The following is a 227689-nucleotide window of genomic DNA, read 5'->3' as shown; positions in this document are numbered from 1 at the left end:
CCCATAAGATTTCACCCTGAGGAAAGAACAGTGCTTTTAGCATTTCCAGCTCCATGAGGTATCACACCAATAAGCAAAAGAAGACCCAGTCATTGCAGCCATCCTGATCTAGTAGAGAGGGACAAGAAATTTGTCACTTGGGTGCTCAAGAGTAGGGATGAAGATTTGTCTAAATAACTCAGACCTGCTTGCCCATTATTTGTGCCCCCTACAACATGTGAAGTCTATTTTGGTGCAGTTGCTACCCCATCTTTCAGCAGTCCTAGGGAGAAAAGGCATTTGACACCATCATCGCTGCTGGACGTTGAGAGCAGCTGGCATCTTCTGAGCATCACAGCTTGGCTGGTCATGGGGCCATGATAAGACACCCTACCACATCTCAGCTGGGAGGAGAAAAGAGGCAGCAAGTGTAGAAATGCTGTTTTGGGAAAAGAAGATGAGGAAAGTGGAGAGAGGGAAGGGGAAGCTGGTAGTGAAGTTCGTAGTCTTGCCAGTCACCAGCACTGAGAGCAGCAGTTGGGTGAGAGCCCTGGTGTGGCTGAGCTCTTGCTGCTCTGTAGCCCTGTCCGGGAAGCTGCAAAAGGGTGTTCACGTGAATCCTTGTTTGGTCTGGAAGAGTGGGTAAGGCTGGGGAGGGTGGTGGTCAGTCCTGAGCTGCCATCACCATTTGACTGCTCACAGCTTGTTGTTAATCTGGTTTAGTGGGTAAGAATATTTTTGGTGATATCTGGAGAGAAATTTGGTATTGGGATGGAGAGAGTCAGGATAGGGGTTTTGTTTGTTTGTGCTTTTTTTGGTGTGTGTTAGTAAGGTCAGACTCTGAGTCTGCCTGAGTGTGTGTGCAGAGCAGAGGGTCAGACAGAGAGGCCTGAGCAAGGGAGTGCAGTGGGGCTGACAAACCATGTGGTGGGCAGCCCAGGTGCCACCACGGGCACTTCCAGTGGGGTGCCAGCAGCTGCTTTAGCCTCCCCTGTAGGTTTGCATCTGCGCTGTCATACCTCGGTGGAGAATGTCCCAACACCTCTGTATAGCCAGACCACACATCTGTGCAAACTCTTGCACTTGTGAAAGCTACAAACTCACGAGTGCACACATCCCCTCACAGAGCCATACGTACGCACACATGGATATGCACACGTACAAATCCATACATGCATGTGCTTTCCTCAGGTGTATCCAGATATAGGTCCATATATGTGCTCACCTCTATTGTGTGTGGGTTAAAGGCAAAGTGCTGGCTTGGGTGTGAAGACACACTGCAGTTCGGGGTTTCATTTGGAGGCACAGTCAGATGCTGAGGCCACAGCCTGGCCCATTTTCAGATGGAGGTGGAAGATGAAGTTTCTCAGGAGATCTATCACTTGACTATATCAACGTGTTCTATGGGTGACGGGGCAATGTGAGAACACGCCTGTCACGAAGTATGTGTTTTCTCAAAATTGGCATGGGAGGGATGCTGGATGATGCCCAAAGCGAGAACAAAGATTCTGAAGGGGCTGACTGGATGCTGTGAGAAATTCCAAAGGGCTGGCCCTGCTCCTAACCTCTAAGAATACTTTTTCACCTTCCTGCATCCTTTGAATTTCATTTCTCCATAGCATGGAAATACTGATTAAAGAATGAGAGAATGTGAGAGAGAGGAATTAGGGAGGGCGAGAGCACACAGGGAGGAAAAGGAGGTTATGGCCAAAGCAGCAGGGTCCCAGGAGTCATTTCTGTGACCGCCTCATGCCAGCATCATGAAGGAACCACTTCTATCCACGAACAGGAGGCTCCTAAATACATTTGCAATGTTGCACAGGAAGATCTGGTCTCACGGTTAAGGAAGAGGGCTCAGGAAATCCCACATCCCTAGCAGTGTGGCTGCAGTGTTGGCCGAGCCTGTGCACCCACGCACAGCTTCAGCTTGACACACACCGTCTGTTTGTCCCAGGGAGGGGGACTTTTTCGATGATTGTCCGTCCAGCGTGCAGCAACAGTGCATGGCACAGAGCATCGCTGCCGCAGCGTGCTGCAAAGGTGCTGCCCATGAGCGGAGGGGCTGCCGCCTTTCCCGGCAGAGTCCCCACCTCACCGGTTGGGTCAGTGACCTCCCCCTGAGGGCACCGCTGCCAGCGGCCCCAGCCCCAATTCCTGCCACCTGGCTTTGCTCCTGCATTCCCGGGAGGGCCGTAAACAGCTGCTTCCCCGTCCATAGTTTGACCTTCCTTCCCTCAGCCAGATTTGGGGTTGAGGCTTGCACCAGCCACCCAAGCCCTCCACGTGCTATGGCCGGGAGCCAGCTCCTCCCCGGAGGAGAAGGGAATTCCTCGCGGCCACCTCCTCTCCCATCTTGGCGTATCCGCACAAGGGGCGAGGATGTGGGCTATGGGGGACAGATGTCCGCTGCGCCCCTCGGGTTTGCAGCTGGCCTGGCCTTGTGCCAGCCTTGCCTCCTGCCTCCCCAGCCAGGTCGTGGCTTTAGCTACAGCTGCCTCCCCCTTTCTGCAACATTTTTGCCCTTTTTTTTGCCGTTTCTATACCTCTCAGCCTCAAGAGAGAGGAGTAACTGTGGGGTGCAGAGAATAAATACGTGAACACCACCTAGGGAGATCAGGGAAGAAGAACTCTGGCCCTGAAATTGTTTACCAAACAGTGCTGAGTGTGGGAAGACAAATGGCATACCGTTAGCAACAACCATGGGCTAATTATAGGGGGTTAGGATAAACCAGCGGGTCGCTGGGCTAGCCACTCCAGCTAAGCCTGCAAACATATAGACTGAAAAGCAGAACTGTATGTATATATTTAGTATAATGTGGAATGCAGTAAGTAACTTCTTTCTAAAACCTCAGATACCTTGGTGAAGAGCGTTACAGAAAACCCAGATACAGGCATCTTTGTGACACTGGTAATCCTGGTATTTTGCATTTGGCAATGCATAATCCACCCATTAATATGGCATTGCACTCTTCATTCCTAAGAAGGGTGTTATAAAGCGTGCTCTCAAGGATTGGGGTTTCTTAATATTTGGGGGAAGGAGAGGCATGCACCTTATTTTTCCGATTTTGTAGGATAGTTTTATTCATGAGTTTATAACCATGGCTGTATTTTGGTGTTGTTAACACTTGCAATTTTGTGTGTTTGCATAAAGCCCAAGCAACTGGAATGGTGTGATAGAATGAAAATCTGTACTTTCAGCCTTTCAGAAGAGACTGTTTCTTCTCCTTCTGACAACCGAGCAAGCAGAAAGGACAAACAACTTGGAGGAAGCTGCTCTGTCTGGTAAAGAACTGGGTTTAGGCGGGGAACTGCTTCCCCAGGGAATTTTGGGCTAGTGCTCATAGTGAAGTTTGCACATGTGGGTAAAGGCAGTAGCAAATTAAATCTCGGTACCCTACTGTTAACAGTTAGGCCAGCTGCTGTGGCTCCCTTCCTCAGTGGTCTCAACCCAAAAGCTTAGAGAAATAGTGGATGTTTATAAAGGCTAATCTCTATTGGCTGCTACTACTGTTAATAAAGAAGACCCTCAGGGTGCCTTCATGTACACATTGAGAGGGATTTGGTCTCTAAATCTCCCCCTAAGGATGCCTCTCTTACTCTGCTGACTACGAAGGAAATTCGTAGGAGAGCCTCATCACAGGCCTGAGGCTAATTTCTGCAAAGGAAAACCCAAACCAAAATATCTGCATCTTAGAGCTGCTGAACTCACCTAAGCCTTTCAGCAACCTACAGCTCACGTTTTTGTACACAGAGAGACTAGAAGATAAAAGGAGCACGGAGGAGCCTGGGGGACCCCTGAAGTCAAGCCCTGCCCCAGCTCCCCTCCCACCGGCAGCAGTTTCTCCTGGCAGGGAAGGGGAGACAAGCCCTGCAAGAATGGTGCTGCCCAGCCAACACCCTCGATGGCATAAAAGGGTCAGGAAGTGCAATGTAGTTTCCTTTTGAATTTCATCTTTGGATGAGGGCAGGCCAGCTCGCTCTGAACAGGAGCCTGACCACAGGGAAGGCTCACAGAAGGCTAGAAATCTGTGCCTGGGCAAAGGATTGCCTGGGATTTTGCAAAATACATAGCAGGAGAAAAGACTTTTGAGAAGACAGAAATTCTCTGCTTGTGTTTCTTTAAAAGGCTGATGATGTCCAGGGAAAGTCTGCTAGAAAGTGTCTCCGTATTGCTCTTGGTTGTGAGTTTGATGGCTTTAGGGCCTCTGAAATACTGCATATGTCAGTGTTGAGGTATCTGTTAGGATGTGGTCCTGCCTCCTGAATGGCCTTGGCACTGTGATGGTCTTTGGTGCTGGTGGTTCAGCTGAATTTCATCTAACAGACTGGGAACAAGCTGTTCTGCCTGGACTCAGTGACTGCATTGCTCTTGCTAATGGTTAAAAACCTTTCCTCCAAAATCCTGTGTGTCAGTCATGAGCCACAACACAGTAGAAAGAAGACGTCTTATTTGGGGACCTTTACTGCTTGTTTGCAAGGCGCCAAAGAAATTTGTTCACATTAATTGTTCCAGCTCATTATTGAAGGGTGTTTGGGGATACCTCATTCCTCCCAAATCCATCCTGCTTGCCTCCTCTGCATTAGCTGCTTCTCTCCCATCTGGGAGGCTGTAACGTGCTGGCAGTGGAGCACTGCCATCTACATACGGTTGCCTGTCACTATATAGTTTCCAACACCCTTGCTGTAAGCCAAGTGCAGCAAGCATGTCTCATCTCAGCATCTCCACCATCCACCTTGCCAGAGGGCTGCAGCACCTGAGAGAAAGAGGGAGGACAGTCATGTTAAAGCTGCATCGAAAAAGTCTCGGCAGGAGGAGGAAAGGGGAATAGCAGAGGGGTGTTGGCTGGTGCAGTGTTTAGGAGCACTGGGATGGAAATAAATAGCATGCATGCCTTAGGCGAGTTTATAGCACTCCTGGGTGACAGGCTCTGCCTGGGCAAGGGTGTGGTTGAGGTCTCACACCAACTCATTGCTTTGACAGAATTGTAGGCACTGTCCAATATTCCTCCTCTGAAACTCTCTTTTAAGGTTTCAGTAACTAACTGGAAACTTCCCTGAGAAGTCTGTGAGATTCAGACCCTGTCGTGCACCTGGGGTTTGACCCAGTTAATCCTGCACCTAGCTGTACCTGCGCTTTAGTTTCGGGTGGGCGATGGATGGAGCTGTGCTTTGGACCATCCAACCCTTTTACACGGACCTTTTCTCCTCTACTTGTAGCTACTCCACGGCTGGACATAAACTCTCGAGTTAGTCTCCCTGCCTCTTAATCGCCTTTAGCGAAGGCTCAGCCGGTCTGTGCTGCCCTCTCATGGGCACACATAGGAAAAGTTAAGTTTCACCCTTTTTCTTCCAGATGCTTTTTAACCTACTACTCAAGCGCTGTTTTTCAACACATGATTTCTGAAAAGCCAGGAAGGTTTATGAACAACTTCTAAGAGGTCTATGAAAGGTAACTACGGAAAGTAATTCTACCTATAGTTGTGCTGGACCCTGCCCAGCTCTCACCTTCCTAAAGAGCTTTGATCTTCATTTGGAAACATTTAGACATCTAAAAGGGCAAAAAGTAGGGAGCTGTTAATCCCAGCAACAGGCTGAGCTTCTCCCATATGCACTCCTATCTGCCACGTCAAACATATACCAGCATCACAGCATCATTCCGTGGTCAAGGAGTCTCTCAAGATAGCTGTCACGGTACCAAGGATTCGAACAACAGCGCCAAAAGCTGGGTTCTCCAATGGGCAGTACTTGCTTTCAGTACTGTGGGGGGTTTCAGCAAACTGGCAACACTGTTCTTCCCTGAATCTGCTTCCAAAGAGGCAGGATATTATGTTAAACTCAAGGGGATGCTTAAACAATAGTGGGATAGAGCAGGCATCACTGCTCTTCAAAGGCACTCCTGTGATGATCACGGTGTTTATGCAACTTTGAGTGACTGTTAAAAATCTTTGGCTCTCTGACCACTTGCCTGCATTTAATACAGCCTTCTCCCTAATATCTACTCATCTGTCCAAACACCCAAAGCTCCTCGAGGTGGGAACTGTTTTTCTTCAAGGGCTGGTATGACATGCATTTTTCCCATTAACAAACAGTTGTGCTATTCCACATGTCTTCATTCACCTCTGTTTCCTGTTTTATACTAGAAGATAAACTGAGGGATGTGAAGGAGGAAGGACTGAGGTCACCTCTTGTTCTTACAAACTCCCTAACCATAATGTGGATCCTGGCTCCTAGTTCATAAAAGAATTTTTAAGTGTTGGACCAGGTGATTCCAAATAAGACATTTGCCTTAAAGGCTTGTAAGTCTATAGTGAAGTTTTCATGGTCAGTGTAAACTGTGTGTTGTACTCCTTTAGCTACATTGCCTACCTTTTTACTTTATGAACTGTACTTGAGAGCTGGTGCACCTTCATTAGTCCGGCTCTGTGTAGCCCTGTGTTCATCCATCTCTTGCCACTTTAATGAGTGACATGAACAAGAGGCTAATTTTGGTCTCAAAGTAAGTAACAACACAAAAAAGCAAGTGAGTCCATCTCATAGTTTGTTTCTTCCTTGGTATTATTTCACTGCAGTTTATGAAATGACACCAGCAGTTTCTCCTATTTTAGTTTACCCCAGACTCCTGCATGAATATGCCATGGAAATGACCTTCCTAGTGCCTGATGGTCTGTGACAAAGGGGGGTGAGCTCTTCCCTCCTGTAAGGAGTTGCATGGGGACTTGAGATGATCGCCTTGAGGGAAAAAGGAAGAGCCACTCCATTCATTCCAACTAGGCATTTGTAATAGAGACCAACTCCTGCAGCATCTGCAGTCAGTTTCCAGTCTTGAATTATGCGTATAGAAATCTCTTGGGATTGCTTTGCCTAACATCAGCTGTTCTGCAGTGACATTCCAGCCCACCACCTTTCCCCGGGAGAAGATGGCAAGTGACTGTCCATGCAACCCTTGCCACCTCAGCGACTCAAGGTTCCCCTTTTCATTTGTGTATGTTGAGACACAGCCACAAACTTTTGGTGATGCTGCTACATCCATGTTGCCTATGAAGGCAGTCCCAAAAAAGGAATGCAGCCATGGATATTGATGCCTGACTTTAGGGGAATGTTTCTTCTTTTTCTTCTGCATTTCATCTGGTGGAAAGAATGGTCAAGAGAAGCTTTTCCTTGAATACAACCTGAAGGCATGTCAGACAGGCTTTGATCAATTTGCCCCGGTATATTCCCTTTCCAAGCACTCCCACATTCTCCAGTCTTCAGCTTGAGCTCTGTCTTGCGTGAAACTCTTTGTTGGGCTCTACCCAGAGGTTAGTTTCTTCCGTTTCATACATGCAAGCTCTGAATAGTTGGTGCTGCGTACTTCGAGTTTCACGTGATTGTGAAACTTTGAAATCAGTGGCATTAAACTAGCTTAAAGTTGGTGTTATGTAGCGATGATTCATATCCAGTGAGTCACAGTGAAATGTCTCATGCTATAAGTAGTTGGCCATTGAAGAACTATCCTGCTTCTGCCCTCCGCCTATCCAAGAAGCAGAGCAGTCTCTGTGAACTTTTCAAAGGATCTGTAATCAGCAGTTACAACGTTTTTTTTTTCCATCAGTTGGACGTAGCACACAGGCAACTTTACTATTGCTTGGGGCATCTGAGTCATTTTAAGTTCTGTACAGAGATGGAAGAAAAAGAAACTGACGCTTTGATTCAAAAGACACCTATTTCACTGTGAGTACGCTTCCCTTCTGGTTGGCCCCTCCACATCCTGCTTCTGGGGGAGGATAAGGTTCACAACAGAAACGGTCTGCACATCATAAGATCATGCTATTTGGCAGCTGAACTGGATGTCACGCTTCTGTGCCAGTCCATGGGTCAACAAAAAATCTTGCCTGGGAAAATACTGCACTTTCTCAGTGCCCAGCTCAAAATACAGAGGAAACACCCTTGGGAACTACAAATTACCTCCAATCTCCCCACCTTCCACTCCATGACCTATCCCTATCCATTACAAGCACACAGCAGTACACAGGTGTGGGTAAAAAAACAAACCACCCTTTTAAAAAGAATGCACTTCAGTGCACAGACATGTCCCTTGTGGAGAGGAGAAAGAACAAACAACAGATGTTAGTCACGTTGCTTAGCACACTACTGGAGGACATTCAAATATACTGTGACTAGTGTACTATAAGGACTTATATGGAATAGTTTCGGTTACACACACTGAACTGTTAATTCCTTCAGAGCACCCAAGGCAAGAAATTTAATGACAGTTTAATGTCATGTTGATAAATGTCCACTTATGAAGAAGAAACACGGATCCAATGGTTTGGGACAGAAATTATGGAAAAGGGACAATCATTCTGGAATTAAGACTACAATAAATGTTGCCATTTTAAACATAACTTTTCTCCTTTTCTTCGCCACAGAAAAGCCTTCATACACACAAACAGAAGTGGTGCATTAGTGCCTTAATGTGAGGTAGGACTTTTCTAGAGCTAAGGTGTATTTTTCTGAAGCAAATCAAAAAGGACAGCTGTGTGGCATTAGCTTAAACACAATAACCTGCGCACCTTCTGGAGGATGCTTTTTTGTTTTTATTAAACTAAGTTCTGGGACTTTTTTCCTTGAAAAAATGCAGCTCAAAATACAATCCAAACATTTGAAATGCTTGAGGAGAAGGAGGTGATATTTCTCCTCAGCTCATGATGAGTTCCCCAAGGTCAAAGACCCTACTCAGATCTGATCAACTCTCTTACATGCACTGGGGAGGACTTCTTGCTACCATGGAGCAAATTTATTAGCATGAGATAAGGTGGCCAGGCCATGAAAGGAAAATTTTGACCCTGAGATTGCTGAGGAACACTGGGTAGGGCCTCTCTTGCAGAACTTCTGTCATCTGTAAGAAGACTACTTTCCATCCCAATTCAACTTATCTGAAAGAGAAATTGAGGATATTTCCTTACATAACTCCCTTAATGGTGATATGAAGTTGAGGGCACAGACCTATAGTCCGAGAACATATTACAAGTCAAAAGTTTTTTCATAAGTAAAAGAGAACAACAAAATATAATACACAAAAGAGAAATTCACAGCTAAGGCTGTACCCAAAAGCACCCTGATCCTATTCTACAAGAAAATTCAAAGACATGCCAACTTCTCCATCTCTTGGGAAAACAAGTCACCATAGAGGTGAAAAGGCTTCAGCCACTATCTTCATCTTCCATGCATTCCCTGTTTCACAGAGGTGCATTAGCACTTCTTTTACATTCACAGGGCATGTGTGCACAGGGCTGCTTATAAATTCTTGATCAAAAATATATCAGGATGAAAACCAGTCTGTTTCATTAAGTGTCCAATTCTTCCAGTTGCTGAAGAAAGTGAGGCTTTCCAAAGCATCTCACTGCAGGACCTAGATGCCTAAGTCTACATCAAACTTCTTATAAAACCCATGAAGATTTTATCTGAATCTTGAGCCATCTTTAGGCTCACAATAACCTTGAAAACCTTCCTGTCCTGTGAACGACAGGGGTGCTTACCTGCCTTTAACCTGGAAACACATGAGTTAACTGATCTTTTTTGAGAACCTTAGGCAGAAAGGCAACTTTTCTCAGACACAGAATTTGTATGCCAAATGCTTGCCTGTTATTCACAGACTCTTTGGGCCCAGGATCTGCTGTGGCGTATCTCACAACCTAATCATCAGACTTCTAGCTGAAATTAGATAGATGGAAGATAAGTTTCTATGGTGCTCTCTTCATAGACATAGAGACAGTCATTTGGGAATACACTACCATCCGTCAGAAAATCAGAGCACTTGCCTAAAAAAGAGAAAAGTCTGTAGTGACAAAAAACTTTCTGGCATCTACTGCACATACACATGAAATGAAGCCAAAATAACAGCATGCTCTGTTGCACATTTTCAATAATCTTCAGGCAAGAGACAAGAAAAAGAAAGACAATCTTTCTTTACAGGGTGGAAACAGACACTTGGATAGTACAAAAATGAGGACTGTAACTGTTTTGAGAATCAAAAGCAGTTCGTATTACGTGTTTGCCAAGTGTACCTTGACTCTGAATTTTCTGGGCTACCAGTGCTTTTTTTTTTTTGGTTTGTTTGGTTTTATTCACCTCCCACATTCCTGAGTGACAATGCCTTCTGAAGCCCCAGAGGATGCATGCAACTGTTGCTTTACTGTTCAGTTTATCAAAATACACACTGTACTTGCAATGATACAAGCAGGACAACCCCAAAAAGCAGAGTGATCGGAACCCAGCAGGGATGGTTAAGGGTGAGGCAGCTGTGCCCAGTGTGTGGAAGAGGCAGAGAGACAGCTTCTTGCATCAGAGGAGCCCTGGGGGCAGTGGGAAAGCCACAGACCCAGCCTCTCAAAGTACGAGATGGGCACTGGTGCTGCTGCATAGCTGGAGACAGTAAGCCACCAACGCAGCATGAAAAAGGAGAGGACTGTGGGTCGTCCAGGGCTGCTTTTTAATTCTACTTGCTTTTGTGCTTGCATTGTCTGAGATGTGAAGTTGCCCTGCACAGAAAAGCAGAATCTACAGGTGGCCTAAATTTGGGATTTATGCATTTGTATGCAGAGACTGCAGAGTTCAGCAACCCTGCCTCTTCAAGACATGCCGTATGTGCATGCAGGTCCATGCACACTTTAAGATTTGAGTTTGTGCATCCAAACCAATACTTGGTTGCAGGATTTAAACCCAAGGGGAAGCACAAGCACACAGAACAGAAAAATCAGGAAACAGAGATACAAGCAGACGTGTTCCAAGTTACTGCCAACGACTACAAAATCATGGTGCTGTGAAGGCCCCATGCGATACCACAATAGCAAGGTCAGTAGGAGTCAAAAGGAGTGCACGGGACCTCTTCCAGAAACACGTCGGTATCTTCATTCTCCTCCAATATTCCCTCCATTTTTGCTTGCCTGGCATTCATCATAGACTGCACCTGGGCAAAAGGAAAAGGATCATCTGGGAGCCTATTTCCTTACCACTGGTGCCCAGAACTGACCTTGCCATTCCTCTGCTGGTTCTGCATTCAGTACAGCATGAACCTCGCAGCAAATCACCAAGGTGGTGCTTACCCTGAGTGACTACAGGGCACTGAAGGAAAAGACTCTCTTTCTCTGTCTGCTCTTTCCTCTAACCTTCTCCTTTCCCCAAGGAGCTCCCCACACTTCTTCTAACTCGCTCCCAAACTATCGCCTCACTCTGCTGACTGAATTTCCTGTGTTTTAAAACCCTGCAGAGACAGCTCTCCTGAATAGGGGTGTGTGGGATAGAGGGAGCTGGAGAATGGTTACAGGGATAGAGAGGGCCCCTACCTCTGTCCCTAAGCTTCCTTCACCTCTCATTCAGGACTGTTATTTAACAGTCCTCCGGAGCACATCCACCCCATTTTAACTCTCACACCCGGCTCTTCCACACACCTGCCCTCCCACACCTCTCCTCCTTTTAGAGTGCATGTGGCTCCTTGCACCCTGGGCACTTTGCTCTTGCTCTGTGCTTCTCCTCCTCCCAAGTGAGCAGACACAGTAAGAGAAATAGTCATGGGCTGACCATGTTTCCGGTGTGCTCAGCATAGCTGGCTTTCTGCTGTGGCCCCAACAGACAGTCCCCGCTGAGCCCCAAGAAGATACCATACCTGCAGCAACATGAACTGCAAGGGGTCATCAGGCTTGTGGTACACCAGTTTTTCTGTGATCTCCTGAGACAGAGAGACAGAAGAAAACAAGTATTGATCCTTGGGTAGATGGGTGGCTGCACTTTCTGCTCCAACACTAGCTGCATTTTAAAAACCAAGCATCTCTTTCAATCCCCAAAGATGATCAAGGGTCCTTTTCTACTGCTTTGTTTAAGTTTATGCTCAAGAAAGCACAGGACGAGGAGGGATCTGGGGGAGGGATAATTTGGTCCAAGCTAAGTTTAGGCCCAGCTTCTCAAGCAAGCCTCTGGAGGGAGAAGGGAAAGGGATATTTCACCTGAAATATCTGCAGAATATTATGTTTCTCCATGTACTTAATGGAGACTTCAAAGGGGTCTTCATATACCATTGGTTGCTCCAATATTTCACATGTAGTGTCTGTTGGCTTGACTACAGTTGCCGATGACCCAGCCTCAGGTGTTTCACTGCCAGTCTGTGCAGAGTCAGACATGTACATCTTGACTTTGAAACCTGGCAGTTCATCCACAGGTGATCCGATCTTATGTGAGTTTCCCCTGGATGAGGGAAATTCAATGACAGGTAACTGGTCCTCAGAACCTGGTGGTTTCTCAACAACCAGCTGGTCTGCAGACACTGGCAGTTCCACTACAGATGGCTGGTCTGCAGATGCTGGTGTTTCCACCCAAGGTAAGTCACCCAGTGATGACGGGGATTCAACTATAAGTGTCTGGTCCTCAGGTGGTTCAGCAGCTGGTGGTATGCTAGATTCCTCCACTTCAGATTCTGAATGATCGTTGGGCTCTTGCTAAAATATTTAACAAATAAAGAACAAAGAATATTTTAAACATGTAGCCCTGTAGAGCAGATACATCAAATTACTGCATCATTCTGCGCATATGTTGCAGCCCCTCTTAAGAGCATGCACTAATAGGCTTTAACTTCTGTGACTGGTCCCACCCACACCTTCTACCCATGAGCCCAGGAACTCCATTTAAGCTCAGGCCCAAGCCTTCAGACCTGGTCTGAGCTATGCAGTAGGTGTACCTGTGCCTGATCTTCACTTACAGACTGGTTTTCCCAGGGGGACTCTAGGTGTATATTGTAGGCAGTTTTGTCTCTGGAGTCCCTTGGATGGACCCAGTCCCTTGGGGTTCTGGAGTCCCTTGGATGGACCTGACTCACTGCTTTTGCCCTGTCTGGGACTGTTAGTGAGCCCTCTTATCAGCACCCTGCCCAAGTGCCTGTTAGTTAAGGGCACTGCCCTGCCTGTGCTGCAGTTGCCCTCAGCTCCTGGTTTGTCTTCCTGCTTGGCGCAGCTCTGGTCTTGCTCCCTGAGCGCAAGCAGCTGAACTCTGGATAGGCTTCACCCATCTCCCCCCTGAGCTGTGGACTATGCTGTACCCATGCCCCATGCTCCCATTCCTAGTCCTGTGACTGAGTTCAAGCGGGGTCCTGCCCCATTTCTCCCCCTCATCCCAAAACTGCCTGGGGCAGAGGAGGCAGGAGCCACTACGGCTGAGTGAAGGTTCCCGGTTGTAGCTGTGTTGCCTGAAGCAGGGTGCTGGGGGGAGGCCAGGTGGGGGGGGCAGGACCAGCACCCATCCCTGTACTTGGGAAGGGGGGTGTTGTGCCTGGGGGCAGGGGGCTCAGGACGCTTCACTGGGGGGTCGGGAGGAGGCAGTAGGCCGCGGGGGCCTGAGGGCGGAGGAGGCCGGGCCGGGGCTCTCGGGGGGGGCACAGCGCAGCCAGAAAAGGCGCGGGAGGGACCCCCGGGGCTGGCTGTGCGCGGGGGGAAGAGGTTGCCGGGGCCGCTCTCCCTCACCAGCCCCCGAGTCGTCAGCGTTGCGCTTCGCCTCCCACCGGCGCCGGCCTCTTCTGCCGCTCGTCGCTCGCCGTAGGCAGAAGACGCCGGGGAGGTTGCCAGGGCAACCGCCGCCCCCGGTGTCGGTAGGTGGTGCCGCCGGGGTCACGTGGGCAGCGAGTGCCGCGCTGCCATCTTGGGTTAGGGCGGAAGTGCCGTGTGGGGAGGGGCCGCGGTGGCAGGGCCTGGGCCTGGGCCTGGGCCTGGTGGGGGCCCCCTCGTCGGCGTTATCCCACCCCCGCAGCAGTCACAGAGGGCTCTTGGTGCGTGTCAGCAGCCAGCGAGTTCTCGGGGGGGGGGGGCCTCCGGCTGCCTGTGGCCTGGTGGAAGCGAGGGGTCCCTCGGCAGAGGGAAGGGTGTGAGGGTTGCCCATAGCCCAGCCTGCCACCGGCTTTTCGCTTTGCAGGGAACTGAGTCACTTCACTGTGAATTCCAGCATGCTTTCTGCCGGGCCGTGCTCCTCTAAAGCATGCAATGAAGCCCAAGGCTAGCCGTTTGCTCTTGTCCTGTTAGTAAGTACTGTGGGAGTGAGGAGGCCTGGAGGAGAAAGGCAGAGACAGGCTGTACACAGAGGGTCAGACGGAAAAGGACGTGTCAGATAGCTTGTAAAGAGAAGCAGGGAAGCAAGAGGTAGGGTAGCAGAGTGCTGAGAGAAATATTTACATGTACATTCATGTGAGAGGTGCTTTCTCCTCTTGTCAGCTTTACACAGATGCTGATGGTGTGCTGCATGATGAACTTCGTCAGAAAAAGCAAATAAACAGATTGACAGTTTCCCCCAAAGAGGAGATGAAAGGAATAAAGATAAAAGCTGTGCTGGGTTACCACAGTAACCGGCTTCTGAAATACTCTGGTTCACGCTCCAGTGTGACAAGAGCCGGGATTGAAACTCGAGTGGCTGAAACTGCTATGGGGCTTGATCGGGGAGTGAGACGGAGGAAGATACAGGACTTCAAAACCTGTGCTAAACTAACAGATGTCACTTCCATTCAAAGCAGCTCTGTGTGTGTGTTTTTCAGGTTATGCTGTTGACTTTTTAAGAGAAGCGGCTTCCTCACTGCTGCAGTACTAGGCCAGTGACAGGCGCTGGCCGTATCCTCAGCCACGCTGACCAGTCAGATCGTCTCGCACTGGAGCGCTGCTGTCTGCATTCATGGGATGTCAGGTCATTACTCAACCCCTTTGAGACCATCTTGCCTCTCCCACTTTCCCATGTGATTGTGATGATCCCAGACAGCATGGGACTGCTGGCTTTTTGAGCGTGGAGTTTTTTTGATCTGTGTTCACTTGGAAAGATCTTGAAAGATGCTGGGTAAAATCTATAAAATTGTTGAAGGGTCTTAGGCAGTTGGTGGGGTGGACTTTCAGGGAGATTTCATGATCTGAATTCTTCAACCTCCACTGATTATCCCATCCTCACATGATGGGAGAGGGTACAGTATACTGCCTGGTGCTTGGGATTGTCAGTCTTTGATTTGTGGACCCTGACATATTTCCTCCAGGAGCTGTGGACCAATGGAGCAGGCTTAAGTTTGTAGACAGAATATTCACTGGTTTGTCTTGTATACCTGTTAGAAATAATCTGTTTGTTCTGCAGCGATCTATGCATGTTTAAACTCAACATTTGCAACCCTTGTAGCTGTGAAGAAGTTTTTGCTCGATGAGGTCTTGCTGCCAGTCAGTCTGGAAATGAAGACAGCAATGTCAAGAAACAGTTGAGGTGTGAGTTAGGAGATCTTCCCTGCCCTGCACAGCTGTAATGCTCACAGAACTAGTTTATTGAGGGTCTGAAAGGAAAGCTGTAAACTGTTACACCCCTGTCATACTTCAGGGGGGCAGTGTGTGCTCTAGTAACTGCGGTTGCAGTTTTAGCTGAAGCAGGCATCTGCTTTCAGTTGTGTGTGTATGGGTAGTTTTGTGTTGAGCCATCCCAGTGCTGTTTTCTCCACAGCATGACTCCCTGCAGAACTTCTCCCATGGGTTTCTCCTCTCCATCCTTTACTGAACGGGACTAAGCAGTTCTCAGCTGCCTGCTGGCTTCAAATAATGTCCTGCTGTGGGTAAATCTTGAGCCCCGTGTCTTCCTTTCATCTGTGCCTCATTGGTAAACAGCAGATCTCTCCATTTCTAACCCCACTGCCTACTGCAGGGAACTGGCTGCTGGGGCTGGAAAGCTAGGATTTTGTACAAGGAAGTAAGATGAATGACTCCATTAAATAAACATCACTGCTCTGTTTATTCTTTCAAAAGAACAGATTACAAAAAGCAGAAGATGCATTTTTAAATGCATTAAAAATTCTGAGCCAAATAATGCCTTAAATACAATGCTCATGTAACATAAATCACATAGCTTTTTTCTATCCAGTACACATGGAAAGCAAAAACGTATTATTATATCATTATTTATATGGCACCATATGCTAAGTCTGGAACTTAAAGACTTTGAAATAAATAAGAAAACACCAGCTGCAGATCAGCAATACGCTCCTTTATTGGGAGTCACTGTGTAACTGTGGCTATCATTCCTGCTGTTAAGTTAAAACTTAAATAAATTGTCAGAGAAATAAGATAGCTATTAGAGATTCAGTGTCTGTCTCCTGGGGACACTTTTTCTAACAGCTGTAACAAAGATCTGCTGCTGGTTTTGTCCTATCTGTGTAGTAACTCATTGCATTTGTCCCTGCAGTATCACACAGTTGTTCAGTAGAGATGGTTGAGCTGTTCACTATAAATAATGTTGGTTAACAATGCGGCCCCTTTTGGGTTAATAAATTACGCTCAAACCACTCCTGAGCCTCTTTGATTGGTTTCTTGCAAGTCTGCAGTGAAGAGTTGGAACAAATCACTTTCCACAGTCTGTTCACTTTGAATATTTTTTCTTATTTTATTGAGCTGTAAATATATATATGAAATAGTCAAATCCTGAAAATGCCCGTCTTAAAATCCTGTCACCTCATCCAATACTTGAAAATCATAATGAGATGCATGAGATGAAACACATCAGAAAATTAAATGTCATTGCTTAAAGGGGAAGAGGGCCCCGGTCAGCACCAAGCTGGGGAATTTTTCCCCCTCCTTCGTGCCAGAGCTGCTGTTGGGGTTTAGGCTTCCTCCTGGACTGAGGTTGCTGGCCGGAGCGGCAAGCTCGCCTGCTCCGTGATCCATGAGGCTGCAACCCAGCCCATACCCAAGGCTGCGGCCTCGTGTTTCGCTGCACGGTATGGCTTCGAGACTCTCTGACCTGTGGTTCTGCATGGTTGCAGCCAGACGTAGTTAAAACCTTCCTGAGCTCTGGAGAGCAAAGAGCAGCTTTGTGGCACGGAGCAATGATCAAAAAATCAGGCTGCGAGGAAGCAGTAGAGGCCCTTGGAGAGACATCTTGGAATGGGCTGCCCAGGGCAGGGGGGGAGTCCCCATCCCTGGAGGGGTTGAAGAGTCGGGTTGACCCAGCGCTGAGGGATCTGGTGGAGTTGAGAATGGTCAGTGTGAGGTTAATGGCTGGACTGGAGGATCTTCAAGGTCTTTTCCAACCGAGATGATTCTGTGATTGTGTGACTCTGGCGGGGTCGCGCAGTAGCCCCGCCTGTTGGTTCCTTACCTGTGGTGGGGTAACTGCTCTGCCCTCTCTCCAGAGGGTTGTTGGGAAAGTAAATGCATTACAGGCTGGGAGGAGAGCAGGTGTAAGCGCAACAGGGCAATGTGGAGAAGGCCGGCTCCTGTATGAGGTGGGGAGGGCTGGGGCTGCTGACTGGCGTCCAGACTGCTCCTACACCAGCAGCTTTGACGTGGACCCGCTTCCAGCGACGTTGAGGAGGAGACTGCACCAAGGTGTCTGCTTTCCTACAGGCAGCCCTGAGAATTTGTGTGCAGACCAAGCCAGACCGTCCAGCTCTTCCCCCAGTACAGCCTCTTGCTAGGGCTCTGCCCGCATTTCCCAGCAGAGAGCAGCAGAGCCTCGTAGCTGCTCGCAGGGGCTCGAGTGCATCCTCCAAGACCTTTTTGCGGTTCTTGCCTCCACAAAAGCTGAGCTCGCAGGCGCTCGTCAGACCTGTCAAGAGCGTTGGTGTGGGCCAACAGAAAACGTGTGCTCCCAAATCCCGAAGATTTGGTGCTTTCTTGAAAACTGAGGTGTTCGTGGAGAACAGAGAGACCTTTCTTGAGGGGATGCTCTCCAGGTTGTCTGTGCTCAGTGCCAAAAGGGAGCGCCTCAGGTACGGCTTCAGAAAGTGGGGAGATACCTGTAGCGGGTTAAGCAAACCTCTTTCACAGATGATTGGCATGGACTGGGTAACCCCTTGAGGTGTCCTTCAGCCCCATCTTTGGCAGTGCAGGAAAGAAACGTTATTATCTTCTGTGTTTGGAAATATTTGCTTTGGTAACCTGCTTAGCCTGCTTTAGATTTAACCCTTTCTATAAAAAATAAAGTTTCCACTGTCACTTTGTTCCCTCCTCACTTTATAATGTTATTATGCCTGTTACTGGTGATAAAAATGAATAATAAAATGTGGGATGCTGCTTCTTTGCCAAGGTGTCAAAACTATTCAATCTGTGTCTAATTTAGAGAACCTTCTCCAAGAAAATGAGACTTTGTCCCCCATTTGGAAACTTACCTGCTCTTCCTCAGGGGCTTAAAGAAGCCAAATTTGGGATTATACTAGGAGGTCCTCAGTGATATTAACTGGGACAGTTTCTGTCATTCTTTAATTGTCCCATTCTGATTCCTGAAGCTATCATGGTTTTATACTTTCCCTTGGGAGATAATCATAGACCTTCTGGGAGGCCAAACCCTTGTGAGGGAGAAGGCTTCAGTTTTGTCTCACCATTGTGCGGCACCAGAGGGAGGGGATGCTCTGTTCTGACTGAAGCCCACAGTGAACCTTCATCCCCTCCCCTCCCCATCAGCTGTGAAATCCCTGCGGGAAGGGAGAGCCCAGGCGCGATGTTCACCTGAGGGAGTGGTGCCTCTGGAGGATGCTGGGGCTAAGGACAGCAGCAGGGTAGTGGGAAGGCACAGATTTGCCTCGTCACTCCACCCTGCGAACGCTGCCTTATTGCTGCGCTCCCCTTTGCTGTCAACCCATCTTTCACCACGGGAGGGGGAGGCGGGCGTGGTACGGGACAGGCTTTTGGATGGCAAATGTATCACGCAGTGACAGCAAGAGCCTGGATAACCCCGTCAGTAGGTCCCTCCTCACAGAATCACAGAATCATTCAGGTTGGAAAAGACCCTTGGGATCACCGAGTCCAACCATCAGCCCTACTCTACAAAGTTCTCCCCTACACCATATCCCCCAACATCTCATCCAAACGACCCTTAAACACATCCAGGGATGGTGACTCCACCCCCTCCCTGGGCAGCCCATTCCACTCTCTGACCACTCTTTCTGTGAAAATTTTTTTCCTAATATCCAGTCTGAACTTTCTGCATTCTGCATTCCTCAAAGCCTTGTGGCCGGAGTGCCCCTTCTGTCCTCGCTTCCCCAGACCCCCTCGTTTGTCCTGTATGCCAGGCTAATTTAAAATGTGATGCAAACCTGGGGTCACTGAGCTGGTCTCCACAGCCTCCTGCCACTGGCGCTACATAGGATCTGTCCTTCTTTATTGATGCAAATGATGCTTCATCTCTGAATCGTATCTATACATGGGAAAGGTGCAATTAGCTGCTGCAAGGAGCTGGGACCGTCTGCCTTGCCTTGTTTAACAGAGGCTTTAATTAAAGACCCCCTGATGTTAGAAAGCCACATTAATTATTCATCTGAAAACATTTACATAGAGTCCCCCGTTTCCCTCCTTCAATAAATTATCAACTTCACATCTCCATAATTCATTGAAATGGCTAAAAATACATTGTCTCAGCCTCCATCACCTCCCTTCTCACTCCAGCTTTGTCTCTTCCAACTGTGATGGGTTCAGTGTCTTAATGTGAAGGTCTCCTACTGCCCTTAAGTAAAAAGGGGGGATGGAGGAGAAGGGGAAGAGGTAAAGATTTGTCCCTGCATGGGAGTCATTGGCAGTGGCAGTAATTTTTCTCTTTTTCTTTCCCACACAACTGGCGTGATCCTGAGGTTTGAAGAAGCTCATCGACTATTTCTAATGAGGAAAAATTTACTGAAGGGAGGAGAAAAGACATTTCCAGGGGCAAAAGAGGCCTGGGTTTAGACAATTTCTATGCTGAGCTGTAGATACCCTGTGTGACCCTGAGCCCAGCAGTTAATCTCCCTGGATCACCTCCATACCCCACCTGTAGACCGGACCAGCAGTTCCCTATCTGCCTGGTAGAGGGATGCTGCTTTACTAATTATAAGCTGTCCAAATATAGGTGTTTTAAAGAGGAAAAAAAGCAGACAAGCTTAGGCAGAGGGAGAAGTTCTGCAGCAATTCACAACAAAGATGTCACTGCAGGCAGAACTGAGGGAAAATTCACTGCAAATAGTTTTCTCCAACACATTTCACTTTGTGATAAAGTGAACTGTCACATGAGAGAGGAAAAACCACTCCTCTGAGGGCTTGTTTACATGGGGAGTTAAGACAAATTAGTGTGAGGTGTGAGTTAATGCACAGAAGTCGATGTGTATTAAACCTCTTTGTGGGTGCTCTGATACAGAAGGAAAATGGCCTCGTTTCACTATGGTGACAATTAAACAAAAGCAAAGCAAGGTCACTTTATTCCCGAATGTCCACGCAAGGCTTAACATGCTTTAATTCATGTGCATTCATTTCACATCTTTGGTTAATTTACCTTAACTTTCATGAATGTCCTAACCTGCAGGGCTTGGACAAATGAGTGCTCCACCTGACTCTGCTCCCGGTTCTGCAGAAAACAGTAGGTGTTCAGTCTGGTGCCTACAGTAGTCAGACCCGATGTGCTTTCCTGGGAGCAAAGGGAGCCAGTGGCTAGGAAGGGGTGATCTAAGATGGTGGGTGGAAGGGAAGAGGAAGGACACTGGCAAGTTTATTGGGATGTGACCAAAGAGGACATTAGAGAATGAACCAGGAAGAGAGCACTAACTCCAGAGGAGCTTGCCCACTGACCTTTAAAGGCACAGGTTCTGTTTTCCATAAGGAAATAAAGAGGTTTCTATGTTTGGACCTGAGCACATACAGAGTCTGGGTGTAAGACTAAAAATGGGGTTGAACTGATTACAAAGATACACTTACCTGAAGCATTACTCTGTTGACTTCTGTGGGTTTTCCCCTTCCCTTGCCCTTGTTGCTGTTTTAGATGGGCTGTCTTGGTTCAGCAGTGAATAGCATGGTGACAAAACACTTGTCTGGCCGTGAGAATGTGCCTAACTCTTGGGCACTGCTGTCTTGGAGCTAAGAGACTAGAAACTTCCCACATCTAGTGCCTGGAAGACAATCCACTGAGGTCTTTTTAAATGTGAAGATGCCAGCTCTGCTTCAAGCTGTTTCTCACAAATTGGTGGAGGCTGGGGGGGTTATAGGAGGGAAGTACAGCCATACTCTACTCTTCACCAAATACACGTTCCTGAAAGGCACGAACAATTCTACAGTCCTCACTGCAGAATTAATGTAATGGAGAGAAATGTGTGCGGGAACATATGAAATACACAGATTTAATACACAGGAGCATCTGTGGCATAGAGGGATACAGGGAGAAATAGGATTGTCAGTTGGAGGAGATGCTGGCTTTTCAGAGGTGACTTTTGGAAGTCGGTCACTGTTTGGAAGATCTCATCTGCTTCACCATGAATGGCATGGAGTACTACACTCTAGTTTGTTAGCCCGAGCCCAGGTCTTGAATTAGGAGTAGATTTTAGCTTGGTGTGCTGTTAGCTCTGGGTGTAACCTCTTCCCACTGACCTTTTCCTTGGAGACTGGAGGTACCATTTCATAGGATGTGCTGGAAAAGAACACCAACAGAGGTCATTTTGCTACTCAGGATATCTCTAGCAGATAATAAGTAGCACTGAATTCAAAGCGTTCTAGCATTCAAATGGAGTCTGATACTTAGGATTAAATTTACTAAGATATAAATATCATCTATTGCTTACCAATTAAATTATAGTTCAGACTATGTTATTAAGGGATCTGAATTAACATTCTTCTGGAAGTAAGAGAAACACATTTTTGTAGGCATTAGGCAAAAGCTCCCATCCTTCTCTTCCATCTAAGCAAATTGGATTAAAATTTTCCGCAGTGAAGTTTTTTAGCACTTTATAGTGTCTATGGAGACCCCTTAAAAATTGTCCAGGCTGTGGCTTCCATCCAGATATACATAAGTGTCAGTCTTTAGATACCTCACTCACAGTCCAGTGTTTACTGTTAAATTTGTATTGGCCTTGACACACACTTTGAAGAAATAATCAGTGCTGTGTCTCCTGGAGCACAGGACAATATGTAATTGGCTTAAACAGAAGGAAGATCTGGTTAGACATTCAGAAGCCTTTACTCATGGTACAGTAATAAAGCACAGGAATAAATGGCTTCTGCCTGAAGAGGAGTTTGGATGAACACACTGAAGTGATCTTGTCTTCTCCCAGAAGGAAAGCAGAGACCATTCTTTGCGGTTTCTTTCAACTTTATGTTCTGTGATTCTGCATATGCCCGCAAAGTTTTCTTGCCAAAACTGGCAGTAGCAGCATTTTCATTGCCACTGCATTGTCATTGAAAACGCTACCCCATCAGTGCCCCAAAGGAAGAACAGGCTGAAATAACAGAATGCCAATGAGAGCATCCTTTCTTTCCAAGCTGGCAGGATCAAGCCATTTTGGAAGGTGATGTACATCTCCCATAACCCATGCTCCAGCTTCCTTGGTTGAGCCAAATTGTCTTCCTGACTTGTCAAATGGGAGAAGTGTTACCACTGTAATTAGAAACATTAAAGCAATCAAAATGAGCATACAGGCATAATTAAGGCACTATTGGTTTATGTCCCCTGCAGACATTCTTTTAGAATAAATGACTTTTTGGTTTAATTTAAGCCTCTTCCAAAACATCACAAAAACAAAGGGGGAAAGGAATTTCTATCCATGTATTCACCAGTAAAGTGAAAGTAAAGTTTTCAATCTCATAATCCAGTTTACACCAGTAAAATCTCCCCACACTGACAAAATCTAGAGGGTATTACTGAATAAAGAGTGTAGCTTTAAAAGAATAAGTTGGATCTGGACAATAAGAATCAAAGAGGAGCAAGAGAGACTTCTCTGGCTTTGGATCAAATCCTTCATAAAAGAGGAATCAGCTCTGCTGTGCCAGTGTTGGACATGATGTTATGAAAGTGCCTTCTTTCCCTGTGAAGGAAAGGTACACAGAATAATTAACAAGGCTAGAAGAGTGGGTGGAAAAAGGGGAGAGGAAAATCAGGAACATCTAGTGAGTATAGGGGAGCTGCAACTCCTCTGCCTCTCTGTAAGACAGGAGTAGGGTTGCAGTATGGAAGAGGTTGAGCCCCACTCATGGAGCTCACTGGGTTAAGCCTTGGAGAAGTAGATGTTCAGCTCTGACTTTCTGAGGCTGAGTGTCTGCAGAAAGTAGCCACAGCCTGTCTACCTTGTGAAAGATGGGCTCAGCACTGTGTGTGTGCACACATGTGGGGCGGTGGTGTGGGTGGTGACAAAGCAGCACACCTGCCACACGTTAGAAAAGTGCTATTTCTTGGGTCCTCAATCCACGAGAGGAATGCTTATCTTGTGAGCCTTATGGTTATGATGGCCAATTAAGCCCAAGAAAAGATGATCAGGGTTACCCAAGGGCCAAGGCAGAGTTGCTGTACAGTGGGTTGTCAAAGAGTGGGTATATGCATATGCCAAAAATGTGCGTCTTCTGTCCTGGCTGCCTTCAGCTCACAGGAAGGTTGAATGACTGGAGAAAGGGCAGATGGACTTTATTTGAGGTTGATGTTAACCTCCCCACTCAGGGTGTCTCTTGAGTATTCCTAATGGTCTGAGAAGAAGCCTCAAATTTGACCAGCTCTAAACGGGGATTTGAGGCTACAATACGTTCTCATAAATGCCCTCCTCAGGGCCAGTCTTCCCTGTTTTGTTGTACTGAGGGTCTTCGATTTATCCTCTGATGAGATCCCACCTGATTCAGTCCTGATTCGGATCCATCAGGATCTGAATGTCCTGGACAGCTGAGAAGAGATGCACAGCCTAAGCCATGGAGGTAGATAACAGACATTGACTCTGAGTTTTCATTGTAGCTCTTCATGCTAAAAATGGTAAGAGTCAATGGGAGTACCCTTCCTCCCCAAAACTGACACAGCAAGAGTTTTGGGAATGTAAGAGCAATTTTTTGGCTCTGATTCAAGCATGCACATGAAGGTGAGAACTGTGGAGATGCCTTTGATGTCTCTAGCTCTGGTTAGGATCTGCAGCCTTAGACTGGAGCCAGCAACTCTCTTATCTCAAAGCCTTGCCCTGTTGGTGAGGCTGGTGCTTCCCCGCAGTTGCCTAGCTTAGGACTGCTGCAGTTCCTGGCCAGGGAAGGGAGCACAGGAGAACCCTTATGCTGGGGGATCTCCTGCAGCACCTCTGCAGAGGGGCACAAGCACCACTCATCTACCTCACTTCTGTTTTTGTCCCCTGTCCCCGTTGAGTGTTGCCGCAACTGATGTGCCATCTGTACAGAAGAGCCTGTCGGCTCTTTCCCTTGCCCCACACCCTCTGCGGAGGCAAGAGGCTGGTGACTGGCTGCGACAGACGTGCAAAAGGACAAGGTGATCGTCACAGGCAGCACCAAGAAAATCCATCCGAAACCCTGCTCCATATGGGGAAGCACAGCTCCAGCTGTTCAGCCTTTGGACTAAGCTGGCTCTGAAGCTGCTGCTACCCTGGCTTTAATGCTAGGCAAGCACAGACCCATCAGAGCTGGTGAATAGGGGGAAAGCAGCGGGGTTAGCAGCATCATGCTGGTACAAGGAATCTCGTGATGCTATTGCTCCCCATGGTTGTGCTGTTAACAGCCAAGCAGGGTGGAGTTTAATGAGCAAAGGTAGATGAGAAAAGGAAAACAACTGAGACAAATGATGTTTAAATGTGATGGCTCATTAAACAAAACCTCTCTGCTATGTTTCTTTCCTTGGTAGCAACAAAAGGGACAATGGCCATAAGTAAGAGGCAACCCACTGACAACAGGAAGGATTTATAGAAAGTAACACACTTAATTTAGCAGCTCCAGCAACATTGAGCAGAGATATTTTGCATCAAATAACTCAAGTGAAGGGGCTTGCAATGTCTTTGCATGAGGCAGAGAACTCTTCTCAGCCCAGATCCTAGGACCTTCTCACTGTTTGAATATCAAGGATCAGTCCCGCTTTCCTGCACATCCAAACTCCTGCTATCTCCAGCAGATATTTTGGAATGCAGAAGCCAGCGCAGCGTGGGCCATGGGTCTCATGCTAATGCATCCATGATCCTTTCTGGCCTGGCTTACCAATGCTTGCTTGTGGGGCTTTGATCCTGACCAGATCCTGTAGTTTTTACTGAACTGTAGGCCTTAACGGACTTTGAGAAGTTATCCTAATCAATCCCGCTCCAAAAGGCAGGAGCAGCTTCACCAGTGTCCTTCTTGCCGGCTATATAACCTGTTCCCAAAGCATCTGAGTGGTAGAGGCTCTGGCACCCCCCAAACTGAGCAACTATTTGAGTGTTTCATTGTCACTATCCACCTTGTCAATATATTGTCCTATCCAGCCAAGATTTGGAGGACAGATTATTTCCTCCCTCTCTGCCAAAGCCTTAGTATCGATTTTGTAATAGACTGCCTCTCAGCTTTCCAACAACATGCGAGAAAAGATCTCCATAATGTTCATCTGTCTTACAAGGCAAATGGCTACTCTGCATTTGTATAAATCATGAAACTAGGTGTGATCTTCTGCCTGAAAAAAAAGATGCAATCTATCATATTGAAGTTTCTATTGTGTTATTTGTGAGAATGGTAAAGGCAATAGTCTTCAGACATAAAATACCTGATCCCCCAGGAACTTCTGCCAGTAAGCTCTTGAGCTGAGAAGGTGGCCATGATTTCCAGCAAGAGTGGAAGACAGGGCCCTGAACTTTGCCAATTCAGAATTTATCAGGAATGAGAAAGACTGAGTACATGATTACTTCTGATGTTAGGACATCTAGGATGGCAAGAGAATAATATCTTTACTGCTCTTTTCTTGTTTTCTGTATGGGCAACCTAAAATTACATTGAAATTACATTGAAATTGCAAGAAATTACGTTGTCCAGAACTGGAAAATTTAGCCACTTGGATGCTGTATAAAGTATGCTGCTAGCTCTCTCTGTAAGGAAAAAATCTTAGGAGCAGATGCAGACATACCAGATCTAAACACCCTATTCGCTGGCCTTTTTGAAGGTCAGGCACCGAGGAACTAACCCAGATTCTAAGATTCCTGTTGAAATGGTGGCGCACAACAGCAGGGGCGCAGGCCCTTTTGTTGGCTGTGTTCTGCACGTGACTGTGCTGACATTGTAAACCATAGTAAAACAAATAACTTTGTTCTAATTACTGCAACAGAAGGTCTTCTGTCTCCCAAACATCATTTGATCCAAGAGGGATTGAACTGACTTGAAAGCAGCTTTCATCAACACCCTCTCTGTTCCAAGTGAGGAGCTTGCACCGCTGGAACTGCCTATTCACAAAGCTCATGGGAAGACAGCCAACAAGATACAACGTCCATACGGAAAGTGCTTATTGGTTAAGAGATGGCAACTCTGTGGGCAGGAGAATTGTTGCTGAGACAATTTATCTACAGTGGGGAGTTTAAACATCCAGTTCTCACTTCCGTACCACCGTATCTCCTGTTTAGTGGATGTCAAAATGTTGCCGTTGAGCAACATCTCATTTTGTGCATACAAATCAATGGTCTGATTGATTGCCTCAGACTGATTTTTGTTCAGAATTGCAGAAGCCCCATTACCTGGATGACATGAGTCAGAGAAATTAAAGTCTCACTGATTATGATGTTATAAAGCAACCTGAGTCTGCAAAAGAACAACCTGTGTATTTGATATCAGGGCACGCTGTGTTTGCAATTGACACTTTGAAGGCAGATACCTAATGTTAGTCAGAGCAACCTACAAGCAAAACAGGACACAACGGTAAGGCAAGGCCAGCTGGACATGCAGGGACTGAAGCGTGTTTCATCTTGGCCTCTGTCAGTGAGTGAATTTCCAAAATTTCTTCGTGAAAGCAGGATTTAACTCCAACTCCATTGCTTAAATGTGGAAAGCTGTGACGTGGCAGTCAGCAGAGATCCAGTCAATACAGGTGGTGCAGTTTGGAGAGCTGTGCTGCTTTTGCTGAAGTAGACACAGTTGGTCGGCTGAATGGCTCTACAGCCTCTTCATTGACTCGTTTTGTGTTGGCTGTAAGCAGACGTTTGACCCCCGGTTCACATGTAGGTACGTACAGTCCAAGACCCCTACATCTCACACTGGCTGTAAGCACACACAGTTTAACTCACTCCTGAGCTGCAAACCTCACCTTGGTGTGCGCCTTGTCAGTCAATAACAACAACAAGCTCCTGTAAAAAGTGGTTACCAAGGCATAATTTCCAGTTCCCTGCAAATATCAGCTTAAGTATTTAAGACCAGTCCTTCCACTTCAATTCATGCCATGAGGATGTAGAAAGTATCTGGAAACGGAGTCCGGAGCTGGAATGTCTTCTGAACGGTGTGTTCACAAAATGTTCAGTCCCAGAAGTCAAGAATATATAAATGTGTATTTCTCTCAAGCTTTTCACCCACCTTGCCTATCTTATAAATGACTTCTTCTGCTGGTTTTGCTCTAATGGAGTTCCTAGAGCTTTCTTAATTCTTTGCAGGTGGCCCCTCTCCAGTTTCACATCTACCAATTTTCTTCCTGTATCTATTGAAAGCAGTAACCGTCGTATCTGTTCCAAAACACCCTCCCCAAGGACAGACCCAGGGGGCTTCTGATGACAACAACTTGATTCTCACTCACGTTATACTGACATGTAAACCCACCGAGGATGACCAGAACAAATGGGACCTGACTGTCTTCATAAATTTCCTCGAGTGCCTGATGGGAGGCAGAACATGCTCTTGCCAACGACCTCTGAGACTGCAGTATAAAAATAACCTAAAGCATTTAAAAAGCAACAAGAGGGGAAGTATGCATTTTGTGTCAATTCAGTCAAAAAGTCCTCAGAATTAGTTGCCTGAAGTGTTTGGGAAAGCTGACAGAGTATAATAGCACAGAGACTATTTTCTTGCTTCTCAGCAAAGACAGCATTAATCGTCTGGGCTTAATATAGCCTTCCACATGCCAACTGGGTGCAAAATTATGGCTGGTATTAGAAAACCACTTACCATGTGGACAGGCTTAAAGTGCAATAAGCTGTGGGGTGTGGATGCAGATGGAGTATGCCTAAGGACATACAGTGACCTTGAGAATTGTATGCTGTGTCTCTGGAGACATAGTGCCTCTTCATTACGGGCCCTGACAGAGATGGAGCTCTTCATCAGTGGTGGGGCAAGGAAGGACTCGGATTTCGAGTCAGGCTTGAATTTTGTGATCCAGAGATATCTAGAAATGTCTGAGCACGAGAGATTTACTGGAATTGGTTGTATACACCATTATAATATCCGTATGCATAACACGTAGACCAATATACATCAAGATTGTGCCAGCGAGAGAACCCACAGCTCTGGGTGTTTTCAAGAACATCATGTATAGAAAAAAACACAGACCTGTAAGCATTCTCCATCCTTTTCCACACCCAGCCTGGCTTGATTGGTGTACCTTCTGCCAAATAGCTACACTTATTTTGATAGAAAGGGAGCAGAAATATGGCTGGGTATCTCACAGAATCACAGAATCATCTCGGTTGGAAAAGACCTTGAAGCTCCTCCAGTCCACCCATTAACCTCACACTGACCATTCCCAACTCCACCAGATCCCTCAGCGCTGGGTCAACCCGACTCTTCAACCCCTCCAGGGATGGGGACTCCACCACTCCATCTCATCTGAGACTTTGCCTTAGCTCTTGAAGAATGCAGAGTATGACAAATAAGGTCAAACCTTTAACATCCTGTATTGTAACATCTGTACAACACAGCTTAGACATTGTTGTTCTAGTATTACTACCTAGTAAAGTGGGCTCAGTTGCTCAGTGCTAATGTAACGCTCTTTTTTCTGTACATGAATTGTGTCTCAATCCTGTTTTTCTCCCAGTGGATTTTCTCAAAAGTTATTAATAAACAGTTTTGACTAATAAGTTACAGGTTTTGCAGTGAATTCTTGGTCATTCTGCCTGTAGTTGGCCTCCTTGGTTATGCAGTGATCTCTCTCTGTAGTCTCTGATGAGAGGATTAATTTTAAGAGCATGTTAATAAATATACTGTTGGTGAAGTCTTTTGGACAAATGTAAATCTTTGCTAAGATTAGAAGACATTCAGCCTAGCATTTCTGTGGTTATCCAGATACTGACATACAAGGACATCACACAGAGTCAATCAGGCAGAAGGCTGATTCATGTATCAGGATTTTTGATAATCAACCTACACTAGTATTTAGGTAATTATGTCTGTACAGGATGTTATGACTTGTCTATCCTACATGTAGTGCCAGTTACGAGACAGCTTCTTTTCATTGCTAAAATATACCTTTCCTTCCTTAAAACATGACGACAATTGTGGGAATTTCTCTTACTACTGAGCCACCTGCCACCTTGGTGAAAGCAACAAGGCTCAACTTGTGTGAATTAATGCTGAACTGGAAGCACAGAGGAGACTACCTACGGCTCCTCATCTGCCTGCTGGAAGGATGAAAGGTTTGGCAGCAGGGCTGGAATTGAGAGAAGCAACTAAAAAGAAGGGCAAGTGAGAACATCCCAGGCATTTCTAACAGTCATCTTGTGGTGTTAGTGACAAAATTGAGTGCCACTGAGACCCACTAAGCTGAGGGGCTGACCCACGTCTCACCTTCTAGCTGGGAAAGGGGCCCCAGGGCAATGGCTGGATACTGTGCCACCACTTGGCTATTCCAGCTATCAGGAGATATGAGCATCCTTTACCTCTGCACACGCTCTTGTGCAAACCCCTCTCCTGGCCACAGTCAGGAAGGGAGAGTTGGCTTCATGAAAAGCAGCTGCTATGCACTTAACAGCTTGTGTTGTCATCACTGGCTGTGTTGGTTGTCAGTTATATTGGGGATCCCTTCTCAGCCTCAGATTGGGAAGCATAGCTGTGCTTCTCAGCGCTAGGCCACGACTTGGGCTGTGCGTGTCTCCAGAGCACAGACATGCATCGATCTCTGACCCTCTCACTGGGAATCTTCCAACAAACTCTGTCCCATGTTCAGACTCTGGGAGAAGTGTCCTTAATTGCCTGCCAGACCTCTAATGCATGCATTGCAAAAACTGCTGGAGCCTGTCTGGAAGGGCTAAATCACAAGGCTGGAATCAGGCTGGAATGCCGTAGCCATCCATGCTGGTATTCATCTGAACCCTGCCAGTTCAAGGCTGCTCACTGTGCTCCTTCTGCTGGAAGATGCCTCATCGTTCCTGCTTCCTTCTCCCTTTTCCCCTCCCCATGCCAGGAAAGGCTCTTTGGCTTTTAGGTGGGGGCACATCACAGCAGATGTGTGTTCTCCTTTGAGACTCGCCCACTGTTTGGCTTAATTAATCCTGACACGTTGCAGTTGCTGTTACGGAAGAAATGTCAAGAGAAATTAGACCAGCTGGTAGCATAAAAACCAGGGAAGCCAGGACTGTGTGGTGCCTCACTTTCCTGGAGAGGTTTGCTTTGCTCTCCTGGCAGGGGCGGTGGGGGACTGGACAGCTGTGAGCAGAAGGGGCTGACCTGTGTCACCAGCTCTTGGCACAGTCCCCCTGCACTGAGATCCACTGAGGTGACAGTGAGGAACCGTTCCCCAAACAAGCCCAGCAGGACATCTAGCCAGGAGCAACAGGCATGGCTGGGCTTTCGTGAGAGCTAGGACAGCCCTGGGATTTGGCGGGGCTGAGGGTCCTGGTTCCTTGAAGCGTAAGGCTGCAAAGAGCTCTGGGGCTTAGCTGAGCTCCTCACTGCTGCGTTGCTTCTTTATCTTCTTTTATTCCATCTGTGAGCATCTTCAGCTGCTGTTTCTCACTGCTTCCTTCACCTTTATATCTACCGACTTGAATGATTTCATACACCAGCATTTATCAGCAGCTTTCATGCTTTTTTTTTTTTCTTAAAGCAAACAACCTTCATATTTTGATGTTCCATTAGGCCATCACATCTGAGCTCTTTCCTTTCTGCAGTGATCTCATTTAATAAAATGAGAAGCTAGTGTAATAATACACAGTGCAGCTGCACAATGCAGATGCATTGCAAATACATATTTCCCCCTATATGAACATCTTCTCTTTTGTGCTCTCCTGTGGGACATTTAGCTTGTAAGTCTGCAGATGTCACAAGTCTGGAATAGGATTGCACTTACAGAGAACTGACTGACACTTAAATATTACCAAAAGTTCAGGAGCATTGGCAAAAAAGTCTCTTTGTTCTACCACAGACAGGCACTTACTTGCCAAAGGGATGTTTCTCATATTTAAATATTAAGAGCAAGACCTTGCCATGGCATGGTATCTCTGGCTTGCCAAGCTCAGAAGTAAGTTTGGCTTCTAGTAGTGTGGAAGGAATATATTTCTCCTGTTTTGAACACACAGATGGCACGTCCTCTTGCAGGCGTTGGAGGTCTCGCTCCTGATGTCTGTGCTGGGCTCAGTGCAGGAGTGCTCCTCTGGGGCTCCTCAAGGGAAGGGACCATGAGCTGTGTTGCACCAAGAAGCAGGGAAGTGACCAGGGACTCTGAGAGGAGCATGGAGAGGAGAAAAAAGGATGGTTTTGTGAGGGCCACACCACTCCACAGGGGACAAAGGCCTGTCTGTAGTAGAGGCGCTGGCTTTGGTAGCTGTGATGGTGGTAGCTGCCCTGCACTGCCAGGCCTCTGCCCTGCACCAGCGAGCTCCAGGCCCTGGGGCTGGTTGGGGGTTGATCTAGGCAAGGGTTACCCAGGCCAGGAAGTTATAGGAAGCAGCAAGGCAGTCATGGCCTCTTACCCACTGTAGCTGTGTTCAGAAGAAAGCTGGGCTATTGGTGGGCAGTGACATCCCCTTTAATCCGCAGCAATCAGTGTGTCCTGGTTTCTGTGTGTCAGCCAAAGCTCAGCTCACCCCTGTGAGAGCAGTCATGTGGTCTTGTGCATTGTGTCCCTCATCCCCATCCCACTCCATGTTCCTCAAAAGATCACAGCATCCTTTATTCTCCCTCTGTTGTACTCAGGGCAAAGAGAGGTGCTTTGTTGTGCTGTAGAAGACACAGTTTGTGGGGACAAGCTCTCTTCTCTCAGTTTGGCCTTGATCTGAACCTTACTGCACACATCCAAGGTGTAAGAAGGCAAAGGGAATGGGATATGGGGGCTATGAGAAACATGGCTCAGATACCAGTCCCTGATCCCACATCCATTCATTTCCCCCTTCACTCTACTCTCTACCAGAGGTGCTGCCCTGCTAGGTTGAATGTCATCAGGCTGCACAAAACACACCTCTGTGGTCACAGCAGGTCTGCCTGTCCTCTGGGTGATGAGTTTCCAAAGAATTTATAGAAGGAGACCTGAACCTGGCAGGCATCACTGCTCCCTGGATCCTAACATCCATTTCTTTGCTGGGATTGCTTCAGGAGCTGTGAGCGTGTGGAGCAGCTTCATAGTCCTGTGTGAAGGGGTTTGTGTGGTGCTGATCACGCTGCGTGAATGGGAATGCACCTCTGCCTGTGTTTCTCTGTACACATCAGGCGACTGCCTGACCTGGGGCTGCCTTCTGCTGCTCTGCCTGGGAGAGGTGCACACACCAGAACCGCCACGCAGCACAGCTGCTTTGCTATTTTTTTGCACAAATCAGGTGCAATCACTGACCAAAACTGCCTCTGACTTAGAAAGTGCTAGACTAGAGCTGCCAGTGTAAGGCATTTTAACACAAATGCACACAGGGCCCCCTTGGTGCTCTCAAACTGGACTCCATCTTGCGTATCAGAGTATTTTCCATCCAAGCAGGAGAGATGCAGAAATCCTAGGAGTTCAGGAGCCTTTCTGTGCACTCAGAACTATCTCAGGGCTTCTCAGCCACGTCAGTAAGACTGACTGCTTCGGGTCTGAAGGACTGAGACTAGGCCAGGACTTTGAGGAGGAGATGCCATTGATGGACCATTGGAAGTGTTCCTCTTCTTGTGTCCTGCATGTCTACAAGTCCATGTCCTACAAGTCCTCTGCCCACTTGAGCACAGCAGTAGTCAGCCTGGCTCAATGATTTGTCTGAGGTGAAGCAGGCAGTGGGGTCATTGTCCTATATTTTGCACCCCTTGGTCTACCCTACTTGTCTCAAGAGCTGGGCGCTGCACCTGATGGAAGCCCTCCTCCTTCCTTTCACTGCTGTTGGGTTGGGCACAGCAGGCCACTGCTGCAAGTGCTGTGGGCTGTATTGGCATCAAAACAGGTTTTGGTCGGGGTGTCATTCCAGTTACCTTTACTCCAAGCCTCCACAGGTGAGTGGAGGTAGCTGTACTGATGGCAAAGATGGCTGCCCCAGCTCACTGGCACTGCTGCCCTGGTGGAAGTTGCCAGCCCTGCACAATCTGCGGGGAAGCTGTACAAGGTTCATTCCCTCATCCAAGTTATACAAAATCCTCAAGCTTAGCTGATGTCAACCATTTTGATGGCTTCAACTAATCTATTTGTTTTTTCCATGGCTTGGATTTAGGAAGGTTCCTGTGAACTGATCTCCCAGCAGTGCAGCGTAGGCCCTCCATCCTCAAAGGGGCAACGAGAGCAAGTTGAGGTACATCTGCTCTCCCACTGGCATTGCAGAACACGAGAGAAGTCACCTCTCTATCGCCTTGAGGCCATTCTCACTCATGGCCTTGACCTGGGCTAGTTAAAGAAGTGCAATCTCCTCCCTGAGCTCGCTCGTGTCAGTATAAAAGTAGCTTACATCTGCTTTTTAATTCATAATTTCCTTACAGACTTAACTTGGATCATCATAAGCTGTTTCCAATCCTATAGAGTGTGAGCAAAGGCAGTGGGCCTTCAACTAAATGCATGTAACACCAGCACAATTTTATGGATAGACAAGCTCCGAGCAACGTGACTGAAGGCATGTGAATATTCACAGACATTAAAGTCAAAATAAATACAGTGTGGATGGCCTAATAGATTCAAACAGTGAATGCAGTAACAGGAACTGCTGTCAGTGTCCATGAGCAAAGAAAGACAAAGTTCTTTCAAATTAAAAAAAAGTATATTCATTCTGCATTATTCACCCAACCACAGCTTCTCCTCAGGGAGACCAAACTGTTAATGGCTGGAACAGTGGAAGGCAAAGCAAAAAGTGCAACAGAAATGGCAATAGAAACCAAGCATTTTTTTCATGTTTCACCTATTGGGGCTAAACTATTAAATGCGTTTGCTCAGGGTGGGAGGATGTGGTCTCTGTGAGATGTGGAGCCCTCAGGCAGGAACAGGGACACACAGAGATACCCCTGAGACTTTCCACATTGGCTCTGAAGGGTGCTCCAAGGATGGTTTTTCACTGGACCCCCTTGAAGGAAGGAGAGAGCCCCCCACCCTTCACTGTGGGACTGCAAGGTAGTAGGAATGGAAAGACTAACACCTGGCTGGGTTGGAAGGGAAGACCTACTGATGGTTGTCCTGTCCTTATACCAACGCTCTTGAATAAACCACTAGAAGTTAGATATCACTAGTGTCTCAACAAATTACAATAAGGTTTTGGGATCAACTCCTCTGGGCGCTTTAGTAAAGCTGGACCTTATTAGACATCTTCCAGAAAGTCAGCAGAGTCTTTGCACATTTGCTTCAATGTTATTAATTTACAAGGGTTACTCAATTAGGAGAGTCCGCTAACTTGTAAAACTTTACTTATTTACACTGTTTCTTGACGAGGGATTTTCTCAAAGCGTGATGATGATAAGCTTAGGCATTACAAATCCTCTTGCTGCTTTTGTCAACAGGCAGCCTGAGAGCATTAATCAGAGAGACCTGAGAGCATTAATCAGAGAGATGCACGCTTCCCGGCCGTGGCTTCGCTCCAGTTCCCCACTGCTGGGCATGGCCCTGCGAGGCACCAGCTTCCCCCCAAGTCTGGAGGAGCTCTGCACACCGGCATTAATTTTTCCCAGGGCTGGAAACCCCATTTGGAAGGCAGCAGCAAATCGGGATGTTTCTCATGACCCACTTTTTAGGCAACAGGCAAGACAAGGCTGTCTTTGCCTCAAAAGCAAAGCACTCTCCCTAAAACATTCATTTCAGCTCAAGGCAATTTTCTTGCACCGTACATGTCTCTACTGCATGAAGCTTCAGCAGGGCAAGATGCAGGGTAAGCTTGGGCTTCAAAGCATGCTCTCAATCACGTTCCAGACAAGTGAAAAATTGCAGATCAAATTACCCCTGCAGAGAAAGGAAACGGAGCTCCGGGTGAGAAGGACTGGAAGTGTTGTGACCTTCAAGCCCTCGAGACTGTCTTGATCACCTTGAGGGGTGTCCCAAATGCTCCCTGTTTATCTAAGAGCCTCCAAGTGATTTCAATCCAAGCCAGTTACGCAGCTCCGCGTTAGTCACACAGCAAATGTGGTAGGTAAATGCTGATGATCTGGGAGGTGCTGGTATACATTAATGGTATGAGGAAATTGGCGTGATTTCTGCCCTGCCCTGCCCCAGCCCGAGGTGTTATTTATCCCTATGTCACTGCTGCAAGTGGGATTTAACAAAGAGAAGTTTCTCATTCCTGCTAGTTACTGAGATTTTGATCTTGGTGAGTCCTCATCTCCCTGTGCTGCAGACACTCTCGGTGCATGAAGTGTGAACTCTGAACCCCCCTGGCAGACTGGGACAAGTCCTTCCTCCATGATGGATTCACTGAGACGGTGCTGAGGAAGGTGAACCCATCCATTACCCGGTTTGGGCGAAAAAGCCACTATCTCGGACAGTGAGAAATAAGGGCAGCATCCAGTTGCCTGAACAGGCAGATATTAGACACACAGAGGGTTTGACACGGATTGTGTAGAAGTTAATTATTGCTCCTTTTGACCTTTTGTCCAGTGTCTGCCTGTCTGGCTACTCTGACTTCTTTATGTGTTATTCAGAGCATTATTCTCTGTAATGACATTTGCCTTCTTTGAAAGCTGCAGGGATAGGATAACCCACTGCCTTCTTACATGGAAAACGCCAATAATGAAGTCAGATGCAGCACGTTCTCCCTGCACTAAGAGCTCCATGGTTTCATGAACGTGTCATGAACATGCTGGTAGCCTTTGCTGCCTTGAAGGAGTTTGCTTCTTGAAGCAAATTGATTTCCCCTCAGAGTCAATATGAAAGCAAAGTTTTTCAGTCCTGACTGTTCTACAGGTGCCTGTGCAAGATCTAATATATGTGTTAATGTGCATGCAAGAATGTTGCTAGGAAACTTGTGAGAGCTAAATAAGGAAATTCTGTTAATAGAGGCAGGCAACAGAGCCTCAAAGTCTTTCTCTGCAGTCTTGCTGGTGGTCGTTGTTATATAAACAGGGCGAGCTGTGAGGTTGGGTTGGGTCAGGTCATCCCCTCTTGTCAGTGGGCCTGCTTAAATAGCAGCAAAAAAAAGGTTTGGCTTGCCTCTGGGGGTGGGGTTTTGATGTTGTTCCATCCCAGATAAGCTTCACTACACCATCTGCTCTGGGAAGGGTAGGTAAGTGCTTTCTCTCTGGATTAGCTGGTGGGGACTCTGCTCTGCCTTATTTCACTGTACCTATTTGGCATTCACTGGTGACCAGTCTAAACCACCCTCTTGCAGACCTGTCCGAGCCCCAAGCTGGGACAGTGCTTTCCCAGCCAGCCTGAACAAAATGTTTTGTGGTGTCTAGAGCATGGAGGGAGGTGAATTTTTGCCACTTCCTTTGGCTGTCTCCAATGGGTCTCAGAGTTTAATTCAACTCAAAGGTGATCTTGAATGAGAGATTTTCCTCCCCTCTCTGTGCTGTCAGAGGCAGCCCAAGGGGTGCAAGGTTAGCAGGGACTGCTGATATCTTACATTTAGGAGGCCAAAAAATTTTTGGTGCATGTTCCTGTGGGTGCACTTAATATGTGATCTTGTTAACTCCTCATGTCTTTTCCTCCTAAATGCATATTATTTCCGGAACAAATGTTACAGAAATCTGTTCAAAATGTCACAACTTCCTGCCATTACTGACCCCAAGAAGCAACCCCTTTTGCTCTCTGTTTTGGAGAAACATTAAATTGTGTATGTTATGTACTTTACAACTGCTGTAGAAGTTAGGGCTGGCAGTCCTGGCTTGCTCCCAGCTGAAGGAAGCTGTGACATTCTGCTACTTTAGCTTCTTTTCTACCTTCTTCAGTACATAATACTTCCCTTCGTGTCATCACTTGTCCACTCAAACAACCAAACAAAATAACAAACTCCAGCAGCAAAGGTTTTCTTTGGGTATAACCATTTCTTCTCTCAGCTAAGAGTGATCTGCAGGTGCCTGCTGTCAGCTGGAGAGGGAAAGTCTTTGCTGTGGTGTGATGTGTGGATGGGAGCAAGTTGTGTACCAGATTAAGATTTTTTCTTTTTTAAAGAGTTGGGGATGGAGTTGTTTTCATGTGTCCTGAAGTACAACTTGTTTGTGTGGCTCATCCTGAAGGAGCCCTGATAACTTTTTGGCCCATTGAGTGCCAACTGCTAGTGCAAAAAACTCCACTGGAATAATTTAGTGAGCTTAAAATGTTTATTGGAAGAATTCTCTCCTCCTTGGATCCCTAGTGTTCAGATACAGAGATTTATTTTTTTAATCTTGAAGGCTTTGCATGCCTAAAAGATTGTCTGATTTTTTTTTCATGTCTTAGCTGAGCTAATAAAAATTAATTTCATTCCCTACAAACTTTGTCTCAGCTACAGTCTAAAACCTTCACAACTACAACAATACTACTACTGTGAACAAAGTTGCCTCCATTTCAATGAATCCAACTGTGCAGAACTCAAAGGGAATTAGCTGTGCAACCATTTAAAAATGACTCAAATGCATTTCTATGCACAAAAAGTCATAGCATTAAAATCTCAAGTCTTTTCAGGACATGTGTCCCCTTTGTGCAGCTGGGAATTGCCCTTCCCTAATAGCATGAAGCTCCCATTTCTATCCCTTCATAACCATCAGGCATTAAAGATGAGAGGGTTTTTGTTGTACGGGGGTTTTATGCCTAGAAAAGCATCACTCGCCCAAGGCTGAATCTGAATCTTGTCTGCCCTGAGTGGGGATAGTTTGGGGAGAAATGCCTCTGAAACTGATGAGTTATTTGTAACACTAGAATACATCTCAGTGAAGATGGATTAATGGGTAGAGTACATCTGAGCTGGTGAAAGGTGCATGATTAATTCAGTTTTGACAGCACTGTATCATTTATAGCCTGGATCACACTTCTAATTAGGCATATCACATTCTTTATTTCTACCGCTGTAGAGTCGAGGAATACCATACCTGAATGTCAGCCGTAGTATGCTTGGTGCTATACAAACAGAAATAAAGAGAGAGAGAGAGAGAGAGCGCACACACCTGAAAAATGTTGAGACTATTTTGGAAGGCAGTGCTGCTCACTACTGAAATATTAGACTATTGAAGCTTTCGTGCTTAATCAATTCCTGACTATTTCAATAAATGTCCCAGTTTCTGTCTTTGCAGCCATTCCCTTGTGGAGACCAAGTTTGATTCCAAGGAGAAATAAGCTGAGGAAGGCTCTTCAAGGGAGCAGGAGATGCATTGCAAAGGTGGATTGTCCAGTGATGCTTTAGATGATGTGGGTTTTGGATGCCAGGGTCACCAGAGGTTGAAGTTTTTCTCATGAGGGATATGGGGGTTCCTGCCTTCTGGTGGGCTGAAACTGTAACACAGGATTATAGAAAAGAAGAATTTGCCTGTAAAGAAGCCATCTGTCCCAGGCAGGAACAGGTCACTGTAGGTGTGGCCAAGGCGATGAGGAAAGCTAGCTAGGCTGGAGCTCCTGGTTCCTGTAAGGGCATTAGCTGCCCTTGCTGTGAGCCCATCTCTCAACACCAAGCAGCCTAGGGAAAGCAGTCTTAAACTGAACTGCTGCCCCTTTTCACTGAGGGGAAGGACCCCCCGCCAAATGATTGCGAAGTGGATGTCAGTGGAAACCCCATGTTGCTGTCACTGCACTGAAGACCTTGCTGTTGTACCTGTAGGACTTGCGAGGCTGTTGTAGGAGCTCTGCTGTGCACCTCCGTGTCGCACCTTGGAGCTACTGTTCACTGCACAGCCTGTGCTCCCCTTGTTAGTGATTTAGGAGGTATCACTGCATAAATCAGTATTCTACCAGGTGTCTGTTTTCCTGTAGTCTTCCCCAGTATTTCAGACTGGATCGGTAATGAGCAGAGAGCTATATTTGTGTGGAAGTGAGATGCCAGCTCCTTAAGGATTCATTTATTGGGCTGTAGGCCAAGGCATATTCTGGCCTTTGATTGCATGTTCCTTGCTGCATTTACTTAATCCAATGGGGAAGTTTTCAAATTTTCGATCCAACAACATGATCATTGCACAGTCCTCTGGTTTTCTTGCTAGCAACATGTAAGGAATGAAGAATGGGGCTAAGGAGGAAAGAATCAACAGTGTTTGTCTAAGGAGGGTCAAGATCTGCTTCTATGGCTCTGGGCTCCTTCTGGTACAGGTAGGACAAGGACTGTGCTCTCTTCTTTTCACACCACCAAGATCCATTTTATGAGAGGCTTCTGAAAAATCTGGTTTATTGCTGCTTGCCTTTGCCTTCCTAGAGAGAGCCAGCTGCTTTGTTCTCTTTTGGGAGAAGGATTCATCCTTGGAGATGACACCTCGTGGAAACCATTATAGAACATAGTATCCCTGGTAACTGAAGTTGATATTTCTATACTCGGAAGAAATCTGTGCCATCATAAACTGGGAGTTAAATGGGTGGGGGAGGATGACTTCAGAAAAAGCTGCCCCGAGCCACTGGGGGTAGGATCAGAAGTCCATGCAAGGTGTCTGAATGTAACCTTGTGCACAAGTGTAAATCCAGTCCCAAATTCCGTAGTACCTGCATCATCTTTCAAATGGTGATATGTCCAGGGAAGTCACTTAGACCTTTCCTATCCTACATCCATTTTAAAGTGTTAAACTCTGTTAGTGCAGTTACTGCTCTGAGAAAACTTGAGTTGGTTACCATGCCCTGTTATCAGTATGAGTTTGCTGTCATTCTCTACCGATTAAATCGGATTGAGATTAAGCCCTGATGCAGTGATGTAGAGGCTTTGATTCGCTACCTCATGTGAAAACAAGGAGAATATGAGGAAACTGGGCTTCTTCAGCCTGGAGAAGAGCAGGGTTGGGGAACAAACATCTGTCTTCCAATGCATATGTGGAATTAATTGAGAAGATGGAGGCAGGCACTTTTTGCTGAGGATAATTAATCACCGGAATAAGTATCTCAGAGAAGTTGTGGAGTCTGTCCTTAGAGGTTTTGAAGAACTGACTCAGGTCAAAGCCCCAAGCAACCTCGTTGACCCTGCTGAAATTGTTAATTTGCTAATTATTTTTTTAAAGTAAGAATTTTTTTTAAAATTACTTGTTTCCCTCAACTTAGTTGCCTCATAAGCAACACTTTAAATTAAAAGCTTTAAGAAAAAAACTTTCAAACATCTTCTGTATTTGAGAAGCTCAGACTGGAATCTTTGGACAAAAAGATGCAATGCGAAGAAAAATACTTTTGGTAAAAATTCAGTTGAAAAACTTGGATCTGGTCTATGCTCAGTTTTAAATGTGTCTAGACAGACTGAATAACACTGAGGGCAGTAACTAGGACTTCTCAGAATTATTTCATATTCGTATTCCAGTTGCACCCAAGGGTCCAATGGTAATGAAGCCCCCCATAGGTTGGTCCAGCGCATGCCTTTGAAGAACAGGCAGACGAAGAAAAAAGTGAATTTATTATTAAGGGCTTAATTTAGCTAAATTGAGTTGAATCTGTGCTACCAAAGTGCAAACTCCAGTTGGTTTCCTAAAGGTCTGATCCTCCAGCTGGGTTTGAAGAACTATGTGTTCCCCCAGCAGAACATGTTCTCTCTGGCTGGCCAACACTCAACTTCTACTACCTCACAGCTTTTTGGGAGCCCCCTGTTTTCAAAAGGACAGTCTCAGTGGAGGTCACACACTCCCTGCTCCTCATACTCATACAGCATACAGAAATGCAGCCATGGTGTGATAACAGAGGCTTGAAAGAAGGGACAAAGGATGCGGCGCAGAGAGAACAGGCACGGGGTGATGAGAAAAGAGGTGGAGGATACCAGTGTATACCCCAGCTCTATAAACAGCTCATCAGTGATCAGATAAAGAAATGTAAACATGAGAGCTGGGCAAAAAAAAAAAGGAACAAAATCCAATATATGTAAAACTTCTCCGTATGTAGTAAATCTGGATGCAGTGTGGACTTGCAGACCAAGGAAAGAGGAGCAAGATGTAAAATGTTTGCTAAAAAATGTATAAACCCAGCTCCATATGGGCCTTAGATGGAGGAGGAAGAATTACATGAACATTGTGCTCCTCCCTGCAAAGAGGAAGATGGGGTGTTTGTCAGGAAGCTTGGAAAACAATTTCAACTGTATTATTACTCACACTTTTTCCAGATAATAGCTTTTATTTATTTTTTTCCTCTAATAGTTAGATCTAGGCAAATAGTATTTCTTTGATTAGACTGTTAAGATTTCAATTACACTGACAGTAAATTCTTGGGTTTGCATATAAGGTCTGTTTCCGTATTGTCTGTAGCAAGAATTTGAGTGCAAACAGTGGCACTCAGCAGGTGAGTGATAGCCATGAAAAAATAAAAAAGAAACAATGGCTAGAAGAGGTAATAATTTCCTCGGGCTCAGCTTTGTGCCCTCTGGCATGAGACATTCTCCTCCCCCTCCAACTTGTAGTACTCCACAAGACCAAGCTCTTCTTGTGATGTTTTCTAGAGAAACCAGAAAGTGAGAGATACCACAGACTTGCTGGCCACAAGTCAGATGGCACTAGGGGAATAGGTGAGATGCAGTTTTCCTTTAAGGCTGGCAGCAAGCAGACATTTAAATTACTGCCTCTGCTAGTCCAGTCCTGAGCTCAGGGCTCTACTTGCTGCATCTTTATTTCCTTTCTCTTAACGTGAGAGGGACCCTGTTATGATTCCTGGAGACTTGACTTCTGCGTGCAGTGGCTTTGCTCAGTCTTGACTGTGCTGCAGCAACAGCCACAAAACCCAGAAATTCTTTTGTCAGTGTGACCCGTTCTGTCCCAGACGGTTTTGCTAAAATAAGCAAAACGTAAGGCAACTGGTGTAGTGGGTTTTGTACTGCTGAGCGAGGCACCTTGCTGAGCCTGCTGCTCTCATTTCTCATACTGTAACCGTATTGTTGTTGAAAGCATTCATTGCCATTCACCTTTAGGAGTTTAATTTGCATAATCATTTTTCTTGCAGGGCTTCAGAATTGGCTGATCTGGACTCTCCACTTCAAAATATCTTAACTGTGCTTTTCAATATGCACACAATGCTGTGAGCTAGAACAAAACGATCTTGTTGTGTTACCATAGAGACATTCAGGGTCTAAGAAGGGTTCCTGCTTGAAATCGGACTGTTAAAGGGACAAGGGGCTGTTAAAATTTGATGGAGGGCTTAATCCTTGACCAGGCACTGGTATAAATCAGTGCCATCAGGGTGAAATGAACTGGCAGTCCCAATGTACTGCTTTGACGGACAACGCTCTTCAGTCCAGCTGGCCCAAAGGGGCTGTTGTCTTGGTAGATTCAGAAAAAAAAAAAAAAAAAGAAGTGGAGGGAGGGAGGAAAGGTCCAGGAAATTCACTTGAAAATGTTAAATCTCTTTATGCTTTTCCTTCATTTCCCCCCTCTTCTTTTGATTTGAGTGCTAATTAGGAGGCTTTCTTTTGCACTTAGACAACTCAACTTTGCTTTTTAAGCATACATTTTTTAAGCACCACTAAATGAAGGCAGGGTAAGGGAAGGTGCAGGGCTGACAACTCTGCTCTGGAGACTGAATTCCTGCGTTCACAATTAAAGGCAAATAGTGTGACTATAGCTGAATTCCTGTGTTGACCTGCAGAAAACATGATTTGGACTCAGAGGACACTACCTTCTATGAGCCTGTTGAGTTTTTAGTGTTGGTGCTGTAATCGCCAGCCATAATGACCATTTTGTGCACTGGAGGGAGAAGAAAATGTCTTGCTATATACATAAAGGGAAGCAAAAATTGGTTGGGAATTCAGCAACAAGATCTTCTAGCAGTTAGCATTGTCTTTGCTTGGGACTACAGTATCTGGGCTACCTATGTGAGCATCAAAAGGGTGCTTACAAATCCTACTCGCCAACTTATTTAAAAGCCCTAGTGCAAAATGGAGAGAGAGCCTGTACTCTGCCCCCATGTTAGTTAATTGACGTGGACCCTGGAATTATAATCCTTAAATGGGCATTTGAAAGATCATTGGTGAACCTGTTTTGAAAATTCACCTTCTGTTGTTGTGTGTCTGTGGTGGGAGGTGCAAATCTGCCTTGTCTTATCCATGGAACTATTCCTCTCCCCAACAGTGGCTGCTGGTTCAGGCTCTTAGGACCTCCTGGCTCTGGAGTCTGGTGAGGGCAGAATTTAATCCTTCCTGTGGTCCTTAAATCAGCCCTCATGACTTCTTCCTCTGGCTTAAATCCTGGCCCTGATGGACTCACCTGATGACTGTTTCATTATGTAGTGAGCATGACAAGGTCTCTAAGACAAGACAGTTCTGCTCTCTGTCTCTTTGCTGTGAAACAACCCTTTCTGGTCCAGGCTAATGTGAATTATGCACACCCTGCCCTGCATAGGAAGCCATGGCATATTGTGCCAAAGCAGTATGTTCAGCAGAGCTAAATTTGTGCACATCCAAGATACTATTAACTCCTCAGGCGCCATGTACTCTTACAAATACCACGTGGCCCATGGCTAACACTAAGCCACGACAGGCAATACTGTCAATAATAGCTTGGAAATTTGCATTCCTGTCAGCAGTGATTTACAGGGTGGTTTAGACTCCTTCCAAAACAGGTGAAAGGAAGATCAGCTGGCATGGGCTGAGGGCAGCTTCCCAGCAGCACAGCAAATGCTGCTACAAGGAGCGGTTTGAGTCTGAAGTGAAGCATAAGCAACTAGAAAAGTTAAGCAGCAGGTTGTGTCAAAGTGCAAGCTTTTGTTTTGTTTTTATATTACTTTATTCTTATGATGCTTCTAAACAGAAGACTTCGTTTTCTGCCACATGGCTGCCTAGATTTTGGAGGAGTCACCCTTGGGATGTGGTTGGCTCCCTGTGTTGGAGGATCGAGTCAGACTCAGAAGATGCTGAGCACTTTTCTCCTGAAAGCATTGACAGGCAGGGTTAAGGTGCATGCTCTCCAAAATTTAACAGTCACTTTGGTGTGGTGGTTTATATGTAGGAAACCTTGCCCAAATAGACCTTCAGTCCACTAATATGTAACACCCCCCCATCACTTCATGGGCCACCTATCATCTCATCCATGGGTACATTGTACTATGGATACCAAAGAGCTCTCCCCGCCTCAGTCCAACAGAGATGCTTTGCTCAGCTGCAGAGTAACATAGACAATATTGTGGTCCCTGAGTCAAGCAACCCTTCTGAATTGGGAGCAGCCATGAGGGTGCTACAGAAGTACCTGCGTTGCTCTGTGGGCCTGGCAAAGTTGGTATTTGCTGAATGTGGAAGTCTCTGCCCTGTGCTCTCCAAACTGTCTTGTATATCCCCAAGGTTTTCACCGTTCTGTGGGGTATCTAGATAATTTACGGGATTAAAAGTTATTTTTTCACCATTACTGACACCAAGATTAAGCAAAGTGGCCATAGGCCCACTGGCACAAGGATTTTAGCCTCTTGTTTTCCTGAACTCTTTATTCATTCTAAGTCCTCATAGGAAAAAGCAAGTGGCTGAAAAAAACTCTGTGTGGTTACTAGTTGCCAGTGAACATCAAACAGTTAAGAAATGCAGAAAGCTGCAATATCTTTTATTAGACTAGTGGATGTAATAAGGAAAAAACAGATGAATTTTCAAGCATGGAAGCCCTTCTTCAGGTCAATGTGCCTAAAAGCGTGTTGGTATTTTTCAGCTACATCAGCTGGTCTAGTGAAAGTTATTGCTTCTCTGTAGAGGTTATTGCACCTCACATATCTTTAGACCATCACAGCCACAGCAGCACTGCTGCAAAACAAGATTCTCGAAGACCCATTTTGTATTGCAACTGCAGTAATATGTCCACATGAGTCTTAACTTTAGTGTATTTCTTCTCAATTTTGTCATCTATTTATTTTCTGTCACAGCTGTGTGTAATAAATTCTTTCAGCAGTTCACGGGGGAAAAAAAAAGGAAGAGTGATTGATTTCCATTTTCTGAGCTTTATGGGGTGTGCTACTTAGAAGACTTGTCATTACCAGCATTTGCTGGTGTTTAGTGGAAGATTTAATTCACCTACTGTAATGATTTGGGGAAATCTGTCGATGTACAATTTAGAAAGTTATTATGTAAATGGCAGCATTATGAAATGCTTTTATGTGGATGCAGCATCCACCATTTGCTAACAGGGGTGGCAGCGTGTGTCTGACAGGATACAACGGGCCGTTGTTAACCACAGCAAGAACAGCATGTCCAAAGAAAAGATTTAGTTGAAGCCTTGGGGAGCAATTTGTTCCAAACATGTCTGCGTCGACTGGGTTTGGGGGAGTGGAGTGAGAAAGAGATGAAGGATTTCAAAATGTTGAATAAAAAGCTTTGGTTTTGTAGATGTACACTGAAACACATGGGGTGTCTGGGCAGGAGGAGGGGAGAGAGGAGAGGATTTTGTAGCTGAGGAGGTTTGCTTTTACTGTAGGAGTCACCAAGGAAAACTCAGAAGATGTAGGAAAGATGGAGGAACTTGACAAGATTGTGGATTAGCTCAAAGCACATTGGGATGCTCCAGGGTGGTCAGAAATCACAGGGGTGGGGTGTATAGAAATGCATTTATTATTCCTACCGAGGAAAGGAGCACCTTGCAGTGCTCTAGGCAAAGTTGGTGTCGCAGGTACTACAGGCCTGCGATGAAGAAACCAGACAAACCAGTGTGCCCGCGAGGGTGGGAAGGTCTAGGGGAAGCAGTGCCTCAGCCCAGCTCCTGGGTGCTTGCGGAGCTCAGCTGTATGGCTCCCTTCCCATGAAGTGGGGACAGGCTGCTCTCGGGGTGTGGGTCAAAGTGGCCTTGGAGAAAGAAACAGCATGGTGACCTACTTCAGTGCCCAGAAGTTTGAAAATACGCCTAATCCACCTGGGTTTCCATGGACACATCTGCTCCTGCCATCTGGCATGGAAGGAGTGTGGAAATTTGCCTGTTACTGGGAGCTGGTTTGGCTCAGATACTCCCGAGGTTTTGCTACGTGGCTGACAAGCAAGCTGAGGTCATGGCTGTGGCAGGGGTCAGGTTATCCTGACCAGCACACGGGCAGCACTTGCCCGAACCCCTACGTTGGCAATGCACTGGACTCACAGTGCCTGTGTTGGACTGCACCTGACTCTGGACAGCGAGGGCAGATGAGACTAAACTAGTAAACACCCACCTCTTCCAGGCCTGAGGCTCCTGCTGATTCCAATATGCAGGCTTCCAAAACCACAAACCTTTGTACTTGGGAGAGTATTCCCACATAACCATCCCTGTGGCCGGGAGAAAAATAAATCTCCTGGGACAGATGAGTTGACAGGAGTATTGCTTCTGGTTAGTGACATCTGTTTTGTATACACAGGCGTTCAGCAAAATAAATCTAGAGTTTTGTTTTAACTTTTTTTTATTGAAAAGGTACGGAGATAGTTAATTGGGTGTATCTCTGAAGGCCTGTCATATTTCTTCTCAGATAGCATTAAAACAGTTCAATCTGCAAACTCTATTTCCTCTGTCAAAAGGAGATAACCAATTCCACAGACTGAAGTTATTAATGATCAACTGAGTGAATTTTATCCATCTCTTTATGTCTTGGAAGGACACTTCACTGAAGCTGATTTTGATCAATTTGTAAGCAATGTCACCTTCAATAAATTCCCACCTGACAATAGCAAACCCAGTAACAAGCTGGGAGACAGCAAAGGTGATGTAAGACTTGGCATCTATTGCAGCTCTTGAACCCAACAGCATCCCCACTGTTGGTTTTTTTTTTTCTGAGTTATGTTAAGGAGAAAGAAGAAAAACATCATCCCGGAGAAAAGCCTTCTTTTCAAATTTGATTCAGAAAGATGTTTTTCCCTGAGACATGAGAATTGCATTACTTATCATAATTCTTTCAAAAGAAAAAGCAGATGGGAGTGGTTTCATTTTTCTCTTTCTGTCCTTGCCCAGCCTAGCGTGTAAAGTCTTGGCAAATAACTTGGCCATTCAGTTTAAGGATCTCATGTCTGTTCTTGCGAGCAATGTAACACAACTGAATCCTGCCGTGGTCACCTGCCAGAATCTGATGCTTGGGATATTGCAAACGTATCTCCTCTATCCACGACTTGCTATTCCATTAGTGCCAAGGAAGAGCTAATGACACTTACTGGTGGGAAAACAGACTGCTGGAGCAGCAAATATGTCTGCTCGTAGCTCTAGCATCCAACTGGCTGGAGTGTGCTGCACTCACTGAATACATGGTTGGCGTAAGCCTAATATTTTGGGGAAGGCTCAAGGGCAACTCAAGTAGAAATTCAGAGTTCCAGGAACAATATCTCCTCATCCACGTCCTTTCTGTACAATCTGCAAGCTATTTTTGGAAGTGGTGGTAAGGTGGAGAGGGAGCCAGGGTGAGAGGACTGAATGGTGCATCTGAAAATTATTATTCCCTGTGGCTGCTCCATCCTTCTGGAGCGTGGCCACAGATTGTTCTTGCAATTGCTGCAAGAAGCAGCTAAAGTCACTTGCTGTGTCACTGTGTTATGCAGGTATGACATAGTATCTGCTGTGGTGACCAGATCCTAAAGGCGATCTCCTTTGAACTCCTACCAGTTTGGGTCAGAAGGGAGTCATTGGGGTCCATTCTGGGCAGAAATGCTTTCTCTGACCACCAGACTCTTGAGTCACATTATGCTCACTGCGCTCTTTAGGAAGCACATTAATTCAGCCACTGTACAGGGCGAACTGATCTTTGCTGTTTACCTGCCAGCTGATGCACAGCAGGACGCAAGGAACAGTCCAAGGCGAGCCGGGGTGGCATTTGCCAAATGCGGTGTGTCCTTATATTGAAAAACACACTTATTTCCATTAGGTCAAGAGAACTTCCAAGTCTTGGCAGATCAGGAGAGCAGTGCAGCAGTCCTAGGGAGAATAAGCATTGTTTTCTTGTTTTTACTTGTTTTGTCTTTGCATCTTTTCATCCCTGGAAGTTATCTGAAGGAGTAAGGGTAGTGGCAGGCCACTGTGCCCGTGCTCTAGGCTCTCTGCCCTTGACTTTGGTGAAGGAGGTTATGTTTGGCAAGAAACATTCACGGGCTTTCACTGTAGTTAGGAGTGTGGACATACCCATTGCATTCCTCCAGGCGGTCACTGTACATACCCACAGGATGGGGGTCCCCTGGATCTGCTTCTGATCAATAAGAACATCATGTTCCTCTACCCTTTTTCTAGATGAAAAATACAGCAGGTGAGCTGAACGAAAGAGAATGGTCTGAGGGAGTCTGAGAAAACTTCAGTCCCCGTAATCCTGGAGAATGAGGGGAAACAGCTGGGCTACGACTCTCCGGTGCTTTTCTGAAGCGCTATGCTTCAGCTGCTTGAGCCTTTGCCAAGAGCTGGCTCCTTAATGGAGCAAAACTATCTCTTAGCCCTCCTGCCCATGGCACGGCTGGAGTGGAGGGTGTTTTGCAAGAGCCCTAGACCTATGAGACTGTCCACGTGGTCAGGTTTGATGCCTGAGGACACACAGCAGGCACCTGACAGAGCTGGGGCTACATCCATTGAGTGACCATGTGGTGCCTTCTCACCCCATTGTACCACCACTCATGGAATGAAATCCCAGCCCACGGCGGAGTCAACAGGAGTTTTGCTGCCTGGTAAGAGCAGATCAACCATTGCTCCTCATAAATGGAGTTAGTGTTGTGGGTTTTTTTTCCAGAACCAAGAAAATCAGTAAACCTGGACCGCTGGGGCGACACTTATACCTAGCCTTCTGGTAGAAGGGTGCCAAAGCTTGATGGCTGGGCAAGGCAGAGCTTAACCTAGGGTGGTTAAAACTTAACCTAGGCAGCTAGTTTCCCACTTGCTATTTCCACGGGCACCAACTTCCCTTTTTCATGTTGCTTAAAGTAATTTCAGTTCTGCTACCCCAAACGCTTTTCCTTGTCATCTTCCATCCCAGGTGCAGCTCCCCGCTCCTCAGTGGTTGTGCAGCCACACAAAGGGTCAGTGCAAGCTTTTGAGGCAGCTGAGGAGGCAGAAACCTGAGAGGTGCTGCATGACAGCATAGGCTGGGCACGGGGATGCTCCCAGGGCCTGTGTCTGGGAAGGAGGTAGGGAGAAGCTTCACAAGGTGGATTGGCTGCCTGCAGGATACGAAGGCTGCACGGCTATGCTTTGGTGGGGGAGGAGGCTTTGGGTAGGGGAATGAAGCAATCGTACATTTTGCGGAGTTGTTAGAGGATTTTCCTGGCCAAACTGCTTATTTTCACCAAGCAAAACTAACGTGGTCAGACTTGAACAGGGAGCTGGCTGCGTGCAAGGAGTTGGTCTGTGCGAGCTCTCTGCTTGGATCCTTTCCCTGGATGACCACCCTAAATTTGTAAAGGGCTCCTTTCCTCCCTTCCCACCCTCTCCACTTGATGTCTAGTGTGCTGGATTTTGATAGATTGATTTTTTTTTTTTTTTCTGGTGTAGCCTTAAGGACTGAAATTACTGAAGCTTATGACCCTAAATGACACAACTTGTTGGCGATCCTTGTGTTCTCTATTATTGCGGGGCCCCAACTCCGCGAACCGCCTTACTCCCTTTGGAGTTATTTGGTCTGATTTTTAGGTGTGTTCTCTTGAATAGTGGAGTCAGGCTGGCTCATACCTTTGAACAACAAGCCAGCAGTGTTTATACCGTGTGCTGCAGCACTGCCCGCTCCCAAATAATTTGCTGGGTGCTGCTGCTCTCTTCTTCCATGCAAGCCCTGGAGAGGAGAAGCCCCCCCGCTGCCGTCATGATCCGGAGAAGCTGTGGGGGTGCAATCTCCAGCCTGTGCTGGACCCCGCAACCCCTCACCCTGGCCTGTGGAGCATCCCTACGGATGCAGCGGCACCTGGTTGGTGGTGGTGGGGATGGAGCCGGGGGGGGGGGGCGGGGGGCACGGGGACGGACACGACACCCCGCAATTTGTGGGTGGCCCGCTGAGGGAAGGAGGGTGGTGGGATGCGGCGCTGCGTGCTGGGACGGGACGTGCGGGGGGTGACACCGCCGCAGCCCGGCGGGTTGCGGGGGCTGCTGGGGGCCGCCAGGCAGCGCTCTCGGACCGGTCGCCGCTCCTCGCCGCCCTCCCCGGGCTACCGGGGCTTGGGGCACGGCGGAGCCGCGCCGCCAGCGGGCGGTCCCGGGACGGCGGCGGCACCACCACCAGCGGTACCGGCGGCGGCTGCGGGGGAAAAACAGGGCTCGGCGGCCCCCCGCTCTGAGTCCCCCTCGCCCGGCCCGGTATGACGCGGCGGCGCCCCGGAGGCGGCGGGAGGTGGGTGCCGGTAGCCCTGGCCGCGCTCCTGGCCCTGCGAGGTGAGTGCTGCACGGGGGGAGCGGGGCGCGGGACCCCACGGACGGGGCAGCGCCGTGGGGTCGGCGCCGGGGATGGGGCGGGCGGGGGGGGGGGGCCCCCCCCGCCCGCCCCATCCCCGGCGCCGACCCCACGGCGCTGCCCCGTTCGCCGAGCGGGTGGGGAAGTTTTGGTTGCGGTCCCGCCGGTGATGCTCGGAAATGCGGCGGCGGGTGAGCGCTTTTGCAGGCGTGGGGAAGGAGCGCTTGCTCCGCTCGGCTCCTTTAGCTGCCTCCCCTGCACCATCCTTCTTACTCTTTCTTTTTTTTTTTTTTTTTTTTTTTGCTTTAAACTGGGCTTCACGTCGCGCTCAGTTGTCTGGGCCTAGCCCCTCGGTAAGTTCACCGGGGTGGAAAACTCTGGGCTAGCCTTCAGGCCCTGAGGCAACAGAGAACTTTCTGCAGAGATGCGGACAGGCTGCCCGGAGCCCTCCGTGTCCCCCGGAGGTCTTTTCCCGGCCTCCTCCTCCTCCCCACAGGCGCACGGTAGTCTCCTTTAGCTCTAAGATAAGTGCCTACCCCTGGGGACGTGGAGATCCCCAAACCACTCCATCACTTCCCACCCCCAGAAGCCCTTCAGAAACAAGCTGCGTACCCCGGTCCGTGACAGGTGCTACTCACATCACTTAGTGCATTGCTGGAGAGCACCAGGAGGTGCTGCGATAAGGGCAACAGAAGAAACTACAAAGTGCAAAATGCTCAGACTCATCTGTTGATCAGGTGGCAATGCCTTCTGTCACGTAATGCCAAACTTTAGAGCGAGCCTGCTCCGTTATGTTTTACTGAGGTCTACGAGGTAATTTTCTTAAGGTCTGCTCATGTATGCAGCGTTCCACGGAGTAGTTTGCCAGAGGGCTGCTCGGCAGTGAGCAGTGCACAGCTCTGCCGAGCCAGCCAGGCACTGCTGCCGGCCACCTTCATAGCAGGAAAACTGGGAAACCTGCTGCAAGTGATGCCTGAGAGAGCAGGAGGAGAGTAAGGAATGATGGGCTCTCTCACAAGAATACCAGAGATGTCTCGGCAAGCTCTGGATGAAACTTCTTCGCAGTCTGGATCTGGATGGAGTCTGCTGCTGGGGTAGCAGTGCCTGGCGCCCAATGCCCTGCGAGGTGCAGCAGGCCATTCCTCTCTGCCCAGGACCCGCTGAGAAACCAGTCTTGTGATGGACAAGGTGAACTTTTCACAAATGCCTCAGCCCCGAAACACACTGAGCCCCATCCTCAGCAAACATTTGCATTAAATGGAAATTACACCTGCTGACTTCAAAGAGATGAATTATGGAAAAAAAAAAAAAGTTTACTAACATTTAACTGAAAGAAATAATCTCAGCTGTTTCACACTTCATGCTATTTGTTTACTTTTTGGACTTTTCCCAGTTTGCAGAGTGAGTTCAATGACTTTCAGGTTCTCAACGCCACGAGTTCTTGTCTGCAGACATTGCAAAGGTGTAACTGTTTAGGAAGTTACTGTGCCTGCTGCAGTTAGAGGCGTATAAGTGATGAAGCGTTTCTGTAAGTGATGAAGTGTTTCTGTTATGTGATAGCCCTGCAAAAACATCTAACAATAACCAGATTTAAGGTTAAAATTAAAGGGGCGTTTAATTATCTCTTTAGGCAAAAAGATTGTCTCAATATTTAACTTTCTTTTTGTGGTTGAGGGCATGTGGGGACAATAACGATGGAGACAACTAGGCACAGAAACACACCTTTCCATGAAATATTTATCTGCAATAGTGTAATGCTTTTTCTTGCACTTTTCTTTAAGGCTTAAAGGTTACCTGAATGAACCACCTGTGTCTCAAGTTTAGTTTTTTCTATTTTGTCTTGGGAAAAGTCTTTAGAAGACTGTGGCAGATGAAAATAGCTGTGGCACACAGTCACTTCTGTGTTTCCCAGTATGGGCGTATTTTTGGTGGTTCTTGGATTTGAAAAGAAAACCCTGATAAGGTATAAGGAACAGACATACACTCATGAAAGCTGAACTAAAATTGAGAGAGTTTTTTCTAAACATCATTTGCAGGAGATCAGTAAATGTATTTCTGCTCTGGGTTGCCAAGTCTGGTTAGGAAGAGTGGTTTTTTCCTTTTTGAGGCTTTAGATTGGTTTAGAGGATGGAGGAGAAAAATGATCGGGTCATATGCAAAGTGATACCTAGATGAAAGGTGAAAGGTTTAAAAGTTACAGGATCAGAAGCTGTAGGAGTCTATATACAGAAGAAATACTTCACGCTAAAGAAGTGAAAAGTGTTGGGAAAAAAGGTCCCTGGAAGTAATTTTGTCATTCTCACACTTTATGCCTATGATAAAATACAGTGCGACTTTGTAGTGAAACGTCAATCAAATATTATAGTCCCATTTTCCGACGTTGTTTTGCAATTTGCAGAATAGCAATGATTCTTTTTAACCAGAGCTAGATGACTGCTATCTTTGGGCTTATAATACCCATGCTCAATGCTCCCAGGGCAGGGACAGCATCTATGTTTTCCCTCTAAAGTATTATGAGCGCAATAACTTTTGTGAAAATACTATTTTTTCAGACTCCCTAGAGAAGTTTAAGGAAAGATAGCAGGGAATTCTGTTTAGACCTTTGAAACCAAACCTGTGATTGCAAATCAATCCTGCTAAGTAGCCAGAAATAGCGCACTGCAAATTATCAAACGTGTTAGAAATCACACATCGGGTACAGCTAAACCATAGAACCAACTTTTTTTTTAACTGCACGGTGTTCGGACCCTGTGACATAGTATTGCAACAGGTAAGGTGTCAGCATGTTACGGTCTGTTGCAGCTGGATCTTGCAAGATCAGGGTAGGGGGTATGTGTGTGCACACCTGGCAGTATCACATCAATGCCACAGCTTGTCTGCAGCTTTTCAGAAGTTGCTTTTTCCGGTCCTCACCTGAAGTCACCCTCCTGCCAGTCTGACGTTATCACAGCTGAACGTGAGCCTTTAAGTTCTGGCCTTGCAGCCCCCTTGGGCTAGTCCAAATATCCTTCCCAGCCCTGCACCGGGTCCTCAGCCCTAGCAAGAGAGGCCTGTGGCAGTCCCTTGCTCTGCTTATGCATTTTAACTTGGAACAGATTGCTATTTGTGTCAAGCTGTGTGGTTTTGTGACGTGTAGATAAATCATTTTGCTCGCAACCTGACCTTGGTCTCCAGTGGTAGGCACAGATGCATTAACTACTTCTTGCGTCTCTGAAGTGGGCATCCTTCCCTTATTTTGGAAATGAATTCTTTATCTCTGTTTCTTCAGTATTGCCTAAAACCCAATTTTCTTCAGTAAGATTCCCCTCTCCGAGGGATCTCAAAGTGCCTCGAGAACAGCTATATTTAGCTGCTCAGTAGTAATACGGATATACAAAGTATGGTATAAACAACTCATTAAGAAACTTAGAAATCATTTTTCCTGCCTTCGTTGGGAAGACGTGTTTTTATTATTATACCAATAGTACAGATGGAGAAAGTGAGGCTCAGGGAGGCCTCGTGATCCTCTGAAGGTCAGCAGATGCTGGTTGTAATCTTGAGTGTCTTGGTCTAAACTGTAATCACAGGAGAAGGCTTAAATTTATGCAGCAGGTTAAGCAATACTGTAATGGTACTCTTTAGGGATGTTCACTACTAAATTGTGGTGAGTCATCTATATTTAGCAGGATGCTACTATCATTGTGCTTTTTAAGTAAAGTGCTTTTAACACAGTTTATTTCAAGGAGAAGTGCATGCATTGAAAATCTGTTCTTTGTAGTTTTCTCCTTGCGGAGCATTAATGCTGCCTTCCCTTTTGTAAATGTTCAGAGAGAAATTTAGCTCCTGGTTGTTTAACAGACAGTAGTGTAACAAAGAGTTCCCTGGTTGTTACTACCTTGTGTTTGCACAGTCATTTATAAACATTAACTAATTGAGAGTCTCCAAACTTACTTTGTGAGGGCGGTCGGTTTGATTTATAGCATGGAAAACTGAAGTGTACGGAGATTGAATGATTTGCCTGCTCTCAGGTGGGACACCTGCCCAGTCTCTCCTTTAAAGAAGTCACAATTATAGGGCTCCTAGTCATATGCCACCCCACTTCTCTCTCAGAAATGTTTCATGTCTTACGCACCAGGCAGAAAGCACAATATTATTAATTATGCATAGTGAACTGTTGTGTTTGGGGTTTTTTTCCTTATATGTTTTCATCTCTTTGGTTTTGGAGGTCACTTGTGTCCATTCTGGTTTCTGCCCCCCCCCCCCCTTTTTTTTTTAATTGCTTGAGCTCAGCTGAGGACAAATGCTCTGTTTCATCAGAATTGAGGAATCTGGCTTCATTCTGAATGGAAGTAGAAGTTAAATGCTTTGATGGTTTTGAAAGGAAATTTTTGAGAGAAATTCCGTCTTAGGACCACCGATACTGTGTTTCTTTGTGGAACTGTATTATCGTAATACAAGAAAATACCCTAAGCTAAAAAATATTTTGATGTGAAAAGTCAAAACTTTTCATCCCAAAAATGCTTAAGTTGGATGTTTCTGTATTTCTGACAATTCTCCGCTGTTTGTTTTTTTTTTTTTTTTAAACACAGTTACGATTTTAAAAAACATCCCACGTTCAATAAGGTTTGGTTTAGTGGAAGTATCTACAGCATAAGCCTTAGTGGTTGCTATTTTTTATTTCTACAGTGCATTTAAAAACAACAGTGATAAAAACCAACTTGCAGCAATTGGTGGTATCTCTGCACAGTCTCTATTATTTTCGCACTCTTGACACATGTACGCAAACACCACGTACACGTACGTGGCATTGCCCATGTCCTTTCCTTATTCATCGTGCTGTAGAAACACTGCACCAAAAGCAGCAGAATATGGCGTATGAACGAAGACAAGTTTCTATTTAAGAAGTACAGCCCCTGTGTTAATCTTTGTTTCCCTTTCTGGAGCATTTGCTGGTGAAGTCAGAACAGGACTAGCCTATAGAGCTCAGTCTCTTATTCCTCGTGCATGTGCAGAGCCACAGCTCTCCTCCTGGCAGCACAGCAGCACTTGTGCATTTGCATATCTGCATGAAGTTAATTTCAAGTGTAATTTCAGTAGTAGATTGATCAGTTCGTTTACTTAGGGATAAAATCTTGTGTGGTTTTTTTCTCACATCTTCATGAGTCGACCTAACTATGAGAACATGAGCTGGATTGTGTTTCACAAGCATCAGCAGGAGAAACCCGATGTTTGAACTCCACCTGGATACATCTGGGCTTTGGTTTTACTCAAAATGCCAAAGCCAGGAATGTCATTGGGGGGAGGATGACACCCTGTTTGCAATGTGTGGTGCATTTCTGCAGCGACCTGTCTAAGCAGCGCTGGGTCAGGTCAGACCACTGGTCTGCAGCAGTGTGGCCAACGCTGGGTGCTTCAGCTGGGGTGCCAAAACCTCTACAGTCAGCAATTGGTACCAAACTTAGAGCAAAGAGGAGTCTGATGCCGTGCCAGTGCTACAGGCTGCCCTAGGAGGAGGTCAGTGTATGTATTGCTCTGGACTTCGAAGCCTACATAAGCCAATTTTCTCTTCATTTCAGGGGGTGTCCACGCTCCCCTTCCTTGCCATAAAATGAACTAAGTCATATGTCCAATGCAGAGCAAATAAAATGTCCATCCCCTCTCCTTTCCTCAGGGAAGCCCCATCCACTTGCAAAGCAACAGATGTAAAACTTCCCCACTTGCCAGGAGTGAGGTTGAGCGGTGTAGCCGAGCCCCCTCTTGCAGCCTCTTTGGTTATTGGGGGGGTTTGTGTGCAGCCCCGCTGGGCACCCAGACCTCAACCTCCCGAACGGGGTGGGCTGGCCAGGCTCAGCTCTTCTCCTGCTTGGCCTATTAATGGTGTCTGCCAGCAGCAAGAGGGTTGGTAACACCCTCTCTGCGTGCCCACTGGGGAGATCACTTCCTAATCCTCATTAATTAGAAGCTGGCTAATGCCTAGAAGCATGGTGTGCTGCTATGCTTTTTCATATTTTTTTTTCTTACCTGACATACCTGTGGATGTACCCAGTACCCTTATAAATGCACAGGCCTCTCATTTCTGCTGAGCTCTTGACTTTATGATGGCATGGGCCAATCATGCCTGGTAGTTAATTATGGGCTGTGTTTAGAATAAGCAAAAAAAAGTAAAAACAGAAAAGGAAACCATAACAGTTTCCTTATGTCTGGTGACATTTCCTGCTCTTCTGCAGTATTGAACAACCTTTTGCCTTTCTCTTAAAAAAACAAACCAAAAACGAAGCACCTAGTTCACTTCTTTATACCTGTTTGATAATTTCTTTCTATCTAACTCCTGTATGGATAAAATTGTCCCAATTTGAACTGTGCTTTACCAGTAAGCGTTACCAACTGGTGTATGATGAAACCTTTCTGTGCCTTCTGTATCTTCAGGTATGCCATCCAGAAGTAACCACAGCAATTCCGGCCTGAGGGTGCACTGCTAGTGTTCACAGTGGCATTTTAATACTTCCAGCATCCTTTCACCCTCTGCCTTTAGACATTCTAACAGATTGCTTGCTTTTTTGACCACCGTTGTACATTGAACAGATGTTTTCATTGAGCCGTCCACAGTGATACCAAGATATTTTCCTCAAGTGATTACATTTGAATTAGAGCCCCACAGTATATGAGTAGTTCAGATTATTCTCTCAAGTCCTTATTACTGTCTGTTTGGCAGTGTTGACTTTCATTTTGCATTATGCTGCCCACTTGCCGAGCTTTATCAGATCCCTTGGAAGTCTCTCTCAATCTTCTTTTGTCTCAGCCAGCCCAAATCACTTTGCCAGCTCCCTGTCTCTCTTCCAGATATTAAGGAATAGATTAAACCACCCCAGAGTTTGTACGAAACCTGGGGGTAATCCCTTGTAATTGGGGCCAGAGCAAGGGCAGGGGGAAAGGGTCTCCTGTGCCTCCGAGTCTGGGCACCAAATGGTGGGGCAGTGGCTCTGGACTCAGCCTGAACCTGAGTGGCATGAACCCCACCTGGGGGGGAGGCAAGGGGGGAGGTGTTTCCCACCCCAGGCAAGCAGAGAATGGAACTGGCACCAAACTGGCATCCTGCCCAGAGTGGTTTAGCAGGTGTGCTTTGAAGCGACTGAAAATTAATCACTTAGTCCTGTCCTTTTCCTTCCAAAATTTAAGTGAAGGGCCACAAGTTCCTCTGAGCAGAGATCAAGCGGGTTTGTCTCCTGTTGGGTACTTTCAGGGGCTTAGGGAATTTGACCAGTTTAACCAATCCCTGCTGCAACTTCCAGGTTAGCCTGTACCCTCTCTTAGGGAAAGCATTTCTAACTTCAGGAAACGCCCAACTTAGCAAGAGCTGTATGTCTTTGCTAGCAGCACAGCCTCTCGAGAAATGTCATTCTCCTACTCTTAGACACTTCTGGACTTGTCCTTTGAATATATTGAAATGATTGTTTGTTTTTTGACTTTTGCAATTTGGCCTTCAATTTTGTTCTCAGCCCTCCTAGCTACCATCTTATGAAGCAACGGCTTAGACTGAATGACTTCTTGTTCCTTTTGTTTGACTATACAATGTGTTTTCTTGCTTCTCAGCATTTTTTTGTTCAGGGGCACTGAGTACCTTTTCAGTGAAGATGCTGAGATTGCTTCAGCACACCACAATACAGAGTGTAACAACTTTAATTCCCCTGCTCTGGAGTTAGGCTGTTTTGACTGGTTTTGCTTGTAATAATCATCTTTTCTGACATTTAAGAGGCATGATGCAAAGTTCTGGTACTGTTTTTCTCACAGGGATGTTAAATTTGTTATGTAGCGGTCGCCACTACTTTGTGACTCAGGTTGCTCTTTGCATCACTTTGCAGTATTTTAGCTTCTCAGTGCCCTGGGACTGTCTGTTCCAAGCCCTACCTACGCTCTTTAAGACGCTGCAAAATTGGAACCTGCTGTGACACTTGGCTAATTCCTGCACATGTCGCTGAAGTCACTATTTTTTGCTGTTTTGTTTGACTTTGTTGTTCCTTTGCTTTCACTCCACCCTGTGCAGTAGATATTCCCTTCCTGATCAGGAGGCCAATGGTAAATCCAGGTTGCTGTAGTGAGATGTGGTTTTTAGTTAACTTATTCTCCCTCTTCAGCCTTGGTTGTCTAGATGGGATCTGTGCATTACTCATCTTGCAGTATGATGCCTCTGCCCATACTGGATTTCCAGGCAGGGCATTGCTCTGTGATGAATTCTGCAGCTGTGGGCCCACGGACTACGACACACGTTGAACAATTTCACCGTTGGTTAGCATGGCTATTTCATCCCTTTCCTGCACTGTATAAGGTGGCTATTGCATCATTTTGTATGTAATGGTTTGCTGCAGGCTTCAGCACCTGAAGTGCTCCTTGGAGCCTTTTGCTCCAGCTTCACGCCGCCTGCTCCAACTTGTGTTCCCGTGTGGTCTATCAGCATCAGCCACACTCTGAAGTGTTTGGTTTTGAAGTCATATCTCAGAAAATACAGTCCTGTTTCTTGGTTAAAAGGTCCCTGGGTGCTCCTGCAGGGAGCCTCTGGGTCCCCCCAGCTCCTGTGCATCACTCACTCTGCTGCCTCTGGCTGCCTGCGACAGAGAGGGGGGCCTGAAGCTCCCCGTGACCCTTGGGGAAGGGGAGAGAGGGTTGGGTGACAGACTGTTGTTTTAGTGAAGCCCTGTAAGAGAAAGTGCTGGAGGGCTTATGCAAGCCACTGTTGGGCTTGTGTGGCCACTGGGCTGCTTCCATAGCTGAGCGTGTGTTAGAACTTCACGGTCTGATGGGGTTTGATGTCTGAACGTCTCCGTCGGTGGTGGAGCTGCGGGCTGTAAGCCTGCTTGGCTTTCTGGCTGTGTGTCGGGAGGTAGTGGCTCAGAGAGGTTGAGAGGACCTTGGCTACTTGGCAGCACGACAGAATAGCCTCAGTCTGTCTGCAGAATTGTCACGTCCTTGGCTTGTCAAGGGCAGCCCTTCCTTTTGCCCCTGAAACAGCTGGTGTGCCCTGGGCACCTATTATGGGACTCATCCGCAATCAGCGCCTCCCTCTCCTAAGCTGAAAATGCCTCGGACGCAGAGTGTAGGCTTGTGTTTCTCAGCTGTGTGGAGTTGCAGCAAGGCTGCGTTTTGCTTGTTCTTCGGGGATTGCTCTGTGTTAGTTCTTCAGCAGCTTTTTTGCATAGTCTCATCTGTTCTTGCTGTTCTTGTCCCTACTCCCAGTGGCTGTTGTTATTTTTTTTTTTTTGATAAGACTGCATTTCGGCTGGCACATTGACGGCAGCTGTCTGTTTATCCACAGAACAGGTACAACACAGGCAGGCTTCTCCCCCACACACTGGTCTCCATCCTCCAGCCCTCTTGCACTAACCCCCCGTTCACCCTCCCTGGGAGCCCCAGCCCTGAGCCAGAGGGCTGAAGTGGAGGGGGGACCGCTGCAGGTGAAGCTGGGGGAGCTGAGGCATCCCACTGCCACCGGTTTGTGTTGCATCCTAATTGCAAATAGCCCTTCCAGCGTCAGCAGTTTGTGAAAATAATTGACAGGAGGTGCCGGCGAGGTGCTGAGTCAGAGCGAGGTGTGCTTGCCAAGTCACTGCAGCAGAAGGAGCCCGCTCGCCTCGCGTGGAGGGAAGCCAATGGACGGTGGGTTTCCTAGCTGCCTTTTGGGCCTCTTTCTTTCCTTTTTCTGTGGCTGCAATTCAGCAGCAGTGATGCTATGCATGTAAGGGAGAAACCAGGTGCTGGGGGCTGGGGAGAGCTCTTTTTTTTTTTTTTGGTTGAGAGCACTGGGGATTAGGGCATGTGGGCTCTGTTCCCATCTGCTGCTACGGGGTCTCTATGCTGCTGTTTCCATTCTCCGAGCAAATAGAAGGGGTAAAAAACACACATTGGGGGTCAGGAACAAGTGAGTGGCCCTAGTGACAGATTGATGTCTCCTGGGTGAGGAAAGAGAGCATGTGGCACAGTCAGCCGGGCGAGGGGGAGACCTTAGCAAGCTGAAAAATCTGCGAAATAGATTGACTGAAAAGGTGTTTTGTCTTGTCCTTCCTGAGGGTTGCTTCTGCTGCAGTGTCCTACTGTTTGTTTAGGGGTTTGAAATGAGTTGTTTGACATGCAGGAAGGTGAGCGCTTGTCCTATCTACGCCTAGCACCTGATGGACCTCCAGGTCAGGCTCGTGAGAGCTTTGCCATTTACTCCTGACCTTCTTGAGTGTGGCTAGCATCAGTGTTCATACCACAGCCGAATCTGTCCCAGAGATCTGGATCCTTTCCTTTTCCTTGCTCCAGGGTGAACTGGAGGTCTTTGTCTTTCCCCTGTTCTGTGGCACAGGATACCTTTTTCCTGCCTCGGAAGAAACTCGGTAATTGTTTGCACAGTGATCTAAATATATGTGTATCTGATGTATGCTGCCTTTGTAGGAAGGGTATATTATTTTTGCTATTGAGTAACCACTTCGTAGAAGGAGATGAGGAGTATGAAGGAGGCCCACATATTTTTCAGAACCTTCCACATCTATGCTGTGCTCCACCCACCCACGTTTTTAATGCTAATCTTTGTACAATCTTTCTCTCCACTGACTTAGGTAGCATCCATGTTATCTAGATCATCATGCAGCTGACAGGAAAACTGAGGCTCAAGGATGGGAAGTGCCTTGCCCACGGTCATGCAGGATTCCCATGGCCAGCCTGGGGTTGGATCCTGCATCTCCTGACTACCAGCCCGTGCCCGAGCATCAGTCAGTGGCCTGCTGAATACCTTCCCTCCTGAGTTTTTGTGGCAGTGGCTCCTGGATGATTTTGAGTCTTTAAAGAAAATCTGCAGTGCCTAAGTTGAATACGATTCTTCTCTCATCCTTGTCTTGGCCACCTCCACAATGAAAGTCATACACAGGACCCCCGGAAAGGTGGTCCTGGGGGCACTGGCGAGGGGATCGTGTGCATGTGTCCTCTTTGCCTCTGACTTGCTGCCTGTTCACATACTGGGTACAGTCTGTGATGCTGGTGACAGTCTTAAACCATCTGTGGCTTGAGGATGTTTTGGAGGGAGCCTTGCCCCGCTGGGTTCTGCTGTGAGATCAGCTGGGTGGAGAGGTCTAGGACAGTCTGCTGCATGACTGGCCTGCCTTCAATTCATGTTTCGGTGTGGAGGTGTGCCAGGCAGGGCACTGCTATAGAGAAGAGTGGATCTGGTCCTTTGCATTTTGAGGAATTGTCTTCATTGCTCAAGGGAACCTTAGTCTCCATCTGGCCAAATGCAGCCCTTCCTCCTTATCCACTCTCCACCCATGCTGAGGTGTCACTCTGGGAATGGAAAAAAATAAAGCGTTGTCTGTTACAATTGGGATTTTATAAGGTACCTATGGGAATTAAGCACTCAATTCCCTCAGGTTCCTTTTAAACAGCCTAGCTGGCGTGAATTTATGTTGAAAATAAGCAAGGAGAGGAAGCAGTCCTGTCAGCAGTGCCATAGCTGTTCTCCCCGTGTTTGATGTAGCAACTGCCATGGTAAAGCTTATTTAGCTTTTAAAGTCTGTGGGTTGGGACCTGGGACTGGAGTCTTCCAGAGGCCTCCTGTGTCAGTGGACCCTATGCCCTTGCCTCCTGTGGCCCTGTGCTGGGGGTCTTTTAAAGCACTCGTAACTAGTGTGGAAATAAGTAATAACACTATGTAGCAACTCTGTGCTGTTCTGGGGCTTGATAAATGCACCTGATGTCCACTGGGCCAAGGACTAAGCCTGCTACAAGTCAGTCCAGGATGACAAAACTCAGCAAAAACAACTTTTCTTTCATTGCCAAGGAGTAAAAATGTGTATGGATGATGAGGTGCAACGTTTAATTGCAACCCGTTGCCAACAGCAGCAATAGCATTCGCTCTGGAGACAATTGGGAGATTATTTTGACAACTGCAAGAACCTGTTTTCACTCTCTTCCATAACCAAATAACCACACTTTGCATGAGTTTTGCACAGAGAAATTCGGTGACAATCATCATAATTTTAATTAAAACTAAACAAATAAGGTATAAAAAAATAAAACAACTGCTGAGAGACCAAACACGGAGTGGAGTGTGGCTGTCGCTTAGAACATCAGGACACGAGGTGAAAAAACTGCCTCATCCTTGGTTATGAGTGAGAACCCCTTCTGGGATTTTGTTTTCATGGCTAAAAAGAATTGCATATTGTATTTTCAGTTTCTTTCTGGAATTTCTTCCTCTGGCCATATGGCCTGTATAGGCAAGGCACAGCTGGCAGCTTGTCTTGCAGCTGCAGGAGGGGAGAAGTGACTCAGGTGGGGATGCTGTGCTCCGGTGCAGAGCCAGTGGGTCCTGGAGAGCCACTGCTGTCCCCTGTCTGTGCTCCGCTCCTAGCTCCCCCTCACCCTATGGCTCTCTGATGTGTGCCTCCCGCATCGCTCACCTCTATGAAAATGTTCACTGTGTGGCTTAATGGACACAAAAAAATGCCCGCTCTTCACTGTTAATTTAGGTGAAATGGACCCAAAGTGTGGAAATCTCATTACATTAGCCAACTGTGTACTATTTCCATTCATTTTGGTTTTGCTCAGAGAAGGACTTGGATTCTTCTCTCAGATTTGAAGAGTTATTCAGCCTTGGAGCTCAAAATCAAATCACAGTCTAAAATCAGACCAGGTCTCCTTAGCTCAGCTTTTAAAACAAAAATGTATTACACTCAAAGTACATTAAAGATAAAAGGCTGTCTTAATGCAAGAATGTAACTGGACAGTCAAAATAAAGCAGCACTGGGAAATGCATAAGTTAATGATGCCTTGTTATGTATCCTGTATCTTTTATGGCATGAATTTTATAGTCTAAGTGGTAGTAAGATTAAAGGTAGGTGAATAATTTATAGCAAATAATTTATTTAATGAATTCCTCTTCCATTTCTATTTGCAAATTGTTTGTGAACATCCTGTGGTTTCTTTGCGTTTTACTTATTTGAAATTACTTACTGAATAGCTTCTACAAATAATATTTGACATACCGCATGCTTATGAGCGGGGGTGGTTTTTTCTGTTTCCTTTGGGGAGGAGCAGTATTTCAGCTCCAGGTTTGGTTGCTTGACACTGATACAGAGCAAAAGTTCACACCATAGTATTTCACTGTCCTGACAGCTTAAAGTAATTGTTAGAATTAAGCTGTTTTCTGAAAGGTATCAAGAATTAGCTATTACTTTTTAATAATTATTCAGATTATTTACGTGGATAGGCAAGTTCAAATTTCACTTTTGCCAGCGTGTGCTAAAATTGCTTAAAATGTGTTACTTCCTTTACATTCACGTCACTAAATTAGAATAGTTGCAGAAATGAACAGAAAGACGCAAGGTCCACAGTCAGCAGTGTGCTGTGCATATGCTTGACTTCAGGCATATTCTTGAGTAGATGCATAAGTGTTAGAGTGGCAAATGATGAACTTCAGCATATGTTTAAGTGGTTTGATGAATTAGGGCCCAAAATATAGAACAAAGCAAATTTATCTTTCATGAAAGTGAACATATGAGAGAATTTTGTTTCCTCATGTGCAATTACGGAGTAGTGCGTCTTTCAGATGGTGGAGGGGAGGCGATGATATAAATATTGCACTAGCTTGCGGTATTTCTGATTTCATCAAATACAAGACAGTTCATCTGAAGTTTCCCACACATGTCATTCTGTGCTTTTTTCCCTTAAATATTGCGGGAAATAACATGAAGAATTGAAAAAAACCCCAGCCATTAGTTTTACGTAGTATTTTATTTATATCTTCATCTTTCAATATTTCTCAGATTTCAGAATATTTTCCGTGTACTTTTATTGGCTTATCATCTCTCTCTCTCAAAAAAAAAAAGTTGCTTTTCAGATATTAAATAATGCTTGACAAAGGTGACCCTCACAGAAAGGAGAGCTTTGTCCAGGTCTGCAAGGAATAGGTATGAGTTACTTTAGCATCTTGAATGGCTGTCATAACAATATAAACCGGGAAAAGTCTACATTTTTCTGTGCATCTTTTGGAGGCTACACATTACGGAAAGCAGCTTCTGAAGTTATGTGATGTACCCTTCAGCTCTGTAGCGCAGGTGGTGTTTTGTTGGCCTACCTGAAAAGCATAGTTAAATATTTAGTTTTGTGGGTTTGTGAACCAGTGAGACCTCATCTCCTTCCCATTTGTGCCTTCAGGCTGACCTGTGAGGATTCTCTTATGTCTGGTAGAGGGTTGAGAATGGCGTGGTCTTTTCCCCCTAGCAGTGAGTATCTCACCTGTACCTGCTCACCCAAATTCATGAATGTTATGGAAAGAAAAGCCTTTGAAGCCTTTACTCTTCTGTTGGAGGAGGGATGGGTGTGGGGGCCTCACTTCCCAAGGAAACAATGGTTTGTGGGCCACTATGCCCATGGGTATATTGAGTGGAGTAGCTAGCAGAAGACCACAGACAGCTCTGGCCAGTGTGGTCTGGGAAGCTGGGAAGAGAAAAAGCCATGTCTGGGTGATGAACGATGTGTGGGAGGCAGCTGTGGAAGTAGGCAGTGACTTTGGGGTGAGGAAGAGCGACTGTTCCTGCTGACTAACAAGAGCTAAAATGACCTCTTTGGAGCAGAGACTCAAAGGAGTAAGATGTTGTTCCTTATGCCACAGTCTTCAGAAATGCATCCAAGCTGTGCTCTGTGCCAAAACCCAGAACAGGTTTATCACAAGGACAAGTCTACAAAATGTGGTCGTCAGTGTCCATCAACTCCTTGTATGCAAGCGACTTACACAATGTATGTGAGAGGAGGGCTTTTTCCAAAGGGAAGTTTTTGGACCTCTGGACACATTTATTGCCCCTTAGGTGATGGCCTAGATCCCAATCTTGCACACATGGACATCAACGGGGTGATTTCAGCTCTGTGTGGTTGGGAAGGTTGAGGGAACATTTATTGGGCAGAAGAAAGGAGCGCTGGAGCTGGACTAGCGGTGCGTGCTGCAGGGAGGACTGGGGAGTCCCTGGACTGATCCGTCTTCCCTCCTATATTTCTACTGATCAATCTGTGATCCTCGCCCACTTGTCCTTTTCCATGTCCTGTTGTGTGATTCCAGCTCCAGAGCCAGAGAGGACCCTGCAAGGAAAAGCTGGTGGTGCAATTCTGAATTTTGCACCGGCAGTCTTCTCTCCTCTTTGTAGGGCTTTCAGAACATTAATCGCATAAAATTTATCCAGGCTTACTGCTCATCCCCAGCACCTTTAATGACCCCAGCGATGAAATTAAAAAGCAGTCACCTATACCAAACAAGATAAACAGCAAATGGCCTCAGCGGTCTGCCACGTGTCCTTACACACTGCAGGGGTGCCTCTAGCAGCAAAATAAGTAGCACTGCATTAGGTTTACAGGGGTAAAGATGCTATATCCTGCAAGGGCTGTGGGCCCTTGTATCTGTGACAGGAACTGCATCAGGAGACTTGTTGAGGCGACTGCATCCTTGCTATTTTGGGACCGGAGCCTGGTCAGCTCAGGAAGGTGGGAGATCAAAGGCCACTTCTGAATTTAGCTTGGGCTTGCTTTCATAGAGCCTTGGGATGAAAATGGCAGAACAGGTTAGTCTGAAGAGAAGTGTGGCTATGTCTCCATCCAGTGGCTAGTGCCACTGATGACGAGTTGGCATCCCACAGAAATTCATCTTTATATGGGGAGATCTCCCAAAAGGAGGATGTGACAGGGGGAAGGCTGCCTTCCTAAAACTGTCTTTGACAGAGGTCTTAGATGTGTTTTATCTTGTCTTCTGCCTTTCTGTGTTGCTCCTGCTTCAGTGTTATAAACATAGATTTGTTAATAGTAACAATAAAAAATAACAATATAATAATACTTATTATTATTATTAACTGTTTTACACTCACTTGGGAAAGATCCTAGTTGTGCCAACTGGTTTTGCAGTGACTCCTATGGGATGGTGCACGGTGTCAGACCTAAATGGCTGTGGCTGTACATCAGGCTCTCTGTGTGTCTGTCACAGTCAGCCAGGACAAGTCGGAACAGGCGAAAGGAAAGAAAATAGACAAATTTCCGCATCCACAGCAGCTGGAGTGAACGTCAAACAGATGGGCTCTTCCACCCCGATTATCCTAACCTCCTAAATATAGAAATATGGGCTTTTTTTTTCTCTTTTCTTCTCCTGTTTTTTTTTTTTATATATAAATTTAAATTACCCGAGGGGGTGGTGTTAGCTCACGCTAGGGCAGTGCTAACGAGTGCAAATAGAAGTCATCTGCTGACAGAGTCAGATCACAGGTTCTGCTCATGACTATTCCCCCCACCCTGCCCACACACACTTTTTTCCATTGGAAGGGTGAGGACTGATAGGGGTTGAAGCTGTCCTCTCTCTGGGGCAGGGGAATATGTGCATGAGGAAGCTTTTATTTCAAATCCTGTCCATGGCTATGCAGATACACAGGTCAATAAGCACCAAAGAAAATGGGTAGGAACTACATGAGGTCCTCACCTCCTCCTGCAGATGGTTTGGTAAGTAGATGGGGCAGCTGTGCTGGAGTCCCTGAAGGAATTTGCAGGTATTTTGGTTATTGTTGTACAAACACACTGATAGGTGTGGGGTAGAAAGGTGCAGGTCTGCTTTTATCCTGTCCCCACTCGTGTTTTTATGCAGCATGCAGAGAGATCAGAGGGATGACTGCTGGCAGCAGGCTGGCTGGCTGTGCCTGAACACCCTCACCCTTTTTGTCCTGCAGTGGTTGACACCAGTAAAGCAGCAGCAAGGCAGTGTTTTGTGTGACTTTGGGATTTTTTTTGGTGCATTGAGGACTAGGGTAGGAAAACTTGGGTGTTTGGTTTTGTTATTTTTTTCCAGTGGGGAAACACAGCAGCTCACCAATGCTGTGTTTTCCATTCATCTTCCAGATTCTGCTTTTTCTTGTTACTGGGACTGAATTTCATACCTGTTCTCAGGCTTTTGTTCCCTGACCAGCCATGGGAGCAGGAGGCAGGGAGAGGCAGGAGGCGGTGCTGCCTGGAGAACATGATAGAGTAGCGTGGAGTGAGCATGAGGCTGTGTGTCTCGCTCCTGCCCTGTGGTTACTTGTACCATGGTGGGATGCACACACCTGGGCCTTGCTCTCCCCACCTCTAGGAAAGGAATGACAGGGACTTGTTTCTGAGGGCGCTGGCAGGGAAAAATATTATGTTGGTGCTATATTACCACCATAACCATGACCTAAGATGCATAATGAGGATAAAGGTTTGCAGGAAAACTGCCCTGACTTGGGACCCGGCCAAGCAGAACTGCGATGTTTTTCCCTTGTCATTATGTACAAGGATGTGTTGTGCTCTGTGGATGTATCTACGCTAGCATCAGCGCAGATATACAAATAGACCATGAATAAGACTTCAGAGACTGTGAAGAGATTCTTTATCTTATGGGCTTCTCTCCATGTAAGGATAGCGTGTGGTTTATTAAAGCTCCCAGGGCTCATTTTGCTTGTGTGCTCATGCTCTCCTGCAGAAACCCAAACAGTTGCAACCTCAATCCCAGGTGTCAGAGTGCCATACGTACCATTGGCTTCGATAGGATCTGCATCTTCCTTGGAGGTCTCCTAAGTGCAGGAGGGGTTGACAACTGCTGGAGGAGGCTGGCTGGGGAAGGTGTGGGGTTTTCACCTCAGAAGAAGACCTCTAGAATAGGTTCAGCCAGCAGCTGGCAGAGTGACAGAGCTGTAGGAAATCCTGCCTTGGGGCAGAAGGATGAACTGGTGATTTCCTGAGGAGTGCTGCTGCTCGGGGAATTGTTACCACTGGTCTTTTCAGGGTAGAGTGCTTCTCTTGTTATGCTGAGGTCATGCAGAGTAGTGTTGTCTGGATCGTGAAGCACCCAGATGTTACAGATACTGGGTAGCGCTGGGAAAGCAAATGCATCTGGAAACTGTGTGTTTGGCATGGTGGAGGTCATTCCACCGATAATAAGCCCTACTGAGGCCATGCTGGTGTTTGCACGGTGTTCCCTAGAGCCTGGGTCAGGATTGGGCTTTTCAGCCTGGGTGCAGCGCCAGGCCTGAGCTGGCTTCCACGCGTTTGCTTAGGACTCGGGATAAGCTCTCCCAGACGCTGCCTCTAAGGGATCACAGCGGAGAGACACCTAATTGGCTTTGCAGGAGAGGAGCTTTGGCACGGTTTATTCACTCTGATTCACGAGTGGCTGTATCAAACCTGGCTGGCACAGCGCAGGGTCACTCAAGCGTCTCCGCGCTGTGCACTTGAGTACTCCTGGGCAGCAGCAGCTCAGGGGTGTGGGCACCCCCGTGCTGGCTCCGTGTGCTGCCTTGCTTGGCAGAGCTGCCTTGCTCAGGCTTCGAGCCACCGTGCGCTTCATCTGCCTCTCGCAGCAGCTTCGCCTCATTCATGCTGTGCAGAGCCAGGGCTCGGCGGCCAGCCGTGCCGGCGGTAACCCCGATGGGAGCCACCACCCTATTTCTGCACCAGCGGCACGGTTAATCCGCAACCTGGTTAGATCGTCTCTGGAGATGATAACAGTATTTTTAGGATTTGAAAAAAAAAAAAAAATCCTGCAATCAAGGAGGCTGGCTGTGTGCTTGTGTTTAAGGATGCCTGGTATTTTCAGTTACACTTCTCACTTTTCTTTGCCTCTGTTTCGCTCTCAATAAACAGTATTAACAATCCCCCTGTTACAACTGTTGCCTCCTGAGCAACTGTGATGGTCATTATTGTTATCCTGTCTTGAGACACTTAACCATCTTGCCGTGTTTTAAAAAGGTGGGCTGAAACTTCCCCATCTCCGTATTATAGTTCAGACTGACTTTGTATGGAAAATTTTAGCCACCTCTGTCCTATTTTTAAGAATAAGATTAGGGGAAAAATGGGTTCCTGTGTGTCCAAAAAGGAAAATCTTTTCTTTTGGATGCTGTCTTTCCACTGTGTTGTGCAGCCAGACCTTGAAACACAGCAGAAGGGTCGTCTGCGTGACACAGGTGTGTTTTCTGCCACCTTTGAGAAAATCTACCTAAATTTGGCTAGGTGAAAGAGCCTTTGGAAAATCAAGTCTGATTTGTCCATGTGCTCAGCAGAGGCGCTGCAGAATTCAGCAAGGAAGAAGCCCCTGGGCTTTCACCCCCTTGCAGCTGCTGTGTGTGATGAGGCTGTGCCTTGTGCCCCCCCGCCAGCATCCAGACCATGCTGAGCTGGTACCAGGACAAACCCAGACCTCCTCTGCAGATGCCATGAGCTGAGTAGGGCTGGTGTCTGGCAACAGGAGCGGGATGCGGGTCTGTGTCTCCTTTACCTGCATGGGGAACTTCCTTTGTCATACTTGGATGTGATGGAGGAGCAAGCCACCCTGCTCGTGTTCAAGGAGAGAGGGAGCTGGTCAGGGAGGTGACCAAGGCAGGGGGTGCCTGGGGACAAAGGGGCACGGTGAGAGTGGGACTGCACCGAGGGATGGAGGTGGGGAAGAGAGGAAGCAGAGCCAAATGGGATTGAATGGAGACAGAGACTCACTGGGGCTGATTCACGTTGATGGGGTGCCCCCAAGCTTTCTCTACTTAAGGCTGTCCCAGCTCTCTCAGCCTCCCTTGTGGGAGACAACGGTCGCACAGAAGGATTGAGACTGGGAATGGGGCTGTGCTTTGTGAGGGACCCTGTGGCCTGATGAGGCACCTGAGAGGGGCAGGATGAGTCAGAGACTGGCTGGGCAAGCAGACCAGTGTCCCATCCCGGAGGAACTGAAAAACTAGAATTTGCTTGCGAATGGTGTGGGATGCTACCCCCAGTGAGCACCCTCAGAACCTCCACAGGGACTCGGCTATTCTACCTTCTGGCTGGGACTTAAAGCTGCGGTCACACATTTAGTGCAAAGTCAGTAAAACAGGCTTAAATATATGCTCCGTTTCTGTCTATCCTGGAGGTTGAAACAAACAGGAACCAAAAAAAGTATGTGATATTTTTATTTATTTGGTTGGTTGGTTTGGTACATGGTCAGCTACATTTTAGCAGTGCCAGTAGATATGGCATCTGGTGGTGTTGCTTTTCTGGCAGCATCTGGGCTGAATACCTGAGCTGTGTTGATACTTGAGTGATTCGACAGTTTGCTTAAAAACCAACTTGGTGAAGTCTGGTGCTCACACAACACGTGTTAAAAAGGAGATGAATTAACATAATAATAAGGTAATAACTATTAATAATTGTTATATTAGTAGCAATGAATTTAAAAATCCAGAGAGTTTAAATCTCTTCCAAGTAGATTGCCCCTTTCATCCTTTCCCTGCAGGTATATTATATTCCTGAAAATTCTCTTGTCACTTCTGTGCTGAGAACTCACTGGTGTGGTGGTCATTCACTGCCTATTTGAGGTTTGCTGCTGTCCCATTTAACCGAAGAAGAGTTTTGGCGCAGGGACCATCTAGCAAAACATGTTGTGGGACTTGTTGTGCAGTACAAGTATTTCATCACCGTAGCTGGCAGTATAGGCAGTCTCTTTCTTTCTTCAGGAAGAAAAATGGGAAGGAAAAGGGGAGAGATGACTCTAGTGTAACGTAAATGGCTTCAGCTGATGAGTGAAAATGTGGAGAGGCTGGTGGATGCGAAAGGGATATAGGCACTGAATTTCCCCAGGAGCTGCACATGGTGGGCAGCACATGTTTGTTACAGAAGTGGAGGAATCACACCTGGGGTCTCCGGCAGCAAGGACTGTGAAAAGTGGTGGGTGAGCTCACATATGCCATGTTACCTGCACTTCTAGTCTCTCCCCAGCATCGCAGCATCTGGGGAAGAGGAGCCAGCAAGTGAGGCGAGGACGCTGCTTTCCCCGGCAGTGGCCAAAAGATGCTCTTTGGGCATGAGTGTTCTTCCCCGCTTCTGTTTTTATTCAGAAGAGTGAAAGTTGAGGATAAAATAGTCTCTTGGCTGGATGTGATGTGTATTTTGTGCGGGCTGTCTAACCCAGCCTTTTGCAAAGGTGGACAGTGGGAGTCCTGCCAGTTCGATTAGGCCAAATATACCACACTTGGGTGCCTAAAGCTGGACATCTACATGTGTACTGAGACATGTGAGGAACTGTTGCCTCTTCTTTGAAGCAGTGAACTGCTTTCTTGGAAGGCTGAGATTTAGTCCCAAAGCAGGTGCTGAAGGTGTTTGGTCCTGCTGAAGACCAGTCCCTAAGGAGTTGGGAATCCCTTCCTTTGTGACCTCAAAAACGTGAAAGGGTTGGTCTGATTCACATGAAAATGACTCCTACTACCTGAACTTAGGCCCCTGGCCCACACTAACTTAGCAGGCTTTTGCTCAGAAGCCCTCATTTGGAAGCAAGATAGATGGTGGTGTTTTTCAGGACTTGAGCAGACTTGTACAGCACAAGGGGGCAAGAAGGATGGAGACAGACGTTCAAGAGCACCTTCCTCCTGCCTCGTGTGGTGCCTGGGGCTGCAGCAGACCTGTTGGAAATGAGCAGAGAAGCTGATCAAACACAGTGCTAATAACAGTCGCTGGCATGGTGTTCTCCCTCCCTCCCTGCTCCTACTTCTCCATTGTGGAGAAAAGGTGATAAGGCCCATGAAACGTATGCTGAGATCACTGCACCTTATCATCTGCGATGAGCTGGCCTCCTGCCTCTGAGTGGGGTTTTGTAAATACTCTATCATTTGGGGAAGCTATGGGGTTTGGCTGGCCTCGTCTGCCTGCTCTGAAGTCTTCATACAGGCAGGTTCAGTTGCATGAGTGTTTTGGAGATGGCTGTTCACTGCATGGGTGTTCCTGGGAGCAAGCAAGGAAGTTTTCTATTTTGCTTTCCCGGTCTGTTGCTCTCAGACTGTGTCAAGACCCAGCACCCTGTGATCAAGGTTACCGGTTGTATGAAGAGCTGGTGCAAGCAGACTCTCTCTCTCAAATGGAAAGATTTTATTTTTTTTTCCTTAAATCATTCACTAAGTGACTGTGAATCGAGAGTAAATCATTTTCAAACTGATGTGAATTGCAAGTAAATAATTTTTTAAACCATGTGTTGTGAAGCAAACACAGATAGTAAGAGGACTAAAATGGACACCAGGCATTACCTGCAGAGTAACTGAACCGCTTTCTCCTACAAAAATCAACAGCAAGAAGAGACCATCCTCCCCTTCCCTGCCCTCTGGTCTCCAGGTGTTTTAGCTGTGTGTGAGTCGCTATTGAAAGTTGGAGGGGAACTTGTGCTGTGAGAAACCCACAGATAGTGACTCTTAATTCCTAGGGGTGATACGCATCTGGAGAGAGGTTTCATTGCCCTGCAGAGCACATTAGTCTTTCTCAATGTGGAAGTGTAGCTTTTTAATCAAACCAATCTCCCTCCCACCTCAGTGAGCCTTGAAAAGATGTATTTCTGTTGTGTCTGTCCATGGCACTTTGTGCTTTATCTTAATGGTTTAGAGAAAGGCTTACCTGCTGGGGGAGTTTGGAGACTGCCAGGTTTCTGGGCAAATGAAACCTTCCTGGTGTTTCTCCATAGTTCTATGTTCCTGTTGTCTATTAGGTAGTTAAGAAACAGAGCCAACGAGAAATATTGGGAGCAATTACTTTCTGAAGTGAAGGGTAAAGATGGGCAGGACACACACAGGCATTTCATTTGTTTCTTTGATTCTTGCTTTCTACCCTTTCCTTTTGAATATTTTTCCTGTGGATGACACAGGGGATTCCTGGCCCAATGAAAGACCAGAGTTCAGTATATAATTTCTTTGTTCTTGTGGCCTGTGATCGTTGTCCTGTAATAATTGAAATTTGGAGTAAGTCCCAGTGAATTACTCTGAAAGTTCCTCTCTGCTATCCTATTAACAACACCAAAGACAAAGAAAAAACCCCTCAACTTTTTGTTTTTGCTCCTGCCTGAGAAAGGAATGTGTAAACTAAAGGTCATTTTTAGGCTCTGTCTTTTCCCAGTGCCCTGCCCAGAGAAACTGTGAATGGGAAATGGATGCCATCGAGACTGGGGGAAGAGGTGTTTCCCTGCCTAGTCAAGCCGGATCCAGGATGAAGACTGGGATGAGGAGAGAGATCTGGACCTCAGTTGCTGGCCTCTGTAGGGCAGCCGCTGTCTCCCAGGCTGTTGTTGGGGTTGTTCAGCCTGGAGCAGAGAAGGCTTCAGGGAGACCTTATAGCAGCCTTCCTGTACCTAAAGGGAGCCTACAAGAAAGGTGGAGAGGGACTCTTTACAAGGGCGTGCAGTGATAGGACAAGGGGTAATGATTTTAAGCTGAAAGAGGGTAGATTTAGATTAGATATTTGGAAGAAATTCTTTCCTGTGAGGGTGGTGAGACACTGGCACAGGTTGCCCAGAGAAGCTGTGGCTGCCCCCTCCCTGGAAGGGTTCAAGGCCAGGTTGGACGGGGCTTTGGGCAACCTGGTCTAGTGGAAGGTGTCCCTGCCCATGGCAGGGGGAGTGGAACTAGATGATCTTTAAGGACACTTCCAACCCGAACCATTCTATGATTCTACCTAGAATTAATTTAGACTGATAGCACCACAGGGTAGCACAAGCACAGCTGTGAAATTAAAGCCACAGGTCGGCTTGTAGAATTTCCCATGATTGAAGTTATAATGTCTCCTCTTAATTAATTTAATTCAGGTTTAATTTATTGAGGGTTTGCCTTGATTTATTCCATTGCTGAATTGCTCACTCAAGAGTCTTATGTGAAGAGCCACTGCATTTTCTTGCAGCCTGGAGAGGCGTGTTATCATGTAACGATCCAGCACAAGTTACTGATGATACTACCCCCATCCTCTCGCCTTGTTCTACCCCTCCACCGGTGGGGTGGGTGGGAGAAGGGATGGATTCACAGGTTCTGCTGTTTGAAGAAGAGAGAGAAATTTCTTAGGACTTGATAACAATTTTTGCATGGTGTTATCGTCACATCTCTGCACCAGGCCTGCTACAAGTCCATGGGCACGTGGCCTTACTCCTTAGGACTGTTATTTCTTTGTGTGTAATGAGGGTCATTTGCATTTGAGATGTGCTTCTGGGATCGTGGGCATGTTAGATACCCAGCCTTACCGAATTTGTTTCTCATGGACCAAGAGACCCAAGTGGTTACACCCTGTGCCTCCCTTGCAGGGGAGGCTGGATTCCTTTTGGTCCCCCAAAGGGGGTTTTTTCTCTCTCCTTCCAGCATCCACTTGTCCAGTATGTGTGCTGGAGTGTGTATCCCCCACCTCCGTCCCATTGCCCCTACCCTTTCCCCCATCCGAAGTCTCCCAGCACCCTTGTTGTTGTTCAGGAGGAGCCAGCGATTCTCCTCCTCCTCCTGGCTGGGTGCAAGGCCCTGATTTCCATTTCAATAGCAGGCTTTCTGCTGAGGCTTCCCCACCACCCAGGCTGGTGAACAAGGAGCCCACTGTTCTCAGATGGGATGTTCAGCCAGCCCTGACGTCCCCGCCGTCCTCAATGGGGCTTTTCAGCTCCTCCACTGAAGCCCGGGGCGCCGGGCTGGTGGGGGGCAGGCTCCTGGCCCCGGGCAACGCGCCACTCATTTTAAGCAGCCCCAGTCTGTCCCCACTTAGGGCTTTATGGTCTATCAGAGGCTCGCTTGACTTACAGCTGGTTTTCGTGCGGCGCCGAGGTAATAAAAAAGGGAGGGATAAGTCAAACTGGAGTGGCAGCAAGGGATGGGGAATGAGATGGGGTCCTTTGCCAAAGGCCTGAATGATGCGCGGGTGCGTGCATGGGGGTGAGCGTGCAGCGTGCCCAGGGCTCCTGCCTCGTGAGTTCACGCTGATGCTTCAGGTCAGAGGCAGACCTGTGCCTCATCCCTGATATTTTCTTCTAAAAAACATATCCTGCCATGCAGGTAGCTTTCTGTATTGACGTTTGTTTTTCAGACGTGCAGCAGCGGATCCCCATCTCCACTATTTCAGGGTAAAGCCAGGACAGAGGAGCAACATCTAACCCCTGCCCTGGGTCCTCTGAGTGGGCAAACCAAACCCTTCTGCCCCATCCCACCACACAGAGCATGCCTCCACGCAGGACCCTGCAGTGAGCTGCTTGGGTTTGAAGCACTGGGCTCTCGTTACTACAGCCAGATGCAGATGAGAGCATATAGCCCCCTCTACTAACTTTTTTGGAGTTTGCCCTCTCGATGATGCTGGTGCGGGTGTCATGATGGATTGGTCTCTGCCATGGGGAAGCTCCTCTCCCCAACAAGGTGTGGGAGAACTCGGCTACTTCTGCTGCTTTCAGCTTCCAGGAGCTCTTGGTGGCACGAGGAGTCCCCACTGGAAAGCCACAGAGGAGCTCCCAATGTTGTGGTGTGCTAGGATGACTGCAGGTGCTGCTTTTCTGAACTGTTTTTGGTTTTCTTTTTTTTTTTTTTCTCTGTGGGTAGAAGTAAGGGACTCCAGGTTTGTTTGTGGTTTTCCCCAAATAGTGTCACACCAATGACATTTAAATTCTGCAGAGCAGGCACAGAAGGGGCAGCAGCAGAGCAGGCTTCCCTCTCTGCTGCTGTAGGAAGAGCCAGCTGGAGCGTGGGGACAGTGATGAGGCCAGGCAGACCTCTGCCAAGGCTGGCAGCAAACAAAGCCCACTAAAACCGGTTACAATGTGTTAAATCGCTAGTTCACAACAGACGAGAATGAGAAACCTTTCACTTCTGTCAGTATGGGTAAATTGCTGATAAGGAAAGGCAATGCTTGCTTCTAGTCACTTAAAGGTTTAATTTGGGTGTACCTCTTCTCTCTCTCCTGGTTTTTCCACTGAATACTTTTCACTTGTCCTCTGCTGACGCCCTCCTGTGCGCTGAGCTCTTGCAGTCCTGTTTTTCCCTTGCTAATGGAGACGTTAATTCAAGTGAGCTACACCCCTCTGCAGCACACAAATGGTGGAGTGTTTGCAGGGGCCTCGAGGTCTTGCCTTTGCCCCCTCTGCTCCCACCCCGGGCTCTGGCAGCAGGGTAGGACTGGTGATGCGAGGGTGATACTGAATCCTGCGAGCAGTAATGGGCTCATTCAGGTTGGAGCAGATTGGCGACTGCTTCTCTACTGCCAACAGAAGCACTGGAAATCCAGCATATCCTGTTCTCCAGGCTCGGGGGGTCAGTGACCTGAGTGATGCTCCTTGGTTACCCCAATTCTCTTGCTGTGGAGCTAGCCCTGTGTGAAGGATGGGTTGTGGTGGCTGCCTGCCTGTACCCATGGGTAAAGGGCCAGAAGAGTAAGAGACAGACCTACAGAGGTGTGGATGCTCCTAGCTGCTGTCCTCTGACTTCATCAGGAATTAGGCACTGGCATATTCCCAGACATAAACAATTAGTGGAGACTTTGAGCAAATTACTGGCAGTACCTGGGAGAGGTACCAACTCACCTTCCCAGCTTGGTGGTACAACTGCAGGATAATTCTTCCTCCTTCAAGCAGTGCTCTGGCTGCCTGTATCAGTGCTGGAAATCTCACTGCACTCTCAGCTTTTGTACACCCATGACTAGTAAGAAGGACTTTCTTTTTGGGGTGGGCTCTCCCAGTCTGATCTCAGCCTAGAGGAAGAGATTTCTAGTTGTTGTTTTGGCAGCGTTTCATGTGTTCCTGTGTCTTTATGATGGAGTGGTGTCACTGTGCTCTGAGGAGAAGGTGCTGCGGAGTTGTGCAGGATGGTGCCTTTATTTTGATCCTTTGGGAGGGCTTATTTGTAATATGAAAGGGTGAAAATTAAAGTCTGTAAAAACTCAGACGCATTTTCTTCTTGCTCTTTGCCATGAGGAAGAAAAAAGGAATAGAAAACAAACTGAATAACAAATGTTTACAAATTAGCGTCGGTAGCAGCACGTTTGGAGGAAGCTGAGCACTCAGTGCTGTTCGAAGCTGTAGGGGCTGGTGCGCTGTTACGCTCAGCACATCAGCGGAGTGATGATAGCTGACAGCCCCTGTGGATGTACCCAGGGAGTGCTGTGGATGCTCAGAACCCAGCAGGATCAGACCTTATATTGACATTACCAACCCATGAAGCGCAGGGGGCCCAGAGGAAATTAAGTTTCTGAGTCCCACTGGAATTCTCGGGCTCCCGTGACAATTTTCAGTATGGAAACTTTAGGCAAGTTTTAACACAGCCAACAGATTGTTGAAATCTCTGTATTTCTGTGGGGTGTATAAACTCCACAAGAGGGGACCTTCTTATCAGATAGCTTTTAAATGCTGCACTCCCTCTTACAGAGTTTACTCTGGTGAAGCCTGTGGAACTTGTTCAAGCTGAGCAGCTCCAGTTATACATAACTGGTAATACATAACAGCTGATCCTTTTTTTTAAATAGTGAAGGCTGTGGGGAATTCAGGGAGAGAGAAATACAGATGCTTCTGTTACTGTAACATTAATGTCTCAGATGAATAGGTTTCTAAATTGTGACATTTGGGAAATGTTATCTTGTCTTTATTGCGCTTGGAAAAGATTGTATTTTCAGTATGAATATTTCTTTGTGTTTTTTTCAAAGACCGTTTTGCTGGATGTTTGGTATGTAAAATGCTGAGATAACGTTACTATGAGAACCTTCAGCATTTCATTTCCAGATTAGGAGTGTTTAGCTATGAGACTGTGATGATAGTTCAGCTTGTTGCATTTCAGTTTTACGGACCAATCTGCACATGGTTATCACCTGGCTGACTCACAACTAAATAAAAGGAAATGCAGAAGTCACCCCAAAAAACCACCAGACCCAACAGTAGCTCTAAATGCTGTATGAAACCTTCTAAATTCAGGCATAAATATGGTTCTGGAAACAGCTCAGTGTTTTCTGTCAGCTGCATTCTGAATTCTTAGGACTCTGAATTTGTACTTCCCCTGCTGGGAAGGGAGCATCCCTTCACTAGCATCTCTGCGTAATTCAGCAGGACACATTCAGAAAGAAAGGAAACTCTTCCCAAGAGGAGCGGACTCTTCAACAGCACAATAATACTTGGGCACCTAAACTCAGGTTCTTTATTTTTCTCACTTTTTTAATTTCTTTTTTTTTTGTTTTTATGACATTTGTATCTGATTTGCTCTGTTCTTCAGGGTTTTTTTTTTTTGTCCCCTTTGGACCCATAAAGAAAAAGGGTCCTGGGAACTGTTTGTTTGACCTTTTTTGCTTTTCTGCGTGACCTGCAGTGACTCCTATTGTGAGCGGCGAGGGGAGAACAAACCGTTTATGCTTTTCGATAACAGTGTACCCCTTGTTTTAGATTCAGATATGTTCGTCTGAAGAGCCTGGGAAGGAGAGGTAGGTTCCCACCAGCACAGCAGGTGTATTTCTTCAGCAAACCCAGGACCCTGGCAGAAGCTACAGTGGGCTGGCTCCTGGCTCACGCTCCCTGCCACGCTGGAGGGGGGACCGGGAAGCTCCAGCAGACTGGCACTTCCAAGTATTCATCAGCGAAGTAAATTATTCCAGTAGAAGCCATTTCCCTCCCCACGGCACCTTCCTGTCTCTTTTGCAGAGAGGATGCTGTGGCAGCAGCCACTGCTGCATCTCGGCAAGTCTGCGCAGATAACTCACAGCAAGTCACAGGGAAAATGTCTTCTTTCTGCAGGGGTTTAATTAGGCTGTGAATCACATTAGCGGAGAGGGCATACTTACTGTGCCATACGGTGGACATCACTCAAGCTGGGCGTGAAAGGGCAGGCACCGCAGGGTGTGCAGCAGAGACCAAGCCATCCTGATTTAGCTCCCCGAGACTTGCAAAGGCTGAATAAAGCACAACGCTCGCAGTGGCACACCTTGTTCGAGCCTGGTAGCAGGATGTGCTGCCAGAACTGTGCAGGACCTCCAGAGACGTGGGTGCACTGGCAGAGCATCCTTGCGGAGTGGGATGTGGTTTGGGCAGCGTGCCCATGCCTGTGCTGCTGTGTGTACGTGTGTTGTGATCCTGCTGTCCTGCTAGGTCAGGCTGTGTTTTAATGGTGTGTAAGGAAATGTGGTATCAGAAAGGTTGCCTTCATGCTGTGAGTGGGCTCCACGTTGCCCTCCATGCCCGTATTGGAAGACCACTAAGGATTTTGTCATCTGTGCTTTAAATTGGCTCATGGGCAGGGCAGCAGGGATGCTGCAGGGCAGAAAGGGGGGACATTGACCAAGCTGTCTCTCAGGAAATATTTTCCTGCTTTTTCCTTTGTCATTCTTCACGAGGACTTAAAAATGGATGATGAAATAGGAAACAGTTTCCCCCAAAAAAGTGCCATCCTCAAAACCAGTCGTGATTGGAAGAGATTATGCATAAAGTTGGAGTGTGCAAGGAAGGGGCTGGACTGGTTTATTCTGTGCCTGAAGCCTGAGCAAGCAGCTGGTTAGTGAAATCATATACACATGCGCACATATGTGTACGCACACACAAACACAGAGCTCTGCATTTGTCAGTAACAGTGTAGTAGCATGTCCTCTGTATAGGAAAGATCATGTCTGTGCTAAAGGACATCACCCAGGGAGAGTTGTGCTTTCAGGGACTGCAGAGGAGAAAATCATTGATATATGTTGCTGAAAGACCAAAAAGGTTGCAGAAGCAGAACTAACTGTGCTGTTTAGGCTTCTTTTTTACATTGTTGTTTATTAAAATGCTCTAGATGCAGAGATGCTCTGCTCATTATTTATAAGTGTTGCTATCGCCTTGAAATGGAATCCGCAGGCACTTTGATAAATGTGGTGAAAGCTTGTCTGGTGTCACTGCCACTTCTCTAAAGTGCCTCCTGCATCCTCTGCTGAATTGCTGTTTCATCAGTTTGGACAGCAGCATTCCTCAGCGAATTGCAGTAAAAGTCTAGTTGCATCATCCCATGCTATTGGAAACGAAGCGGGCGGGAGTGAGCGCCATGTGTCCTCTAAATGCAGAGCAGGGGCAGGAGGAAGGAGACAGCCTTGCTGAGCCCAACTCGCTCCTCCATCCTCGTGAGTTTGGTGGGATAAAGGTTCCTGTTCAGTATTGCTGCGAGGACTTCCCCCCCCCACCCCCCCCCCCCGTGCTAAAAGCTAGGAATGGCACTCCTGTTTGCCAGAGAGCAGAAATTAAATTGCTCCAGCGTCAGCCTCTCCTTCCCACCATCCCAATGCCCATGGTGGGGACAGGCAACCAATGGGCTCTACATGGGCCTGTCCTGACAGCCGAGTGCAGGGAGCTTTTTAAAGGGCTTAAAGAATGCAGCTCCGCTGGGATCAGAGAAAACTGAAGTGTTGACACTGAAAAAATCTAGTGACCAAAACACAAAGGGAGAAAGTTTGTTTAAAAAAAAAAAAAAACCCAAACAAACCGACATAAAACAATCAACAACAACAACGAAAGCAACCTCCCAAAACCTTGTCTCCTCCTTTGGGCAGAGGGACTTGCTCTTAGCTGATCTTGCTAAGCAGAAGCTGCACTTGTGCTGAAGCAGGTGCCTGTCAGGGTGATGAGGCAATGGAAAGCTTGTCCTACAAGGGATGATTAGAAGAGCCTGGACTGTTTAGCCTGAGGAAAATGGTAGGGGGAGTATGAGAGTGCTCTATAAATATGTCAGCAGGTAAACAGTGTGATGGGGGAGGAGTTTTTAAGACTAAGGGAAGGTGCCGGCAGCAGTACAGGCTCCTATAAATCAGTTGTGGTAATCTAGTTTGGAAACTAAAGAAAAATTTCAAACCGTTAGGTCAGGGAAGTTTGGGAAGAAGCTTCCAAGCAGAGTAACAGGAGACCCGATCTGTCTGTGAAAGGGTTTATGTGTCGGGGCCATGTTCTGTGTGCTAATAGATTCTGTCCTATGCTGCTTCCTATGTTCCTAGTCCCACATTAACCATGCAGGTTTTATGTATGAGATGTGCCTAAATAGAAATCAAAGATGAAACTTTAAGTTGTTTGCAACTTTAAACTCATCTCTTCTGTTTTCTTTCCTTTTTTTTTTTTTTTTTTAATGGCTCCTTTCAGGGTGTCCTTTTGACCTGAATATGCTGCAGCAGCATTTCACCCGGTGCCCAGGTTTCCCCTTCCCCCTCCTCGAGCCATCTCACTTTTGTGCAAGCTGTTTCCACCAATGCATAGTGCAGCTCAGCACTTTTGGGGGCTGAAAGCTATTTACCAGCTAAGAGGGCAAGAGTACAAAACTATTCTCAGCACCGTGACCCACCTCGGCCAATTGGATTGTGTCTGGCAATCCTATTTGGTGGAGATGGGGTCACATAACCTGAAATACTTTCTGCTGTTTGACTTCACCGCCTGCTTTCATGCCTACGCAGTGACCAGGTTGTGCTCTAATACCTGACCTCTGGAGCGGAGAAGGGCAGTGTGGGGTTTTGGGCTGAAACTCCCACTTCCCACCAGGAGGTTGCCCCTTTCTTCCTGCTGATGCCTCGTGGAGCGGTGTCCTTGTGCCACGATGTGAGGTTGCTCTCTGCCCCCGTGGATTCAGGTATGGGTGTGTCTGGCGCTGACCTTCAGCTCGCTAAGCCTCTGTGCTTCGGGTTTTTGCCTTGCTGAAAATCAGTGGGCCTTGCGAAGTGGCTGGGCATCAAGGAGTGTCTGCTGGGTGGCGTGGAGGAGTAGCATCAGGCTCCACATGTTGGGTTACTGGCCCTCCTGGAGCACTTGGGTGCTTACCAAGGAATTATTGATACTTTGACCCTGAATTCCAGCTGATAGAACTGCAGTGGAAGAAGCTTAAGCATGCATGCTTTGTGTAGCCATCATGGCAGCCTATCCCTGGCTACGTGGTGGCCTCAGAGGTGATCTGGCACAACCCCTGAGTGACTGAAGGAGGGGGAATGGGGCGAGGGCCATGACTAGGAATGAGCCTGATGGCGTGGGCTTGCTCAGTGAAGCAGCTGGCATTACAGTCCAGGTGCCAGAATCAGCCTAAACCTGGACTTGTACCTAAGGTTTTGGTGGGGAGTGGTACCTCGACCTGCCATTGCAGCGCTTCCATTCTTGCCTGCACTCCCACCTCCTAATGTTCGTGTCTATCCTGAGACGGGCAGGAAGGGTTCAGAAGTTGGGTCAGGTAAAGAAAGGGACATCAATAACCTCTTATACAATTCACTTCAAATGTTTAAAACATTTTAAAGTCCTGAAAAATCTATTGCTTAAATAAAGCCAAGAATGGAAAGGGCTGCTTAGCCCAAACTGTGCGTTTCAGACAGGATTTGAGGCTCTCTGTTTTTTGTTGGTGCAGTAACTGAACAGTGTGCTTGCAGGATCCATTTTTAGCCCAATTTTACTGGGAGGGAAGGACTGTGAAGTTGCACTGTCTCCTTCACCCTCATAGGTTTGTACCTTGTCGGCCAATTTCAGCCCTGTTTGACAGGAGTCTCCAAATACCACATTTGCCAGAATTCATCAAAATATGCAGCCAGATTAAGAATGGAAACCGAATTAATAACCCCACTGAGCAAAAGGAGGTCTGTGATGTGAACTGAGGTAGATGATTAGGCATAAGAAAACCCAAGCCAGCAGGTTGCAGGAATCGAGGCTTCAGTCCTGCTACTCAGGGATTCCTTGAGTATTTGGGATGGGGGTGTGTGTGTAAAGCTTAAGGTCTCTCTCTGAGCTTGTACGAGACTACAAAGCAGGAATGTTGCTGAGTTTTGTAGTTACCAGTTATAGCCCAGCTCAGCTGAGGCACCTTCTGGCCTTGATGGCTGCAACTTCCAATCCTTTGATTGACAGAGGATACCCTGTGCACTGAGCTGGGCTCACATGCCTGCCTTCTCTCTCATCAAAGATGAACAACTGTGGGCTAATCCCCTGGGTAGCCCCAACAGCAGTGAGAGATCCTCTGCTCTCCTTTGAGGGGTAAGATGAGATGCTCCCTCTGGTCCTGGCGCAGGTCCTGCAGGTGCTGCACAGCCCATACCATGGGTCAATACTGCTTCTGATTTGTGTCTGTGCTCAATGAAACCATCCCATTTATTTGAACGAATAAAGCTTTGCACAGCAGAGGCATGTTCTCTGGAAGAGTGGGAGGAACAGGAAGGCTGTCTGAGGATAAGGTGCGGTCTGATGTGAAAGAGTTTTGCATTTCCCTACCTAAAGCATAAACTGCAGTTTTGTGCTGTGTCACTAAAACCAGCGTCAACTCAGGCACAGGGCTTTTGTTGCCATGGGTTCTGGACTGAGCTGAGCCTGAATCTCGATGCTGTGTGTGGTGAGCCTTTGTCTGCCTTGTGATGCAGTAAAACAGTTGGCAAGTGTTGTCATAAACCAGTGCATGCAGTACTTTGCACTGCTTTAGACAGTGCTTTTCATCATGGGCCATTGCAGATGCTGAGTTAAGCCTGGCAAGAAACCCAGGAGGTAGGACAAGTATGCTACAAAGCAGGGCAAGCTTGGGGGCGTGTGTGTAGTCACACTTGTGAAGTCACGGGGTGGGCAAAGCAGGGGCAAACTCCTGGCAGCTTTCCTCTCTTTGCAGCATTCAGACTACTGGCATTCATTGCGTGTAGCTTGGCCGCTCCACGCTGCAGCTTTCTCCTCTCCTGCCGCTCTGGCCTGTGCAGCAGCAGCTTTTCCTGCTTTTCCAGCAAAATTAGGCTGGAGTTTCTCTCTTTCTCCCCCACCTCAGTACCCTTGTTTCTCCTATCTTTGCAGGGATGGTGCGAGCTCTCTCAGAGATACTCAGCAGTGGCACGTGATTTATTGTGGTTTCTTTTTCCTCCCTTCTCACAAAGTAAAACCTTTTCCTTGTTTCAGTGTTGGCAACAGTAGGGGCGTTGGATTTGAATCCAGCATGAAGATGAGCAGCCAGCATAAATCCTGGGTGGGTTTTTGGAGTAAATAATACACCCAATTCATCTCGCTGTGTCATTTGCACTAGGTGTCTTGGAAACCAGAGCCTCGGTTAGGCAGGAAAGCCTGCACCAACTGGAGATAAAAGGATCTTTCCAGCCTGAGTGCTGGCATCCCTGCAGGGATTCCTTCTAGGCTTTCTCAGTTTACCTGGACAATAGTCATAACCTTAGCCTTTCTTGCACATGCTTTAATCTCATGTTTCAGCCTGTCTGTTGGTCATCTGTAGGGTCAAGAGGCCATTTCTTTCTCTGATCAGCATGACAGGATCTGCTGTAATCTGGTTGCATTTTTTCCTCTCCTCTTTATATTGGGGCATGCTCCACTCTTTCAAATTTCTGAGCATTTTTGCCCAATAAATTCTTCCTAATGGTGAAGACACACAGCAGAGCCCTACAGGGTGTTAGTGGAGCACTTCACCTGTTCTCCTGTCCCTGGGCAGTCTGTAGTCACAGCTTTGGGTCTTCTACTGTCAGAGGCACAGGGCACTGGGAGGAAGGTGAGGTTACTCTTTGTGGGACCTTTCAGTATCAAAATGCCCACTGCCAGCAATTGCATGGTGCTTCCAGTCCTTCCTTCCTAGTGACTGGGATGTGATTCATCTGAGGGCTGGCAGGATGCTTGCAGACTGTGGTGGGGATTGGGCTTCCTCAGGGACTCCTGCCATGTTTTCCTGCTCCAAGTGCAGCCTGTGTCCTTGTGCTGTTTGGATCTGAGCGCTGCTGTACTCCCCCTCTCTCTTGCTCTCCCGCTTGAATCTTTTTGTTCACCTCATTTAGTTCTGAATTGCAGCAGTCAGGGTATTAAAAAAAAAAAAAAATTAAAAAAAAATCTATCAATAATCTGGGTTTAGAAACAAGCCTCCAGGGTGTTTAATTAAACCCAGTGTGATGGAGGCAGCCAAAAGGCATGCCTGGTGTGTGTGTGTGCACAGACAGCTGGCCGTGGGGGAGCAGCAAGTGTGTACGTGTGGGTGAGAGAGGGAATAAAAGATCTGGTTAAATAGATCCTTTCTATCCATGCTCCAAATATAATGTTCTTAAATGTGTAACTCACAAGAAAACAACAATCCCCTTATGAAATATGCGGAGAGGCTTGTGCCAGGAAAAGGTCAGCAGCCCAGCTTTGCGTGGCTAGCACAGCCGTGGGCTGGGGCAGCAGAGGGTTTCGGCAGGGAAGAGATGTCGTGGCCAACCCCTTCCTGGCACGAGGGCTGGACTTTCCTGCCGGGATCAAGCTGGAAGGCTGATGACTCTCACCTGGTTTGAAAGAGAGAAAAAAGGCAGGCCAGGAAGGGATGTGCAGGCTGTTGCTTTACGTCGGCATCGGATGCTAGCAGAGAGGAGGGGAAAAGTGGAGTGAAAGCAAAGCTCTAAGTTTCAACTCCTGTTTTGTCCTTGGCATCCATAACCTCTATGCCTCTTTCCTTCATGAACTAATTACCACCTGGATATCATAAGAAACTGATTTTATTTTCTTCCTGAGTTATTTTGGAAGAGCAGAAGAAGGAAACCTGGGTGTGCTGCGGGGAATAATTCAGTGCTAGTAGATGGTGCCTCTTCTTTTTAAATTAATTTCCTTTTCATCATCTGCTCACTTTGTCCAGTTTTTCTGCTTGTGTTCTCTATTTGCCAAAAATAGTTTGCTTCTTTTCCCCTTTACTGCCATGCAGAGTCCCTCCTCACCTCCTTTCCTCTGCTGCTCCAGAAACAGGAGATGCAGGACCCTGGTGCCCAGCAGGTTTCCCCAGCGAGCAGGCAGGAGGCCTTGAGGATATTTGCCCTTTTCTGGGCAGCTGAGGGTGTAAATGCGCTGTGTTCCCCCATAGGTAAGTGCCCACCGCAGTGGGTCCTGCAGCGAGCGGTTTTCCTGCTGCCAGTGGTACCGGGCACAGGTGCTACAGCTGCGTGCAAAGCTGGCGTCATTCTCACGTGCCTGGTGCCCATTTAAAAACAAGGCGGGGGGAAAAAAAAAGGCTTTTTGTTTTCCAACTGAAATAGCTTCGACAAGTCACAGGCACCACCTCCGTAAATGCAACTGTTGTGTGCAGCCCCACGATGACCGGCTCAGTTGTGCTCATCCTCACGCGGCTGTCAGGCCCTCAGGGGCTCCTCTGAGCCAGGCATTGGCAAAAGCCAGAAGTTGTGGTGGTGGGGAACAGGCAAAGGATGGCGATCCTTCGAAAATAACCTTGCAGCTGTGAGGGCTGCCGAGCGCAAGGTGTAGGTGCTGCTGCTCAGCTTTTCAGCTTTGCGAGAGCAGCGAGCGGTCGTGCTTGCAGCGCTCGCCGAAAGAAGAGGAATATTGCAGAAAGGTGTTACCTAACAATGGCTGCTCTGCAGTCTAGGAAGCCTACAATCCTGTGTCTTCCCTGAAATACAAGATGGTGAAAAGAATTAGGGTGGAACGGCCCATCTAGCCCACCCGCAGGCAGAGCAGTGCAGTGTGTAACTTTGCATTAAGGACTTTCAGCTGCGTTTTTGTTGTCAGGCTTGGTAACTGCACTACCTTTCTCTCACTTTCCAGCGGTCTCTTGACTGCCTGAATGCATGTAGGGCCGTTGCATGTGTTGGCCCATCAGGGGAGGGTGGCTACTCTGTCAAGATCTTGGTTCAAGCCTTCTGCTGGAGTCGCTGCTCTTCCGTGATGCCATTTTTGTGCTACAGCAGGTCATGCAGGTTCTCATCAGCTCTACTTAAGGCTTCTGACAGTGATGACAAGTGGCCCACGGCAGTGTGAATCTCGTTTAAAGAGACTATGAAGCCAAAGGGAAGAAAAAAAAAAAAGAAAGCCTTCTAATCTGATCATTATGCTCAGGCCAAGGGATCAGCAAAATGATCAAGCGAGGAAGAGAAACAACTTCTGGCTACTAGATTTTACATCCCTATCCAGGCCAAGCGCTGAGGGTAACTGTTAATGATTGTACCACAGTGAACATCAATCTTGTAACAAGCTTGGATAATACCCTCTGGTGAATTAATAAGGACTGCTGATATCTAAGTGCTTTTCAGCTGCGCATTGCCAGCAATAAGTCTCAATTCTGGGGGGCCTGAGTCTCTCCTCAATCTGAGTTTAATTCCCTCCCATCTGCTGTCTGCATTTCCCGACGATCCTCGCCCAAGTAGGGCATGGCATGTGTTTTGAGGGGAGCGGGGACGCGCTGGGGGAGGATTTATGGCATGCGGGGATACTCAGGGTCTGTTGTGGTCTTCATCCCCGCGCAAGTGCAACCAGGTGCTGTCTGAGCTGAAATGTCCTGGGAGCCTCTGCAAAGGTGGCTGTGCTGGTAGAACAAAACCGCCCCAGCTGGTGCAGTCTGAAGCATGGGACAAAGGCAGTCTCATTCCCACCATTGCTGGGAATACTGGGGATAATTATCTTATTATTCCTACAGCCTCCACAGTTCCCAAAGAAAGAGTAACTGGTGTGCAACAATGCCTCTGCTGTAAATAACGCCCTCAGCACATTCCACTGAAGCAGAAGATGGAGGTATAAAGCACTGTCTGCCCTCAGACCACGCTCAGATTCACCACTTGGATTTTGGTCCACTGAGCTTTAGGTGGTTTGGTTTGTTTTTTTTAAAAGGTGGAGGAGGGAGCATTGTGTGGGCTTTCTAGAGTTTTATTTGTGTATTAAATCAAGGGCATAGGTGCATGTTCAGTTTGCAACTGCTTGGAATTGTACAAGAAGCCTGTGCCACCCCTGTCCTGGATGTGACTGGCAACATCATGGGGTGGGCAGGAAGGGGAATGTGTGCCTGGCTATGCCAGTGCAAAATTAGGGGGTGCCACTTATTCCTCCTGGATCTGTCAAAATACATTTTCATCTGTAGGCCTCGAAAATGTCCCCGAGATCCTTGTTTGGCAGCAGGCAAGACTAGGGCGTAGGAAGGGGGAGGTTTTGCCAAGGTTCATGCAGCCTGGAGAGAGGCAAGAGCAGAACCAGGTGCCATGACTCAGGTTTGTTCGCTTTGCCTTGTTTTAAAGGTGTCCCATAAAAAGAAAAATATTCTGTCATTAGAAGCAGAGATGTTTCTTTTGTCAGACTTCTGCACGTTTCACTGATCCATTGCTGCTTTGTGGCGGTTACTGCAGTGCTGCTGATGACTCTGCCATTATCCATGGGTGTCTGAAATCCCCTGGAGTATATTTTGGTTCTTTTCTTTACTTGTTATTCACATGAGAAATATCAGGAAGCTGTCTCCCAGGTTTTCCCGGAGGGCTTCTGGGAAAATTGGAAAGGTGTATCATGAAGTTTCTTCAACCTTGTCTGAAAATTGCATTGGCTTTCAGGAAAACAGGTTTTTTTTCTCACAAGTATTTGTCAGGCAACAGGTTTAAATAAGTGTTAACGTAAAGCAGAGAGTGAGTTTTCAAAGTTTTTTTCAGTTTCCTAGCTCAGGCTTCAGTTCTGTTGCTTGTGATATGACTATTTCATTAGCTCACTGGAGATGTCTGTGGCAAAAATTAGGAAGCTGAGACCTAATATTTTTAATGCGTCTTAAAAAGAATTTAAAAAGCAGATGTAAAAAACCCATCCATACATAAATTTTCATCTAAGTCCCAGACTATTGCAAACTCGTAAAAACAAAAATCCAAAGACTGCAGCATCCTTCTCTTGGAGCCCCACCGGGAGCAAGGCTGGTTCCCCAGCTGGCACATGGCCTTTCTCCAGCTGTGCCCTGGCTGGGCCGAGGGCAGGGGCAGAGCAAGACGGGTGTGGGTGCTCCTGGAAGGGAGCAGGGCAGGCTGCAGGCAGCTGGGGCAGCTCCCATCGCTTTCTCCCAGGCTCTGCCACCGACTTGAGGCAAAACTTTGGTGCCTCATTTTCCAGCGGGTAAAACTGGGAAGGGTGATAGTTGTGTGCGGTGTGGGGAGGCAGTGTGTGACTTAACAGGGGTTGTGCTCGTGCCTCTGCAAAGTGTTGGATGGATGTAAAATATCCTATTCCCCGTACGGTCCCAAACCAAAAGACATGTGAGGCTTTGCAGAGGAGGGATCCCTCTTCCTTGCAGCCCATCTGCAAACCTTCCTGCCAGCAGCCTCTGCTGCTCCCACACTGAGACAGCATCTTGCTGGTATGGTGGGGCTGTCTGGCCCTGAGAGAGTGGTGGCTTACATAGAGGGTGGAGCTTTCTGAAATCCTGGCCGTAACCTCGGGAAGTACAGGCTGCAGCCAAGCAATAAGACTTCTCCATCTTTGCCACACCATCTGTCTCCTCTAACTTTTTGTAATCCTTCAGCTTCTGGATTAGAAATTATCAATGGGCAGGGCTGGACTGAATCCAAATCATGTTCCTCCTTTGAGTGACTCAGGAGAGGAAAGCCTTGCTGAAACGTGATGTCTTCCCACTCCTCCTCAGGGCCCTACAGAGCCACCACCTGCCCCACTTGGGGCATCCTGGAGTGGTAAGGCTGGATTTCTGCTTTGCATCTTGGCATCTTCTTCCCACGCCATGTTGAGGTGTAGAGGGGATAGCACTGGGGGCTGAGCAGGACCAGTGCAGGGAAAGGAGCACCACCGCTTGTTTCTCCTCTGGCTTTGGCTTGCCAAACAACATGCTTGATGCTGCTGTGCATATGGGAGAAGTTCTGGGTCTTGCACTTGCTCAGTCTGACTCCCTAGAATTGAAGAAGAAATTGATCTTTACTGTGCCTTTTTGCAAGACCAAATGTTTTGAGGAGGGAGACACATTGCTTCCTTCCCACGCACCATTTCCAACATGTATATTATCACTGTGACATACCTGCCATTGTCAGATGTTTCCATGCTACTTAAAACATCTCCCTCCTTTTTCCAGCACTAGCGGAAGTCTTTCTGTAGGGGATGCAAAATGGGGCAGCAAGGCTTGGTGCAGTGCGGCTGGTGCATGGCACTGCCGGCGTTGCCCAGCTGCAGGACCTTGGCACCACCAACACATGCAGGGCTCTGAGACGCAAGAACCATCGTCTCTCCTGCTCTCACCCCACTGGTGGTAATGCCAGCTTTAGCAGGGTGGGTGCTGCTAGCTTTTCCTTGATGTTTCTTGGTTGCATCTGGAAGAGGGTTTAGGGACCTGGGGCTTAAATGTCTGTCAGTGACACTGAGGTTCTGACACTTGCCTACCCACAGAGGTGCTGCTATGCCAAGGGGGCTCCCTCAGGCTGGAGAAGTTGGTGTGCTGGCTGGGATGGTGGAGAAGGAGGTGGTGAGCCATCTCGGTTGGAGGACCCGGGGAGATGCCTGGTTCCTCATGCTAGAGCATGAGCCAGCTGTATTGTATAAAGGGGCTTGTGCTCTGCCTATAGGCATTATTTTAGGATGTGTTTTATTAATGTTGAAATTTAAACCAGAAGAGGAACAGCTCCATTGGTTGTGCAGTACCAGTAGGAATAAGGAGCCATTAAAATGTATCTGGGTGAGCAGAGCTGGCTGCACAGGCACGCACAGAGGTCTTGGCAGCAAGAAGGGGTCCTTCTGTAACAGTCATTTTTCTGACAGAAGCTGCACTTTTGTTGCTGCTCCCGTGAGGTGCAGTGGGGAAAAAGATGACTGCCTGGAGGGTGCTCCTGGGAGGTGAAACTGTGTGTGGTTTTCTCAGGGAAGCAGTGGTTTCTTTTGTGAACCATCCTTCTGCGTGTGTGCATGTTAATGGCGATGAGGTGCCACTCAGTGTCATCCATCCCCATCTCCCAAAAGAACCTGCACCACAGAAAGGGAACAGAGAAGGGATAAAGCAAAGTGAGGAGCAGGGGATTTATAGGCTCACAGGGAGGTGACGTGGGCAATGCCTACATGATGTATTGTGAGTTCTCTTGACCTTCCATCTGAGCTGGTGGATGCAAGCCAGCGCTGGTCTGAAAGCCCTGAGACTGCTTCAGTGCAGCACTCGGTATGAGCTAATGCACCTTGCATCTCAGCATGCTAACCACAGCTATGCAGCTTTATCCGCTCAAAGGATGGTCAGGGCTTGCTTCTGCCTGCAGTGCACCAGGTGAATGTACCCATGGCTTCCCTGATGCCATCTTCTTATCATAACCCCTGCTTTTCCTAAAGTGCAGCTCACCTCCAAGTACATGTTTAAGGAGAGGCTGCTCAGGCTGTCCCCTAAATAAGTAAAATGGCTCTAATGTGTACCAGCTGGTCCCACCTCCTTCAGGTATAATTGTTTAATGCACGTGTTGCACGTTAGTCTCAGCTTGGCAACTTGACAGTTATGTTGTGGTTTGATCCTGTGAAGAGTTCACACAGGGATCTCAAATATCACAGTGCAACATTGCAATGTGAACTGTACCTCTAAAAATAATAGTTATTCTGAAGCTCCCAACTTCTGTTTCACTATAAGGTTGAATATTCCCATGCTGTGGGCGACTTTGGTGTCCTAGGAGATGGTCTGCAGAGTGCCAGTGTTTAGGAAGTCACTTGCTACAGTGGTTGGAGGATTAAGTCGGGATGGGGCAGTTTTGCCCTGAGAAATGATCCCCAAAATGGGTAGTTTGGAGAGTCCCTTCTATGCACTGCAGTTGTTTGCACACAAACCCACATTCATCTGTTCTTCTCCTGGGATGTGCTGTTTCTACAGAGGAGAGCAGATGAAGACTCTTCTGCAATTTCCGTGGAAGCCAGGGAGCACTTAGGCAGGCAGAGCAGTTTCTGGCATCCCTGTCTCTCTGCTGAAGAAATGGAACAACTGCTAACAGAGATGTGAGGTGTCACTGTCCCTTTTCATCTGAGGGCTGAAAAGCACTTTACAGGTATTTAAGCTTTACAAAATTCCCTGCAGGGTGTAGAATGAATTCTTTACAGATGGAGAAACTGAGACAAAATGCCTTGCTTCTGCTTGATCCATTCATCACTGAAAGAATTGGGGACAGGAGCTGGGACACCTATTTCTAGCCCTGTACACTGACCACAGGGTCCTCCCTCCCTGTCACCTTGGGAGGGACATAGCCCATACAGTAGTGCTCCTGGGAGGGCTTTCAGTGTCTGCTTTGGTCAGGAGACTACTCTGCAAACGTTTCTCCTCCATTCCATGCAGTGACACATTGTGTCTGACCTGTATTTCTTCTGGATATATTGTTTAACCACCCTATTTCAGGTATGCCAGCCTGCAAGACCCGTCCGTGTGTGCCTCCCCTTCCTTCCCTGCTTTCAATCTATGCCAAGGCACTGATTACTTGAATCACAAAAAAACCCTCAACTTGTGTGGGCTTTTGTTTATCTGCCGGTGTCTCTGTGCTTCCCTTTCCGTATTGCCTTGCCAGCCATGGGTGCAAAGAAAACCCCTCGGTGGGGGAAGGGAGCAGGTTGGGAATACCCACCCTCTCGGGGACATATCTGGCCCTGCATGTTGTGAATGGGAGCTGCTACTCCGTCCTCTCTTCCTCTTCCCTGCAGTGAGCTGACCATCTGCTTACCTTAATGGACTAGAGATTAGCCCGGGGGTTAAGTTATCAACATAATTAACCTAGATTTCTCCTCTATGGCTGAGGCAATTTTTACTTATCTACTGTTCAGGTGACGTTGTGAAATTTGGACGGCTCTCTAGGAATAACAGAAACTGGAGCAAGTGCAGGGGAAGACTTTTAAAGTTTGAAATTACCCTGAAGCCCCCAAGGCACTGAGATGATGGAGTCTGCACATGGTCACATATGTTCTCAGCTATGAGAACAGTATTGCAGAGAAGTCTAATATATTATTAATACTGCCTGTTCCTTATGTGGAGGGCTTTTCAGCTCTGTGTCTCAAATCAGGAAAGACTCATTAGCTCCATTTTGTGAAAGTTTGTTCCTGAAACATATGTGGAAAGCTAACAAATGGAAAATATATAATACCCCCGTGTTTCTGCCCCGTGGGCATGGTACAGAAAACTATCGTAGGTCTACCAGTAGGACACTTCCCAACCTGTGCTCTGGGTACAAGCATTTCAGTGACAGGTTGTTGTTTGATACTGTGGTCATGTATCACTAGATACTCTTTTCATTCTGGTTTAGTATGCTAGAGCTAATGTGACTACAGCCACGTGCGGGTGTCTTTTATGCTTTTTCCTTGATGATAAAAGATTGCAGTTGCCACTTCAGAGCATCCCTAGCTGCCTTTCCTGCCCTAGATTGAGTCTGTGTTTGTGATAGCGCTATCAGACGCATGCACACGCAGTCTCCCTTGGCAGGGCTGGTGATGGCAAGGCAGTGCCCTAAGTTTCAGAGGGCACCAAGTTCCTGCATACACCCCCTGAGGCTCTCCTGCCTGCGGCAATGGCATTCAAGCCATGCTTATTTGCTCTGGGCTCAGCTTGCCATGGGTGGAGATGGCTTGCGGAGGCTGTGAGTGTGGGAGCACTGTCTGACCCATCCCTGCGGGCACTTCCCATGCCAGAGGACATGCCATGCAGAACTGGAAGACGTCTGGCATGCTGTCGGGCTTCAGAGCCAACACTCCAACGATCATTGTAATTACCATCCTGAAAGCTTTTAATCCCTTGGTTAAATAAAACCAACAAATGATAGTGGGAGTAGGAAACTGCAGACGGCTGGAGGACAGCCCCGCCAGGAGCAATAAGATGTGCGAATGAACAAACACCCGCATCCTGCCAGGGACACCTAATCTTGCTAATGATGACATTAGCATGCAGCTTTGGTCAAATCCCACCCAAACCTCGGTGCTCAGCTCCAGACGTCTCCTTGTCACAGAGGCAGGCAAGTTAGGAGGAGTTCAAAGAACAGCAACAATCATTAGGGTGCTGGAGGGGAGCCGAGGTATGAGGAGAGATTAAAGTAAAGTGCCTTTAGGATGGGTAATTGGTGATTAAGAGGGGAAACCTAACTGTCTGCCTGTAATTTGAAGGGTGTGAACTTCAGGGAGAGAAGCTGCTCAGAAGGGTAGCAGGAGGTATATAAGTAGGAGTGATGTGATAAGGCTCAGAGAAAGAAATGTAGGTGGAATATCAAGGAAAGCTCCTAATAGACATTTTTTGGGCTGGCTTATGAGTGACAGTGCTAAGAACATCACTCTTTGGGGCACATATGTACAGACAGGGAAATGCTGGAGGAGAGACCCCATAGTAGTAAATTATTCTGCACAGTCAAGGCTGGACCATCTGAGACTCCACTTATGTTTTGTCTCTGCTGAGAGCAGCTGTCCTCGGTGAAACGGGGGAGCCCTGGTGGGGCCGAGTTCCTTGGAGATAGAAAAGCCTCAGAACATGCCCATGTTGATTTTGTATGTGCTGCTTGGTTTGTTTGCCCTGACAAATCGGTTTGCCCACCGTGCTGCTGGGCTTGTGCTCTGCCTTTCAATAAGGCTGAAAAATTGGAGACCTTCCTTTTGGACGACAGACCCCTAGTCGCAGTCTAAGGAGGTTCTCCTTTATCTGGTGTGGGAGGGACCTGAGTTTTCTTACGGGGGATTTATACACCCAGTCTGTGCTCTTGAAGGTGTTCAGAGGGACCATGGCTGGAGTACAGCAACAGCCACCTAATGTGTTAGTCCTTTGTTGTCCCATGATTGTGTCCGTGCAGAAAAGGTGGTGTTGCTCTCCTGACAGACCAATGAAGTGTGTACTTGAGTGCTTCTAGTGATGGCTGTGCTGCAGCCTTCTTACTAGTTAAAAATATACCCCACCACCCCTCCCAGTATTAAGTCTGCCTGTACACTGCTGAGGACTGCTTCCCGTATACAGGTTGATCCCCTCCATCTGCTTACACATCCCCCCCCAGCTGCCTGCATGTTTTTCCATAGACTTTGCAGAATTTTTGCTGGCAGAAAGCATTGACTAGAATGGGTTCCCATTGCAAGCATCTCACCTCATTAATCTCCAAAACATAATGCATTTACCAAGTTTACAGCTGCCCGTGGGAACCTATCTGTAATGCACACAAATTCCTCACCTTGTACCTCATCTGTTCTCCTGCTCCTTTCTGCCTTTCTCTCCAAACCTGTGTGACACCCCCTAAATGCATTCTTGTTTTGCACGCCAGCTGTCTGAAGGCTGTGGCACCAGGTAGTAGCACAGCAAACACTGTAACGTGGTACCCGTGCTCTGCTGCGGCTCTTACCTGGGGCAGCTGCTCCCCATCTTCATCATCCTAACACACAGTGACTTGGCTTGAATGCCCCTGCAGTAACCTGCCTGGCCGTAAACTGGAGACCTTTACAGCTGAAGGTTTGCCTCTAACATCTTTTTTTAGCTTGCCCAGTAGAATTGTCTGCTCTGTGAGTGCTGGCAGACACCATTGCAGGTTTTGTTTCCAGAGCAGACTGCATTGTAATTAAGAGGCCTCAAAATGAACTCAGCCTAGCAATAACAAAACCTAATAAACTGAGCCTCTAACAAGACTTGATAGGAGAGCAGTCAAGCTGCACTTGCCTGGGATGTTTCAGCATCCACATAGACATTTTACCTGACAGAATAATAGCAAGTTTCTTTCAACTGTTATGTTCACCTTCTCTGCTAGGGTCTGACAGCTGCTGTCACCTCAGAAATCACCAACGAAGGGGTGCATCGTTGCCTTTCTGGGGAGGTAACAACACCAACTAAGTGATAGAAGCTTTCAGCCTAGAAAATTTCCAGAAAATTTCCTCTCCTCTAAAGAGGAAAATCCTGCCACACTGACCATAGAACCGAATAATGCAACCAGAGACAACTGCAGGGTTGATCCTTTGCCTCCTTCCCACAGGCAGGCAACTCTTCTCTATGAGAGAATGCAGAAAATCAGGGTCTGCAGCATGATGTGGATGCAGACATCCAAGCTTTGAGATCTGGTGTCTTGAGGAACTGAAGGCATCTTTCAAGTAGGGTTGTATTGGCTATTTCACAGCCAATACCTACTGGCTAGACACTCTAATGTTTGCTGACTTGCAGCTATCCTGTTGGGCTGGGAGGCTCCATCTCTCCGTGTTATGGTCCACTTCTGGTGCAGTCCAGACTTGTTTCAGGACATGCAATTGAGCTGCTAGTCCTGGCTCCAGCAATACTCAATGAACCTCTCAATCAACGGGCCTGGATAAAATTTGGGTGGGTCTCGCTACTGTGTCTTGCCTTTGTTGGCTGGCAAGGTTGAGTGAAAAGCAGCTTGCTTGTCATGGTCATCATGTGTCTATGAGAGGAAGGCAGATGGTTGTCTAAAGAGCAAAGGATCCTGGCACCCCACAAAAGTTCTTGTCCAGGCAAAGGTCAAGACCCTTCCTTGAAGGCATACCAAACCCATAAGATCTTGTTGGCCTCCCCCTCTGTGTCCAAGCCCATGTCCACTCAGGGAGCCCCCGGCTGCCTTCTTTGGTGAGGCCAGAAGGATGATTGCATGGTGGTGAGGACACGTGTGCCAGCAGGGAGCAACCCTGAGCTGACTGCACTTGGGAACAAACCTGTGCACAGAGACGGTCCTGCTCTTCTTTCCACCTGCTCCCTGTCAGGGGATGAGGCAACTCCTTGGCTGGGTCCTCCTCTCAGGGAGCAGGTTGGTGGCTGTTGTGCGGGTGGCTGGTGTTGTGCTGGAGGGAGATGGCAGCGCTGGCAGGTGTGTGGGGCCAGGCGGGAGAGTTGTGTTGCAGGGACGGTGCGGTTGTGCGAGTGGCTGTCAGTCTCCTGGCATCTCCAGTGGACTTGACAGCTGTGCAAACAGTGCAGATGAACTTACCCAAGAGGAAGTGACAGTGAGGAAATGGAAACGTCTGGAAACATACCAGAGAGTGAAGCCTCATCATAATATACCCGTAGGCCAGATCAGAATTACTTTAGTGCAATGATACATTATTTTTTTTCTCTGCTTTCCTCTCAGGCAGGAGATGCTACAGATCTTGACTGGTATTGCTGGGTATGTAAAATGTCACGTTGCACAGTTGAAAGAGTTGCTGGCCAAGGGAAATGCGAGGCCTGCACAGAAGAGCTAGCTTGAATGTACATTTTCAGGATAGCAGAGCCTTGGTTTTCTGGAGTCAGCCTGTTTTAGAGTTCTCTTAATTTTGCAAAAGAAGCCCAAGTCCCCTGGGGCTTCTGCTGGTCACCCACAAAGTCCAGGAAGGAGTTTTCCCTACCCTCTTTTCCCATGTATATTTGATATTGGGGGTGTGTGTGTGTGTGTTCTATTTTCACCAGGATCAGCTTTACTTTGGTGTAACGGTACAGGATGTTGCTCTCTCCTCTAATGCAGCCTGGATGCCATGGAGATGTGGTCTGCCGTATCTCTTTCCCTTTTAGCATACAGCCAGAAAAACAGTACCTGCTCTTGATTTTCACCTTCCCCTGAAAGGGAAGAGACAAGATCGGAGAAAATAGCACACTGGATGTGTGTGGTGGTGCCACAGCTATCATTAGGAAACCTTCGAGGCCAGTGGGCATCCCTGGCTGGTGGATCGTGTCATGACTGGGGACCGACTTTTGCCCGCAGTGAGGCTGTAATGACCAAACACGTTTCAGCTTTTTCTCCCTCTGCGTTGCGATCTAAATAAATCTCGAGGAGTGAAAGGCGGTTATGATCGTTTATCATTTGATGAGCTTCAGCTTGGTATCTGGCAGATACTAATAGAGAAAATGTCATCCAAACCCAAGCAGCCTTCAGCTGGAGTTAAATTACAGCACTGCTGAAGAGCGACAGATTTGGGAGAGAAAATAATAACAGGTGGGCAGATTATTAAAATACAATGCAGACAATACCTGGAGGGTAAATATAATCAGCTTTGAGAAGGCAATGAAATCTGAGGAGCATTTTGAAAGTGGAGAAGGCTGGAATACATGTGCCTTCACAGTAAGGACCCCTGCTTACACAGCTGGAGAGCTGATATCTTTATTTTAGCAACTTGTTTTCCATCACAGAGGAATGCTCCTTGTACCTGATAACTCGTAGGCAGCCTGGATGCATCTTATTTTGCTGTGTTTCGCAGCAGGCTTCCTGCAGCATCCCAGAAACCAGAAATGTCTTGCTGCAAAAGCACGTGCTTTGAGTGGCATTGCAGAGGCTAGCTGAAAGCCAGCCCTGGGTTGCACGGCTTGCCCTGGGTACTGTGAAGCACTGCGTGGCTATGAGCACAAACACCACCCTGATCCCAGAGGAGCAGCCCCACAGCTTCTTTGGGTACGGGTGACATCTCTCTTCTGCTCAGGCATGCTTTTTTTCTCCACCTTGTGCACAGGCTCAGCCTCACTCTCCCATCCTCCTGCCCCATGTATCATGCAAGCTTTTTGCTCTGTCTGTCCTGCACGCTTTCAGCTGTTTGTACTACCATACATTTACTTCAGAAGGCCGTCTGGGGAAGACATATTCACGCCAATAAAATTGATAAACTGCCAGAGGGAGCGAGATACAGTTTTAGTAACTGTCATAACAGTGAATTTGCTGACCTGGCACAGGGAGGGGAAAGGGAAAGGCTGGTGAATTAATTACAGTGCTGAAGCAGTGCTGAGGAGAGCCTGGCTTATCTTGGAAGTGGTTCAGTTACTTGGCTTGAGATAGGCGTCCAACTGTTGTACACCTGAGGAGGTAACAAATTCATGAAGTTGAGAGTCAGGGCTGCTCAAGGCGTGGGTCTGTGGTTGGTGTAAGCTGTTTTGAGACCATGCTGCAACCCTCTGCCTGCCCATCCATGACTTCCCATCACCTCCTCTGTCCTGGCATTTGCAATTGCACCCCTGAGCTGACTCTTTAGGTAGCTGCACAGTTGCTGAAGCTGACATGAAGAAAGTGGTGGGAAGGTGTGGGCAAAGGCAGGACATCAGCAAAGCATGATTGCAGTGTTCGTGTTCCCAGCTCAAATCCCGGTTCTAACTCTGCCACTGACCTGCGTGAAGACGGGTCACCTCAGCATGGTCTCCTTAGCCCAGAAGTGCTGCCTTCCTTGTACAGCCATGTGGAGGCACCCAAGGCTGCTTGTGACCGTCCCGGGGGAAAGAAAAATTGGTCAGTGTAGCCCGTTGCAGTCAGTATCCCCAGATGCTTTCCAATTGACTGCACAAGCCCGGTTCCTGCCTTGTTTTGCAAAGCTGAAGCTGCCCCTGGAGCGTCCCAGCTGTGCTGTGATCCCCTATCCCACTCGCAGGGCTGGAGGAGGAAGAAGAGCATTCCTCTTTCACTACTGTTGCTTTCTCTCCTGCACCTTACCCTGGACACCAGCTTGGGGAAAACAAATGGAAGGTTACTATCTCTGGTGGAGTGTTGAACAAGGTGGCTCCACTTCTTCCTAGTTTTCTAAGAAATGTCAGAGAAATGCACAGAGGGCAAGTGAGCCTCAAACCTGCTTACCCATAGGAGGCCTGGAGGGTGAGCGCCTTGGCAGCGGGTGCCAGTTCAAAGACAACATCATCGTGTTGAACAAAATCTCCAGAGATTTCAAGCGTACCATGAGTCTAGAAGGAAGAGTGTGCCTTGCAAAAGGAATATTCTCTTTAAAAGTGAAAAGTAATTATTACTGTAGTGGTGTGATACTGTTAGCCCTCATGTTGACAAATCCTCGTCACCAAAGGAAGAAGATTTGAATACATTTTGAATACAAGTGGTCTCCTTAGGGATCATCTTATCTGTGATGTGTGACTGATAACTTGGCCAGACAAAGGTTATCGCAAGAAATAGACTTGACCTTTTAAGCATACAACAGAGATTTGCAGCAATAGTGAGCACCGCGCTTCTAAACGAATGTGTTAGCAGGCAATGAAAGCAGAAGAGTGCATCTAATTAAAAATGTATGTCAAAGAAAATAGACGGAATAAAAAAGGGTAAACAAATATTAGAGAAGATAAACATATTGTCACAACAAAAGTTAGAGCCAGCCAGCATGGGAAGGGCAGGGTCCTACATGGAACAAAAGCAGCCATTTTGAGAGCTGTGCTTAGCACTAAATTGTAAAGAAATACAAAAATAAAATGCAATTATGACTGTACAGCTGGAGGACAAAGCTATTATGATGATGGTGCAGAGCCATCGGTAACTGTATGATGAGAAAATGCAAAAATCTTTCTGCCATCTGGTCAAATCCAGTACTTGCGTAGTTCTCATTGTTAATGGTCCTCACATCAAGTATGTATTGTAAGGCTGCATCTTTAGCAATATTTTAAGGCTGGATCTATAGCAATAGGATGTATGATCAGAGATGCAGTCAAATGCACACAAATATCTAAATTTCTCATCAGCTTTTTAAGAGAGCATTCTGCCTGGGGTAGACAGTTAAAATACTTTTCTGCTTATCCGCACTTGTCAAAATCTCTTTGGCTTCAAATACCTCTGAACAGAGTCTTCCCTGAGCCTGGCTTGCTGGTTTTGCTGTGCCTCCTCTGTAAAAAAAAAGGGAAGTTATTGGGCAAGTATTGGCTTGCTATTACTCCATCCAGTCAGACCAGTGGAGGGGCAAGGATTAAGATAGGGAGCATGTAATCACCTGAGCTGGAATTTAGCCATGACACTGGGCTTATCACTTTTAATCTTATAAAAAAAAAAAAAAAAAAAAAGGACCAGAGGATCTCTAATGGCAGAAGTGGTCCGGTCCTCAACTTTACCTCTGGCCTGAAAGCCCGGGTCTCCGACAGCACGGCTCTCCTGTGGGAGAGGCTGCTCTCCCAGGCGGGCCCTGGCAGAGAGAACAACCTGCTGCAAACTCACCCCGGGCAGCGTTTTATCCTTTCCGTGAAGGCCTCCTTGTTTTGCTATAGGCTTTTGCCTGTTTGAGCCCAGTGAGTGCAGGAGCAGAGCCAGTGAGAGGCCTGGCTGTATCAGGGCTGTTAAGGAAGGGTGGCTATAGGTTTCTTGTGTTTACAGGGCTGATTGTTTTTGACATCTCTTTTGGTGCCTCTCTGTTTGGGAAGGGCTGAAGGGAGACGTGATGTCAGAGAAGAGGGGACCGAGAGTGGGTTGGAGCAAAGCAGCTCTGTGAACTTGGAGGTTCGATCACCCTCGCTGCTGTCGTTAAGAGCTTTGGGGCAGAGCATGGGAGGATTTAGGTTGCAGCATCTCAGTGTGTCCCCGAGATGCCCATTCACAGACATGTGATTTCCCAGTGTGGTCTGACCTCTGTGGGCCCCACTGAAGAGGGCTGAGGGTGTGCAGCAGAGGGATGCTCTAAGCTGTGTAAACACTTTTGATTCAAAGTGATGGTTGCTCAGTGGTAGCTAGCACAAAGGGCTACCTGGCATCAAACTCCCCGTGGAAAACACTCTCTGGCCACCTTTGGGTCGGCTGTCCCTGGGGGTGCTGTGGAAGGAGGGTGACCCAAGTCATGCGTTTGGTCCACAGGGACCTGTCCTCAGCCTCAGCAGGTGCCCCGGACCCACTGATATGGCAGGGTCACTGCCTTCCACTGCTGTGCCAGCGGCTCTGCACCAGTGACACAGGAGGAAGACGAGCTAACGGTTTTAGTTGACAAGACTGTCTTAATACCTGTGTAGATCTATAGGCAGAGTTGCCTGAGGAAAGATGAAAAATTAATGGGGACATTTTCACCCTGGCTGGCTCACATGCCGTTTTAATCCTGCTGCCAACGTGATGGGCGTTTCTGCTTGAGAAGAAGTGTTGAGTGAAATCCAAGTCGTTTGACAAGGAGGAAAAACAGCTACTGATGGGGCCTGGAGCAATAAATCAGTTTGTAAACACTCTGCACTTTGAGGGAGGTCTATACACAGATTTTGTTTCTACAATGGCTCGGGCCAAGGTCTAAGCAACTCTAAAGCTTGGACTGTCTTCAGCAGAAGTTAGCCTCTGCTACAAATGGGGAGAAATGGGGTAGTAGTGGGGAACAGGCATAGCATAGAGGGGAAGCCTGTTTTATTCCAGATGATTAAAGCTTGGTCTGTGTGCAGAGTAGCACCTGTGTAATGGAAGGTATGATTTGTTAAGTGTGCAAATCTTTTGTTAGTTCCTTTGGTTGAAACTTAGCACCTCAATATTTAGGTGATAGGTAGCAAGAGAAGCATCATAAAAGCAAGGGATGCTGGATTTTAGGCAGAAATGCTGAACAATGTGGTGAGCTCAAAACCTGGCATGAAATAGAGAATTAATTACTTCTGGGGAGATGGCAGTGGGATGTGTAGGTGCAAGAAAGTTAGAGCAAGAATTGGGAAATGAAAGAGTTTGTCCAGGCCACGGGGTTCAGGTTACACCACCGGCTCCCAGGGATCTCTACCTGGGAGCTGTGGGGTGAGCAACCAGTGAGTGCACCCCAGGGCTCAGGATGAGAAGGGGCACGCCGCTCTCCATGTAGTCCTCCAGCAGTCGCTGTGTTATCACAACTCATTCTTCGTAAGCCAGGCAAAAGGACTCATCCTCTTTCCAGAGAGATCAAGCCTGAAATGTAAAAATAGTCCGATTTGGACTGGAGCTTAAACCTAAAATGATTACATGACTTCGATTAAAGCAAAAAGCAAACAAACAAATGCTATTTTCCTCCGGTGATTACATAACTCACAAATCAGATGAATGGGCAGTCTTCAAAGCCAGCGCCAGAGGAAAGCACCTGTGCAGCTCGAACCCAGCAGCCACGCGCTGTGGGGACTGGTGCTCTGGTGGAGGCTGAGCCTCGGGAGTGCGGCTCTCGCCCTGCGTGTACCTTGCAGCTCGCTGCTCCTGCTTTGTAAAGGGATGTGTGCCTTTTCCCAGCTATATTACGTGGCCTCATAACCTCTCCTTCACTGTGCACTGCTGTCTCTGTGCTGCAGGGTATAGAGCTGCTCTGTCAGGCACTTGGGCTTTGGAGGACCACTAGCCAACTGGTTTTACCAGTGGCTGTGTGGCAGTGTGGGCTGCAGGGAAGCTGTGTATTGTACTGGGAGAGGTATCGAACAGCAGAAGAGGTTACATTCTCAGATCCTGCCTACACACACAGTGCAATGTAAAAAGCCCTGAAGTTGATCTGAATGACAGACCAGGATTTCACTGCAAAAATCTTCAGTGAAAGCTTGTGTACATCAGTACCTGCTGGGGTCCTGCTATGGAGATTTCCCATAGTACAGGGAAGTTTACTTAACTGAAGCTTACTTACCCCAGATGATGGTTTTCCTAAATCAGCGGCAGTTGGGAGATGGCTGCATGTTGTGGCTCGTGCTCTGGGTGATTTCTCAGGTGCCTTTGTCCTCATTGCAGGTCATCAGTCAGTCTCTGAGCTGGAAGCTGCTGAGCCTGCTACACGTTTTTGTAAATGATGAGGGTGAAAGATATGATCTTTCATCTTTCTGATACATAGCTTGAGGGCATTGAATTTTTCCTGTCCTGAAATCCTATTGGAAACCTGGGTTGCACAAGGTCACCGTACAGCAGCAGATTTGAGCGCAAATCTCTGAACTCAATGTCCTCCTGGACATGGGCTGGGGGTCGAGCTGGTCCCTGGCTCTGACACGTTCTAAGGTGGTGGCAGAGGAAGTGAATGATTTCCTATCACCTTCCTTTGCCTGCTGCTTTGGAGAGTGTAGATGCAGGGGACAGGATGGCAAAATGAGGTCTTTAAAGGCTGCTCTGGGGAAGATGGGCTTGTAGGGGATAGTGGATGTATTGGGAGTATGTAGGTAAGGCATGGAGGTGTCATCTCAGTAGAGTTATGGACGGGACCAGGAGGAGCCCTTGCCCACACTACACTGCTGAATAGGTAGGGTTTATCTGCAGGAGTGGAACCAGCACTTGGGTTTTAACCTGGGACTCTAGCAAGGACTGAGCTCATGTGCCAGGTCCAAAATGTGTGTATGTGAGCTGGGGCAACAGCCTCAGAAGAGCCGAGGGTAACCCTGCAGCCAAGGTACCCATCTGGGGGGAGATAAGGAGCACCAGGCTCTCCTAAGCAGCTGGGCTACTGAGGCACTGAACTAGGAAGCTGAGTAGTCCAACATGCAGCCCTGCATGTTGGTGATGGTGAGAGCCCTTTGCCCTGTGCTGCGGTTTCTTTACAGGGTCTCTTTCTTGCCTCTTGGAGTCGTATCCTTGGGCTGTTTGCTTTTCAGGAAGGTTAGCAATAATTCACTTCCAAGAAAGGGGTACGACTGTCCCCTGTCCGGGGAGAGTTCACAATCAGAGCTGGGTAGAAACAGGGGCTTGTGCTCTTTTACGTGAGAGGATTGAGCATCCTACCTCCAGTAAAATGGCCAGTGTCTGATACTTTGTAGGAAGGTCCCCCCACCAGTCACTCTGCCTACATGTCACAGGAGGGCAAAGCTATCTTTGTCTGCCTTGGAGAAGGCTTTGAAGCAGCCTAAGATATACAACATTAAATTATTATCGAATTTCCTCTGTACGTTTGTGTGAGTGCATATATATGTATGTGTTGACTTGTGCATGTCATCTCTTTCTCATCATCAGTCCTCCCAGTTGGTTGCTGCTGCTGGGTGATTATTCTGTGGTCAGAGAGGGCTGAAGGTGGAAATTATTTTATTTGGAGAAACTCCTTTACCAAGTACAGCACTTCTGCACACCTTTTCCAGAACATGTGTTTTTGTCTCCTTCTGTGAGGGTTTACTATTGCCTGTGCAGATGATATTTCCAGACAAGGTCTGTTACTATATTCTGCTTGTGCTCTGTTTTGCCCTTCTTTATCTCCTCTCAGATCAGCTGTCGTCTTCCCTCTTCCCTTCCCATTAGGCCATTACCTCTCCTAGTGCTGCTGCCATCCTGTAGCTGCTGCCAGGCTCGCAGAATTTCAGCAATACTGACAAATCTCAGCTTCTATTAGTTCTTTCCCCTTCCTTTCAAGCATACCTCAGAGACAGAGCTGGATGTTTGAGGATATGGTGTGGGGCTCCCGAGTTTGCAGCGGGTTTTCTGCAATGAGTTGCAAAAGCTGTTTGCAATGGTTGCTCTTGGAGGGGTGAGCAGACCAGTTAGGCCAGAGAGAGGTGACCTAACCCCAACAATGTAACTGCTGGTGTAGTTAACTCCTTAATCACTGAGCAATAATACCCAGCAAATGTGTGAATACCGCAACTCCTAACCACCTTCAACATTTCAGAAGCGTGAAGAGCCCTGTTGTCTCATGCTCAGCTGCTACATCTCCTGTCCTTCAGAGGCTTCTTGTGAAGTCATTGATAGTTACAGGGAGAGGGATATAGGAAGGAGCTGAATTAAAGCACACTTTATGGAAAAGCAGTTAACGTAGATACCTCATCCCTGACTATGGGATTCACATTGCATTCAATTTGCTAAAAACTTGCGTATAGGTGGCATGGCTGCTGCCCCTGTCAGCATGTCAGTGCCTGGCTCTCAGTTCTGCAGAGTGCGCTGGGTCTGCCTGATCCAGTTTGGCACCTTTAAACCCTGAGATTGGTGAAGCTTTGAAGCCACCTGGGGAGGGGGAGGGAAGCTGCCTGTGGAGAGTGGCTGGTGAAATATAGACATAATCCTGCTTCCAGTAAACCAATCTGGAAAGGGCTGTGTTTCTCCAAAGTAAGGCGGTGCCAGCAAACCAAGGTGCTCAGTCTGGCCATTAAAATTTCTTGTTCTTGAGGTATTTAAAGAATCCTGCATTATTGATCATGGTATCCGTAGGTATCGGTTTCTCTAGACAACTTGATTGCTCCAGCAATCTGTATTGATTGCATTTATTGCCACATTAGCAAAGGTGGCTGTTTTTTTCCTGAATAGCTCTACCTAAATGTGTACCTTCTTCTACCAAATGATGCATGTCTCATTCTCTGTGTCTCAGAGATACACTGCAAAAGTGACACCTTGATTGTGCTGTTCCAGGTTATTGGCAGGCTTTGTCCTTCTCCTGTTACCCCATATTTCTTGATCGCTCTGTTACACATGTGAAAGTGCCTTCCATTATGTTAGACCTGCACCGGCTGCTGAGTAGTGGAGCAGATCCATTGCTCTGCTGAGTCTGGTACATCACACACAAATTATGTCTAGAGTTACCGTTTTATAGTGCTTTTTTTTTTTTTTTTTTTTTTCCCTCCGTGTTCATGGTCTCATCGGGTTTCTGCATCAGTGGGCTGTCCCATGGTGATGCAGAGCAGCTGGATCAAAAGGGCTGCAATCACAGGTGAGCTCTGTCTCTCACAGAGCAGATGAAACATGGGATTCTGGTCTGAACCGTCATGGGGTGTAAGTGCCATACTCAGAGCTCACTCCAAAAAGTGAAGCACCGAAGCCCAGATCTGGGACTGAACTCCCCCAAGGCTCCTGGGTTGAGAGCTCCAGCCCACCAAACTGGCCACTTCACCAGCCCTCCCCAGTGTGTTGAGTCTGGCTGGTCTCATCACCTCTGTAGTCCCGCTGCCTTGCACACTGTGTTATCATCCCGCCCGTGCCATGCTGCATGCCGTGCTGCAGGAGGGGCACGCAGGGCAGCCCTCTGACCTGTTCTCGTGTGCTCTGCACTAGAAATGCCTCATCTGCTCAGGCGGAGGGTGGGTTTCTTTTTTTTCTAGTACATCATTGGTCTCATAAAAGTCTAAGTGACTCAGTTCAGTGGTGCAGAAAAATGGAGTCTGTGTTTTCTGTCTGGCGGCTGTTGCTTCTTTTTAGTTTTATCTGAGACTCATTCCTCCCCTGTGTCCCCCCACCAGTCTCCTAATTCCTCCCACTCCAAGCCATGCACAACTAGTAGCTCTTACCCTTGCTCCTGCATTTCTCCCACAGCTTCCCTCTCTGTTCCTCCTTGGACTTACACGCAGACCCGCTGGTCACTTGGTCATGGGACTTCGCCCAGAGTCCGTGGTAGGATGCTCAAGGACAGTGGCTCCTTTTCCAGCCGTACCTGTCCAACAAGCCTGTCCATCTCCCAGGCTTCATCATGTTCATCCACCAGTCCTGGGCTGCCCTCGCCTCCTCACCCTCCATGAACACTGGACAGCTCTTCCGTCTTGGCAGTGGCTCCGGGGGTGCCATGCAGATACCCATCCTGCACAGACCTGGCAGAGTTTATACACCCAATTTCACTTTACCTGTGATGTGGCACCAGTCTTGCCCTTTGAGAGCTGTGTCCCAGGAGTAACACTGACTCTGCTGGCCCTGGGCCTGAGAGGAGCTCCTGTGGCTGGTCCAGGACACCCGCCCCCCACCCCCCCCCCCACCCCCCCCCCCCCGAGGAGCGTGCAGCAGGCAATGTGTGCAACACGTGTGAGCAGTGCCTCCAGCACTGCTGAAGGGCTCCTGGCACACTTGGCCTGACTTGCATATTGTACTTGAGTCTGTATTCGCTGTGTCTTTTGAAACCTTTCAGGAAGGGCAGAATGAAATTTGTTGGGTTTGACGGTGAGGTATCTCAGCTCTTCCTTCTGCTCAGGGCAAGGGTGAAGTTCATGTATTTTTATCTCCACTTGGTTGCCGAATTCCATGTCTTTATTTGGATTGCCGTCTTCATCCCTCTGCCAGGATGCCTCTGGCCGTACCTGGTTATATCCAGCCCTTAGGCATGTGTTTGGGGATTCTTGTGAGGGTGGTGGCCACCCCCTCCTTCTCCACCTGTTACGAAGATTTGGGGATGGGGCGGGGATAAGGACTCTGGCAGCAGTTGCTCCTGGTCAATAGAGTTAATCCCCAGAGTCTTGAGTGTCTCCTGTTTTGCTGGCCCGCCTGGTTTCCTGCCTCCAGCCCCTGCCCCGGTGGGGTAGGGTTACCGAAGATGCAGGGGGGTGAGAGCCGTGGGGGGAGCGTGTCTATTCTGAGGAGCCGTGTTCGGTTACCGCCCCGAACCCTTGGCATGCCAGAGACGCTCGGGTATCGCTGACAGGGAGCCTTGTGGTACCGGGGCAGGGGGGCAGGAGCAGTGAGATAGGAGCAGGAGAGGATGGCCAAGGACCTGCAGGGCTGCGTGGGCCATTTTTTTACCCAGACAATCACAGAGATAAAATGTGTCAGTTCAAGACCAGGAAGTAGTGGCACTGAAAGAGCATAGAGCAGTTCATCTATTAACCTCAAATTATTCCTCCTCCTGAACTTGCCACTGCTGTGCCTCCTTGGCAGTGAGGGAGAGGATACAGATCTGTTTTTCGCATGGATAGCCACGGTGACGTGACTTGTCTCAGGATATGGGGAGTTTGTGGTGCAGGGATGACCAAAGCCTGGGTCACAGATGGCCTGGTAGATCTGTAACTTATCAGCTAGATGGTAATCCATGTTGCAGAGGTTGCTTACTCAGTTGTTGAATACCTCCACAGATAATGATCACGCATCATTCAGATGCAAAGTGCTGTTCCACATACTTTATAAGCCCCTGAGGTACAGAAGCTCAGTTTGGAAGTAGAGACTTCAAGATCTCAGGGACAGGGCCTAAGACAGGGATGTGACAAGCAAGCGTACTCAGCTTGGGTTTGCTCTGATTTCTCTGTGCTTGCTGGCAATATTTGGGTGAATGAGGACAGCGCTGCACATACATGTGTAGCTAGCGTAACTGTGCAGTGTGTGGGCATGCCTAGAAAGAGCTTGCTTATGCTGATTTGCATCTGTACCTCCCTGGAACTTAGCCCTCTTTTACAGACCTTTAAAGAAAATGGTATTTTCACCTGCTGACACAAAAAGAAAAGCTCATTTGGGAACCTGGCTGCCTGCAGGTTCCTGTCCTACATCCCCAGCACTCCTGCAATGCTATCTTCTTCTGCTGACATCCCCACGATCAAGCACCACAGCATTTGCAGAGCGTCCACACATCTTCAGGCACCCTGTGCCCTGCCAAAGCTTCCCATCCTGCCCTGCCCCCAACTGGTAACACCCAGCTCCTTCCTGCATCTCTTGTGACCTTTGGAAATATCCTTTACTTTCTCCTCTCCTTCCTATTTGATTGACCAGGTCCTGGTCTGGCAAGTACTTGGCTTTGGGATCTTTGTGTGGTGATTGACTGCCTGGCAGGCGGAACCAGGCAGCTGTCTGTTGAGTTGTTACAACAGTTTGTCACAACACCAATTTACTCATCCCTTCAGTGTCACAAAACTTACAGGAACCTAAATCTTGGAGGTGTCTACTGCTCTGTTAAATTTTCTGACCAGCAGGCTTGAAAACTGTGTGGGTGATAAAATACTGACGTACACCCACACGAACTCACAGTGAGATCTCAATAAATGACATGTGTTGTGTATATAGACAGTAATCAGAGCTTTTTGGCTTAAAAGCAAGTCCACCTCTCTAATTTCATTACCGATCAAGTTTTGTCATTTTTCCTTCTGAAATATCCACGCGAACTCTCTTGGTCTTTTCTGAGCTTCTCTATGGTGGATATTTAGTGGGCAATTATGCTTGGACCAGAGTTCCAGGTCTCAGTGCTGCTGTGGTCCTCTGGCTTGGAGAAGACCCCAGGCATCATGCCTGTAGGTAGCCAGAGACCCGATGGGCCAGCCCTCTACCCTTTTCCCAGGCACATATCCTGTGTGTGGATGCTCTGAAGTCCGTGGCAAAATATCTGTGCGTGCTTGTCTTTGTTCCCTGCTTGGCACTGCATGTGAAATTCCTGTTTGAGAGGGATGTAGGAGAGCCGTATGGGAAAGCATAGCGCTGTTTCATGAATAAAAGGGTATTTACAAAACAACGGGGTTTGTTATAGCTACATGCAGACTTTATACCAGACAGGGATGCCAGCATTCCTAAGAATCAGCAATCAGAAAGACTATTCACAGGCATAGTCAGCTGATTAATTTATTCGTTGACAATAATTCTTATGGACAAGCATTCTGGAAAATAGGATTTAGGAAATAAAATCAATAGTCCTTTTTAAGAATTCCAGAGCTATTAGGGAAGGGAAGTAATGTCACTTCATACTTTTCATTATGTGATGCTTGATAAAGCACAGAGGCATCATATTCTCTCAGTATGAGCATTTTTGCATATATTGCTACAGTAACCAGAACTAGTGCCTGCTGTCTTGCAGCTATTACTGATTGCACTGCTTCAACTGATAGGTTCAGCTCTTACTACATCTTTGCCTGCAGTCAATCAAAGTCTCGTATTTTTTCCTCCAGATTTTCACCTATAACTCTGTGTTCATACCCTATGAGCTTTTTTTCCTGTGGGATGTTCCTCTGATGTTCCCTGTTCTCTCAAACTTCTGTCCTTAGTTTTAAAACTTTCTTGCTTTAGCCCCTCATTCATACTTTTACCTTTTTGTGTTCTTCCTCCCAAGCACCCCACCAGCTCTCCATCCAAACATAGTTCATTACAGCCCCAGTCACCAGTTCTGCCCATAGATATCTCCCTTTACAGTTTCTTCTGTTTGTGGTGTTTGGTTTTTTGTTGGTTTTGGGTTTTTTTGTTTGTTTGTTTGTTTTTTTTCAGTTTTGATAGAGCTTCTTCCTTACCCTCTTTTTTTTTTTTTTTTTTTTTTTTTTTTCCCCTCAGGTCTGTGTATGGTTTCTTACACCAACTTGTTGTGCCCCATTTTAGCTTGTTTAAGACAATCTTTTACTCTTAACATTACCAAAGACAACAGCTCCCTGGGGTCTCTAAGCGCTACTGTAGTACAAATACATATATAAAATTTATCATCTTGCTAGGGCACATTACTGCTGTCCTAACCCAGCAATTTCCTTGCTCTTACTGCGTGGGTTTTTCAAGTGATGTGATAGAGAAGTATATTGTAGTCACTTAGCAACCAGAACTGGCTTTTGAAAGAAAAAAATCTTGGTTTTGTTTTGTAATTTTGGTTTCTAGAACCTTACAATTAACAATTGTGTGCTCAGGAAATCAATGAAGTGTTTGCAGGGTTGCAGAACGAAGATACCCTGTCGGTTTATGTGCATGCTTACTCGCTTGGTCTCCCTAGTTACAGATGGGACAGCATATTTTCTTGTCCTTTTCTTTGGCACCTGATTTTCAGGAGTGTTGTTGAACTCGGTGTACAGTCAGTGGGAACTTTGGTGCTCAGAAATCTGGAAAAATCAGTTCTGGTGCAGACGCAGGCTGCCTCCAATGCATCCCCAGCTGTGAAAAGTTCCAACTGCCCTTTATCCACCAGCCAGCGCTTCCAGCTTTGTCCCTGGCAAATTCTGCAATGCAGCTCCGAGTGATCAATGCAAAAGTCTTTGGCATATGAAAACTACAAGTGTGGGGACAGCACAAAACAAATTGAATTGCAAAATAAAAGAGCGCAGGCAATTCTCCTGATTGCGTTATTCAGCTTCACATTTATTTAATTAAAACCCGGCATTTTCTAATTAAAACGCAGCCCCTGCAGAATTTCCCGGGTCGGGGGGGAGGCAGCGGGCAGGGCTCGCCACTGCGGCCACCGCGCGGGGGCGGGGGGAACGTGGGCCAGGGGCTAGGGGTGGCCCCCCCCCTTCGGCGGCGATGCTGAGGGACAGCGGTGGGGGCAGCCTGCCCGGGGGGGTGCCCGTGGCCCCGGCCCGGGGTGGGGGACGGACAGGCATCCCGCTTTTAAGGCAGCGCAGTGCCCTCTAATGCTGCTCCCGGGTAGTGGAGGGGGGAAGCCCTCCGGAGGGCGCCGGCTGAAGAAGGAAGGAAGCCCCATGGGCTCCCTGGCGAGGCTTGGGGCAGAAAAGGCGCTTTTTCGGTCCTGCTGGGCAGCGGGGGCAATGTTTTGGGGGATGCCCCGAGCCCAGCCCCGGTGCCAGACCCGTGGTTTCGCCTCTCCATCCCTTCGGCGTGCCCAGGGCTGCAGCTGGGGAGAGCCTTATAGAGAGGGGCTACTGTGACGCCTTCTGTACCCAGGTGACTTGTGCTTTTCTTTTTGGAAGTAAACCTCTCCCGAAATTTGCTGTAAATGAGCTTCAGGCCCAGAATCTTGCCTCAGGGCTTTCTTTTTATCTGTGACCTGTCTTAGGTGAGGCTGTGGCTTATGCTGCTGCGGAGGCAGCGCTGCCCTTTGTCACCGCTGCCCTTTTTCCTTTCCCTGTGCTTCAGAGAGACACCTCCAAGCTGTGTATTGCAGTTATGTCAGAGATTGTCCAAAATAACCATATCTTGCAGATCTGGGGGGTTGGGGGGAGCTTCCATTGCTTGAGCCTGTCTCTGAAGAGAGGAACAAGGTTTGCTCGTTCTGCTTCCTAGAAATGAATGTCTGGAGGTGGATTAGCCCTTGCTTTCTTTGACAGGGTGCCATGGGGAAGGGGCTTTGGGAGGTGCATGAAGGTTCTGGTGGCCCTGACCGTGGGATTGTCGTGGTTTAACCCCAGCCAGCAATTAAGCACCACGCAGCTGCTCGCTCACTCTTCCTCCCTGCCAGTAGGATGGGGAAGAGAATTGAAAAAAACCTGTAAAACTTGTGGCTTGAGATAAGAACAGTTTAATAAGTAAACTAGAATAAAATATAATAATTATTATAAAATTAATAATAATAATTGTCATGAAAAGGAATATAACAAAAAGAGAGAAATAAAACTGAAGAAAAGACAAGTGATGCACAATGCAGTTGCTCACCACCCGCTGACCGATGCCCGAGCAGCGATCTGCCCCTCCCGGCCAACTCCCCCCAGTTTATAAACTGAGTGTGCCATTCTATGGTATGGAATAGCCCTTTGGCTAGTTCGGGTCAGCTGTCCTGGCCATGCTCCCTCCCAGCTTCTTGTGCACCTGCTCGCTGGCAGAGCACGGGAAACAAAAATCCTTAACTTAGGATAAGTGCTACTTAGCAACAACTAAACCAGCAGTGTGTTATCAACATTATTCTCACACTGAATCCAAAACACAGCACTGTACCAGCCACTAGGAAGAAAATTAACTCTATCCCCGCTGAAACCAGGACAGGGATCACCTTTTTTAATTGTAGTTCCCCACAGGGAAATCACCACACCAGACAGTGCTGCTGTTTTAGACACTGGCCTGGGGAAGCCAGGCTGCAGCAGGGCAGGGACTGAGCACAGCCATGGTGCTAGCAGGCAGGAGCTGGAGGAAGGCTGCGGAGGTGGGTGGCTGCCACATCTCATGTGTGGGGTGACCTCTCTGTGGCCCAAGAAGGAGACTGGTGTGGGGCAGAAAGCTTCTGCCCGATAATGGAGTTCACTGTTTTCCTGACCTGAGGGCAATTGGGTAGGAAGCTTGGCTGGGAATGGCTCATCATAAGACTGTCATCAGTTGGTTTAAGTCGATACCAATTACAAGGCTATTAATTAAAAAAATGTGACTGGTGTGAATAATGATTGTAACCCTTTATTTTCCAGGCAGCCACACTGCATACATGTAGTATGAATTAAAGCTCTTTACATGCACTGACTGGTAAAGGTTGCGCTCCCTTAAATATGTCTTTTAAGTGTCATAGTAATGTCTTTTTAAGTGTTAGGATTGACTTTTTCTTCACAATTGGCTTTCTCCTGCCTTCAGGAATCTTCTCTGTCTTGAGACTCCCTATTCATTCATCTCCCGCTGTCTGAAAAAACATTAAAAGTCTCTTAAACGCAGCCCATCATGAAAGGGTGAACGTTCAAACAGGCATGGAAACCCGCCTGATGTCATCTCTCATTCCCAAGAAAGTTTTCTGGCGTTCTGCTACATGTTCCCATGCTTTCATCTGTGGGAAAGAGATACTGGAGTAGTCACCATCCTGTGCTGGCATCAAGATAAGATCTTGGTGCTGATATTATTGTGCGTTGTCTTCTGGGGTCAGTCTCCTGACTGTCTGGTTGCCGTGTCCTGGAGGAGGGAGCTCAGGACTGGCTGGTCCATGGGAGGATGGGAGTGTTTGCTCAAGCAATTTCTGTGTTAGATCCCTGCCCCTGATGGGTTTCCAGGCTGACCTGGTGCATCCCTTTCCCTGTTTGCAGCGGGACACAGTCTCCAGGGGAAAAGAGGAACAGAGGGAGGTGGTGAAAGCGCTACCTGCGTGGACTTGCAATGTGGTTCACCTTGTGAAGCATGGTTTTGGTCTGGTGGTGCCTGATTTCTGTTCCTCACCTGAGGCACAAGAGCAAAGAGCTGCCTGGCTTGGGTTTATGGATCACCAGCCAAACTTAGAGACAGCTCCAAAATGAGTGTACCCCTGTCGCCAAACCTCCCGCCTCCCTATACCTCTAAGGCAAACTGGGTAGCCTTACAGTGCTTTTCAGCTGTGCCCAGAAAAAGTGCAGTTCCCTCTTTGCTGACACACAACTTGATGGATTTGGGGGCATGAATCCTCCTCAGGGACGCACGTAGCCCTGGCTCCATCACCGCTGGGCAAGACAGATGTGAATCCACGTGCATCGGTGACGCAGGCAAACTGGATTTGGCCAGCTGCCGGGGCTTTGAATGTTCATTTTGGGGAGGGAGGGAAGTAGGACAGAAGAGGGGAAGACCTGCCCTCTGCCTGCTCCTGATGCTGAGGTGCCTGGGGAAGGATGGGGGGCTGTGAGCAGAGGAGGAGCCGGGGCAAACCGCCTGCTTTCCCCGTTTGATGGCAGAAACATAACATCGTGGGGCCAGTGCACAGGAGCCCGGCTGGAGCTGTTTGTTCTTTTGCTGCATCCGATGGATTTGCATGTGACTCTGTGTGTGTGTGTGTGTGTTGCTTTGTTTTTCCACACTGTGTTTTTTAGTAATAATCCCCTCCAAGGTTACAGAGATATCATTTGTCAGGCAAGCCGACAGAGCTCTTTCTTACTATGGGATTACATAAGAGAACACAGGCTTTATTACCATTTTAGGACGTATTAGCATTGTGGATTATTTCCATAGAGACTGAGCACGGTGGCAGCCTTCACTCCAGGCTCCCTCGTCCTTTCCCCCCCCCCCCACCTCTTACTTCTTAAAAACAATATTCATTAGCAAACAAACAAGTGGGAAGCATCCTGTGAAGCCTGGTCTGTGATCAGTGGTGTATGTGGAGGGCTGACACGAGTGCCAGGAGTGCATCGCAAGCCTGCAGACAGAAGGAGGGATTTCAAGAAGATGATGCAGAGCAGCAAGAAAGCAGATGTGCCTTCTTTATTCCTGCTCATCTGTGTGCCTTCTTGGGAGGCTAGGGAGAGCTGCTGCTCCTGCCTTGGTCATTCATTGCCGTGTGGGATCATGGCAGGTCAGGTTGATGCTTCAACAGTCTGTAAAATTGAGGGTTTAATTATACTGGGGTATCCCATTGGCCAGAGTAACTCATGATTTATTCACAGCATCTTTTCTGTGACAAAAACCGATCCTGAAACAGCTTTCTCGTGCAGGCTGTGCATCTTTTGAGCTGCGGGTAGTGTAGGAAAAGAGTATGGAGCCATTGTTGTAAATGAAACTGCACATTCCTCCCTTGGAAAAGCGTCTTGCCACACATTTAAGTCCTACATTTCTGACACATGCTGTAGCCAGGCTGTGGTGGGATGTCCTGCACAGATGGACTAGAAGGGGATATTTTAGGTCTTTCCCCTTTTCCATCAAAACTCGCAGAGAGCAGAGGTGCTCTTCCTCAGCAGGCCTAGAGGATCACTGAACTATAAAATCTGGAAACTGGTTTCCTCCTCTTGGCTGTGCCTCTGCTACAGCACAAAGTATTGGCATTTCTGACGGCCTGGCAGACATGGTACAGGAAATTTTTGGCCTTCGTCTGTGCTGGGGGGTGTCCATTACATGAAGGGGTTCATTGTGAATCTCAAGCTGCATCGTGCAGAGCTGATAGTGGAGTTGATAGGCACGACTGCCAAGACTGATGCCAGTTCACCAGTCAGTGACTAATCTCCTGGTCTGTGAGGGAATCTTTTGTTTCACCTCTTGTCTGCTCTTTTCAGGGCTCATAAGTCATCTAATTACTGTTTCTTCTCCTGATGCTGCTCATATGTGGCCTGTAACATAAAAGTTGTACTAGATCCTGAGTAACTCCCAGTTTAGGGAACACCTGCAATGTTTGCACTGCAGTCATATGTCACAACTATCCCCCAGGGCCAGTCTTACAAGAAAGCAGACAGCTAACCACATCCACATCCAAGAAAGAGACTGCTGCTCTGTTTCTTGAATGCTTCTGTTCAGGCCTGTGCCCTGATGGGAGCTACATGTGCATGACTCTACCCTTACCAGTGAGACCCCCAGCGACAGCCAGTGCAGGCTCCAGGTAGCAAATATACTCCAGTGGCAAAACAGGCATCTGCAGAAGAGACACTTTCCACAGAAAGACCAAGAGCTAACCAAAGAGTCACCAAGGATCAGTCATTCATGAGTAACTTGTTGAAGAAAGATAGGGAACTCGTGGTGGTTGGAGATGGGGTGGGAAGATGCTCTTCAGTTCTGCAAATGCTGTGGTGGGAACTCAGATGGGTTACTGGACACCTGAGAAGCGGTTACTGGACACCTGAGAAGCCACATACCAGGCAGTTGCAGGAAATCAGGCTTCAGATATTCTGCTGCTCAAGAAGCTTTTTGTTCCTCTTTGAAAGAATACGTTTAACCAGAGTGCTGAGGAAGTAGCCTGTCCTGTTGTGACGCTGGCAATTGCATCTTTTCTGTGATTTACCAGCACAATGCATGATCATTAACAGCATCTTCACCTGGGATGCTAAACTGAATACCTTGAGCTTTACCTGCAGGCTAATTGCACCTGAGTTTTGGCATCTTTGCTGCTATATCAAAATATTAAGTATACTTCTTGCCTGTACATATTCTCTTTGCTGCTCTATACAAGTGGGTTCAAGAAAGTAAAAAAGAAAAAAAAAGTGAAGCTCTCATCTTTGTGACCTGTCTGGACTTACCGCCCTTGTGTTCTCTCCTGTGCTGGTCTCTCATTTTATTCTCAACGAAAAGGCCTAAAAGCCTTTAAAGCCCCTGAGAGACGCAAGTTTCTAGCTAAAGACTTGTGGCTGTGTAGGTAACAGAATACTTTGCTCACACATATAATGATTTTGGATATTTAGAGGTTTGTAGAGGGATTCCTCATCCAGTTGTAGGACACTGGCTGGCCAACAGAAAGTGCTCTATCATCTTTACTTTCTACAGGGGAGACCAGGTGTGTTGTTTTAAAGACTGATCTCAGTCCTTAGAGAAGTCCATTTACAGAAGTCCTCTGTGATCAAAGATGTCTTATCCTAGCCAAAGTGGGCTACTAAAGCAGACCCCAGTGACATGAACCTGTTTGTGGGAAACAGCCTAAGGAAAAGTTGTTCTGGCTGGAATAAAAATCCATATGTGATTGAACTACTGACACCTATCTAAAATGTCAGCAATATATGTCCTTACTGCCCACCCTGTTTACTGCTGCTTGTGGAGTTAATGTTGAAGGGATTCAACGTGTGTCAGAACATGAAGCCATCACTCCTGGTGACTGGAAACCTTACCCAGAGGTCTGACTTTCCCTCAGCTGAAAATAAGACAGCGAGGAAGAGCTTTCTTACATTAAATTTGCTACAGTTCAAAAAAGACTTGTTCTAGGATATTTCTTATCAGCTTGCTGAAATCACTAGGGAAGCTCTTAAACATCAGATCCTAGACACGCTGCTCTGCAGGGCTTAGGGAATACACTTTTCTTCCTGGCAGCTACACCAGCATCTGTACGCTACAGGACTTTGGTATGTTTCTTGACGATTTTGGGTAATTGCGGGTGGGCTGTGCAAGTGTTTGTGCCTTGGACTGATGACTGAATGAGCAAATCTGCAGGCCTGTGCAAGCAGTGGGGCTGGCTGTATTTCTCATTTAAACACACACAATACACATTCTTCCAGGACTTTTAGGGAAGGGCACACATCTGAATGCTGGAATGTCTGTGGCAATGATTAATATCTGTTTATCACAGTTACTGTGAAAGCAGGGCAGCAGATAAATAAAATGGAGAAGGACCTTCTTTCTACCATATCAGTTCCAGGAGTGCCTTCAGCTCGTACTTGCTCATTCATGTGGCACAAATCAGTTTTCCTTGATGCTTAGCTGGATTGCATCTGCAGAGCTACAGGGAAATGAGCAGGCATCATTTCTGTCTCTTGTGGTCCTCAAGCCCCCCTTGAGCTAAGTTCTGACTGCAGATTCTCTAGTCCGCAGCTGCTGAAGATGCAGGAAGACATCCATCTCAAACCTTATTACCTTGTGTCTTGCCTAAGGCATCTGCGAACTTTGGTGCAGTGGGAACCCTGTAAAAATGCTTGTCAGTGATGGAGGGTGACCATTTTGGGAGGTCCCGTTAACCTCTGTCAGAGCCTATCCTGCCCAGGAGCCCTGCGCTCACAAGCTACTGCCGTGGGAGTCAAAGGTGTAACTTAATTCTTGCTTCTCTGTGTTTCTGTTTGAGAAATCCCTCACCAAAGTAAGTGTGCATGAGGGCTTGGGGTGCATCAGACCTGCTGCACTGATGGCTGTTTCCTGTGGGGAAATAGCACAGTAAAGCTGATGTCTCCTAGCTGCAAGCAGCCTTGCACAGCATGTGGACAAAATTGTTCTTTTTTCTAAGTCATCAGACTATTCTTGTACAGTGATGAAGCTCTAAAAAGGCTATGGTAATAGCCAAATTTCTCTTTTTCTGTGCTCACAGTTTTACTAGATGAAAAAAAGAGATTTGCTAAGGCCAATCCAGTTATGCAACAGTCCTGTGGGTATTGTGTTGGTGTGACCCCTGTGTGGCTTGTGATATACTCTGCAACCTGAGAGAAACCTTGTCCAATATGAAATTCCTTATCTCCTCACTCCGTGTGGTCCTGTCTTCATCCACAGTGGGAGACCTCTCAGGGACCTTAGCAGCCAGCTGTGGAGCAGTTTTGCACGTCTGTTCCAAAGGACTGTGGTTGTGATACCAAACCCCTCATGCCTGCATTGTATTGAGACCCTGGTGTTCTTAAAAATTGTCTTTGTTAGACACCTGTCCTTATTTTTGCTGATTTGAGCATCATATGTATGGTGCATTTATACTCACCACACCTCTAAGAGTTGCTTTATTGTCAAAAGTGTTTGTGCTTTAGTCTGTAAAGTGAAGATAATTATTCGCCTCTGGGCAAATTTAATGGTATTTGGTGGTCTGAATTTCCTTCTGCATGGGCTTGCTTCTGTGTTGAGATGCTCTGAACTGTTCCTGAACTTGATGCCTTGAGTAGGCAGTGTGACTGCTCTTCCAAGTGACTTCCAGGGTCACATATATTGCTCATAGCATAAAAAGGAGGATCCAGAAGGTGAGACTTCAATCTCAGAAAAGCACCTTCATTTCAGAGCTGTCCTCCCTTGCCAGGTACACTGACACCAACATTTCCATTTTTGGAACCCAGTTTATCTTGCAGCAAGGAGAAAAGCACCCTTTGACTTATAAATTGAGCACATTTAATGGGGAGCAGCACAGGAGGAGTCATTATTAATAATTATTTGCATAACAATAGCCTTTCTTCCATAGATCTCACAAAGCTGGGCAAACATGAATTAATTCAACCTTAAACTACCCACATGGGAGGACGCAAAGTATCATTATCCACATGAACGGTTTCTCTGCATGATTTTACTAATTATAGTATAGCACTTAGGTGTTGTTATATGTGCTATATAAGATGGTAAATAACGGAGAGAGGAACAAAGGGCATTTCTTACCCAGTCAGACTCTCTTTCCCGCACTCACACTACACTGTCTCCAGCAATGGGGAGAATTATTCCAGCAGAAGGTGGAGGAAATGGGCCGTCAACGGGCAGTATGGCCAGAGCTATAAATAGGTGAAATGCCGTGCCTAAACCTCGCAGAAGTGGGCCTGTTGAAGAGCTGGATCTAGGTAGTAATTCAGGTTGCACACCCTCCACCTCCGTTGCTTGGAGGAATCCCATTCCTGATCCTAGCAAGGCAGTGTAATGCAACCTTCCCCAAAAGGCTGAGCTGTTCCAGTAGCACTGCTTTAAGATGTTACCGGGCTGGCCCAACAACGTGTGGGAGCACCTTCTGCTTCGTGATGCTTTGAGCATTAGGGAAACAACTACTGCCTCAAAGCCTGGGGAAGGGGCACTGAGATACTTCCAGCCGCCTGGGAGCCTGCAGGTACTCCTCCTTCCTGGCATCCGAGACTTCCAGCAAGGCCTTTGCCATCCTTTTTCCCCTGCTAAGCTCAAGGAAAAGAGCTGGCTCTAGGTTTTCCTGAGGACAGCCCAGCAACTGAGCATGGCGGTGTCTGAAATAAATATAGTTTTGGAGGAGAGTTCATTTCCCCTGAATTAATGCAGCCTGACACAGAGCGCAGGAGCATGTGCCATCTGGTCAGATCTGCCTTGATTTTGTGAACAAGGGGGAGGGTAACTGATACTTATATGAACTGCAGTTGCTGCACAGGCAAAAACAGTAATCCCCTAGGTACTGAAAATGCGAGATGCTAATCTGAAATTAAAATGGGTAAACGCGCATAGGCCCAGTAAGGTCATGGAGGTCAAAACCTTGTTCTCTAAGGAAATGAACCTTTTTATCTTAGGAAGCCCTGGGCACAGCCATGTAGTCCATCAATTTAATAGGAGGCAGTGGGGTAGCGTGCTGCTCTTTTATTTCAGAGCCAAGCTTGTTCCCTGTACGTGTAGAGCGTAATGTAATTTCCTTCCTTCATCCCACAGTGCATGTGTGTTCTCTGCAGAGATTTCACTCCTATATGCCCCCTGCCCCACCTCAGGCCCTGTTTTGCCATTGCCTTCTGATGCCGCTGTATAAATTGGGCCAGAGGGTGTCCCTCTCACTCCTCCTCAGCTAGCGAGCAGGCATCTAATTCCACTCTTGCCTGTAGTCCTGCCGAGCACATAATGAAATGGCCAAATTCTGCCGATTCTTGCCAGGAGGGAGTCAGAAACCATTCAGTGGTATGTCGTAACGCGAGTTGTGATGGTGGGGAACCTGGAGGAGATCCTCATCTCTTTCCTTGTGCTGCCCATGAGAGCAGGGCTTGAGTGTTTGTGAGCGGCAGGAGAGGACTCTGCAAAAGCTGCTGGAGAGTTCAAGACAGGCACGTGTGCTCCACGGCAATGGCTAGGAAGTCACGGTTGGCCATGACTTTGGTACAGGATGGACTCTTAAGGCTGGCTGTGCCGGCCTTAATTTAGCAGATAATGCCTGAGTAACCCAGAGGCATGTGTAAAGCAGGAACAGAAAGTGTTTGCCTTGTTTTCCTAACCAAATTGCTCTCTGACCACATGCCTTCCAGATTTTCAGCCATCGTCCTGTAGTACAAAACAGCAATGAGGGCTCTGAAGCTTCACTGCAGATCAGGTGAGGCAGGCCTGCGGTGCCACCCATTGCAAAGGGGAGAGCAGGGAGGTGGTAAAAAGCTGCTTTCATATGCAGCAAAGCAGTGGGGGAATCTGTCAGGGTGCTGGATGAGATGCAGGTGATAGGAATAATATCCTCTTACCTCCCTGAGGTTTGTAGCCTGTGCTGCTCAGAGGTAAAATCCACCTATGCTTGGGATGAAACAGAGTGGCGGGCTGACAGAGTGTCATAAAATCAGGGTGTGGGAACAACAGATGTTGTCACTGCATTTCTTCTGAGGGTGTTTGCACACATGTGTGCCCGAAGCCTCCTCCATCCAGGAATTCGCTTCCCCAAAGCACAGCCCCACACCTCCCACCTAAGGGGGTAATTTGTCTGCTGCGATAAGGTCTTCCCTTGCTGTTGTGGGTTCAGCCCCTCGGTGGGCAGTGCTTGGTGTGGGGGTGAGCAGTGATTCACGGGGAGGTGAGGGCTGCAGGAAGGACAAAAATCAACAGAAACCGGGAGGCGCATTTTCTGTGCGGTTAGGTCAAGGAGAATATTGCAGCTCTTCTGGGCAGGAGAGATGCATGGGGAGAGGATGTTTCCCTGTGGTGGCTTGGTGGTCCTTTTTCCCTGATGAAAAGCAGGAGCAGTACCTTGATGCATTCCTCCCATTCTCAGATGGACTAAAACTTGACTGTGTTCTTTTTTTTTAGGGGCAGGCACATTACAATGCTTGGGTAAAAGATGCTATAAAAAATGGTGAAGGTTAATCCAGCCTGCAAAGCCCAGATAAAGGGTCAAGGTTTAGGTTTAATTCATGGCAGGGAAATTCTGGCTCAGAAATTTCCATCAGTTTCAGGAGTGCAAGGGGCACATTTCTTTAAAGATACTGTATTTGTTACCCCCTGTGTTTTCTCTTGGAAAGGAAGTATCTCCAAACCCAGGGAACTTTAAATACCTCTTCTCTTTTATCATTTTTCTCTTGCTCCCAACCTTGGTTTTGTTTCTGGACCAGAATACCCGATAAAATCACGCAAAGGTCTTTTATTTATGTTTGGCTAGGAGCTGACCAGATGCCCCAGCCTGTGAAATAATCACCATCTGTTGATTGTAATCACAAGGCAAAAGCCAAAAGCCTGGAAGGCTTTTTCAGTGATGTATTCAAAGAACTGCAGCTTGACTTTTCTGAATAAAAACAAAGCTTCTGCTTTGGGTCAGACTTTTTTTTCTTCTAATACCTCCCCGCATGCTGAATGCCTATAAATAGCTTTGCTACTCATTCCCTCCTTATCAGAAGCAATTTGGCTTTGCACTTTCTTTTTTATTTCCATTGCTGTCTGGAAAGGTGGCACCATTGCAGTGCCCTGGTGCACTGCGTCCGTCCTCTGCAGCTTGGCACTTCAGCGCGCTTGTCTGAGGTCCTGTACGCAGTGAGTTTCTTCTCTCCCTCTTTTTGTCTCTCTGACATCTTGCCATTCTCACATCAGTCAAAGATGTCTCTGGGGAAGAGGACAATGGCGAATACTGCAGGTGCAGTGAGAATCAATAATTCATTTAATCATAAATTAATAAATGATGATGCTGCTTGGGGAGAAGAGGAGGAAAAGAAAGAACATTATTAAAGTGGTTTCCAGATCAATTCCACAACTCTGAGAGACTGAAGAAACGCTCCAGAGGGCCTGAACCTGATAATTGTCAAGATCTGTAGGATTCCCTCACTACCGTCATTGCTGCTTCTTGGGCTTAATTCAGGGATACAGCTGTTATCTGCCCCCCTCTCCTGTGAAACTTGGAGGCTGCAGAACTTCGGTATTTGCAGACCTCTGAGCAAAATGCCTCTGGGTGGGGCAAGTGAGCTGTATAGAAGTTTTTTATGCTTGCTGGATAAAAGCAATGCAGCTCCTGAAGTGCTTCTGCCAGGCATTAAGAGGAAGGCAAGTCTCCAGTCCTAGCCCTGGAACAGCTGAGCTTGCTTCTCGGGGACCATGGGTGCAACTGAGTATTGCTGCCACTGGGTGACCTGGGAACACTTAATGCTGTGCTGCAGCTGGCCCTGCCCAAAACACATGGTGGGGAATGCACATATTCATCCCATCTGCTTGAGACGACAGCATATGAAGGCAGGGCGAGCAAGGATTTAGCTGTCAGAAAATGAGAAATGAATATAACAAGGATATTAAGTGTATTAACCTCCAGAAGACACCGCTCAAGCAGGCACTGCCTATTTATTTCAGTGAGTGGACAAAGACTCCGAAAGTCCCTATCACATCACTGCTTCGCCCTGTGGTAATGGGTGCAACGGGCGGCCAAATTTGTTGCGTGAGTTACCACCAAGCAGTGGCGCTTTCCAGTACTTTTCTCTCAGTGTGCTCTGTCCTTCCCTGTGCCTGCAGTGGTGCAGACCTTTCGCTGCAGCTTCGATGAAGGTCCTTGGAGCTGCTGAGCACTATTACTCTTGTTTTCTCCTTCATTGGCTCTTAAGTAACAGACGTGGACATCTCCTGTCTTGGGGGTTAGATTTGTCTTTTTGAAAATATATAGGACCATGAGGATGTTCTTCCCTGGATTTAGTGCTCTGTGGGCATACCTGCAGTTTGGGCTGACTTAAATTTTGATGAGAGATAATGTTCATTTTCGTCATTGTCCAGGAGAAGAGGTCAGGTATATTTATGCAGCATCGTAGTGCTTAGAGGAATTTAGAAACTGTGCCCCTCTCCCAGCCCTTCTTGTGGTCAGCAGGCATCTGGAAACATGACCTCCCTAGGGACAGGAGGTCTTTATTATGTGTTTGTATGTCACTCTATTAATAATGGTAATGAATAGTGGAATTAGAGCCTTAGCATCTCTTTTACGTAACTACACATGTTGCTAATGGCCATAAGATTAACCAGAGCTGCTGAAACACCCAGCAATGCTGTTTTGCCTCCGCAGTGGTTTGAATTCTACCCAGTGCTCATATACTGGATAAAATGTCTGCTCTTCCTAAAAGGAAGGAACAAATCACTGCAATGAAGAGTGTGGCTGGGGCTTGGGAGCTGAGATCTCAGACAGTGCAAGGACTGGGAGAGAGGGAAAGGATCTCCAAAATGCTCCCTCTGGATGTGCTCACAGTTTTCTGTGCCCCTTCTTTCCTTTCTGTTGAGTTACTTCTGATTTTCGCTGATGCAGAAGCTGAACCAGGCCAACTTATTTCCTGATATAAGGTCTATTCTTCTTTTTTTTTTTCTTTTCTTTCTAGTTTAATCTCATAACTCCTGGTTATTACCTCCTCCCACTCTGCAGTATTCACATGCATCAACTGTATTTTACAGTTTACTTCCGTGGGGTTGTTCCTTAATAAGCTGTACACATCTAACCCTTCCTAGTCTTCTCTATAAATTCTTCCAGTTCTGTTTATCAATCGTGGCTGACTTTTTTTTTTCTAGTTTGCTGCTCATTTATTGCTGATGAGGAAAAACTGATGGAATGAACAAAATTGAATCCTTGGGCTGGTTGCATTGAAATGGTGCAGAAACTCTTTCCTCCCTCCCTTTGCTGTGATGGGATGCCCCTCTGTTCACCACCCAAAATTGCAAGGGCCTATTTTGCTAATATAGCACATCAAGATTTTTTTATTTGCTATTTTCTGTAACCTCAAGTCTCAGAGAACAAAACAGCTTCTGTGCTTTCTCCCTCCTGCTGAGTACCCATCTTTTGGATTATTGCTCTCCAGGGACATTACCTGCATTTTTCTATTTTGTTGGGTTCAGCTTGTTGCTTTGATGAGCCTAGATTCAGTCATCTTCTGTCCCACTCAGGCTACTCTCTGCTTTAACTTTCGGACCATTGCCCACGCATACTTAATTTTAAGGAGCTCTGTGTTCGTCGAGGGCCTGTTTCTTTGTCTTCCATTATATTTGCAATTTCTCTGTAGGGTGTCATCTGCAAATTTCATGGACAGTTAGTGTTGGTTTCCTGTGACACTGGTTTAATAAGACCAACATGGATGCAAACCCTTTGGCACATCATTTATCATTTCCCAGTCTGACAAAGCGTATTTTCTTTTGGTACGTCTGGCCGGTTTTTTGATCCATAAGCTGTTGGTTCTGGTCAAATGGACACCATGGGGCAGTCTCGAATCCTTCAAATTCTTAAAGCTTCAAATTCTCTTTACTGCCTTTCCTCCAGGTGCTAGTTGTGCACATGTATTAGAAAGCAAAAGACTTTCACTTGTGTATCGCATGTGATTTTATTCTTTAGATTCTTAATGACCCTTCATATTTGTTTCATTATTTCACTAGGGATAGATATCGACTTGGAATTAAACATTGCCAGCTCTATTCCTTATTGAAAATCTTTATTGTGTTTGCTTTTTGGTTGGTTTTGTGGAGCCTCCCTAGCTCAATGTAAATTGTCAGATTATTTGTCACCGGGATAATACGTTTGTCAATGCCTTGCCATAACAAATTAGGCTCCTGATCCTGCATACATTTATGCAGGTGCTTATATGTATAGATTGCTTAACGTTCAGCCCTGTATTAATTCTGTTGAAGTGAAAAATACTTTTAAAAATGTCTCTGTCTTTTCTGGATTAAGTTCTAGGATGTCATTTGCTTTATTTGGTTTGGGGACATATCATTCTTCAAGTTCTTTTTGCTTCTGCTTTTTTTTAAACTTGCTTTTTTTTTTTTTTTTTCTCCTTTCTAGTCCAAACTTCCTCTCTTTATTCTGGCTAAGGACAGATTTAAAAAAGCTGCTCAGCCATTTCTGAACCATTAATTTCATCCTCATCCTCATTTATTAATGAACCTACCTTCTTTCTGGTGGTGCTTCTCCTCCTGATGAATTTGTAAATCCCTTCTTATTCCCTTCAGTGCCTTAGGCAGCATAAATTCATTTGCTTTTTTCCCCTTGCCCTTATCTTTTCCCTACAGCCTTAACTGACTCTGTATATTCTTGTTTAGTCACAACCTCCACTTCCATTTGCAGTGCAGGACTTTTCTTGTGATTTCTTAATGAAAAGGCATCAGTAGGAAAACAACGTGCTGTACAGTGCAATAAGATCTGAAGTGTTTCATTTAAAACTTGTGTGTGGTGGAGCCTTCTCAGGAAGAATTTATGTTAGGAACAGTCACTGTGTGGCAAAGCCAGCATTTTAGTTTTAGCGTGTCTTTGGCTTAACTTTTAAAGCTCTCACCATGACTTGAGCAGGGAAAGATGGGCAGCTGAGCAAATGGGGATTCCTCTTCTTTCTGAGTGGTTTCATCAACTATGATGTGTTGGCTCTTCGTTATGAGAACTGCTCTCCTTCCCCGGTAGGAGATATAGAAAAACCTCCCTTTTTAAGGGGACTTCTAACCCAATGAGGGTGGTGAGTATCTGTGAGTGTTTCAGCCACTTGTTGCTCAGGTGAATGCAGAATGCCAGGAGGAAACCTGGACCAAAAAAATGAGTGGCTGTAAGAGGAGAGAGGGGGCAGGGAGTCTTTCTGTTTTTCCATGCTCCCTTTCAAGACAGGTTGGCAATGCTTGAAGGCAGGCATGGTCTTTGAGTTCCATCAGCGTATTAGACAGGCGGAAATGTCCCATGACCACCATGGCTGTTGCTAGCAGAGATGGCAAACCTGCCCTTGGGGAGCAAGGCTGGAAACTGGCTGGCAGAGAGGTTGTTTCACAAGGTCCGGAAACATAAATTTGGAGGCTAAGTTCAGAGACTCATTAGAGAACCCCTATTCAGGCCAAGACTGATCTTGTGACCTGGAAAGATGTCTTTAACTCAACTCACGTGAATGGGGCTGTGCCACTGACCTGCCCTCTGGCCTTGGAGAAGTCTCTCCTACGTTCAGTTTGCCCATCTATATAATGGGGAGAGTGATACAGGGTTGTGGGGGTTTGGGCAACTACTGACTGGGAAATGCTCCAAGAACCTGGGTTGAAATGGCAATGTTTCTTTCTTGTAGGGAGGCATCATGAAAGTTTTAATGGGGCAGGGCAGGAAGAAGTGGGTTGGGTTTAGTGGTTCCCACCACCTCTTTTGGGGATGTTCTTACCCACCTTTCTCCCTCCCTTCCTCCCTATGTGGGTGCCGCGGAGAGCAGCTATGGATAAGCAAAGTGTAGTGAGATCACAAGTTTTCATGTGCCTCTGGGACCAGAATAGTACCAGCCATTGCTTCTTCATCTTCCCATATCACTCTTGGCATCCTCCCACACTTCCTGGACAAGTCAGGAGTCAGGCAAAGTCCTGAGGAGGTGAAAGAGCACAAAATAAGCTTGAAAATAGAGGTTGCCTCCACACACCCATACTTCCCCCCCTTCTCCTGTGCCCCATAGTGTTGTGCTACATGAGGGCAGGGAGTCTACCAGAGCTCTGGTCAGTACATTGGATGTTTGCTCAGAGGAAATATCTTTTTGTTTACATGGTGGAAAGAGAAGCTTAGAGTAGAAACCTGGCACAGAGCAGTTGGGATTCGGTTAATCTGCTTAGAAATACATTAATCGGAGGATCAGATGCTGTCAACAATACTCTTTCCCCCTCACTCTCTTCCCTCTTTCAGTACCTTCCTCATCACTGCTCCCACTGGGTCCTACTCCTCACCCTCCTCCCCGCGTCCCTCTTCTCCCCTGCTGTGAAAGTCAGGGAGTAATGACAGACAAGGAGATTAAAGCAAAATTAACAAATAAAATATAAATCCTAGATCTAAATGAAAATTAAGAATGGATCTTCATCTGTTTATTTGTTTCCCTAAAAATAGCCTTGTACCCCAGCCAAACTAAATGTAGCCAAGATTTCCCTGGAAAGTTCTGGGGGACAATAGGCAGGTCCCAAAAGGTAAGCAAATAGTGGAAATAGTGGCTGCCTGCTTCCCACCCCCACCCTGACTCCACCCATCTCCCCCCACTTCCACTGGAGCCTGCAGCAGAAGCTGTGGGGCCACAGTGAGACATAGCACTACCATGGCATTATGACAGCGACTGGAGAAAGGACTGCTCCAAACTGCCAGCCCTTGTTGCCTTCAGCAGGAACTGCAGATACTCGGCTTCTGGCTGGTATCTCTTGTCTGCAGTTGGGCATCCATCATTGTCAGCAGTCACAATGTAGTGGATGCTCTGATTAAAACTGGAGCCAAGCAGTTGGGTTTCTCTTTTGGGCAGTTGGGATATTGATACGCACAAGGACATTACCTGTATGGGGACAGCAGCTCTGAACGAAGGTGTCACTGTTAGTGGCATATTCCTCAACATCTTCTTTTCCTGCCTGGCCTTTGGTGAATTGGAAAGGAGCCTCAAAGGTGGCATCTCGTGGCTACATGGAGCTGAGGTTGAAGCAGAGTTTGTTCCCCTCTGAGCTCTGCTGTTGTAGAATAACTGCTGTCAAAGGGGTATTTGTTCTACAGGCACTGTCTTCTAACATTTTTGTTTTATTAATTTTTCAAGAAAAGCACAAGAACAAAAAGCATTGCAGTGAACAAGATATCAGTACCAACTGGGGGATGAAGAAAGAGGTAGATAGCTACTGCTATCTATTCTTAATGTTTGCTTTGCACGCACGGTGTTTTATATTCCTGGGTTTTGTTCTCAGATGTGCAGCACTCAGTTTCATTCTCTGTATGAATCATAGGCAATGCAGGATGCGTGGTGTGGCTTACTTAATTTCAAGGGAAACCTTTAACTTCAGGGATCTCCTGACCTTTGAGCCATTGTTTTAACAGCATTACAGTTGCATTAATTTTGGAGATTTTGCAATCCCATGTTAATCCAAATTCCATTGAAGTCAGTGCACAGACACCCATTATCTTAAGCTGGGGTTGGTTCAGGTCATTACTCTTCAAATTGTGCTGAGGAAAGGATGGGGGTAAAGGGGAGAATGCAGTGGTATATCAGAGTTCGGCTTCCTTTTGTGTTTTCATGGGTGAAGTAAAGGCTGGCTAAGAAAGAAGTTGAGGTAGGTAAATGTTTTTTATAGGAGGATTTTTTTAGTGAGGAAGCAGGAGGCATGAGGGGAATACTGCTGCCTAGGGGTGCAGCAGTACTTGCCCCAAACAGGAACAACAGAGTGCTTGGTGCATCATCCCTTCCACAGGAGGATGATGTGTCCTTGTGTCAGTTTCCCTCCTCTGCTCCCTCCTGCTTGACCACTGCACTGAAGAAAAATTGAGAACACACCTCTGTTTCTCCTCAGTCTCCTTGAGAGGAAGATCCAGAGGAAACAGTGCCGTTTCCCTGTTTATGCATATACGTGAGCAGATGCCCTCAGCTATTTGAGGACATGTGGACCCCTTTAGTGTTGGTGCACCAACATGGTGCACCTCTGCTTGGCATGACTTCTGTATTGCCCCAGCCACTGTGGTGACCCAGCTGCCCGGTGTTGAAGTGTGGCTGCCAGAGTGGGCAGCGGTGCCTGTTGGCTGTGCCCTGTGGGTCCTTTGCAGGTCCCTTTTCCCTAATGAATTTGTAGCGCTGATCTCATGACTTGTACTATAGTGTGAAGCCTTGACGCTCTGGGGCAGCAGCTTCAAAAGACCTGGGCTTGAGCATTGGCCCTGCAACCAACAAGTGGTCATAAGACTTTCCAGAAGGCCATGTCCAGACTTAGTGCCAGCAAGGCAGAAATGTTGAGTTAGCAAGTTCACGGATTCCTGAATCTTGGCTTCCTCCCAGCAAGTGGGAGGTAGAGAGCCAATAAACCTCACAGTGATGTGTGACTTTGACAGTACATGAACTGCTCTTTTGCTCCTGGCCAGGAGCTGGTGCTCTGATACCTGCTGGATGAAGTTATAGCACTGAATCAGTGCATTCAGGGATTTTGTCTGCCTGGACAAAGGAAGGTGTGATGGCATTGCTGCATCCATTCTGTTCAGAGTGAGTAAGAGTCAGAGGGAGGATGTGGTAGCACAGATCTCGCTGTGAGCTGCTATCAGGAAAGTACACAATGTCCTTTCCAGCATGGCGTCCCTGCTGGTTTTAGCATGCTAGCTGGATTAAACCTAGTACAGACACATGTACTCATGCTGTGTCTGAGCTTTCCTTTTGCTGAGGACAAATCCTTGGGGGATTGGGTCTAGCCTGTATCTCCAAAATGTTGTGTGGAGCTGGTCCAGGTTTCTCCTTCAGCTGTATGTGTTGATGAAAAATTACTTTTTCAATCAAAGACTGTTTTTCACAGAAACTTCCATTACATTCTTGTCTTCATTTCATTTTTTTCTATGGAAAATGGTCAGGGTAGGAGAAGGAAATGGGACAGGTGGTTTTTAATTTTTTCTGCCACAGCTTTCAATTTTCATTGAGAGGAAAAGGGAGGGAAAAGAGGACTGGAAAGAACTCAAGGGTGGAAAGGAAAGGAAACCTTTTTTGTTGCTTTTTCATCTAAGTTTGGTGCTGGAAAACTCTTATCTACCTTTCTCCTTGTTTTCCTCTTCATCCCTTTATTTCTTGTGTTCCTTTCTTGTAGTGTCCCTTGTCCCAAGCAGTCACTTTCCTGAGAACATAAATAGCCACAAATGCTGATATTTGCATGGAAGTTTGGAAAGGAAACTTGCAGGACAACTCAGACTCAGGTAGAAATATGCCTTGGTATCAGCCCTGCAAGCTAAGCTGGTGACCTCTTCTTGAGCTCTGAAGCTGGTCACCAGTCTGGCAAGATGCTGAGCCAAGAGCAGGTAGATGGGCTTTGTGCTGGTGTCAGCCTGGTAAGCCAAAGCTGGAGAGAGCATCACCCCCAGCTGCTCATGCCTTTGTGTAAGCCGGCAAGCTTGAGCAAACAGCACTGCCCCTCCTCTCCTGGAAGAAGCAGGAGATTTTCCCCCTTCTCTTCTTCCCTGCATGTAGAGGAAGGTGCTCTTCTATCAAGTCTCCTGGCTTGAGAAGTGAGTAGGTTTTTAAATGGGAACGGTGCCAGGCAGGGAGATTTAAGACCTCTTGTCATGCTCCAGTGCTCCTGGCAGGAGGTTTTTTTTGTCCATGGTTGTTCTCTGTCTGAGTTTAGCCACTGCTTTTTCCATTCTCTTAATAGGAGTGGCTTTTCTGAGTCTTGCCTCAGGCCCATCTAGCCCCATAACTGGGCTACTGGTTGGAATTTGGATTGCAGCAGATACTCAGAGAAAGAAGATGTCCAAGGAGGCATCTTTTCCCATGTACCTCCTCCCTGGAGTGTCATGGAGAGACAAGGAAGAGTTGCTTGCCACCAACCTCTTCCCCTGCCCAGGGTGTAGTCACTGGCTTCCTTGCTCATAGCCGAGATCTAAAATGACACGGTTCAGCCTGATACCCTCCTTCTCCAGGCTCAACGCTGTAAGTTGGTGTGGATGGTGGATAGTGGGTTGCTGGGCTGAGAAGGGGGTTGGAAGCACTGGGGAGGTTGCACCTCCCAGTGTGGCTATGTACAACACACGCACTATTGCTGGGCAAGCTGTAGGTCTCTGGGTCAAAGTGGGCTTCCTACACATCCCTCTTTCTCTGTGGCCTCCTTCACCTCTCTTGAAGCCTGTCCCTGCAGTTGAAGCATGTACAAAGGTAGAGCGGCAAAAGCTTGAGAAGATCTTGGGGCATCTTCTTAGGCCAGTGGTATGTGGACTGTGGTCTGTAAAACTGAGATGAGCGCTATGTAGATAAACTGTATTACATAGCAGCTCTTACAAACTCAGTGGTTTCATGCAGCTGCTCTCCAAAAACCAGATAATGGGCCAAATGTTCAGGCACCGCTGATGTGGTCTGTGTGCTGCTTAGGCAAAGTACCTGGTTAAGTCTCAGTCAGCCCTACACCCTGCCTTTAAAAGCTGCCCGGGGTGGAGTTTTCAGAGCCTCCCTGGAGCAGTTTGTTTTAGAGCTTTGCTGTTGTCATAGCTAGATAGCTAGTCTGAGATCTCCCTGCAAATATTGTTGCTAATAAAGATGATCGGTGGGGAAAAGAGAACTATTTTTCTCATGCAAATTAAAAACATACTACATTTATCTTTTAGTATTTTTCTATCTCTTTTTTCTTCTGTTTATTTTCTGTCCCTTTGATATATCTCCCTATCTCTATCTCATTTCCTACCTTCCTTCCTCCACAATGATCTCTTTTCTCCTTTCAAAGGGGGCAGGAAGAAGCGTCTGCTGTGTTTTATGTGTTCCCACTTAATCCTGCCTGATCTCCCATTGTTAGAAGGCTCCTTCCCCTCTGGTACCTCTGTGTCTGGTACAGATGAGTATGGCAGATCCCTGCAGAGGGTCCTGTGCTTTTGGGATGCTTCACAGCCAGCCAGCGAGCGTCTCTGGCCCCATCTCCCTCCTCTCTTAACCCAAAATGCTCATGCTCAGATGCTAATGTTATCGCTCTTTTCTTTTCGCGTGATGATGCCTGGAGTTTTCAAATATGTTCATTAATTAAGCCTCCTGGGGTGTATTCCCTACTGGCCACCGTGTACAAACGTGGAGCCAGAGGAGGGGAGGAGAGGGGAGAGGAGAGGGCATGCCTGGTGCTGGAGCATACGCTGTGCATCCTGCCATTCACAGGCTCGCTTTAACAGTTGGTCATTCCTTAAAGCCTCAGCCCCCTGCAGAAGTGGAGAGGGCCTTGGATGCCTCGGAGGGGCAAAGAGACGAAATCGGGCTTGACAGGATTTGCACCACAAATTAAGTGCTGAGCGTTAACGTTTGACACTCGGGCTCCATGGAGCTTTTGTGTAGCCCCTTGCAGAGAAATCTGTCAGAAACTCAAGCATCCAGCAAGGTGGGGGGGAAAACCACCCTGCCACCTCCTGTTTTTCGCTTCTCAGAGGATGCAAAACACCGAATTGATGCTGCATGGCCTTGTCAGCTCCAGTGAGTACTCCGACTCCATTGCCCTGGGGAGGAAGGTGTGGTCATGGCAGGCAGCTTGTGCGTTGCCACCACCCGTCCTGCACCCCCATATTTGCTCTCTCGCTGGCGCAGGGCTGGAGGTAGGGCCTGCAAAGTAAGTGCAGGTCCTGGGGAGTGAGGATCCATACGATGCCCTTCAACTCGGGAGCAAGATTTTTCCCCTCACCTCCTTCCTGTGGTTCTCACCGTCGTGGCCAGTCGTGCTGGTGCGGTGGTGGGCACAACCACACTGCTTTGAACCATGTCCTCTTGGGTCTCATTGCGGGGGGGCAATGTTGGCATTGGAGGGGAGATTTGTGAGGTTCACTGAGAAGTCTGCAGGCAAGAAGGTAGGTGAGTGGATGCCCAAGGCTCTTCTCTCTCTACTAGGGAAGTGCTGAGCAGCTAGTCATCATTTTAGATGTAATGGGAGTGTGGAGGCAGCATCACCATTCCTCTTGATCCATTAAAAGTATGAACCAAACCCTTTTAATTACTTTGAGCCAGGGATGTTCATGCCAAAAGACTAATGGAAGCTTGTTTTCATTTGTTAGACTTCCACTCTCCAAAGGTATCTGTATTTCCTTCATCTGTCCTCTGTGGTTAAAGATTGTTGCTGCACGTGCTGTCTGAAGCAATGCCATCTTCCAGCTTAGCAGAAGTGCTTTCCTCCATGGCTGTATCGCTTCCTAGAGCTTGGAAAAGACTTTTACATTTTGTGAGTGTAGAAATACGTATCAGTAGGTTCTACTATAATGAGAACTGGACATGCAGTTATAAAAAGCTGTTCTTTTGATGAAAGTTGTCCCTGGATGGGCAGCAGCCTTGTGCCAGTCTCAGTACAGCACAGCCTCTCACAATACCACCTTGTCATTAGAGCTGAATTCCTTCCCTGTGGCCTGTGTTTACTGTGAACATAAATAGTATCCCTGTGGCAGCCTCAAAAGACAATTCCGTCTGAGCTTCTGTTGTTCTAGGGTTTATCCAGTGTAGTGCTGGTCTTTCTCAAATGGTTGGTTCCTCCTGCTCAGAGACTACTCCTGTGCTGTTGTATTGTTCTGTGGCCATTCCACATCCTGATTTGAGATAGCCAAAATATCTGTGGAGATACAGGGCTCTTGCAGAAGCATCCAGTGGGCGGCCTTTCCATCTATCTCTGTGGAGTGTGTGTTTTAAGCCATGCTGATTTAACTTCACAATCTCTTTCTGGCTGGCCATCAAGTGTATACAGTTACAGAATCACAGAATCATCTAGGTTGGAAAGGACCTTGAAGATCATCTAGTGCAACCGTTAACCTAGCACTGACAGATCCCAACTGCACCATATCCCTAAGTGCTATGTCAACCCACCTCTTGAACACCTCCAGGGATGGGGACTCCACCACCTCCCTGGGCAGCCCATTCCAACGCCCAACAACCCCTTCTGCAAAGAAATACTTCCTAATATCTAGTCTAAACCTTCCCTGGCACAACTTGAGGCCATTACCTCTTGTCCTATCACTTATTACTTGATTAAAGAGGCTCATCCCCACCTCTCTGCACCCTCCTTTCAGGGAGTTGTAGAGGGCCATGAGGTCTCCCCTCAGCCTCCTCTTCTCCAGACTAAACCCCCCCAGTTCCCTCAGCCGCTCCCCATCAGACCTGTGCTCCAGACCCTGCACCAGCTCCGTTGCCCTTCTCTGGACACGCTCGAGTCATTCAATGGCCTTTTTGGAGTGAGGGGCCCAAAACTGAACCCAGTCATCGAGGTGCGGCCTCACCAGTGCCAAATACAGGGGCAAGATCCCTTCCCTGTCCCTGCTGGCCACGCTATTGCTGATACAAGCCAGGATGCCATTGGCCTTCTTGGCCACCTGGGCACACTGCTGGCTCATGTTTAGTTAAGTTTATTCCTCTCTGCTTTTCAAGAAATATTTTTCCCAGGGTCATATTCTAGCTTGCAACCTATTGTTTTGAGAATTCATTACTCTCAACCTGCATGTAGACCGCCGGGTGTGGTTTCTGCTCCTTCCATCAGTCGTTCTGCTTGTTCAGCTGCCTTCCCTCAATACCGTGGGCCCATGCAGCACACAGCACTGGTGGGGTGAGGGAACGCTGCCGCAGTTCACGGCCAGGCATATGGAGGCAGGGAGCAAGGCTGCAGTCGGGTATACAGTCCTGACTGCTGCTGAGGGGGATGGAGAGGTCAGGGGCTGTCCCAGCTCCCCTTCCCCTGACAGAGGTTACCGTCAGTTCAGGTTGCCATCACGGCAGCCTGCATTCTTGCTCTTTAACCCGATCCTCTCAGCGTGACCTATGGGTAGAAAAAAATTTGCTCTTACCCACTAACGAGGATCTTTTTGACAGAGCTGTGTGGGAGAGGTATTACACCAGCAGTTATGCTGGCAGATCTGAGGGGCACACAGAGAGCAGGAGGGATGCTTATTTGCACCCCTGGGTGCAACCAGCCAGAGGAGCAGGTATGGCCTCAGCAGAAGCAACTACCCCTCTTGTCCTAGCAAGCCCAAACTGCAGAGCCCCAGGATTCAAACCCACGTACAGATTTTTCAGTGGTAGACCAGGCCTTGGTGCAGTAAGTTTTAGCCTTCTGAGTTTAGGCTTGTTTATCTTAGCTGTTTTTTATGGAGTCTGAGAAGTAGCCTGAAAACCCTGAAAGATCTGTGCACCAGAGGCTGGAAACCCCTCCTCCACCAGCTGAAACCATCTTCATGTTTACGTGAGTATGTGCAGCAGCCTCTCCCTCATGTTGTTTTCTTTGAACAGGGGAGAGCTGGTGTGAGCACTCGCAGAAGGCAAGGAAACCAGGTCGGGTGAATACTGTTGAAGCAAATTCAAACTTATTATTCAAACAGATGTTCATGAATATATTTGGCATACTTGCACAGTCTTAATTGTAATCTGACTTGATGGACACGTGAGTTTAAAAGTAGAAGACTGAATTTATAGAAAGAGAGATGATCTGGAAGATGAACTGGGCTGATGATGAGATGAAGCTGGGCTCTGGACAGTGAGGGTTCACGTCTAGCTCTCCACGAGCACGGACAAGTCACCTGGGCTTATTGTTCCTTGCCTGCCTTGGGTCCCAGGGGTGCTCAGATTCTGCTAGGGGAACACATCTGCATTCTGAGCAGGACTGTTTGTGTGCTGGATTGTGTGTTCATTCACAATTGTTGCTTTCCTTACTGCCACTCTTGGCAACTATAGTGGAGATCTGCCACCTTTTTTCTCTCCTGCCTACCACTCCCCTGTCCCCAAGAAAAAAGCTCTCCTCCACTCTGATTCTGCTTTCTCAGCTTCCATGGGAAGCTGTCAAAACCTTTCTTGCTGGGCCTCCTCCTGCAAAACCAGGTCTCTGTGAAGTTTTGGTGATACAATGAGTTCACTGCCTGATGAACAAGAGGAGAATCTGGGAAAGAAGCCAAAGCGTGATTCTACTACAGTGATTATTATTATTGCCATTAGCAAATATGGCAAGAAACGTTACGATAAACAAGGGAGAGATAAGTGCGATTTGTACGTGTTTAATCTCTTCCGTCTGTTTTTTCTTTTCTTTCTTTTTCCTCCCGGATTACAAGTGCTTCTTTAAAGCTAGGGACAGATTGCATCGTTTTCTCCCGGAGCCCTGTGACATCGGGGTCGCCCATTGCGTGGTGCAGTGCGGCGTATTCGGTCTGACAGTACCTTTTGCACAGCGGGTAGCAGTCTTGACTGTGGATGAGAGGTCCTCTCCTTCCATGGCATCTGGAGGGTCAGAGAGGCATCAGCACCTCTCTGGGGGGGACACCCCCTCCATGAGTTGTGCTCGCTGCCCCTGCACCCTCCTCGCCCAGGAGACGTGAGGGCAGCGCTCAGCTCGGCTGGCGCCGTGGTTTGTCTGGCGCAGACCCAGCTGGCTGCAGGTGAGGGCAGCCTCCTGGGGATGGTCTCAGGTGGAGCATTTGGAAGGAAACAAGTCTGCGAGGGCAGGAAAGGGGGGTAGGAGAGAGGCTGCTTCGTGATGGTAACCGCTAGTGCAACTGTGCTGAGGTGGCTGCTAAAGGCATTGATGCTTAGAGAGAAAGTTTTACCCCTTATAGTAAATGACATGGTACCACAAACTCTAGAGATGGAAACCTCCTGCTCAGCCTACTGCAGTGTTGTATGACTGCAGCTGGTAAGAGAGCAAATGGCTCCAAAAATACTTGTAAAAACCGCAGCACCTCTGCACATGCTGCCTGGTCCCTCAGTTCCCCCTCCACAGGCAATCAAAAAGAGAGCACAAAAAAGTAAGTAAAATTGAGGGCTCGGTCTCACGCTCTGTGTTTCTAACTGAGAAACTTGGTAACAAAGTGGTACAGGGCAATTTGGGAACAATTCTTCCTTTCATGATGCAACATATTTCGGTGAGTCCTCTGAAAAAGGTCCTCTGCCCCAGTGAGTTGTGGCAGCTTGGACCACATCCAGCACAGAGACTCTGTCCTGTGCATCCCACATCACCTTGTTAAAACTGGGGATGTTTGCAGGCACCGGCAAGCTCAAAACTGGGGCTGACCTGCAGAATTTGATACGAGTCCTCCCCAGCATGGTCAAGGCACTCAGATAAAGCTTGAGGCCAGTGATGTTTTTGATGCCAGTGCATAGGATCTGGTTTCAAAAAGGCACAACTGGGCAGGCTGAGCCAAGATGTGACCATGCACCACTGCTAACCCCAGCTGAACAGGGGAGTGCTGTTTGGAAATGTCCCACTTGTTCCCACCAGCTCTGGATTTGCTCTCCAGGACCACAGAGTGAGTGGCAGTACTCTGAAATGGGACCAGGAGATCCCCAGCATGAACCTTTCCCAGCTCTTGGTAACGACAACAAGACTTCTCTGAGCTTTAAGGATAAACGGGGAGAGCAGTGAGTACCTGCTCTTGGCTTCAAGAGAAAGGAAAGAGTTTGGAGAGTTTTCTTTATGCAGAGTAGCACTGATCTGAGCTTTTAATAATGCAATGAACTTGTAAGTGTTCCAAACTGTGAGATTTTTGAATGAATTTTTAATCCAGGGTTTAACATTAAAGATTAACATGTGTGTTTTAAATTTTGGAAAGGGAATTTACCCCCAAAAGGCTGACTTCCTTCAGTGGCTTCTTATGGTTTTGTTCTATTTTACTTTCCCCCCTCCCCCCCACCCCTGGGTGCATAAAAGCAAAAAAAACAAAGGAAAACCCAGCATCCAGGCTGTGCTTGGGGAATTTTCAACTTGTTGTTAAACCAGTGTCCAATCGGGCTCTTTCATATTAATGCTGCTCTGTGCGCTCTTAGACTTGGCAGGAGCGATAACATCTGTGTGAAAAACTGAGCCAGCTGTGCAGAAAAAAAGTCTTTCTTAGTTCAGAGCAGTTGTGTACTTTGCTGCTTGGGCATAAGCAGCTTCTTGCATCTGTTACAGAGGGAAAGTTTGCAGTGTTTTCCTGAAACTCTGACCCTAAAAGAGAAGGGAAGCCTGTAGCAGCTTTATGTTTGCAAAAGTTAGCGGCTCTTTTAGAAGGGAATTTAGGAGATCAGGGGAAGGGAAGAAGAGAGAGCAAGCATAAAATCAGACAGCAGTGTGAGTCTAGCTCACCCAGGGTTAACTCTCAGGACCTGGCATCAGAAAAGTAGGTGGGAAGGAGAGAAGCACATTGTCATGTAAAGTAACAGCAGCATCTGCATTCACAAAGCTTCTTTCCTGTGTTTCAAGCATGTTATGGTGGCACTCTATGGTTTTTTGAAAAAACCATTGAGCCAGAACCTGGAGCAGGGCCTCTTGCAGAAAGTGTTTGCTCTCACAATCATGTTGGCCTCCAACAGAGCTGAACATAGTGAACTTTCTTGGTTACTTTTTTCCTCCTTGATAAGAAATGTGTGTGTTAATTTGAAATCAATACCAATACCTGGCACAGTGGTGGAGAGTGTGATTAGCAGGCAGAGCAAGGCCCATGAATCAGGTGCCAAAGTCCTATTCTTGTCTCGCCATTGACCTGCTGCATGGTGTTTAGGTGAGTTATAACCTCTGTCCATCTTGGTTTTCCTTAGGGCAAAATGGAGACTCTCTGCATTGCCCCAGTGCCCTACCTGTTAGCATATTTTAGAGGTAGCGGTGCAACTTTCTGCACTTGAGTTTTTTCAGCATGATGCTGGGTACCCAGAGGGCTGGCATCGGCTGGAGTTGAGGATGCTCAGTATTTGTGAAAAAAACAGGCTCAGTGATCTTAGGATGCTCAGTATTTGTGAAAAAAACAGGCTCAATGATCTTAGCTTGGATGCTTAGGGCTGAGTGTCAACCCTGGGTACACTCTGAGCAGGGAGGGCCTCTCAGCTTTAGGGCTTGTTTCCCTTTGCTGGCATGTCAGAAGGGCATGCAGCAGACAGACAGCAGATTTGCATTAATTTGATGGTGCACATTTTATCTATTGGTCCTGCTTCCACCATGCAATGTGGGAACGATTAACCCAAATGGCTGAAGGGTGCAGAACTGGTTTATAGTCAGCAACACTCGCACCAAAGCTTTGGGTTTCAGGGCAGGGAGGTGGGGAAGATGGCACTCCCTGACGACAGAGAGCAAGGAGTGAGTCTCATTCAGGAAAAGGACTGCAAAGTGCTTAAATAGATGTGTTCCTGTGGCTCGTGTGGGGAAATGTCTGCACCTGACACTGGCCACTTGAGCAACATCAGGGCCGAATTTCACATGGAAACACCTACAGCTCCCAAACTCTGGGTCTTCCCATGAGAAGATTGGGCTGGAGTTGTTTGTAGCTAAAGCTGGTAACAAACTGGTCACCTATTCCGGGGAAGTCCCAATGTATTCTCTCTGTTTTGTTTCACATTACGGTGAGAATCCAGATTTTTTAGTGGATGGAACAAAAAATCAGGGGAGATCTCCATTGGGAAAGGATACTGTTCACATGATGTTGAAAGGCCATAGCGTATTAAGTATGTGTGTGTGTGTATAACACTGTACCGTTACTGAATAAAATTATGCAAAGTCAGAATTTATGTAATATCTAAATATATGACAAAAGTTTAAGTGGGTTGAAATAAAGTGTTTTTACCTTATTGAACTGAAGTGTGCCAATATTACCATAATTAAATGGGAAAGTCAAAGCAATTCATTTTGTCTTCACTCACTGAAAATGTCATCAAAGTTGATATTCTTACAACCTATTTTGATTTTAATGAAAACTCTTTTTTTCCCAGTGGAAAATTGTCCTTTTACAACCTCTTTCAGACAGCTCAACTCATAATCTGAAACATTCAATTACTGACCTGACATTTGCCAGATCAGAAGACAAATTTGGGTTTTCCTTTCTTTTCAATTTAAATGAAAAAGAGCCTGCCTTTTTTGTTTCTTTTCTGTTTGTTTGTTTGTAATAATTTTAATAATTTTAAATCCAAAGTAGTTTGGGATTAACAAAGTTTAAGATATGGAAGTCTAATGTCTTTGAACAACCCCATGAAAGCTAGTTTCAATCTGTCTGCTTTTAGAGACTGAAAATTATTCCTTTATGCTTTTATCAGGCTTGTTTTGAACATCATGTGTGAGACGGGGAAGTTCCACTGTGACTGTGCATGTTCTCACTCAAAGGCACTTTCTCTTACCAGCCACAGGAGTTTTGTTATCAAAATGGATGCAAATGTGATAAGACCTTTAAGCCTCAGTTTATCAATATATTTAAACATGTGCTTAATTTTTCAACACCAAGTGTTTAAACATTTTAACATCAGTGTCTTAACTGACTTTAGTGGAACTGCTAGGTTATATCAAATCAGCCCAGGCATCAGTGTCGGCCGAGTGGCTGCGGGCAGAGTGCTGGCCATGGAGGTGGCAGCATAGGAAAAGTAGGACTCACAGTCAAGTCACAAAGCAGGAAAACTTTTAGGGGAGCTTAAAGGCACGATGAACCCTGAAGAACATCTGCTGAATATCCTTTTACTTGCAAAGCTTGTGTACTCCACAGGATGAGAGCATTTCATACACGATACACAAAACGGGGGTGGGAAGCATATAGCCAACTTGTTGGCATTGCCTCAGCCAAAAGTTGTGGGTTGCTGGACCAGATCCTTTAAGAATCTGATACTGATCCTGGTTACAGTCCTTCCTGACTTCAAGAAGAATGGGATCATGCTTATGGGAATGCTTTTATTTTAAATTACTTGATTTTATTTTGTTTTGTCTTAGGTACCCCTTTGTTGAGGGACCAGCCCATCATAACCCCCCATAGGCCATCATAACCAACCATGGGGTGATGATGGTGCTGGAATATCGTGGTAATGGGAGGTAAGGTGGGTACCCCAGGAAGCATTGTGGGAGCTCCCCTGAATTTGGCTCGGAGATGTGGGGCCATTTCTTGGGGAGTTATTTCCTACCCCCAGGCCCTGCTGTCCATGGTCCCCTGCACTTTCTTAACCCCAATCCCAGCTCCCAGGCTGCTACTGCAGCACCACATTCCTCTCCCCCAACCTCTCCTTCCTGAGGCTGCCCTTGGCCCCTCTCCAGCCTGATCTAAATCTGGACCAGCCTTCGCTCTCCCCCTTGAAGGGAAGCTGTCTCACATAAGAAGTGCCAGCTCCTTGGAGTGCTCACTGCTGACCCGAGCCCTGACGTGACCTCGGTGGCTTTGTGTCATACGTGTGTCCTTACGTGCATGGGTGCATTCCTGTTTGTGGTGGAGCCCATCAACATCTGGGTGGGTGGGTGCATCGTGTTCCTGTTACCTTGCTGCCTTGTCATTTCTGGAAGATGCAGCAGCAGCACCAAGGCCTGAGTTTCATGTGGCCAGCTGAGGTTCCCAGAGGACTCCCAGAGGATGTTAGTGGTGTCTGCAGGGAGGGAGCAGCCTGTCCCTGCATCACCCAGCCTGGGCCTAACAGGGCAAGCACTGTCTCTTTTCTGTCCATCACCCTCTGCTCTTCCTCCTTTTGGTGGAGGATGAACATAGCTCTTGGTGCTTTTGGTAAAAGTAGTTGAACCGTAGGTTGGGATTATTTGTACTGGAGTTAGACCTAATGATGGTTGTGTCAGAGTAGGTGAAAAAGCCACTCAGGTGGGAGTTTGCAGTCTGTGTTTCAATGGCATTTGCCCTGTAATAGTGGCAGGAGGTAGAGGGATATGCAGAATGCATATCTCTGAATGTATTCTGTATTAACGTGTTAAAAGTCACTGATGAGCCAGTTTTTCTTCCCCCATGCCCACCCCTTTTCCCTTGCAGCTGCACCCTGCACTCCTGCCTCTCCCCACCATACACAAGATGTATATTCCAACCTGCCCACCCATTCATCCTGCCTTCCTCTGTGCCAGCTTCCCTTCCTGGGCTTTAATCTTACTCCTTATGGGCTCTGTCCTTTCCACTCAATATACCATTGAACATATTTAAATCTCAAGTTGTTTTCCCTTATTAAGCAGTTTATCACTATGTTGTGCTTTTTTTTTTTTAACCAGGAGAGAAGGAAGAAATTTATTCTTTTGACCATAAATCATTTACAAAGCTGCTGGGCCGTTAATGTATTTTTTATGGCTCGGCAAACAGAAAATAGGAGTGAGTGTCTTAGTAGAGCTTTGCCGACCTGTTTTAATTTCAGCTCCCTGACCCTGACTCTCTGTTCTCCAGTCTTGGGAGCAGATACATTTCTCTTGCAGAGGCACCAGTGGATACCTTCTCCCGACGGAGGCAACTTGGCTGTGCAGCAATGTCACATGATGTTGCCAACCACTTGGCACTGCTCCACAGCGTGACACATCTCTGCTGACCGGGCTGTGCTGGGAGAATACTAGCAAAGAAATGGAATGGACAGGGGGGAACCTGAGCCTATTTTTGCTTTTAGATCCTGGGAAGACCTCTAATTAGACTCCTGCTCTGGGTTAAGCAAGTTACATACAGCTCTCATCTCATCCCATGCACCCTTATCCTGTATTTTGCATGTTGTGGGCTCAGCTGACCTCAGGTGTGGTTACGGATACCCATGGGGATGCTTGAGGATGCTTTCAGAGACAATGACTGGCCATGGTGGTGCTTCCCAAAGGTTAAGAGTTTGCTCCTGCAAGGTTTTACAGCCTGCTTTAGGAAAATGAAACCAATGTATGCCTTCTCTGCTCTCAGTCAGCTCTGTGCCTTTTCCCTCTTTTAGGAAACGTAGATACATATCTTTGCTGTAAAAGGTGCATTTTCCTTTCTGATGTGCTGTGACAAGCAGTGAGATAATTAAGAGTAGGGATGTGGGAGGTCTATGTTGACATCTGAGCTAGGTGAATAGGAAAGTCTGCAGCTCTGGGCTGTTGTTGCAGGCTCTCTGCAAACTCAAGCTGAGCTTCCCACCGTAAATGTGCTTGCCTGAACATTTGATAAGCTTTCATTCCCAAGTCACTTCAGCTAAAGTAACTGGCCATGGCCATTTAAAATGTTCCCACCCCTAGACATTGATTACTGTTGGATGATGCCTCCACTGTAGCAGTAAGTAGAACAGGACAGCGTGTCTGCAATGCAGCTTTCCCCTTTCATGGCAAAGCAAGTTAGCCTGTCCTTACACCTTCAGGTTATGCTAACTAATGCCTGGCTGTGAGATGGAGGCACAAATTCCTTTCTGCTTTTGCTAGTTTTGGGGCAAAAACCTTGTGCTGAGTGACAAGCAAACAGCAGAGGATGACAACCTCTTAGGTTCTGCGGCAGGATTCCCTAGAGCTGATCTATCACAGGACTAGGGGTGAAGGAGGAGGGACTGCGTTTGCCAGCCTCAACTTTGTAGAAGACAACAAATAGGGAGATACCTTTCTGTGCCCAGCTAAACTTTCACTTTCCTTCTTGCCTGTGCCTGTGATTTGGAAAAGATGCTTCAAGCATCTCTGGAGAACCTTAGGAGGGAAAGAAATGACTGGCACCCTGTTGTAAGGGCACACCACCCTGGCTGTATCTTGGGTATGCTGCCTCATTGTGGCCTTCAGCCATCTTCTGTAGACAGATTGCATGCTCCTGATTTGCCCACCTGAGTCCTGGGGGGATGAGTCATTGATGACTCTGATGCTGGGCACAGCCAGGAATGGACAAAATTGACACCAAATGGTCCCATAGAGTGGGCTGAATTAGGTTTACGCACCCCTCCCTTCTTTCAGTTCAGAGGAGCAATGAGTGAGCACGTCAGTGAGTTCCTGATCCTCTCTGGGTCCCCTCTGGTCTTGCTCATCTGCTAAAGCAAAAAATTCCCCAACCTCAGTAGTGCAGCTGCTCCTTGAGTCCTCTGCAAATGCTGTGAATTCAAGGACTGCCAGCTCAGATCACAGCAGTCTCTGTTTCCAGCCAATGTCGCATACATTGGAGGGAAGTGTTAAACTTTCCATAATGTACCTAATTGTGCAACTCTATACCATGGAGAGGGGATTAATGCGTGCCCCAGAGCACAGCGATTGATTAGTTTTATCCTAGCTAATGTCATTGTAGATGCTATTTTTGTTCCTATCGATGTCCCTTCCTATTTTTATAATCTTGCTATAATACAATGCAGTTGGATTTTTGTCTCTAACTTGCATGCATACTGCATTTGAGGCAGCAGAGATACAAGGCAACCATCCCAGCTAGCAGGAGCTGCAAAGAAGGCAGCTCTCCTGGCAGCTCCAGCCAGGCTGGATAGAGACACAGAAGAGAAGACAGTACTGGGAGCACAGCAGGACTCCAGGACTGGAAAGGACCATTTGGGTTATTGGGCCCCTGACCCTCCAATCACCAGGGCATCTGTAAACCGGATTTGGGTTCTTGTTCCCACATTGTACATGTTAGGAAGCTGCTCTAACACTATGCTCTTCTCACAGTTCAAAAACCTCTTTTGCATTTCAAGACTGTAACTAATTAAACACGAGCATTAAGATCTGTTGAAAGAGCACCGTTCAGGTTACACAGAGAGCTTAACATAATGCGATCTCTGCTACACGGAGAGAACAGCCCCTCTCGATTTCCCTAGCAGGTTTGAATGCTCAGCAGTTCAGCAAATCAAACCCTTGAGGTCTAAACCTGAGCAAATGAGGATCTCGCGCTAATAGGGACCCACTGAGGATACCTGGAGCTTGTTCAGCAGGACCCACGGAGTCTGTGCCAGAAATGGGCAAGGAATCAAATTCCTCAGTGTGTTATGAGAGCCCCTTTTCCACCCCTGCAAGAGTTAGTCCAACTCCTCTGACAAGGACATGGGAGGGAACTGACACCATTCTTGATGTATAGCTGAAAGCCTTCCTGCCTTTTTTTTGGTCTTAAAGTCCAGTTTTTATCCCCCCTAAGGCTGCTGGTTGGGGAGGTCAGGAACAGGATGATGTGCTCCATGTCATCTCAGTCAGACAGTTGTTTGAAATCCAACTCCCAGCTGGCCTGCAGAGAAAGACCTATTTCTAAAAGGGAGGATGGCAGGGCTGGTAGTGACTGCTATTCACCAGGCTGAGGCCAGAGCAGAGTGGGTCAGCAGGAAGTTTCACTGTTAGCTTTCTGTCTAGTTCAGATGAGATTACAAATGGTAAGGGAGAAGAATCGATGTGATCAGCACAGATTTACAGGTAGCCAATGTCCCTGATCCGTCTTGGCAAGAAACGCTGCAGGGCTCAAGTTCAAGACCGTGACATTGTGTTTTCTCCCTGGATTAGTGTCTGCTAGTCCACATATCCTACAGGGTGGGCATCAATCATGAGATTGCTCTTACTGTGGTAAAATGGATCTGTTTACTTGGGAGGCTCCATGCTGGAGGGATGTCTAGAAACCACCAGTTTTGTCTGATGATTTCTCCCAGGGATAAAGGATCTTAGAGGTTAACTTGGCTTTTGACCTGCATTTAACAGAGAGAGTAACACTGTACACACCTCAGAGAAAAAGTTAGTGTCAGTGTAGGTTTAACTCCCGTGTTACGGAGATCTTGCTCTAAAACCATGTGTTAGTTTTCCTGCTGTTTGTTCCCATCTGTCTTGCAGAGCCAGCAAGGTTAGGAAGGAAAGAGTTGGAAATTATTTTGCCTTATACACTATCAGGTTACTATCCCATTGCTAGACCTGTGAGTCAGAAAAAGCCAGCATGAGCCTTATTTTGGGATATTGTCCCTGTTCAAATAAAGGGAATGGGTTTACTCCCAATAAATTCTCAGTCTGATGTCTGAGATATTTGAAGTTTGATGTAGATGTTTCAGAGAACAAAATGGCCAAACTCTGTCCAATTACAACTTCTCTTTTTAGCTCTGAGCTATGCGCTTGTCCATCATTGTGATGGGGATAGTGCAGAAAGAGCTGGACAGGGCGAGGGGAAGGGACAAAGTTGGCAAGTGTGACTTGCATGGATGTGTTGTAGAGAGGGAAGGGCAGGGACCCAGAGGCACCGCTGGTGAGAGCTATGGGAATTACAAGAAAACGGGCTACTGAGTACTGGACCAGACTGCTAAACTGTGCTGCACAGCACGTTGTCTGGGGATTTAAAGACTAAATTAGACAGACTTCTGTTGGGAGCTATGCTAGAATGTCTCTGTCTCTCTTTTCTGACAGAAGCCTGATGTTTTCTTGAGTGTCAGTATGCCACGCAGCCTCTCTGGGAAGGCTCCCTATATAACATGTGCCCACAAGCTGGGGCATGGAGGCAATCCTCCTGCAGATGTCTTTGGACCAAAGTTTGCCTTCTCCTTGCTGTGAGCTAGCAGAAGGGCTATAGCATGGTGGTGCCCTCCCTTCTTCTCACCATTGCTTCCAGCTTCCAATAGAATTGTTCCGAGGAGGTCTCTGCCAAGCATCCTCCCCAGGAAGGTTTGTGCTAGGGCACATTGGCCCCTGGGTACAGTCTGCTATGACAGCGTGCATCTCTCCCAGATGCCCGCCCTGCAGAAGGCTGGAAGTTTTTCCATGGTAGAAGTTCCTTAGTAAGCTGGAAATAATTCAGCCTAGCTAGGTGTTAACTCAGATCTGTGCTCCTTTTGGACTGCTTGGTGATGCTGGTTCCACAAGCAGAGTGGAGTCTACTGCGAGCTGCCTGCACACACTAGGCTGGGTAAATACTGCTTTTGGTTAGAGAGATTCTAAACTAGCAAGTGTAGCACATCTAGAATGACAGGAGGATACTCAGGCCCTGGTGAGAATGGGCAAGACCAGTATTCAGACAGCTTGTTGAGCAGCCTGTTTGGGTGCTGTCATATCATTCTGGATAACTTCAGTGCTATCGCTGCTTGCAACTGCAAGTCATGTTCCTTCAGGGGCGTTTGAATGGTTGCTGCACTGGCAGGTCCTGTGGCAGAAGTACTCCCTGCATCTGTTACTGTCTCCTCCAGCTGTGAGTCACTCCTTCCTGGGCTGGAGGTTTTGCTGCTGCTCAGTGTGGTGAGTTGGCAATGTACCTCAGCTCATTTGGGGTGGGAGACATTTCTCTCCTTTAGCACAGAAGGCAGCTTTGGTCCCAGACTCAGAGATGTGAGGCAGGCCAAAGGCACAGTGACTTGTATTTTCCTTTCATCTCAGGAAAAAGACTGCTCTGCAGTTTCTCCCTCAGTTGCCTGCAGTTGTAAGATTGAACACTGTGTTCCTTCCCTGTTCTTGAAACTTTTGAGTGACCTCATCTTTGCCTCTCTAAAGAGGGACCCAAAATGTCATACTGCCAAAGGCATCTTCCCCAGCATGTGGCAACAGGATCGCTAATTGCGCTGGGACGGGGGGGAGCCATTCCCTGGGTTTCAGATGCAAGCTGATACAGCTTGAAGCTTTATTCTCATTTTCCCCCCAGCCACACACATTTCTGCACGTTTTCGCTTGAGGTCTGGAGATGCAGAATGCACGGAGCTGAGATTTTTTTTTCATCCCTTTCACACCTCCCTCCCGCCTTTCTCCCCTGGCCATTTGCTTCCCTGGCTTGCCAGCACTGCAGAGCCAACCTGTACCCTGGCCTCTGCATATGCAAAGTCCTGCTAGCCCAGCTGCCCATGCCATTGAGTATCAGGAGGTTGCTGCTAGCAGGTGTCAAATGCTGCTGACTTACCAACCCTTGGGGGCCCTAGCAGAGTGTCCCCCAGAAGGTGAGGCAGGGCAGGAGCTTTACTTTGATGGTATGAATGGCCCTCCAGAGAAACTTCTATTTTTCTGTTGTCCTAAATACAGTGGGGGAAAAACCATCTCTGTGCATTATACTGCAACCCAGCCAGTGATACCCAGATATCTTGAGCATGGTTGCCTGTGAAAACCAGGTGCTGGGGATGATCTAGCAGTAGAGGAGGACATGCCCTTAGCACAACCTCAGCAGCATGACTACAGTGCTTCCTGAGGGCACAGCCTCTGAGAGCCCTGTGGTCTGTGACCATCTGTCATCATGGCGATATGGACTGGTGATTGTGCTGTTCAAGCTACAGTCTGGCTTATTGACGTGAAGTGATGGTAGTGGAGGTCCTCCTTTCACTCACAGGGCTGTCAGCCAAGGTAATTTGCTGGTCTTGCTGGTGATCTCTGGCAGAGAAGTGTGGCAGTGAGCGGGAGCTGGGAATATTTTCAGTCAACTTAGTATGAGTCAATGTGCTAAGATGTGCCCATGTTTTTCAGCTTCACTGCATCTGGTATATTCTGAAGCCTCTCAGGCTTGCAACTCTTGTAGGGCAGCTAGCAAACATGTTGCAGAATCTGCTTCCTTCTCATACCCCGCAGGGAGGCAAATGCTGGTCGCGGGACTGGGCCCTACATGCTTGGGTCATGCTGTATGAACTATCTGCATGGACTCCTTCATGGATGCAGGGGAGGGAGCTGAGTGTGTTACTTGGAAAAGCAGCAGTGAGCCATCAAAAATTAAAGCGGAGGGATCTGTTGCCAGAATAATTACTTGGTCCTGGAAATATGAAGAAACTCTAAAAGAGGCTCTGTAGCCAAAACACTGTTCTGCTGGCTGGTTCCCTGATAGGGAACAAAAAAAAAATGAAGCATCCGTTCTAATTGATGATGGGAGCTTGCTGCATCAGGATCAAAGGAGAAAGCCATTTGCTGCATAAAGCTAAGATCAAAGTGTCCTAGGTACAGGAAGGGCCCATTCTGCTTTCTGCTGACAGTGGTGTACCCTGCTCTTCCTCCAGGCACGCTGCTTTGCAGGGATGCTTAATTACTAAGTAAGGAGCACATACAAGAGAGGGTGTAATGGCCATTGTAACCCAATTCTAAGAGACGATTTGGTGGTGATTGATTCTTGTTGTCTCTCACAAGTCATTAAACTTCTCTGAGTGCTTAGAAAAGATCTGGACTGTGTACCTTTGCAAAAGAAGACCCTTTACAACATCATTTGCTTGATTTTTCTGACCTCTTATGTGTAATTTGACTTAGTAGACTGGGCTGTATGTGTGTGCATATATCTATATTTGCATTTATATCTACCCACGGGAATTCAAATCCTCATTCCTCAGGCTGCATTGAAAAATCCTTATCCCAATAGATATGCTAAATTTGAAATCTCTTCCTCCCTCTCTCCCCTGCCTCCCTCCTTTTGCATTAATGCAAAGCCACATTTTTGCAGCTCCTAATTTTGAAATGTTTGAACATGTATCATTTGGTTGACTTTTCCTATTAGGTGTCTTCCTGGGCATACATGTTTATAAGTGTATGTGTCTTTGTATGCATCCACCTGTGTTTAGGGCCATGAGTATTGGTGTGGAAGGATGCGGTCACGTAGGTACTTGCATAAGGGGGCAATGGCACATGTAAGTGTGTTACATTTTCTAGTCGTCTGAGATACAAAGAAAGATGCTGTAGCTTCTGAAGAGGATTTGATCTTTGCTCTTTCAGCTGTCTCCCTGGGAGAAGGGTTGTGTTGTAGTAATGCCCCCCCCCAGTGCTGTGTTAACACACCAGCCTACCTCCCTGTTTATGGTGGTGGAAGAGGACTCCTGGCTCTCCTGTTGCCTTGTTTAAGCTTACTTGTCAGAAGCAGTTGTGTCTATTTTCCCCAGCTGTAGTCCTGCAGGTGCCACTTAGCTTAACAAAATGAGTCCTTGTCTTTAAGTTCAGCCTGCCTTGTATGTATCCAGGGCCAAAAAGCAGCTGACAGGCCCTGGGATGCTTAAGGCAAAGGCAAGTCTCAAGAGCTGGCTTGCCTGGTGGTTTAACAAGACAGAGACAGGACAGCACGGTGTGTGTGGGGTGGTGCTCATCTTGCATGTCAGGTTCAAAGCAGATCTCCTCAGCAAGAGAAATGGACAGGGACCTCAGCTATTCCTTAGTGCCCCCCCTCGCCCCCCCAAAACCACTCCATGGCATTCAGATTAAAAAAGATGCTGCGTTGCCTTGAAAGGGGGAGGAGATTATGGGGGCTGTGGGGTACTGGCAGAACAAAGGGAATATTATGTGTTTTCTTTCCTTTTTTAAATTGTTCATAACTAGATTGGGAAATTCTCAAATGTATTGAAAATTATTTTTACAGTGAAGAAATTATGCGTGTTCTATTTTAGTGTTTTTATTATTCTGCAGGATGTTTACAATCAACTAACAGTAAATATTAGGATTAGCAAGAGGGTGGTTAGGTATGAAAATCACATCATCTTGATGACTGATTGATGTAACTAACCCTGCAATGCAAACTGTAAACCCTAGCTTTTCCAGTAAATTTCCTTTTAGTGAATATTCACACGTAAGTATTACTTTTTCTGAACGACAAGAATTTGAATGTGTGTTTTTTTCTTGGAGGGGATAAGGGGTGGGAATGAAGAACACATGTTGCTATAACAAATCCCTTGAGTAGCTGGTTTTCCTCTCATGGAGAGCATCTCATTAAATCTACACTTAACATGGCAGAAGAGCTTTCTGCACCATGTTGGAAAGAGAGGTTAATCCAATAAATGTCCAAATTATTGTGACTCCCTGCACACTGTTTAGCACATGGACGATGCAAGACTGGATGAGTAGTCATAGCAAGGCAGCCTTCAAATTTAGGCCTGCAGAGAAGATGATCCCTTGTGTCAGGGTCATACTCAGTCAGAGACATCTCCAAAGTTGGCATGGATCACCTCTGGGTTTTTAGCTGCTGCCACTGCCTGGCTAGCCAGAAGCAAATGAGGAGTCCAAAACCATGCCCAGTCGGTTGACCACAGATGCAACTAGAAAGCAGATGCCTTGTAAAAAAGGTGATGCTTATTACTGGCTCTTCAGATTATTTACTTCTGCTTGCTGCTTGACAGCCCTTCGTAGGAGATTGATGGATTAAGCTTTCACCAGCTGTTCCTCATCCAGGCACATAATTCTCCGAGATGTTAGCACCAGAGATGAACTGTTTTCCTAGGAATTTCCAAAATGTTCCATATTTTTAAATATGTTTCAAGCTTGTGAGGAAAGTCAGACTTGTTTTCTTTCTTTTTTTTTTTTTTTTTTTCTGCAAAGTAAGAAACTCATGAATTTCACTTAGAGAGATTAAAATGGCATTTTGTCTGATTCTGTTCTGAAGCACTTCTGAGCCTCCCTGAACTACCTGAGGCTTTGGAGGTGGGAGATATGGAAGAGGAAACAGAAGTCTGGAGAAAGCTGCTGAGAATTGGCAAGGTTGTGGGGTATTACAGCTCCAGAGCAGTCAGTCCAAACCCAGGAATGCATCATAGGCTGTTCAGGTGCTAGAAACTTTGAATCTGTAGCACCTGAAGCTCAGGACTTCCAGGCTTTGAGCGCCCCATTGCTCCATTAGGTAGTCTGGGAAGGATCCCAGCAGACAAGCGTGCAGGAGAAAACTCACCTTTTTCTCTGAAATTAGCCTGTTCAATTTCTTTGTAGTTCAGATAGAAACCTATTCTCATGAAGCATTTCACCTTCAGCAAACCAGTGTCTCTTGGCAGAAAATAGAAACTTTGCTGACAGCCCTTGTTGGAGTCAGCAAGAGGATAGGGTGGTCTGCAGACCACACCTGGGTGCTAGTAATATTCTGATATTGCCTCGGAGCTGGAAAAATCTTGCCTTCTCCTGCAGCAGCCTCCCACGTGCTTTGAACAAGAAGATAGTGAGTTGTCATATAGAGAGATGGTTTTTGTAGTCAATATTTTGATTTTGTGGGGAAAAATAGTTTAAAGAATTTCAGTGCTACTCAAAATGGTGGCGGCGACTCCTTGGTTTGTTTCATTTGACAAGATTTTGGCAGTAGGAGTGGAGATATTTCCCTGTGTGACTTGCAGTATAAAAACTGCAGCCTTCAGCTGCCGTGCTGGGAAGCTGGGGCTTATCAGGCTTTGAGCCCCGTCCAGCCTGTGTGGGATGCAAAGAAGTGATGGTGGAAATGCTGGAAAATAGATGAGATTTGATGAGATTCCATTATCACTAGTTATTTTTCACCAGCTAGATAGAAATACCTGAACTGGAAAAGATTTAGATTTTTGACCCTTTAAATTAAAAATAGCACTAAAATGTTTCTGCTCATGCTGGACTTTATGAGGTGTAGAAGTGGGGGGAGAATGGTGTTTCTCTCTTCTTACCCCTTGGTAAAGACTTCTAGAATGCAGTTTCCTTTTCCGTTTCAATGATGTTGGGCATCATTAAGATTGATGGGTTTGAAAACATATTTCATTATCTCTTAGACGCAGCTTGGCTGCTCTTACAGCTCTCTCCCTGTCGCCAAAACAAAACCTGTTGTTTTCAGAGGCTCTGAAACTAAAGTGCTCTCACTTAAAAGGACCGCCTATCTGCATATGCCTGTGAAAAAGGTCTGCATGAGAGCAGCCTGATCTGTTGAGGGAGGAATGTAATTCTGTTTAGCCTGAAGTAATCGGTAAGGTACAGTTGTGTAACAACAGGACGCTGCTGTCATGATCTGCAAGTGTATGGGGCCATCTGCAGTGCTTGAACTGGGTGTCCTTCTCCTGAAATGTTTGAACTGGGTGTCCTTCTCCTGAAATGCTTGAACTGCGTGTCCTTCTCTTTCCAGGTCTGGTGTATCCTCTGGAGGTGTCAGTCAGTTCAAGAAGCGTTCAGGTTGCCCGAGGCAAGACAGCAGTATTGCCCTGCACCTTCACCACTAACGCTGCTCTCACTAACCTTAATGTCATCTGGATGGTCATTCCTCTTTCTAACGCCAACCAGCCTCAGCAGGTAGGTCCTCTCTTACTCGAGCAGGTATTTCTTTGGGGCTTTTCTTTTCATGCTGATCTGGACGTCGACCCTTTACAATTCTGAGTCTCTGGTTGTCCCAGAACTTCATTGTCCCTTCATTGCTGAGCATGCCCTCTGGATCTTACAGGAATTTGGTGTTCTCAGTGCTTTGTTAACTGATGCACATTGTGTCCTTGGCTGCATTGGCTGGATGTGTGATTGGGGCAGGTATATGTCATACTGTATTGCTTCCCTGGACCTCTGGTGGTTGGTGTGTTCAAAAGAGCACAGGAGATGTAATCCAGGTTTTGGTGTGCTGGATATGGGATTTGGAGGACCTGGGAGCAGCTGCAGACTTAAACCTGTGAAATCTATGTAAAATGTGCCATAATACATGGTCTCTTGCAGACTCATCTCCCCTTTTACTTCTTGCTTTTTCACTGTCTGTTGCTTATGCAAGTCCATTCTCAAGAACATTAGCAAATGGAAGTCTATCGTGGTAGGCACAAGAATCATAACCTGAAATCTGCTGGCCTGGTTTTTGCCCGCATACTCTGACAGCAGAAGAATGCCATTGCTCTGAAATGCTTCTGTCTTGGGTCGCACTGCCCCCATCACATTTGGTATTCAGTTGTGAGAACCTGCACTGAAGAGTACGTGCTCCTCAGGGACTTGGTCTGAGTACAGACTGCTATATAAGCCGTCTGACTGGTAGAGGCTGTCATTCAGTTTATCCCAGTGATCTTCAGTAAACAGTGTCAAATCATGGTGGGATCTTACTGGCTGAGACTCAAAATGATACTGTCCACTGGGCAGATGCTTTCCAGCAAAGTGCTCACTGACCTGCAGAGAGTCTCTGCTTCTCTACATCAATCCTGTCCAGTTGGGCAATGACTGTTGCATGAAGCAGGCTGGTATTGCAAATCCAGCTATGCCAGAAGACTCAGGTATCTATCTGGTCTGTTACCTTTGTGAACATTTTTATTGACATAAAACAGGCTACAGAGTGTGTTCCTCTTTAAGAGAAAACACCTCTGCTAGGGTGGGTCTGCCTGGGACATCTGTATATTGATGTCTGGTTATTTAGAAATACTTTAGGAACTGGTCCTTTCTGCTTTGGAAACCCATGTTTTGCTTGCTGTTCTTCCTCCTTGCTCAGCTCCTGCAGAGTGTTGTTTGAGCCTTCCTTTCTTTTCCAGGTTATTCTCTACCAAGGGGGTCAGATCTTTGGTGGCGCACCCCAGTTCTATGGGCGAGTGGGGTTTGCTGTGACAATGCCAACCACCAGTGCCTCCATCTTCATCAACAACACTCAGCTATCGGATACTGGCACATACCAGTGTTTGGTCAACAATCTTCCCGACCGAGGTGTCAGGAATATTGGAGTCATTGGACTTACTGTCTTGGGTGTGTTTATCGGTATTATGGGGGGGGAGGGGAGGAACAGGGACAAGGGGATCCTCTGTGCATAATAGTGTATCGCAGAAGAGCAATATGGTAGTGTATGCATTGGAGCCCACAGGCATCCTGTGGTGAGGGATGGGCTGCCTTGCGGGTATTGTGGGAGTTTTCAGGGCACGTAGCCTTCATACGCAGGCAGCATATAATGGAGTTTTAAAATATGGTGGAGAGAAAGCTTTTGTGGCAGCATTGTGATGTGGAGTTGCAAAGAGGCATGAATAAAGTATGAGGGCATCCCAGAGAGCTGACGGGACTGTAAGAGTTTTATGCATAGCAACAGGAGAATGACTTTAGATCTTTGCTTCCTTTTCATGAAAGGAATTAGTACTGGATGCTCCCTAGGATATTAAATACTCCAGAGTGTGTGCCATTATAGGGATATGAAAGCAAAACCCAACCACAGCAAATTCTGTCTGCAGCTCTGTTAGTTCTCACCACCCTTGCTGTCTCAAAGACAGAAATGTTCACCTTCTTTTTCTCTAGGGAGGGATCTAAGACAAGTGGGTCTTGTGAAAGTCAGCAGTAGTCTGTAACCTTGATGGGCTGGTGGGTCAGGAATTTTTGTGAATTGTCATGCCCCCAAACCTTAATGGGTTCTTGTCTGCTACCTCCCTCTTGTCCCCTTGTCAGCTCATGCCAATGTCCTTGCTTTCCTCAGCAGTGTGTGTCCAGAAAGAGCTTGCACTCCACTGTTTGGTCATATTTCCTGATCTGCTGTCACCTTCCCCTCTTCTCTTGCAGTTCCTCCTTCTGCCCCGCTTTGCAGAATCCAGGGGTCCCTGGACGTGGGCAGTGATATCACACTGACCTGCAGCTCAGAAGAAGGCATCCCCCGGCCAACATACCTCTGGGAGAAACTGGACAATGTTCCCAAGTTGCCTCCGACTGCCACACAAGGTGCTCGTTCTGTAGATTGTCCTCTTATTTCCCAGGTGACAGCCTGGACTTTCCTTTGTCTAAGCCACCAGAGATGGCGTGGCTCGTTAAGTGTCTGCCATCACTTGCATGGTGACTTTAGTGGAACGAAGATTCCTAGAGGTGGACTAGGTACCCTCCAGTGGCCACTTAAATTTTCATGTTTTGTTGGTATAGAAACATGTTGCCCATTGAGGAACAAGGGTCTGGTTGAATAGGAGAGAGAGAATATGGTTGCCAGATGTTGGCATGTGGCTGGAGATTTCAGCTGCCAACTCACCTGCATTTTGAATGAAAGGCTCGTAGATTGGAAACTGGGAGAAGGGAGGCAGAATCATCCCAGGAAAACACTGCCAGCTCCTCACACTGAGGTCACTGTTCTTCAATAAGTTACTGCCAGTGCTGCCTTTCAAATGTGTGTAAACGCAAGGCTCTGATCAGACTGGGTATTGCCTAGCCCCAAGTCCCATCCATAAGATTTCTTAGCCTAGGTGTCCTGGTCAGTGAATGATTTTAGCCCTGTATCTCGCTGTATTTTAAGAATATGCAAACATTTTAGTTTTATATAATTCAGGAATGAAGCAGAGCAAGAGGTGGGGAGCCCAGGAATGGGAGAGCAGGGGTTCTGCAGGGCAGGATTGAATTTAGCAGGTAGATCTGGTATAGGTAATTGCACATCTCTTCTTTCCTCCCTTTTCTCACACAATGCTGAGAGTCCCAAGCTTTCATTTGCAAAAATTCGTCTATAAGAAGAAAAAGAAACATCTAGTGTAAGCTCCTTAAGACCTAATCTTGTCTCTGTGTGTGTCTCTGTGTGCGTGCACGCACAATGCTTCCATCTCAAGGTTATTTCCTAATTTATTTCTCTCTTAAGAGTCTCACACCAAAAATCTCTATTTGCTGGCTTTGGCTTTTCACGGTTTTCCTCAAGGGGGGGAGGGATTTAAATCCTTCTTTTCTCTCTGACTAGACCAAGTCCAGGGCACTGTCACTCTCCGAAATATCAGCACTGTGTCCTCAGGTCTTTACCAATGTGTGGCTTCAAATGCCATTGGAACCAGCACTTGCCTTCTGGACCTGCAAGTCATTGCACGTAAGTATTTTGCCAAGGGAGGCTTGGCCACCTGCTTCTGTCTTGTGACAGCAAAGTGTGTAACCATGTTTGCTGTGAGCCACCATGTGCCTCTCTATCAGAAGACCGTTGTGCCCTGGATGGGGGTGTGCCTTTCTCCCCTCCCAAGCCATGGTAGCTTCAAATGGTCAAGGACGGCCACAGTCCAACCCTGATTTCTTCTCTATTCTCTGTTCAATCACCCCCACAGCCCACCCCCGGAGTATTGGCCTGATTGCAGGAGCAGTGGCCACAGGTGCTGTTGTGCTTGTTGTTTGCATTGTGTTGGTGGCCGTGGCACTGTTTTACTGGAAAAATAAACACAAAGAAGAAGAAGAGGAGGAGATTCCCAATGAGATAAGGTAAGGGTCAGGGAAAGCTGGTGGCAGGGGACCTCTGATCACCCAACAAAAGCAGGGGCTGGCAGAAAGGCAATCAGAAATCTCACTCTTGCTAATCCTGAGCGTGTTCCCCTGGGCCAGCGGAAGATGTCCATATATGTCCAGAAAATAGAGGGAGCAAATGAAGAATGGTAATGACAGATTTTGTTTTCAGTATCGCCTTTATTGAGAGCTTTGACTTGATGTTGTTAGCTCCATAGGAGAGTGATGTGGTGGGGATCCTGGCCCACAATACCAGACAGTGATAGCTGAAAAGCTCTGGAGAGATAACTGTGATCTTCTCTGGTGTTACAGCCACAGTGCTTCCCTTTGGTAGCTTCCTGCAGCTGCCCTGGGGATCAGCTTCATTGGTTGTACAGTCATATTGACTGCCTGTGAGCTACCAGTGGCTGTGACAACCACTGGTTTTGTCATGCTAGACACATGAGCGTGGATCGGTTTCCTCAGCGGTAGGCACACGGAGTAATTAATGTGCACAGAGGTGGGTCCTGCAAAGGTGGGTCCTGCAAGGACCAATATTGGTTCATGTTGGTGCTGTCCTTCACCTTGAATTGATGGTGTTGACCCAGGGAGGGTGTGACAGGGGGTTGTTGCGTATGTGGGGCAGCATCCTCCATGTGCCCTCACATCCTTTCCTTCCCAGGGAGGATGACCTGCCGCCCAAATGCTCCTCCGCTGCAAAGACATTCCACGCCGATGCGTCCTCATCGGAGAACGACACCCTCACCTCCTCCAACACCTACAACAGCCGCTACTGGAATGACCCCAAAGCCAACCACGCCACAGACTCCTTCACCCGCTTCAGCAACAGCAACGACGCCCACCAGCCTCCCTTCTCCCGTTCGGGGAGCACGAGCACCCGCCCCGTCTATGCCAACGGCGGCCACCCATCCCCGGCTCCCCCTAAGACACTGGTGGTGACGGCCAGCACGGCGCCGTCCCCTCAGGAGGTGATCCGGAGCAACGGCTCGGTCAGCAGGAAGCCACGGCTGCCACACACTCGCTCCTACGCCATCAGCCAGGCCACGCTGGAGCGGATCGGGGCTGTCCCCGTCATGGTGCCCGCCCAGAGCAGGGCCGGCTCCCTTGTGTAGGGCCATGTTGGCGGCCAAGAGCCAAGCACGGGGCCTCTTGTACCTGGTGGGGCAAAGAGACCCTATACTCCTTCCTGAAAGGCTGCAAGGCGGCGGGGAGGACACACACTCCCCTCTCCCCCCTGCCCTCCCGTCCTGAGGCCGCCGCTGGCTGGTGGGACAGCCCTGGCCATGCTGTATCCCCCCCAGCTGTCGGGGCTCCTCACGCCAGTGGACACCATGGATGTGCCAAGGCTGGGGGAGCAGGGAGGTTGGGATGTGCTCCCCAGCTGCTGGGCCCCAGCCGGGATGTGCGCCTGGCCTTGACCTCGGGGGGACTTTTCTTTAGTTTCCTGTTGGTTTTGTTGGGGGTCGATTCCATCCATTTGGGTCTTTCAGGGAGGTTTGGGGAGATATATATATATATATTATTTTTTTTTCTGTTGTTGCTGTTTTATTTCCAAGAGGACGACAGCCTGCATTGGGGAAGGGAGGGCTGAGCAGGGAGGGGTGCTGAGGCAGGGTATGCCTCAACACGGGTGGCCCCAGCCCCCTCCCCGCGGCCCTGGCCCCACTGTGGGATGAAGGAGGGCAGTGCAGCAGGGCCAGGTGTGAGGAGGCATGGGGCAGGCTGGAGGGGAGAGACAGGCACAGCCACCAGCCCGGCCAAGGGGATGGCTGTGTGAGGGCACGGACTGGGGAACGTTTGTCTTTATTTTTTTGCAGTTCTTCCCCCACCCCACCCCAACACGCACACAAACACACACACACAGACGCACACAGACACACACAGGTTCTCCTCAGACTAGGTGTTTTTCCTGCTTTAGCCCAGAGTGCTGCCAGAGCCCTGTTCATGGCTGTGGAGGATGCAACCGTCTCAGCGTCTTTCCCCAGTACACTCTGTGCAGGGTGAGGGTACGTCGCTGCTGCTATAGGGCTCGTGGCTTTCTTTTTTTGGGTGTTGCTGGGTTTATTCAGGAGGCAGAGAGGATCAGGATGGCGTGGCAGAGCAGCAGGCAGGTCCAGAGGCATCTGCTGCCCCTGGGCTGCTCTGGTTCAGGGCAAGTGGCCTCAAACCCCACAGCTTTGGTGTTTACATGGTGGGTTTTCCTTATTGGGCTATCCAGGGCTGACCAGAGTGGCAGGGCATGTGTTGTGCTTGGGGCCCTTACACGGAGACATCATGGTTTTCATTACCACTCTCCCACGCGCACAGACTTCCCAGATGCCAACAGGATTCGTTTCCAAATCCCTTTCCTTAGAAAGAGTGAAAGCAGGGGCTTAATAGAGAGGGTAACCCTGTGGAAGCCCACGTGCTATCTCTCTGCCTTCCCTACTTCCCTCAACATCCCAGGGTCAGGTACTGGTGGCATCTGCCAATGGCTCTGCCATCTCCTTGCAGCCAGGGAGGTGGTTGTGGCTGGCACCTATCCTTTTTCTATTGCAACTAAATAGCCTTAATCAAAGCCAAGAGTTGAAACCACTGAAGGAACCTGGTGCCATTTGGAGGGCTGGACTGAGGGCTGGGACTTACCCTCCTAGAGAGCACTGGCTCAAAGGGGCCACGCCTGGATGGGTGTCTTGGCCCTCCTGCATAACATCAACCCTTGCACGTGTAAAGGCAGTGGTCATCTCCAAAAGCACCAGAGCCCTCCCAGGTCTGCTCTTGGAAAAGCAATGTGGAGAGTCACAGGTGACTTTCCGTAGCTCTCACATTGGAAAAAGAGTCTGTTTAAGCCAACAGACTCTTCCTCATCCCCACTTTCCTTGACCCGGCATGGCTTTACTTTCCCTAGCAGTGCACAAACCTTGGGCAGGACCTTCTGCCTAAGTGGTACCTTTCAAATGCAAGCACAGACTCTGAGGAAGAGAGGAGAGAGGTGAGGGCTGGGTTCCCACATGGACACACTGGCTTTTTGGGAGGTTGGGGGCTCCCAGGCAGCACTAGATTTGAAGCTTGGCTGAGATTTTGTGCCTTCTTTGCTTAAAATAGAAAAGATAAGAAAAAGGAGAAAAAAATTCCAACCTCCCTTCCTTCCCCCTCTACACAACTTCATCCAGAACTGGTGCAAACCCCCACAGCGGTGCAGGCAGGTGGTTGCTCTGTGTGTGTGTACGCACATTTTACTGGAACAGTCCTCTTTCCTGCCTGTCTGCTCGCTTTGCTGCTGGGTGGTAGGATTGACGGGGGAAGAAGAGTGGCTTTAGAAACCCTAATGTGGGAGGAAAAGAAAAAAAAAAACAATCAAAGAGAAGCCTAGACACATTCTCTCTGCTTTTGTAATAACTCCTGTGTGACATTTACAGGAACACTGTCCTCAGCAGGCCCCCTCCTCTACTGGGAAAGCTCTTCTGGTTCCTACCCTCCATGAGACTGTTTGCTCCTCTTTCTTTGTTCTTTCTAATTGTCTAAAATTCAATAAAACTTTATTCATATAAAAAAAAAAAAAGGACTTTTTATTGCCTGCTGCTGCTTTTTTCTCCCCACTACCTAATTCTGTAACTACAATGAATTTGGTTGTTAATACTCATCGTTGATACGACTGGCAGTAAGCAGCGACCGTGCAACTAAGACCCGCATGTTATTAGGCCAGCCAGTTTGGTAGTGATCCCTGGTACTATAGCCTTGTTTTTCCCATTCATAATAGTCTGACACATTGCCCTTGAAGGTACAATCTCCCAGGCTTGCAAGGTCTCTACTTCTCAAGACAAAGGTGAGGGTTTTTTTCTGTCATTTGGCAGGGAAGATCCTTTGCTGCTTTGAGTGATGTGGGAAAATATTTTAAAAAATTGACTAACCTTGCTCATATATTGGTTTTCCAATCTGAAACATGGCACGTTCATCCCAGATTCAAAACCCAAAGCAGTGACCAGGATGGTCCTCACTGACTTTCCTGGCCTTTTGAATAAGTTTGATGGGGGAAACTGTCAAGAAGTTAACAAAAGTGCTGATCCCCGTAGACAGAGCATGGGAAATTTCAGTGTCTGAGCATTCACACTTCCAGGGCATAAGGGGGATGGGAAGCACACACTTCTTAGTCTGTATCAACAGCTTCTAGCAGAAAGTTATTATTAGTTAGAGCAATCTGACATTTTGCCAAAGATTTTGCATTTTTCTCTCCGTGTTTCATTTTCCCTGCTTCTTGTCTAAAATCCCCCAGATATTCTGAGAATGATTATTAAAACCAGAAACCTACAGATCCAACAGCAGTGGTAATTCAGCCCTGCTGCACATGCATCGTGTTCTCATTGCTTGATATTTTTCAACACCTAGTTTAAAATACTCCTGTAAATGTGTTTTCAGCTATAGGACTTACAGTAAATGAGATGACTGCATTGCCATTTTCAGAAGGTTGTTATAGGAATCTTAATGTTTGCATTTTTCATCTTTTGATTGTGCAACCTTGATGTGACATTAATAGCATCTTTGCATTTTGTTCCCATGATAGCCCTGTCAGTATCCTGCTGTACTATCCATTCCTTGCCACTGGCTTGCCTCTGAAGTCGTTCTTCTGTATATCTCTGTCCATTGATCTGGAGCAGAATTTCCTAAGATACAGGATAGTTTACTAGGTTTGTGCAGCACCTAGTATGCTGGAGTTTTAGCCTGTAAATTGTTTCTCATGAGGCATTGCTGCAATACAAATATCTAGCAAAAATAGTACCAGTTAGATGACTTGATAGTGCTCCAGAGTGTCTATTGTTGAAAAGCAAACAAAGGTTCAAGCTATTATAATTGTAAGTGGAAGTCTCGACTGAAATGCTTGAGTTTGCTGACAGCCTTCAACCCCAGCTGTGTAGTAGGGGTTGTCCACCACAGTGGGCGCCACGGATGTTACTTTAAATGTCAGTACCTATTGGTTGTATCATTTTCCACCAAAGAATATCAGAAGGAAACTTGTTCTAGCACAACAATTAACTGTTCATTTGAGTGCTGAGAGACAAAAATAACCATGAGAGGATACTTCACACTTTAGAAGTGGACATCTTTTTAGAGATTGGTATAGACAAGAGCTCAATTTAAAACATTTGGAAAATCTGGTCTATAAACTGCCAGAAGTTTTTTTAACTTACACAGCTTTTGCACTTGAATCTGCTGATTCATCTGAACTAAAAAAAAATAAAATTTCCCAGATGCATGCACTTCAACAGACTTGCCAGAACACAGATGAGTTTCCAGCGGAAGCCAGTCTACCAGATGGTGTCCTGTCCAAGACTGTCTGGCTTCCCCATGAGGACCTGGGATGCTCAGGGGATCAAACCTCCTCACGTCAGGGTTTAGATCTTCATGAAGCGTGCCTCAAATCATGGTAGCCTCAGATGACACCCAGGACTGAGGTAACTGGGTGATTGGTTTGGTACTGGGCAGAAGAAATCAAACGGAAATTTTTTTGATTCCCCCCAAAAGGAAGGATATTAAGGGAATTTTCATGATAAATTTCTGGTTTCATCAAACACATTGGTAAGTTTTTGCAGGTTACTGGATTTTGCATTCCAGCTTCATCTACTTCAGGCACGCAAGTGACTTTCTGTGTCTGCACTCTAACCGGGATCTTCCCATCTGTGGTGTTGCCAGTTTGTGAGCAAGTGGATGAGTCTGTGTGTATATGCCAACACCATGTGCACCCAAAATGGTTCAGCAGATTCTCTTAAGAGGGGCTTGAATATTTCTATGACAGAGGGCAGGGAAAACTGAGGAAGCAGATCCCTTTCACGTATTCAGAGCAAAACCAACAGGCCCTCCTATTAACACATATGGCCTCTGTTAAAGGGAGGCCGGGAGCAGAGCTAGTGTGAGGTATCTTGGTGACTGAGTTCCCCTTCTCCCTGTGCTTTTCCCAAGTGCTGCTGGCCATCCTGCCTGCAGCTTGTTCTCCTGATGCCAGCAAAACAGGGGTTACCCCACTGTGCCCTTGTTACAGCGCTGCTCTTGTGAGTAAGGCAAGATGTGCTGATGAAGATCAGGAATATGGGTGCTGAGAAAGGGAATTCAGTGTCAGTGAGCTATGTCTCTCCTCAGGTGGGGAGCAGCTGAACATCAGGGACAAAGCAAACCTTGGAAGCAGAGAGAGTGGAAAGCTATGGGTCTTTTTTTCAGTCTGCTTTCTTCCATGTCTGCCTCTTGCAAGTGCTGGGAGGATGTTACTGAGAATTACCAGGTCTGTGACCTCCTAAGCAAGGGAGGGCACATGCAAGGCATTTCCTGAGCCTGGCACTAGCCCAGAGCTCTTGTTGCCAGCTGGTGGGCCGCGCAGAGAAAGGTTTCATTAGGTCACTTACACAGCCATGGCGGGAGAGTGGGTGAAAATATGTGGCAAGAACTTTGGACATGGATTGGTGAATGAAGTTTTTTGGGGAGGAGAAACTTGGTAACCTTGGGACTTCCTGACTCCAGGGCTCTGGCATATTTTCTTTGATGAGTTTCCATAGGCAGCAACAGCTGAAAAAAACACTTTTCCTTTCCCTCTGGTAGAGGCTCCATTGCTTTAGAGAGCACTGCTGTTGTGTAGGAATGGGACAGTGCACATGGCTGAAGATCAGACTCTTCCCTAACCCTTCTAATGCCATTTTCTGCTGGTCATTTGTTCCTTATTTCCTCCCTCCCCATGCTTCCTCTGTAACACATTTGAATGACAAATTGGGTTGGCAGGAAATTTAATCTATCCATGTAAAAAACCCCCAACCAAAGAAAACCAACCCCCCAAAACAAATAGCATCAAAGAAAACAGGAGATTAAGATGCAGCTTGCATGGGTGGTTGGCAAGTGATTCTCTAGCACTGGATGTAGCCTGGGTCAGCTCCTGGATTTGGACTTACTAAATCATAGTTGGGAGGGATGATGACTTGCTTCCATTTGATACGCTTTAATGGGAAAACTGGTGTGGTGCATGCGCACAAACATTGGTGAAGGGACCTGATACAGTAAAGCCCAGAGGCTCTGTAGTTTATCTTGCTTATATTTAAACCCAGTGTGTTTGGTACAGCTACACAACCTGCCTTCCAGCTTCCTGGATAGTATCAAGAACTATAATCAATAATAATAGTATCAATATTTTTCTTGAAGGATCTCAAGTCACTTTGGCAAGCTGAGTAGAGCAGTCACCAGGTCATTGTCCATGTGGACACCTGAGATGGGGAAAAGGTGTGTGATTTGAGTTGCAGCAGCAGTACTTTATGTTGAGGCAGTTTTTAAGGTTGCACAGTAGCCTAGAGACTCTTTTTTAGTGCTCTGCATCACTGGTACAGCATTTCCACTTGTGAGCCTCTCCTGTCTTCTTAGACTGAAGCTTGAGGCGAAGGCTCCTGTGTCTCACATGATGGACTGAAGGCAGCAGAGGCTAGAATTAGCTCAGTAGAAAAGCCAGTGTGGCTGTAGACTCTCAAAGTTAAGACAAATCATTAGGGATAGAAACAATTAACAGAAATGTGCCATGAACATCATTAGTCCTTCTTCCTTTTGTCTGTGGCTGGCTTCTGGGACAAATAGGCACAAAATCAAAGACAACCTTTTTGTGACACAACCCAGAGAAATGGGTGAACAGCACATAGACCTCCCACCGGCTCTTTCCTGGGTGCGCTTGCTCAACGGGTGCAGAATGCAGCCTGTTCCTGCTATTTGTGAACACAATCTCCACGTTCGCAGTGTTCTTTGCTCGTCTTTCTTGTGTGTGAATGCATTCTTCATGCACCCAACCGTGCTCAGGGACACCAAAAGGGGTTGAAAGCAGACACAACTGTAAAGTGTGTGAACACCTCATGCCTTTGTTCAGTCCAGTCACCTAGAGCATGCATCCTATTTGTTTTCCAGGCTAACCTGTTGCACATCTCTCAAATCACGATGGGTTTTCCCGCTCGTCCTGCCACTCCACGGGTCGCACGCTGGCCTAGGGAAAGTTGATTACTTCTGGGAAAGTAAACGGGGAGGTCTGGAGCTATTGCCCAAAGAGCGGCTGAACACTAGGCATTCATTCACTCTCCAGATTTGGGTCACAAAGCTCGCCTTTTTTGGTGGCTCTACGATGACATCCTCTGGAGGGATGAAGAATTACATCAGCTCCAGTTGACCACTTGTTCAGCTTGTCTGCACTAGGCTTCACCTCCTTACTAGCTCGTAGGTTGGTTTCTTTTCCTTGTGATCCTGCGAAGAATAAAGTGCTTTGTGCCTTGAGTATGAGCACCTCTTCCTTTTTTCCTCCTGTGTTACTTAGGATCTGCCCTCAGTGCTGTGGTGTCTGCTATGCTGTGGTGGGGAGGCTTGAGTGTTTTGTCTGTGTCCCAGAAGCAAATGGTTTTCACCATGACCTGCCTTTAGCTTCCCAGCTTCTCCTCTTGTTATGATGGTCTGTGATTCAAAAGCATGGGGAATGGGCTGGTACGTGTGCAGTGCTAGGGAACAGATGGGACACAAATAGTTAGTGTAAAGAGATTCTGCTTCCTTGTTTAACTGGATCTACCAGTGCAACTGACTCCTTATGGGCTCACAACTGACTTAAATTTGTCCTTCTGCCCTGCTGTTGAGGTTGAAAGGAGCTTCCTGGCTGAGTTTTCTAGCTCCTCCACACCAGAGCAATGCTTCAGAGTTTAGGAGAGCACCCAGCAGAAGAACTACTGCAAACTAAGTCTTATGTGCCTGCCAGCCAGCTCTGGGGATCCAAGGCTTCAGTGACCTTGTGAAGCCAGCACCCATGTCCATGCTTAGTAATGGGCCTAGATCAGTTGCAACATCAAGGACATCTAGATTTTGGGTTCAGATACGAGAGCAAAGTACTTGCTCAGGCAAGTCTGGTGAGGCTTTCGTTCAAAAGGCAAGGTGATTACATGCAAACCTCCCACGTTTGATTTTCTTTTCAGCTATGTGTGGATGGGACATAGGAAACGTGACCCTAATAGATTGTGCATGTGACCAAGACTCCAAAGTTTTCCACTTTACACAGAACCATCTCCAGCCCCAGTCAGTGGGCTCCTGGGATATTAGAAATCAGAGCTTGGGTCTAGATCTGTGTTTAGCAAAAGCTGGTCTATGAAATGGTCCAAACCACAGTTCTAAGCCCAGCTACCCGACAAATACTGTTTGCCTTTGAAATGCAGCTTATAATCAGGATTTCCATGTCATGCCCTCATTTTATCCTTGTCGGTCAAGTCAAGAATGTAGAGCCCATGGGGCTTTTCTGGTAGCTTTTCAGCTGGGCTTTAATATTAACATTGTGCCCCCACCTCTCCCCAGCACACACTACATATACGGCAGGTCTAACCTTTCGTTCAACTGACACAAAGTTCCTTGTCCACTGGCTGGGTGGGAGCTGCAGCGCCTGACAGCTGTGTCATATTTCTGAGCATGGAGTTCAGGGTCTGTATTAAAACTGATCAGATCAGTCTCTGACAGTTTTCAATGATTTTTGTTGGCCACAGAGGATTCCTGCGCTGTAGATTTTTGTTTTCTTTTCTTTTACAAAGGTTTTTGGAAGTTATCAATGACTGACTGTCTTGTAGATGTAATGGCCATGCATCTTTGCATCGTATTTCAGCTCTTATAAACTTAAGTCTCAGCATTAGACTTGTGTTATTCAGAGCTGTTGCAAATCTGTTGCTTCTTAGAGTGAAACGCAGAGGGAGGGGACAGCCCTCACACAAATGCAACTGCTACACGAGGTAGTAGTGGCAGGGAACAGGAACTAGGCGCTAGGTTGTTTAGAACATGATCGCTATGTCTCTTCCCAATGTATTAATTCCTTTTAGGTCCTTTTAATTTCTCATTTAAAGCTTCTGGTGGTGTTTCTGCTGCTAAGCTATACTTAATAAACAGGAAGAGTATCCCTTTTCATACTAACAGATTGCCTTTAACACTTGTTACTGTCAGTGCCACTGAAGTCATTGGGATTGGCCCCACTCCTGCATTTCCCCCCCAGTCTTCATCAGCAATAGGATCAGGGACAAAATGAAATTGTGATGTGACTCAGAGAAGTAAAGAGAAACCTCTGTTACCTTGTCTCCGTCTGAAAGTGGCACGCAATGAAATGGAGCTGTTAAACTGATTGAGTTAGCGTGGGGCAAAGCCTGATGTGTGCGTCTGTGTATCTGGGGCTGAGAGCAGTGTAGTTCGATTTAGGTGAAATGAATGAAAGCAGTATTAAGTTAACTTGCAGCAAGAGTATTCACCCACAGAAGAACCCCAGTGTACTGAACACTGGTTTGCAAACCAGCTGGTATTGAAGCCATAAAACATCTTCATATAGTGAAGCCAAGTTATATTCACCAGCCAGTCACATCTCAGCCACTAGGGAGTTAAATTCAAACTCCTTTTTGAGCTTAAATATAAATGTTCTTTAAATAATTCTTTACTTTGTAGGTATGTGATTTATATCCTTTAAGGGAAGGAAATTACTCAAGAGGATAGGAAAAAAGCACATTAAATGAAGACAAATACATTGGGCACTTGTGATCCAGCATATGTGCTGCTGAGGTACTAGTCAGACCTGGGTTTCACTCTCAGGTTGTCATTGACTTGCTGCATGACCTGAGCTAAGTAGAGATGCAAACACCCATCCTGGGGGGCCACAGCTGGATGCTTGGAGTGCATGTCAGAGACAGACCTGTTGGCTAATCTGAACACAGGAGCCTGAGAGTGAAAATGTTAGCTTTAGTCTCTCTGAAACTTTTGTTCCCCACCTGGAAAATTGATATAATCAGAAAGAACCAGCTTGAGAATGACTTCAAAAAAATCACCTAGTCTATACACACATGCATGTGCACACATGCGTACACAACCCCCACAGGGTCTGACCTAAGAGGTTCCACTATATTTAATCCCTTGCTGAAAGATGGTTAACTTGCTCTTAAAGATCTCTGCTCAGAAAGTTCCCAGTTTTACTAGGCACAGGGATAAAAGGGAATGCTTCCAATATTGGTTCTGACTGACTGCCTTATAAGAGTTTTATTTTTTAAGAATAATCTATATATTTCTTCATATGCACATTGCCAGCCCTGGGTGTTAACTTTGTCAGATGCTGCAGAGAGGGTAGGCTGGGAATATACAGATCTCTGTACTTCTCGTTAATTTACTCGTAATCAGAGACTAGGATTTTCCTTAGTGCTAACCTGTGTTTTCAAGACTGCCCAGTTCTTTCATTTCTCTCTGTTAGGGTTGCAGCTCTTCGAAGTAGGTGACAAGCCACACTCAAATTAGCTCTTCAGAGATGTGAGAAGGGATTTAATTCTGTTCCAGTCACCTTTGGCAAATCTGGTGGCTTCATCCAATGGACAGGAAAGCCATGGGGGGCTGGTTTTATCTAGCATCAAGGAAACTCAGTCCTGGGGGTGTTCCCTAAGTATAGGAGAGCTGTGTATTACCTCCCCAGGCAGAGCTGTGTTTAGTGTACACCTGGCTAGCAGTCTTACCGCTTCCAGCTATGTCTGGGAGCTGCGGGCTCCCAGCTAACCCCAGAGCCCTCCTCAGACATGAATGGAAGGACAAAGCTTTTTTGCTAATTGGAATAAAAGAGGGAGCTATGAGTTTCATGTTTCTGGTGTTCCTTGTAGGAAATGGAGAGCTTTGGTTGCCACGTTGCATGGCCTTGAAATAGGGACATCCCCTGGGCTTGGGGACCAGCACATGGGTTTTAAGCTCTGTTGCCTGGGCTGCTCCTGACAGGACAGCTGCAGCATTAACAGCTTCCCAGCATGCTTGCAATCAGGGACCGTGCTCAGAGATGAGCTGCTGGAAACAGCTGTTTGTTGAGAAGTTGTTGAGAGCCTTCACAGTGAATACAGTTCCTTTGCACAGTGACAGCCACAGCACAGACGGGGGCAGCTGTGTCTTCCTCTGTGCTGTCCCTCCTCATGTGCTCCATCCCCAAGGCAGCTGTCTTTTCAAGCCAAGTCCCAAAGGCACAGTGTCCTACTCCCTCAGCCTCCTGCTCTCAGACCCAGGGCCCTCTGGCTTTCTCCCTCTCTTCCCATCTTCCATCTATATACCTTCTCCGAGCTATTCCCTCCCTTGTTGTTAGCCTCAGAGAAAATTTTTCTCTTGCCTGCCACCTCCGCTTTGCCTCTCCTACTGCTGACAACTCTGTTCCCTCTGTGTTTACTCTGCCATTCCTTCTCTTTCAATCCCTCCCCCTTTCTTTTCCCTGTCCTCTGCACTCTTCAGTCCTGTCCCCCCAGTCCATGAGGCTGAAGCCTCTCACCCAGTTTCCTTTTCCTCACTCTGGCTTTCAACCCTGTGGGCTTTCCCTCACACTTCCTTCCTCTGTTCATCCATCTTCTGCCTCCTCTCAATTACCTCCAACTCTCCTGATTTTCCCAGTTTTGTGGTGAGGCCCAGTTAGCCCCCGTGTGAGTCTCTGAGGCAACTCAAGAGGCTGGCTGGCAGGTTGTAAAGGTGGCGAGTCCAATGATTTCACCAGTACCCAATGACTTCATTCTACCATGTCTTAAGAGAACAACTTAGTCTTGTTCACTCTGTACATCAATGGTGACAGCAGCACACCTCATAGAGAAAATGGTACCCATGTGATAAGGCAGCTGCTTATCTCCTGATGTTTGCCCTGCCTCCAAGGTGCAGAGCTTCTGTATGAATGCTGATAACCACCCAAATGATGAGAGAGAATCTACATTCAAATTTCCCCACCCCTCCTCTAGAGGGATGTAAATGGAGATAAAAACAAATTTCATGTCACCTGTCACACTCATCAAGGATAGTAAATAAAAGGAGTAATGACAACAGCCAGCCCTGCTCATGACCTCCCCTGCCAGCAGGCTTAGCAAGGAGACCAGGCAGGCCATGGAGACTAGTTACCCTTGTGAGCTGGTACTGAGGGTTGTTGCTAGACAGAGCATGTGAGCTGTGCTGGCAGGAGCCCGTGCTTGGAAGAAGCCGGCCATGGTGCTGTCTGGACAGACTATACTACGCGGATGCCTTGCAGACAGAGGGCTTTGGTCTCTGGGGCTGCCGAGGTAGCAGCTTCAGCTATCAACACGTACCGTTATTGCAAGGTATCGAAACCAGAGCTTGATGTTCAGCTGCCAGATGGAGTTTGGGGCAGAAAAAAAACCCAAAACCAAACCAACCAAACAAAAAAACCACACAAAAACCCCCAACCACCAAGCAAACTTGGGATAGAAAATAAATCTCAGTGACAGGGAATAAATAAAGAGCACTGAGTCATCATTTTTAATAGACTTTTTTCCCTCCAGACCATGGCTGGTCACTTAAGACCTTTGAAAAATGATGATTTCTTTCAGGGTCACCTCTGCACGCTCCCCGGTTGCCCCGGCCCGGCTGCTGTGATGCTCGGGGACCAGCGCTGGGGACCGCCGGGGCTGGGGCTGGGGACCGCCGGGGCCGGGGCTGGGGACCGGCGGCTCGCTGGCAGGGACCGTCGGGGGGCAGCAGCACCAAACTCTTCGGCAGCTGCGCTCCAAGAAACCTTCCAGCATGCTCCTGACTGACAGGCTTTTGCACCTAATCTTCAGGACCCGGCTTCTTTCCAAATCCCGGTCGCATCGGGCTGCGTGGCGGTGACACTTTAACATGCAGCATATGCATCTCATTTCCCTATTCACTGGGCTATTTGTAAACCTAATTTAAGCGAAATCTCTCCCTACTCTTATCGTTTTACATAGCTCCAAAGGAAAGGGAGGGAGGGGAAAAATAAAATCAAGAGTTGCCAGCAATGCACCTTTTTTTCCCTCTCCTAGTACAATAGCTTTGTAATCATTCATTTGCTGCGCAGGAAGGACCTTGGGTGCAACCTTCATGTCTTCCAAGGCCAATGTCAGAGAGGAAAAATCACAGAATCACAGAACCACCCAGGTTGGAAAGGACCTTGAAGATCATCTAGTCCAACCGTTAACCTAGCACTGACAGATCCCAACTACACCAGATCCCTCAGCGCTGGGTCAACCCGACTCTTCAACCCCTCCAGGGATGGGGACTCCCCCCCTGCCCTGGGCAGCCCATTCCAACGCCCAACAACCCCTTCTGCAAAGAAATCCTTCCTAAGAGCCAGTCTGACCCTGCCCTGGCGCAGCTTGAGGCCATTCCCTCTTGTCCTGGCGCTTGTTCCTTGGGTCAAGAGACTCATCCCCTGTCTCTGCACCCTCCTTTCAGGGAGTTGTAGAGGGTGATGAGGTCTCCCCTCAGCCTCCTCTTCTCCAGACTAAATAACCCCAATCCTCTAGGTTTCCTGGGAAGGGGTGAAGGAGATGCACTTCTAGCTGGGATCCATGATCCTCCTGCTTTCGTAGGGTCTGCCTGGGTGGGGGGGCTGTGCGGAGCCGCTCCAAGGCTGGGGTGGCAGCAGAAAATAGACAGAGTGAAGCAGTGGGATTCTGTGTGAGTGCACAATTTCTTCCAAGTTATTAAAAAATGTCATGTGTTTTGTTTGCATATTAGTTTGGTTAGTTTGTTTTTGACAAGACTCACAGTTATGACCCCCCTCAAGGTGTCCCAGCAAGTAAAAAAATGAAATTTGATTAAATTTTACAGTTAGAAAGGTATATTATTTCACCTCCATAAATTCCTACCAAAGTAATTTTAACCAGCTACAGGCTTTTCCCTCTCATTCTTCCCTGCTGCGATGCAGCTTTGCTTTTCCTTGTTTAACAGCTGCTGCTGCAAACCAAAAGGGGGTTTCATCTCCATCCTAGGTGAAGTACTGCTCATTTCTTTTCTTCATTTTTTTTTCTTTGTTTGTTTGTTTTTTATCATGATAAAAGTGGTAGGAACTTTTAAAGATAGAAAAAGGCCATGGCAGCTGTTCCAAGGAGTTTAGAGTCTGCTCTCCTGAAGGATGCAAGAAGACTGACAGTAAGATGAATGAGCGGGCACATTTCACGTGTGCCTTTGTAGTTTCCTATTCAACAATGTCTGTGTGTTTGGTGGAGCAGAGGAATGCTGGATTTGCTCATGGGCATTTGAGAGAAGACCTTGGAAAGCCAAATCTCACATAGGAAGAGATTTGGAGAATGGCGAAAACAGCTTTGCAAAAAGGACCAGGGATGCATCTTTGGTCACAGGACCCTTTTGGAAGAGGTGAGAGAGTGACTATTCAAGAAGCTTCAGCAAAGGTGCTACTAGAAAACTGAGTGAAGAAACAGGTGCAGAGAAGTGGGTGGAAGACAAGTTGTCAAAGTGAGGGCAAAACACTTCAAATGGACTGCAAAGGGGAAAGAGAACTGGTGAAGAAAGGCCTTGGAGCTGTTTTGAGCAAAAGGTGTTGGAGAGGGTAATGGCAGCAGTGTCTTGAATAGACCGAGGCTCGACAGGTTTCATGGTCAAAGCTCAAGGTAATACCAGTCTAGAGAAGGTTTTGTTATCTTATATACATTCTGAAGGCTCTGTACAGGGCTTTTCTTGTACAAAGCATACAAATACCTTTCAAATGGCAGCTTGGAGACATCTATAACTGTTATTCACCCTGTACTAGACCTCCTTCAGAACTGTCTGGCAAAAAATGAAAGACGGTAAAAACTTCATATGAAATTTCCATGAAATATTTTCACAGCAAATGTCTGCTTTTCATGGGAAGGAATAGAAATATTTTTCATCACAAAATGAAAAGCTTTCAGTTTTGGCAGTTGTTTACTGGGTTTGGGTATTTTTTTCTTTTTCCTTCCTTCCCTGGCCACCTTGTTTGGTTTCTTCTGGCTTTGAGTTTCTCAATATAAAGTCAACATTTTCTCCAGCTGGGAACATTTACTGTTCTCTCCTAGCTGTCAATGTGTTTATCTGAAATCTCAACTGAGAAGGACTTTGGGTTTGCTTCTTCATCACGAAGTAGCTACATGGAGCAATTCAAGCCTCAGAAATAAGAAAAGAAGTCTTATAATTAGCAATGTTGCAGCAGCCTATGAAATCTCTTCCTAAAGGCACATCAGTGGTGCTAAGAGACACACATATAGCCCTTGTTGTTACCTGGATGAGATTTTCAGGGTGTTGCTGCCCTGGCATGCTGCTGATGGAGAAGCAGGACCGGCAGGTGCAGCTGGGTGGCTGTTCAGAGCCCCTGTGTGAGTAGCAGCTGGATTTGGCAGTACTGGCAGCAGCAGGGACTGCAACACAGGGATCTGATGTGAAGAACATCTGCTGGAGACAGATAACAGGACGAGAGAAGCCTGCAGGCTTGTTGAACGGTAACTCAAACTTCAAACTAGTGTTTACAACACATTATGTTCTACTTCATCTACTTTCTTCTCTAGAGAGGCGAGGGATGCTTACAAACACCCTGGAAACATGCTGAATGGATTAACCCACTGGAAAGCAGGTTGGCAAGAGGGAGCTAGGTCTGGCTGTGACTCAAAACTCACCCATGTTACTTCATTATGAGAATGTAGCATAAGGAGAAAGCATCCATCTTTCTTGGGTAACAGTAAACCAGATAGCCTTGTGCTACACAAGGAGACGCTGCACTGTCGGTGTGGCCACCTTCCCAATTATGTCTCGGTGGTCACCCTTCAGGGACGAGTGAGGACACCAAGTCTGACACTTCACAGCCATCCAGTGGAGTATTCCTGTCCTGCCTTTACACAGAAGAATTTCAACTGGGAATTGTTTTCTTCCTTTTCCAGCCCGTTGTGGTGATGTGGACAGCCTAACCCACCTAGTTAGATTGAATAGGCTGATTCCTACCAGGGCTGAGTGGACAGAGGAGAAATTCACTGTGAATATTGGTTCATATTTGAAAGTGAATTTTCATTCAGAACAGAGACACATCCACATGACTGCTGCAGCTAAACCAACCAAGCATTGAATTGAGGCTATTCATAACAAACTGTCCATGAATGGCCTGCAGGGCAAAAACTATCTGCAGGAGAAATTCATGGGCAATTTTGACTAATGAATGAATTTTGAAATTTGGCTTTCAGTTTGCAGACAGTTCACAAATAGAAGAAAACCCATATGAAACTTATTGAATAAATGATTTATAGTGAAATATTTGTTCAGCTCTAATCTCTGTAACGTGTATAGTTTATGGTGTTAGAAAGCACTTTAGGATTAGCTGTGGGAGCTATATGTCAATGAATAGTCTGTGAAAAACCATTCCTTTCTGAACAACTGTATGGAGAAGTGTTTATGTCACCTGCCACAGAGGGAGCCTGGTAAAGGGTTTGTGCTTGGGAAAGGACTGTTGGATTCCAGCAGTGCTCTTGGGCTCTTCAGAGCAGAAGTTAAGGCTTGAAATCAGCCCTCCTTGCTGACTACAGTAACTGAGGACAAAAAGGGTGAATACTAGGACTTATGCATGGGAAGGTTTGGCAGCCATTTGAGAGAGTCATTTTGCTTCTGCAATGATATTCACTGAGAGACTGAGCTGTGATCGATTTTCACCAAGGCTGTAAGAAACATAACTCAAACCTTGTTATATAACAAGGGTATTTATATATTCAAGGCGCTAAATGTTCATCTGCCTGGAAGTGCCTTGCAGCTAGGCACAGCATGCCTTTATGTCTCTATTCCATAGCATTTTACACGGTGCTAATACTAACAAGTCGTCCTGGGAAAAGAGTAACTGCACCTTGAGTGAATATACTTTGAGGTTCATGTGGAGATGTTCCTAACTCTGGTGGTCATCTACATGTGCTGTTCCTCACTGCATTGCCTCATTTTAGGACCAGCTTGCCCCTTCTGTGCATGCCCTCTCCTACTGCAGGGTCACTTTGGCTGACTTTTACCCATATATCCAAATGCTTATGAGCAACCTGGAGTGCCTGTTTTCCCTGTCAAGCAGGATGGAGTGGGACCAGCTCAATGCTTCTGCAAGACACAGGCAACAGAAACTGTTCCATACCACTCCTTTGCAGCAGCAGGAACTGACTGCTTTGGCAAAGCTGGAAGTGAAGCTGACTCCTGAAGGCTGTCTGACACTGAATCCAAAGAAAGGAGCCAACACTGAATCTGATGTGACTCAGAAAATGATGACCCAGAACGAAACTGAACATGTTGCTGTTCTGTGTTGGGAACCCTGAACAGCACTTCTGCAAGCACTCTTAAGTGGTGCAATGAAGAGCTTTTTGCCCAGCCCATCCTGCTTTTGCTTTTTTCCCCAAAAATGCACTGAAAGCTTCTAAGCTGAGTCCAGCTGGGAGGAGGTACGTGATACACACAGCCATCGTGTGAAGAAAAGCTATAGGAGCAGCTTGCCTGTGAGTGGAGTGAAGATTAGTAACAAATATGGCGTGGCATTTCATTATGAGTGTCTACAGGGAGCAAACTACGTTCTATGGCTACTGGTTTGTGCTGCTTCTGTTTCTCACAATATTATCAAAGATGGATCTCAACCTTCCTTCCCTTACAATCACTGGCCATAGCTGTCTCCATGTCCCAGTCCTGTTACTGCTCCCTGCTCACTCTTCCACCCCTTCATCTGCCCACTGTGGCTCACTTGCTGTATCTCCTCCCTGGCCTGCTCCAGATGCCAGCTTCATGCAGGGGTTAACTCATCCAGCATGTTCCACAGCAGACTTGTTTATGATAGCAGCAGAAATAGAAAGAGACAGCAAGAGCAAAGGTACATTGGCTCATACTCTTGTTCATTTTTGCTTTTAGTAATGTTGATGTTTCAGGAAATAAATGACCCAGATTGGACTATGAAGACATTTCCAAATGCATAAAGATTTTAAAGCATTACAAGGCATTTGACTTTAGAACAATTACTGTTGAATTCTATTAATTCTGTGGCATGTTTCAGATGTCAAAAAAAGAGAACTTACGGCAATGATATTTTGGTACAAACAATGCATAGCAAAGCAACTTTCCTGGAAGTGCCCATCTCGCAAACATTTTGCTTCCAATTCTGACTCATCTAGAGGAATAGGGACCAGAGGAAACTGTGCTGAATCACATTGGAGAATTCTTAACTTAAGTATGATCTTAATAAGATTGTTTTATCTTTTTAAGGCTCGTTTTCATTATTGTAAATCTATGCATTTAAGTGAATGTATCCTTTTATCCTTAAATCTTACGTGATGATAAAGCAAATTTCTGAATAATAGGACACACATTCAGACACTGCAGTCTTTTAGGGCTGCTTTGATTTGCCATTATTTAAGCTTGGGCTGGCAAACCCTTGTTTCATCTACTGTCCAGTGTGTGGCACTGTAAAGTCATGGGGAAGTCCACCCTTGTGCTACAAGGAGCAGGGCCTAGGCAGGTAGTACAGGTTATTGCATTGTGAAGAGGCAAGAATTATCATGAACCTCTTTGGGAAGCAACAAAAGAGTAATAGAAGAGAAATCAAGAGAAAATAATCCAGTGAAAACATGGTGCTGAGTTAGGATCAGTAGAAATGCAGTGGACCCAAACACCCATTTGCAGAAGTATGTGGGCATGCCTTTTAAATTTTTTTTTCCCCAGCACTACTCTTAAAGAAAGCAGTAGCCCGAACAGAGAGTCCAGAGGACAGTAATGAGAGTAATCAGTGTTACAAATATGACCTATGAAAAAAGATTGAGCGAATTTGGGTTAATTAGCCAACAGAAAAGAGGGCTGAAGGGGGAAGGTGGTAACAGTCTTCCAGTATATAAAAGGCTGCTGCAAGGAAAAAGACAATAAACTCTTCTTCTCATCCATGGTGGATAGGACAAGAAATAATGGACTTAAATTGCAGCAAGGGAGATTCAGGCTAGAAATGAAATAGCCATGGTAGTGAAGAACCAAAATGTATTGCCTGGGGGGAGTGTGGAGACTCCGTCACTGGAAAGCTTTTTAAGGGCGGATGAGGTGGCCATTTTCAAGGCACGGTTTAGTTCTAGTTCATCTTACCTCATGGCAAGGGATGAGCTAGATGGTTTCCTGAGGTTTCTTCATGCCTTTTTTCTTTGTTGTTCCAGATGTGCCAGGGATTCAATCAACTCCACACATGGGTTGGAGCACTGGTGTCAAAGGCAAGAAGAATGATCCAATCACACTGGGTGTGATAAAAAGATTGATTCAGTGCTCCCTCAGGCTGTGCTAAGTAATGCTATCAAATGCCTATTGAAAATACATTCAGGTGGGTTCTCTGCCAGTTGTGGTGGGAGCTTGATGTTAGGGGGAGGGCTGGAAACATGGAGTGTTGAAACAAGACGTGTCCTATCACATTTATTTGTCAGTAATAGATGGAGATGGTTCAAGATAGTTTGGTCAAACTAAAGTGTTAAAATTATGCTGAGGCTTCAAATTGTTTTTCACATTAAACCTTCTTTGTCCTGATCCCTGTTACTGTTGTAGTAATTCCTGGAAGTCTTTTTTCCCCATGCTGGTTTCTGCTGTTCCGGATCTTTCACCTTTTAACCCTAGAGGAATTAACCAACCAGTCTATCTGAAAGCCACACAATTCCTCCTCCTCTATCACCCTCCCTCTGTCCTTTCAGCCTGCTGCATGGAGACCACACTATTCTTAATGCTGTCAAATCCTGACCAAACAAAACAAAACAAATACTCTTTGGTTGCTGTGCATTCATGCCCCAGCCGTTGCCTTTCCCCTCAGAGGAGTCAGACTGGGCATTTCTGACTGTTTCTTTGACCATATGGTGACACCATCTCTGTCTTTGTCAATTCACTTAGTTCACTTTCTGCTCCCTCCCAACCCCCAAGGTCTCTCCTGTGCTGTCCCAGATGTTATGCAAAATACAGCAGGCATTTATCACACCAGGCATGTTTAGATGATTTATAAGGCAGTACCACCTGCCCTTCAGTCTCCCAGAAACATGTGCTTCTGACATTCTACAAGGAAATGCTTGTTCCTCCAGTCTAAAGGCCTGGTGACAGTCTCTGCAAACCAGGTGGGCTGGCTTTCCTGCTCCTGAAGGAAGAATTGTAAAGGAGGGAAGAAAGAGAGCAAGTAGTTTGCTGAAGCTTGTTACAGCAGACCAGCCCCTGTTCCCAATGTTCCTGAAATCATGATCCTCGATTTGTCACGCTGAGACACAGATCACACACGATTTCCTGGCTGCTGCGCTGCCAGGCGAAGGACGCCCTGACTCCAGCTTTCTGGCATGGCCCCCTGCCTGAGGTAAGTTTCTTTTCATCCCTACCTCCTGAGCTGTTTTTTTTTTGTCAGGACCCACAACTTGTTTTAGCCATCTGAACTAGGCTAGCAATGACCTGTTATTGAAGCTAAGCCGCCTCCTTCTGCCTGAAATGGGGAAGGGATTGATTGCAGGAATATCTCAGTCAGCAGATCTGACCAAGCAATAATGTCTTCTTGGCTGCAGAAGAGGACGTGGCATCCAGTCCTGATATTTGTGACTGTGGATGTGTCACGAAATGCACACAAAGAGAGCTATGAGACCTTATATTATTATAAATAAGTCCAATAATGTTTTTGCCTGATGTGTGAAGGGCAGAAAATAAGGATAGAGAACCATTAGGCTGTCTCTACACAGTCTGGGAACATCTGTGCAAAGCTATCAACAACCTAGGTGAGATATGTTGCAGTTCTTCCCACAGGGATCTCTGAAGGGAAATTTCCACTGGCCTCCTGAAGAGACAGGGCTGGGCATCCCTGCCCTGTAGAGCTGTCTTATTGCTATAGTCACAATTATTTCAGGTGAGAAGCACTGTTCTGCCAAGAAAAGCCGATCTCAGTTAGTGTCTAGCAGTAGGTGGTAAGTCCAGCTTCTCACTCATACTGCTGTGGCATTGAAAGCCTAATGAAAACCTAAATTCAGATCTTCTCACTTTGTGGTTTCTCATGCTTGTGTGCCATGACAGCTGTATTTTGCCTCTTCTGATCACAGCATCTATCTACGTGGCCTCTATTTTATAAGACAATACTTAGAAAATGGTGCTGGAAACATTCATGATGTCATAGGGAATGAAACTGGAAGTTTGTTAGTTCAATTTCTGATACAGCCCCACACTTCTTGTGTTAGCTGATGTGAAACACAGTATAGATTAGACCAAGGAGTGTAGAGCCAAGCAAAGCAGAATCTTGTACCATGGTGTATTCCCTTAAAATGCTCGAAGGTTAATGGAAGTGAACATGGAACCCCGCACAAACAGTGAAGTCAGCCTCGACCAGCAGTGTCCATGCACTTCACGTTAAGATACTTCAGTTAAAGCAAATGAATAACAGATATGACCTTATGAGTAAATTTCCTCTGAGTATGAGAAGAAGCCCAAAAAGAGCTGAAAGTAGGTGTAGAAAATGGGCAACTCTCTCCCAAAACCATTGTGTACCTTTGTCTTGGTGCTAGGCAGAGGAGAATGAAGGTTAGAAACCGGTGGAAAAGTAACTTCTCCCAGCAGGAAATGGTGAGCATTTCAAAGGAGACAGTAGGTTATAATGACAACCCGTGCCAGTGTATGAGGAAAATACTCTGGGTTTGGGGAGACTGGCAAAGATACAGACCCCATCCTGCAAGTGTGGGTCACAAGATACTCCGAGGCCTAGAGATTTATGAAGAAAGCCCTGCACAAATTTGGTCCCAGCAATGCCTTTGACCGCTGCTCCCTGCCTGTTCCGTACAGACACTTATTTCACATTTCAGACAATTTTTGTCCAATGCTCTGCATCCTTACTGAGTAAATCAATGAATGTTCAAAGACTGTGCCTTCTTCCACAGCATGAGGTAGGTGAATGCAATGCACTTGGTGCCCTTACGTGCCAAGCCCAGACCATTTGGTTTCATTGCATTCAGCAGCATGTGGTGGTTTACAGGGTACTGGGGTGGGCTAAACCTGTGCTCACCAGCTCTGTGTAGTGAAGCCGCCTTTATACGCTGCAATGCCCTCTTCTCACAGCTGCTATTTTTTCTCCTGCTTTCAGATATCATTATTCTGAGCTCTGCTGTCACGACATTTTACAGCAAACACCCATCTGCAATATTTCCTTAATGATAAGAAATGCTAGATTTCAGTCCCTCAGTTTTCTGACAAGAATAACAATGCCTTTTCCTCTAGAGCGAAGGGCTGGAGGCATTGTATATTATTACCGTCACTTTGTGTTTCTGGAGGCGGATGTTTGGTTAGACTCTCCAGTGATACAGATTTGCCAGGTATCCCTTAGCTGTCATCAGAATTTATAAAACAAAAACCCACCTGACCCCTAGTGACAGGCTACTGGGATGGGAAACCTCTGTTAGTCCACAGAAACCAAGTAAATAGGGCTGGAAAAAACCTCCAGAGTCTACTGCCGTACCAGAGAATGATTGTCTCCCAGACAGCTCCACATGAGCAAAGCAACAGGCTTTCCTCAGGGAGACAGGTCAGCATCCCCATTATTGAGTGTGCCCATCAGAGGCTAAATCTCCACCCTTTTAATTTCACCCTATTCTTCATAGCTGTAAGACCTTTATTCCTCCTAGGGCAATTATTCTTCCATCAAATACTTGTAGCAGGTTAAGTATGCTCCTCTGGGTATAGCTAGGCAGCTATACATATTTAGCTCTCTTTCCCTCCCCAGGAATCAATTTCCCCAGCCCTTTAATCATGTTTACTGCTCTTCTCTGAATCTGTACAGTTGCTGGTATTTTACATTGGTTCCCATTCATCTCTGGGCCTTTTGACGAGCTGTGAGGCTTCATCTTTGCCTTTTTTCTACCAAAACAGAGGTAATCTAGCAAAGCAGGTAACACTCTAAGCTAATGGCCTCCTGTGACTATGATTCTCTGCCTCCCTGAACTGGGCGATCTTGGAGGTCAGTTGCTTGTTGCAGTCTTTCTCATTGGGTGAAGTGAGACAATGGTTCTCTCTTCTGTGAAGCACTTGGAGATCTGTGTGTGCCAACATGATAGAAACACTAAACAGTACAAGCTGCTATTGCTGCCTAGAGGAGAGGCTGGCGTTGGGAAAGGATGCCAGGTTCTGGGGCAGAGCCCTGCCCAATCTCCCTCATACCTGCACACCAGTAGAGATGCATTTGTGTTCACTGACGCCTGTCTCTGTTGTGCAGCTCACGTCTCTCTGAGCTGTGAAAGTCTCAAAGGAGAGAGGACAGCTTGAGCTTGAGCCGGGGGCAATTATGTTGCTTAACAATTTCACCTCCCTCTGATTCTTCCTTGTCAATGAGGGACCAGGACATTAACTCTCAATAAATTAAGTCATTATATTGGGTTTTAATCTCTCTGTAATATTTCACTGTTGACTTTCCTAACAGAATCAAGACACTTCTTGGCAGATTTTTCTTCTTACTCACCCTGGTATTTGACCCCTACAAGAGCAGTTTGGTTTCTCCCAGGATCTTGGATGCCAGTAAAGATCTCTGCTCACCTTTCTTCCCTGCCATCTGCCATCCTGGCATTTCTTGGCCTCAGAACAGCAGATCAGATTTCACCTTGATCAAGCTGCAAAGCATTAAGGTAAGTGCCTTGGTCTCCAGGCGCTGTGGCTTGGACCGAAGTGAGATACCACAGTGAGCACGATGTAGCAGATTCCTGCCAACGAGCCTCCTGGTGCCAGTGCAGAGAGAGTGGATACCTCCTGGACAGAACCTGAAGGAAAAGGCAAAGCAGCTGAGAGCTGGGTGACTGCTTTGCCAGGTATGTTCAGCAAACACTGCTGGCTTCCCAGCTGTAGAGTAGTGGCTCCGAGCCTATTTACTACAGGCGTCCTATCAAGGCTGATACGTGTCTGCCTGCCTGGAAAGGCATCACCAGCCAGTGGCAGAGATGGGGCAAATATGTGCCAATGGATGTGAGGCTGGAAAATGTGTCAGGCTGAATCCTAAGAACATCCTTCTGTGTCAGGGGAGACGAATTGTAGCGAAAGGGGCTTGATTCCTTTTAGAGTCAGAAGAGGGAGAGAGCAGCTTCTTCAGTGGGCTCTTCAGAGACCTGTTACGGTCGACATTATCTGATGCCCAGAGTAGGACTAAGGTGCAATTCTGGACTTTAGGATGTTGTCACTCTCCTATGTAGTCACAGCTACTGTCCAGCTCTTGCAGCTGCTAAGACCCATAGGTTACTCAATTTTTTTTATTCCAGAGCTTCCCAAATGCCTATAAGCATCCTGGACCCACAGTCTGATGGCTCAGGCAAAGAGCTGAGTACCACCTGCCTGAACAGTGCTGCCACCTGTACAGGAGGGGCATCCTCATGTTTTGCCCTTTGCAGATGCTCACAGAGCATGGCCTGTGACTGATGTCTGCTGTTCTCCACAGCAGGCTGGCAGTAGTCTCCTGGGAGGTGAAGTGGCTGCACAGTGTCTGAGACATGCAAGCAGTGGGGCACATGAAATTATGGAGGCCAAGCACAATGACATGGATGATTGAGAGCCAGGTATAAGAGGGGATGATGTAGTTACAGGTAACATCGAGTAAATAAGACAGGGAAGCAGGGAAGATTGGAATAGAGCTAAGGAGTAGGAAGGTCACTGGGGAGTAGTTTGGCCACGACACTCAGCAATAACATCTATGTACTGCTACAGCTTTTAGCCAGACAGACAAAAGAAGAGCAGAGGCCTTGAGACTTAGCCCTAGCCCCAGCCATGCACCCTCCGGCCAGGCCTTAGCTTCATGTAGGTTTTGACTGGAACTGTGGTTAAGTAGCATTGCAGAGTGGATTACTTATGTCTAGGCAGAGATGAAGGAGGTGAGTGCAAGGACAAGGAAGAGCTTGTAAAAGATGAAGCAAAAAATGAGGCATCCTGAGTGAACACTGAAGAGGATCAGTGTTTCTTCAGCCATTTCCCAGGCCTGGAGAACCTCTGAGGGTATTCCAGGTGATGAAGAACACACCCCACTATATACATTTATGGCTGCTCTTGGCACAAAACCATTTTGAGGAGGCAGCAAGGGGAAAAGAGAGAACAGGAACAAGGCAGCAATGAAAACAACAGCTTGCTCTGAGAAAGATGACCAGGTAAAGGGAGGCTGCACAAACACAGACAAACTTCAGGTTTGAGTCAAAAGTGATGTGCAGTATCAGTGAATACATTTTACACAAGAGCTGTTTGTACACCATCCTCATTGTGATGTGACTGTCAGGATATTGTGCTGTAGAAAATGTGGCTGTTATATAGGATTCAGTGTCTAGGAAGTATGTTTTATACAAACTTAAACTCTTCTCTGTTGAAAGAAGCTAGAGTTTGGAAGGCAGAAGGGGGCAAGGGACAAGCATAGCAAAAGGCAGATACAGTGCTGCTATGGGGCAAGGAGGAGTGACCTCAATGGCATGTGCATTGGGGACTGCTCTGAATGTTCACATCTCTGTGTTTTCTCTCTCCTGAATTTCTGAAAAAGGGATATGACATGTACCCCTTTTCCCTGTTGTCTGCTGTCCCCTTTCCCACTGCAAGAGCTCACACTCCTCTCCCTGGTCTCCTCATAGCTCCTCGACTAAGCAGGCATGTGATGTTTAGATGTACAGCGTCATGGTACATCCGGACTAGTGGAGCTGCTTAAATGATACAAAGATATGTGAAAGGAGAAATTGTGGACCACAGGCCCTTGTTCTGCCTTTTAGTACATAGATTATGGTCTATGTCTTCAGGATTCAAAGATATGTCTTTAAAGGTTGGACTAGATGATCTTCAAGGTCCTTTCCAACCTATATGATTCTGTGATTCTGTGATCATTTTGTTTCAGGGGTGGTCTCTGTCCTTCAAGGGTACTGTGTACAATGTTCATTTTTTCTCTTTGCTCAGTGTGATGGTTATTTTGGAAGCCATTTTAGATGCCACATTCTCCATTTATGCTCAAAAGGGCAAATCTAGGCACCTGCATGAATGTTTTAGACTGTCACTTGTTGCAGGAAGGAAGTTGAGGTGTTGCAATGATTAAATCCTTGATTGGCACTAGTTGTATGTGACAGAGCCGGTAATTAAAGCACCGAAAGGTGTCTTTGGCAGACCTAGCTGGACAAAGTAAAAGGCTACAACTCCTTAGGCATGCTTAGATAAGTGTTTTTAGGTCTCAGTTGTGAAGGCAGTCCTCTGATATGAAGGGCTTTAACAAACAGGAGAAACTGCTATCTTCTTAAACTATGTTGGCTCAGTCCGTAAAAAGATGCTAGTGTGGCAGGAAAAGAGGAACTGTCTGCAGATGTACCATAAATCTGAATTTGTGATCACTTGGCTTTTGTGTTGTGGCAACGTTCAGAATCTCTGACCCTGGGCACCGTATGGGGGAATGGGCTGTCCAGGCAGGCAGTTTGCAGTTGACCACTCAAAACAGATGGTGAGAGAGGTAGGAACTGTGCCATCATCTTGTTTAGCAGAAGAAGGCACAGTTTTCAGTTGTCACAAGCTCTAAAATCCTCACTGAGGAAAAGGTACCATAGCTAAATGGCTGGCAGTTGGTGTGGCAATGGTGATGCTGCTCCTTCACAAGAAAGATACTTGCCCTTGCATAAATGTTTCCTCAAGATAAGAGTAACAAAGACTGGAAGGTTTGAGCAGCTACTGCTTGAGCAGAGAGGCTATTCTGAAGTAAAAAACTGCTCATGAAACTGCCAGGAATAGAAAATCTGAACCATACAGAAGATCTGTACCATAGGTGAGAGTATGCTGGACCATGGGAGATACTGTTCCCTCAGGGATACTGGGAAACTGAGCACCACCCTTCCAAACTACTCCTAGGAGGTAATGGATCACTGTTGGGAAAGTTACTCAGTTAGTTTATTGATTATCTGCTGTAAACTTGAGAAGGGAGCTGTGGTTTCCCTCAGTACCTCTCATTTGAAATGTATCCAAAATTACTGAGTTGAGATATGAGGCCATAATATGTTTATAGGTGGAGTCTAGGCACAAGAGAGAGGCAAGGAGCACAGCATGTTAACATGGATTACAGCCCCAAAAATACTAGTCACATAATCTATCTGATCTCATCTGAGAGAAGGGAGACAAGGGAGACAGATGTTTGACAACAGGTTTTATCTGAAGTGGTGAGGTGATGCTTAGAAAGGGGTGCTTTTTAAAAAGGAGACTCCAAATATTTTCTTCTGTTCAGCACAGGCCATGTCCCTTTGCCAGGGAGTGCAGAAGCTGCTTAGCTAGAGATATGAGTGACTTGGGGGAAAATCATCACTTGTTTTCCTATTTAAGCAAAGATGCTTTCTCGTAATGATAACCAAAGCAGGAGGCAGCATCTCTTGGCAAACAAAGTGACATTAAAAGCATTTGCTGGAAATGCTTTCCACTTTGTTCCTGAAAAATGTTCAGAGTGTATTGATAGAGTAGCAGAGAACTCAGTTGTGCAGCAGGGGCCCAGCTACTGTAATTTGAAGTTTGGGAGGGAAAGGACCAGAGGGGTGGTGAAGACCCTCTAGTGGGATCTAGGAGTTTCCTCCTCCGGGAAGCTTCTCATATTAAACCCACTAATCACTTCATGCCATCTGGCATAATCCAAAGACAGAAAATACGCTCTTCCAAAGCATGTTTAGAAGTTACTGGGATACGTCATCTCTGGCAGAGGGATGATTCACCAACGTTGGAGAAGAAAACCACTGGGAAATCATCCCTAGCATACAGATGAATCTGGGAATAGAGCCCAGCAATGTTCCTTTGAACACATCGTTGCTCTATACCCGTGGGATAAGGGCAGCAGCAAGGGCTGATGCAGGCCATGTTTATTCTTCAGTGAAAAAGAGTTGTGCGTAGAAGCACAAATGCTTTGCACCCTGCCTGGTTTTGGGCTCTGTGGCTCCTTCAGTCAACAAATGGGACTGCTCTGGAGGCGGTGCCTGGCAGCAAGGTAACATGTTGAGTATATGTGGGCTCCTGTGGTCCCACATGTGGTGGGAATCACTGTTCCACTGTGCCTGAGGCTACACACACAGCTTGCAAACATGGAAGCTAGCTAAAGCTAATCTCAAGGCTGTCCTCCCAGGCATCAGTGGCTGAAGGTGCAGACAGAGCCAGGATGCACACTGCTGGACAGGAATCGTTGACTACAAGGCCTAAGTTTCTATCTGAAGGAAGCAGATGCTTTACAAGAGCTAGTCTGAGATGAACTGAACTACAGGAGCTAAGGCTTGTCTGTCAGCCCACTGACCTCTCCTCAAAGTGTAAGTGTTCTCCCTCACAAAAAAAAAGTGCAGTAGACCTTAAGATACAAGCCCCAAACCCTGTTGAAACAGGAAGAAGAAAGAGAAAGAGAATAAACCAGAATCAAATCCTAGTACTTCACATACTCCTTGGAAAGATGTCGGCTATGATGGTACTTAGGGCTGAAAACTGAAAAACCAGTGTAAGAGTCAATGCAACTAACTTTGTCCACTAACAGTCACCCCAACTTGCTTGCATCCATTGAGTCTTACAGGAATTTATAAAATTGGAAAAGCTTCCTTAGCCTGCAGATATCTTACAGACCCTCAGCACAATGAGGGAAAGGCTTGCCTTCTGTCACGAAGGCTTACATGCAGATGAGACTCCATGCTAATCACTTGTGTATCAAGGCCCTGAGTGCACCTGTGTGGCTTAACAACCCTGACCAGCCTCACCTGGACACTCCACCCATGCACTCTCCACCTTTGGTCCAGGAACTGCTTTTAGGCTCCGATCCAGACTCTCAGTCCTTTTTTGAGCTTTGTGGCAGGTAGCCTTATCTCTAGCTGCCTCAACTAACTGGACTTCCTGCATGAACTTGGGATGTGGTTCATTTCATTGCTATTCATCACTGGACTGTCAGGAGAACCTGCTACTGCTCCTGCCCTGGCCGTGTTTGGATGCCGTGGGGCTGTGCCTGTGGTTTGAGGGGACACTGTGGGTATCCTCCTGGCTCATCTTGCCTTGTGGAGTTGTGGAGTAGCTGTGCTTTCGTTGCCTCCTGATGTCAGATGAGTGACCTCAGCCTGAAGAAAAAAGGGTGAGAAAAGTGGAGTGTTTTGTTGCCTTCCTCAGCAGCTGCTGACCCAGAAAAGTTATCTGTACATTGTTGCTTCTGTTATGGAAATGAAGGGATTTAGAGTAAGTGATCACTAAAAGGAAATGACAGACAGATTTCCAGCTTTTCCCATGTGGAAAAGAAATGCCAGGCTTTCTTCTTTATTCACTCATTTCTACTGTCTCTGGTACCAATAGCTTAAAGAAGTCTGTCTTATAAATTGGAAACTAGAACCTGACCTCTTAAAGAAAGAAGATGAAATGAAGCATGTATGTGAGCATTAAAATGTGCAGGAAATCTGCATTCCCTTCTGAAAAGGTAAAATAAGTATGTTTTTACAGTGCCACTAACCTGTGGAACTCACTGCCATGTGATAACTTTGGGGTCAGAAGCTCAGCAGAATTCAGAAGGGGAAGGGATGTTGAAATAGCCAGTGAGAGCATGCACAATTACATTAGACAGGTTAAAAATGCAGAAGGGATGCAAACCTTCATGCTTGAGGGTATCCACTCACTCATAACTGATGGCGTTAAGGAGGAAGCTTCCCTTGTTGGCAGGTTGTTGATTGTATAATTGCACATGCTCTTCTGCAGCTTCTCATGCTGATCACAGCGGGAGTCAGGACCCTGCACTGCATGGCCTGCAGACATGAGCCAGTCTAGCAGTTGTTTTGCTTATTTCCTCATTTTGTGAGACACCCAGAAACTAATGGCAGAAGATGCATTCAGAATACAGTAAGTGAGGTGGCAGCAGTTTAGTGGGAGGTGAAATCATTTGTACAGTGATGTGTTGACAGATGTGTGAATTGTGCACAAACACAATATATGAAGCTGTGATGCGAAGAAACGAGTGGTGCACGCTTCTAAACAGGGTCTTCCTTGCTGTGGAGTTCTCACTCCTGCTGCTTATTTTCCACCTCCAGTCTTAACAATAAAACTCAGCAATCTGTAAAGTGCTGTAAAACCTGTCTCCGTGTTCTGGTGTAGGTTGCAAACCTGCTCTTTTTCAGAGTTGCTGTAGGTGCAGAGCGGTGCTGTAGATGGGAGTGGGGGTCTCTTTCTGTAGCTGTGGAGATAAACAGTGCTCAGGGCTGTGTGAGGAAGGTGCTGTGCAAGACTAAAGATGATAAACTGAAGGGGGAACTCGAGGAGCAAGTATTCAATCACTGTCAGAGCCAGGACAAGAAACTGAGTTCTTCATCCCCTTGTATGTGCCCCAAACATGCCAAGGCTGCTGGACTTCTATGAGATCTTTGTACTAGAGACCTAGAGGAGTGTAAATGAAAAGAGCTGGAGTATTATCTCTGTGGAGACAAAGGAACAAGTTTCCTTGCATATTTCCTTTCTAGGTTAAAAGAGGAATGGTAGAAGAAAATGTGTTTGGGGCTTTCTAGAATTTTCCTTGGGACAGTAGCAAGTCCTAAAAGGAATATTGCTATAACTTTTCTGCTCTTGTCTTCTGATGTGGCAACAGGCTGTCCCCATAATGCCCCATCTTGTCTATTTGTATTGTACTCACATTTCCCAGCCATGTCTCAAATGGGATACAAAGAAGGAAAGTAGAACTTGCCCTGAAAGTGTCACCCCTAATTAATATCCTCCAAGGCAGCTCTCTAATTAGTATGCAGATCTGGTTTCAGTGCAGCTTGTTAATGGGCTCACTCCTCAGAGAATGGTAATTAGGTATGACACTGATATACTATGGTGTTATGGGAACCTGCCACAAGGCTAGATCCACTGGATAGGTAAGTGGCAGCCACCATACCAGAAGAAATTTTTTATGATGAGGGTGGTGACACACTGGAACAGGTTGCCCAGAGAGGTTGTAGATTCCCCATCCCTGGAAACGTTCAAGGTCAGGTTGGGCAGGGCTGAGCAACTCTAGCGGAAGATGTCCCTGCTCATTGCAGGGAGGTTGGATTAGGTGATATTTAAAGGTCCCTTCCGACCCAAATCATTCTATGATTCTAAATCTATTCTGGATGAGAACAGAGTGAAACAAGAAGGAGCAATCTGATGTGGTGGAAGAAGGAAGCCCAATGTGTGATCAAAGATCTGGTTGGCAAACAGCGTGAGCAAGAGAACCTCACCAGCTCATGTTCTATATTCTCTACACATATTCTCTGTTCATGCCCATCATTCGTGTGCTACAGCACCTCTTCCTCACAGAAGTATTCTGAAGTTGCTCTGCCCAGCTCTGAAAAAGCATATCAGTTCTATCCTTTAGTACTTCTGTAGTCTCCTGTTTCTTGTGTTTTCATGACCAAAATGTGTATGTTTATTTGATAGTTTTGTGACAGTGGCAGTAAGAGACAGAATCATTCTGCAGAAGCAAAGTCTGATTCTGTGGAAATATTCCTTGCAAAACCTTTAATGTGTCTCATGGGCCTCTTCTGCTTGGACATAATTTAAAATATTGGAGATACTGGGAAATATTAGGGGGGAAAAAACCCAGCAAAAATCCTCCAAGGCCCCCCCTCCCCCAGTACGAGGCTCATGGAGCAAGCGGAGACAAACTGAAAGACCTCTACTTCTAAGAGGTCAGACCAAAATGCTGGTTTCCAACATGCTGAGCCATCAAGAGTCTCTTTGAATCAGTGAGTCAGTATTAACTTGAACAAATATTTTTGTTTGAGCACCTCTTCAGTTTCCTGGAGTTGTTTGTATGTGCATCTTCTGTATTGGTACACTCATCTCTTGCAGCAGTCTATCATGACCATGACCTCAGATGTGCAGTATTTTATTCTCCATGACTACTATGATCCTCTGAGTGTATAGACACCTTTGCCTTCTCTATGTACTCTTATAACCCTCTTTTCTGTGCCACACAGAGGCAGAAAGGCAGTTCAGCAGGCAGAACACTCCCCCTCTCTTATAGCCAGGACCACCATCTTTGGCCCAGAGAAATCCTTGGTGCAAGGTGTCAGTTCCCACAGACAAGCTTTGCAGTTTGTCTGATGCAGTTTTTCTGCGATGTTGTATCCTTGTGCATGAAGTGATGGTGATTCACCATGACAGCTGATGACAATATGGCTCTTATCAAAGCAACATGAAGGAGGGAGTGAGCCAATGTGTAGCATGAAGGCCAGAGACCGCCATCTGGTCAAGACCTGGATTTTTTTTCCCCAGTACCACTTTCTACATAGTCATGAACTGAACATATCGGGTTTTTCCCCACATTAGTCAAACCTTTCTAAGCGGCAAATGAGAGGAGCTTCTGGAAACTGAAAGTCTTCTAGGTAGAAATATTCCACTGCTACAAGCTTATGGCTTAGAGTTTGTTTAGTAGATTTTTAGAAAACAGTCAGTGAAAGGTCTGAGCCTGGGAAAGGTAGGAATTGAAAAGAAGCTGCATTAAGGAGTGAGCTTTACAAAGCATGTATTCCTTTTAAAGCTGAGGTAAGTTAAGGCCAAACATGGAGCTGTATAGGTGAGCCTTCTGTACCCCTGGGAATAATCAGGATTTCTTAGCAATGGGAGTCGCTTGTTTAATTAAGGTACCTGCAAAAGAGATTTGGTTTACTTGTATATGAATTCCCTTTCTCTCCTCAATGATACACAGTGAAATTCCAATGTTTTTTTTCCTGCTCTTTGAGCAGGACTATTAAGGCTGAGCTTTCCTAAACTCACTGTTGGACTAATTAAAAGGTCTCTTTCCACGTTTAGGTCTTGGCAAAGTTTTCCTACCCCTCTTGTGAAACAAGGAACTAGAGTAAGGTAAGTTTATGAAGTGCTAGGATGTTCAACTCTGCTACAGCGAAGAAGATAGATTTGTGTTCAGGACCTAAACAACTGGCATGATTTTAACATTCCAAGCTGATTACCATCCCTGATGCTTAGTGAAGCATTGGGCACAGCCAAAGCACTAGCTCTGTATCATCTGAATCCTGTTCTTGTCAATATGCCTTGGAGCGAATGAGTGCAGAGCAGTTAAGACTCCAATCCCTCACTGGCATCTCTGAAACAAATAACATTAAGATAGATAGTTGGTCTAAATGCCCAGCATTTTCTTTTCTCTGAGGAATGGATAGTCACCACAGCACTTTTCAGGCTGGGTGCTTTGTAGCCATGACCTTGCTTAACCTGGATGGGACAGGATCAGATACCTATGTGTGTCCCCTCATGTCCTCTGGCTATGTCCTTGAACTGTGCCAGCTCTAAAACCTTTTCCCATGTCTCTTGTACAGATTACTGGGGGAATTTGAAATGCTAACCTGACCTTTTGTCCCCTTAAATACATTGTCCCAAGACAATTTGGTGGAAGAGACATTTCAGTTGCCCTCGGATATTTCATAACTTTAAATATTTTATAACAAATTAAATGTTAATTGTGTGCTGTCCAGGGGAGAAAATCATTGTAGTATTCAATTAACATTTAATATATTAGCCATCAAATATTTAAATTGCTCCTATCCAATGGATGTATTTCTTCTGCATTATCTGTGTGGATCGCTGAATTAACTTTCCACAAAACTTTTCACCGAGATGCTACAGCGGAATAACTTTTAAAAAGTAGAAAAAAGATCACGTTTCTGCCCATGTTTTCTTGCTTTTGAAGTTTTCCATAACAATATAGAAGCTCTCGATGCTAGCATGGGGGAAAATCAACAAGCTGATAGCCCCTGCAGTATTGCTTTGCTGTTCTGCTAGCTCACCCTGACTACAAGTCATGACATCTTTGAGAAGGTGCCTAGAGATCTCTTAATTATACAGTTGCCTCCTTAAGTCACTTCAGTGCCTCTTCATTGTGCTGTGCATCAAAATCAGCTTCTGTTCTCAGGGCCCTACAGCTCATGGCTCCTGCTTATGCTTCCAATTTGGTTTGCTTTTACAGCTTCTCCCCTTGATCTGTCCTCAGTGATCACTTCTTTCAACTTCTTCCTTCACTGACAGGTTTGTCGTCTTTCCTGTCACCCTCATGTGCTTTTAATACTTTCCTATAAGGTCTGTTCATCAAGCTGCTATTTTATTCTAAAACTAGCAGACCTTTTCCCCATCCCCTAAAAAGAAATGGGAAAGTTCACTTGTTACAATAACAAAACAGATGTGTCTGTGGGGAAGAGACGATAAAATCGCTGCTTGTAAGACTTACACGTAAACAAGGTTGCGCGTTAACTAATGCAGGGTGAGGCCGATTCGATGGAGCAATGTGTAAGCATTAGTAAGCAAGATGTATATTAATCCTATGAAGTTAGGTATCACAAAGTAGAAACTGTGAGGCAGGCAATGGCTGGGGGAACTGTCTCTTGTGCTAGACTGATTTGGTAAATTACTTTGGGGTTTTGGTATTAATAGGCTGAACGTGACTACTAGGGACATCAGAGTAGGAGACAAGTAGAAGATTTGCCCCATGTCTTCTGTTTTGAGAGGTGTTTCATCTCAGCGGACAGAACATATTTATATATAAATATATATATTTATATATTTAGATCACCAAGATCCTAAATATATTTCCCACATTCCTTGGAGAAATATTTATTATCAGGTTTTCAGTCTCACTATGTTCCAAGGTGTGATGCTTGCATATGTTTCCTGGCTGGCCTGGCAGAGCTGAATGTGGTATATTCTCCTTGCTGCAGAGACCTCAGTAAAATGTGTTAAGTAGATGAATATTGGTGTCTTGTTTCAGTTTGGGGGTCCACACCTCAAAAGCTGAAAATGTCAGAGTGAATTACAGGAAAGATTCAGGGTTAGGAATATTTTCATCTGCAGAGAAGGCATTGACATGTGTATCTATTTAGTTTATCAAAGTGAAGGGTCTTGATCATGGAATAAAGCCAGCGGGGGAAGAATTTGTCTGATCTAAGACAACTGTTTAATCTAGTACTCAAAGGTGTGAAGAGATCCAAGAACTGGAGATAGAAGCTAGACCAACTGGGCGTAGAAATAAAACACAGAAGAGTAATGAGCTGTTGGAAGAGCTTCGTCAGAAGCAAGGGAATTCATCAGTACTCAAGTCTTCAGTCCAGCCCTGGCAGCCTCCTACATGGGCTGCATGGTGTGAGCCAGAAGTTGTGTGATGCAGGAACTATTGGTGGAGGCTATGCCCTGTGCTCTGCAAGAGGTTAGAGTAACCCTGGTTGCTCTTAATGTCTGTATTTGGATAACAAATGATGATGGTCATAGTTCTGTGGCCTGCCTCTTCTTCTGTCATGGTATGTTATCTTCAAGGCATGGAAGGGATTTCTGAGGCATTTTATGGGGCAGAGTATTCTCTGTGCTTATCTTGGCCCTGTCATGACTGTGAGGTTGGCTCTCCTGACTTCTTACTGCTGTGCCTGCCTTCCCTCCCAGAGGAAAGCAGGGTGCTGGCGAGGCAGGGGAGAGCAGTGTGGGCTCTGGTCTCATTCCAAGATCTCACAGTGTGAAACACTGTTGTGTAAACACAGCTAATCTGACGTTAACTCCCATTGCCCCTCCTTCTTTTACCTCCACAATAAATTGCCCACATATCTTCCTGATGGCCTCTTTAAAGTAGAACAGATCAATTATATGGAAATATATATGTAGTACACTAAAATAACAAGCCCTTAGAAACACCACACTGAGTCTGCGATGCTGTTCGCAGAGCATGGAGCTAATTGTGTGAAGCTGCTATTTACAAACACTTTATCTCCTTGCCTGTAGGTTTCTGGGAGGAAAGGAATAAGGATGTCTGAAAGGAGGAGGGTGCCCTTAACAAGAACTGGTGTTTCTGTGAGAAATAGAAGGGCAGTGGCTATTTCTCTGGCTTTCATGCAGTCAGGGATGCTTCTGCTCTGGACTCGAGTCCTCTTTTCCCCATCTGTGCAGAACTGTATGTATTTATCCCATTTCCTTGAGGGCCCGTACTTCGGTACCTGTGTGTATGGAGAAGCCTTAAGGTGGCTTTTAGGTGCTCAAGAGCTTCTTAAAGGCTTGAATAAATATAACTTTAGTGTTTCATGTCTCACTCCCTTCTCTGGTGGTACCTGCTTGGGACTCTCTGTCTCATCCCTTCTAGGGTGAAGCGGGAGAAGAGGTGGGAGAAAGGATGGGAGGTCATGGCATGTGCTCAGTACTCTTTTCCACCAGGAATGGGGGAGCAAGATTTGAGATTTAGTTGGTAATCACAGAACTGAGGGGCCTGAAGCATTAGTGGGAAGCTTGCTTGTTTGAAGAAGGTGCACACATGTGTGTGGGGCACTTACAAGGAGTGCTGGCTGCTAGCTTTCCAGATCTCATCATTAAAGCTGGAGAAAACATTTGCCATTGTTTTGGGGTAGAGGTCCATCAGACAGGACCAACTTGCCTAAGGAGCAGACATGAGAACTGCTGTAACAAGTAATGAGCAATTATTACTTCTGTATGTATTTGTGTTGGAAATAATGCAGGCCATTTCCTGGTAACGGAGTAAATCTTTGGTACTTTTAGGAGCCACTGCCAGAATCTGGCCTCACTGAGGGCAAGTGCATTTGGGCCCTGGCTGTTCTTTCTCAGACTGTGGAAAGCAGGCTGGGGCAGCCTCTAGTCTGTTCTCAGCATGGAAACTTAAGAGTTCCCTTTGTGTTTTCTTTCTTTGTGATTAAAGAGCCAAGGTATCTTTTAATATTGATGGCCTTGAAAGAAGAGTCTTGCTCTAAAACCTCATCTGCTTTTCTGAGATTTGAGGGATATGACAAGTAGCACTTTCTGGGTAGACCATAGATCTACACTGGGGAGAAAAAAAGATGTCCACTCCTCCAAAGTGGACTATGGCTATAGCTAGGAGAAAGACTAAATAGCACATCCGTATCTCTTGCATGAATGCTACCAAGACAGGTAGAACTGCAGCCAGCGTGCAGGGCAGGACAGTGAAGCTTCTTTCCTCAGTGTTGGCAGCTTTGGGCTGCATTTGGTTCCCAGGTCTCATCTGTGATCCTCTAAGGCTACTCTTGTCTTTGCTTTTTTCCTCATGCATTTTCAGGCTGGCTGTTCACTTGATCACACCTTCATTGTCTCTTGTCTTTGTGGGGGTGGTTCCAAACTTTTATTTCAGTGCCTTCACTCCCGAAGAAGGGGCCTGGGGTACATTCTTCATGCATGTCACCACTCCCTTTGCTGGAGCCATGTTCATCTAAGATAGGCACTGGTGTGTCTCCTGCACTCGATTCTGTTTTGCATCCTGCCCTGTTCCCCCAATCCATTCTCTCGAACCTTGTGCCATCTCTTTTCCTTAAAAATCCCATAAAATTAGTACAACCTTTCCTTTTGCTGTCAGGAAACCCACTCTTTCTTTTACCAGGACTGCAGAAGGGGCCTGCCTATTTTCATCCCTCAACCTAGTTTCACAGCTGCACCCATATTCTAAGCCTAACCATATGCTCTGAGCTATGAAGACACTTTGTCCCATCTTTGCTTTGTCTTTTAGATTGTCTGCTCCACAGGAGGAGAACTGTGCCTTCCCACTCTGTGCAGCATCTGGCAAACTGAAGGCACCTGGCATGCTGTCAGTTCTTAACAGAAATTAAATAGTAATAATACAAAGATACCTAGAGAGATTAGAGGCTTGGTACGAAAACAAATGAAGACTCAACTTGGCAAAAATGAAAGTTAATGCATCTGGCAGTGATGGGAATGTGAAGAAACGTAGCCCGCTATGAATATTTGAAGTGTGTAAACACCAAGTGGAGAAGGAATTAGTTAATGTGTGTTGGGCAGAGCTAGCAGTGATGGGAAGAAATAAGAATGAGAAAGCCCTTATGGTGAAGTTCATTGAGCTATTAAATAGTTTCCAAAAGGAAAGGCTAGAAATTACTTTGCCTGAGATGCAATAAAAATACTATAACACACTGACTGAAATTCTGGGACTGCTCAAGTCAGGGAGGAAATTCTCTCTGACACCACCGAAGCCAAGATTCCCTCCCCAGATAAACATAAAAGTGAATTGGCAGAAAAATTGACCTGTGACTGAGTGTTTGCTGTTTTCAAAGCTGTTTTGATAGTTTCCCACCAATGCAATATATAAAGGTGGCTTATGAGAAAATATAAACATAAAATACAAAGTATGGCATTGTATATAAATAAGACCCGCGTTTTACAGATTCAAGGCACTGTTATTCTACATAATCACAGCATGCAAACATCTGCAGAGTATGCAAATAATATATGGAGGTATTTAGTATCAGCACCATATAGATTCTCGGGGAGTTGGTAGAGAACAGTGGTTTTCAATCTCTTTTAGTTTGCAAATCCCTACAAAATTTCCTGAAACTGAGGACCCCTGTATGGTGAATTAACATAAATCTCTCTTGTTAATTTATATGGAAACTGTAAATATATCTCATGGATCTCTGAGGGACTAGAATCAGAACGTGAAAAATCTAGCAGGAAGTTGTCTGGTTGTATTGAGATGTGATGGATGTTTCTAAGGCAGTTATACTTAGCTATATTTTGATGTAATTACTATTTTGTGGGTTTTCAAGTGCAGCTTTTTTGTTGTTGAATGCCTTGGTTTGTATAAAGGGCTCAATGCACACTGAGTGCAACCTGCATGGGCTTGCATTTCTTTACATACTTCAGGCCAAGTGTTAACCTAGAATTTACTTTCAACGGAAGAGTTAAATCAAAGCAGCAGTCAATCTTGGATGAAGGTCAGTGATCTCAGCTGCTCATCACCAGAAGTTACCACCCTCTGGCATAGCTACACTTCTTGAGAAAACTGATAGGTGGTCTAAATAGTTAGGGAGTGATTACTCATGTGTCTCTGTCAGGAGATCAGAGATGACAATAAATTGTGGAAGTGGCCTTGATACATTTTTTTCTCCCCAGCTGTAGCCCACATAAGATGTGTGGGCACAGTCCCAATTGAATAAAGTTTTTCTCTGCCTGCTGTATAAGTCTTTGACATGCAGTAGTCTTGAGTGAGTTCTTCCTTCCCATGTGAAAATGGAAATAACAGGTAGGAAGTAGCAATCGAAAGCTTCTGACTGGGGGAGATCAGAGCGGTATGGTCTGCAGCTTTTGAGGGATGTCATGACAGCTGGCAACAGAAATGGAAATTTTGTCCTGAAGGCGGCTTTGACATTTCAAAATTTTGTTGTCAAACTGGGATAAAAGCCCCAGTTGGGTTACTGGCTTAATTTATGAAACACATTTAAGTATTTTTGTCTTAATTGCAACATAAATATTTTAAAGATATCTGAAATACTTTGTGAAATATGTATTTACACTCAAAGGTGTTTTGATAACATTGAGTGATTCTTTTTATAGAGTCAATATATTCATGCAGACACTACACAGCTCACTTCTCAGATTACCATTTTCTGACAGAAGACTATATTGTTTTTAAAGATTTCTGCTAAGGAGTATAAAGCTCCTGCTCCCCTGAGAAGATGAATACCGAACACGATTACAAAAGCAGAGGGTTTAGCATGCCAACATCATACTTAGCAGCTGAAAATGGGTGTATTAATTTTTCTCTTTAATGCTACACCTATTCTTACTTTTTCATGTCACTGCCTCAAAGTGTGGGCTCCTCTATTTTAAGGGGCGAAGTCCTAAGAAATGCTAAAAGCTCCGTATCGAAGTCAAAAAAAAAAAATTTACACTGGAAATGAGAGGTAACTTTTTACAATGGCAATGCATCTGCCATGGAAGTTTAACGAGGAGACTGGTTAATTCATCTTCCTCTGGAGTCTTTTTGTTGAGCTTGGGATTCTTTCCAAGAGATACTTTCTAGCACGTCCTCATGTGTTGAACTTGATGGTATTTGTTTGCATGTGGTGGTAAAGGAAAATAAAGTCCCTTCACCACAGATATTACTGTTTGAAATTCAAATGTCTGTGTAATGTAGGAAGCTCGTACTAACAATTAGTGTCCCAGTGTCTGATTCTGACAGCACAATAATGATAAGCAGGATATAAATGATTAACTGCTCTAGTGCATCCTCATAGAGGCGTGGGGTAGAAGTGAGGTTACCAGGAGAGCTTTTATGGTAAAAATGTCTTACTGCTGTAGAATTAATCTTAAGCTTGAAGTTGTGATATGGCTATTTTCTGTGCAGAGCACAAAAGGTGGGAGATGGCAAGGGGTTCTCTGGACTGGATGCCTAAATTTCTTTACAACTGGAAGACCTGCATGGTCGTCTTCTATTGCAGTGGGAATGATGGTAGCTCAGCTCTTTGAACTCTTTTGATTTCTTAATCATTACAGCTCAAGATCACATAAGTCTTCGAATTTTGCCAACCTAACAGAATATATTCTCTCTCTCTCTCTCTCTCTCCTGGAGAAGGTCAGATAGCTACTTGGCCTTCTATCCTTGGGGTGACCTTCAAACTAAAACTGTATTACGAATTTCCACTGTTATATCTTTCCAACAATTCAAAATTACGTTACTCTCACAAATTAACTGAGTCCCTGCCCCTGTCCTTGCCCTCGGCTCCTGATGGATTTTATCATTTAATGAAGCCTGATTCATTTTTTTTCCAAGTTTTATCATTTATTATTAATTTTAAACTTTTTTGGGTTCAGAGAGATCGTGAGGTTGCATAGTAAGGCCATGCTGTATTTATAAACCTGCTAAAAATTTACAAACAGGAGATAATGTGCGTATCCCTGCGGTACTAAGTCATTACATTAGGGAATCGAGAGATACAAATGGCACTGCTAAATCATTGTATTGTAGATTATGAAGACACAATATTAACTTTTTAGCTGGGAATGGAAAGACAGTTCCCTTTGTACTAATCATTACTGTTATTTGTGTTGTAGCTGAGCCCAAAACATGAGTTGGACTCAGAGCCCCATTAGGTGAGGTGTTTTGTAAATTGTGTAGAGGGAGAGGGAGAAGACTGCTGATGTGTTTTACTCCTAGGAAGTGCTGATGAATTGCAATCATGGAGACTAATTAAAGCATCTGGATGGATAGATAAAATGGACATAAAACAGATTTAATTGACGGAGAGCGGAGGAGGGTTTGACAGTTAATTAATGTTTTTAATCAGTTGTGGATTTACAGGAGGAAAGGGGAAGGAGGAGGCTGATGGGGTCTTAGCCCTTACTGATAGCAATGCCCTGTGTATGGGAGTGCCTGGGGTCACATGGAGTTAGAGTGTTCAGACACCCATCTTTTCCCCTCTACTCTCATGGATGCATTTGGCCTCAAAAAATGCTTTTTATGTACAGTTTTTTCCCAATCTCTCAATTTGCCGTATACTTTTGAAGGGATGTGTAGACACCTCTAGGAAATGCCCATGTGCAGATCCTCGCAATGCACATCAGCGACAGAAATAGATCAAGGCCCTAGAGGTCTGCAGACCACAGTTTGAAATCCACTCATCTGGAAAATGGGAAGTATCATACATACACTGGATAACACCCTTAATGTTGTTCTGCCGTTTGTGTGTTATGAGTAAGGCCTAAAGATGTGTCCCTAGACCGAGGTCTGTTAAGGTGCAGAATATAGTGAGTAAGAATGCGTGTGGTCTCCAGGCTTCCAGTGAAAAAGTAGTTATTAGTATTTGGCAACAGTGTGAATGGGGAGCTCTGTATTTTTAATAGGCTTTTCACAAATGACAATTAATCTTGCCAGCCTCCAGCAGGAGGCAAGGGGGAAACCATTGCAGCAGGCATTAATGCAAGAGGGTTTAATCTTATACTTCCAGAATTCATAAACCCAAATGGGTCTTACGTGTGCTGACATACTGCTGCCACTGCCAACGTGGTTTTTTGAGAGAGATATATATATATATATATACTTGAGAGCTTTTCCCATTGTTTGTCAGACTCAAAAGAATACTAATTTTCAGTGGAGAAAGCTCAGTATCAATTCCAAAGAATACATATATCTAATAGCAACTGCAGTATGGCAATTACATGCATGGCTTCAAGTCCTTGTACTGGCATGGCTCTGAAGTGCTTGCCTTCATGAGGTTCTACAGTACTGCCGTGCTATGGGAACCAAAGCAGGGATAAAAATGGCAAATGACTCACCCAAAGCCACTCTTAAATGCAGGTTGGGAGAAGGGACAAGATCCAAACAACGGCAACTGGAATGCACCATGCGTTTAAGAAAATTCTTGCTATTCAAACCTAGTATAACCTGATCCTTCAGGGCTCCTCTGATGTGCAGAGATGCTTGAGTGGGTACTGATCAAGCTATCTCTGGACTGGAAAGCAATGCATCCTGCTGACACAAGCTTTACTCTTCTGGGGTCCTGTTGTAGCAACTGCACAACTCTACCAAGTTGAAGTGTCATATCAGCTGGAGATAGCTTGGGGAAGTCTAAATCTCCTGTGCAGAGAATAAGGGTAAGAGATACCATTAGATATTTAGAGACTATCCTATGAGAATCAGCCTTTATTATTAAGGGAGAGCTATATATGTGTGGCACTTTACCCAGAAATTGTGCTTTTAATTTTTGCAGATTTGTATAAAGGCTTAATCTTGTGCCTGTTCCCACTGCAGAAGTTGCTTTGATTGTGTGTTTGGGACTGAACCAGTGGCTCCAGCATCTTGCTTTGTAATTGGGCTCTGCTCAAAGGTGATAATAAATGATGCTGTACGTTACCTGGCAGGAACTTAGTGTAACCTACAAGAGCGTACAGTCAGGAAATAAATGATGCAGAAGCAAAGGCAGCTCAGTGAAAGGTGTAAGACAAAGTGAGAGTGGGAGGTTCTTTATCTTAATTCTACTTGGTAGTTGCTTTTCTATCTACCCAGTTCTATTGGCCTGTAAATTACAACTACTTATCAACCAGAGGTAAAATGCAATATCATTTCAGTCACTTTGAGTTTGACCCAAAGTGTTTATATCCATGAAAAAAATGAATGATTGCCACTTATTTATTTATTTTTACAAAAATGATAGGCCATTGTGCAGGAAAAATCAGCCTCAGCTGACATTCACAGCTGTTCTTTTATGTGGGAGGCAAGGAAAGTGAAAACAGTATGACACACGTCTCTGCTGGACAGTATTTCGGAATCTGCAGTTAATCTGCTCAAGGGGGAAAAAACATGGGGAGAATGCACTGCTTAGCAATAAAATACATCAATACATCCAACATCACCATATCAATAAACAGTGATTAAATTTATAGCTCTAGCTTCACAGCTGTTCTGCCTGAAAACCCCCAGGGTGGCCTCAAAGTCCTCTGCTTCTAATCCAAACTGGTGAAGCCACAGTGCTCCTGTCATCAAAAAAAAATTGTTTTGTATAACAGCAGTTCTTTTACATCTCCAACTTAAATACAGAAACATCAGAGCTCTTCCCAGGAAAGGTTCAATTAGGGAGGGTCTCCCATCACTTAGTGATCATCTAAGCAAACCTAAGAAAAGGATGAAATTGGTTACAATTAGTAGCCTCAAAGCTGGAGAGAGGCAGGAAGAGCATCTATTCTCTGCCTGTTGAGGCTACCTCATTTCACCTACTGGGGTCTTAATACCCGCTTCAGAGACTGCAACCATCATCAACACTTTCAGCAAATGCTTCTGCTTTTTTAGATACCTTCCATTTCTAGATGCACTGGCTGAGGGACATGATGGCTACATTTGGGCTAACTGTTAAAGTGTTTAAAAGGGACTGATGTGCCTGATGTTGTGGGAACTAAGGTAAAAAAAGTGATGGACAGTGGATCAACAAATGGACTAAGTCTTTTCCAGGGCTACCAAAGTCTGGTTTACAATATTGCCCATGGAAGAGTCACATGCCTCAGTGCTCCAAATTTCTCTTCAAAAATGATTGTTTTTCTCCCTTGACTGTAGATGGAGCCTGGTGTGTGTCCTAGGCAGTCTGAGATTCACATCAGCCTCTTGGATTTAGATGCCATAATCGGTGAACTCACTGTGGCTTCTGGTATGTAGCAGGGCACTCAAAATCGGATCACTATAAAAAAAAAAATAAAATAGACTAACCTGAGACTTCACAGGAAGAAACGTGTGTCAACAGTGCAGTTCAAAAGCATTTGGGCTCTTGCTGAAATAGCAAGTAAAAGTAAGGAGGTGAGTGAATTACTTAGACTCTGACTGGGATGATAGATCCACCCTGTGAAGGGAGAGCTCTAGGACTCCATCCTGCATCTCTGTACTTTATTCATTAAGCCTGTGCTAGAACAGTTTAGCAGGAATATGTTAGTTACCTTATTGCTGTCATGGCTCTTTCTTTGTGGTCTCCAGTTCAGGGCTGCCCCAAGTGTTCTCAAAGTGTCAGAACAGAAGAGCATCCAGGGTTCCTTAAATTTAACTATAAAGCTTTCAATTCAATGTAGTGAAAAAAGAGTTTTGTGCCTGTCCTGTATGAAAAGGCACGATTGATATATCTTCTGATCAAAGATGAGTGTACCATAAACGGATTACAGCCGATTCTATCTATATTGGCTTTTATAAAGCACCCACCACTGTAGAATCTAAGCAGGGAAAGATCTGATCTATAGATATACATTCATGCATTATTAAAAAAAATTAAATGCAAGCCAAAATAGATGTTCTGTGAGAAAGAGGCAAATTTTCTGCTTGAAAGCAGCGATGAGCTTCTTATTGTTTACTAAATATTTGTACTGGATTTTCAGCATACAGAGAGATCATAAGCAAGAGATACAAGCACAAAACAAACAAGAAAGTGAGAGCATACAACAGAAAGCAAAGCAAATCAGCGCGTTACAGGATTTTCCGAAGCGCAAGTGATTTTCATGTAAAAAGCAAGTCCTATGCTATAGGAGATAAAGAAACGTTTAGCATAAATGTGCATCACTGACACTGATAGAAGAGATGGATATTAGAATGAGCTGACCAATTTTTTTATGCCTTTTTTCCACCCCTGGAATTTTTCCAGTAAATTGTTAAGAATTCTAAAGAAGTTTTGGTTGGGGGATGGCTTATCAACCTTCTTGATGATACTGAGCCAGGGTATGAGCTGGCATTCTCCCAGGTGGTTTAAGAGGTCTGTGGGGGAGGTGACTGAAGTCACCCTTCCCTCCCTGCCCTATGCAGACTGTGTCATTTTCAGTGCACTCCTTAGCACTGATTGCTTGTCTTACAATCCTTGATAGTCATTGTCCAGGCTGTGCATCAGTGGGTCTGCAGATTACCAGGCTTTAGGAAGATGGACTTGAAAACAGTGTGTTCATCAGAGTACTGGATATGTAAGACTAGCTCTACCCAGCACACATGACTTTAATACCCTCAGCCGTCCTTTCTGTTCCCTTGCTGGAGATGACTGGAGAGTTGGCAGAATGAGACATATGCCTGTGCTCCAGTGGCTGCAGCTTTCATCTGATATATTAGCACAAACCCACCCTTCATTGGAAGTTTATGCTAATACACCAGTTTGAGCTAGAGCATTCAAGGTGCAGGCACATGTTTCTTCTGTTTTACCTGCTGTTGGGGCAGTAACTTCTGGCAGAGGGACAGGGCAGACAGCTGGGGAGAGGTAATGTCTTAAATCACATCAGCTAGGCTCTTTGGAGCTCATCTGTCAAATACCTGTGTACACTCAGAATGGGTGTAAATTGACTCTTTTGCCTGGGATCATCAGTTATGCTCAGGAGGACAGCCTGGGACAAGGGCATGAAGCTTCATCATAGAGTATGCCTGCTTCCATGTTCTGTGTCTGTTATCCCTTACCGTCTTTCCTGATCTTGAGAGAGAATGAAGTACCCAGCCTCGGTGACTTGCTGCATCCCTGCTATAACCAGCAAGGGAAGGCTGGGATGTAGAGTCAAGCACTGGCCCACAGCAGTCCCTGCTGCTTAACTGTTAACATGTTCCTTGGACCATTTCAGAATATGTCAACTAGCATTCCACTGGTAATGCTGGGCCATGATCTGGGAGAAGACAAACACAAAGCCTATAAGATGCTCCTTAAGGACTTGTTTCAGCCGGAGCAAAGGCTCCGTAGTAGGAACTGCCTCTGGAGAGTGGGCATCTCTATCCCATTACTCTCACAGCAAAAGTATGGGTTGTGGGAACAGGGAGTCTGGGGTTCAGACGTGGCTGGTAAGATCACTTCTCTTGTCTTCAGTTTTTGCAACGTTTTCCTGATGGCATCTCACACCAACTTGTGCTGTAGCTTCCTAGATAAATTCATGCTCAATTCTATCTCTGCAATTTCCATATCATGTTTATTCAGAATAAGTTGTTTTTGCTTCTCTCAGCCCTGCGGGGTTAACCTGTCTTATGAAATTCAAATGTCCTCCTCTTGCTTTCTGTCTTGTAACACTTTTTTTCTCTTCCTCCCAGCTCTGTTGACTTCATGGACTGTGCTAAGCTTGCAGGAGGTACCAGAGGGTTGCAAGGGAGACTTGCTGCCCTAGCCAGCCCCAGAGCCAACTCCAACCCCTTCATATGGCCTCTGTTTCTGGTGTATTGTGCAGTACTTTTGAGCATGAGCATTACACAGCTGAAAGCTCATTATTTCAGAACCTTTTTTCCAATTCCACTCTGAGGAATAATATACCAATGGGCCAAAGATCTAATACAAAAAGCAATAAGTAGATAGGAATTTCTCCATCAACTCAGCAATTTTCAGAGACTTACTAAAGGAAGCTTCCTATTTTAGGGAATGTTTTATCTCCCTGTTAATGCCTAATGTGTTGAACTGTTATACAGGGTTTTGTTATCACAAAATAAGATGATAATGACAATTCCTGCCTGTGTAGCCAATGATTCTTTGTGCTACTTATAGCTTCTTTCATTCAAGGATCTCAAAGCTCTTTATGCCTTAGCTCTTCAAAGGACCCTATTTGCTTAGACACCCGAATCCCACTGAACGAAGTGCTTAAACTCATAGAAGATATTGTAAAATATCAAATATCTTAAAAATTGTAGACTATGTCTATTAACAAATAAGCTAAAAATTGCATTATTCCCCCTCATAACAGCATGGGTGCTTAATAACGCATGAAGAATCAGGGTTCCAAGGTGTATTTGTGCTGATCTGCAAAGGGGAAGATGCTGGATTTGGGTTTTTTTTTCCATGCTACTTGATTGCATTGCATGTTAGAAGAGCATGAACTGTCCTACAGGAAGCAAGGTGGTAGGTGTGCTTTCACAAGCTGTTGTGCATCATGAGAGAGGTAGACCAGCAAAGGACTGTGACCTAGTGGGAAGAACAGTGGTCTTGAATCCCAGAAGCTGTTCAGCACTTTACAGAAATGCTCCAAGCTTGGCTTGAAAGGAAATGTTTTTTTCTTTTCTGTTAAAACAACCTCTTTTTCCTTCTCACTTGGAATTTCTTCTTGCTGATAATGTCAGTGCTTTGACTTTTACTGGGATGAAAGCAGGAAAAAGTTTTCTTCACACTAGTAGACACACCATCTTTTGCTCAGCTCTTATTGGTGTGGTTTGAGCATGTAACATGCAAGTGTTTTAAGAAGCAGTACAAATAGAGTTAGGAAACTGGAGAGACAAGACTGAGTGTCTTAGCAAAACTGTGTAAGTTCTTTGTCCCTTTTCCAGTGTGGAGAGGCCTTGGCATTTGCCAAAACACAGCTGAACTTAGCTGCAAGTAGTTTTAGTCCATTGCGTGACTGTAAGAACCAGAATATTCCAAGCTCGAGCAGGGAGTTTATTTACAGTCATACATAGCACACAAATCCTCATTTACACAAACAGCATGCTGAAGGCACTTTCCCTGTGCAGCGTAGGGCTGTGACCTTGCCAGATGCTGAGGTCAGGCAGCTGCTCTAGAAGGTATTTAGCAGCCTACGAGGTTAAATTTGACAATTCCACCTCGTGCCCTGTTGTCTGAGTGCTCCTGCCTGCTGCACTTGCCTGCCTCCACAGATAAACCTCATCTTCCCTGATTGTGAGATTTAAGTTTTTACCTGAAAAAGACCAAAGGTTAACGTGGTAACAAAGCAGCATGGTTATTATTTGGAGTAGATAACAAATAGTTCTGTACCCTCTGGTGCATAGCTTTAAAACTCTTCAATGAAGGGGAAATGGTATTCTGTAGGTATGCAGTTTGAGCAGCACAGGAGTTATGTTTGAGTGGTTCACCTTAACAGGAATTTTTCCATTTCCAGGTTTTTTATATCCTGGCTTCTTAAAGAAGCAGGGGACAGCCAATCACTCTGCCTGCCTGTATGTCAACCTGTCAGTCCTGCTCTTCTCCGGTATCAGTTGACTGATTTCAGCCAAATTTCCTAACAGGATAGGTGATTCAAAAAATATGAAGTTCCTATAAGTGCTAAGAAAATTGGAAGCTGGACTAGGGACACAGACTGAAATGAGTGTCCTCACTGGGAGAAAAGATGATGGCGAGAGCTGAAGTGTCACTTGCCCAGTGTGGCCTGTCAGCTGGCTGATGAGCATGTCCATAGCTTAGAGCAAACACAGTGTGTGCTGACTCTTGTCCTAGCTGTGGTTAGGTGACCGTGGGGATGCTGCATAGGTGTACATGCAGGGAGACAGGGCTATTGCCATTTTGGACCAAATGATACTGCAGAGACTTAATGGACTTGGATACCAGAACACTTTAATCACAGATACATGCATTTTTATGAATTGCAGAACTTCTCTGTTCAGCGGGAGAGATGATGCAGCCCAGAAGAAAAGTTGGATGGCTCAGTGTGGCAACTCCAGCTGTGCCATGCATGCTCCCAGTGCCAGGTGGTGGGGCCCTTTGAGTTCTCTCCAATGAATGACTCCGGGTGCTGTCAGATATAGGTTTTGATAGAGATTACTCAATGCTTGATTAGCCCATTTAAATTCCCTCAGTGCCCAACAACTGTTTGTTGCTACTGTTGGTGCCCTCAATTTGCTCATCTGAATAAGTGATTCTTGCTTAAGTTACTCTTCTATTCCTAAATTTAAGTTATTCCCTTATCCCATAAGGTTAACTAAAGTTTGTATGCAAATGTCATTGTCAACTAGGCCTAACTTATGCTAGCTGCTACAAGGAAACACAGGGAGACAGTACAAGTAAAGTATGTCCGTAGGAGAGATAAGAGAATAGCTGGAGAAAAACCCTATAACGTAGGGCTACGTGGGACATAGGACACAAATACATAAGAAATGAGAATTGTTTTGTGCTGTTGCTTGCAAACAACTTGTTAACTCCAATGTTCTTGAGAGGCAATATGCACTCAAACCACTGATATGTGCCTACAACCTTAAATTCACCTTATCAAAGTTTTTCTGTGTTCACTGGTTATTTATTACTGCTAGAGCACTGTGGATACCCAGGGGATTTCAGTAGCATGGGGATATGATTACACTCAATAATAAAAATAATCTGCTGTAATAAATCTGTCATTTAGGGTAGAAAATATTGACTGTTAATAAAATTACCTGTAGTATGGACTAAATTATTTTAGTACTATTAAAAATTCCAATTTCCAGCTTCATGAAGATGCAATTCCTTTTACTGTGGGTGTAGGAGCTGATGGGCGGGTGGAATAAATGAAAAGGACTAGACAAAGGTGGATAACTGCAAGGCAGGGCCTGCAACTGTTAACAAGGGAGTCACAGGAAACAGCAGTGGCTATGTAGCAGAGATTAAAGGCTATATTCATGGTGGGGAGAATAATCACTAATTTTAGGAGGGTAGAGGCCAAAACTGGGCAAACTCCCAGTTATGGAGCATCCTTGGATAAGGAGCATTCTTACAGTGCACTTGGAGAAGGAGCTGGAGGGTCTCTGGAGATCTTGGTGGAAGGGTTTGTCATTTTAGGCCCTCTCCAGTCTCCATTGAGTTCCTTCACTGACTTTACTGGAAACAGGGGAATGGAGAATTTAAAGCCTTGGTGGCTCTAATCTATCAAGAGCCAAGCCCTGTGGAGAGAAACCGCACAGGGGAGAGTAAATCAAATGAGCAAACCAGAGGCATGGTGTGGGGCTGGGGGGGGGAAGGATTTGGTGAGGAGGATGGCCAAGAGAAGAACGCATGAAGGTACTTGCAGTTGGACTCGATCTTAAAGGTCTTTTCCAACCTAAATGATTCTATGATTCTACTTGTGGGGCTGCATATGCTGCTTTCTGTTTCTGGGGACTGGTATTGCCAGAGAAGGGGAGGGGTTGTGAATGTCCTATTGCCATCCCTACTGAGAACATCAGGGTGGCTGACAGAAAAGGAGATGTTGGAAAGACATCTAAGATGAGAACTGAGTTGGAGCAGGAGGTCACTGGTGATTTCCCAGCTTGGAAAACTGAACCATATGTTTGATAGAGACTGAACTAAGCTGCAGTCAGGCATGAAGTGTATTAATTGCTACTGAAGAAGCACCCAAAGGTGAGCAGGAGGTACAGTCTGACTATGTCTCTGTCTGTCTAGGATTAAGAAAAAAGGAATACAACCAAAAAGGAAAGTGAGGTTAATGGGTGTGAGAGAAGATGGACAAAACTATTTCCTCAGTGTCTCAACACAAGAAATCTGGGAAATGACTAAGCAGGAACAGTGACAAGTTCTCATGCATGAAAACAATGATGATTTAGTTGGCATTAAAGAAACCGGGTGGGATAATGCGTGTGACTAGAATACCAATAAAGGAAGATATGATCAACAGTAGAGAGAAAAAAAAAAAAAAATAGGGCAGAAGAAAATGAGGTTGTATAATGATGGATCAAAAAAGGAATTCAAATTTTTTTGGAGCCAGATTTTTTTCCCTTGTGTAGAACTTCTGCCCTGAGATTACCATGTGAGTCAGGTCCACTACGTTTTAAAAGAAAAAGCCAGGTCATAAAAAGAAGAGTTTATGTTTTTTAGAGAGACTCATTAAAACCAAGTTTTATTTTTTAAGTGATCCTGTAAACATGATCTCATATTTACAGTGTGATGAACAGAGGATCAGTGTGGTTCCAGCTGATGCAGGGAAAAAAAAAATTGTCATCTCCTTTGAAGCAGTGAGCTGGGGCTCTCTCAAACCTCCTGAAACAAGCAGAATGGGACAAACCACCCAGCTTAGCCCTTCCCATGCAGACTGACCTGGGAGTAGGTAGGTCTCAGGATACTTGCTTGGCTATCTTTCCACCTGTGCCACCAACTGACTGTGTGAGCCTGGTCAAATCGCTGCTGCTTTTTTCATTGATTGGATGTATCACATAATGCTGATCAGCTTCACTATGGGCTATGAGGATTCATCAGCAAATGTTTTGAAAATGTTTTGACATCCTGCAATGATCATGGCTAGAGAGACATGTCAAAACTTAACCTGACCTCTTCTAATAGGATACGTGTTATGGGGTCAGTTCCCATGTCCAGAGAGCTTGGACTTTGAATTATTGAGGAATTAAAGATCCAAGCATTGCTACACATTCAGAATGGTCTCCATACCAAACAAAAAAATCAGTGGGTCAAAGCGTTAGGAGACTTTGTGAATGTTTGGCAAGTCAGTCGTTTTTTATTTTGTCATATTTTTGGAAAAAAGAAAGGAAAAAAAATGGAGGAAAAAAATGACTAGAGGTATTCCTCCATCTGACTGCTCTCTGGGGATCACACAGTGAGACTGGCTCACCTAGAGTAAGGCACATAGAGCTTTTATTTTCATTAGCACCTTGAGGGCCAAAAATAGCTGTGGAGGTGGAAGCTGGACTCTTCTCACTTCTGTGCGAAAGCACCAAAATGAAAGGTGCTCAGCTTCACTGACAGGTCCCAACTTATGTTTCCCCAGTTGATGGTCAAAGTAAATGTCTTTAGACATACCCACACAATGAGTTTAGTTTGGATTTATGGAGAAACTAAACTGTTATTTTGGGGACAATGACATTATGTTCTCTGGTTTACCCCAACTGGAGTACGCTGGAGTTAAATGAGGCAAAGAAACAAGTCATTGTGACATTAATATAACAATTGCACCTGCAACAAACAATGAGCTTTCCATACTGAGGTGTGGCAAAAATAAATAAGGAGATATTTTATATAGTGCTCACACACACTGTAAAAAAAAAAAAAAAAAAAAAAAAAAAGTTCAAAACTGAGAACATCCAGATCAAACCGTTAGGAATTAATGGAAAAGCTTTCAGGTATTTTAGAGTCAAAGCATGAGGGGTTTCTTTATTATTATTACTGAACCATTTATTGGGGAAAAAGCACTGCTGGCAATGAAATATTTCATCAGCAACACTCACACATTGAGCATCCAGCAATTTTCTTCTGCAAGAGATTTAAAAAATAAATATACTGTAAGTGATAGGTTTCTGAGGTGGTGGTCAGCTGGATGTAAGAAAGGTTGGGAAGGGACAGCTTCTGTGGTGGGCTGAAAGTAGGGGTTGAAATTCACTTGGTCAGGCAAACACTATCCACATAACCCAAGAGTCCACTTTTCAGGAGCTATTGCTATATCCAAATGAACATCCCAATCTACTTAATGTTGCCCATCCCAAACCAGAACTTGAATATCCAAGCATGGATCTGTGAGCATTTCTGCTGTCTGGACTTTCAGTTCAGTTCATCGTAGAGGGGAGGCCAACCCCATAATTTTAAACAGAGTTTTGGATGCGGTGGCCTCAATCTGCCCTTGCAGGTGACAAATGATTCTTATTGCCTTGGTACTTCTTCACTTTCTATTGCTGGGGAATCAGGCCCATGGTATTGGTTCTGACATATCTCTAATAAGGATGCTAAAACTTTCTGCAAACCAATTATGGAGTTGATAGAAAGGAATGCAAAGCTGTCCTCTAGTATGAGCTGGAGATGGGGCATAGAGAGGATGGGAAAGTATTAAAAACACAGTCTCGTAAGCCCAAAGGCTAACAATATCAAGACAACTTAAAATACAAGGTAGATTAAAAAAATCCATTTGGCTGAAGGGAGGGTGTGTAAAGGAATTGTATAGAAAATGAACAAGCAGGGAGATGGAATTGAACAGATAGCCACCAGTGCACACCTCAAACCAGGGAGGGGAGGAAAGAGAAGCCAAATCAAATCACACTTGCTTGGGGCGGGAAAGAAACAAGAAAAGGCCTTATCAAAACATCCAGAGAGAGCAAGGCATCTGAGAGAGTTTCCAAATGAGAAAGTGAAGCGGGGGGAGGACAGGAGAGTGGCGGAGATTTTCAAACACTATTTTTGCTCAATTTTCTTTGCTCCAGATCACATAATTAATCCTCCTGCAGGGCTATTTTTCAATATCATTGACTGCTTAAGACATATGCACCCCTCTCCAACCCGCTCCCTCCCTACCACCCGTGGAGAGCATCTTGTGGATTAGCACCTCCTGAGAGAGCGCCCCATTTGAGCCACAGAGTATTTGTTGGGTTTGGGGAGTAGCAGTCCTAAGGGGAAATGTCAGAAGAATGGAGCTGACACTGCAAGTAGCCCTTGTGCTGGTCCTCTGTAGTTTATACCGTTTCTCTGAGATCCAAACAGACCTTAAAGGATCAGCAGGGCTTCTGGGCAGATTCCCTTATTTCCTCTGTTAGCAGGGGGATGGAGCAGGGGACAGGCACTCCGTCTCTTGATTAGGAATATAGAGGAAACTCCCCTTTGGAACATTTTCCTCTGTCTTTGTCGCCTCCATATATATATATATATATATTTTTTTTTTTTTTTTCCACAGAGGCAGCAAGTGAGCTTTTACCTCCCCTTGCTGAACAAGGGTCTTAAGACTATCTGTCTAACTTTCAGGGCCTGACCTCAGTGAGACAATTCAGGTGAGCCTGGTGGCAGTACCTTGCTGAATCAGAGCCTTAGATGATAAAAGTGAGTGCAGGAGGTCTGTTATGCTTCGATTTCAGTGAGGCAGCTGAGATAATACTGCATAATAGAAAGAAACGAGATGAATTCCTAGCTGATAAAACATGCCATCAGAGGGATTAGGTATGGCTTGACAGATGAGAAACAGAATGAAATTAATGGGTTAAAGTAGAATAAGAAAGGCTTTTACAAACAGATCAGAGGAAAAAGTAACAGTAGGGAAAAAGTAGGTGTACTACTAAATGAGGATGGGAAAGAAATTAATGATGGCTGAAAAATGGCTGAGATTGTGAATTTGGCTCTCCCTCCCCCCAAAGCATCTTGAACAAGATTAAAAAACAAACCAAAAAAGCAGTTTGAAAATGAAAAGGGCAAACTGTGAAATAGCTGTTAAAGAGCAGGTAAGGGGGGGCTTGCAACGAGATGTGTTGTAGGTCAGCTCTTCTGGGTGAGATACTCTACCGGAATGCTTTGGCCCTTCAGAACCCATCCAACCCTAGTCAGACACAGCTGGGATCATCAAGAAGCCTCTATAAAAGGCTCAGAACAGAGCTGGCAAGTGACCAGGTGATTCATTTTTGCAGGAATCAGAGACCCTAAGAGATTTGAGAGGGGGAAGTAGGCAGGAGCAGTAGCAGAATGGTTTTGGCTGAAATGGAAAAAAGATGGAAGGGTGCTGTGGCAGAGAGTGGAGCTTATCAACAGGTCCTCTCAGGATTGGAGGGACTGACCAGCTGCCTTACACACAGGCAAACAGCTTCACATGTGTGTGTGCTAGGATACTTGTTAACTTTGCTGCAAGACTGGCAATTATTTCTGAAAAAGCAGGGAGATCTAAGGAGATACTGAAAGCTTTAAGAAAAGGGAGTGACCTTCAGAAAAGAAGTGATCCTGTAAGTAACAATCTTTTCAACATAATTTCTGTCTTCAGCAAAATAATAGGTAGAATATTTGGAAAATCACCAAAAAGCTCAGATAACGGAACAGCAAGCGATAACAAGTATACAGAGAAACCTCATGGCCAGACTAATGTCAGTGCTTTTTGTATTAGAAGAGTGTAAATTGGGAAGAAGAAGGGCAGACATAACACATGTGGATTGTGGCAAAATACTGCATAGCTTCACATTCTGTATTAGCTCAAGTGAATTTAGAGAGGAATATTGGAAAGTAGAGTGAAAGCTGTCCTTGGGAGCTTGAGACCAAGGCTTTTCTCAACTGACAGCTCATGTGGCTTCAAGGGAGCCATTCTTTTCCTGGCCTGTCAATAGCTTTGGGGAATCCTCCTAATTCTGCCCAAGATACGAAGAACTTAGGGCTTGGCTCTTTGGAAAATCCCCAGTGTTATGCACAACTTTCCTGCTCTTTTCCACTCCTGGAAAAGTAGCACTGGAAGATCACTGAAGTGATCACAAAGTCTGTCTTCCCTAATACTTCTATGTTGCTTTTACTGTGCTTCTATAGAGCAGGCTGATGTAACAAGCACTGTGCTCTGGAGGCTGATCTCATATGGGGATTTTTGAATGTGCACGTGGGACTTCTGAAAATGCAAAGCACGACTGGCTGTGGCCACAATCCTTGGTTGGTTTGCAAACAGTGCATCTGGCACTCGGATTGGGATGACAGCATTAATGAACATAGTGAACTAAAAAGAGTTATCTCCTCTCTTTCTCCCTGCCTGGACAGGAATGTTTTTCAGTTGAACTTGTCTTTATAAATAATGCACTATTACACAGAAATTCTATCCATCATTTCAATTCACTTCCTTTCACCTCTCCTCCCCCAACACATGTTCCTCTCCGGACATTTCTGTTCACTTTCTCTCTTCCCTTTCCAGTCTTCTGTGTAAAAAAGGAGGGGAAAAAAGGTTCAGCTGAAAGGCTGAAGTTATATTTGTTTATCTGCAAGCTGTGTGCCTGCTGTCCAGATATGTTGCTATTTTGTCCCAAAGGGACAGAATAAATCTTTGCAGTGAAAGTCCAAAACTACTGGAACTGGGTAAAGCTATAGGTCCCTTGTCACAAAGGTGGGGCTTGGCAAAAGCCCTCCCAGCTGGGAAAGTCAGAGGCCCAGGCTCACATAAACACCCCGATGTGCAACTGCAAGGGACTGTTGAAGGAAAGACTTGCTGAGATTTATTGTCTTCCTCAAGACCCAACAAAAGGGGGGATGTGAGAGGATTTTCCCTTCCCTTGGTTCTGGTGTCTACAGTAGTTCCTGACTTTCTCTTTGGCTCCCTGGAATATGAAACAAAAGGCCAAATAACTTTCTAATGAATAACAGCTCATTAATGACATGTCTGGAGCTTCACAGAAAACCAGTTTAGGAAGAATAATCTAACCTGCGTGGGCAAAAAATGCTGCTCTGTCATTCAGGCAATGTTGGGAATGTGTCTAGCTCTTCCATGAGCATCCCAAAAGACCTTGAGCACCTGATTAAGGATCCCAGAAGCTCAGCTGCTCATCTATAGAATGAATTAATAATACCAAATACTTGTATCTCTGTCTTTAATGGCCCAGGGGTGTGTCTCAGTGTGTGCTTATCCCATGTCTGGCACAATGGACTTGTGAGCACCAATGAATAATTACAGAGAAACGTTCTAGCAAAAGTAGGTTAGGGATGGTGTGAAAGAATTTATAGTGGTTACAGAGCACTAGATAAAACTTGATCTATGGAAATATAAATATGTTTCAGACAAGACAGCTCAGTTCTGCCAGGGCAGAGGGAATGAATGTTAATATTTGCAACTTGCATGGGCAGTCAGCTCTTTTCCCTCTCCCTAAAAGAATAAAGGTACTGCTGTCAGAAATTTGGTCGCTTGAGTCTTAGTTGCTCCCCAAAGCTAGAAGACATTTTTAAGTACCTCGATGTGCTGGTTTAGCCCAAAGATAATGTTGTAACCAGGGGAAACTTTCCATGACTTAGGCTGGAGAACACTAAAAACTTAAGTGTGTGGCAAGACCTGTTTGAAAATCTTCATAAGGAGGTTCTCATCCATTCAGGAAGCAGTGGATCACTGGAACTGAGATATTCTACACGGGGGTATGAACTTTGCTGAAGCTTGCAGCAGAAAGAAGGCACAGATGTGCTGCCTGGTCAGTATGGCTCAGTGCATTTTATGTTGTCTGTGTCCCTAATAACTTTTTCTTTCACTAGGGGACTTCTACTGAGCTGGGTACTTCTGGCTTTCCAGGCTCAGTTGAACTGAGACTCTCAAGTCTTTGTAGGTATATTTTTTTCTGAGCTGTCTGCTTTGTGAAGTCACCAGCTCTTCAAACTTCTCTGCTGTCTGAGAACTCTTCTCTGCATGTTACCCAGCTCTTCTTAGCTTCTTGGGCAGCTGGATAGCCCCAGGAGCCAAATATTTGGGAGAGAAGGTACTAAAATATTTCTGCTTTCTTCAAAATAGTGAACCTTTCATGGTTTTACTCTGTTTCATCTTAATTAAGGAAGATTTATTACAAAAATAGAAAAACTAAAGCTTACATTTCTTTTGGGGAGTGGGTAGGAAGGGGAACTATCTTTTCTGGCTATCTCTAACCATGCCCTCTACTCAGTCGTTTACCTATTTATTTCTGAACTTCTTGTTGTTAGGCACACATGTAAAACACTACCAGTCTAAAAAACTTCACTGTCTGCACCAGTGGGAATGTCACACATCCCCTTCGGCTTATATCGATATTTATGTCATGAACAAATGGTCCAGTCAAATGCCACTTCCAACCATGGAAATCTTTTTGGAAGGGGACAGTTGGTTACAGAGTCCTTGGAGTTGCTTGGAGTGAAGTACAGAAGGTGCTAGGGGAGAGCATGGGAAAACAACCCCCTCATTAGCTGCCTTCCTCTTGAAACCCCAGTGCAAAACATCCCCTCTGCGCCTGGTGTTGTTGGGGCTGGGAGTGTATGCGACATCCAACCCAGGGAAGAGTTGCTTAGCAACTGTGTCCTGCCCTCAGGCTGCCCGCAGCTGCCTGTGATGTTCTGCTTTGATGATGGAAATTCTTCCATCTTGTGTTCTGAGGGCTCTCTGTGTGTATCCCGCTGGGTATATGTTGTGTGCATGGATTTTCTATCGAACTTCTCTGATCTTACCAGCTTAGATGCCAAACTCACCTGCTCTTGCAGTTTGAATTCATCTTTGCTAATTAAGGACAAGGGTTGTTTTTCTATCACCTGGTTTACACAAGAAACTTGTACCAGTTGAGTGCAAATGATTTGCAGGCCGGTTGGACAAACTTGTTCTTTCCCCTCTTTTGTGGAAACTACTTTTTCATGTGCTCTTGGGGTGACCTTCCCATTAGAAGGCTAAGTGTCTACACAAGAGGAGAGACTTGCACCGAGTCAACCCAGAGATAGCTAAACCAAGTTAAAAAAAATAGTTTAAATGACTCATGCTAACAGGCTCGCTCAATGTGAAGTGATCAAGTTATTGCTGTGACACTTGCTTCAGGGAACACATGTTTTATTTGGTGGCTGGGCTGAGGGCAGAGAGCAATGGATGATTCTGCAAACAGCTGTGTCAGTGGAAGATACTGCTGTTGCTGATCACTTCCCCCATAGTGCTGGTGATGCCATCCCTCAAAGACCTGCTAGTTGAGCTGCTTGTCTCATTGCTCCCCTCTGTTTCAGTCTAAATGAGCTAGTCTGACTTGAAAAGTTAAAATAGCAAGTCCCAAAGCTGGCAGAGTGGACTAGGCAGTAACCTCTGATGGAGGGCACTTCACAGCAGGATCCTCTTTGACTTACTGGATACAGCAGAAGACCCTGTGTGCAGTCTTAATCTTGTATTTGGGCAGCTGCCATGTTAAGGTTTGGTTACTTAAATGCTTTGGAGGATGGTACCATATTCCTCTGGCATAAATCACCTAAGAGTTGTTGAGAACTAAGAGTGCTGACTTGGCCAAGCCTGTGGACAGACTGAGTTAAAAAACCATGTTTCCCTTGTGTGCTACCTCTGCTGACAGCTCTTTGGAGAGGTAGCAAGCAAAGGTGCTGAAGATCAGAGTGGAAAATGGAGGTAGAAAACTCTAGCTGTGTTTAGGTGAAGACTTGTTTGCTTCCTGTGGTGCTTTCTCAAGATCACTGTCAGAGTCTTCACAGGAAGAATTTTTCCCCTGTTCCTACTGTCTCTGGGGAACTGTTTGATAGGCACAATGGATTTGCTTGCAAGCACTTTAAATAATTTCTAGAGCTTTAAATCCCAGAAGGGGCCTAATTCCAAGCTGAGGCTGCTCAGTGGTTCAGGTCAGACCCCTGGAGACAGCCTATCAGATGAACAGGTTCACCCTACAGGACAGGGAATGTCTCAAGTACCTTAAAGGATAGTGTTGTTATTTGTAAACACATGTTAAGGTAGTTTGCCTTCATTATGTTATTACCATAATCATTACTTTTACTACTACTCTGCAGGTTTTGCCTAACAGTTCTCATTTATACATCTTGAGGCCATTTCTGCTTCAAGAAATCGTGAGATAAGAGAAAAACAGATAGAAAGTGAAGAGTGAAGTGACTTGTCCTGCTGCATCCATCAGGCTTGTGGTAGTACCCACAGCTGCTCTCATCCAGTATTATCAAACTTACTCACTGGGACTGCACCTCTCTTCTAGTGAGACTTTCCTCTAAAGAGATGGAAATTGCTGAGCTCACAGCATTTCTGAACCACGAATCTTTTCCTTTCCATCAATTAAATATGACTGTATGTCTTTTTCTTGTTTTATGTACAGTGTCTGATTTAACTCCAGAATCCCTCTAGTTCCCTCTGCCTTTAGTGGGAAAGGTATGGATAACAAAAGCAGTGTGCAAAGAGCTTGCATTGCAAGAAACCCAGGAGACTGGTGCAGTAAGTAAGAAGAGTTAGGAAGTGTCTGGGTAAGAGAGGCATTGTGGAAAGCATTCTGGTTGTCCTCTTGTTCTCTTCCAGCAGTACTCAAAATCCATGTTTTCCTCATGGAGGAACTGTCATGACAGAGAGAGGCCCAAGTCCAGTCCTACCCACACTATGGAGGAACTCAGTGTGGTAGATGTTATTGCAGTGTCTAAGGGCAGACAGTCATATAAGAACAAAAAAAGAGTCCTCTTCAAAGCTAACCTATCCTAATTGGAAACATCATTACTTCTAAGCCACACAAAATAGACAGTTGTCTTCAGTCTAGGCAATGTAAGTTGGTGGAGGGAGGGAAAAGAATGGGTGAAACATGAAGGATGTGGGAAAAAAAGTGTCAGAAAGGTACTGAAATTGAAAGAGAAGGAAGGATGCTATGTAAAGTAAGAAAGGTAGTTTGTAGGAAGAGGCAAATTCTTTTGTTAGACCAAATGATACAGCTAGAAAAAGCTGTAGGGTTTCTGGCACAACAGCCAAAAACCTCATGTAAGTCCCTACTGGAGACCACAGGAGAAGGTGTCTACCGCAGCATCTTGACTTTACAAACTCTGGGCTCTCTTCAGACTTTTCTATTCAGGCTCCTCCAGTGTTGATTCCTATCAGTGACTGTTTAGGGCTTAGAACAGGATATATTCCCATTTCACAGAATCACAGAATCATCTCAGTTGGAAAGGACCTTGAAGATCATCTAGTCCAGCCGTTAACCTAGCACTGACAGTTCCCAACTACACCAGATCCCTAAGTGCTATGTCGACCCGACTCTTAAACACCTCCAGGGATGGGGACTCCATCACCTCCCTGGGCAGCCCATTCCAATGCCCAACAACCCCTTCTGGAAAGAAATACTTCCTAATATCTAGTCTAAACCTTCCCTGGCGCAACTTGAGGCCATTACCTCTTGTCTTATCGCTCATTACTTGGTTAAAGAGACTCATCCCCCCTCTCTGCACCCTCCTTTCAGGGAGTTGTAGAGGGTGATGAGGTCTCCCCTCAGCCTCCTCTTCTCCAGACTAAACCCCCCCAGTTCCCTCAGCCACTCCCCATCAGACCTGTGCTCCAGACCCTTCACCAGCTCCGTTGCCCTTCTCTGGACACGCTCGAGTCATTCAATGGCCTTTTTGTAGTGAGGGGCCCAAAACTGAACCCAGTCATCGAGGTGTGGCCTCACCAGTGCCGAGTCCAGGGGTAAGATCCCTTCCCTGTCCCTGCTGGCCACGCTATTGCTGATACAAGCCAGGATGCCATTGGCCTTCTTGGCCACCTGGGCACACTGCTGGCTCCTGTTCAGCCGGCTGTCAATCAACACCCCCAGGTCCCTCTCTGACTGGCAGCTCTCCAGCCACTCCTCCCCAAGCCTGTAGCGCTGCTGGGGGTTGTTGTGGCCAAAGTTATGTGTGGGGAAACATCTGTGGGGAATCCCTAGCTGTCAGGAACTGCTCTGTGGAGATCCACAGTGGTGAAAAGGTTAGAATATACCCAGCTGTAGGGCAGGAGTGAAGGTAGGTCACCCGCTGGAGAGACTTACGCCGTTACAATTCATTGGCTGTTTGACCGTGGGATAAGGTCACTGAACACTAGCAACCCTACTCCTTACCCCCTCACTTCTCCTCAGCTTTAAATACTTCCAGGTGCTAGGGCTATACAGATGAAGCTATTAAGTTTGTACAGACAGTGTAACCACCCTGGGAACTGGAAAGCAAAGGGATCTGAAAGCTATGCAGCAGATGTGGGAAAAGTCTGGCATAAGCATGAATAAGTATCTAGAGCAGGGAGCTCGTTTTTATTCCTTGCAGCAGGCTCCATGTTCACCACAGCTACTCAGCTGCCTGAATGTATATGTAAAGCAGTATTATAAATCTGTGGTGCTACATGCACGTTTTTATTCCTATTACACTATATACATATTTTATTATGTTTATTATTAATATTCAACATGGGGTATTAGCAGAAGTCAGAAGCAGTCAGTTCTGCTATGGTTCCTCCAATGAGCTCTCAAAAGGGGTTTCCAAAAGCTGAGACCTCTTCATTTCTGCCTTGCCTCATATGAGCTCCCTCTAATGCTCATGAGAATGTGCTGCATTTCCTCACCTCTTTCCATCCCATTAGCTTTAGATACAGTCAGGAGCAAATGCACAACCTTTTGGCATAAACCCAGACTTTGCCTAGCAGGATGAAAAGTGACTAGGATTATAATTAGTGTTGTTTTGGGTCTTTTGGTTGCAAAACTGGAAGCCAGCCTCCTTAGCCTTCTCCTTTTGATACTAATTAATTATTAATCACCCCAACAGAAGAGGAGGGAAAGGAGATTTACTGGTACTGTGTGGAATAGACATGATGGGAAGAGGTAGAAAATTGACTGATAGGAAGTTGAGACTCTGGAGTCTGATTTGAGGAAGTATTTGACTCATTAATTATTGCATTTTAAACAGGCTCTGAAGCCCAGTGGAGAAAGTCTTTCTTCTCTTCCTTTGCTGCCATGTGCTGCCATGCTGGAAATCTCTATTTGTTCCCCTTTCTGACCTCAGCACTGCTCCAAGGCAGCTGGAAGCTACAAAGGCGTTCTGGTTAATGAGACTAGCAAAAAGTCCTCTGTGTCCCACAATGCTTCAGAGAAGCATCATCCCATAGGTCACCAGGGCAGAACTCCTCTGTGTCAGAGACGGCAAAACTCCCCCAGGGCTTTGATTCTTCCTTGCCAAAGTAAGGGATAGGCCCAAAGGCAGGGTCTAGGAAGAGACATATCTAAATGGGAGCCATCTGAAGAAAAAAGTTTAAAAAAGAAAAAACAAACCAAAACAACAAATTCCAACACAAAACCCACAGTGAATTTAAGGTGCCTGTAAAGTTAAGGCAAGGTGCCAGAATCTTTCTCAAAGCTCATACCTGACTGAGGCAGCTGTGCTTGGTGCTGATATGAGATAGGTCTTGCCCAGTAGAAATCAGTCTCCTGTAATGATCATACTGGTGCTTCACTAACAGGCTGTCCATTTCTTTTTTCCCCTTGTAAGATGAAACCCTCCCTTTTTTCCCCCTTATTTTCTGTGACCTCCCCATGGTTCTCAGTGCTATTGATCAAGGCAGTCTTCCTCAGGTGTTCTCTCTCTCTTTTACCTCCTGGTGTGAATTGTGCCTCACCAGCTGCTGCTCCTTCACTGCTGTTTGAGCCCTCTTTCCTCTTCTCTCTGCCTTTCAGACAAGTTCTGTCATTAGCACTGCTCCATTTTCCCCTGCCAGTGCTAGCTGTAAGGCTGATGTTGTCACTGCTGTGTGAGCCACACTCATCTCTCACATCTCCTTCAGCTTACCCTTTCATCTCTCTTGTTTTTCTGCCTGGACTCCACCAAATCTCAGCTCCACTGTAACTTCCTACCTCTGCAGGCTTCACACAAGAAGAACTGTCTGTGCCCGGGTGAAATGCTCTTCCTTCTTGTGCGGAGACAGCATGGTCTGTTTTGCAGAGTACTCATCACAGAACCCAAGGCATTGACGTTACGCTCTTGGTCGTGCTTCTTGGGCAAATGACTTGCTTCGCCATGTTTGCATTTCAAGGTGTGAAATAAAGAAGGTGATGTTGATCTGCCTTTTTAAAATGTTTTGAGCTCTGTGAGTGAAAACTGGCAGATAAGTGTGAGGGACAATTGTGTCAATATGCTTCTTCTAGTGCCACCATTTACTGAGATCTCACATTTACATTAGTTGTGATTTCCTTATCAATATCTTCTCTGACAGGTTCATGCTCCAGCATTCCAGGCACACACACACAAGCTACTTTTGCCACATCCACTCCTTTGTTAAAATCCATCATCATTGACTCATCACACTGTGACCTATTCACAATTATCCCTGATTCTTTCCAAAGCCATGCTGGGCATAGCACCAGCCGTCAGGAATACTGCAATTCGAGGGGAGGTTGATTAGTGTTGAGGAGAGGCAATTCCCCAGTGAGGTGCCCAGATCTGAGTTGCTTTTCTGATTTTCCCGAGCCCTCTGGAAGACCTCTGACACATGTGTGATTGTATCGGTTTCAATCAATGACACCCCCCACACACACAATTGCTGCTCCTTCCCACCCTTCCTCCTTGCTGTCACACTTGACCCCAGGCACCTTCTCCTGATTGCTCCTTCCCTCTCCATTCTCTACTACCACTGTTTCCCTGCTCCATCACTGCTCCTGTTTCTTCTCTTTCCTACCTTGTTTCCGCCATCATTTTACCTGCAATCAGAAGCCCCATCTGTGTGCTGTGCATGCAACCCCATAGCTGGCTGTGTAGACCTTTATCTGTTCTTTCACTCTCCTCTGTAATGAGATTCAGGACTCTCGGTGTGAAGGATGCTACACGGAAATAAATTGTTCTGTGTAGTTTTCCGTTATGCGAACTTACTGCGCCAAAAGAGAGCCGTTTGGCTGCTTTAATATCGTCTTCCCGTCACCACTTGATGGTGCTCTTGGACACTGCAATTCTTTATTGTGCTGCAGGAGGGGCCAGTGCAGTCAGTGTCTCCAAAATTGGCAGCTAGCTCTGAGGGGCTTGATTGTCCTAATCCAAAACTAAGTTCAAACCCATTTCTAAACAAGGTGCTACTTTTTTTTTTTTTTTTTTTTTTTTTTTTTCCATGTAAGAAGCAGCATCCTAAATTCTTACCTGTTAGGGTAAAAGCCTGCTTACTTCTTTTTCTATTCCCTTTTCTCTTGATTGGCTTATTTTCTCCCTGTTTGGTCAAACTATTTTCTTTCACTTTCTACTTTTTTTTTTTTTTTTTTTTGGTCTCACCCTCTCACCCTTCAGGTTCTGTTTCCTTCTTGTCGCTTTCACCTATCCTCTTCTCCCAATGCCTCTCCCACTTTTCCTAAATGTATCTTCCTGCTTCTATTAGCTTTTCTCTGCTTTCCCTTCCTCCCCTTTTCTCCCATGGTGCTCCCTCTAGAGTTCACAATCTTAGCTGTAGAGTCAAGTCACACTAAGTCGTAATGGAGACTCAATATAATTTTCTTCCTCTTGCCTCTGAGATTCTCGGATCTTGCCCCTCTCAGCTTCTGCTGCACTCTCAGTCACCTTGCATTAAAGAAACCTAAACAACTCCAAACTCAACCTCTTTTCTGCATCCTCCTTTCTCCCATGACTGACTCTCTAGTTGTGTTGTTGGAAGGAAAAGCATGCCCTGCAAGCTAATAGAGGAGCCTCAGTACAGAGCACCTCAGAGAAATTCCCTGGGCCTCTGCCAGAGCCATGGAGAGAAACATTTGAACTGCTGTGAAGAAATTCTCCTAAAAATGTTCACCGCAATTCAAGTGCAGAGTTCATGTTATTTGGTATACGCTCTCAGAAGCAGAGTAGCATGTAGCTTTGGCCACTGCTGTTAGGGCTTACGTTAAATTTCATTTTTCATTCTAGATAAATGGTTAAACTCTCCTATGAAAAGATAACAGTCTGCTATCCAAGCCAAAGGCCATACAAGCACTTTAGCCACTCAGGAGAGACAACTTCAATGGGCCCTGAAAAAATAGGGAGGGTGCGTATGCATGTGAAAGAAAGAGAGGATGAAGCTTCAACACAAACATGGAGAAAGAAGAAAGTTGAAGCACAGCCTGTTTAAGCAACTGGTAGCCTGACCCTAAGGAAAAGCTTAGAGAGTTTGATGCTGTAAGCAAAGAAAGTGTCTTTGGCTTGTTTCATTTCTCCTGCATGGAAGAAAATATGACTCCATGCATACTTTGCAAATAAACAAGATACAAAAGAATTCTTCCCAACCCCTGATTCCTCTGGAATAACCCACAAGACCCTGAATTTTAGTGAGCGGAATGGGGCACAGGAGGGAAAATGATGTTATGAATTTTTTAACAAAGAATCAGAGCTAGAAAATGTGTTTAATCTGTGAATCTCAAAGCAACGTATAAAGCAGGATTGTTTTCTTCTCCCCATTTTATGGAGATGAATACTGAGGTCACCCACCAAGGTGAGTATTTTGACAAGGGACCTCTTGTAACTCTCAGAAATTGAATTCTTAACTCCCTATCCCTGCCTTCAGCTACGTACCATATTACCTAATGCACTGTCAGCAGTCCAAAACCGAAGAGAGGGAAGGGTTATTTGCTGGTTAAAGGTGAGGACTCTGAGCAGTTTCACTGTGTGATCTCGAACAACTTGTTCGGATTTTGTTGTCATTCACAGTGATGTAAATGGGGAGCTCTGCCTTAAGGTGTGAACTCCCGGGTTGGACTGGAAGTCCAGAGAATCGCAATGGTTCTGTGATCCCTCGGGTTAAATTAAGGTGAAACTACACCAAAAGACCTGTTAAAATGTTTTACTTGCGTAGAAAACAATTTAAACTTGGAAAAGGATAATAAGCAATGTGGCCTCTTATAGATCTATAAGAAAGAAAATAAAGAAAAGGAAAGAAAAAGAAAGGAGAGGAAGAGAGTTAAATCTGGATCACCACCCCTGGATTCAGCGTTGTCTCAGGTCCCGTAATCCTGGGTGGTGGTTGCACACAGAGCAAAGTTTCTGTTGCCCTTTTAAGTTCATCTTATTAGCTGATTAGCATACTAGACGAGGAGAGGCAGGTATTCCACAAACTCATTTCCATGAGAGACGAGGAAAAATGTGGAACATGGGTTCCAGTTGAGTCGGTGGTAGTTGCTCAGCTTTGGTTTTTCCTCTGTTCCCAGAGATCTTATCAGTCATCCCAGAAATGATCATCTCTTATCAGTTCTTGTTACCACTTCAGTGGCGGTGCCATTAGTCATTAGCAAGTCATTAGGCAAGGCAAGCATGGTGTCTGGCTTGCACAATAGAGTCACAAATGGCTACATGATGAAGCCAGTCATCCTTTGAAGCTTATCTAAGAAGTTTGACAATGCAACTGCAAAGGAGTGGGGGGTGCATCCTTCAATAGACTCCCACTTCTTTGGGTGACTTTCCTTAGACTAATCCAAAGGCCACAGCTTGTCCTTGAGGTTTTCTGTGTGGATGAATGTTTGAGGCATTTCTTCCTTCGGTTCCTTACACGGGTCAGCTTCCAAGTCCTTATCTGAAAGAACCCCAGAACCATGCCTAGAATTGCCAAATGTCTCCTGTGAGAGAGGACCTGTGCTGTAAAACATCGTGAAGGCAATGGAGCTGGTGGGCCAGACTTGCCATGTACATGAGGCAACATTACAGTCCTCTAATCCAGTCCTTTGTGCTCAAAGCTTGTTTATTTTCAGTAGTAGAAGTTTCCAACCCACAATGTTCCTGTAGCTCTGAAACGCAAGATTCAGTGCTCTAACGGGGATATGGTGTCGTGACTGAACCCACGTGAGTGAGATCAGAATCAGTCTCTCAGCACTTATGAAATGATTATAATAATATTGACTTAGTGGGGCATTGTGACAATTAGTGAAGGACTGTAATATATTTTGAAACCTGTGGATGACAGTGGGAGAACATAATGATCATTTTCCTCCTTCAGTTCTTCTGTATATGGATCTCAAAGTACCCCATTAGTGTTATTAAACTCCAGAGTTCTGTGTGAGGGCATTAAGTAATTCAATGAACCCATGGTCATAGGAATAATTTTTGGTTGTCTCTACACTGTACATCATGGTGACTTCTATCTTCATTGCAGCACCAATGATATAACTCAGGTCCTCTTGTTCCAAAAGAACAGGCATCTGCCACTGAAAAATATCCCATAGCATCTCCATTAATTATGATCAGTGTGGGGACTACGCGTCCTGTTTAGCAAATACTGAGCCTCACCAATAGGCAGGGTGCAACAGTTTGCTGGTGCAGCCAGAGTGTCTTAGCAGTCTCCAGTGTCAACGGGCATCATTTCCCATGCTCTGTGAGGAAACTGGACTTGCCTTACCTCAGAAGCAGCCCTGTGTGGGAGAGAAGAGACTTCTTGTTCCCTGGAATAGGGTCAAGGCCTCTTTGAGTTTGGCTTCTCTTAAGGATGTAAAGCAAAAACAGAAGTATCTTTCAAACATGACCTTTTAGGTTGTGCTTGCTATTAGTGAGTTACAAAACATTTATGCAATTACCTCAGGAATCCTGAATTCCCTTCTGGAGGCACCTGCTTCGCTCCTGTAATGAAACAGAGTTGAGTCCTGGTTTTGGTCCTCTGAATCTATGTTAGATGCTCTATTAAGCCTGTGTAACCATCTCCCTAATACCCTACCTGGCAACCCACTTCAGTCAGAGAGTGCCCCCACCCTAACCCCCTGCCTTCCCTCAGCTTAGATCCAGTTTCTCCAGAGCTCTTTTGCTAGAGCTGCCCAACCTCTACACTGGGATGTCTTCAAAAGGACACCGTCACATCGTATCAACCCCCACATTGTGAGAGCGGTATAAGTTCCACTGCCTGCTCTTGTCAGCCTAAATATAGTTATATCCCTCACATGCTATGAGGAGAACAATGGGATAAAGGTAAATTGAGGGGATGTTCCTTCCACTCCCTTTTTCCCATGAACAGGCACATCTATGTGTTCAAGTGCAATCAGAGAAAACTCTCTGAACTGGTTGGATCTGAGCTAGAAAGGATCGTTTTTGTGCAAGTGGGGCACCAAGCATGAGGTAATATGTTTTAATGTGTCTAGAGGACTGCCGGCTCCTGGCAAGGCTTTCTCAGCAGGGAAGGGGTATGTGTGGGCTTCAACATGCTGATCTTCCCAGTTTACAATGCTGATATTTGAGTAATCATGTCAGGGTGTTAAGTGGAAGACCTTGCTTGGGTGACAGTAGTAATGCTCTGTTCTCAGGGCTGCTCCTCACTGTTCTCTGGAGAGGCACATAAACATTTATTTCTGCATCTGTTGTACTCCTGCCAGTCACAACTGCTTGAAACAATATGCATATATATATATACACACACATGTATATGCATGCGTATGTATGTGCATAAATAGCTCTTTATAAAACAGGTGTGACTGTGGGATGAGAAAGTAGTTCTGTAGAGGTGCACAGTGAATGCCAAGCGCTTCCAGTACAACTAAAGTTTCCAGTCTGGGCCTCAGAACTGTCTTTTCTTGATTTCAGGGGAAGTCATATACTTCTCTAGCACAGTAGTTGCACTGTGGAGTGCTAGAGTAACCAGGGAGGAAGGAGGAATTTTTCTCTTGCTTTGCTGTATACCTTTTCAAATGATGACTGGTAGGTTAGGAGTAGGGCTGTTTGAGCTATGAGGTCTCGTTTGGGCTGGTGAGATTTATCTGTACATGCTCAGAACTGCTCTGGATGAGCAGGCAGGGTTGCTGCTTGTCTTGCTGTGATCACTGCCTGGCTCAGCGCACCTCTCGCATCTGCCAGGGCTCCTGACAACTCAGGACTCTGGGGGCGACTCCAACTGACAAGGCAAATAGTAACAGGGCAGGACAAAATGAGTAGGGACACTTAACCCATCAAGAGAGCTCAAATCTAATCCCAGATCTTCCACTGGTGTGCTGTAAGGGCCCAAACAAATCACTTCCTTTTGCTGTGCCTCAGTTTCCCTGTTAATTAATTGGTGATAATAATACACTTCTCACAGGAGCAGTGTGGTGAGAGATCAGTCAAAATCTTTAAAGTGCGGCGAGATCCACGGATGAAAGGTGCTGCAGAAGAGCATTGTTAAAAGTCCACAGCGAAACCCCACAGAACCTCCTGAACTGAGCCCTCTTGTCAACCTGGATATTTTCACTGCACCTTTGAAGATGAAACTCTGCCGCTTACACTACTTTGCTCCAATTCAGTAGGTTTTAAGAGGCCACAGGGGGACCTGTTAGAGTTAAAATGGATTGAAATTGTCTTTGAGCCTCTAGAATAATGAGTATTTCCCTTTCTTTACATTTTTGGATCCAGATGAGATGCCATTCAGTTGCTGTCATTCTGCCAACGTATGCCTTTCCATTGCATTGAAACCTGAACTCCTAGGGTCAGGCATTTGCAAGCAGATGAACATTTTTTTGGAAGTACATTAAGCAAGAAACTTAGGTAGGAAATTTTAATTACTTTTAAACTCTAAGCTACATCTTGTTCTCCCCATTATAAACCATTTTGATTCTGCATTACACAGATGCTGGCTATTCCTATTATCTGCATCAAGGTGATGATCTTCTTAGTGTCTGGGCACATTTCATGATTATTATTATTTCATATCTCAGCGGTGCCAAAAGGAGAGGAGAGAACATTAAGATGCTCGACTAAGGCCTGATTCCTGGGCCCGGCACAGGCTTTCTGTGTGAACTTTGACATGCTGCTATGCGGCCTTCTTTCTGCTTCGTTTTCTCATCTCTGAAATGACACTTCCCTGCTTTATGGGGTCAGTGCATTCACTGGCGCAGGTTGGGTCTTACAAATACTATTCAAAGGGAAAGGCTCTGAATCATGCCGAGTTGTGTTAGATGCTGTATGGGTATCTGTGAGGCTGTGTCCCTGCCTTGCAAATGAATGTGACAGTAACCTACCAAAGGTGTGTGAAAAAGAGGGAGAAGATGCCATTCCTTTGTATTGTGGGAGGTGAGACTGAGTTAAAACACCAGGAAGCATTATGATAGGAAGGAGAATGAAACACTGGAAAAGGCTGCTTGTAGGCGCCATGGGGTCTCTCTCTCGACAGGGCCTGAAGAACAATTTCTATCTGAACGGCCACAGCCACAGGGGATTCTGCTCCTGGACAGCAGGGAGAGACTAGATATCTTCCTGAGTGCCTTCCAGCTCCATTTTTAATGCTTGATGACCACAAGGGTTCCCTCTAGAAGTGGAACTAAGACGGCATGTTTTCAACCTTTTTTTGGGATTCCACAAATCAAAAAAATATTTTAGGGGGAGGCATGAGCTCCTTTAGG

General features: G+C 46.2%; 2 protein-coding genes and 1 long non-coding RNA gene across 5 annotated transcripts; 2 read left to right on the top strand and 1 right to left on the bottom strand.

Annotated features, from left to right (window-relative positions):
• Window positions 1–3052: 3052 nt before the first annotated feature.
• TEX55 (testis expressed 55) lies at window positions 3053–13522 on the bottom strand. Its single transcript, XM_074853004.1, has 5 exons — window positions 13467–13522; window positions 11961–12449; window positions 11624–11686; window positions 10844–10927; window positions 3053–4733 (listed from the first exon to the last, which is right to left on the bottom strand). The coding sequence occupies exons 2-5, from the start codon at window positions 12138–12140 to the stop codon at window positions 4638–4640; spliced, it is 423 nt and encodes a 140-aa protein (XP_074709105.1). The 5' UTR covers window positions 12141–12449; window positions 13467–13522; the 3' UTR covers window positions 3053–4637.
• Window positions 13523–13651: 129 nt separating this feature from the next.
• Window positions 13652–18027, top strand: LOC141940060 (uncharacterized). Its single transcript, XR_012627860.1, has 2 exons — window positions 13652–13768; window positions 14525–18027. It is a non-coding gene; the product is annotated as an uncharacterized LOC141940060 (long non-coding RNA).
• A 32043-nt stretch (window positions 18028–50070) lies between these two features.
• IGSF11 (immunoglobulin superfamily member 11) lies at window positions 50071–160147 on the top strand. 3 transcript variants are annotated; one of them, XM_074852972.1, is made up of 7 exons: window positions 50071–50318; window positions 152573–152736; window positions 153936–154143; window positions 154939–155094; window positions 156083–156205; window positions 156435–156585; window positions 157268–160147. In XM_074852972.1, the coding sequence occupies exons 1-7, from the start codon at window positions 50246–50248 to the stop codon at window positions 157716–157718; spliced, it is 1326 nt and encodes a 441-aa protein (XP_074709073.1). In that variant the 5' UTR covers window positions 50071–50245; the 3' UTR covers window positions 157719–160147. The 3 variants fall into 3 exon arrangements, with proteins under 3 accessions (XP_074709073.1, XP_074709092.1, XP_074709083.1); XM_074852991.1 differs by lacking the exon at window positions 50071–50318 and adding an exon at window positions 76642–76748; XM_074852982.1 differs by lacking the exon at window positions 50071–50318 and adding an exon at window positions 81491–81656.
• Window positions 160148–227689: the final 67542 nt, after the last annotated feature.

The sequence above is a fragment of the Strix uralensis genome, chromosome 2 (genome assembly GCF_047716275.1).
Source record: "Strix uralensis isolate ZFMK-TIS-50842 chromosome 2, bStrUra1, whole genome shotgun sequence".
In the NCBI taxonomy this organism is placed as follows: Eukaryota; Metazoa; Chordata; class Aves; order Strigiformes; family Strigidae; genus Strix; species Strix uralensis.
Note: the sequence above shows the minus strand (reverse complement) of the source record. Positions and strands in the feature narration are given on the sequence as shown.

Excerpts from the sequence above, each read along its gene's own strand:
- TEX55 (XM_074853004.1), bottom strand. The coding sequence starts at position 12,140 with ATGTACATGTCTGACTCTGCACAGACTGGCAGTGAAACACCTGAGGCT. Across the intron at positions 10,928-11,623 it reads TGCAGTTCATGTTGCTGCAG|GTGCAGTCTATGATGAATGC; the intron begins GTATGGTATCTT and ends CCTTTTGCCCAG. Across the intron at positions 4,734-10,843 it reads CCGACGTGTTTCTGGAAGAG|GTGCTGCAGCCCTCTGGCAA; the intron begins GTCCCGTGCACT and ends TCTTTCTCTCAG.
- IGSF11 (XM_074852972.1), top strand. The coding sequence starts at position 50,246 with ATGACGCGGCGGCGCCCCGGAGGCGGCGGGAGGTGGGTGCCGGTAGCC. Across the intron at positions 154,144-154,938 it reads CATTGGACTTACTGTCTTGG|TTCCTCCTTCTGCCCCGCTT; the intron begins GTGTGTTTATCG and ends CTTCTCTTGCAG. Across the intron at positions 156,586-157,267 it reads GAGATTCCCAATGAGATAAG|GGAGGATGACCTGCCGCCCA; the intron begins GTAAGGGTCAGG and ends TTTCCTTCCCAG.